The sequence below is a fragment of the Haliotis rubra genome, unplaced genomic scaffold (assembly GCF_003918875.1).
Source record: "Haliotis rubra isolate DU_JTF1 unplaced genomic scaffold, ASM391887v1 Scf80, whole genome shotgun sequence".
In the NCBI taxonomy this organism is placed as follows: Eukaryota; Metazoa; Mollusca; class Gastropoda; order Lepetellida; family Haliotidae; genus Haliotis; species Haliotis rubra.
In genome coordinates, this window is record NW_025767524.1 from 2192089 (window position 1) to 2478499 (window position 286411).

The 286411-nt window shown below is 40.8% G+C and overlaps 11 protein-coding genes, 5 long non-coding RNA genes and 2 pseudogenes across 25 annotated transcripts; 8 read left to right on the forward strand and 10 right to left on the reverse strand.

The window, feature by feature from the left end:
* Positions 1-3543: 3543 nt before the first annotated feature.
* On the reverse strand, positions 3544-102777 carry LOC124261548 (threonine aspartase 1-like). Its single transcript, XM_046695863.1, has 13 exons — positions 102653-102777; positions 98826-98893; positions 94421-94489; positions 87014-87134; positions 85725-85809; positions 85463-85542; positions 42466-42593; positions 24644-24766; positions 16003-16081; positions 6318-6431; positions 5620-5706; positions 4238-4311; positions 3544-3633 (listed from the first exon to the last, which is right to left on the reverse strand). The coding sequence occupies exons 1-13, from the start codon at positions 102687-102689 to the stop codon at positions 3544-3546; spliced, it is 1155 nt and encodes a 384-aa protein (XP_046551819.1). The 5' UTR covers positions 102690-102777.
* LOC124261582 (beta-1,3-galactosyltransferase 5-like) lies at positions 78630-81381 on the forward strand. The gene has a single exon (XM_046695907.1). It carries the CDS (start codon positions 79156-79158, stop codon positions 80146-80148), a length of 993 nt encoding a protein of 330 aa, XP_046551863.1. The 5' UTR covers positions 78630-79155; the 3' UTR covers positions 80149-81381.
* LOC124261583 lies at positions 82081-83325 on the reverse strand. Of its 6 annotated transcripts, XM_046695910.1 has the most exons (5): positions 83183-83291; positions 82858-83141; positions 82766-82805; positions 82461-82700; positions 82081-82300 (listed from the first exon to the last, which is right to left on the reverse strand). In XM_046695910.1, the coding sequence occupies exons 1-5, from the start codon at positions 83254-83256 to the stop codon at positions 82249-82251; spliced, it is 690 nt and encodes a 229-aa protein (XP_046551866.1). In that variant the 5' UTR covers positions 83257-83291; the 3' UTR covers positions 82081-82248. The 6 variants fall into 6 exon arrangements, 3 of the variants coding, with proteins under 3 accessions (XP_046551866.1, XP_046551865.1, XP_046551864.1); XM_046695909.1 differs by lacking the exon at positions 82766-82805; XM_046695908.1 differs by having other exon boundaries at positions 82081-82700.
* Positions 102778-104577: 1800 nt separating the features above from the next.
* On the forward strand, positions 104578-106449 carry LOC124261570 (phosphatidate cytidylyltransferase, mitochondrial-like). The gene is given in 3 exon segments (XM_046695901.1): positions 104578-105146; positions 105148-105477; positions 105480-106449. Coding segments are annotated over 3 exon segments (1059 nt in total). The 5' UTR covers positions 104578-104669; the 3' UTR covers positions 105732-106449.
* Positions 106450-107456: 1007 nt separating this feature from the next.
* On the forward strand, positions 107457-107903 carry LOC124261549 (actin-binding Rho-activating protein-like). Its single transcript, XM_046695864.1, has one exon. The coding sequence runs from the start codon at positions 107457-107459 to the stop codon at positions 107901-107903; it is 447 nt and encodes a 148-aa protein (XP_046551820.1).
* On the forward strand, positions 107902-109139 carry LOC124261573. The gene is made up of 2 exons (XR_006894358.1): positions 107902-108101; positions 108434-109139. It is a non-coding gene; the product is annotated as an uncharacterized LOC124261573 (long non-coding RNA).
* A 620-nt stretch (positions 109140-109759) lies between these two features.
* Positions 109760-112578, reverse strand: LOC124261571. Its single transcript, XR_006894357.1, has 4 exons — positions 112207-112578; positions 111693-111768; positions 110396-110477; positions 109760-109989 (listed from the first exon to the last, which is right to left on the reverse strand). It is a non-coding gene; the product is annotated as an uncharacterized LOC124261571 (long non-coding RNA).
* A 3315-nt stretch (positions 112579-115893) lies between these two features.
* Positions 115894-117304, reverse strand: LOC124261585. The gene is made up of 2 exons (XR_006894369.1): positions 117199-117304; positions 115894-116575 (listed from the first exon to the last, which is right to left on the reverse strand). It is a non-coding gene; the product is annotated as an uncharacterized LOC124261585 (long non-coding RNA).
* An 11-nt stretch (positions 117305-117315) lies between these two features.
* Positions 117316-122752, forward strand: LOC124261584. 4 transcript variants are annotated; one of them, XR_006894367.1, is made up of 3 exons: positions 117316-117451; positions 119295-119481; positions 122441-122752. It is a non-coding gene; the product is annotated as an uncharacterized LOC124261584 (long non-coding RNA). The 4 variants fall into 4 exon arrangements; XR_006894366.1 differs by lacking the exon at positions 117316-117451 and adding an exon at positions 117537-117604; XR_006894365.1 differs by lacking the exon at positions 117316-117451 and adding an exon at positions 117570-117637.
* Positions 122753-125517: 2765 nt separating this feature from the next.
* On the reverse strand, positions 125518-148811 carry LOC124261595 (serine/threonine-protein kinase Nek2-like). 2 transcript variants are annotated; one of them, XM_046695924.1, is made up of 9 exons: positions 148557-148811; positions 147220-147322; positions 146410-146627; positions 140513-140750; positions 140196-140405; positions 134499-134694; positions 133884-133938; positions 132405-132511; positions 125518-127791 (listed from the first exon to the last, which is right to left on the reverse strand). In XM_046695924.1, exons 2-9 carry the CDS (start codon positions 147313-147315, stop codon positions 127496-127498), a joined length of 1416 nt encoding a protein of 471 aa, XP_046551880.1. In that variant the 5' UTR covers positions 147316-147322; positions 148557-148811; the 3' UTR covers positions 125518-127495. The 2 variants fall into 2 exon arrangements, with proteins under 2 accessions (XP_046551880.1, XP_046551879.1); XM_046695923.1 differs by lacking the exon at positions 148557-148811 and adding an exon at positions 148268-148533.
* Positions 148812-148926: 115 nt separating this feature from the next.
* Positions 148927-211605, forward strand: LOC124261550 (zinc finger FYVE domain-containing protein 26-like). Its single transcript, XM_046695865.1, is given in 45 exon segments — positions 148927-149273; positions 150014-150104; positions 150650-150739; positions 151370-152044; positions 152382-152549; positions 152946-153034; positions 158844-159022; positions 159683-161074; positions 161705-161922; positions 162690-163621; positions 164907-165010; positions 165458-165557; positions 165748-165866; positions 165999-166118; positions 166740-166969; positions 168766-168890; positions 170525-170604; positions 172388-172488; positions 175614-175706; positions 176362-176533; positions 176869-177872; positions 178746-178994; positions 179114-179182; positions 179813-179995; positions 181760-181855; positions 183279-183435; positions 183940-184071; positions 184427-184602; positions 185357-185487; positions 186110-186314; positions 186965-187125; positions 188175-188351; positions 189325-189490; positions 189872-189967; positions 192655-192714; positions 193566-193712; positions 195304-195501; positions 196124-196374; positions 198142-198316; positions 198745-198804; positions 201587-201656; positions 205063-205121; positions 205123-205221; positions 207415-207465; positions 207958-211605. Coding segments are annotated over 45 exon segments (9636 nt in total). The 5' UTR covers positions 148927-149049; the 3' UTR covers positions 208120-211605.
* On the forward strand, positions 206084-206498 carry LOC124261528. The gene is made up of 3 exons (XR_006894352.1): positions 206084-206121; positions 206188-206378; positions 206465-206498. It is a non-coding gene; the product is annotated as an uncharacterized LOC124261528 (long non-coding RNA).
* Positions 211606-219572: 7967 nt separating the features above from the next.
* LOC124261526 (insulin-like growth factor-binding protein complex acid labile subunit) lies at positions 219573-222389 on the forward strand. Its single transcript, XM_046695844.1, has 2 exons — positions 219573-219649; positions 220625-222389. The coding sequence occupies exon 2, from the start codon at positions 220630-220632 to the stop codon at positions 221851-221853; it is 1224 nt and encodes a 407-aa protein (XP_046551800.1). The 5' UTR covers positions 219573-219649; positions 220625-220629; the 3' UTR covers positions 221854-222389.
* Positions 222390-228275: 5886 nt separating this feature from the next.
* Positions 228276-230452, reverse strand: LOC124261577 (annotated as a pseudogene).
* Positions 230453-235591: 5139 nt separating this feature from the next.
* Positions 235592-238227, reverse strand: LOC124261579 (annotated as a pseudogene).
* Positions 238228-245991: 7764 nt separating this feature from the next.
* Positions 245992-248416, reverse strand: LOC124261580 (toll-like receptor 2). The gene has a single exon (XM_046695905.1). It carries the CDS (start codon positions 248368-248370, stop codon positions 246271-246273), a length of 2100 nt encoding a protein of 699 aa, XP_046551861.1. The 5' UTR covers positions 248371-248416; the 3' UTR covers positions 245992-246270.
* Positions 248417-251206: 2790 nt separating this feature from the next.
* LOC124261551 lies at positions 251207-258660 on the reverse strand. Its single transcript, XM_046695866.1, has 6 exons — positions 258528-258660; positions 257862-258011; positions 257332-257666; positions 255901-256577; positions 253024-255730; positions 251207-251266 (listed from the first exon to the last, which is right to left on the reverse strand). Exons 1-6 carry the CDS (start codon positions 258658-258660, stop codon positions 251207-251209), a joined length of 4062 nt encoding a protein of 1353 aa, XP_046551822.1.
* Positions 258661-260069: 1409 nt separating this feature from the next.
* LOC124261552 (toll-like receptor 2 type-1) lies at positions 260070-263893 on the reverse strand. The gene is made up of 2 exons (XM_046695867.1): positions 263869-263893; positions 260070-262067 (listed from the first exon to the last, which is right to left on the reverse strand). The coding sequence occupies exons 1-2, from the start codon at positions 263891-263893 to the stop codon at positions 260365-260367; spliced, it is 1728 nt and encodes a 575-aa protein (XP_046551823.1). The 3' UTR covers positions 260070-260364.
* Positions 263894-286411: the final 22518 nt, after the last annotated feature.

Below are 286411 nucleotides of genomic sequence, written 5' to 3' on the forward strand. Positions count from 1 at the left end.
GAGGGTAGAACAAAAGATGATCCAGTCCTAATTCCTCCACCTAAGCATTTGTTTACCTAATGATTTCCCTATCACTAATAGGGGCACCTTATCAGTTCCAGTCTGATTAGCACAGACTGGTTTCCATAAAATCACTAATCTGCCTTTTGAACTCACCTGTCAATGGCGGAAAGGTGTGAGCCGCGCTGGTTTGTTAATTGGATCAGTTTGCTACACCAATCAACTTCTCATTGACTGACTTCGGCTTATGTATACAAGATTGCTGTTGTTTGAATCTCATGGGACCAAATTTCCTTCTCGAGTCATCGTGTGTATTTATGAGACGAATTCGTGTAACCGGTATTCAAATGATGACAACTATAACAGGGAATGGTCGGGACCGACAGGTACTTCGAGTTATGCATAATATTCGAGACACCGGCATTCGACTCATCGGGGATTTGACTGTATATATATGGAGAATGCACATAATTATTTTAGATACAAATTTCTTATATTACATGCAGAAAACACATATTTACCAAGATTGCACAACTATTTAACATTCTTTAAACAAAATAACTGGATTAATTTAAAGACAAATGGATTTTTCCAGTAATATGGCTTAATATATTTTTGTCTGACATTTACATATAGAGGACAAATCAAAACAAAGTGAAACTCGTCTTCAATATCAGAATTACAATTGATACACTTTCTTTCATTTACATTTATTTTTTATATCTACCACACTCAATTGATAAATTATGGGCAGACAAGCGAAATTTTGATAAGTATTTTCTATAATTTAGTGGAATAGATTTTGTTAAATAATATTGCAGAGTACAACAATCTATGATATGCTTATAGATAATACGTTTCCTTGAACTAGATATCTGTCCAACTATACATTGAAAAGCTTATTCGTCAATTCTTTGTTTGATTACAGGTAGAACTGTTTGAACTGTGTGGGATTAGTTAAAGACTGGCAAAAGAGGAAACCACCGTGGGAATATCCACATATCCTGCTGAAAGTCTGATGCCTGTTTCCAGTTTAGCTCCCCATATGATTGATGCCATGAAACTTAGGCATTGTTGGCAGACATAGAAGTGGGCAGTGGGGTAGAATATTGGTCAATGTGTTCACTCATCACGCCAAAGACCCGTTTTCAATTCCCTACATTTGTACAATGTGTGAAGCCCATTGCTGGTGTCCCTCAACATAATATTGCTGGAATATTACGAAAAGGAGATGTAAAACCTCACTCACTCACTACCCGTGAAGGTCCGGGTTAGAATTGATCTTCAGTAACCCATGCTTGTCGTAAGAGGCGACTAACGGGATTGGGTGGTCAGGCTCGCTGGCTTGGTTGACACATGTCATCATATCCCAATTGCGTAGATCGATGCTCATGATGTTGATCACTGGATTGTCTGGTCCAGATATGACTATTTACTGACCGCCGCCATATAGCTGGAATATTGCTGAGCTCAGAACAAGTGGAATAACATGATATATGATCATTGTGTTGCTTCTGCATTTGGGTTCAAGTGATGTAATATCACAGCAAGAGGCTTGTAAGTTTAAATCATTCAGCTGGATTGGTCAAAGTTTAAAATTCTTCCCCTCCATTGCAAAAGACTTTCCAGGTAGTGATGATTCAGGAAGTCGAGATACAAAAGTCTGAAAATATACAGAAACATGTTCAAGAGACTTTGCCCTCTTCTTTATATCAAACCTAAATAAATCCAAAACAGTGACTGTGAACTGATAGTTCCTCCTTGAATCAGGAAGTCATGATATAGAAATGGTATTTGTTAAACCACCACTACAACCAAGCCATGGATGTCACTCAATGCTAATGAATACATGAATACACATTACACCCTTAGGACTAAGTTTCATCCTCTACATTAAATTCTTTTTAAATTACCATGGTAAAAAAGTTAAATAAAAAGCCTTGAGCACGATGAGAATGCCCCACTTGTCCTATGAAATATAAGTGTGTAAACTATCAGATTCTGATCAGCTCAGTTATCAACTGTTGTAGCGTAAAAAACAGGAAGCACCCATTGAGAATAATTGGGGTTTTTGCAGAGTGAGAAATTTCCATTTGTCAAACTTCTCAACAGACACAGCTGGCATGGTGAGGTGGCCCAGAGTTTAAATTCCCAACGGGTATGATTTCTGAAGATTATTCTTTGAATATATTACTTTTATGAATTGAACATTGCTAAAAGTGGCAGATAAACAACTTTCTTCCCGGAGTTATGATATCTTCAACTTGCTCACCGTTGGTTTGGAGTGTGTCTCCAGCATATAGCCTATGCACATGCTGTCAGTGGTATGAGCCCACAGAACTTCAGCTGCAACACCAACAACGTGACTCTATCACACAAAACATTGACAGATGGACTCTCAATAATATATCTCGTGCATTGATATAATCTGTATCCTGATATGGTATCAAAACAAAAAAAAGTAATTTCCAAATCGAAAAATATTTACTCTTTTATTTAGTCACAGACTGTTTAGATATCAATTTACTTTGTTACTTTACATGTAGGGTGTTTTGGTATGGGATGCCCTCTATAACACGTGGAGCTATGTAGGGAGGTGTCACTGGCCATGCCAATATCTTCTGAGATCAATTCCAGATTTTCAGCAAATCCTTATCCAAAGAGTTATATATGACTAATGTGGCTTTTTGGTTTTCATCTCATATTAAACTAACATGTAATGATATAACTCATTGACTGATCAGACTGAGTGACATTTCAGCTCATTCTGAACACTCATTCTACTCCTGTGTATGTGGTGGGCTAGTCAAGCGAAAATCTGGGTTAGAATTGGTCTTCAGCAAATCATGCTTGTCATATGAGGCAACCAATGGGATCAGGTTGTCAGGAGTGCTGACTTGGTTGACACATGACATTGAATGAATGACACATGAATTTCGTCTGCAGGAACCAGTGCTTGGTGTAAGAGGCAACCAATGGGATCAGGTTGTCAGGAGTGCTGACTTGGTTGACACATGACATTGAATGAATGACACATGAATTTCGTCTGCAGGAACCAGTGCTTGGTGTAGGAGGCAACCAATGGGATCAGGTTGTCAGGAGTGCTGACTTGGTTGACACATGACATTGAATGAATGACACATGAATTTCGTCTGCAGGAACCAGTGCTTGGTGTAGGAGGCAACCAATGGGATCAGGTTGTCAGGAGTGCTGACTTGGTTGACACATGACATTGAATGAATGACACAGGAATTGGTCTTCAGGAACCAGTGCTTGTTGTAAGAGGCGACCAATGGGATCAGGTGGTCAGGCTCGCTGACTTGGTTGACACATGTCATCATATCCCAATTGCGTGATCGATGCTCATGATGTTGATCACTGGATTGTCTGGTCCAGATATGACTATTTACTGACCGCCATATAGCTGGAATATTGCTGAGCTCAGAACAAGTGGAATAACATGATATATGATCATTGTGTTGCTTCTGCATTTGGGTTCAAGTGATGTAATATCACAGCAAGAGGCTTGTAAGTTTAAATCATTCAGCTGGATTGGTCAAAGTTTAAAATTCTTCCCTCCATTGCAAAAGACTTTCCAGGTAGTGATGATTCAGGAAGTCGAGATACAAAAGTCTGAAAATATACAGAAACATGTTCAAGAGACTTTGCCCTCTTCTTTATATCAAACCTAAATAAATCCAAAACAGTGACTGTGAACTGATAGTTCCTCCTTGAATCAGGAAGTCATGATATAGAAATGGTATTTGTTAAACCACCACTACAACCAAGCCATGGATGTCACTCAATGCTAATGAATACATGAATACACATTACACCCTTAGGACTAAGTTTCATCCTCTACATTAAATTCTTTTTAAATTACCATGGTAAAAAAGTTAAATAAAAAGCCTTGAGCACGATGAGAATGCCCCACTTGTCCTATGAAATATAAGTGTGTAAACTATCAGTTTCTGATCAGCTCAGTTATCAACTGTTGTAGCGTAAAACAGGAAGCACCCATTGAGAATAATTGGGGTTTTGCAGAGTGAGAAATTTCCATTTGTCAAACTTCTCAACAGACACAGCTGGCATGGTGAGGTGGCCCAGAGTTTAAATTCCCAACGGTATGATTTCTGAAGATTATTCTTTGAATATATTACTTTTATGAATTGAACATTGCTAAAAGTGGCAGATAAACAACTTTCTTCTGGAGTTATGATATCTTCAACTTGCTCACCGTTGGTTTGGAGTGTGTCTCCAGCATATAGCCTATGCACATGCTGTCAGTGGTATGAGCCCACAGAACTTCAGCTGCAACACCAACAACGTGACTCTATCACACAAAACATTGACAGATGGACTCTCAATAATATATCTCGTGCATTGATATAATCTGTATCCTGATATGGTATCAAAACAAAAAAAAGTAATTTCCAAATCGAAAAATATTTACTCTTTTATTTAGTCACAGACTGTTTAGATATCAATTTACTTTGTTACTTTACATGTAGGGTGTTTTGGTATGGGATGCCCTCTATAACACGTGGAGCTATGTAGGGAGGTGTCACTGGCCATGCCAATATCTTCTGAGATCAATTCCAGATTTTCAGCAAATCCTTATCCAAAGAGTTATATATGACTAATGTGGCTTTTGGTTTTCATCTCATATTAAACTAACATGTAATGATATAACTCATTGACTGATCAGACTGAGTGACATTTCAGCTCATTCTGAACACTCATTCTACTCCTGTGTATGTGGTGGGCTAGTCAAGCGAAAATCTGGGTTAGAATTGGTCTTCAGCAAATCATGCTTGTCATATGAGGCAACCAATGGGATCAGGTTGTCAGGAGTGCTGACTTGGTTGACACATGACATTGAATGAATGACACATGAATTTCGTCTGCAGGAACCAGTGCTTGGTGTAAGAGGCAACCAATGGGATCAGGTTGTCAGGAGTGCTGACTTGGTTGACACATGACATTGAATGAATGACACATGAATTTCGTCTGCAGGAACCAGTGCTTGGTGTAGGAGGCAACCAATGGGATCAGGTTGTCAGGAGTGCTGACTTGGTTGACACATGACATTGAATGAATGACACATGAATTTCGTCTGCAGGAACCAGTGCTTGGTGTAGGAGGCAACCAATGGGATCAGGTTGTCAGGAGTGCTGACTTGGTTGACACATGACATTGAATGAATGACACAGGAATTGGTCTTCAGGAACCAGTGCTTGTTGTAAGAGGCGACCAATGGGATCAGGTGGTCAGGCTCGCTGACTTGGTTGACATGACATTGAATGAATGACACATGAATTGGTCTTCAGGAACTAGTGCTTGTAAGAGGCGACTAACTGGATCGGATGATCAGGCTTGCTGACTTGGTTGACACAATTGGTATCCCAATTGTGTAGATTGATGTTCATGCTGTTGATCACTGGAGTGTCTGGTCCAGACTCGCTTATTTACAGACCGCCACCATATAGCTGGAATATTGCTGAGTGTGGCGTTAAACAACAAACCAACCCAAACCAATGGTTGACTAGTGAAGTGAAGACCGTGCCATGTATCTGACACTACCAGAATATAAGTGTGATGTACACTGTGGTCCTGTACCTTCTCTGAAACCGTCATCCTCCATGAGATGCTTCAACACCAGCACACCACCATGTTTGTCCTCCACGCCAGACAGGAACTCCGACTCTGGTAAAGTGAGGATAGTCACATAGGTCAATGCTTATTTCAAACATTACAAGATACTTTTTATAAGCAAAATGTAATTCTTGAGGTTACCTCATGTCACCTCTCCAGGAGGCTCATTACATTTATTTATGATCCTCTACGTCAGCCTGTCTTATTTATTCTCTTCCATCTATTGTCTTCCCAACTTTCTTTAAAAAGTGAGTGAGTTGACAATTATGCTGCTTTAAGCAATATTCCAACAATATCACGATGGGGGACACCTGGTCCCGATTTCTCGAAACAAACTTAAGTCTGAGTTTTGACTTAAGTTCGAGTTTTTACTCAAATAGAGAAAATGCATTTAGCAGCATGAACTGAAATTGATATTAAACTCAAGCATACTAGACAATTTGAGTTTGGTGGATGGATTGCTGAAGTTGTTTGGGCTTTTTTTATTTTAAAAATGCAGTTGAGTTAAAAATTCAGCTGTTTCAAATTGGCAAACTCAGTTTGAAATTTGAGTAAAAACTTAAGTTTGTTCGAGAAATCGGGGCCAGGTGTCCCCCCATCCTCCGAGGATGACATGTTCACCACTAGGCTACCTCGCCACCTCTGTAAGTGATGTGTTGTACCTAGAAAGTTGTCCTTGAATGTGGAACTGACTGCTAGACTGGCATTAGGTTCCTTCTGCACACTGTCAGCACACGTCTTGGCCAGGAAGGTCTTGATGAGATGTTCACCACCGCCTGGAGTAGAGATCAGTGTGTCTAACATATCTCAACAGGGTGGCAGAACATACATGGAAATTGGAAATTTCAACTATAAATTGTATATTTATATACTTATCCTATCTGACGGTATGTACCTCTCTCTCTCACTTCGACAACGGCGTGGAAACGTGCTTTAGGCTGAGTTGAATCAAATCTTCTGGCCTCTCTCCCACCCAATTGCTCCCAACCCCTCCCATTCCGGGACACATCATTCATCCCTGTAAAGTGTGGAAAGTGCCCAGGACGGTCACATGACATCCCACTACTGTCATTCCCGTCTTGGAGCCCCAAGTAATCTGTGATGTGGGGAAGGTCGGGTTGGAATCCATCGCATGAGATAGGATAAGTATATGAATATACAATTTATAGTTAAAATTTCAAAAAATTTAAACTCATCCTATCTCATGGTATGCATTTATTTCACGGTTGGACGGTGGGCTGCAGATTATCCTGTGTCGAATGTATAACGACCGTGAAGTCATATTACACAAGGAGGCTTGGAGAAAGCACAACTCCCGATATGCTATACTCCAATACATGTGATGGGTTTCTTCCCATTGATAAACCCCCTGAGCTTACACAGCAGAAAGACTTCTAGGGAGTGGGCGGTCCCGAATCAATGTGGTTTTTAGCCGCAACTTTTGTTCAAGACACAAGGACACAGTTTGGCAAGTAAGACCCACCTCCCGCGATTTCTCAGAAGACCCCAGTGAATTGAAGTCTAAGACCTTAATCTTGACAGCCCCTGCTTCGAAACTATCCCCCACAGACACACGCTGGAAGGCAGTGAAAGGGAAGACAGCCGTGTTCAACTCGTTTAACGTTCAGTACCAAACGGGTGTAGACCCTCCACATCAGTGACGGAGAGATCTCGGAGATAGTGAGAGGCGAAGACTATGTCTTACTTCCAGAAGCACCCTCCATGACAGTTGCTGTGGAGCACCTTTGTTGAAGCCAATGCTCTTGTCTCATGAGTGAGTTTAGCTGTACGCAACACTCAGCAATATTCCAGCTATATGGTGGCTCTTGTCTCATGAGAGTTGGCAGCAGTAGGCAGTGGAAGGTCAGTGTAGGCATAGGCGTGTAGGATGGTAGACCTCATCCAAAAAGCCAGGGTTGTATGCAAGACTTCTGCTGATGAAGCTGTAGACAGTGGAATGAAAAGTCTCCTGCATAGCCTACGACAGTCTTGAGATGCATCAAGATGAATACGTCCAAACACCTAGTTGCGGGTACAGTTACATGCAGTAAACTTGGGCAAAGTAGTGTGACAATGTGTCCCAGTCCACTCAGCTGTGAATGGGTACCCTATAAGGATGGGAAAGCTGTAATAACTCGGTGAGACTAGTGGCTGCAAGAGTTGTATGATCCCCAGGGAGTTGAGATTGATTATACAATGTGCCTTTGAGATTGACATCCAATAATCGAGGGAAAAAAATACCAGCGCCTTGAGCATGTACAAGTTGTGTGGATATGTGCGCTATATGAATATCCTATAATAATAATGATAAAAAGAAAGTATTCAGCAACTATCTACGGTTATGCTGCAGTAGGGAAAGTAATGCCCTTCACCTTGCAATAAGCTTCAAAGTTCTTCCATTTATCATCGTAGAGTGATCTTGTACGATGTAGCCACTCGCTTCGAATAACCCTTAGCAATTAAGGATTTATGCAGAAGCGCAAAACATGTAGATGAATGTACTAGCGCGAACCATTGGAGCTGATCAGAGTGAGGGTGGATCAGGACGTCGGGACCAAGCGGTACTTGGTTATGATCAGCAAGCTCTTGTAGGGCGACAAGCCAACTTCTTGCTGGCCAGTAAGGCGTGACCAAAATCAGTGTTATCTTCTGAGTCATTCGCAGCTTGAGTAGAACTCATGGGAGTAAAACCAGCGGTGGAAAGGCATATGCTTTGAGGCCCTCTTGACAAACCAGCCTAATTGGCGAAGTAGCTTGATGGCGAACTGCATGTGGAGAAGCAGGATCCGCTGATCTCTCTGTGCCTGAATGCAGCCATCGACGTAGTGGAAATTCCAAATGGGATGACACGCCACTGATAGTGGATGCCCTCGCAGAAACTTGCGATGCTCATGAAATATCAGCACGTGGAGATAAGCATCTTGCTGGTCCAGATTGACCATGAAGTCACCTGCCTTGATGATCGTGCATAGAAGAGCCACCAAGACCATCCAAAAGTGGGGAGGTTGCTGTAGATATGTTGTTTTGAAAAGCTTCATGTTGAAGATTAATTTGAGCTTGTCTGAATCCTTCGGGACAAGAAAATTTGGAGAGTAAAATCCCAGAGTGTCGGGATACGGGCCCGAGTGATTCCACCACAAGCTTCTGGAGTAAGTTTCTATAGTGGTTCTCAGAACAGCTGACTGGGTTGCAGGATATGTTCTTTGAACCGGGTGTAGTGTCAAGGGAGAAGAGCCTACTAGAGGAAGTTGAAATCCTGTGGAAAGTGTCGACTGAACAAACGGGTCATCCAGATTTGTCCAGTTGGGTGCATAAATGGCAAGTGTTCTGCCGACTGGTGAGTCCACAACCTGCACGACTGGAGGCGGAAGTTCCCAGTCATGCGTTGATGTCAGTGAGTCACTGCTTGGAATATCCTGCTGCATGGGACAGGTCGGGCCTAGCTGTGCTACGGGATCTGGTAAAGGAATGCTGTTGTCTTCTGGAACGACTCCTGTAGGAGGGGCAACCTCAAAAAGGAGCAGACAATGAAGAACGTAGGTCTGGACTGTTGGGGACTCAGTGCGCAGGGCGTCGTTGTCGCAGAGAGTCTTCCACCTGTAGTCGTTGGAACTTCAGAAGTTCCACCAACATCTGTAGCTGAGTATCTTGCCTGACCTTGCCAGCATCCTCTCTGATCGCCCCATTGAAAAGCATCTGGGTGGACCAGGTCAGAATTGAGTGGTTCTCCCAGGACGACAGTTTAAGTTTACCCCTACGCCTGACGGCCGTCAAGTATAACAAAAAAGATAGGCCAGTTGATCCAACACCATCTGGAATTGTTCTTGCATCAGGACCATCAAGTCGTATGAGCGACTGACATAGCAACCGCCTCTGAGACTGTGAGGATCATGTTGAATGGAGTCTGAATCTTGAGGACTGCTGAATCCAGATGGGATAACTCCCAATCCTCCACCAAGAAAGGAGTGTAGGTCCGATGTTTGGTCCCCAACAACGTAATATCAACAGGAGGTGAAGTAACCAGCATAGCAAAACCATGGACATGTGCTGCAGCTAGGTTGAACTGTTGTTAAAAACGTCATCCAACGACGATGCCAACTGTGTGATACAAGGCCTAGGAGCGAAAGTAATAGTCCCAAAATCACCTTGTCACATGTCAAAAGAGGAGAACAAGTCCACTGATGACCTGCTCCTTGATAATTTCAAATTATCAGCAATCCATGAAAGAAGTTGTGGTATCTCTACAGCATCTACACTTCCATCTGAAGTAGAAAGGCACTCCGAAGCGGGGATGGAGTGGCAGAAAGGTGAGCTTCATCCAACGAAGGATCAGATGACGGATCTTGCAAAACCTGAGGAGTCGGAGACGCTCGGGGAGGGTCCTGGCGCCGAAATCAAAAGGCTGTGGACCGGTACTATCTCAAGTATGATCCCAAGAGACAGGGATAATAAGCAGGGAAGACGTAGATGGAGCCGTCGCAGTAGCCTGAGATGAAGTCATCAGTGTCGATAGTGTAGTAGCAAGAGACAAATTCTGTTGAAGGGGTGTCAAAACTGGATGGTGAGGGAATGCCACACTAACAAAAACCGACAAACCGGCAGAGTTTGCTGTACTATTAGATGTAGTCAAGACTGTAGAATGAAGAGGGAGTGCTTAACCGACCGAGAGAGGTGCACTAAGTTGAAGCACCCAACTAAACGGGAGCGGTGCACTGGTCTGTAGTGTTGAACCAATCGCTGGTCTGGGAGCGGCGCACTGGTCTGAAGCGCTGAACCAATCAAAAGTGGCGCACTGGTCTGAAGCGCCTAACTGCACACTGGTCTGAAGCGCCTAACTGAATGAGAGTGGCGCACTGGTCTGAAGCGTCAAACTAAATGAGGTGGTATGAACTCCTGACGCATACGGGATTGGTGCATTAGACTGAAGTGTCACGCCGAATGGAAGCGGCACACTAGTCGGAAGCACTGAACCAAACTGAAAGTGTGCATCATGCTGGAGCGCCAAATCAAGTGGTAGAATGGAGCTGGGTTGATGCGTCATAATAAATGGAGTTGTAGAACTAATCGGAATGGCCGAACTGAGGGGAATCGTCAAACTGCAAACCATTGGTGGAGTCTGAGGGATCGCTGATCGCAAGTCCGTACTACAATATGTAACTGTAGAAATGGTGATTGCCGAACCGGAAAACTGGGACAAAATGCCACTTGGTGTTGTAACTGCCACTCCGGGTGATTGAGAAATCATCACGAGAGCCATAGGACGTGATTGAGGTGGTGAAGTATGTAGCACCACCACTCTAGTGGGAAAATAGGCATGTTTCGTCACTGGACTACAATTAGGAGGATGGAATATACCTTATAGATTTTTACTGAGAATTGAGTCCGATGGAGCATCCAAAAATCCCTCAGATGGTATCCTATGGTCCCTGTCTGCCACTCGCCTACTTCCAACTCTCTGATAAGTGGTAAACGCATCATCATCCAAGTTAGCACAGTAAGAGCAATGACTAGACCAATCGCACTGATTCGTTTTGTTATTTTGCACTCTTCTTCCACGTCCGACAGACCAAGTGGTTACAAAGAGTTTTGCAAAATGATGCAGTTTGGATGTACCAAACATCTTCTTGCAAAGCATCATTAAACATAATAAGAGTGTAAAAAGATTGTACGTGAAATGCGAATAGGGCCTTGGTGTGCCTGGTCCAGCTAACTTTAGAGATTTAGAATCATTGTAAATATGAAAACAATAGTTACTATTTTTATTGAATAAACCATATATTCTCAATGTGTGTGTGTACATGTATTATCATTTTTATATATACTGAGAGAAATAAATAAAGGATCACAGGAATATGCAAGCATTCCTTTATTATTTTCCAGTTTTTATCGCCACAGCGCTATTCAAAGCTGGTGATAAAACTGGAAAATATTAAAGGAACGCTTGAATTTTCCTGTAATCCTTTATTTGTTTCTCTCGGTATATATCTGTATTTTTATATATATTTTATTGCTCGGACTAATATAACTTAACATTAGCATGTGTAAGCTTGTTATGTTTTATTTTAATTAGGCGTGATAGGTTCTCGTAATTTCCTTTGTTAGGTGACTTTGTACTATGAACTCTTTTTCTCGGTGTATCATTAACTGTAAAACAAACCCAAAATATGTTGGAATAAATCAAATATTGTAGATCTCATTGTGTCTGATGTTGTTTATCATTTACATCTTCTCAGAGTACACTCCACTCATGGCTTGCTATGACTGACATCATGGTAACGAACTCCACATAAGTGCAAAGACAAAAAGTTGTCTCACTCCGGAACATTGTCTATGCTACACGAGACTTGTTTTCAATGTAACTGCACACTGCTCACATTCTCTTGCACTCCAAACACTTTGCACATTGAGAAATTGAGCAAAACTGGTTCCGGAGAGAAATATTGCGTGACATCAAGAAATTTGAAACACTGATTACTTTGACACAAGTAAGCATTTTTTTTTTTAAATTTTCCAAGTCAAAGTCTTTTTATTGTCTATAGGCCACAGGCCGTATACAACATACAGTAGAACACGGATATAGCGAACACGGATATAGTGTACAAACGGATATAGCGAACAAATTTAAAAGTCCCGACAACAATCCTTTATGATATCATTAGAATTATACGTGAATAACGAACTCGTGAGTAGCGAATTAACGGCTATAGCGAACTGATTTACTACCCCCAAGCCCAATTAACGACGTGATTAGCGAACTCACTCAGTGTCAGCTCAGTGTCAGCTCAGCCACTTAGCGGTATACATCAACCTTGTTGGCGGTGAATCAACATATTGTTGAGATTGTTAAACATGTTCTAGCTAATGTCTGTGAATGATCAATTCAGAATTTTAATGTTATGTCAATATACATGTACAAGAATAAAGATTTGTAGCCTCAGCATATACGTGTCTCTACATCTCTACAATCCAAGATGGCGGTCAAATGTGAATAACGAACACCGGATATAGCGAACTAAATTTCTTGGTCCCTTGGAGTTCGTTATATCCGTGTTCTACTGTATATCCAATTTTCACATACATGTATACAATAACAAAGGTTGAGTTTACAACACATATATATAATGTCATAGTACATGGGGAAATCCTACAAAAATATATATCTTACTGAATTGGGAGGTATTTTGATGCTCTAAGTTCATATGCATGGTATAAATATGTGCATAATTTTCTAGAAGTGTTTCGTTATTAGTAGTTTTTGGTTTTTTGGGGGTTTTCCATCATAAGTTGTATATAATGTCATATCTGATATATCATAAGTATATAGTATTACATCCCATATGTCAAGTTGTAAATAGCATCATATATGAACATATCATATTGTTTATAGCACCACATCTGACATATCAAGCTGCATATTGTGTCACATCCAACATATCATGTTGTATATTGCATACACAGTCAACATATTTTGTTGTATACGGCGCCACATCTGACATACCACGTTGTATATAGCGCCACATCTGACATATCATACTGTGTATAGTGCAACACCCAACATAGCATATTGTACTGTCACGGCCAATCTATCGTGTTGTACATCTATCGTGTTGTACATAGTGTATTATCTGATATACACTGTAAATATGTCTTATCTAACATGTGTTGTATATAGTGCCACAATTATTCTGACATGTCATGCTGTGTCTTGTGTCACATCCAATGTGTTGTGTTATATATTGCGCAACATCTGGCTTATTGTGTTGTATATTGTGTCTTATATCCAACCTATAATATGTGTTCCCCAAAGTTACACCAGTGCCATTAACTAACTAGTCAATATATAACTAAAACAATGATAATTTTTCAAAAGGGGAAACAGATCAAGATTTTACAAAAGAAGCGGTTGCTGCATACACAGGTCAGGTTTGAAATACTGGGAATAATGGATGCCATTTATTAGCAAATTTCTTCATTTTATTCTTCCTTTTGGCAATGAAGCTTTCAACAGAAAAAATATCTTTTAAAGTCTTTATAAAGTTATCGCATTTTGGAATATTGTTTTTCAAAGAAGAGACATAGATCTGTCTTTTTTGCTGAAATGATTATATGATTAAGTAATGGGTTTTTACTTAAGGAGCCAAAATACACCAAATATTTTGTCAAATTGACTTTTTGTATCAAATAAGTGTTAATCCAAATTTGAAGATCCTTCCAAAACTTCTTAGTTTCACTACATTCCCAGTAAACATGGCACAAGTTTTCATCTTCATCTTTACAAAAGCTGCATGAGGCGCTCTGGATAAGGTTCATTTTTAAAAGTTCCTTTTTGGTATAGATAATACCGTGTAAAAAATTTATATTGGAACTCTAAGAGTTTTACATCATTAATGTCTTGTCTGTAAGACTTGAAAATCATTGGCCAATCAAAGTCAGTATCTTCAAACACATTCTCCCATTTATGACACATATGAGGGTTATTATTGTTAAATAACAATATATCATAAAATAATCTTGATCCTTGTAATGATTTCATAAAATTCTTTTGATAGGAGTTAAGATTCATGTCATAGTTATTTATACACCTGTGATTTGTTATTGTATTCTTCCATGATTCAGGTATATTATTTAGAACATATCTATGATCTAGTTCTGTCCCTTTTATTGCATATTTACTTTTTAAAGATTCAAAAGACATCAAACCTTCTTCATCACACATGTCTTTGATGGTTAATAGTCCTTTATTTGCCCAATGACTGATATAATGATTTTGGTATTTAAAATTATGATTAAACCATAATGGCTGTGCTAAAATTTCATCAATGTTGTTTTCCTCTATGGTAATGTTAGTACAATACATGTTCCATGCTTTTAAAACATCTTTCCAATATGGATTATGAATATCAGCAATATTATAGAAGTTAGCACCAAATTTCATGATATCATGTAATGGAAAATTGCATGGATTACATATTGATGATTTTCTTAAATAAAGTCTCAAAGTGGATAGTTTCAAGGCATTGATAAAGGTTTTTATGTCGATCATTCTTAAACCCCCATGTATATAATAATTTTTTTCAAGGTACTTCTCTTAATTTTGTCAGTTTTGTCAGTCCAGATGAATTTGAAAAATATTTTATCAAGGGAGGTAACAAAATCTTGGGGTGGGTTTGGTAAAGTATTGAAAATATGAACTAATTTTGACATAGCTAGTGTCTTGATAACAGTGATTTTGCCGATTAATGTTAAATGTCTTTTTCTCCACACAGCCAATAATCTGTTAATTTCCTCTAGTTTTTTCTTTGTATTGATGATCCATAGATCCTTCAGTTCAGCATTAAGTATAATTCCCAGAACAACAAATTCATTTTTCGCCATTCAATATTCAAATCCTGACATAGTTTATCACCACAACCTGCTTTAGATCCAATCCAGATAGCTTTAGTCTTATCAATATTTATTTTTAGTCCTGACATCCTATGGAAAGTATTAATTGCATCAACAGCGGAATATAGACATTTTTCTGTACCATCTAAAAACAACTCAGTATCATCTGCATATTGTCCTAATTTATACTCTGTATCATCAATAAGCATTGTTGTTCTTGATGGTGAAAGCTAATGGCTAGATGGGTGATGATGATTTTAAACAGGGTCACCCATTTTGTTCTGAGGAGGTAAGGAGTCATCAGTTTTGTACACATGTACTAGGGGTGTGTCAGCAATTTTGTACATGATATGCAGGGGGGCACTTACTTTGTACATAAAGTTTAGGTGGGGGGGTCACATTGTACATGTTTCTTCATAAAACTCATCATCACACCCCCAAGCCACATACCTGTCAACTCTCACGCGTTTTGCGTGAGTCTCACGCTTTATTGACAAATGTCACGCTCTCACACCTCCAAATAATAATCTCACGCATATCTGGTAGCAAAAAAAATTTCAAAATTAATACGCATTTTCATTCGTTTTTGCGTTTCACTGTTCACATCCACTCTGAACCCTTGGTATCTTGTGAGTTGTATATCAATCTATGGATTATAGCACAGCTTATCTTCTAAGAAATACACAGAATGAAGGTATGTGATGTTTTTTCATGTTTTAGCATGCATCTTTTAGTGTCCAAATAATGCCACCAGAAGGCTCCAAATGCTCCTGAAAATCACTAAACCTCATTTTCGGCTGGGGGGCTTTGCCCCCCCACCAGGGCATCGCCCTGTACCTGGACCCTGGCTTATTTTTTTCAGTCTCACTCCAAACCATCCTTAGGGGTTGACAGCTCTGAAGCCATAAATTATTATAAATAACGGTTCCCCTAGCTCTTATAGAAGGACAGAAGTAAAGTTACCTGAGGAGACAACAGCGACACCTGGTTTCCCATCACAGCAGCCATTGTGAGCCCAGGATCCAACACCATAATGAGCTGCCTGCAGGGGAAGACAGTGGCATTGAACACATGTAAGTGAGTGAGTGAGTGAGTGAGCTAGATTGCTTCTAACACTGCCTTGTGGTACACCACAAGCTGAGTTGCATATGTAGGTACGTTGAGTCAACTAACATCAAAACTACCCCCCAAGGTGTTGTAAAAATATTTTCAAAACATTTTTCTTTATTTATATGCATTGGAATCTCTGAAACTACTTATGACAATTCAAAAATATCTCTAAAATTTTTCTGGTCCATCAAACACTTGATTGTCTGGTTTGTTTACAGGCTGTCCTCGCAAGGCAAGAGAACTGCTATGTGGCGGCAGACTAATAATACTTCCAGTTTTAGGCAAATATTGTGAATGTCAGGTGGCAGGAGGTGTTTACCCTTTCCATAAACACCTTTGGCCGCATGCATATGTCGGGCGTCATGCACAACGTCGGTTAAGGGTAGGCGTTACTACGCCTGACTTAACGGATTTACGTCGAGGCGCAGTGTGCTATTTTAGATTTTCGAACGTGTTTCAACCACCAGGAAAAGGCGCGAAACAGATGATCCCGTAGAATTAAACTGTAAGGCTGCAAGTACCTGCATTTCCAGGATAAGGGTAGAATTGCGGTAGGTGCCATAATCAATATCACCTCTGATTGTATCCACTAAAATGTCAATTCTTCTGAATCTAAATCTTATGTACAGATCAAGGTCATTGTATATTTCCAAAGGGTTTGACCTTTCTCTAAATGTATGGTTTCTGTAGAACTGTCGTCTGTGATATCGCTATACGACTGCCGCCATTACAGGGCTACGCCCGGCTTACGCCTGCTGGGTAGGTGGCGTAAATATAGCGTGCTACGCCTGGCATAACTTTAGCTACGCCTAAGATATGCATGTCAGTTTAATGTTACGCCCAGGCGTACAGTTTACTTACGCCCGGACTAGAATTTACGCCCGACATATGCATACGGCCACTGCTGTCATCGCTGATTTTCAGTGGTCCATTCATATAACTTTCACAGGTAATTTTCCCTTCACAATGAACTCTATTTGTTTCTGAGAATAGTGGACATGTTATTCTTTTGCACTGAGGTTCTATACCTAACAATATTCCAGGAATATCATGAGGCTGAATAAGTAAATTGGGATGAATATATGATTTTACTGGATACCTATATGCCATGATTGTTTGATGCCAGAAATGAATAATGAATACCAATAGAAATAGAAGGATCAAAATCAGCAGAAAATGAATGCATGCTTTGGTATGATTCTTTGGTAGACCTTGAATATTGAATATGATTGCAATTAATAAACATAGAAAATTAGACCTCAAAACAGATTAATTACAAAAAATTTGAAGTTGCATGCAGTAACCTGAGTCGTGGTGTTATTGCCATGGACATGATAGATTATTACTTTTATTCATGACAGTTACTTCTAAAATATGTATAATAAGCCATTGTGTGGATTATGCTGTTGATCACTATATTGTCTGGTCCAGACTTGATTATTTACAGAGTGGAAGACTGATGAGTGCGGCATTAAACAATAAACAAACTCTATATCAGAATACATTATTTACAGATTGCTGCCATATAGCTGGAATGTTGCTGACTGTGGCTTTAAACACCAAACAAACACGCAAATACCACCATATGAAAACAACACTCTTTTTTCACCTATGCAGTCTCAATAATAAAAATATTAAAATGATACCAAGTTTTTAATGTTCTATACCAAAAACAATTTCTTAATTTAAAAAGTCTGAACACAATATTTTGGCTGCTGGGGTTAGCTGGTGACAGAAAATTACATCAAGCTTTGGCTTGCTCGGGAAGATGATTCAGAAATCAGGTAATGACAAAAGTTTGCCGACTTGCTAATTAAGAGATCATGCCTGATTAGAAAACGACAAGCAACACCCATTAAAACAGGAAATACTGAAACAATGTGAACCAGGCTGTCAGTGTTTCTCCTGCCATGAGTACGTAAGGTTGAAGCAGGAAGCAGCTCAAGTTGTATTTAGTCAGCAGAGGCAGACCAATCAATACACAGCCTTTTAGCTTGATTGAATGACACAAGGAGCAGATTACATGGCAGCAACTTGAAGCTGTTGGACCTCACACACGGCAGAGACTCGTTACAGAACAGGGACTTGTCACAGGTAGCTTCAGTCTGGATCCATGGCGCCTCAGGTAAGTGGTATCTTGTGATGTGACATCGCATCAAAAGGTGAGGGGGAATTGGAAAAAGGAAAGATGTGTTGGTGGGAAGGTGGGTCGATTACGAGATTGATTAGTGGGTGAAGATGGTTGGAATAAGTTGTGTGTTTTTATAGAAAGTTGTTTTTTTCCTGGTAAAAACTGCAGGAAATAGTGAAAAAGATAAGAAGTTAAGTTGTAAAAGTTGGGTAAATAGTTTTGAAGGGTCAATAGGAAAAGTGCTAGATGTGTAAAATTGGGGTAAATAGTTTGATGGGGTTAATAGGAAAAGTGTTAGATGCATGTAAGTGGGGTAAATAGTTTTGAAGGGTCAATAGGAAAAGTGCTAGATGTGTAAAATTGGGGTAAATAGTTTGATGGGGTTAATAGGAAAAGTGTTAGATGCATGTAAGTGGGGTAAATAGTTTGAAGAAGTTGATAGGAAAAGAGTTAGATGTGTAAAATTGGGGTAAATAGTTTGATGGGGTCAATAGGAAAAGCGTTAGATGCATGAAAGTGGGGTAAATAGTTTGAAGGGGTCAATAGGAAAAGTGTTAGATGTGTAAAATTGGGGTAAATACGTCGAAGGCATCAAGAGGAAAAGTGTTAGATGCATGAAAATGGGGTAAATAGTTTGAAAGGGTCAATAGGAAAAGTGTTAAAGGTGTAAAAGTTGGGTAAATACTTCGAAGGCGTCAAGAGGAAAAGTGTTAGATGCATGAAAGTGGGGTAAATAGTTTGAAAGGATCAACAGGAAAAGTGTTAAATGTGGGGTACATAGTTTGAGTTGTTGAGTTGGGCTTTACATCACATCAGCATTAATCCAGACACATAGTGACGAGATCAGTTCGCTTCATAAACATTTTTAGTCCAAGGTCCAAATGAGTTTTATCATAAAACGGTAAATGGTTTGATGGGGTGAATAGGAAAAGTGCTATGTGTGTAAATTTGGGTAAAAAGTTTGGAAGGGTTGATAGGAGAAGAGTTAGAAGTGTAAATATGGGGTCAATAGGAAAAGTGTTAGATGTGTAAATATGGGGTCAATAGGAAGCGTGTTGATGGGTGTTGATGAGTAAGGCTGATTTGGGTTATCGAACAGCGGAGAAAATGATGGATATTGATGGATGCCAATGATTTGATTAATTAAAAAGTGCAGTAAATAATTTGGGATGGTCACACATAATGTTCTAATGGGTGAAGTGGATATACCGGTAAGTGAGTTGGATTTTACACCTAATTTAGCAGTAGTCCAGCAACATTATGGCAGAGGACACCAGAAATGGGCTGCACACACTGTACCCATGTGAGGAATCAAACCTTGTTTTTAAGTGTGATAAACTGAAATGGTTAAACCACCAGGCTACCCCACCAGACCTGAAGTGGGAATGTATCGTGAATGACAGCAGAAAAGCCAGATTTCGAGAACTGAAAAAAAAAGCAGTCTGTAGAAAGGGGTCAGCTAATCTGAAGGTTATCCTTTCCTCAAAGTTTATTTTTCTAGAGGCAAGAAAACAACATTGTACTGCCTTGTGTGAACCAACATGAGAAAATGACTTTGTCAGTGAAGACGTAAAATTTGCAATTAAACATCAAAAGACATTAAAATATCACGTGCAACAATCAATTAATTAGTTTACAGCTGCATGTTCCACTCTCTCATGCTTCACCATGTTTAATACACTGTGCAACATGATGGAACCTGTGGATGTTTAAAGGAATGGGAGGGCTGCTGCACCATTCTCATTTCAGAAATGGGACATTTATGTTACTTCCTTTTCTTTCCTCATTAGTGGATTCTAACCAACATGGCTTGTCACATTTCACTCATTCATTTACTGCGATCCTTAACAAAACCATAAAAGGAAACACAGAATACGGCCAGGGTAAACACTGCGGGTTATTTCAGCGTCGCTGCCATGCTACAGATGCCAAGATTACAGAGGAATTTCATCTGATATTATGTAACTGCTGAGCTCAGCTCAAGAGCCACACCCTTTAGCCAGTGCGTGGTGATGGATATTTGTGGATCTGACAACAAACACAGCAGTTAGTTTACATGCATCTCAGACATGCAACACAAAAACACTGTTATGTTCAGAGTATGTGAAGTCATGCACGTCCGTGAAGGTTACAACATATCCCTTTTAAGTGATTTGCTCATCACCAGAGTTGTCCTCTACAGATTCACTTGTACAGTCATCCCTCGCAATAAAGCTCTTTGCGATACCGCGGATTTGGTTAAACCGCGGGGTAATCCGTGGCTCCCATAAAAAAGTTGCCCAGTGATCACACATACACGTCATCGAAAATAGCACATCAACAAATCCGCTGTTCAGCTCTGGTTAATCACGTTGTAAACTAGTGAAATTCAGTGCGGATTGCAATTAACAGTGTTTATCGTACATATCCATGGTTTTTTCAGATGCTTACACTTGGGCTTGGGTTTACACTGATTTGGGCAGTGTTTCAGCCACAGTATGGATACCAAGAATGAGCACTCACAATGGTCTTTGTCAAAGATATTCAAATATGGGATTTCAGATAAAATTTCAAACTGAGAATTTACCGTTCTAAGCACTCACGAAGGTCAGTCTTAAATTTCAAAACACAGGAAACAACAAGAATTGTAGGCTTAATAGCTAATCAACTTTCAAAACAAATCCTTCTTATTGGATGAGAGCCTTGTAATTCAATCAAATATAATTGATAGTTTATAAAGAATAATCATTGAGCTATAAGGATTATCAGATCTCAGTAAATGATCTATGGAAGTGATCTCTCAAAAATGTTGGTGGTTAAGACCAGTTGTGAAAACATCCTGTTCCTTTTCGATTTCCACCACTGACCGATATTTTTTTAATTGAAGGAAGTAAAAAATAAATATTGATTTGCAAAAAATTGTAATATTTGGGTCTGGCTGACGTATGAAGGAAGGTGATAAAATAAAAACAGGTTTCTAAGACCAACTGTCATAAACTGGTTTGTTTCAAATCTGTTTTGTTTACACCACATTCTGTTACGATAGTGTTCTATACCCTTCTTGACCGCCTCATCAATTGCTTCCTTTTTTATGCGTAACTGCAGAAGGTGCTATGCTACTGTCAGTTACCTCAGTGGGATTGAGTGAGTGAGTGAGTTTAGGTTTACACCGCACTCAGCAATATTCCAGCTATATGGCGGCGGTCTGTACATAATGAAGTCTGGACCAAACAATACAGTGATCAACAGTATGAGCATCGATCTACGCAATTGGGATACGATGACATGTGTCAACCAAGTCAACCAACCCAATCCCGTTAGTCTCCTCTTACGACAAGCATGGGTTACTGAGGATCAATTCTAACCCAGATCTTCACAGGTCTTAGTGGGATGGAAGTAAGACTACTGTTATTGGACCCCTGTAGTGTTGAGATCTTTCAGTGATGAGGAGTAGAGCGGAATGTTGCGGGTTCGATCCCGACCGCGTCATACCAAAAGACGTTTAAATATGGTATTTGTTGGTCCCTGCCTGGCGTTCGGCATTATTGGGTACAACAAGGACTGGTCGGCTCGGAGTCAGTATACTGTGTCTGAGTGGGGTATTCATGCTTCACTGCGGCATGGTATCTCAGTGAGCTAGCACTATAAAACCAGCTTCAGTCTGGGCTAGTACAAGCAGCCGCACCTACACATACACACGCATGCACGTCGTCATATGAGCGAAATATTCTCAAGCACGACGTTAAACCCAATTTCACCTCACCTCAGTGATGAGGATGTCGAATACTTTCCCCTGTTTTGTGTTGTACCATATGTTCCGGTGTTTTCTCAGGTTAAGTTGCCTTTGTGTGTGCTTGTGATGGATGCTACCAGAGCAGCAGGTTGAGTTCAACTGTTTGTGAACACCTGGTTTATTGCTGTTTGATAGTGGTTCATTAACACATGCTAATGATACTATCAGAATCCTATAATAGACACTGCTTTACCACAGATTTCTTATAATAATAATAGTGCATATTTATGATGCGCACATATCCATGCTAGTAAGCATACTCTTGGCGCTAACACATTATTACCCCAAGCTGCCTGTTAGGTGCTAGAAGGTTATAGTCACATGACTTATCCCACTGGGTACCCATTTTCTGCTGGATGAACAGAGACAACAAACTCACTTGCCTAAAGTGAGATCACATGTATCACATGAGCTCTATGCACAGGACCACACACCACCACATGAATGGAATATTACGAACATGGAAAGAGTTTAACCTTTGGAATTCACTCTCATCTCTTGCTATATTAAAGGTCACATGCAACGTAAAACACAACTTTGCAGATTCTGATACCTTTTGGTAAGGACTTACCAAAGGACCTACCAAAACAAATCATCAAAAATGCAAATTCAACTTATAAAGTTGAAAAATAACGCGATGAAAAAAACCCGCGCAAAATCGGTGTTCAAACGATTCACTAATTTTCCCCCAGCACTTGGGGGAAAAAGTGGTTTCAACAGCTGGGCTGCGCTCATAGCACATGCGCAGTGAAATAGGTTTGCGCAGCTTGGAAGCGGGTTGTCCGGTGAATACTCGGTTAAGGCTTTGGTGTGATCTATTTTTCTAGTGTTTTGTTGATATTTCACAGGCGCAAGCTTTTTATATGTTATGACAGTAGATTACCGATTTAACAGTTTATATAATTTCATTTGTCTATTTCACGACACGTTCTTCTTACCGAGTCACTTTCTCAGTTCGATACTTAAAAGCAATGTCATTATAGATGGGTCTAGGACAAATGCCACCTGGACAAAAACCACCCGGACAAATGCCACCCAAATTAAAATATAAACCACCAACACTAGTAAAACGTGAGAAATGCACAAAACACATTCTTCCTCCTTTTTTGCCTCTATGCACAAGCCACTTAGATATTCCTTTCACAAACTAATACATTAATATCAATAGTTTCTCATACTTCCACATGTTCACTTAGTGAGTGAGGGAGTCTGGCTATCTTTGCTACTTCTTTGAACAATGGTTCCTATATGTAATGGAGTTTGTGAACAATGTCACTGATATACATGTATACCACTTCGGTAAAACCCATGAACAGTTCATCTAAAGAACAAACTGGCTCAGGGTACCACTAAACACCACAAAATGACTCCTGTGTCTAGTACAACAAATCCCCAGAGTGTTGAGGTACAGTCCTTCTGAGTGTAGAACTGTCTTTTGCTCCACTTGTTCCTATGGGGAATAATGCTAATGCATGAGGTTCCCCTCATTTGGGGGCAGTTTCACAAACAAACTCAGTACACCAGAGTGCATGAGTTTAGTTTTATGCTGCGCAATATTCCAGTTATATGGCGGTGGTCTGTTCATGACCAGCTTGATTGAGCATCGATCTAATATTCCAGTAATATCACAGCGGGGGACACCAGAAATGGGCTTCACACATTGTATCCATGTGGGGAATCAGCCCGGGTCTTTGGTGTGACGAGCGATTGCTTTAACCACTAGGCTACCCCACCACCCCATGGAGCACTGAACTTCAGTGATGACATGTGTTTGCAAAAAGAATAAGCATGTCCTGCCCTACCTGCCCTCATGTCATCCACAAAATTTGCATCAAAATCTCTTGTCATGATACATTGACATGTAAACAAACCAGATCAATAGATACAGTGTGACACATTAGTTGTTTACTGATTCTGATGAAACAAATCAGAACGGTATGCTGATTTTGAACTACCTCTGCCTTGTACAATAGCACACATTATGCTATTCATAAGGAAAGAGAAACATCTATTACATTCATTTTGCCACTGGGGGTGGGCAGTTTTAATTTTAGGCCAAAATATTTCTAGTGTAGTTGACTTGGCAAAAATAAATGCTACTAGAAATTTTTATAAGATGTTTACATAATATCACTATTTTAGGAAATCTGCTGCCATTACAGAAATGGCATCTTAAATCTAATGAAGCATTGTGAAAATAACCAGCATTATGCTGAAAACATTACTTGTGGCATTAATAAAACAATATTTCCTTATGCAATATTACTGAAATTGCCTTTTCCTTTTGAACAAAGGGCAAACACACTCATATCACATAATGATCAATCAAGAAATACATCAAACTGATATTTTTATTAAGGCTGTGATAATGTCTATTAGGAAAATTAGTTGTGTAGTTTTAGCTTCAGGGCTTTAGAGGTCCTCAGCTTCCAAGTCCTCAATGAAAAACATTATACATGTAAATGGTCCTCTCGGGCAATGAAGTTAAGCCTTTCATTACAGGGCAGGTTCTTGCACCAGAATTTCCATTGATACATCTTGTTAGGAATGAAAATCACAGACAGATTGATAGTCTCTTGTGTGTTACTAACCGGGCCCATCCTTCCTCTGTGCTTCATCCAGATCCCTCCACTGGAGCAGGCGGCTGCCATGTTGCCATCTCCATCTACACATACACAGCCCACTGTATCCTGGACACCACTGCTCTCGCCACACTGAAAGACATTCATTGAAGGATAAACAGTGTGAACCACAGGTTTTAAACATTAAAATGAATAGGCTCAGCGACAAACCTGAAAACATAATGTTTATCCACTTTGTCAGTGTTTTCTGAAGAGTCAGTTGTATAGTTTGGCATGAAATGCATGTGGACCCGTTTTTTTGTAAATATCTCAAACGTTGACCTTTATGACCCAACACTGCCGCTGTTACAGGTCATTGGCTCCCTCCCTCTGCAAGCCGTCTGCGTTCTGCTGTTTATTTTGTTGACAGTTACATAGACAGATTCTTTAATACAAATGCATAAAATCGGTGATTTACAATGTGATTAGGTTGTCTGACAAAACATCCACTTGCACAGTTTGAGATCGATTGGGTCATTGGATGAAGAGATATTTACAAAAAAACGGGTCCACATGCATTTCATGCCAAACTATAGTTCCTGTCTAACACACAATCAGCTGTAAGGGTTTTGATGTAGATCCTTACACCGTTATCAAGCTAATATTTATGTGATAACAATCTAAGAATAGAAACGTTGCATTACCCAATAAACAAAAGTAGTAGATACAATAGTGGTCCGAGATCAAGTCCAACAAAAGCCTCTGTAAAGCGTTATTTCACAAATAAAGCTTTTGTCAGGCCCTTAGATCTCGCCCCCCATTGTCTACTACTTTTGAACCCCCAGTTAACTTCCCGACCCCACGTGGCACAATAGTATCGCTATGACTGTGAACTAGCACTTTCCTGATCATGTGATTACCCTATGTCGTGTTGACAGGAAACAGTTTAATGCGAGCTGGTTATAGGATACTATTGGGATTACTTGGTAAGTGTTAAATATTTTGCTTGGGGGGTAACATTGTGCCGTACGGTATGACTAATAATTCCTCTCTGATGAAACCTCTCCCTGGCCCATCTCTCAAGTAGTACAAGTTCGGCTCGTCGGCTTTGATGTCCACTTTATCTATGTTGTAAGTTTTGACTGACCATATTGGATCGGTGGCTCGTTTCCTAAGTGTCCCCTTCGTATTCCCCCGGCTGGTAGAGGTACCTCACGGGGCCCTATCGGGTATCTGTTTCTCCTTCCCACGCAATGGTGCAGCCAACTCTGCCACTATTGATTTTAGTTTGATAGCGTCGGCTGGTTTCTTGCCGGTGAGGCGGATGATTTTGTGGTTGATGGCCGACACCACCTGAGGTAACCGCGCTACCCATTCAGTCGATCGTTTCCCCGGGTTGGCCATCTCTCTCGTATACTGATGCCCGAATAAGCGCTCGGCCAAAGTCCTATTGAATCTCTCAACTATGGCTTAGCTGCGATGGGCTCGGCCGTGCCATGCCTGACCTTGGTATCGTGTTTGTCTAGCAGTTGTGACCGGCATCCATGAACTCCGCCCAGGGTCGACTTGCAGCTCTGTGGGCCACATCAGCGGACTGCGTTTGTACATGCGTTCGAATCCGCGGGCTACCTGGGCCAAGTCTTTCGCGGTCAAGGGTTCGGCTTCCTTGTAGCGACTGGCAACGTCCACGACGGTTAGGGCATACTTGTACCTCTTGTCGTGGGGTAGGAATAGGAGGTCGGCCTGGTGAACGCTATTGGGTATGTTAATACCGAACTTCCTTCTAGGCACGTAGCGTGGTGCCGGTAAATAGATCTGCCACAGGGCTTGTTTTTCAAGCCACGCTTTGGCCTCGTTTGGGGGTACTCGTGCCATTTTAGCCAGCTTATGTATGGCGCTAGCTCCTTTCCAGTACCCACGCGGGCTGTAGTAAATAGCCTCAAACTTTCTCTGGTTCCGTGACATGGTATCGTATTTATATATACACCTATGTTCTTGGTTCAATTTTCTCATGCCCGTACGCGTACGTGTTGATCCCATCAATAGCTATCCAACGCTTAGTGTCCATCGGCGACAGGGACGTCTTGTTTATAGTCAGTCCGTATATCCTATGCCCATCACTTCTAAGCGTGTTCATTTTATGCCTGAAGATGCGGGTCTTGAACAGGGCTTCCTTGAATCTGGCGTGTTTGATGTGTTGTTTCACCACATACTTCTTAACACCCTTAAGCCTTCGGATCTCACCATTGTCGGCCTTCAGGATGGAGTACATCTTGGGTCTCAAGCCTATGTACTTCGCGCTATGGGCCAGCACACTCATCCTTCATCTTACCAAGGACCTTTTATTTACCGTGCTGTGTATGGCATGGTCCTTGGGGTAGTCGCTGGTGTCATTACAAATCGAGGCGTTTCTTCATGTCCTCATACATTCTCGGTTCGAATCTCCATCAGAAGGGAATCCGTGTCAGTGTACAGAACTTCACACCTGTCGCCGTACTGTTTCTTCAGTTTGTTGTAGTAAAAGTCTTACATCAGGTGTTTGGATAAATCGAGGATGCTCATCCCCACAAAAACAGGCCGGTTGAATTTGATGTGGCTTTTCTTCATGTGTAGGGCCACCAGGTCGTCGGTGAATATCTTGCTCCGGTTGAATGCCGGGCTGGCTACCAGTCTCCTGAGCTTGTCTTCCTCATTCGACCGAACCAGCTTCACGGTCACGCGTTTCCTCAGGTTCGCCATAGTCTTACCGAACACCGAGTTTGTAGAGGTTTTTCTCAAAGTCACTGGTGGCCAGCTTTTCGCAGGTCTGTGTTCATTCTGATGTAGGGCTCCATCCAGGGCTCTGGTTGAACACGAAAGCACCCTGTGTATTTTGGTCAGCCTCATACCCAACGACAGGTACAGCTGTAGGTTCGCGATAGTGAACGATGTACTTGGTCTTATTCATTAAGTTGGGCACTAGTTTTTCAACGTCTGCCACCCGCCCACCTAGCAAGTTATGTTGGTACTCAGACATCCAGTCTGGGTTAACCCTCATACGTTCGGGGGCCAGGGGGTAGCTGTTGTGTGATGTGTGTAATGCCTTGGGGTATTCCACGTCCACCTCAAGGATATAACCTTTGCTCGAATCATCCGCGATGCTCATAACATCAATCTCGTGCGATGTCCATTCAAATCCCCCTGTGGGTAGATACTGGCTCATGGCCCAGCCGTACAGGTTGTTGGCGTCGAGGTAGAGAATATGATTGGTTGGCTTGCTCGGGTCGTAGCCCTTCACGTATTGATTATTTGCTTTTGCGTATCGTTTGGTAGCCATGGAAATCCCACCTCTCAAACCTTTCTCAATGAATAGGTGCATGTCGTAATCGGTGAGCAATTCCAACTTAACTCCGGTCTTTTTCAACAATGCATCCCACAACAGACCTGGGCTGGTGTAGTACCATGCGGGGTCGAGTTGATACTGCTTAAAACACGTCCTCCTAAACGTCTCAAACACGTCTAGCAGGAGTACATCTGTCCTCAAGTACAGGTCGTGGTAGTCACCCAGATTCATACAGCCCAGTTTATTCCATCGTACATCGGCGAGGCGGTGGTTGTCTTGGGATATTTCTTACAGCCCAGGTTGCTGTAAAATCGGTTGATAGGAGGCAGTTAATCGCGAACTTGGCCCAGCCATCCATGTACTCGTAGGGGGTACGCCCTTCCTCATCAGCAGGGGTCGAGTCTCGGCGTTGGTGTATCGATCAGTGATGGGGAAGGTATCATTGGCCTTGACCAGACTGTCGAGTGACGACAGGAGGAACTGAACCAAGTCGATGAACCTCAGGCCATTCAAGCTGAAGGAGATGTATCTCTCCATGTTGTTGGGGATGCACGTCAGGTTGCCGTCGACTTTCGCGATGGCCTGCATGATCAAGTGAGAGTCGTACCCTCTCAAGTTGTGGAAGACCACGGGGATGTTTATTGTCTTGGGGGTGATTCTAAGCTTGAGGTTACACACGCTTTGAGCGGCGCCTCTAAACTTACCGGTGACGTGGCAGTGATCTCTCACCGAATCACCGTTCAGTGGGCTATCACACACTTGACAGTGAGTGCTGCAGGCGTGAGCTAGCCGGTCGGCTTGAGTCATATGCATGGGAGCGACTGTGTATAGTGTATTCCTAATACTTTTCTCTTCCTCCTGCAAACACTTTAGAAACTTTTCAGCCGCGTCGGGACCCCTGTACACTACGGGAGCTTTCGTTTCCCCATCACATCGGACGACCACATATCCAAACCCACAGGCCTCGTTCTCCTGTGTTTCTTGTGTGGCCCTGTCGGCGGCAGCCTCAACGGGTTTGACCAAGGCTTCGAAGTCGGCGGAGATGACATAAGGCACGGACATCTGGTTCTTGTGGTTGGCGAATGTTAGGATATTGTCGCCTTCCTTGGGCATGTTGACTCATATGGCCGTCTGCCCCACACCTTGGCAATCCCCCCGGTGTGATTCCAGCAGGTCGGGTCGGCTGAACCCGTGCAGACATCGTACACAAAAGTGTTTTTTCCTGTCGTATTTCGACTGGTCGTGCAACAGCCTGCTGAGGTGTTTTATCCACGTGTAGTGATACTTATCACCTCGCCTGATCATGAATATATTTATCACGCGGTGGGGGTTCCCCCCCTTCCCCAACATTGGACTGACCCTGTGCACGATCGTTGTGTTACCTTCGTGCCCAAAGACGTTTATGGCTATATCATTCTGTTTTTCTATTTTAGTGATCTGGGATATGGGGGTGGGTTCGGTTATACCATCCCAGTTGAGCCCATCGTCTTGGGGATAACTAGAAGGCCTGTTCGAATTAGTGTCAGCTGGAAACAAGGCTGACCTGATAGCTAACCTCAGGCAATCGTCTCCTCTATTCTTGATGTTGACCATGGCCTGTTTTGCTTTGTAGTAGGGGGGCAAGTCTAGGTACGACCCGCCTCTGAATGGCACGTAGTTAGCTATGTCTAGATAGACATTATCAATTTTATCCACGACCCACCCGGACCCCATGTGTGTGTAGCGTTCTAGGTTATTCTCGTATCTGCTGAAAACTGATATCGATTGACTCGCCTATAGTCTCGGTATGAGTCACGACTTCTTGTTTACCTCGGTAGTAAGGCTGAACGTACTCAATGACCCCATTGGGGGTTCCCCCCTGCTGTTTATCGAGTGACATTTTCACTGTGATTTGAAACTTTATACTTCCCAAATCGTTTAGTTCCTCATTGACTTTATCAGCGATTAGAGGCTTGATATCGGCGATGTCTATGTTCCTATCAACATGCATACGCCAGCCTCTCAAATAGTTACCTACAGCGCGCTCAGTGCGCATGAACTCTAAGTCAATAGCTCTATTCTGCCGTAATAGTTCTACAAGCTGTGGCTTCCTCATACGGGAATAACCTATTAACCCAAACTGACGGGCCTCCTGTTTGAGTTGTTTCACAGTGTGGGGCTTTGCTACGGGGCCGTTTAATAATGTGACTAACCCGGCTCTCCCCAGGCGGGAATAACCCGTCAACCCTAGCTCTTTTGCTCGGAGTTTTAGTTGTTTTACTGTGGAAGGGGGGTGTATGTTAAGTAATCTCAACAGCTGAAGTTTCCTCATTCGAGAGTAACCAATTACACCTCGCTGTCTCACGATCTGCTTGAGCTCCCGAGTAGTAGACATTGTGTACACACCTAAGTATATCAATCTCTAATTGGGCCACCGGCGAGGGAGGTAACTCTTCCAACCTTGATAAAAAATAGAGGCGCTATAAAATCCTTAGTAAATATCTAGATAGACCTTATAAATTATACCCTTGACCCACCCGGAACATGCGCAGCATAGTAGGGTGTTTTGTATTATTTGCAACGAGTCGTCAACAAGTATATCTATCTCTCCATGCACATCTACTCGTCCACCATCAAAGTAATTCCAAGTGTGCCCAGCCCACGGTACATCAAACCCTACTTTCACCATGATTGTAAATGAGCACCCTTATATAGTTCGCTAACAATCATGGGTTTGAGGACACTGATATCTATACTGTCCCCACATCCATCTGCCAGCTTCTCAGGGCAACGACTTTCCCTGGGCTCAACTTCCACTTAACATTGTTATACCTAGGTGTGCACAGTCTCTAATTGGGGCACTACACTGCTATCCTGAGGAGGTGCCTACGTTCTTTTCTGTAGTCTTTTTTCTTCTCGTAGATAAGATGATGTCTAACTACGTTTGCTCCGTGAGCTTTGCATAGGCAGTAGTGACCTTTCACCCCGACACCACACACAGAACACGTGTAGTTGATACTCTTTATATGAAAACAACTATAACTCTCAGTCCTGCAGCTCCTACCACAGGCCACGGTCTTCCCCATAAGTATGTATTCGCATCGGTACGGGGCTGGTCTCATCTTTGGTATACTTATATGAGTACTTAGTCTAATTGTTTTGCAACCAACGCAGTCGCTGCTAGACCCAGCGCGATAAAGACCAGTTCTCGGTCCTTCTGCTTCAGGGATGGTGTGTAGTACTGAGCGAGTGTGGGCTTATGGAGTGGTTCTAGCTGTTTACCGGTTAGTAGGTAGTATTCTCTCGCTGCGTCGTCGACATCATGGAATGTTTTAACGCATGGTTCTCACGCCTGAGTTGTTCATTAATGTAATCAATTCTCTGTACGTTTCTCGCGCATACTCAGCTTGCGCTGTTTGTAATCGTTCAATAGCCAGGTCAGGTAAACGGCTCAGCTTGTATCTCAGCGGCGTGTGACTCCCGTAGTTTCAGAAGAGGAAATTACTCCCGGAAAATGCCAGGGCAATCAACAGGAGTGGAGCCCCGGCATTTACCAAAATACGATCCCTTGTTACTCCTTAGCCACCACATTTTTACCGGCAGCTGAACTCTAGCTTTAGGGTTCTTCTGCCTGGTGACTGCTAGACTGGGTCACCTCGCGGAGGGTTCACCTCCAGTTGGATGTGGGTTGGTTTCCTCGGGGCTCCGAGGGAGGTTCACCTCAGTGGTTGTCATTTCTTAGGGCAGCATCCATCTTGTATAGACCACTTTTTTTATAATTATTATTTTGCCCCTCCTTACAATTGGCAATGCTTTGCAGCATCCATCTTGATAACCTTAAATTGGCCTCCGTCACGGGGCTAAAACATACTGTATTTGTGGTACAGCATGCAGCTGATAGAGCTCAAAGGCGTGTTCAATAAAAGGGTCTTTCTCGAGGTCCCCCCACAGATAAAGTCAACGTTCCGGGAATGGGAATGGGAAGGTACCAGTGTAGATCTGGGTCACACTATACCAGTGTAGATCTGGGTCATAGCCTCGATCCTATAGCTTTCGATATCTTCTAGTGACATTTTGTAATTTTATCGAGTGTAGTCCCCAAAGTAATGTTTGGCTTTATCGATTTCTAACGCCACCAGTTTCTCTCGCTTGTCGTCACTCACCTGTGGCGACTGTGGCACCAACAGTTGTTCTAGCAATTCATCACACTCCATCTTATAATGTAATAAGCAAGTTTTAGTTTTAATAATATAATACCCGATGCAGGTGAAACACAGCGAAATGAAGGTTAAGTTGCACACGACGAGAACTTCAAAAACAACCATCGTAACAATTAATTGCTAAGAGCTAAGCTTTGCTTAGCATTTGCTTAGCATTTGCTTAGCATTTGCTTAGCATTTCCTTAGCTTTGCTTAGCATTTACTTAGCATTGATAAGCTAATACACCCTATAGGCCATGGGTTGGTCGGTCTTGAGCATGAGCTTAGCATGCTTAGTTTCAGCGAGCTGTTTCTTCACACGTTCCCTATCATGTTTGCTCATCACATCGTTCTCTCTCAAACACTCCTCGAACGAATCCCTGTCCTTGCAGTGGAATAAGGCCACCCATCGTGTCTGCTCCCTGAGGTCTTTCAACACCGAGTTGAACTTCTGCATTAGTACCCAGACGCTGTGCTTTGCGTGCCGGCTGGAGAAGGCCAGGTACGATAGCATGTCTCTCTTTTTTGATATCTCACGATTAGCGCTGCAGTCGTCCAGGATAAACAGCGTCGACTCCCCCTTGAATTTGTTGTGATAAGCTTTCAACCAGTCCTGCAGACATGTTCCCGGGTCGACTCTGTAATGCGTCCGGTCCGTCATCACCCAAGGTCTTTCCGTGTACGTTCTATTCATGTGCAAAGTAGGGCACATGATAACGATGTTGTCGAACATATCCCGGTAGTACCCCTCCAACATATCCAGCACGAAAACGGTCTTCCCACAGCCCGTCTGCCCGCACACTATGGCGCAGTGCGGGTCGCGGGGTAAATCAATAGATGGCCTGCCACCATCAGTAGATGGCTTGCCGCCAGCAGGCAGTGCCCTACTGCCATCAGTAGATGGCTTGCACGAATCTCCCATTGTCTATATCAAGTTGCGCGTCCATAATAACGTACAGATATCAACTTGCCCGCGAGTAGAGCCTTCTTGGTAATCTGGATGGTTATCCCCTTGCTACCGTTGTCGATGCGGCGACCGCTGCCGTGCAATTTATCGTCATCGGTAGATCGGATGTCCAACCACAGCGCGTACTTGGTGGTCAGGTATTCACCGATCTGCACGGAGGATAGGTCCAGGTTTTTGGTTATGTGTGAGTGTTGTTTGATAGCCGGTAGCTTTTTTATCTCATCCCACTGCTGGTATGCCCTCATACCATGACTGAACAGCTGGTTGGGCACGCCCTCGATGGTCACTTCCACCTTTTCAATCTTGGGGTTGAAAAACTTCTCGCTGTCCCTTCGGAACGGCTCGTAATCCTCCACGGGGACGATCAGGATGCCTTTCATCGATCGCGCCGGCACGTTTAAGGTTGATATTCCACACAGTGTCGCTCTTATCCCGCACGACCGATCTATGCCTCAGTATGCGGTTGTACAGGATGGTCACCTTCCCCGAATACTGGTTTCGAACCTGCCTGGCCAGCTCCGGGCTAGTGACCATGTCGAACTCCAGAGAGATGTTGTCGATTGTGTAACTGGCCTCATCACCGTTCGGCGTACGCACTACTTTGCTGTAGTCGTTAAACGTGAACTCGTATTCAAGCCTATCACCTAGCGCGGCCTGGTAAAATGGCGCGTGTCCCGTGAGCAACTCGAAGTCGAGCGGCACGCAGAACCTGTTCCAGTACGCTTGGGCGATGGCCTTTTCACCGTCCTAGGTCTTGTCTAACTGGTCTGCCGTGAAGCCGTACCCCACGCACAACCGAGTCGATTTGCTGATACCTTGGTATCGTCATTGACTCGTTCTCCCTCGCTTTTCCAGAGGTCCCCGTAGCAGTGAAACACGTCGCTGTCGTCGATGCTCAACACCTCGTTATCTTGATGGTGATCTTGATGGTGGTTTTTCTTGATGATGGCTCGACCTATGTTCGCACTAGCTCGCGGTTGATCGTTGTCGGAGGTCAGCGTGAGGTTGAACGATTCAGTCGAACCAAGCCTGGTATGATAAGGTCTGGCTCTCGCCCAGGTTTGGGAATCTAACCAGCAGCATTGTTTTGATTCTGGTCTATCTTGCTGGGGTTGTTGGATGATGGTCACCGACTGGAGGATAACACCACATTCATGAACAACCCCTTAAGTGCTGAACTTGTACAGCTGGCCAACCGTATGCAGTTTGTCAGAGACAACATCAAGCCGCATAAAGACTATGCCAAGTTTACCTGATAAGTGGAGTCAAGCATTGAAGGCTCACCCGGGGTCGATATCATGAAAAAGACGGAAAGGACCGTATGCTTTGTCAACACTCAGAGTCAGCCCTGGGGAGTCAACTGATCCGTGATGAACTAGGCTTCATAGATTACGGGGGCACACGGCCTAAGCTTCCCCCGAAGGTCGTCCAAGATCTGCAGGCAGCCAGGGCCGAACTCAGCGGTGAAGGTGATATGCCCCAACAAGCTAAAGACACATCAGACAGTCTCGAAAAAATATTGGCCACGTACCATGCCAACCCCTTGCTGGGTCTCAAATTTACCCTGAGGGAACTGCGAGGCCTAGACGAAGACTTGAAACATGTACGCGGAGAACTCGTGAACAACATGGGGAAACTTAGCACAAGTCGACGAGCACATCGCTCACCGAAACGGAGGACGATGATATGAAACGTCGTATCGAGGAGAGAATAAAAAACTTGGAAGACGAGAGCAGACGGACTCGGTTGGAATCAGCTTCCTCGAACCGGGAAGCCCTCCGATCCCAGATCAGTCGCGTACGGGAAACCATCGATCGAGTCCTAAATGAAGACACCACGCTAGCTGACAGGATCCGAATCCTCTTCTGAGAGCAAGGGATTACTATCGACAGCATTCTGACTGCATTGGGCTTCATCATATCAACCCTAGTTTTGCATTGACGCCTGCCGGCGGCAGTGGTACACCACCACCAACACCCACTGGTGGCGTCAGAGACTGGATAAAAAAACACCTGAAATCCCTCGGGGAGGCCCTGGCTATACTCGCTGGTAAGGCCGCCGAAGCCCTGCCCGGCATCCTGGGTAGCATCGTCTCGTGGCTGCTGACGCTCTGGCTAAAACTGCCAAGTGGCTCTGTCAAAACCTGTGGGCAGCCATCATCGCCGTGGCGGGTCTGGTGTACGTAGCGACTAAGGAATTTTTAACCAAATGAGTTCCAAACCGACCGCTACCCCACCAACCACCAGGGCTGTTTTACGGTCGATGTGCTGCTGATTGGACGCCTGCTGTTGGGGCTGTGGGGGTGTGGGTTGAACCCTAGGCTCTGGGGGTGGTGCGACTATACCCATCGCACCAGTATGTGTGGGTGGTGGGACGTGGGGGTGTTAACATGGGGTTGACGCAACTTTTGGTCTGCGTGGCTATGACTATTTCGTTGTTGTAGCCTACCACTTTTTACTCTCAGTTGCATATCGCTCCGGAGCCATGTACAGTCCCGCGTCGAACATGTAGTCGACTTCGACCGTCGTATTCCAACCGCGTCTTGGTAGCATTTGATGGCACTTTCGGGAGATCAACTGGAGCATTGATAGCATCCTCAAAGCGTTAACAACGAACTGTTTCTGGCGTTGTAAGCAGTCCCCTTACCGAGGATGTTGGAGCGTTTCGCGTCTGCGCGCAACAACAGCGCCCACACGATGCGTTTGAATCGAAGTCATTCAATCTGATTACACCGGCATGAGTGAACCCTCTCAGTGTGTCCAGCATGAACATTTTCCAACCGTCCAGCGGTTGGCTGCTCCACTTTCTGGACGGTGAAAGCAACACCACCTTTAAAGTTCATACGATCATCTCGCCATTCATTACTTTCGACAAAGCAAAGTCCTGGCATAGTATATCTCGTTTCAGTAAATCATCACTGACTTCTTTCACGGGTGGGCCCTCCATTATATGGAATACCCAACCCGCCCCGCAAGCGCCAATCCATCGCCGGGTTTAGTTTGAATTCGTTGCAAAATACGTTCAGTAGGCCCGTCTATCGTACTGGTTGTTTACTGCGCCCCACGCCTTGTCCTGTGGGGCCGAGCTGATCTCTTTGAGGATACGCCTGACCTGGTAGTACACGTGAAACGTGAACACAGACTGACTCAGCGGTCCACGCCGAGTGTCGGTCAATGTCACACCACACCCCGTTGTAGAGCACCACACGGTGAAGTTGAGTTGATTCTGCCAGAACTGCATCGGGTTGTTGAACCATGCGTGGACTGCCTTGACGTTAGGCACTGAAAGCTTATACCGGTCGAACACATCTATAAACTGAGCGCTGAAATACATCCCAGCAGCGTCGACCACAATCTTCATGTGTGGGAAATCTATGTCAAGTTTAGGGTAAAACACACCCGGGGAGTAAAACACTCCTTTGTTTTTAAAGTATTATATAATGAGTATATATACTCTAACATGTACGTAACACTCCTAAGAATAACAAGCGGCGAGTCCGTTCAGTTGATGCACGCGATCGATAACACGTCGGGTCAACTCGAAGTCGCACTCTGCGATATCACCTACCTACCGTGATGGACTAACATCAACGTCAACAACAACAAGCTGTTAGTCAGTGGCACCCGCAACCAGATAACTGACGGCTACTACAGCGTGTGCTCGCTAAGTGATGAGGTCTTCAAACCCTTGGGAGCCGAACTCAAGATAAACGACTCAAACGGCACAGTGGTGTTAATCAACAACGGAATAAACCCCTTGAGGCTCGGCCGGCCATTGGCGAGAACACTCGGGATACCGCCGGACGAGATAAAACCAACAACTACCGTCACAGGCACGAAGTTACCCAACCTAGTACCGTACCGAGAGCTGTGCATTCATCTCGGCCAGCTGAGCACAACGGACAACATTCAAGGGGGTCACCCTTCCACGATACTGAGAGCCGTACCGGTGAAAACGGATAAATACAACGACGGTAGAACCAAGTCGTTTTCACCGCGGCAGTATAAGAGGTTAACTCGGGGCAACATCCCTGAGTTGATAATATCGGTGTTAGATATAAAGCATAATCCTGTGAATATAGGATACCTCAGCATAACGCTGCACATAAAATGACTAGCGCACAAGGCCCCGGAATGTGGTTGAAAAAATGCATCAATACGTGGATCTCCGACCTCGGGGACACACGCGGATTCAACAACCCGGAGTAGATGGTAAATTGTACGCCTTGCAACTGAAAAACAACATTTACAAACGCGTTGAAGTCCCCTCCGGTGGAACCCTAGGTGACATAGTAGATACCTCAGGAGCGACCGTCAACACTCGGTACACCCTAGTCCGCACCTGTGATGATAAATGGATAGTATACCCATCGTTCGGAGGCAAACTGTTCGACATAGAAGATGTTGAGAGAAGCGACCGCTTGCCTGAAACAAGCCATATACATTTCGTCTTCACCGACGACGACAAGTGGGTGTTGTTGCCCGCTAAAGTCGACTGGTTTCTCAATATTAGGCTCGGCTCCCCCTACGTGTTCACGGAGAACAAAGACAACTACCTAAACAAAGTCGTGAACAACGGAACCCTTCTCGTGGCTTACGTCCCGGCTCAGAGCCATAGCGTAGTCATCAGCCCAGCCGCCAGTATGGCAGCCCACATACTATCAAGTAAACCGGGAGTGCAAAACGTGACATTGCAGTTGGTGTCTGAATTCGAAGGCGTGGTCAACATCCTGGAGAGTCTACCAGCAAACTCCACGCTGGTCATCAAAGTCTACCTAGGGGAACCATCGCCGGATGAAGTCGAAATCGTGAAGGGGGTCAAACTCTGGTGGGTGAAACGGCACCAGTATCAGGTTTGCACTGTTTACGTGCGGGTGGGTGCCGACTCCCACACCAGTCTCCAGGAGGTCATCGTGACCGTGGAAGACACGATATCACTCACCAAGATCTTCCTACCCAACAACATACACTTCATGGGGTTGAAGTGCGCCCCTGAGAAATTATCAGAAAAACAATTGGAAACTATCTCGTAATAGTAATATATCAATGTCCAATCATCGTCCCAACGCCACGCTTAACGATCTAGGTGACACGGAGGGATTCGATCAGCCTGGCGAGGAAGACACCTCGTACGTCCTACACTTGAAAGACAATGTGTATAGGTGGGCAGCAATGGTCGATCATCTACCCAAACCACACTCGGGGGTCTAGGAGGCACAATGGGGTTCGATCAGCCTGGCGAGGAAGACATCTTGTACGTCCTACGCTTAAAAGATAACGTGTATAGGTGGGCGGCAATGGCCAATCATCTACCCAAAATCACACTCTGGGGTCTAGGAGGCATAGAGGGATTCGATCAGCCTGGCGAGGAAGACACCTTGTACGTCCTACGCTTAAAAGATAACGTGTATAGGCGGGCGGCAATGGCCAATCATCTACCCAAAATCACACTCTGGGGTCTAGGAGGCATAGAGGGATTCGATCAGCCTGGCGTGGATGGCACCTCGTACATCCTACACTTAAAAGATAACGTGTATAGGCGGGCGGCAATGGCCGATCATCTACCCAAAATCACACTCTGGGGTCTAGGAGGCATAGAGGGATTCGATCAGCCTGGCGTGGATGGCACCTCGTATGCCCTGCGCTTAAGAGGCGGGTGCCTGTGGCAGACAACCTTATAGAGCCCGAATGGTTGATCAACATGACCCTCACCGGACCTTACGTCTCTTTAAGGATACATGGATCTGTCACTGAAATTAGAAACAATGGTATCTTAATCGGGTCTTTCATTACGGAAGGGGGCCCTATAGAACATCATCTAATGCCAGATCACACGGGTAACATGATAAATAGTGCCAGTAAATTTAACGCAGGGTTAAAGTTTGATGTGCCCGATTCCCAATTGGATGTGAAACCGGACTCCACACTCATCATAGAAGTCCAGCTAAGAGATAATGATCCTTTTGATAGAGGGCAGCAACTTTTACCTGGGGTGACAATACACCATGGCACCATGGGCATTCACGAACGTTTCCGTATCACCATATACCGAGGGGGCCGACAGGGAGTATAATATCCACCTTCACATCCCCGAGAGTCTCGTGTAATCACAGATTTACCCATTAAACTCTCACCTATTTCCCTGCACGATAAGCTAAACCTTATAAGTTTCAAATATATTGAACAGGTAGTAAACCCATAGGAAACACAAGTTAAAAAGTATCTCATATAATATATTATAGGATGGGACTGTACCCAGTCGTAGAGGAAGTAGCGAAGACCCTGGAAACCGTAGACGGGTTCCGCTTGAGACAGTTATGTGATGTAAAACACCAACTAGAACAAGACCGCGACACTCGGAAAGCACTATATAAGAAGTACCATAGAGCTTTCAATATCGTGGACGGGACTGATACTGCCCTTATGGCAACCAGCATGGGACTAGGGGCGGCAGGTGTTGGGTTGTTAGCAACCATCGTGGCCGCACCTATAGTGCTAGGCATTGAAATAACAGCTGGGGTGGTAGGGGTGGCAGGGTTGGTGTTTAAGTTTGTATCCCACAGACTGCATCATAAAGCGTTGAAACACGACGAGATCAGGGTTGTAGCCGAAGCAAAGCTGAACACAGTAAGTGAGCGTATTTCCACGGCACTCACTGACAGTAAGATCTCGGAGGAGGAGTTTCGCTCAATCCTCTCTGAAATCGACAAGTACCGTAAGATGAAACAAATAATCTGGTCCAAGTCTCGTAAGTCTGCTATCAGCAAAGACGAGAAAAAAAAGTACATAGAACAGGGGGTACGAAAAGCCCAGCAAGCCTTTATTACGAACACCAAAGAGATCATAGGCGATTCACATTAAACTGTTTCATCGAGGTCAACGCAACATAGTGTCAAGTGCTAATTCGCGGTCATAGCGACACTATTGTGCCACGTGGGGTCGGGAAGTTAACTGGGGGTTCAAAAGTAGTAGACAATGGGGGGCGAGATCTAAGGGCCTGACAAAAGCTTTATTTGTGAAATAACGCTTTACAGAGGCTTTTGTTGGACTTGATCTCGGACCGCTATTGTATCTACTACTCAAGAAGTTGTCATCCCTAAAGTTGTATGCTTCATCTTGGACTCACCAACTTCTAGAATGCCAATCAAACAATTAGAATATACCACGTTTTGTTATTATTTTGAGTGTTGAACCTAAAATTGGGTGGCAACTGACCATTTTATATGCGTTACCCTTACCGAGCGGCATCCAGTGTCATCATGCAGTTGATGATTCATTCATATCATGTTTTTTTTTATATCCAATGTTACACTGGCCAAGTGACACCAATTCTTCTCTTGCACTGATGTTTTGTACTTACCATAACAAATAAATTTCTTTACCACCACATACCCACCACGACAAATAGCTTTCTTGATAAGTGTTTTTCTTTGAAATTATACAAGCGAACTGCAGTCACAAATTGCTCAAATGCTCAAGGTATTAAAGATACCACTCACTTGAAAACATATAAAAACTCTAATCAGTAGCTTTCAAATGTTTCTTCTGATAAAAGAGATCCCTTTCTTAATAGGGATGTTAATCACATGACCAGTTTGAATAGGAATGGAACACTGGCAGGTCTTTAAATGGCTAAAAAACTGGCCATGTTGATTAAATTACTGGTACCAGGCAAGTCAGGCCGGGCTAATCAAAGTTGGTTGTTATTAGTTCATTAGAAGAACTAATTACATTGTGGGTAATGATGACTATTGCATGTTGTGGTGATTATGAGGAAGGACTTGCTCAGAATGCGAAACCTCAGCTATTTGAGGATGCAGGAATTCTGCATGTTTGATGCAATTATCACCGAGGAGACCAACGGAGCCTTCTTACTGCTTCACAGGTGATAAATGTTGATTATCAACCCTGTCTTTATAGGGTATTAATGAAATTATTAACTTCAACACACAAACATAAAATCAAAGCATGTAAATTATTCACAGAACAGAAATCTGATGTTTTTATGCTCACATGCACACATGTGCCATTGTATCACTTTTGATGTGTGACCTGTACACTCTCTTATTATTCCATCATGTATTGCTTGAGATGCAGCCATTGTAACCACCTACACTCCACTGTGATCTTGTTAACTGTCCTTGATTGATGCTGCTACCAATGATCATGGGTTTGTCTGGTCCAGGCGTGGGTGATCGTAACTCCCATACTTTAACATAGACTTACGACTGTCGTAGTGCTATGATCACTTTATAAAACAGGCCCCTGATGACCATGGGTTTGTCTGGTCCAGGCCTGGGTGAACTAACTCCCATACTTTAACATAAACTTACGACTGTCGTAGCGCTATGATTACTTTATAAAACAGGCCCCTGATGACCATGGGTTTGTCTGGTCCAGGCCTGGGTGATCGTAACTCCCATACTTTAACATAGACTTACGACTGTCGTAGCGCTATGATCACTTTATAAAACAGGCCCCTGATGACCATGGGTTTGTCTGGTCCAGGCCTGGGTGATCGTAACTCCCATACTTTAACATAGACTTACGACTGTCGTAGCGCTATGATCACTTTATAAAACAGGCCCCTGATGACCATGGGTTTGTCTGGTCCAGGCCTGGGTGATCGTAACTCCCATACTTTAACATAGACTTACGACTGTCGTAGTGCTATGATTACTTTATAAAACAGACCCCTGATGACCATGGGTTTGTCTGGTCCAGGCCTGGGTGATCGTAACTCCCATACTTTAACATAGACTTACGACTGTCGTAGCGCTATGATTACTTTATAAAACAGACCCCTGATGACCATGGGTTTGTCTGGTCCAGGCCTGGGTGATAACATAAACTAACTCCCATACTTTAACATAAACTGATCATAACTCCCATACTTTAACATAGACTTACGACTGTCGTAGCGCTATGATCACTTTATAAAACAGGCCCCTGATGACCATGGGTTTGTCTGGTCCAGGCCTGGGTGAACTAACTCCCATACTTTAACATAGACTTACGACTGTCGTAGCGCTATGATCACTTTATAAAACAGACCCCTGATGACCATGGGTTTGTCTGGTCCAGGCCTGGGTGAACTAACTCCCATACTTTAACATAGACTTACGACTGTCGTAGCGCTATGATCACTTTATAAAACAGACCCCTGATGACCATGGGTTTGTCTGGTCCAGGCCTGGGTGAACTAACTCCCATACTTTAACATAGACTTACGACTGTCGTAGCGCTATGATTACTTTATAAAACAGACCCCTGATGACCATGGGTTTGTCTGGTCCAGGCCTGATTTCACTGAAGACTGCATCGTCTGCTGACAAACATAATGAGTCACAGTAACTCCATCGATCAATCTAAGGTACTCCACTTACCTCAAGATCATCCTTTCCTGTCTTCATCTTTTTGTGAACAGTGTCGTCTGCTGTCTGTCTCTTCTCCATCAAAGCAGTCTGGTGGTCCAGCTTTCTCTTGTACTTCAGGTATGTTCTTCGTGAGCTCTCTGGGGACAACAATCATCACATTCAATTATCAATACTCACATTACTTTTGGTCATGGGTTCTTTGGAATCAACCACAGCATATCCTGAAGTGTGAGCGGGGACTACAAGGTGTGTGTGTGTGTGAGTGAGTGAGTGAGGGATGTAGTTTGGTTTGCAATGGAATACTTGTTCTGTTAGACAACATAATCATAACAAATGCACATCAGGTGCTGTGACCCAAGAATTGACAGTTTCTTAGGGGAAGGCCAGTTAAATGTTAGTGAAATAGATAGAAAACAATCACGTAATGCAGCAGGGGTTTGACTAATCAACCAAGAATAACTCTCACCATAAGGCTGGTGGGTTGTACTGACTCTCTGTGGCATTTCCAGATACAGACAAGACAGTGTTATTCTGTTCTCGTATATAAATCTGTAATAGTCTTTTGTGTTTGAATGTTTGTTTAACACAGGACTCAGCAATATTCCAGTTATATGATGGCGGTCTGTAAATAATCGAGTCTGGACCAGACAATCCAGTATCAACAGCATGAGCATCAATCTATGCAATTGTGACATGATGACATGTGTCAACCAAGTCAGCGAGTCTGACTACCCGATCCCGTAAGTCATCTCTTACGACAATTCTTAAGACAAACTTGGGTTGCTGAAGACCAATTCTAACCCAGATCTTCACAAGTCAGTCTCTTGTGGCCCTGGCACTTTGCTTACTAATTTTGCAAAAAGAATCCAATATGCCATTTGGAAGGTTTAATAGAAGAAAACCACATGGTACCATACACATATTTGGGGAGGGCATGAAGACATGGATCATCCAAACATATAACAACCATCAACACACTGGTGTACACAGAAAATACTTAGTCGGTCTCAGTCCCTGAACCACATTATTTCCCTACTGCCTAGCCTTCCTTGCAATGATTACGCCCTAAATGAAGCAACTCACTTGGGCTCCTTTTCAATTTAAATGGGTTTATTTGTAACTATCAAAATTATATATATTCAGGGCCTAACTGTTAGTCTAAGAACCTCCTAGCCACCACACCACCCCAAAATACATCACCAGTCCCAAATTCACTAAATTGCAGACTTGACAAATTCCAGTAAGAGTCACTTAAGAAGTAACAGAAAGTGAGTTTTTACATTAGGAATAGCAGTTTCATAAAGGGAAGTATGAAAAAGATCTGGCCCCAATTTCGCGAAACAAACTTAAGTTCGAGTTTTGACTTAAGTTCGAGTTTTGACTTAAGTTTGAGTTTTTACTCAAATTTGAGAAAACACAGAAAAATGCATTTCCCAGAATAAACTGAAATCAATATTAAACTCAAACATAGTAGACAATTTGAGTTTGGTAATTAGATTACTTCAGTTGTTTGGGCTTTTTAATTTAAAAAATGCAGTTGAGTTAAAAATTCAGCTGTTTCAAATTGTCAAACTCAGTTTGAAATTTGAGTAAAAACTTAAGTTTGTTTCGAGAAATCGTGGCCTGATTTGACTGAGATTGCACTATGATCCCACAGGTCCCAGAGATGGGAGTATTATGTAAACTGGTTGCTGAAAACTGTGGGAGTATCTGATATATGAGGTAATAATCTGGTGAGATTTCTTTCTAATGGACCTACAGGCTATCAAATAATTCCAATGGAGAATGTCCTTGACTGCTTGGGATAGCTAAACCGGACTCCGCGGCAGCTTCAACTCAGCTCGAAAAATAATTGACAATTGATAGTCTGGTGACGAGTGCAGGATTGTCAACACGGCACATCTCCTCTCACCGTGAAGACATCTTAGTATCTTTTGACACTAAGGGTTCCCATCGCAGTTGTAAAGTTAAGTTCTTGGTCATAAGACACTCAACCGCATACCATTACAAATCCTCAAGGGGGGGAAGTCAATATCTGGAATGGTGTGTGTTCGCAGCCTGGACCTGAGGTGTGATAACTGATCACACTGTCCATGGCGAAAAGCCAATCCATCGATGACAAGTTACAAAATCAATAGCTGACCTCAATATTAGTCACATATGTTTTGAAATGACATACAATTTTACAGATAATCAGCCCCCAGGAGATATTTTACCATTTGTCCATATATGTAATTCATGTGGGTTCAAAACACATACAGGTACCAACTGAACAAAATTCACAGCATAAACTACTTCCCTAGCAACATGCTTTTATGTGCACTTGCACTGAATCCTTACAACATGTAGAATTTCTATAGTGTTTTATTACTTTTGTTGCCATGACAATATGCTTCGGCCCAATATATTTACAATTAACTTGAATGAAACTTTATCATCACCTGTTCATAAGAAATGGGCAAAAATACATATGAAACTTATTCATCTAATAAAAAATACAAACCCAGATAAGTTGTCTTTCAGTTTCTGTACAGGAGGGATACAGTTACATGACCTACTCGTTTCTTACTAGCAGTCAGTAACTAATCTGGAATTAAAAAAAGAGATATTTTTCCCAACCACCTATATATAATGATATCATTATTTTCATATAGCAGCTGATAAATAGGCCTTAACATGGGTTCAATGACCCCTATTACACCTAAAGATTCTAGATTTATTGGTGTCCCTTTAAAGATGTCATCTGGTCTGAATTAAGAGGGTATTACTTTTTCTACTCAAGTCAAATGTTTCATTGCGCCAGGCATGCTTTACTGAAGGTCCATATGCAGACATCTTTAATAGTAGATTTAATAGAATTGAACTCTTTAACATTTTACAAATATTGTACTGATTATTAAAACCTCCAAATATTTTACATATGAAAATACATTACAGTAACAATATAATACTCATATTTAATAATTAACACAATAGCTTTGGTAGTGTGTCTGTGTTCCACTGATCCCTGACCTCACTGTAATTATAACATGTGTCCATTGGTGACCGGACAAAATCCACCCCAAAATTGCCACCCAAGACAAAATCCACCTCTTCTTAACAAAAAAATGGACAAATTCCACCCTTCTCAAATTGCTATTGTTAAAAGTTTTAGTGTGTCCTGATCTTTGATCAAGTTGTTTTTCTCAAGCATTGTTTTGATAGCATTTACGTTTTCTTAATTGGCTGTTGTTCCTAGATGTTGTTTCAAACATTAAAGGTTTCTCCATTTTTTCACATTTTGATCACTACTTAATCCTCTTTCATTAATCATTAAGTAGTCTCACACTTTGATCATTACGTAATCCCCTTAAAGAATTAAGATGTTTTTGCAAGCCTGACTGGAGCCCTTTATACTCATGTTTTTGAATGTGTGAAAATATATGCTGTTGTCATATTTATATATGTATTGATGCATAAATGAGTCATAAATGTGAAATGTGCAATTGTCATATTTATATATGCAAAAATGTGCTTACAAAATGTGCTTACATATGTATTTTGGTTGTTTTTGGTATCGATTATGAATGACTGATATGAATAAAATTCATTTCTGTGACTAAACATGTCATCAGGTTTTTTTTTCTTAGGGTGGATTTTGTCCGGGTGGAATTTGTCCTAGGTTGCAATTTTGGGGTGGATTTTGTCCTGGATTCGTGTCCATTACCCTGTATGACTTCATATCAAACAAACAGTGTGACTTCATCATCCAATCAGTTTCAATGTCCTATGTATATTTCTTCTTCCGTATAGCTTCCATTGTACAGGCCATCAGTTATACAACATACCCACAGTATGTACATGAAAATAACATAAAACTAATTCCCAGCAAAATACATGAAACCTTGAAACCTGATCAGTTTTAGCTTTATGACATAATGGTGTTTCAGTCAACTTGTCTCAAAGGAAATGTTTCCGGTGGTTTCAAAACATAAATGTCCGACATATCCAGCTCTGAAAATTATATTTTGTCATATCAAAAGAATACATTTGATCCTTTGAAGTGATTTTACTTTTGGAGACAAACCTCTACATTTCGGAATTACGAAAATGTACCATGTGCGTTTCCAAATTTATAATATCATCAAACATGGCAAATTATTAGGGTGAATGTACATGTAAACATGTAAAAGTGTTTCCAAAATACGAACAGAGAGCCATTCAAGTCTAGACAATACAGTTGGCTTAGAAATATCAAAAACGACAATTAATGTGACAGATATATTGATATTTGACACATGTTGTTGCACCCTATGGAGACGGCTCGGGGAGGAGGGGTCAGAAAAACACCTGCTGCGTAGAAAATCCAAATCAAGTGTCATGCCCGATCTGAATTGGTTGACAGCTGTTTCGCTGTTGTGACCTTGACACCTGAACAGATAACCTGAACAAACACCTTGTCAGACCATGACTATCTGACCACAGTGGGCAGGAGAGTACAGTTGTTATTATGGCATGCATTAATCACACCGATGACCCAGGTTCAATTTTAAGAAATGTGCACAGTATATGTAGCTCATTTCACGGATAGATTGTGGAAATATTGCTTAAAGGGACATAAATCTAGATTCACTCACTCACTCAAATGATAACAATGATAATAATAATAATGATAAATTCTTTCATACATCAAGGATCAGTCAATTTGACCTATATTACAGAAACGTAGGACTGCATGATATTTCAAGTGTACTGCGATATGCTTCTCAAATGATTTGTATTGCAACATATTTTGTGTTCTGGTATATTGGTTAAAACAATTAACAACCTTTCTTATAATTCATAATATCTGAAAACAGTGAAAGGGCTGGATTTATGGCTAACCAGGGTGCTGTTTCACAAAGTCTATGTTAAAATGTAGGAGTTATGACTGTCGTAATGTTATGATTGGTTTGTGAAACTGGACCCAAGATCTGGAGCACTCAGAATGGAAAATACTTCGAATGCATTCGTATCAAGTACATCTTCTATTATTGAATACCTCCTCCTTTCTATAGCTGAATTTGCAGAAATTAATTGGTTTATTTAGGCAATTAAATACTGAGCTGTTTCTACTTCCCTTACTTTGCTTAAAATCTAATATTTATCCAAGCACGAAAGTTGGATGATTCCATATCTATGCTACAAACAGATTAGTTTCTGTTCATTTGAATGACGCACGCTGCCCACTGAATGTAAACCCTTCATGTTTTCCTACTACCACAGTAATCAAAAGTCATCATGCCTCTAAATTGCCTCACCAGACTTCAAAACTCAAAAACTGATCCCCAAATTAGCAATAATATAGGTCTGTTAAAACAAAGTGACTGACTTTCTTTGCTCGCATCACTATGGGTAAAAAATTTGTGTTCTTTTTGGGTTTATCAGTCTTTTATGAAGGTAAAACCAAGATGAATCTGGAGGTCACATTATGATCACATAACTGTCACATTATGATCACACAATGGTCACATAACTGTCACATTATGATCACACAATTGTCACATTATGATCACACAATGGTCACACAATGGTCACATTATGATCACACAATGATCACACAATGGTCACATTATGATCACACAATGATCACATTATGACCACACAATGATCACATTATGATCACAAACACAATGACATTATGATCACATTATGGTCACACAATGGTCACATTATGATCACATTATGGTCACATAATGATCACATAATGGTCACATTATTAACACATTATGGTCACATTAAAAAGAAAGAACAATCTGTATGATGGAAAGTGAACATGAGCCTTCAGCAAAGGAACACAGATACCTCTCAATAAGCCACTGTATCTAAAACCACTAACACTCACACACAGTAAAATAGGATTACAGACAATTAAATACACATTGTGAAACCATTGTCACCTACATTAATCTTCCTGTTCGTCAAATATTTCTCATTTGTTTTAAAGGCAATTAAGCAATGTCTCTGCAGGACAGAGCAACCCAACAGCACTGGTACAGCATCCTGACTATAGTAATACGTCCATCTGTCAATACTGACCAACTGTGAGGCTTGCTCACTGATACAATGTCATAGACAATTACACGCTGAGAGGGGAGACACTATGTCACTTCATTTACATGGACAGTCACAAGCTAATGCTGAGATTTCGTCACGATTGTCAAATGAAACAAAGAAGGCAAGTCGTGGATACGGGCTTCACTGAATTACTTTGAAATGCCACATCAAATGAACAGATTGTGAGTGCATTGGACTGAGAGGAGAAACCCCTCAGTAACAGCTCGTGGTGATGTAGGGAAATACTGATTGCAACATACTGTGTAAGTATTCTTAATTAAACTGGCTGTCGGTGATACCTTATTGTTGATCATATGAAAGGGTAAAGATTTATCTTTGATTTTTTAACAAACAGCCCAAATTAGGACTGTTTATACATATTTTAGGATTGTATTGTGACATTTTGTTTAATCTAACAATTTTGGATCAGTGAAATACAAGTCACCAAAGCTGATACATAAGTTATGTAAGTGCATCCACAACAAATCTATATTAGGATGCAATACCACATTTTCATTACTACTTAAGGATCCACAACAAATCTATATTAGGATGCAATACCACAGTACCATAATAATTCTACACAGTGAGAGACCTGCAGGATATTGCAAAGAGGTTATAAGAGGTCTTATACCACTAGGGTATGTTATGTCCATTGTTCTGGCAGGTTGATTTTCTGTGTATCAACCTTCTATCTGCACGTGCAGAGGTTGATATGTGGATAACAACCTTGGCGGTGCAGGAAACGCACGTGCAACAAGCAATGTACGAGTCCATTCGGCGCCCACGTGGTATAAGTAGGTTAGCACCCCCCCTTTGCGGGTGATATGGATTCAACGCTCTCGCCTGACGGCTCGAGCGTTGAAATCCATATCACCCTTGAGGAGGGTGCTAACGTATACAGAGGTACAGATAAGCTGCGTATCTGCGTAAATTACGCAAATATTTATGTGAAAACTCAATTCCTATTAAGTCTATTGCGTACAAGTACGCTTGAATTTTTTAAAATACTCAATAAATGTGATCTTACACGCGTATACACAAAAATGTCAAATCTTAATATGCGTACCGGTGGATAGATACTATAACTGAGGTATACTGAGAGGTTCTATTTCAGGATATGAACTTGACAACTTGCAGTTTTTCTTATCGCTTTTCATATTACAGATCAAATATAAATAAAAAACACTCAAATTTAAACTTTATTATATTTTTAAATTATTGGAAAATGGCAAAATACCCAATTGAGTTTGAGTGAGATGAGTACAATGTATTTGGTTACTCAAAGGAAAATTAGGATACCCAATTGAGATGAACGCAAGCGAGTACATAACTCAATGACCCAAAAAGTTATCTGTAGCTCTGCGTATACATATCATTGTTTGACCTTGCTGGTATGCCATTGGACACCAAAACCCCTGCAATATGTCAGGGAGTACCATGGCACCAAGTTCTGTCACTCCAGAGACTTTCTCTATAACCCTCCTTATATACTGTTAAACATAATCCCATAGTGATATTTGCTTTGAGAGGCATTTAGAAGTTGGAGGAGTAAGGAGTGAGCGAGTGAGCTAAGTTTCACGCCACACTCACAATATTCCAGCTATATGGCGGCGGTCTGTAAATAATCGAGTCTGGACCAGACAACCCAGTGATCAACACCATGAGCATCAATCTGCGCAGTTGGGAACTGATGACATGTGTCAACCAAGCCAGCAAGCCTGACCACCCGATCCCATTAGTCACCTCTTACAACAAGCATGGGTTACTGAAGAGTCATTCTAACCCAGACCTTCACGGGTCAAATTGTGGGAAGAAAGGTGATGAATTCTTTTTTTTATAACAATTTCCTTATTGGTTGCAAAAATGTTTGAAGGCTACCTAACTTGTCCCAGGTTAAAACTAAGTGTATTGAGTTGATATCTACACATCCTCATATGTTTAAACAAGGTAGGATTGATAAGACAGAACACTGGATCTCTGTTGGTAAATATGACAAGAGATTTTTCATTTTGAACACCTCATCAACAACCCTGACCATGACATTTCCATTTAATAACCTAAACCCTGCCTCCCAGCCTAACAGTTTTGAGCAGTAGAAGTAAAGTGTTATTCCCATTTTCTTTATTTACATTACAGGCTTACCATGTAAAATGTCAGCCCAGCTAAAACACTTCATTTATCATCTCCCTATGCTTTACCTAGTAATATATTCTCATCTATTGTTTTTACATGGCATAAGCATTTGAGTACTTTTCTTTTCACATCTTTACCTTATACATGTATTATGTCTAGTGAAGTGAAGTGAAATTGGGTTTAACGTCGTGCTTGAGAATATTTCGCTCATATGACGACGTGCATGCGTGTGTATGTGTATGTGCGGCTGCTTGTACTAAGACTGAAGCTGGCTTTATAGTGCTAGCCCACTGAGAAACCATGCCGCAGTGAAGCATGAATACCCCACTCAGACACATTATACTGACTCCGAGCTGACCAGTCCTTGTTGTACCCATTAATGCCGAGCGCCAAGCAGGGACCAACAAGTACCATATTTTAACGTCTTTTGGTATGACGCGGCCGGGCATCGAACCCGCGACCTTCCGCTCTCCGCGGGCAGACGCTCTAACCACTACACCACGGAGGCGGTCTTATGTCTAGTGATGTTTGATTGCAAGTTTATCACTCTATTTACAAAGTCAGTTTTTTCGACAATGATATGACTTAATTTCATACAAGAAATAGTAGTTATGCTATGCACAAGGAAAATATAATATTACTTGGGGGTCTTCCACAGACTATTGGGGGGAAGGGGCAAGATGTGACTATTGTTCCCCTTGTTTTATCATAGAAAATCATTGACCAAAGACCCTACAATGGCAAACTAGCTCAGTTTTCACATGATGAAGAGGCAAGTTGTTATCAATAACAGTTTCATGTCTTCACTTTGAAATGTCTCAAAAGAACGACCTAAATCCACAATTGCGACATTTGATAGAACAAGGTTAAAACATGTAATAACTGTAGCAATGAATGAAGTTGTATGGGACATAGAAGGGTGCAACACACAGAATCCAAACAAGTATTCTTCAAGGGCTAACAACACTACACATCTCACAGCTTATACATACACACATCCATCATTAGGATGCATAATCATTGCAAATTAAGCTTGTTCAAATGAAATGTTCAATGCCTGCTGATGAACCATACAGAAGTGCAACTGTCCCTGATAGTTAACAATAGACTTTTATCATGAGTACACTGGAGTATGTACCTTTATGGCCTGAGAGCCAAACATTGCATGAATGTCAGTTCTTTTCTATTGTATTATTTGTTTTAGGGGTAACACATGCCTTTTGCAGTGTCAGAATTTAAAAGATAAACAGAATCAGCATCCCATATTTGTCATATACTTTTTATCATCAAAATTATGATCAATTTCTCACTTCAATGGGATAAACATTTGGATAAAAGAGACTTTCAATAGGCAATGGAAGCTCCGGGGAAAAAACATTAGACATTCCTGAATTTATGTTTGTTCAGTTTTAAAACTTGTTCCAAAATATGTTTCAACATGTATTCGGAAATGTAAGTCTCCAGTCTGATACTTATAAGTTGTATAAAGTTCAATGAAGCTGCTTTCTGATCAAGATTATGTTGACTTCCTGTTGTCATTAGTTGGTGCAAGTTAATCAAACTTATACTGTAATGGAATGCTCTCAGATGTTTTCTGATCTGATTTTAATAAGATTGCATAAGTATAGAATAGTTTTGTAAACAATGCATAAATTTCAAGATATGTCGTTCATATGGCAATGGACGTCAGTTTCACTGTCATGTGACTGTCTTCCTGTCCAGTGCATAATCATTAAAACTATAAAAGTATATTAACTGATCTTAGCATGACAATCACTTTGTGAAACAGGTTCCAGGGTCCTCAACGACCATAATTCTCATGCGTAACATATATTTACAACAATCTAAACACCAATATTGCTTTGTGAAACTGAAAGTTGTGTGGGGGATAAGAAAGTTGTTTGAACTTTCCTTGTTGACTAAGTTAAGAGAGAAAAATGGCATTTATGGAGGCATGTTGAACATGGTTTGTGCCAGATCAGCAATGACATGGTGGTTCTGTGATGGAGAATAATTTATTCACATTTTCATTACTACTTAAGGGACCACAACAAATCTATATTAGGATGCAATACCACATTTTCATTACTACTTAAGGATCCACAACAAATCTATATTAGGATGCAATACCACATTTTCATTACTACTTAAGGATCCACAACAAATCTATATTAGGATGCCATACCACATTTTCATTACTACTTAAGGATCCACAACAAGTATATATTAGGATGCAATACCACAGTACCATAATAATTCTACACAGTGAGAGACCTGCAGGATATTGCAATGAGGTTATATGAGGTCATATCATTGTTGGACCTTGCTGGTATGCCATTGGACACCAAAACCCCTGACTGTGCAATAAGTCAGGGAGTACCATGGCGCCAAGTTCTGTCAGTCCAGATACTTTCTCTATAACCCTTCTTATATACTGTTAAACATAATCCCATAGTGATATTTGCTTTGAGAGGCATTTAGAAGTTGGAGGAGTAAGGAGTGAGTGAGTGAGTTAAGTTTCACGCTGCACTCACAATATTCCAGCTATATGGCGGCAGTCTGTAAATAATCGAGTCTGGACCGGACAATCCAGTGATCAACAGCATGAGCATCAATCTGCGCAGTTGGGAACCGATGACATGATCAACCAAGCCAGCAAGCCTGACCACGCGATCCCAATAGTCACCTCTTACAAGCATGGGTTACTGAAGAGTCATTCTAACCTGGGCCTTCACGGGTCAAATTGTGGGAAGAAAGGTGATGAATTTTTTTTTGATAACAATTTCCTTATTGGTTGCAAAAATGTTTGAAGGCTTCCTAACTTGTCCCAGGTTAAAGCTTAGTGTATTGAGTTGATATCTACACATCCTCATATGTTTAAATAAGGTAGGATTGATAAGACAGAACACTGGATGTCTGTTGGTAAATATGACAAGAGATTTTTCATTTTGAAACACCTCATCAACAACCCTGACCATGACATTGTCATTTAATAACCTAAACCCTGCCTCCCAGCCTAACATTTTTGAGCAGTAGAAGTAAAGTTTGGGAACCGATGACCACCTGATCCCATTAGTCGCCTCTTACGACAAGCATGGGTTACTGAAGACTTATTCTAACCCAGATCTTCATGGGTCTATGTATATTTGAGATATGATGACAAGTGTCAACCAATTCAGTGAGTCTGACCACCCGATCCCGTTAGTCACCTCTCACGACAAGCATGGGTTACTGAAGAACAATTCTAACCCGGATCTTCACGGGTCAAAGAAGTAAGGAAGGATAACAATATATGGATGAACAACTTCTCTATTACAGAGAGAGCGACATTTCAGTCTTGGTTTTGACACTGTTATCAAGCAAGTGAACCTACACTGAAATGTTGCTCTCATTGTAATATAGAAGTCGTTCATCCCTATATTGTGATCCTTCCTTAGGCTGTTTTTTTTTTTATTAATTGGTTTACAATTTTTTTCCAAAAAAACTAGGGTCGGTGGTCGAAATAAAAATAAAATTGAAAGTCTTCAATTTTTTTAAGTGTTCATCTCAACATCTGAGTTGGTAGGATTAAAAAAAAATCCAACTTTTGATATTGTAAGAGAAGAGTAATTATTGTGAATCATATAATAATCACATACTGGGTTTTTTACTCCTTGTATTAGAGTTGATACTGATGGTGGGATAAATGTCACTTCTTACAATGGCAGTTTTTGCAATTGATTTTTTACAGTATGTGAATGTGACAGAAACAGATTTGATATATCATTCTGTTACTCTTCACGTGATTTATCTAGCAGAACAAAGAAACCTCTAAACAATGCAAGCAACTGATTAATGATTATTAAAAATCTTCCACAGCAAAAACACTAAGCTTGATTTATTGCCATAACTAAACGGTGACACATGGCAAAGCTGAGTAGATAGAACTGTAATATAAATACATATTTGCTGTCTGGGTTTAAACACCATTCTATATAATATTTGAGCTGTATGTACACGCTGTGCCTCTCTGAATACATACCATTCATTCACAGTATGAAGGAGTAAGGATATACTCGGAAACTTTGAGTTCCTCATAATCAAGAAGTTGACATCTATAAAAGACCCTCTTCCTTATGTGTATCACTTCTAAATGCCATTCAAAGACCTAATATTTGAGTTATATTACAGGTCAGATTAATGATGGAGTGAGTGAGTGAGTTTAGTTTTACTCTGCTTTCAGCAATATTCCAGTAATATCATGGCGAGGGACATCAGAAATGAGCTTCTCATGTTGTACCCATGTGTGGAATAAAACCCTTGTCTTTGCTGTGACGAGCAAGTGCTTTAACCACTAGGCTTCCCAACTGCCCACTTAATGTCGGGAGGAATCCCTAAATGACTATAGCATTTACCCTTACCTTTTGATGTAGCCTTACTCCAAAGCTGTACTGAATGCTGAGCCCACGGATGTATAGTTATTCAATCCTTCAAAGAGGCAAGTCTAGATAAGCGGACAGTATCCTTACAGTATCCCCAGTCTGCTATTTAATATTTTTTAGAAATTATCATTTAAACTATTTATTTTTACCTTAGAGGCTTGTGCAAGTCTACTTTTGATGCACCCTATACACATACAGACATGGTGCTGAAAGACTACAGACAATTCTCAATGTGTATCTGAAATCTGAACCAGTGACCAGAGGATCATGGCATGGCTAAGGGAGACAACTCTGTAGAGCCACCTGCAGCACCTTAGTCTTCTGGACTGACTGACTGACTGAGTTTGGTTTTACGCTTTTAGCAATATTCCAGCAACATCACGGCGGGGACACCAGAAATGGGCTTCACACATTGTGCCCATGTGGGGATTCGAACCGGGTCTTCGTGACGAGCCAACGCTTTAACCATTAGGCTACCCCATAGCCTCTAGTCTTCTGGAGAGCCTGTTCCAAAGTTACATGTTGTTCAAGGAAATGAAATCAGTATGAGCTACTCTGTAGTGATTTGATGATGTCTGATCAACTATTGAAGTTTCCAGGTAAATCTCTGTGAGGGACATTTTGAGTGGTTCAGTAGCTTAGTGGTTAAAGCATTCACTTGTCTTGCCGAAGACACGGGCTCGATTCCCCAAATGGGTACAATGTGTGAATCCCATTTCTGGTGACTGCAGCCGTGGTATTGCTGCAATATTACTAAAAGCAGCATAAAACGTAACTCACTCACTCAGTCACTTTCAACATTAAAACACCCATGAAAGTCAGGGTTAGAATGAACCTTCAGTAACCCATGCTTGTCGTAAGAGGTGACTAACAGGATTGGGTGGTCAGGCTCGCTGGCTTGGTTGACACATGTCATCGGTTCCCAATTGCGCAGATCGATGCTCATGCTGTTGATCACTGGATTGTCTGGTCCAGACTCGATTATTTACCCGCTGCCACCATATAGCTGGAATATTGCTGAGTACTGACTGAGTGCGGCATAAAACTAAACTCACTCACTCACTCAACATTTAGACACATCACCTATACCCTACTGTTAATCAAGTGCATTATCACCCATCCTGATGGACATGACGCAGCACATCTGCTGGCATCCAGATGTCATTATTGTATTTCCACTACAATATCTGATTATAAAGGGGATTAATTCAAACTGGAGTCCAGTGATAGCAAACACAAATCACAGATGAAGACCAGCAGAAATCACATACATCAATACATTATCCACCATCTATAGAACTTCAAACTAACCTAAAATATGAAGACGTTCTATCAATATAAATGCTTTAACCCATTTGAACTACACATTAAACAGAATATCTTTCTTAACAAAAATAGGAAAGAGGATTTTTCATTTATTCTAATTTTATACAGCCTGATTGATTATGATTGAAAATGTCACTTTCCCCCCCCAAATTTGCAGATGAAAATGAATTTAAAAAAAAAAAGCCATATGTTCCAATCAATTTCTCATACAATTCATCAGAATTGTATTAATAATTCAATCATGCCAGAAAAATTGAAACAAAGACAATTTCTGCAGTGTCAGATTAGGAAGCATTTGGAAGAGAAACAGACAGTCTGAACCCAGATCATGCATTTCCGCTATTTGTCTTTTACTTTGGCCTTTGTTGGTAAGAGTATTATAAACAAGTCAGTCTCTGATAACCACACAACTTCTATTGTGCCATGTTAGGAACAGTTCCTTTCCCCATGTTCTGGCCCAGTCATTGACAGCATTCCACTCAGCAGTGTTCTTAGAACTCTCCTTCATTATGAATGATTAGTGCTTCACTGGAGAAAAAATCCCCAGACAATATTTCTATTTCCTGCTTCTCCAGACAACCTGTGCCATTCCTTGAAATTGATGCATGTAGGACCCCAATAAGTCAATATACTAAGCTTGTATTAAGAAGCACATGTTGCACATTTTGTCTCTTTAGGCAAATCAGAAACAGGCTTCTGCTCACCTACACTGAGTGAGTGAGTGAGTGAGTGAGTGAGTGAGTGAGTGAGTGAGTGGAGGAGTGAGGAGTGGAGTGAGTGGTGAGTGAGTGAGTGAGTGGAGTGAGTGAGTGAGTGAGTGAGTGAGTGAGTATTGTTTTATGCCGCTTTTAGGAATATTCCAGCAATATCATGGCAGGGAACACCAGATGTGGCATGGTGTGGTGTGGCGTGGTATGTTGTGGCAACTCTGCTGTCATATATCTCAGATTACCACTCTTGCACATTTGCATATTTAACAGAACTCTTGTAGCTAGGGACCCATGAAGGTCCGGGTTAGTAACCCATGCTTGTCGTTAGAGGCGACTAACGGGATTGGGTGGCCAGACTCGCTGGCTTGGTTGACACATGTCATCGGTTCCCAATTGCGCAGATTGATGCTCATGCTGTTGATCACTGGATTGTCTGGTCCAGACTCGATTATTTACAGACTGCCGCCATATAGCTGGAATATTGCTACACGGCGTAAAACTAAACTCACTCACCTGTATCTAGGTAGTATCATATTACAATGTTACAGTTGTATCAGTACAATATTTCAACTGTTGTACAATATTTAAAGCCCCTGTACCATTACACCCTCTATAATCAAGGACACAAGCTGTTCAAGCAGCTGGGGGCGTCATCAATCCAAGATGGTGGGAGATCCATCAAGCCATCTCAAGCACCATCATTAGGCTGTCACTCTGTCTTGGTTAAAGCCAGAAAGCGACAAAAACCATCTCTGAAGAAATGGACCAAATGAGCCAATTTATTTGATCATTATGATGCATTTAAGATAAATTTAAATGTGTCAAGGATGGTGTGATTATCTCAGCTTAACTCCAGGCCTACAATCACCCACAGTATCAATCACCTCCTCCACGGAGAAGTAACACTTCAGTTCTGTTAATCAACATAAAGCAAAAACAGCATTTCCAAAACATTTCACATGTTTCTGATATTCTTTTTGCTTTGTCTGCTTTGCATATGACCATTTTAGAATTTTTAAGGTTGTTAGGAATAATGTTTGGTTACTTTTAGAATAAGGTCAGAATATTTTTAGACTGAGTGAGGGCTAACTCTGAAGATGGTTTGGTTTGGCTGTTGTTTGACGCAGCACTCAGCAATATTTCATATATGGCGGCTGTTTGTAAATAATCGAGTCTGGACCATCCAGTCCAGTGATCAACAGCATGAGCACCAATCTACGCAATTGGGAACCGATGACCACCTGATCCCATTAGTCGCCTCTTACGACAAGCATGGGTTACTGAAGACTTATTCTAACCCGGATCTTCACGGGTCTATGTATATTTGAGATATGATGACATGTGGCAACCCAGTCAGCGAGCCTGACCACCCGATCCCGTTAGTCGCCTCTTACGACAAGCATGGGTTACTGAAGACTAATTCTAACCTGGATCTTCATGGGTCTATGTATATTTGAGATACGATGACATGTGGCAACCAAGTCAGTGAGCTTGACCACCTGATCCCATTAGTTGCCTCTTACGACTGGCATGGGTTACTGAAGACCAATTCTTCATGTGTTTCACGCTGCAGTACAAGAGCTGTAACATTCCAGTTCTGTCAGGGTGTGTCCGCTTGATGTGGGAGAAAACCCTAAGTGCAGGTCTGGGTACCTACAAAGTAGTTTCAGTGTCTACTGTTGTATGTCTATGATAAAGTATGGGAAGATCATCTTAGTGTCAACATCTTTTGTGGATGACCCTGGTTTGACTGAGTGGGTGATGGCAGTGGGGTAGCCTAGTGGTTAAAGTGTTCACTTGTCACGATTAAGACCTGGGTTGGATTCCCCACATGGGTACAATGAATGAAGCCCATTTCTGGTGTCCCCGGTATGATATTGATGGAATATTGCTAAAAAATTAGTTAAACTAAACTCACCCACTGAATGGGTGAGCTTGCTTTGGGTAATATTACAGTAAATGGCAGAGCATACCAAACATGTGGCTTCATGCATTGTGTTGGTGTCAGGAATCAACCTGTCGGCATGGTGATGAATGACACCTCGTCACTCAACTTTAAGGTTTAATTCTGTTATGCTTTCATTATCAAGGAAATCAGTTATGGCAGGTGTTAGAACAAATATCAAATCTGTCATGGTAATTTGCTAAGAGTCTACCTGGTATTTCATGTAGGAAAAGTAACTGAGTGAGCTCTCTGATATATCCCTGCTTGAGCAATATTTCACTGTCACTGCTGTCTGTTTAGTATGTCTTTGATGCTGCTGTGTACTTCGTGAAACCAAAAGTAAGGACATGGTGCTGACGAAACATGGTTCATAAACTGGGCGGTTGTCAAGCTCACCAGCGGCTGAAACTCTGAGATTGTCAGAAACCAGTATCCAGTATTTTCAAATTAGAAGATTGTGCAATAAGTCTTAACATTAAGTACTTCTATATGTGCTTCTGTTTCTGAAGAAAATCCATGGTTACAGGTTATGACATGGCTTACAGCACTTCTTAGGTGGGTTGTGACAAGTTACAGATGGTTTGACTGCCTCTGATGATACTGGGAACTTATGGGCCCCCGTCTGGTGCTGGATAAATGCTTGCAGGCATCAGTAGATCCACCCCCTGTGTCTAGCATTTCAGCAAATCTACTCTAATCCCTGGGTCTATTTGTGTTTCACAATCTCAAATTACCAACTCTTGATTTCAACTTGCCGATTTGATTGTCTATGCTACAAGATCTAACATACCAATATGAAGGCAAGTTAAAAATGTTGGAAAGGCAATTTTTACAACATGGTTGCCATTTAGAATGATTATGACTGACTTTGCTGAAAATTCAACTTTGAAAAACTGAATGACACATGAAGGAAAGCCCTCAATAATGTTCATGTCCATATTTAAACCTACTGGTGGCTTTGGTTTCTATAGTCTGTTTGGGCCAAAATGATACCGATGAATCACAATCTAACTCTAAATGGGTTCATGATTAAACATTCATTTCAGCGCAGAATGTAATGAAAACATCAGGCCAACTATGGAAAAAAGTTTCAGAACATTTGTCTCCACAATAAAAAAGTTACATAACAAACTATCATCATTTTGTTTTCATTTTCCGTGTGAAGTTTTACGAGGGTAAAGTAACAGTGGTACTGTTGTAGGAACAGCTGCTGTGTCAAGGTAGTACAGACTATACATTCATGGCAGTAGATGTTGCTTGTGGACTGGCTATATTCTGATGTGAATATTTACCCTGCATATGTAGGCCATATTGTTACACCATTAATTTGACCTTTGAAGATTTGGGATAGAACTGATCTTCAGTAACCCATGCTTGTTGTAAGAGGCGACTAACGAGATCGGGTGGTTGGGCTTGCTGACTTGGTTGACAATGTCATTGTATCCCAATTGCGTAGATCAATGCTCATGCTGTTGATCACAGGATTGTCTGGTCCAGACTCGGTTACTAGTATTTACAGACCGCTGCCATATAGCTGGAATATTGCTGATATGAGTGTGGTATAAAGCTAAACTCACTCACTCACTACACCATTAATTCTTGTCTTTCAAATGTTACTAATGACACATAACCAGTCTTTACCTTTTAAAGATTTTGTTGAAAATAGATTTCCAGATCCAAATGCTTGTCATAAAAATGTGAATATATGTAAAGAATATATGAAGAATATATACCAAATAATGTCATAATAACCTGATGACTAGGACTGATGCTCATGCAATTAGCCACTGGTTAGCCAGGCCCAAACATGACCTCCTACAGGCCACGATGATGTAGCTGGAATATTGTTAAATGCAGCAGGAAAGACTTCTATCCTACTCATAAAAAAAGCAGGATGCTGTCACATTTTGGAGAATGATGCCAACATTGCCTTTCTCAAGTTAACGGAATATTCATGTGTTCCCCAATTCCGACACTTGAGTTCACACACTACATATGCCACAGACTGTTTGACTTAAAACAACATTACTTGAACACGCTCCCTGTTTCCCTTCACGAGTGTTCAACAATCAATAAGTGCACCCCCACTCCCCTGCCAGTCAAACATGTACAATACATAGTTATTAAGTGATTGTAGAAGATTGCTTGATCAATACCTATGTTCAGGAGTTGCACAGACACCCCTCAGCCTCCCCATGAATAACCCTTCATCAGGGGGAATCAAAGAGGAATTAACATATCAAATTATTAAGGATATACACAGCTACACAGCTCCATGTCTCCATGTGGTGCTTGAGGTGGGCAAGTTTTACTGCCTTCAGCAGAGCACCAGTTAATCCTCACCAGCAAATCGACTGGCTGTCTCTGTGGCGGCACTTGTGTTTTTCTGAAACTGATGACTCGGCTGGGTTTAAACAAACCAGGTAAGATGCTACTTTGCAATGTATTCTGAATGATGGGAATTGAAATGGAAAATGATTACTGTGAGGGATTATTTCTCAGCTAGCTAATGACAACTTTGTAATTTGAATTTTTGTGTGACCATAATCACGTTAACTGATATTGATTCTTTTCGAAACAACAACAAAATACCCAGACATGTGTTGATTATACTTCAAAGATTGAACAAAACAGTTTCTGTCACAGACTGGTTGGTACCAGGACTGGTACGGTGGCACATTCAACTGCTGGTTCAATTGCTAGTACATATTAATCTTTGGAACAGACTTACAATTCACAAGAAGCAGATGAAATTTTCAGTCTAAATTTTTGAATGTACAATAAGCTGCCATACCAAATATAATACATACATGAAGTACAAAGGCTTTGGACTGTTGTAGGTTTATATAAGCAGTAGTAAATTAATGATGACATTTTCATCCCTGTGTGTACCCCTCGATGAAAGCACTGTCTTTTCAAACCTTTATGTGGAAGCTATGGTTGCTGAGTGGGTTAGATGGCTGACTTTGTGTGCTAGCGATTAGGTGCCTGACTCAGAATGTTAGGGTTTGAATCCCGGATGGGATCAACCAACAAAAGTACTAGAATCGGTACTTTACTGAGAAAGTGTAATCCCCAATATAACATATGTTAACCCTGTATGAGCTCAGATGTTTAAGTCAGTGCCATAACCTTCCTCATGGGTTTCATAAATGAGTGAGTGAGTTTGGTTTTATGTCGCTTTTAGCAATATTCCAGCAAAATCATGGCAGGGGACACCAGAAATGGGCTTCACACATTGTACCCATGTTTTTATATCGCTTTTAGCAATATTCCAGGTCTGGCAGTGTGATGAGCTTCAACATTTTACCCACTGGTCGAACCCATGTCTTTGGTGTGATGTTTAACATTTTAAGGAAGGCTGATATTTAATCCCAACACTGCTGCAAATGTCAGAAAAAATGTCAGGGAAAATTAATTTTCCATGCGAACAAATGTTATGGATGGCATTGAAGAGGTGACTGGTGCTTCATTAATAACTGAACCAATAACGCAGAAGTGGTTTCATGCTTAGTGTCTACAATATGGCATTCAGTGCAATGTTAAAAGAACTATTTTTAATCCTTATTTTGAAGGAAATGATTATTCTTTTTCCAGTTTACATAGATCTAAATCCTTGACAAATCTCTGCTTAAATTGATATGGTGTGTTACTACTGAAATGCGTTAAGTGGGACACCTTAATTTAGGATATAAACATTTATTATATGTCTTATCTTCTGCTCTCATCTTCAACATACAACCAGGATGACACTTTCATTATAGAGGTAAGAAAATGTCTCCAATCTCACTTGTAGAGCAAATTTTAAGGCAGTAATTAATGTAATTAATGCCCAACCACAGTGTTTACAAGTTCAATACAATACATACAGTACACTACTTGTAAGGAAGCTAACATTATGATGGAACTATTAAACAAGTGTTTTAGACAAGATCAATGAATGTATCTTAACCACTTGCTTGAATAACCAGAGGGCTTATTGTGTTGATCATGGTAAATGATCACCAAGTAATGGTGCTACACTATGTTGACACTGGAGGTGGTGTAGTTGTGTCGTCAATTGATTTATGTTGTCTGAAACGCGAAGAAACAACAACAGGGTTTAATCAAACAAGGCTATCGCTGTTTAGTCTGTGTTGTGTTTAGATTACAGTCAATTTCCCGTGAAATTTGTTGGTGTAAAGTTTTAGAGAATCAAAGTGACATCAGGAGACTTGTTTCTGTAGCATTGCATTTAGCATTGCATGTAGCATTGCACTTAGCATTGCATGTAGCATTGCACTTAGCATTGCATGTAGCATTGCACTTAGCATTGCATGTAGCATTGCATTTAGCATTGCATGTAGCATTGCACTTAGCATTGCATGTAGCATTGCACTTAGCATTGCATGCATTGCATGTAGCATTGCACTTAGCATTGCATGTAGCATTGCACTTAGCATTGCATGTAGCATTGCACTTAGCATTGCATGTAGCATTGCACTTAGCATTGCATGTAACATTGCATGCATGTAGCATTGCATTGCATGTAGCATTGCACTTAGCTTTGCATGTAGCATTGCACTTAGCATTGCATGTAACATTGCACTTAGCATTGCACTTAGCATTGCATGTAGCTGTGCACTTAGCAGTGCACTTAGCATTGAGTTCAGACCTGCACTGAAGTTCAGCTTTCAGTTAGATTCCCATCTCAAACATTTTTGTATTTTACATTTCATTGTTACATTTGTTTCTTCTAAGTTTAGATCTACATAAAATAAGGTATTGATAAAATATAACACAGTTAATTTGCATCAATGTCACTGCCATAAACACCAGTTATTAGATTTACAATGACATCCTTGCTGTTCAATGGTGTTATTGCTATCCCTCATGGTATTCTGACCCAGTCTTAATGCATCAAAAGATTAGTACAACATTACAGAGATAAACCTCACAAAGTAACGAGACAAATTGGGAATAACATCTCTGAACCAGGTGCGTTGTTTCTTCTGGTACAATAAAGTGAGTTTAGCTGTACATTGCTGTTTGTGCTGGAATACAGATCCCTTCAACATCAGAGTATTATGGATGTTGACATAAAGCTAATTCAATACAAATCAAGAAATCTCAGACACAAAATGTTGTTATTGGCCCACTAAGATTTTTATCACAAGATATATAGTGTTCTACATGCAATAAAACAATTTGATAAACATGGAAATGAGGTCACCCAAAGGAACTACTTTTAAAATATTCTATACATCAATGCAATAACTATTAAGCTGATGTTGGTTGGTTTGTTGTTTAACGCCGCAATCAGCAATATTCCAGGTCTATGGCGGCAGTCTGTAAACAATAAAGTCTGGTCCAGGCAATCCAGTGATCAACAGCATGAGCATCAATCTACACATTGGGACACCAGTTCTAACGCAGATGGGGCGGTGGGGTAGCCTAGTGGTTAAAGCGTTGGCTCGTCACGCCGAAGACCCGGGTTCGAATCCCCACATGGGTACAATGTGTGAAGCCCATTTCTGGTGTCCCCCGCCGTGATGTTGCTGGAATATTGCTAAAAGCGGCGTAAAACCAAACTCAGTCAATAAAAATTTCAGTAAAGGAACAAAATGCCTGCTTTTAAAGAAAAACTTTATATGAAAAAAAGATTATATCATGAAATGCCATAGCATAAGTTTAATATAAAGAATTAAATACACGTAATACACTCACCAAAGGCTGTCATAGTACAATTAATATTCCAAAAATATGATATTTACTGAACTAAATCTCATCACAGTCTTGCCTAATGTGCTTATTTGTATTTTTTAAAGTTATTCATTGCCTGGCAGGCAATATTTTAACTATATTACCACCTGAACTAGAAAAGAAAAAAACCCAACCAAAATGTACAGTTAACTCCCTTGAAATAAGGATGTTTTAAGTTCTGTACTGCCATTGTATGACAAGAAATTATCATCCTTTTTTGGAGGAAGCCTAAACATTCATAAAACTATTATAACAAAGTATAGTTGACATATGAGTGGGATGTGAGATTTCATCAATAAAAACATTAATCTTTTTAGGCTTAAGGATAGCGTGGACAAATTTGTTGAATACGGTAGTCAGATTTTCATCTATGCAAATTATCATCTGCTTGTGTGATGAGCCTGTATAAATGTATTTGACAGGGCAGTGAATCCATATGAAAGCTCAAAGAACATAATGACGGCAAGGAGATGAGGCATATCAACCTAGGGAATAGGACCAGATAGAATGAATTAAGGAACCAATACAATCAACATGCTATGATTGACATTATTGATTACCATCATAAGATGTTTACATCACGTTAACAAGAATCCTGAAAACCTCTGATCTAAAGAACCAGTCAGGATATGATATTTATACTGGCCAAAAGCACTGTGTGACCCAAACATATTAGATTGACTTTCTGTACAGCTCATATTGTCACAGTGAGGAAATAGGGTGGTATGATATGTGAAGCAGCCAACAGTGTCACCATTCTAATAAGGCTCTGATCACAACAAAATGAGAATTACGTCTCAAAACCAACATAAAATCAAGACACCCAATTTCAATTCTAATATGTGAATTGTAATATCTTGGAACATAATCAGTTCAACTTTTGGATATTGCTGAGTGCAGCGTAAAATTTAATTCACTCACTTAACTCAAATTTTGGATTCAAACACACAATCCTAGGTTCTTGCATCCAAAGGGAAGCAACTCTGCACAAGAATTTGTGGGGTCTTGGATGATTCATTACAATGCTATACTGAGTCTAACAAAACCTTCTAGAAGGTCGCGTCAGCTAACCTTTGAGCGACCTATGACCGTCCAATCAAACGCGAGATGACCGAAAGGATTTAACCAATTAGACAACAACTACTTGTTAGGGTTCGGTGGGACTAACAAAACGGTTTTGGGATTTTCTCTTCCCTGGTCACTGACACTGATCTACGAAAATCTGCATAAAACACAGATATTTGACCTGCAGTATATACGCTTAGGGGTTCTAATGACATGGTTACTATTTGCTTATATTTTCGCAAGATGACATCCTTGAATATTGACAAAAACGCAATTTTCAGCTACTGTTTACTCATTGCGTGTATCACTCAGAAGCGATCGTGTGGAAAATAGCATTCGGAATCATTCGAGTTTTTGAGGGAAAGGTTCTAACAGTATGTGCGAATGTTAAATTTTGCGAGCTGTGTTCAGATTGGTCAGTCCAAAAGGTTAGCTGACGCGGCCTTCTGCTAGGTTTTGTTAGACTCAGTATAGCAGTGTAATGAATAATACTGAGCCTAAGTTTACTTAGACTGTAGATGACAGGGCCACCTGTGGCTACCTCTTCTTTCCCACTAGCTTTCATTTTGTATTTGAACTGGACATGTGGCATGGCGATTTATACACAACTACCAATGTGCACACCCAATCCCTGTTGCAGGGCTCTTTACACAAGCCAATTCTACCAGGAATCACCATTAGGGTTTCAATGATGAACCAAGAGCAGTTTTCAGCACTCTTTACATGATTAAAAGGTCTCACATTGAGTTTAACAAAGAAACAGAAAGCCACCATTTTATTCATAAGATTTATCTTATGACAAAAATATATCTTGGAAAAACTCATATTGGATTACGGCTTAAAAAATCACTGTGGATACCGTTGAAGCAAATGACAAGAAAATGAATGCACAGACAAAGAGGGAATAAATTGGACTGGACCCATTCTGTCCCAGCCAACTATCATCTAAAGTCTGTCTGGCAGACAGTAAAAATTATTACTAACCAACTGACAAGACTCAAATAACATAATTATATAGGAAGCATTACTGCACTAATTGTTTCATCAAAGAACTTGGTGTAAATGCCATGTAAGGTAAATGTCACAATCAAAGTCTGTATGGTAACCGAGGAAAAACAGAACAGTACTATTAATCTCTGAGTGAGTGGGTCAGCAATATTCCAGCTATATGGCGGCGGTCTGTAAATAATTAAATCTGACAGACAATCCAGTGATCAACATCATGAGCATCAATCTATGCAATTGGGATACGATGACACGTGTCAACCAAGTCAGCAATCCTGACCACCCGATCCCGTTAGTTGCCTCTTACGACAAGCCTGGGTAACTGAAGATCAATTTTAACCCGGATCTTCATGCGTTATTAACCTCTGACTTGACTTCGAAATTTGAAGTTAGGTCCATCCATCTTTTCTATAAGATTGTCACTGAAATATGATGATCCTAGTTATACATCTGAAGGTTCAAGAACCGCCTCAGTGGTGTAGTGGTTAGAGCGTCCGCCCGGAGAGCGGAAGGTCGCGGGTTTCATTCCCCGACCGCGTCAAACCAAAAGACGTTAAAATATGGTACTTGTTGGTCCCTGCCTGGCGCTCGGCATTAATGGGTACAACAAGGACTGGTCGGCTCGGAGTCAGTATAATGTGTCTGAGTGGGGTATTCATGCTTCACTGCGGCATGGTATCTCAGTGGGCTAGCACTATAAAACCAGCTTCAGTCTGGGCTAGTACAAGCAGCCGCACATACACATACACACGCATGCACGTCGTCATATGAGCAAAACCCAATTTCACCTCACCTCACCTGAAGGTTCAAGACAATTTGTCAAATATGAAAGCATATGCCATCTGCTGTTTCAGCAGAAAACCAAAATCAAACTGGGGAGTTTGGAAAAGAAGTTGAACTTCATTCTTCATGGTCTGAGATTATTCAATAATGGTGAAGCCAATTCCTTTTCACTCATTTACCCACCTAAACTAGAAATACAAGAAATAAATGGCTCATCTGTTTCATAAAGATTCAGAGTCACAAAAAAATCTCCACAAGTTGACACGAGAAAGGAGGATGCTTTTACTCCACTTTGAGCAATATTCCAGCAAAATCACGGTGGGGGACACCATAAATGGGCTTCAAACACTGTATCCATGAGGGGAATCGAACCCGGGACTTCGGAATGACGAGCGAATGCTTTAACCACTAGGCTACCCCACCGACCCTGACACAAGGAATGACTTATGATAGTCAAGCAAATTCCACTTGCTTTCGGCTTTGGTGTTTTCTTTTCAAATAATCAAGAATGCTCACTCAAGAAAGATTTCAAAGAGACTAATACATCTGTGAAGTAGTTTGGTGAGAGTCATAACAATTAAGCTCTCAAAATGTTTTATGGTACACATGAGGAGGACATTTCACAATTTGACGCCTCAGTGACAAAATCATATTTGATGCAATCCTCTGTTTTAGCTTGTACCTTATATTTCTGTTTTTCTTTTTCAGATGGATACTTGACCTGCCCCTGCATGTGTTTGTGATGATGTCACTGGTTGAGATGAATATGATCAGCTTTTCATGAACAGTGAGTATCATCACTAACAGTGGAGTGTTCATGACACACAATTAAACCAACCAACCATAGGGATTCCAGGTAAAAAATATCACCCTACAGCAACCTATGTGGCTACATGGATTGGGTGGTCAGCCTTGGAGACTTGGTTGTGTCATTGCATCCCATTTGTGTGGACTGATGTTCATGTTGTCAATCACTGAATTGCTTAGTCCAGACTTAATGAAGATCCATGTTAGAATTGATCTTCAGTAACCCATGCTTGTCGTAAGAGGCAACTAGCGGGATCGAGTGGTCAGGCTCTTTGACTTGGTTGACACATGTCACCGCATCCCAACTGCGTAGATCGATGCTCATGCTGTTAATCACTGGATTGTCTCGTCCAGACTTGATCATTTACAGACCGCTGCCATATAGCTGGAATATTGCTGAGTGTGGTGTAAAACTAAACTGACACACTCACTGGTCGGCCATTACATAGGTAGGTGCAGCTGGATTAATGCTAAGTGCAGCATTAAACAACAGCAACAACAACTATGACCCAAACTAAACAAATCAGACAACTAGACAAATACATGGGTCAGGATGAATTTAGCAAAACCTTACAAAGAACAAAATGCTATAGTTCAATCATGTAAAATACCTTTTAAAAAAAATCATTACTCCTAGCCTGTTAATCGTAAAACACAGTGCATCTCTGCAACCTTCCCACAATCTTGGCAATATTTCAAAATACATCAATCTTTAAATTCACTCAAACAGCTTTTATGTTTTCTCTGTCTGTGTGTTTTACATTATTCATGGCCGAGTGTTGAATGGTAAATGATCTTCACCAAGGTGGTAATCCTTTCAATCGGACAATCCGATTCCAACAGTGAACATTCCTGTCCTGCCTGTCACGGCTCTGTTTCACACAACACACCAACACTACAAATTTCACACAATCTTTTGCTCTCTGAATATTGAGAAGGTCTTGCTCTCTGGTAACTTGGGATAGCTTCATGGAGTCAGGCTATTGATATTTGAAAAGAAATGGGGCTTTAATTTCAAACAATAATTGATAATATTTGGTGATAAATGCATTTTTTTCAACATATCAGTGTTGTGTCATGAGATTTTCAGGTCTTGTTTTATATTATCTGAGTTTAATAGAATATTGGAAAAATAATCACCAAAGAAATATATTGAATTTCAGAGTTAAAAAATATCAGATATCCATCAAAAGGGGAATGAAAACATAGCTTTTTGCAAATATTTAGCCTTTTCACATTAAAAAGGTGATGGGAATGCATAGCTAGTAAGGAAACAATCCTTCTGAAAAATACTTTATAAGAAAGCATATCTTCTTAGGGAAATATATATATATGCTCTACTAGAGCTTTAGAGTCCAATTGCACTTCTTTGGCATTAGCTTGCATTAAATGAATTTTGGTGAAACTTAATGCTAAATGGTCTGTTCATGGTGGCCTTGAAAGCAAAGCAAAAGGAATATGTAGGCAAAATACTTCTTCATTAGTTTATATGTTTTCAGGCAATTAGTATTATTATTTGGTGGATCACTATCCATATTTGAAGAATGTTTCTTCTCTTATTAATTTGGATGTAATTCCAAGAAATATGGACAGATTCGTTGATTGTAAATATACTATTTCCATCAAGGCAAAATTCACAAGTTTGTGAAAATGCACTTTTTGTAAATGTTAAGGACAAGTTAACATCACTTTGTGTAGATTAAAAAGTGATGGTGAGGTCACAACTATATAATTGTGTTAGAGGATATGCAAAGCCTCATGGGATAGGGCTATCCCAGTGCGTGACGTAAAGCCCACCAATTAGATAGCCCGCGACTCTGCCTGGTGAATACAGATGTCTGTGGTTGGGCCAAGTTTGATTAATCAGTGGCAAAGTATAGAATTTTTGCCTTCATTTGAGACTCATTTGATTAATATTAAAAGCTACAGAAAGTGAGAGTCATGCAACACTGTGATGTAGATCTGCGTCTCTGGACACACAGAGGGATTGTGGGTAATGGAGGTTTTAAAGGCACTGGCCCCCAATACATCATGCTGTAACAGGTGCTTGGTTCATTGCTACGCATACGTCTTTATCGATTGAAGGAGCATCCTCATCCAACAGATGGGACTTCCACAGTCAACATGGGATTTAACCTGTTTATCTGCATAACTAACACTCAGTCCACTGGGCCAGCCATTGCAAAAGCATTGGATGAAGGTGCAATGGATCAATGGTGTTTGCGTGATATATAAAACAGTACAAATATCTGTAAAGACGTCACATAGAAAGAATGGAGGTTGAAAAGCGTTAGTCAATCCTGTTTCCAGTGATAATGGAATGAGTGAGTGAGTTGGGTTTTGTGCTGCTTTTAGTAATATTCAAGCAACAACAACTCTGCAGGGACACCAAAAATGGGTTTCACGTTAGTATAACACCATCAGGCTGTCCCACTGCCCCTTGTATACGAGAGTCTGAGAAATGACACTAATGTGGAGAGGTGTTGCAAAGGAAAGAGAGTGTATGTGGTCACCCACGTTAAACATGTGCTTGTATGAAGCACAACTAAATCATTTGGTTATATGCTTTCATCTTAGATAACATAATGACCAAATACAAATTGTGTCGTAAATTGTTAGTATTCATCTAGCATGCTGTACGTGAACTGCATGCCCCTTTCCAAAACCTATTTCCGCACATGCATACTGACACAGTGACAAAGACTGCTCTAACCTAGAGAGAAACTAATTCTTGACATCCCATTAGCAAATGATCAATTAAGAATACAATTACTAAACATACAATGAAATCACAAACGAAGCCGTATGATGACGCAAGGTTGAGTAAGTGAATACTGCTCAATTCATACATTACAGCATCTCCCTCTACATCAGAACATCTGCCCCGTGGTGGAGGTTTCCCACTGTGCCTGAGCATTAATTTCTCCATTACAAATACTCCCACGCCACTAAAATAATAATAAATAGTCATCTTCTATAGTGCACAGTCTCCAAACACCAAGCGATTGCTCGCGGCGTTTAATCAGAATCTGATTCTTATTACCCCGGATAACCTAAGCAGCCTGTTAGGCATTAGGTTATATTCACATGACTTTATCCAACCGGGGTACCCATTTTCTGCTGGGTGAACAGTGGCAATTTGGAACAAACTCACTTGCCTAAGGTGAGACCACATGTATCACATGTGCTTCGTTGTGGGGCAGGACTGAAGTCCTAGAAACTCTCAGGAGTCAAGCTGCCAAACACAGTCACCCATCCAAGGACAGTCCGAGATCGATGTTGCTTAACTTCAACTGATTCGTGACCTGAGCTCTGTGCACAGGACCACACGCCACTACTGTAACCACACATGTTGATACATACTACCTGAAGATCCCGAGATCCCAATTACAGTGAAACTCATTCCTGAATGAACAGTTCCCAGCAAGATTATCTCAATCACTTGCAGATCCAAATCTAGGTCCAGGGTGCACAGCAAATCTCACAGTCCCTGAACCACATCATTTTCCCTGCCTTGCCCTTTCTGCAATGCTAAAGCCCTAAATGAAGCAAGTCTATATTTCCTTAGGTTCAGGAATCTCCCATCTCATTGGGGTTCCTTTTCAATTTAAATGGATTTAAAGGTTACTATCAAAATTATACATAATTAATTGTATATATTCAGATACTAAGCGTTGCCTACAGATCTTCCTGAAGTATACTGATCATGTAAATATGTAAAACACATATAGCTAAATCATCTCTTGAAATGACTAAATTAACCAATTAATTGACTAAATTTTAGCTAGCAAATGTAAATTCTTTAGAAGTTATATGTCAGTTTTGCATTTTAAATTTAACCCCCTCCCCACTTCCCCCAAAATTCATATCCAAATTAACCAATTTCGGCAAAATGTCTTCTGGGTACGGGGTAATGTCCTTCCATCTATGTACAACAGTTGTTCATAAGGCAGCCTTTCAAACCAAACGACCGCCTCCGTGGTGTAGTGGTTAGAGCGTCTGCCCAGAGAGCGGCAGGTCGCAGGTTCGATCCCCGACCGCGTCATACCAAAAGACGTTCAAATATGGTACTTGTTGGTCCCTGCCTGGCGCTCCGCATTAATGGGTACAACAAGGACTGGTCGGCTCGGAGTCAGTATAATGTGCCTGATTGGGGTATTCATGCTTCACTGCGGCATGGTATCTCAGTGGGCTAGCACTATAAAACCAGCTTAAGTCTGGGCTAGTACAAGCAGCCACACATACACACGCATGCACATCATCATATGAGCAAAATATTCTCAAGGAACGACGTTAAACCCAATTTCACCTCACCTCACATCACCTTCAAACCAAACAGAACTCTAAAGTGAGAGTCATCTGGTGGAGATTCAGGGTAAGAATAGGTGTCCAGCAAGATAGGCTAGTCAGGAGATGCCCTTTAGACTTGGTCAGTAGGTCAGGTGAACTGAGACTTGTTTGATGGATGACTGCTCGCACTATCCATCACTGGGTTGTCTGGTCCAGACTTTAGTTTTTACAGGCCTCTCCCATGTGGCTGAAATATTGCTGAGAGCAGTAATAACAATGGCATGTAGAAGGAGTGTTAGGCTGGGCAAGTTACTCCTACAAATTGGAGTCTCACACTGTTCTATTATTAGCAATGGCTAATTAGCTCATGTTTTCAAACAGTCTGTTTCATGAGTTTCTTCAACTGTTAAAAATAGCAGATCAGACAAAACAATCCAACAATCAACTCAGCTCTTCATTTTGTATGTTTCAAATGATAATTTCAAATGAACTGTTAGACATGCACAAGTCTCTAAGGTAATAACTTATAGTTTAGATGATAATTTCTAAAAATATAAATATACTTCTAACAGACTGGCGTACTGTCTGCTTATCTAGACTTGCCTCTTTAAAGGATAGAAGTACTAACCATCTATGGACTTGGCCTTCAGTACAGCCTTGGAGCAAGGCTATTGAACTGTGAGCTTGATAGCTGTTGTAGGTGATGTATGGGGGCCTCTATGATTAATCCTATGGGTGTTCTTCATACTGCCATTATTTCTGCCCCATATCCCATAGAAGCTGGGGTAGTTTGCACAAAACAATTATAATATACTTCTCAAAAGAGGGGAATGATAATGATTTTTATGGAGAAGCATGTACAATGTGAATGACCTCTCCTAAAATTTATGTACAAAGTGACCCCCCTGCATGTCATGCACAAAATTACTGACACTCCCCCTAGTACATGTGTACAAAATTGATGGACCCCCTGCCTACCCAGAACAAAATGGGTGACCCTCCTTAAAATCATCATCATCCCCCAGCCTTAAGTTATGAACGGTTCATAAGGACCAACTATTCTTTCCTATTGTAGTAGTTAATCTGTCATGCCTTGACCAATTACCAATAGTAATATGAAAGAAGAAGGCAGATAGAACAAGTATATATGGATGACAACTTCTTTGATTCTAGAGCACGACATTTCAAACAGGTTCTTGTATCGTTTTCAAGTGAGAATGGTACAGGGAGAGAACAGGTGATATATACACAACAATTAACAAGGCAAGGCGGAATAACAATGTGATGATAACAAATAAACGGATAACAGAGGATTACAGGGATTAACATAGAGGCCAGCGGAAGCCAATGATACACAGAGCATAGAATGTATACACGATTAACAATGTGATGATAGTGAATAAAGGGTAGCAGAGGACAATGGGGATACACATTGTATATATATCACCTGTTCTCTCCCTGCACCATTCTCACTTGAAAACGATACAAGAACCTGTACAAGAACCTGTATCAGAGACCATATACCGGTATATGGTCTCTCTAAAATAAAAGAAGTTGTCATCCATATATACTTGTTCTGTCTGACTTCCAACTTCTAAAATGCCACACAAAGAAGAAGAATAAGGCAGTCTTCAATTTATTTTGAGTAGTATATCTTTGTGATTGTGTAATGTCTGAGTACCTTTAACTTCTCACAACGCAATGTGGTTGGGTAGTGAGCATTAAAGCTACCAGTGAAGATACGGGTTAGAACTGGTCTTGAGCATGTTATGCTTGTCATAAGAGGCAACTAATGGTGGCCAGGCTTGTTGATTCATGTCATATGCTAATTGCAAAGATTGGTGCTCATGATGTCAATCACTCGATTATTTACGGAATGAGTACAAAGGTTTGATTCTTCACATGGGTACAATGTGTAATGCCACTTTTGGTGTCTTCTACCATATTGCTGATATATTGCTAGAAACATGATTCACTCACTCATTCACTCCAACACTGCTGCTCTCAATTAATTTGGCCATGGGGTAGCCTAGTGGTTAAAGCGTTCGCTCATCATGCTGAAGACCCAGGTTCCATTTCCCACATGGGCAAAATGTGTGAAGCCCATTTCTGGTGTCCCCCGCCGTGATATTGCTGGAATATTGCTAACAGCGACATAAAACAAAACTCACTCACTTTCAATTAACTTGGTTCTGTAATTGGCAAGGGGAGGTTTAAGTTAACTCTGTTCTGAAACTTTTACGCATGACTACCCCATCACCTCACAAGGTCACTGGAGGCAGCACACGTCTATCACATAATCGGTAGGTTTCCTGTTGGAAAAAGCCAATAACAAATTGGTGTCCATTGGGTGGGAGAGTTTAGCTTTTAGCAATATTCCAGCAATGTCACGCCAGGGAACCCCAGAAATGGGCTTCACGCATTGTATTGTGTGGTGAATCGAACCCAGGTCTTGGGGGGGACCAGGGAACTATTTAACCACTAGGCTTCACACATTGTATTGTGTGGTGAATCGAACCCAGGTCTTGGGGGGGTTGGGGGGACCAGGGAACTATTTAACCACTAGGCTACCACACCGCCCCCTGTATCCATTTTAAGCCATGTGAATATGTTCATGACTACAAAACTATTTCATAGATTAAGAAACCAATGAAGGTGAGCTTATGTACCTGTTGTATTCTACATGTATGTGAGTGAGTGAGTGAGTGAGTGAGTGAGTGAGTGAGTGAGTGAGTGAGTGAGTGAGTGAGTGAGTGAGTATGGTTTTATGCCGCTCATAGCAATATTCCAGCAATATCACAGCGGGGGACACCAAAAATGGGGTTCACACATTGTACCGATGTGTGGAATTGAACCCGAAGTCTTCAGGATGGCAAGCAAACACTTTAACCACTAGGCTATCCCACCAAGTCTGATTTAAGTAAGGTGGTAATGTCATATATCCACCTGTTCACAGTGTTCTTTAATTGTATAGTGAACACACCAACTTCCAAATCAATAGAGTCTTTAAGCCATGAATCACACAAAACTTATTGAAAGATTCTAGTATGGTTCCATTCATCAACTGAACAAGAGGATTTATCACACATTGAAATACTCAAGAAAGATTGAAGTGAGGATCTTTTGCAGTGAGTCCTACTCGAAGTATGTTTTAAAGTACTGATGGTAATGTTCTGACCAGGATATTGTGCTGAGTATGTTGTCAGGGAAGCTCTGTTATCTAGGATGATGTCTGGTTTATTTTCGTTATTACATAATTTGTTCCCCATGGGGATTCCAGTGCAGCAGACGTGTCTGCTATCTCATGCTTGTGTAGTAGCTCACTAAAATATGTATCTGGTGAATTTTACTTGGAGTCTGTGGGTCTTTGATCATCGTAAAACCCATGTTTTTTTCTTCTTATCCAGGGATAGATGCATTGTTACGTCATGTCATGAAAACCTCTAAAAATTTATGAGTTAGTGAGTTATTATTTTATACTGCTTTTAGCAACATTCCAGCAATATCACGGCGGGGGACACCAGCAATGGGCTTCACTCATTGTACCCATGTGGGTAATTGAACCTGGATCTTCACTGTGACGAGTGAACACTTTAACCACCAGGTTCCACCCTCTGAAGACACATCTCTATGTCTATGCATCACATATTTACAAGTGAAGCAGTCTTAAAACAGACATATTTTAATGCCTCAGCAAAAGCCCCATCAGGTCAGAGCAATTTTATTTCTTGTTTTACGGATCCGCCGGCTTTTTTTTTCAAGAATAAGAGAAAAAAATAATAATCAATTTTCCCCGCTCAAAAAATAAAATCCTCATGTTTTTATTGGCCAAAAATGTAAACCTCCCCAAAAAAATTTGGGGGGATTGTTTTTATTGCCCCAAATAAACTTCATAAACTGCCAAAAATAAAATACTTTTAGTAGTAAAGGAAAATTATTTTGACTAGTGATTTTTATTTTTTCCCTCCTGCCTTTAGGTTTTCTGGAAACAAAAATCCGTAAAACAAGAAATAAAATTGGTCTGGCCTCATTGATGTTTCTCCTTCTGTTGTGTCCTTCATGTCACGCTTAAGACAAGTGAAAAGCTAAAATAGTATTGGCCTGATGTGCAAAAACCAGAAACAGTATCATCACCTCATTTTTCTGAATGTCCACAAACTCCCTTCACTTCACTGTTTTTGTATACATTAAATACCCTTCCCCCCAGATGGAAAGTCACTTCCAGCATTTTGAATGCAATACTGCTGGAATACTGCGGTGTAAGATCATACTCACTCACTCACTCATAACACTGTTGGCTTGTTGTGGGGAAGCTGGTACACACTAGGCTACTCCACTGCCCACAGTGTTATGATGTCACTGTACATCTATTGCAGACTTGTCATCACTGACTGAAGTACTCACATCTGGCAATAACAATTTTCCTCCTAAAGCTATTTCTGCTTCTTAGGGGCGGTGGGGTAGCCTAATGGTTAAAGCGTTGGCTCGTCACGCTGAAGACCCGGGTTCGAATCCCCACATGGGCACAATGTGTGAAGCCCATTTCTGGTGTCCCCCGCCGTGATGTTGCTGGAATATTGCTAAAAGCGGCGTAAAACCAAACTCAGTCAGTCAGTCAGTTCTGCTTCTTAATATCAAATTTATGCCATATATTCACAGACATATTATCCACAAAATCACCTGTTGTTTTTAATATCTTTACACACAGAAATTAATATTAAAATATTTTAGAAATAAATGAGATATTTTGGGGCAGTTCTTTTTATTCATTTAATGCATCTTGTCTGCAAATGTCTAAGACATTTTTTACATGAGTAAATTACACGAGCATGCAGACTATCACGTCTTTTAATAGATGCCATCCTGATGTTAGAGTAATCATACAGACATGTTTCCATCGTAATACTGAGTGACATATCACACTTGTTAACTTGTTATTCCGACTACAGCAAAAACAGACAGGAAATTATAGTGAGTGAGAGAGTTTAATGTTTTAAGCTTTGGGCAATATTCCAGCAATATCATGGCAGGGACCACTAGAAACGGTTTCACACATTGCATCCATGAAAGGAATCGAACCCAGGACTTCTGGGTGATGAGCAAACACTTTAACCAGTTTTTCATTTTGTCCCAAAAGAGGAACACTTGTAGAATATATTTCGGTTCTACACTTTCTCTGTGAAGTACAAGTTCTATTAGAGCAGTGTCAGATATTACTGACAGCTTTTTCCGAGTGTGTAGATTGATTTTGATCTTCACTGTCTGTAAAATAGCTGCATCAAGACATTAATAAGGGCTTAATTTGCTTCTGTTTTTCAGATGCATGGCTCAAGATGATATAAGCTTACCTCTGCCAAAACAACAAAGATGAACATGTTGAAGAATGAAACAACAACAACAACAACAACAACAGACCAACGAAGGATCAAAGTGTGCAGTACATCTGCCAGGAGTCAACTAGAGGTCACAGAAACATGTCAGGCCTAATTTAACAACAACAACAACAACAACAACAACAACAACGGACCAACGAAGGATCAAATGAGTTACATTGAATGCCACAATGTTGGAAGTACAATATCCATTCTTGGGCATTGATCATACCAAAACTCATTATGCAAGGAACCACTAAAGTGCCAATATACCTGATTTGCCCAGTTATCTCCCTTATGCTATTGCTGTAAGCCTATTATTTTACTTCCTATAATCACATTGCCAAACATTTTCTGAAAAAAAAAACCTCAACCCCAACAACAACCCATTTAAACCTAACTAGTTTATCAACAACAACAAGTGGAAGGTAAAGAAGTTACCAAATACATCTTGAAGAACATTTAAACCTAACTAGTTTATCTGTTTGTGTTAACCTATTGCAAGAGTTCAACAAAAGTTAACCTATTGCAAGTGTTCAATGTAAGTTAACCTATTGCAAGAGTTCAACAAAAGTTAACCTATTGCAAGTGTTCAACAAAAGTTAACCTATTGCAAGAGTTCAACAAAAGTTAACCTATTGCAAGTGTTCAATGTAAGTTAACCTATTGCAAGTGTTCAATGAAAGTTTTCCTATTGCAAGTGTTCAACAAAAGTTTACCCATTGGTAGTGTTCAGCTAAAGTTAATCCTTTAGTAATGTTCAGCTTAAGTCCACCCATGGCAAGTATTCAACAAAGTTCACCCATTGCAAGTTTTCAGCTAAAGTTCATCCATTGGTTGAGTTCAGCTACAGTTGATCCCTTGGTAGTGTTCAGCTAAAGTTCATCCATGGGTAGTGTTCAACTTACATTCCCTATTAGTAGTGTGAAACAAATGTTCTTCCATCGATAGCTACTATCTCCTCTGTTAATGTCCACACAATGAATCCTTACTAATAGTGTGATAGTTGCTCCCTCATCAGCATGTTCAATTGTGCTTTCCTCAAGATGATGAACAAACCTAGGCTCCGGACCAAAGCAATGACACTATTAGCCATGTTTTGGTGTCTTGTGTTTATATGGGTAAACACAAGCTACAGCGATGAAGAAGTTCTTAAATGGATAACAGTGTCAGACAACAAACTCAAAGATCCACTGCTCAACCGCCACCAGTTCTCCTACTCACTCAACGCTGATATCTGCCAGTCAAGAAAAGCAGACATCGTTGTCATTGTTCACACGGCCGTAGATAATTCACTTCGCAGGATGAAATCACGTGATACATGGGCAGGCATTGTCCAGATAGGCCAGCATTCCATAGTAACTATCTTCATGGTTGGGCAAACCATGAACTCTTCTATGCAACGACTGTTAGAACAGGAGTCTCAATCCAACAACGATATTGTACAGGGTAATTTTCTAGATTCGTACAAAAACTTGACATATAAGCACATCATGGCATTAGGCTGGGTTAATACCCATTGCCCAGATGTTAAACTAATTGTGAAAACAGACGACGATGTGTTGGTGAACTTATTCAATTTAGCCTTGTATATTTACAAATACGGATTCCAGAACGACTTTCTGTACTGTCTGTCATACACCTTTGCCTTTCCCAAGAGAATCTCTGGAGACAAGTGGTACGTGGGATACAAGGACTATCCGTTCATGATGTACCCCGTGTTCTGCTCAGGTGCAGCATACCTTGTCTCGCCCAATGCAGCTATAAAGTTATTCCATGCCTCAAGTGATATCCGGTTCTTTTGGATAGATGATTTATATGTGACTGGATTCCTGCCTTTGAAAGTGGGCCTACGACACACACAGATGATTCCTGGACATGATTTTGTGAACGCATCAACGCCAACCAAAGACTCCATGTTTCTGGACGCTCAGCATGTCTGGTACTCTCAGTGGGACTACATCATCAAGTCGGTTCCAAGCACACTCTTTTACAAAGCGGAGTATCTATCTTGACACAATGTTGGAATCAGTCTTTAGAAGTGATACACATGGAGGGTTAAAATGTATGGATGTCAACTTCTGTAATACAAGGAACACAACGTATATTCTTGAATATTCCTGATAATACAGAAGTTCACAGCCATAAATTTTCACCGTTTGTTGGAATCAGTGTCTTAGAATTTCTCTTGTTCAGCTTATTTGCACTGTTATATTGTATATAATACATGAAACTTGGGATATTACTTATAACTAACTGATTATACATAGAAATGTTCAGAGATCTTAAAGATCAAGACCTACTAGTACCAGGACGAACTGTTTTATGATTCCTTAATTATTGAGATATATATATAGAGATTTATTTAGATGTACTTTAAAAACGGATTTGTATACTTACTAGCTGAAAGTTTTGACATAATACATCACCTTCCAAAGATTTCTTGTAACCCTCATGACAAAGCATTACAATGCATATTTTCACATTGATACAATTTCAGTGTTTACTCTCCCAAAAGCTTTATGTCTTTCAAAATGTTTACAACAGTATTACAAATATCTTTCTTCTGGTAAGAATGAGTTTTAAGAGTGGTTGTGTAGATAAAACATAAATAGAAGATGACGTAGCAGACTTCACAGACAACATATCATTAGTTTTCACGTTATCCATTTAAACCAATCATATTATTATGATATTATCCAACATACTTGCCAGTAATGAATGTTAATATACATATGTATTTCTTGCATGATGGTTCCCAGTTCATATGTAGAATTTGAGTGAGTGAGTGAGTATGGTTTTACGCCGTTTTTAGCAATAGCATGGGCTTCACACAATGTGCCCATGTGGGGATTCAAACCCCGGGTCTTCGGCGTGACGAGCCAACGCTTTAACCACTAGGCTACCCCACCGCCCCATGTAGAATTGAAAAAGCCTGTGTATGTGATGTTTAGATGATTAGAATCACCTTCCGATATGTTACATGTAAAAAAAATCCTATCCTTGCAAGGGTAAAAAAGAAATGTAAGATTTTATATATTGCATGAGGTGAGGTGAGGTGAGGTATGGTGAGGTTAAATGGGATCTATGCCTGGGGGCTGCATTTTAATTGCCTGTTTCATTGTACCCCTTACCGGTACTTTATTTCCTTAATACCCTCACTGACTTGGTTGACACATGTCATCGTATCCCAATTGCATAAATCGATGCTCATGTTATTGATCACTGGATTGTCTGGTCTGGACTCAATTATTTACAGACCACTGCCATATGCAGAGATGCCAACCCTAATTTAGCCCAATTAGTATTTTGGCCAAAACTGATGTAAAAATTAGCATTTCTGGGGAAAAATTAGTATCAACCTCTCCAAAGAATTTTCATATTTAACACAGAAGATATAGATATTCTAAGAACTTGTTATTAACATTGTACTCACCTAAATCAGTAGTAAGTATCCATATATTGCTTGATACTGAATAAAATTTATTGTGCATGGTACATATGCTATTAATAATTTAATTTAATGTATTTTTTTAAGAATTTGTATATTTTTACTGCTATCGTAGTCGCGTATTTTGTGTTGTTTTTTTCGAAACAAATACGATAAATTCGTATGAGTTGGCATCTCTGCATATAGCTGGAATATTGCGGAGTGTAGAATTAAACAACCAACCAGCCTTAATGCCAAACACAAGGCAGGGTAATAACAAGTACCATCTTTGAATTTCTTATGACACAGCCAAGACCAAACAAAACCCCATTATCACTCACAACATGTCAAAGTGTTATACAATCACCAATCTTCCATAGACATTCATATGTCTTTCCTGAAGACAGTTAATACTCCACATTTTAGCTTTAACAAATGAAGTGTGTGACTATAATGAATGACTGAATGAATGGCTTTGATGATTCTCATTATTTTTAAAGCATGCTACTTTTGACAATTTTGTCAAGCTAAACTATTTATTGAAAAAATGTTATCTTTGTTTTTGCAAAACATGACAAAATGTTTTTTTCAGTTCTTGACAGGCTCCATATTTCTTGCCTGAATGTTCTTATTGTATGTACATTGTGCCATGTGTAATAAGTAATTGATTTCTGAAGGGAACAAATCACAACAACGAGATATAAACACAAGGTAGCTTAGGCTCTGTCCATGTACACCTGTAGAGAGAGACATGTCTTGGGAGATGTCCATGTACACCTGTAATGAGAGATATGTCTTGGGAGATGTCCATGAACACCTGTAGAGAGAGACATGTCTTGGGAGATGTCCATGTACACCTGTAGAGAGAGACATGTCATGGGAGATGTCCATGTACACCTGTAGAGAGAGACATGTCTTGGGAGATGTCCATGTACACCTGTAATGAGAGATATGTCTTGGGAGATGTCCATGAACACCTGTAGAGAGAGACATGTCTTGGGAGATGTCCATGTACACCTGTAGAGAGAGACATGTCTTGGGAGATGTCCATGTACACCTGTAGAGAGAGACATGTCTTGGGAGATGTCCATGTACACCTGTAGAGAGAGACATGTCTTGGGAGATGTCCATGTACACCTGTAGAGAGAGACATGTAGGAGAGAGACATGTCTTGGGAGATGTCCATGTATGTCCATGTACACCTGTAGAGAGAGACATGTCTTGGGAGATGTCCATGTACACCTGTAGACATGTCTTGAGAGAGAGACATGTCTTGGGAGATGTCCATGTACACCTGTAGTGAGAGACATGTCTTGGGAGATGTCCATGTACACCTGTAGTGAGAGACATGTCTTGGGAGACATCCATGTACACCTGTAGAGAGAGACATGTCTTGGGAGATGTCCATGTACACCAGTAGAGAGAGACATGTCTTGGGAGATGTCCATGTACACCAGTAGAGAGAGAGACATGTCTTGGGAGATGTCCATGTACACCTGTAGAGAGAGACATGTCTTGGGAGAGATGTCCATGTACACCTGTAGAGAGAGACATGTCTTGGGAGATGTCCATGTACACCTGTAGTGAGAGACATGTCTTTGGGAGACATCCATGTACACCTGTAGAGAGAGACATGTCTTGGGAGATGTCCATGTACACCTGTAGTGAGAGACATGTCTTGGGAGATGTCCATGTACACCAGTAGAGAGAGACATGTCCTGTGAGATGTCCATGTACACCTGTAGTGAGAGACATGTCTTGGGAGATGTCCATGTACACCCGTAGAGAGAGACATGTCTTGGGAGATGTCCATGTACACCAGTAGAGAGAGACATGTCCTGGGAGAAGGCCATGTACACCTGTACAGAGAGAGACATGTTCTGGGAGATGGCCATGTACACCTGTACAGAGAGAGACATGTCTTGGGAGGTGTCCATGTACACCTGTACTAAGAGACATGAATGACCTGGTTTATACCAGTGTACATTATATTTCACTCACACGGACACAAACTGATTATCCCACCATATCACTTCAATTACCACTATGGACTATCACTTCAATTACACTACTTGTATCACGAAAAGTCTCATGGAAATATTTCTTTTAATTTTTTATTGCCACCTGCAAATCAATTATTCTAACTCTAATTGATGAAATAATATAAAAAAAATTCATTACTCATTAATTTTTCAATTTCTATCATTAGATTCTGGAAACAAAGAATATGAATATACGAGATAAGGACCAACTTTATGGATGAACGACTTCTTTATTCAATAAATTATTTATTATGAATAAAGAAGTTGTTCATGCATAAAGTTCGGCCATATCTGACTCTCCAACTTCTAAATATGCCACTCAAAGAAGAAATGAATGTACTAATCTGTAAACCAGGCAAAAATGCCAAGCAAATCTGTATGAGATTTTTTGTTACAACTTATACAATTGCTGATTAGAAGGCAGTCAGTACTGTTTTGAACTGCTGTAGGTCATCAGGCTTTAATATACAATTCCTATGTACAACTGCTAAATTACAACATGTTACTTCTCAATGTATGTTCATATTATATCATTCCTGCAAACACATCATTATTTATTTCCATGTTTCTCTTGCCATGATTGTTTTGTTTTGAATAAATAAACAAACAAAACACCACTTACTGTGATATTATGATGAGCAACAATTCAGTTATGCTTCAATAAAAATATGGCTCTGATCAGCTGAAGGGCGATCGTTTTGTCACTCATTATGTGTGAGAGACCCAGGGTGTTACCTTGACTTACAAAAGTGGAGGTCTAGGGGACTTCCATCAATAACTGTTACAGGTAATATGAGGGTTCTGTAAAGTATTGAAATGGTATTTTTGGGTTTCTGCGCCCATTCTTTACATGTGTGCGTACTGGACGCATATTTATGCATCACGTAACCTTTGGAGATCATGTCTTGTTTCCCACTCTGTGCAAGTAGTAACAAACCTGTGGGCTTGTATGGTCATACATGGCTTGATTTAAGAGATGTTAACCTACTTGCACCAGGTGCAACCTGAGATAAAAACCTAGTTGCACCAGCCAAATTCTAGCTGCACTGCTTAATGCAATATGTAATGAAAGAAATATGTTATCTAATTATTCAAAGTTTAGAAGAAAAATGACCTGACATAATTATGCTTATATGGTTAGATTTATTGTTGATTTAATTCTCAAAAATTGACTTGCACCTGGTGCACGTTAGACAAATAACTAAGTTGCACTTTGTAATATTGGGTTGCACCAGTGCAAGTAGCAAAGCACTAAATCGAGCCCTGTCATAGTATATTCAGAATGGCTACCGTTTTCACCAAGCCATTAAACTGAAATACATGCATTGTGCCTAATCAGAGATAATATGCCATGCACACACCAAAATATTTCGGGAAGATAAACTGAAAGAAAACACGCATTGTATGGATATTGATCCATGTGGACTGATGAGGATGACGTTATCTGTACCAGATTTCAATCATCCCGACCCCATTTCACAAAGCTATCGTAGCTCTACGACTGTCGTAAGTCTATGTTACAGTATAGGGGGTACGACAGTCGTAGCGCTATGATAGCTTGGTGAAATGGGGCCCTGGTCATCAGCCGGGACACAATAACATTGTTCGGACAACAGTGAAACACTCAGCTCAAATGTGTTGCATAGAAGTTGATGATTTGACTGCAGAATTTTTTGGCTGATGTTAGTTTTGGACGGTAATTCTTTGACTTTGGTCATCAGCGCTACCAAATGAATCTAAAAAATAATTGCAGTATTTCCTTTTCATCTTCAGCAAACATTATAACGATGAAAACCAAACCTGCACTTTAAACCACATAAATACCGATCCAAAACATAAATGGGAAGCCTCACTGACCTGTCACAAGTCCGCCCTCGGCTGTCAGAGTGATGCCCTGTTCTTCGGCCCACTGCCGGGCTCCAGGACCTACAAGGATGCTGCAACAGATCAAATGATGGATGGATGTACAAACAGACAGACAGACAGTGATAGACTTTGTGAGTGAGTAACCTGTGAAGTTATCTACATATACACACGTAAACAAGTATCGCCACTGTCAGCATTATCAGAATCACAAGAATCATTCATTCATGTCAAGTGGCTATTAGTCGATACTTACCTTGGGGGTATGCGGCCAAGAGAGAGACCTCCCTGTACCTGCTTCTGGACAAGTTGCTTGGCAACCAGCACTGGATTCTGCACATCTGATGTAGACACAACTCAGTGAGAGATGTCACACAAAACATACATCAAAAACACTGGTGATGAATCTTGTTTTGAAAGTACTATGAAAAGGTTACCAAGGGTGAGTGAGTGAGTGAGTGAGAGAGAGTGAGTGAGTGAGAGAGTGAGTGATATCTTGAAGAATCTTGCTTGAGTGAGTGAGTGAGTGAGTGAGTGAGTGAGTGAGTGAGTGAGTGAGTGAGTGAGTGAGAGAGTGAGTGAGAGAGTGAGAGAGAGAGAGAGAGAGTGAGAGAGAGAGAGAGAGAGAGAGAGGAGAGAGAGAGAGAGAGAGAGAGAGAGAGAGAGAGAGAGAGAGAGAGAGAGAGAGAGAGAGTGAGAGAGAGTGAGTGTGAGTGAGTGAGAGAGTGCTGTGGAAGCACTGAAGTAGCATCCCTAAGAGTGAGTAAATGAATTAATAGTGTCTCAGGCATGGACACAAATTAGCACAATCCTTTGAACGTAAATAAAATGTGTTATGCATTCACCATGATTATTGTTATTGCAATAAACAATTTCACAATGACCAATTTCTCAATGTGGATGAGCAGTTTTTGGCTGGCCATCATAAAATTACTTGAGATGGTTACCAAGACCAAATAGGTGATAGATGGTGTCAGATGATCAGCAACTCTCATAACTGAAAACACATGACGTTGTTACCTCGCAAACCTATCCTAAACCTAAATTACCCTTGAGGACATTATGCCCAGTGGACCATCATCGACCAGACTATCAAGGCAAAGTTATCCTCTTGAGCATGTTGAGTAAATGACTTTAGGAACCTAAAGCAGTGGTACAATGTCATGTCCACCATTGTCCATGAAATCACAAGTTGAAGAATTTTACTGCAGGAAGATTACCAACAGGACTTGACTCCTTTTCTTTAATGCAACTGATTAAAGTAAATTAACCTAGTTCTGATTCCGGATTATCTTTCATTCTTGAATAAACATGACATCAGTCCTTTCCATGAACAATCACCAAAGATGGATAATCTGTAATTCCTCATAACTCACTGTTTATTTTCTATTTCTAATCATAGACACAACCTGTAACAATGAACATCTGCCAATGTGAGAAAGTGTGTCTGTCTGTGATGCTGATATTATACCCAACACTCTTGTCCTTTCTCTAATCGTTAGTAACTCCTCTGAACTCATTGGTTATTCTGTAATTCCGACTCACCTGTGATACATCCAACAGCACCTGATGTGAGAGTGAGTCCATCCATGACACTGGCATCACATTCAACGATCCCATCTTGGGTCAGGTTTGACCCAAGGCCTGCATTGGTCAGTGGAGAGTCCTGAGGATAAAGGTTGGATAACCATAGACACACAACTGAATAAAGTCTTCATGTTTGGTGGGTAGTCTTGAGGATAAAGGTTGCATAACTACATACACTGACTGACTAGCTTGGTTTTACGTTGCCTTTAGAAATATTCCAGCAACATCATGGTGGGGAACACCAGAAATGGGCTTCACACATTGTACCCATGTGGGATTCGAACCCGGGTCTTTGGTATGACGAGCCAACGCTTTAACCACTAGGCTACCCCACCGCCCCTAACTACATACACATTGTGTAATAAGGTGAGTGAGTGAGTGAATGAGTAAGTAGTTTTACATGGCTTTTAGCAATGTTCCAGCAATATCATGGTGGGGGACACCAGAAATGGGTTTCAAACACTGTACCCATGTGGGGAACTGAACCCGGGTCTTCGGCGTGATGAGTGAACACTTTAACCACTAGACTACCCACCGCCCCGTTTAATAAGACTATCATGCACAGTGTGAGACAGCGGAGAGTCTTGGGAATAAATGTTGATAACCACATACACATAGTTTAATAAGACTATCATGGACAGTGTGAGACAGCGGAGAGTCTTGGGAATAAATGTTGATAACCACATACACATAGTTTACTAAGGCCATCATGGACAGTGTGAGACAGCGGAGAGTCTTGGGAATAAAGGTTGATAACCACATACACATAGTTTAATAAGGCCATCATGGACAGTGTGAGACAGCGGAGAGTCTTGGGAATAAAGGTTGATAACCACATACACATAGTTTAATAAGACCATCATGGACAGTGTGAGACAGCGGAGAGTCTTGGGAATAAAGGTTGATAACCACATACACATAGTTTAATAAGACCATCATGGACAGTGTGAGACAGCTGGAGAGTCTTGGGAATAAATGTTGATAACCACATACACATAGTTTAATAAGACCATCATGGACAGTGTGAGACAAGCGGAGAGTCTTGGGAATAATGTTGATAACCACATACACATAGTTTAATAAGGCCATCATGGACAGTGTGAGACAGCGGAGAGTCTTGGGAATAAATGTTGATAACCACATACACATAGTTTAATAAGGCCATCATGGACAGTGTGAGACACAGTCTTGGGAATAAATGTTGGATAGTTTAATAAGGCCATCATGGACAGTGTGAGACAGCGGAATCTTGGGAATAAATGTTGATAACCACATACACATAGTTTAATAAGGCCATCATGGACAGTGTGAGACAGCGGAGAGTCTTGGGAATAAAGGTTGATAACCACATACACATAGTTTAATAAGGCCATCATGGACAGTGTGAGACAGCGGAGAGTCTTGGGAATAAAGGTTGATAACCACATACACATAGTTTAATAAGACCATCATGGACAGTGTGAGACAGCGGAGAGTCTTGGGAATAAAGGTTGATAACCACATACACATAGTTTACTAAGGCCATCATGGACAGTGTGAGACAGCGGAGAGTCTTGGGAATAAAGGTTGATAACCACATACACATAGTTTAATAAGACTATCATGGACAGTGTGAGACAGCGGAGAGTCTTGGGAATAAAGGTTGATAACCACATACACATAGTTTAATAAGACTATCATGGACAGTGTGAGACAGCGGAGAGTCTTGGGAATAAAGGTTGATAACCACATACACATATACTCCTCACAAAAAGTTAAGCAACAAGTATTTTTTTCCACATATTTTCTTCATGGGTATATGAAGTTATTACTTGGCATATAAGCCATGCAGGAGAACCCTTTACGATTGATGAACTTAAAGCATTTCCCATATTGTTTTTCTGATAACATTGTTAGCACCGCCTGAACGCAACCACCCTCAAAACACACATGCAAAATGCATGGAAAACATGTGCTATACACGTCGCACATGCGTTCTGATTGCGTTAAAACTGCCAGCAACGACAAATTGTTGACAGTAACATTTGAGAAATGGCTAGGCGTCACTTGACACCAATTGAAGTTGCTCAAATTGTTGGAATGGTGCAGGGGTCAGACCCAGAGTGCTGTTGCCAACCATTTCAATGTTCATCGAGCGTCATCTCCAGGCGATCACTTCGTCACCAACAGACCGGATTGATGACTGAGAGACCACGCTCAGGTCGTCCAAGGGTGACAACTTCCAGAGAGGACCGATGCTTGGCCACCCTAGCCCGGCGGAACAGGTTCACCACAGCCAGATCTCTCCAGAATGACCTCCAGAGAGTTGCTGGGAACAGAATCTCCACACAGACAGTGAGGAACAGACTCCATGCTGAAGGTCTCAGGTCCGAAGACCAGTGCAAGCGTATCCACTGCCTGCACACCATCGTCAACAGAGACTGAATTGGGCTAACCAGCGGCGTAACTGGAGAGTCAATGCGCTGGCGTAATGTTCTCTTCACAGATGAGTCAAGATTCTGTCTGGACTTCAATGATGGTAGGGGCTGGTGTGTGGAGAAAACCGTAGCGAGCGATCGCCAACTGTACGATTGCTGAACATGATCAGTATGGAGGTGGGAGTTTGATGATCTGGGCAGGAATCCAAGTTGGACGACGAACTGATCTTGTGGTCATCAGGCGAGGTACCATGACAGGTGTGAGGTGCCGAGGCGAAAGTGTCACACCTGTGATCATTCCGTGGGCTCAGCAAGCAGGTCCTAACTTCATCTTCATGGATGACAATGCCCGTCCACATCGAGCAAGAGTTGTCACTGATGTTCTTCAGACCAACAACATCACCCATATGGACTGGCCTGCAAGGTCTCCTGACCTGAATCCTATTGAACATGCTTGGGACATCCTCGAAGGCGTGTATGCGGCCTCCACGTTAGATCCTCAGACTCTGGATAAGCTTGAACAGGCATTGCGGAGAGAATGGCAGAACATTCCACAACAGACTCTAGACAGACTCATCTGGTCAATGCCTAGGCGTCTTGAGGCGTGTATTCAGGTCAATGGTGGCCATACTGCGTTATTAAACTTTGGATCAGTGCTCAAAACTGACAGTAAAAGTGTTTTCAGACATTTTCATACCCTGATGCAACACATTTTGCACGGCTTTTTCAGTGACACTGTTTTTGATGATTTGCAAGTCAGTTATTGTTCAATGAATTTTGATTTCTTTGTTGGAAAAGTGTGTGGATATGCTTTATCTTTGTTATGTTTGATTCAGTTGTAATGATCATGAGTAAAGGCATATGTACTGACCAAAAATACACTTGTTGCTTAATTTTTTGTGAGGAGTATAGTTTAATAAGGCCATCATGGACAGTGTGAGACAGCGGAGAGTCTTGGGAATAAAGGTTGATAACCACATACACATAGTTTAATAAGGCCATCATGGACAGTGTGAGACAGCGGAGAGTCTTGGGAATAAATGTTGATAACCACCTACACATAGTTTAATAAGACTATCATGGACAGTGTGAGACAGCGGAGAGTCTTGGGAATAAATGTTGATAACCACATACACATAGTTTAATAAGACTATCATGGACAGTGTGAGACAGCGGAGAGTCTTGGGAATAAATGTTGATAACCACATACACATAGTTTAATAAGACTATCATGGACAGTGTGAGACAGCGGAGAGTCTTGGGAATAAATGTTGATAACCACATACACATAGTTTAATAAGGCCATCATGGACAGTGTGAGACAGCGGAGAGTCTTGGGAATAAAGGTTGATAACCACATACACATAGTTTAATAAGACTATCATGGACAGGGTGAGACAGCGGAGAGTCTTGGGAATAAATGTTGATAACCACATACACATAGTTTACTAAGGCCATCATGGACAGTGTGAGACAGCGGAGAGTCTTGGGAATAAATGTTGATAACCACATACACATAGTTTAATAAGGCCATCATGGACAGTGTGAGACAGCGGAGAGTCTTGGGAATAAATGTTGATAACCACATACACATAGTTTAATAAGACTATCATGGACAGTGTGAGACAGCGGAGAGTCTTGGGAATAAAGGTTGATAACCACATACACATAGTTTAATAAGGCCATCATGGACAGTGCCATGTTAAATGTATGAAATAACCTTTTACCTTATTTTGAAGATAGCTACTGACTATATGACATGTATACAAAATGGCGTCTGCCTCTCAACTGGATTTTCAAAATCAGTGAAACATATTCTGATAAGCTTAAAACTGCTATAAAAATAGTTAATTATGTTTAAGTTGAGTGTGCAAACTATTCAACGTATACAATCATTTAAATAGTGAATAATAGAGCATGTATTGATATTAATCTCATCTTAAATGGCAATGCAGGTCTCTCGCTTAGTGAAAATCAGAATGTTTTTAAAAGTGTACATATCTACATCCATAACACTAAACGATTTAAATAACTCTGTCTGTACATATCTATACCCTTTGTCTGCCTCTTGTTGAACTTTTTGTAATATACACTTGTAACTATGTGGAGAGGGCTTATTTAAGTTGGATAACTTGTGCCCAATCCGTTTCTTACTTGAATAAAATATGTTTCAATCAATCAATCGTTTAAGTAAAGCAGTGAAAGCCGGGTATGATAAATGTGTACATAGTGAACTCAAAAACAGCTAATTGAACAGTTTTGAACTGAATTCCTACCTGGAAACATAGCTGTTTGTTGTGAATATGGTAATTAACAGAGAATGTTGAATCATGAACCAGCAAATCCTTGAGTACAAAGATTGCTGCATCTATTCCATGTGTGTACCGTGTGTGAATAACAAGATCATAATTATGTCATCATCAAAATTGCCAATCTCAATCCTATCCAGTTGGTTGCCTTCCCCAAGTTGATTGAGTCTCAAGGGAGACAATTCAGACAAACATTCCATAAAACTTAATATAATTCTGGGACTGCGACCATGTTAATACAATATGTTGTTAGTGTGGAGGAATAATTGGTAACTCTGATAATTTGTTACACAGTAATGTAATCTCTGAGCAACATGTGCTCCATTCCCAGTAGTGATATGACGCAATGAATACAGTGTAGGAGGCCATCGTGGCAGTACATCAATAGACCTCTGGGTTTTACTTGATGCATTATAATCCTGCTGGACCAAAACTCAAAATGAATGAGCAACAGAAAGCATGACTTGTATGGAATGGAAAATATATATTTACTTTGAATTGTGTTGATAATGATGTTACAGATACTACTCAAAGTTTGCTAAGGAACAATATTGAAATATGGCAGGGTAACCTCTATATGAACTCATGTCATATAGACTACAGAGGCATGCAGCGGGCATGATGTGTATCTGCTGATTGGAAATCAGTGTTTGGACATTACAGCAAGGTAAGACGATGCATTATCAATAGTAAACTAAAACTACTGCACTACACCAGCTCATATTGCAACTTTTATCAATAGTAAACTAAAACTACTGCACTACACCAGCTCATATTGCAACTTTTATCAATAGTAAACTAAAACTACTGCACTACACCAGCTCATATTGCAACTTTTATCAATAGTAAACTAAAACTACTGCCCCAGGTCAGCTCATATTGCAACTTTTATCAATAGTAAACTAAAACTACTGCACTACACCAGCTCATATTGCAACTTTTATCAATAGTAAACTAAAACTACTGCACTACACCAGCTCATATTGCAACTTTTATCAATAGTAAACTAAAACTACTGCACTACACCAGCTCATATTGCAACTTTTATCAATAGTAAACTAAAACTACTGCACTACACCAGCTCATATTGCAACTTTTATCAATAGTAAACTAAAACTACTGCACTACACCAGCTCATATTGCAACTTTTATCAATAGTAAACTAAAACTACTGCCTCATATTGCAAGGTCAGCTAAAAGCAGCTCAGCTCATATTGCAACTTTTATCAATAGTAAACTAAAACTACTGCACTACACCAGCTCATATTGCAACTTTTATCAATAGTAAACTAAAACTACTGCACTACACCAGCTCATATTGCAACTTTTATCAATAGTAAACTAAAACTACTGCCCCAGGTCAGCTCATATTGCAACTTTTATCAATAGTAAACTAAAACTACTGCACTACACCAGCTCATATTGCAACTTTTATCAATAGTAAACTAAAACTACTGCCCCAGGTCAGCTCAGCTCATATTGCAACTTTTATCAATAGTAAACTAAAACTACTGCACTACACTCAGCTCATATTGCAACTTTTATCAATAGTAAACTAAAACTACTGCATTATACTAGCTCATATTGCAACTTTTAGCAATAGTAAACTAAACTACTGCATTATGCTAGCTCATATTGCAACTTTTATCAAAAAGATACAGTGGAATCTGTCTATTACGGACTGGCCTGTGACCAACTCATTTGTCTGGATTGTAAAGCAGTCTGGATTAGACAACTTTTGTCCGTTACCGTAGACACTGCCACGAAGAGTTACCATAAATTACCGTAGATAAGCCGAATTTTAAGGACCCCCAAAAAACCCAGTCTGTAGAAGGTGGTTGGCTTATCTATGGATTACACTTTCATCAAACTTTTTTTTCAGGGTAAGAAAATGACATCACATCGCTTCGCATAAACAAACAACAAAAGAAGACTTTGTCAGTAAAGATGTCAAACTTTTAATTAAACATCACTAGACAGGATTATTTACCTTTTCAGTTCTAATTTGTCTTTGCTAGGCATTGTCTTATATGCCTTATATTTTAGTCTGTAATACGTAATTGAGAGAGTCCAGATTAAAAAGCAAGCTTTAATGATAAATTAAGAACAATTTTGCCAGAACTCAGAGAGTAGTCCGGATTATGGAGAAAACCGGATATCACAGAGTCCAGATTTGACAGATTCCACTGTATGTTGATGCTGCAGAGGTAATTAAGAACATAACACTAGAAGAATACAGAGAAAGAATGTACTAACAATACTATCTTGCCATCATCATTTATTATCTATCATGCAATGTATTTAGTTTAAACCTGTGTTCATCGTTAAGTCCCTAATCGGTCCCCAGCATTACCTACCATCCCCAGTTCCCAAGCTGGTCTATGGATCACATTTACTCAGATAATGAATACTTAATCAACACATACTAGCATCAAAATTAATTAAAACAATTTGGGAACAATACACACAAGCAGGTCTGTTGAATGTGACCCACATGGGCACAATGTGTTAAGCCCATTTCTGGTGTCCCCCGCCGTGATATTGCTGGAATATTGCTAAAAGCGGCGTAAAACTAAACTCAGTCAGTCAGTCAGTTGAATGTGACATGAGCTGTGAACGTCCATCAACTGGAGACTTACCTCTAACACCGACACAGCCTTGGTTACTGCTGCCAGTGAGGTCCCTTCATTGCGAAGTATCTCCATTGCCTGAAACAACCAGCAGGCTAATACATCTTACTAAGATGCTTGAACATAACAGATATGCCGATTAATACACTAACTGAAAAAAAATTGTAATCTCCTTATACATAGGACTGTATTCAATATACTGTGTTCAGAGTGAGTGAGTATGGTTTTACGTCGCTTTTTAGCAATATTCCAACAATATCATGGCGGGGGACACCAGAACAGGGCTTCACACACTGTACCCATGTGGGGAATCGAACCCGGGTCTTCGGTGTGACGAGCGAACGCTTTAACCACTAGGCTACCCCACCGCCCCTTACTGTGTTCAGAATATGAAGTCACGCCAAATATGTTTAAAAAAACAAGGCATAGCTTTATGATTGTTTGTTGTTTAACGCTGCACTCAGCAATATGATGGAGGTCTGAAAATACAGTGGTCAACAGCATTGTTTTAGTATTTTGGTACCTGCACAATTGGGACATGATGACATGTGTCAACCAAGTTAGTGAGCATGACCATCCAATCCCTCTTATGACAAGCATGCATGGGTTGCTGTAGACCAATTCTAACCCAGATCTTCACAGGTTGGGTCAGACAGACCAGTGATTGATATTATGAACAATAGGTCACATTATCAGCGTTATGATAGGCAATGAATCCGATCATTTCATTGGCTCTTACAACAAGGATTGGTTTCTAATGATCCATTCTTATCCAGATTTCATACAGGTAAAGTTCAAATGTCCATTACAGAAGCCACAGTTGCTTCTTATCATTATTGTAACAAGAAGACAAAGTCATCAATATCCCCCGCAATGGCAAAATACTCTTCATGATTATGTCTACGAGTTATGATTATGTCAAATATTTAGGTGTGTATATAGAAAAGTGGAAGGAGAGTATTGAAAAGTTTTTAAAGTTCTGCTCCAGAAAGGAGCACTATCACCAATTTCAGTCTATGTCAAACTAAGAAACATTGAAAGGGTTTAGAGTTCAGCTCCGGAAAAGTGCACTACCACTAATTTCTGTTTTAGTCAAACTTGTTGCCATGGAAATGCCAAAAATATTTTATTCAGAATTCCAAAACTACCAAAAAGGCACCAGTACACCACCAGACCAATCTATGTGCCAAGTTTGGTGAAGAAATAGTGAACGGTTTTAGAGTTCAGTTCCAGAAAAGAGCACAACCACCAATTTCAGGCTAAGTCAAACTTGTTGCCATGGAAATGCCAAAAATATTTTATTCAGAATTCCAAAACTACCAAAAGGCACCAGTACACCACCAGATCTATCTATGTGCCAAGTTTGGTGAAGAAATCGCACGGACGGACGGAGTCCATTTTAATACCCCCCGCAAAACGCGTTGCGGGGGATAACAACTAGGGTTGATTATTGCCAAAAATTTTGTATTGCGATATATTGTAAGTGTAACACATGGGTTAAGGTAATTAAATTACTGTTTCCTTTCTTTTGAAACAATGCCACTGGCCACTGTCAGGACTCTGATGTGATTATACAAGAGATCAGTTGACTTCGCTCTAAAGTTTGGAACTCGAGAAAAAGCATCTGCAGCGGCGTCCGCCATTTTGGTTTGTTTATCCTTACAACGAGTGTCGGTAGCAATCTATTTCTTTTTTATTTATATGATTTAAAAGTCATGCAAATACAATTATATGACCAATAAACATTCTCAAAACTATTAATGTATAATAATATAAAGGAATACAAATGTTATTAGTAGTTTTGACTACATCACGAAAATTACCGATCATATCGGGTGAAACGGTTCACGAAAAGTCTACTGCAATATATAGTATCGTGAAGTTCGAATTGCAATATACCGGTTAACCCTATTATCGCCCACCCCCAGTAATAACACATTCATAACCTAAAGCAATATGAAATCTTTAATAACCATCAACTTTGGGAAACTGTTTACATAAAATAGAAGGTGGAATACCTTTCTTGTACACAGGGTTACTTATATAACAAATGTATGATGTCACTTTGAATCCAATGAACTTGATGGGGAAGTTTAAAATAATGTGCAGGACTGCAAAAGCACTGGTATATATGAAGCAATAGAATCTGTTATAATTACTACTACTACTACTACTACTACTACTACTACTACTACTACTACTACTACTACTACTACTACTACTACTACTACTACTACTACTACTACTACATTTGTAAAGAGCCTAATATCCACCTTACAGATGCACAGTAGCCTAATACAGTGATAAAACTGAACATACATACATAAAACAGAGAATGATTATCTACTGGTACACAGACAGAAATAGGTGTCTTTAGTGGTTGTGTTTCTGAGGTTTTGGGGAAGCGAATTCCAGAGTTGTGGGCTGACGAAAGAGAAGGCGCATTCGAAAAGTCCATTTAGTGATTTTGGCTGAGTCAAGAGAGGGTCACTGGAGGATCTGAGATTCTGCTGAGGTGAATAAGGGGAGATAAGTTCTTTGAGATAGGATGGAAAGTTTTATTGTAGAGACAGTCGTGAGTGAGGGCGAGGAGTTTGAAGGTGATTCTTGCAGATATGGGAAGCCAGTGAAGTGACTGAAGCACAGGAGAGATATGGTCATAGCGGGAAGAACGGGAGATACATCGGGCCGCTGAGTTCTGAATTCTGATGTTTCTGAATTGATTTGGATGACATGTTGGCGTACAGTGAGTTGCAACAGTCAAGTTTTGAAGTTACTACAGTCCGTTTGAGACAAAATGATACCAATGAATTGCAATCTAACACAAAAACAAATAGACATAAAAGAATCAAATCAAAGCGGACAGCAATAAAAACAACAGACCAACTCTAGAAAAAAATCATTTATTTGTGCGTTTCCCCAGTTTGTTACAAAGGCGGAGTGGGAACTAAAGGAACAGAGCGAAAAGCGAGATGCACGTGCATTAACGGGTTCTCAACAAATTTTTGAGCTGGCGAGATGACACGTACCCCAACTGCACAGGAAGTGCGCTGTATGTACTTAGTAATTGCATACTTGGGTCACCCCTGTCATTTTCATCCTTGAAGAAATCACAGACTTTGTAAATTATAGACTTCACGTCGGGAGAAAATTTCTTTTTCTCTCACTTTGTCAGTCAGCAGTAATCCCATGTCTCTGACATCACTAATCGACGTGCATCTCACTTTTCGTGCTGTTCCTTTAGTTGCCACTGCGCCCTTGTAACAAACTGGGAAAATGCACAAATAAATGATGACAGTTTCTTAAACAACTTTTTTATTTTTGTGACAAAAATTATGCCTTTTTTTTCTAGAGGTGGTCTGTTGTTTTTATTGCAGTCCGCGTTGGTTTGATTCTTTTATGTCTATTAGTTTTTGTGTTAGATTGCAATTCATCGGTATCATTTTGTCTCAAACGGATTGTAGGCAGTGCATCAACGTTTTGCAGGTTTGAATGTCAAGATAGTGGTGTACTCTGCTGATGTTGAAAATGCTGTGGTAGCAAGCTTTGCTGACAGAAACAATATGGGCGTCCATGGACATGGTGGAATCAAGAATTACTCCCAGATTTCGCGCACTGTGTGAGGACAAAACCTCAGCATCACCAATGTGAAGACATGTGTAGTCAGATTCTAGCTTTCTGAGCTGGTGTTTGGATTCAATGAGAAGAAATTCTGTTTTGTCTTCTTTTAACATGAGAAAGTTAGATACCATCCACATTCTGATTTCCTGAATGCACTGTTCCAGTTTTGAGATGTTGCATGAAAGTTCAGATGATTTGAAGCTGACATAGAGTTGAGTATCATCTGCATACAGATGGAAATCTAGAAAATGTTTTCGAATTATGCCTCCAACAGGAAGGGTGTAAATTGTGAAAAGAAGCGGTCCCAAAACCAATCCTTGCGGCACACCAAACAACAGAGCTGATTTTTGAGAGTAGGCATCATGGATTTTAACCAATTGGGTGTGGTCAGAAAGATAGGACTATCCAGTCAGCTCCTTAATCCTAGCTGTATACATGGTTTCATAACCTGTGTTTTATTTGTTTTTCTTACTGTACACCTGGATTCATCTGATTATTTGTGTGGAACTTGTTATCTATACATATATGTTGTGTTAAGCAGTTTATTGATATTAAGAACAACAGCTTGCAGATAACAAGTTGCACACAGATAAATGGATGAATCCAGATGTAGTTATTATAGTCCAGTGTAATGGTGTAAACACGATAAATCAGGAGCTGTTTTGTATTAAGTTGTGTGTTTTCTTATTGTACAAAGATTATCCATGTTGACTTCAAAGTGAAAAAAATCATGTTTCTAGTTTTATATGTACAGAATTCCCTTTTGGGCTGATGAAGAACACATTTCCCCTACCTGTTTGCATGCATCCTTACACACAGATCTGTACTCAGTTTCTTTGCTCGTTGAATGATATCCAGCACCTGAAATGAAAACAATTTGAGAAAACACTGATTATTTATTGATCTCAAAATATCCAGCACTAATAACACATGAAACAGCCATCCCAAGGCTGAGAACTAAACAAAGAGGTATCATCTATCCTAAGCTACAGTTATTTTGAAGGTAATTCCAGAATTGTGTGAGGACCATTCATTAGGAACACTTTTCTAATAGCCACATCACAATTTTCTTATTGCAGCAGGAAACTGACCACAGTAAGTGTCACAACATGCACAATTTCAAGACTTGTGAGGTTGATGCTGACTTCATTCATTGTAAGAAATAGTATTAATCAAAGCAAAAGTTCTTAAAATGTTCAATTTGTAACAAAATGTTTAAGATAATGAAATGAATGATAATGAATGATTGAAACTGAGTGTTGTGGTGATGTTATGTCACAATATCATGTACTTACTACATCATACCTAGATCTGATATGATGTTATCAGCTATAGCTGAGAGCTACAGATACTGCCATTAACATCTACTTACTAAATTATCTGTAGATCTTGGAAAAGGAGTATACTAGGGAAAATGTGATTGGTACTATAGGTGACTATGGGTTCAGCAGGAGTTTTGTCAAGTTTGTGCTTGCACCAAGACAGAGTGAAACTAAAGCATATTGATGGTGCTTTTGAAAGGTTGATGGGTCTCTCAGCATCTTGGATTGATGGAGGTTAGTGGCTGCATGGTGATGGTGGTTGTATCATCTTATCCCTGCTTCAATACTTAAGATTAATGATGGGTAAACAGGCCTGGCTATTATCCGTAATACAGTTTAGTCTTTTTTTTTTAAATTTAGTTAAAACTAACTGCTTGTTTCCAGATGTCACTGGCTTATCCTCTTCTTCACTGAAGGACATTCAGGTGACAGTTGAAGGTTTAAAGTTACGTGTTCAAGTTATTGTTGGATCACACATGAAGATTTTCGAACATCATATATTTTCAGAAGGTAGTGCTCACTTAGACTATGACGGTGGAGGGTAAAAAAATGCAGATTACCGGGCACAGCCATAGCCAGCTCTCCTTGGAGCACTTATTGCACTAAAGCGTGCCTGCTGTCTTACTAACCTTACACCCCACTGCTTTCCAGCAGCACTTCTTTAGAGGCAAACAACTCCTTCCGATCCTTTGGGTTAGGGTAAACCCTCAAAGTTTTAGGGTTAGGGTCTGGTACCCTTTCCAATCATTAGGGAGCTGACACGTCTTTAGAGGCTTGTGTTATAAAGTTATAAAGTTATCAAGTTAGTCAGGTTGGGGAAATGTTACGATCGGCCTATAATAGGCCAAACAGGATATTATAGGCTGTTCTGCCTATTTTGCTATAGGCACATCAGCCTATAATTATGATATTTATCAAATATATTTGAAGTGATCATCTATCCTAAGCTACAGTTATTTTGAAGGTAATTCCAGAATTGTGTGAGGACCATTCATTAGGAACACTTTTCTAATAGCCACATCACAATGTTCTTATTGCAGCAGGAAACTGACCACAGTAAGTGTCACAACATGCACAATTTCAAGACTTGTGAGGTTGATGCTGACTTCATTAATTGTAAGAAATAGTATTAATCAAAGCAAAAGTTCTTAAAATGTTCAATTTGTAACAAAATGTTTAAGATAATGAAATGAATGATAATGAATGATTGAAACTGAGTGTTGTGGTGATGTTATGTCACAATATCATGTACTTACTACATCATACCTACATCTGATATGATGTTATCAGCTATAGCTGAGAGCTACAGATACTGCCATTAACATCTAAAACATTTCTGTACAATCTTGGAAAAGGAGTATACTAGGGAAAATGTGATTGGTACTATAGGTGACTATGGGTTCAGCAGGAGTTTCGTCAAGTTTGTGCTTGCACCAAGACAGAGTGAAACTAAAGCATATTGATGGTGCTTTTGAAAGGTTGATGGGTCTCTCAGCATCTGGTGATGGTGGTTGTATCATCTTATCCCTGCTTCAATACTTAAGATTAATGATGGGTAAACAGGCCTGGCCATTATCCGTAATACAGTTTAGTCTTTTTTTTTAAAATTTAGTTAAAACTAACTGCTTGTTTCCAGATGTCACTGGCTTATCCTCTTCTTCACTGAAGGACATTCAGGTGACAGTTGAAGGTTTAAAGTTACGTGTTCAAGTTATTGTTGGATCACACATGAAGATTTTCGAACATCATATATTTTCAGAAGGTAGTGCTCACTTAGACTATGACGGTGGAGGGTAAAAAAATGCTGATTACTGGGCACAGCCATAGCCAGCTCTCCTTGGAGCACTTATTGCACTAAAGCGTGCCTGCTGTCTTACTAACCTTACGCCCCACTGCTTTCCAGCAGCACTTCTTTAGAGGCAAACAACTCCTTCCGATCCTTTGGGTTAGGGTAAACCCTCAAAGTTTTAGGGTTAGGGTCTGGTACCCTTTCCAATCATTAGGGAGCTGACACGTCTTTAGAGGCTTGTGTTATAAAGTTATCAAGTTAGTCAGGTTGGGGAAATGTTACGATCGGCCTATAATAGGCCAAACAGGATATTATAGGCTGTTCTGCCTATTTTGCTATAGGCCCATCGGCCTATAATTATGATATTTATCAAATATATTTGAAGTGGTGCATTTCCGCATGAGGATATTAAAATCATTCAAGTTTTGATGTCCTTAGGTTTTCATTCAAACCCTTTTGAGAATTTTCATCACAAAATAAAGGAGTTTGGAAATTGCTAATCAAATATCCCAACACGAGCTGAATTCGACGTTCTGGTGATTTTGATGATTGCATTGCACAGCGCTATATCGGGGGAGTACGTGTGCGATCGGAGTGCACAAACAGTTTCACTGGTTGCTGCCCAGTTGCTGTCGTGAGAAGTTTTATTGACAATGGAAATCGGGAAGTAAAGTTATATAAAAAGCAAACAAACATCAATATTATTTACCCGAGATCGTTAATACCACATCAGATGCAAAATCAGTTGCCTTTATAACAAAAAATAGAAAGCGAAAATTCAGTTAGATCAGTCGTCTGCTGGTGACAGGCAATATATAAATAGGAAGCCACGTGATCACAACACTCCCTCGCAGTGCGGAGCAAAAAGTATGGCTCATCGTCGAAAACCCATACAAAATACCCGCATGATACGAGCGGCAACAGTTTCGCCGATACGATGCCATCAACACTATTTTTTAGGGAACACTTGATATTTTTTGGTGAAATAGATGAATATATCCTTTATCACTCAAGGTTAGTAAAGTACAAACTTTTAATGATATTACAGATAAAAAATACGTTTTTGTCTTACATCGTCGAAAACCCCTGACACCGGGATATAAGTGTATAATATTTCTTTTACAATTTTCACTGAAAATTAATGACATAGATATTCAGATTTAGTTTTGCAAGGAAAATATATGCAAAATTGTGTTCTTAATGAAAGATCTTTTCCTGAACGTGATATAAATTTCCATTTTGTCCAAAAACTTCTTTTTTTTCAAGCTGAGGAGGTCATCACTATGATCATATAAAACCATTTCGTGCGGCAATTGATAGTTTGTGAATAATTAGAAAAATGTTCCAATATAGCCCAGTCGGCTTATAGCAATATCCCCAACCTGTTACTAACTAACCTACAGTTACAGTAACAGTGTTAGTGTCATGTTTTACAATTGCTAATGCGATAATCAAGACAGAAACGGATGTTCTTAAGAGTCCGAAAACCTATAACACGATGATACTTACCTGCATGGACTGCAACGAACGATTTCCGTTTGTCCATTACAAATTTCCTATTTGAATCAGTCGTAAAACACGAGACTGTGATAATGTACACATAATCCTTTCATATTTTCCGCCATGGACCCGGAAGTCTGAACATCAACTTCGCTTAAGTCTAATACAAAGATGTAAAGAGTCTGTTCATATGCACCAATATCTGGCACAAAATTTTATTATTTATTTATAGGAGTAATATTACACGACAGAGTTGGTCAAAAGTACTTCATATGTGCATGCAATCTGTTCCATTTTTTTCTTTTGCTGTAAGCGAGGTGAAAGGTGAACTCGACCCGAGGACACATGTTTGGTACTGGTTGGAGAGATATCCGACCGTTGAACTGGTATGGAAGCAGTAGTAGTACATTCACTCAATGTGACTCTGTTACATATACTTTTCGTGTCCTTGTGACAACCTCCCCCCGTTTGTAAAAGCTCTTACTACTGTTCAAAGGCATGAATGATGAAATTACACTGATGACTGATGTACAAGGTCCAGGGTAGGCTGTTGATGGTTGTGACCTACTGGGCAAGGTATACATGTCAAACTAGCAGAAAAAAAAAAACGAAGGGAAAAATATCCGCCCGTAACCTCCCCTCGAACGCATACTAAAAATTATTCCTGCCTGTTAAACTGCTGAAATATTCAACATGGCAGTACGTGTTCGTCAGGAAGAACTATATACCTTCCTTTCGCTGTCAGTTATAAAATATCAGACAACTGATTTTTCTTGAGCGTTATGTCCCCTGTAGTCCGTTTTACAGAAAATTGAAAGCTGTCTACAATGGGGGTGAACCACATTATTTTCCCTACAGCCTAGCCTTCCCTGTAGTGCTAAAGCCCTAAACGAAGCAAGTCTAGATTTCCCCAGGTTCAGTTCTGAATCTCTGGTCTCCCTAGGGCTCCTTTTCAATTTAAATGGGCTTGTTTGTTACTAATAAAATTCTATATATTCAGAGACTAAGCCTTAGTCTAACTTCGTACATATCAAGCGCTGTTCTCTCAGGAGCGAAACTTTGTAAGTTTTGGGTGTCCAGAAAGGGCCGTTTCCAAATCGTTCCCACCAACAGCTGTCGTAAATGAACATGGGAAATCGTCATCATCTTCTCAACTCAACTCAACTCTCATACTGTCGTATGAGCTCCATATTCGATTGCGTTAGAATACAAAGTGAATACTCGGCGATGCAGTGAAAGCGCTCGAAATCAGGCGATCTGGAACAACACCACAAACCGGTTTCGGTTTCGGCTTGCGAAAAGTGGACTCGTACTGGGTACGTTTCTGCACATTTACTTTGGCTAGGGTACATTTCTGTATACAGAAAGGTACCTGGGGTACATTTCTGTAGTACCTGTGCCGACAACGACCCCTTCAGCAAAAATATAGGCCTATGGTTTTTATAAAAAGCCTAAACCCTCGAAATAATCCTAATATTAATAAGTAGAATACATTTCAAGTGGGGGTTATGGGCGGAACTCTTACCGAACAAAGAGCTTTAAAGTTCATATGTACAGGGTTAAATGTGATTCTTCTCAATGACTTTAATGTAATGTATGTTTAACTTATTGATCATGTTTCAGAGTTTGGAACCAATGACACTTATCGGCAGACCTGTTCAGTGAGCTTGCAATGCCTCGCCACAGCAAGCTGCAGCTTCAAATACTTAGTCTTTACCGTCAGTTTCTCAGGGAGGCAAAAGATAAACCAGGGCTCCGATCATATGTTCAGGAACAGTTCAAGAAAAGTGCTCAAATGCAAAAGACTGACATCATTCAAATAGAATATGCAATCAGGAAAGCCCAAAAGCAGCTTGACATGTTAAAGTCCACGTCAGTCTCTGGTGTGGGTGTGTTTGAAAAGGAAGAAGAAAAGCCTTGAAAGAAGAAGAAGTTTAAATATCTAAATTATTTTGAAGACAGAATTATTTTAGTTACAGATAACATTGCTTTTGAGACTTGTTTTGCCAGTCTAATCTGCAGCACAATGTTTTTAAAACTCAAAATGGGACTTATGTCCCAATTCGTAGTGAAACGGATGTGCTCATCTTTGGTAGAGAAGAGTCTTGTGTCATCACTTTATCAGAGAGTTCTCTCCACTTTTCCTGATGGTATCCAGATGGCGCTAGCTTATGGCTCAGGTGTTTATCAACAAGAAGGACATGTAGATATGTCTAAGAACATGTTAGATTTCATCTTCGTTGTGGATAATCCCTTGCCATGGCATAGGCAGAATATAAGAATGAATCCAAAGCATTATTCCTTTCTCAAATTCTTTGGACCAAAACATGTCACAAGAGTACAGGATAAATTTAGTGCTGGTATTTATTTCAATACTCTTGTTCCATTTGAAGAAAGAGTGATCAAATATGGTGTAATCAGCACTGATCGTCTGGTAACTGATCTCCTTGACTGGGATACACTCTATGTCAGTGGACGTCTCCACAAACCTGTCAAGCTTCTCATTCTACCCAAAAAATGCAAGTCTTCTTTCAGCGATGCAAATTAATCTTCAGAGTGCCGTTCATGCAGCACTTCTCATGCTCCCAGAATTCTTCTCAGAGGAAGACCTTTATGTTGCCATAACTGGACTGTCCTATAACGGAGATTTTCGTATGACCGTTGGAGAGGACAAGAAGAAAATAACGAACATAGTGAAACCAAACATTGAGTATTTTCGTAGGTTGTACGAGACTATACTTGACAATGAAGAACATATCTACTGGCATAAATCTAAAGGCAATTTTGAACAATACCCAAATTACATCTCCCAGTACCACCATCTTAGCTTGCTCCCCCGAAGAATGTTCAGACTCACCTTGTAGAAATGAGGTCACATGGAGGTAGCTCACCAGACCTAGAGGAGGTGTTGAGGGTCTTTGCCCATGACAGAAACTGTGATGAGCATGTAGCTAAGATCATTGCCAATATTGTGTGGTGGTCAAGTGTGTTTCAGAGTGTCAAGAGTGTGTTTACAGCTGGAGTCATGAAATCGTTCCGTTATAGTGGCAAGAAATTGAGGAAAATGTTCAAGAGTCAGTCAAAATAACACTGTTTGAAGATGACTGTATACATGTACATGTAGTTACCAATGTTAATGAACAAATGCTATCATTATTTACTGAATGTTTCTCTGCAAACATAAAAATGAGGTACTCTAGGTAATGTAGTATTTGGTGCATGCCGATACTTCTGTGCCGTGATACAGAGAACTCTTCATTAAGTGAAATAAAATATGTACCACACTTAAAAAAATATGTATGCATTGGATCATCTAATTACGCTTGACTTATTGGAACCCCAAACAACTGTTGGCATGGTTTGTTATGTCATTTATTCAAATTCAGCTTTTGATTATTTAATATGGCACATCTGTTAATGCTGTAAAGACACATTTGAAATGACAAAACTATTTCAACATATTCAGAGTGGTTGTGGAGATAATAAACTGGGCTTGTCTACATTGTTCCATGATGTTTAACTATCCTTTCTTCTCCATGCAAAAAGCTGAAAATATTATTGTATTATCATCATGATCAGTGTGGCACACTTGGATGCGTCATGTCCATTTACCATTTTGAGGATGCTAGAAAATCCTTAGTGTATGGTAGTCTTAATTTTGCTCAAAAACTGTTCCTGATGAATGATTCCTACAGTTCAGCATGAGTGTGAGAAAGATTAAGAGACATGGACTACCTCCATCTTGATGCATTTGTATTGTTAAAGTTAGCTGTGGATTTGATATGAATAAAGTATAAAAACAATTATTTATTGTTGTTTTTTTAATATTATTTTGATCATTGATCTTTGTTGACTTGTCCAGGAAAAGAAGGAGGCAAAAACGGGATGCTCGAAATAATACTGGAATATGCCTTACAGATTATTGTTAGGATTGTCAACCTCGCGTGTTGCATGACCAAACATCCCAATTCACATCAGTATCTACAGATGAAGAGAATTTACTTCATGAAATACACCATCAACTTTATATATAGTCCTTTTCAACATTCATGCCTCGGTTTGAAACACATCCACACAAAACACCTTCAGAAAATGAAGAAAATCTAATAATTTGTGTTGCCTTTGGCATGGCAAGACACCACAAAATGAATATGAATAATATGACAGTCTAAATCAGTTGTTGGGATATATTTCTGTGATAGGTGAAATATGATATTTGGATATATCATGTAGTTCTGATTAACAATTAACATAAAATTAATATACAACCCAAATATGTCTATTTTGCATGCCTTTAAATTTCCAAAGCAGTGGAAATGAACTGCAAGGAAAGGGAAGTAATCCATGCTATATTATCTCCCCTGAAAAAGGGACACAACTCCAGTTGACTCATGAAAATCTCCTTCACAATGCTGCCCAAGACATCACTCAGGTGTTGCAAATACTGATGAATGAACCAGTAGCGTCTGAACTTTGACAAAACAGGTAAACATGGAACTGTTGTCAGACTTCACACTGTGAAATTAACTGAGGTCCATTATGAGTTGGAAAGGTTTTTCTTGTGTTTGATATTGTCAGTAAAAACAAGAGTTTGTGAAAGTTCTTCTTTAAAAACACCTATCACACACCAGCTGAGATCGAATAAAGATCAGTCTTATGCAATGAGTGATAGTTGTTTTTATGAAACTGGATTATAGATATCAATTAATATGCTCTTAATAAACTGTCAAAGATCCCCCACTTGTGTGGTCTTGCCATGTGGTTATTTTATACTTTTATAGGTAAATAGTTGGAGACACACTCATCTTTAACCATGGCATCAAGAAGAATGTCTGGAAAAATCGCCATGTGGCAAAAACGCACGGATGAACACCAGGAGAAACAGATGATCAACCCTTTTTCAGAATGGGAAGGTGCATCTCACCGAGCAACCCTCAGTAAAGATGATGAGAACTACGGTATACCCGTCGCAGGGTCATCGACAGAGAGGAGAGGTCGAAAGGCTGGAATGTTGATCAGCGGAGAGGTAGTGGAACTGTGTCATGTGATTGCCGACATTGGCTGCAGACAAGATGATGGAACATATGTAATTACTTTTGGACATTTATTTGAAGCTTACACGAGAATCTCCAATAAGCTTGTGGGCATGTTATTGCGTGCTCGTAAACAACATCTGGTTCAGTTTGAAGGTGAGATGCTGTTTCAAAGGCGGGATGATGATGTGCTGATTACTTTGTTGAGGATTCCAGATGAAAACTGAGACATTTGGTGTGTTTTGCACGTGGCCCTGATTGCTTAGAATAACTTGACATTTGGTGACGATAACTTGAAGTGTTAACACCCCAAATGTTTCTTTGTTTTTCAGCCCCAAGCCGGTTTAATGTCACAAAAGTGATAAATATCTGACCTGCAAAGCTCCAGTCTTTCCTCCTAAATTAACCTGACAAGCTGTGTTAAGGTGAGGTGAGGTGAAATTGGGTTTTACGTCGTGCTTGAGAATATTTCGCTCATATGACGACGTGCATGCGTGTTTATGTGTATGTGCGGCTGCTTGTACTAGCCCAGACTTAAGCTGGTTTTATAGTGCTAGCCCACCGAGATACCATGCCGCAGTGAAGCATGAATACCCCACTCAGACACATTATACTGACTCCGAGCCGACCAGTCCTTGTTATACCCATTAATGCCGAGCACCAGGCAGGGACCAACTAGTACCATATTTTAACGTCTTTTGGTATGACGCGGTCGGGGATCGAACCCGCGACCTGCCGCTCTCCGAGCTGTGTTAAGACTGGAGTACTGTTTAAAGTGGCCTTAAACCCAACTCACACGCTACAGAGGTATATTGAGTACTTGTTTCCTAACTTGGATATCATCTACAAACTTGTGTAGTTAAAGTAATATTTAAGTGCTTGAATGATACTCATCAAAGTTAAGATTCGACTGAATGAGATTGATTCAGACTTAGAAAGACTGCCAGTTAACTTCAGCCTGAAGTACTGCTTGTGTTGCAGTTTGAGACCACTTAGATATTTGATACTTTTAAAATGTACATAAAGAGGTATCAAATCCTAGTTCCAAAAGGGGCAGTGGGATAGCTTAGTGGTTAAAGCATTCCCTTGTTATGCCGAAGACCCGAGTTCCATTCCCTACAACACTACTATGTGTGAAGCCCATTTCTTGTGTTGCCTGAAATTGCTGGAATATTGCTTAAATCACATAATACTGAACTCACTATCTCCCTCCAAGTTCCAAAAGGTAATTATATTTTCTACATACAAAATACTGTGTGAATCCTATATATTTTCAAGAATGCATGATATTCATATAAGATGGCTATGTTTGCTGGTTTGTTTTTGTAAGTTTTACAACCCCAAAGAATTGTGTGTAAATTTGGGTATTTGTGGTTTTCCCATCACCCTTTTGTGATAAAAAGTGCAATATATATTTTTCAAGTGAAGTTAATTATTGAAAATAAAACAAAGAATGAAAAAGGTTCACCCATTTTGTTGTCTGTACAGTCAGAGACTATATGCAGACGGTTCATGGTCTCTGATATAATAGGACCCGTATATAGGTCATGACACTTCCCGAGACTGGGGACAAACAACATTCACTTGATCCGGTCTAGTAAAGTCTGATTTGGCGGTCGTGCAATTTGGAACCAGAAGTGGTTCTTGAATATTTGCTTGTCACCGGAAATCTGGTACCAGAAGTAAGCTGGGCCTGGTCTTGCATATCACACGTTGGTGTGCGCAAAGGGGGCCAGGAACCAGCTTAGTACCGAAAGTAACGCCTCATGAGACTTACAGTTCCTATAATCTCTTCGACATTCACAAAATATATTTTTGGTTTGTAAGCACTGATCCATCAGTAAATCCTCTTGCATGAAAGCATTTACTGAATTATCCAAAATAGCAAAATTAAGACTTCTGAAAAATAAGAAGTCAACGGTGTGTATTTGAATCTGTCTGTCAGAATTCAACTGAAACACACTGCCTAATGATCATCACTTGCTTCCAAATATTGTTCTTTTTAACCCAACACATCCATTTCTTCAGGAAGTGTCAGAAGTTCCATCTGGTGAAAAGGACATCAGTGTATAAAGTATATAAACACACGAAGGATTCCTTTATTGATTCTTGGTAATTACATGGTCTATAACAAACATATATAACTTCCATATCACACACCATTCATTTCAATTCACTTCACAAAGTCAGTTATCTCTCCATGAATTAGTCAATTCTATTCTGTCTCTGAAGATCTTGAACTGTCTTTGAATCTTCCCATGGACGTGGACCACGGATATTCTGCCAGTTGTCTACTTCCTCCTTCTGTAGTTTCTGGTAACAAAAATAAAGAGATAGCTGCTGAGACACGTCTGCTCATCAAAGTATGCTGAATGTTATACATGTGATACACTCCTCAAAAGAACTTAAAGAAAACACATTTTTTCACATAAATATAGTTACAAACAGCCTTCCAAATGGGGGTCATCTTCCTGAGTAAGAAAGGTTATATCTATCCGATTTCAAGCCTACATTTCTTGCCTCAGGTGTATAGCTACTCATCATAGAACACTAGTAGTGTCAGATGGATGTTCTTATTTTAAATGGCTTCACAAAAATGAGTACTATAAGAGACAACCTGGTTGATTAGATAATGAAAACATTTCCGATTTTGTCCCTGACAGACTGACAAAATGACAGATTACCACAGGGTCTCAAGCAAACACAGCTATATATTTACCTCATACGCTTTTTTCAATGGCTTCTGTGCCTTTTGTTTCCTTCAAATTTAGACCATATTTTGCAGCTTCTTCTTCTGTAAGCTGGAAGATTGACAATTTAAAATGTGTAAGCCTTGGGATGATACTTACTGCCTTGAACAGTTTGTGATACATAGAACACATTTTGTTACAATGAAAGGGTAAAAATACACATATTTTTTCAGTTTTAAATATAATTATGGTATACAGTAAACACACTACAGCCAGTTGAAATTACTCCAAGCAGCCTTATAAATCTATCAGATTTTCAGTATCAGTTGAATATTTGCATCTCCAGACTCTGCCTTATCATGATAATATTTATCACAGTTTGAAATAATTGAATAAATTGATATCTTCAAATAGATATAATTCAGTCCAATACATGTACATTCAAGGAAAAAGAGAAGGACCAGGGTTTCATTCAATGGATCAATCTGAGTACAATACATCAACAACAAACAGTGCTCCTTAGAGGCAAGCTGTAGACTCTGTAATAGGTAATATATATCTCTGTATCCATAAAAGTATCATCATTCTTCATCTCTGTGTAATCAGGATACTCGGTAATACTGATAGGCACACATTCTAAAATTTGAGTTAACAAGGAGGCTGACTAAGACATCCGTCAGTGATAGGACCAGTGCAAATTATGACTATTATGAATGTAATGTTGGAACAATACAAAGACACAAAGTCATTTGATGTTAGTTATCTGTACAGCATGAAGAGCAAGCAATATTTCAGAAATGCACTTCACACATTGTACCCATGTAGATAAATTAACCCAGTCATTTAATGTGATGAATGAAACCTTTAAAGCCCTGTACTGCCATGTTGGAGCACAAATAACCTTATCAGTGGCCTGACCATAGGAGTTATTTTATATACCCTGGTTTCAGTATGGCATCATGCATACTAATAGTGTACCTTCATTGTGTCATAGCGATATAACAAGCATTTTGATGCAGTTGTATAAGTCAGTCCATCAGTCAGTCAGTTTAGTTTTATGCCACACGTAGCAATATTCCAGCTATATGGCAGCGGTCTGTAAATAATCAAGTCTGGACCGGACAATCCAGTAATCAACAGCATCAGCATCGATTTATGCAACTAGGATATGATGACATGTGTCAACCAAGTCAGTGAGTCTGACCACCTGATCCCGTTAGTCGCCTCTTACAACAAGCATGGGTTACTGAAGATCAATTCTAACTCGGATATTCACGGGTAGTTGTATAAGTAATAACTACGAAAAAGAAATTACGTATACAATACCTTTTTTTCCTTTTCGGAACTGATATCTAATCACTGTAAATTTTTCCAACCCAAATGATCCTCCAACGATAAGGAGCTAAAAAGAAGTAAAACTTTACTGAGGCAAACATTTTATCATTCATCCGCTTTTATTGAAAAGCCATAGGTTCATTGTTTTCACAATTCAGTCGTTGAGATATATTAAATTCTGTTTTGTTAAATATTGTAAGATGGGCATAGATAGGCAAGTTGTGAAGATAACAGTTACTGGTCATTAATGTTACGGTTTACAAATGCTGAGGACAGCAAAGAAGTACACTTATATTTACAACAGAAAGTATCACATTGAAAGTGAACTTCATACATAATGCATGTCTATTTTGATCTGTCTTGCAGCTACATATTTTTAAAATGCAGACTAAAACAGAAATTTACCACATAACAGTTTGATTATTGTCAATCATCATTCCACATACAAAGTTTACTCATTTTTCCTTTGCTTCTTACTTTGTTTAATACATCTAAAATGTCATACCAGAAATGGAGCACCAAGTCTGATGAAACGACGTCTCGAAACATTTCTAAGCCACTGGAAAACACCAGTTGCCGACATAGTTCAGGGTATCAGTACTATCACAGACAGACTGATCTTGTAGGAAACATTTAAAACAGTCCTCTCTGATAAAAAAAAGAAAGAAAGGTCACGTTTTAAAGGTCACGTTTCACAAACAACGGTTATATTTCCGATTAAAGCTGTTGTTCTACTGACAATCGCAACTGACAGTGAGTTACAGGCGGATGATACAGAGCAGATCCCACATAACCGTAAACATTGACATTGGAGTAGTCTAACATTGGAGAAACAGGTGCTCGCGTGCATGTCGGTTTGGAGTTACCCGCCCTTGACTTGAACAAAGGGGTTCAATATGGGTTCATCAAATTCTGTTTCACTGTTGATCAAATGGGGTTTGCGGTCAGAAATGTAACATAAGCATACACTCCTACATTCTTACATCACTGACATGTCACATTTGCCAGATTTCGTTACCCGTGTTTACATACAGTCACGCGACTCCTGACCATCATGAGTAACTGAAAGCTGGAAGGACCATCATGCTTCGACATCTGTAAAACATCACGTGCATCATACACAGTCAGCGTCTGTTGTCTAATAATTCAAAGAGTCAAATAAACAAACATAAGTCTGTTATCTGTATTCTTCCGAAAAGAGTTTCTTTTCTGGTCGGTAATCTCACATTTGACAAACACACCACAAATAGTGTCAATTCAGTTATGATATCTCATAATGGTTTAAGAATGGCTTTGTAAATTTTTTTAAATACAATGCCTTCTGTCGGGTAGCAATGTCAAATCAGAGTTGCTGTCTTCGAACAGGGGCATAACATTTCGGGGTTCTTGGGCGACTCGCCACCCTATAAAAAGGTGTCTGGGTGACAATCCTGAGGGTGCCTTACAGCCAAACGTGCACAGCAGCATACTTTGGGGGAGGTACAGTTGATATTATTTCTTGTAAGTAACGTCCCGCTTTCACCTGATTAAGGTGATAGGTTTGTCAGCACCATACGCGTGACCGCGGGCAAATGTATGCGATCTGTACCACTTCGAGCATTCCACGTCAACCTGACACGCCCTGATAGTATCTGAAGTACTGTTGAAAGCGGCGTTACCCCACCTCACTCACCTAAAGTAAAGCTTTAGGAAGTTCAGCCATATATTAATAGGTTTCCGGGGCAGTGGGGGTAGCCTATTCGTTATAGCGTTCGCTCGACACGCGGAAGACCCGGGTTCCACTCACCACATGGGTACAATATGTAAAGGCCATTTCTGGTGTCCCCCGCCGTGATATTGCTGGAATATTGCTAAAAGCGGCGTAAAAAATAAACTCACTCACTAACAGGTTTCCATTGCTTGATTGAATAGACATCAGAGTCGAGACGCGTTCATAGGATCTACTGACCTAGGGTTCGAATCCCAGATTTATTATTCTACGTCTACCAGCAAGTTAGTCTTTCCTCTAATATTAAACTGAACGCCAACTGATGCAACTGAAATACAGTTCAAAGCAGTGTTCAACCAAACTCACTCACTCCTCCCGATCCTGGAACCGCGAAGATGTTAAAGCTGGCTCGGTTTGACGACCATGCCTTCTACAGAGTCGGAATCTGGAACCAGCATGACAACCTAGGACCTTGCACGAACAACCATCTCGAGGGGTGGCATTCCCATCTGAACAAGGTTGTCATGAGAGCTCATCCAAACACCTTTGCGTTGGTGAAGGTTCTTCAGAAGCTGGAGAAGACCGAACTGAACAAGCTTGTTCAGTTCATCCATGGAGCTAAACCACTGCCACGACGTCGTGTGTACAAGGAGATTGACCGCAGGCTTGATAGACTAAAGGATCAGCTACGAGCTGGTGTGAAGGCTCCCTTGGACTTTCTCAGTGCTGTTGGTCGACTAGTGAAGATGGAGTAAAACAAATTCTCAGACTTTTTGCCAGTCAAAATATGCATAAGATGATGTAAAGATATTTGACCCTGTCAGATGTAAAGATATGAATTCAATTATTGTTCCGGATTTCACAAATATATGAAAACCCCCAGCATTTTTTCATTGTGTAGGCATTTGTCCACCTTGTCTGTTGGAATGTTCCATTTATGTAATGGGGAGAAGATACTGCTGCTTGAAATCACTGGTGCATTACTTTGTTTATTCTACACTGTAGGCATTTGGAGACTACGCCGTCGCATCCAGTCTGCCACCTAACGAAAACATCTTCACAGATACTTCGCAAAACACAGATAACACATTTCTACTCGACAAGGTGATATACTGTCCAAATGTGCGTTGGGATGTAATATCTTAATAATAATCATATTTCAAACATTTCCTGAGCTTGCATGACCTGGTGCTTAGATAACTTTTTTGGAATTCGCTCAAATATGACAACGGTCTAGTCAAATATGACAACGGTCTAGTACATGTGAACACTGACATAGCGGTAGCACTAATTAGTGTGTAAATCATTCTGCTACAGGAAATAAACACGGCTGTATCTGCAAGGTGTGTATAAATTCTATACTAGTGAAGTGGACGCGATGGTAGCAGAAATACAAGTGTGTGTCATGTACTATTGTGAAATGGACACGATCGCAGAAAAGCAGGTGTACACTATTCTACAAGTAGAAATCGACGCACGGGTTGCACAAATGCACATGTAAATCATCTATAAAGGAAATAGTCATGGTGGTGGCATGCGTATGAGAATCCTACACACAATGTGAATGACCCCCCTAAAATTAATGTACAAAGTAAGTGACCCCCCCTGCATGTCATGTACAAAATCGATGACCCCCCTTCCCCTTCCAATATTTTGTAAGCATAATTTTTAAATATTTTAATGTACAAAATTGCTGACCCCCAGAAACATGTGTACAAAATTGATGACACCCCCTACCTCCCAGAACAAAATGGGTGACAACACCACCCCCTCTCTCTCTTAAAATCACCCCCTAGCCATAAATTATGAACGGTCCCTAAGGGGACTTGTCGGTTATGGTCAGTACAATGTGTCCGACTTTGTTATCTATTGCACACAGTCAGGTGGTCAGGTTCGCTGACTTGGCGGATCCATGTCATCGTATCCCGATTACGTAGCTCGATGCTCATCATGTTGATCACTGGATTGTCTGGTCCAGATTCGATTAGTTACATACCGCCGCCATATAGTTGGAATAATGTTGGGTGCAACGTTTAACACCAACCAAACAAAATATTGCACATATCTGTGTTGGTGAGAAATGTGTGCTAAATCATAAGTGCTAAATCTAACAATCAGCTACAACCACGTAGCGTCTCTAATATGTCAAATATACTTGAACGAGATGGTTAACACCCACTTCACCTCATAGTTGTGTCTGTGTCAAAGGTCGTATGGCTTGCTGAGATGTGTCATGTCAGTGAAGGGCCAAGAATAGGTCAGAAACGTAGGAGTGTATAGAGGTTGATGTCTAAAAAAGGAAATACATCTAAATGCCGACCAAAGACTTTTCCCAGTTATGGTCCTTATCATCAACATCACGCATGAGATCGGGGTGTCACTAAGATAGAGAACTTACTTAACATACGGACTGGTTCGGAAACAAATACTTCTACAGTTTATGCGTCCAATAATAATTAATTTCCTGGGTGGCAACCGTGGAACTGAAACGATCTTATTTAATTCAAAGAAAATAATCGCTTTCATTTCACAAATTATATAAACTTTACATTTTCCATGTTTGAGTTCACTACATGGTGTGAAGAAAAACTGAAACAAACAAAACACGTGCTCTTGTCCATGTATGCCAACAAAAATGTAACATCATTGACTCTTGTCACATGTTATTGATTTCACTTGTCAACTTCAGTGTCTGTATCAGGTTTGCGGTAATTGATGTTCATTTCACCAACACACACAACGCAATTCTTCCCAGTCAGTGACTTTGAAAAGAACTTCTCTATACATTTATCAGCTTTGGCGTCTACTAGGAGTTGATCTGTATGGAACTCAATATGATTTGATGTTAGAGAACAGTTGTCTCCCCCTGACTTCATGACGTCAGATATGATGTATTGGTTGTCAAAGTCCCCATGATCTGTGACAGTCAATTCCATAAGAGATGCATGTTCGTCAAAACAACACTCGTGGGTGTCCACATGATTGTGCGAGATGTGACAGCGTCCTCTAACTGAATATTGCTCTCGTGATTCGGTCACAAGGAGTCCACAAAATGTTGATCCATTTTCTGTGAAACATAAGTGTGCTATGCCTTTCACCTTGAGGGCTGACATCTTTGCTGGGTTCAGTCACACTCCTCCCAGTATATAAGTGGCATGTGCACCTTCTGAAACAATCAATAACAGAACAAATGACAATCAAGAGCCTTTCTTAATAGCAGAATTAAACAGTGTTATATATTCAATGAACGTATATGGGATTATCTTGGAGAATAATAGTTTTGTTAACAAAGGCTAATGACTACATATTCTATATATGCTCGTGACGCTGAGTATGAAAGCACAACAATAAATAAAAGTAGTAATGGGCATAACACATATGCTAAATGCACATGCATTTCCATAGTATTGCATGCAAAAATGATTATATTAATTGACAACAAGTACAATCAGTGGCTGTTCTAGTTCTTCGATATAAACGTAACCTCATTAAAATTATTTCTTGTTCAGAGGTTGGTGAATTTGCCATAATTCACGCATTCAGATTATACAATTTATGAAACCTATAGCTATAATCACGTTGACTTGATTCTTATCATGTGTCAAAACCTTATGAAATAACACAAAATGAAGTTAAATTATATCTTTAAACAATACTAAAATAATACCCTCAAATACTCTAATTGGAGACCATTTCCAGAAAGGAGTTTAGAGAAGAGTTTAATGTCAACCTTAAAAGGGCCTCCCGGTGGCGGTCATGGTCAAATGCATTGGCAGTTACGAAACCTACGCTTTGCTCAGCTACGCAGTCGCCATCCATTTGTGGCCATAGTGATTATGAGGATTTGGGTCTGCTTGATCTCTAACTACTGTGTTTAAGAAACGGCAAATACATCAGCAAATTGATCTCGTTCTTGGAAGTTGGTCCGGATCCACACACAAAGTTTACTTTGGATCAGAGCTTACCAGCCGAGCATCACTGACGCCAACTGAATATTTCTGTCGAACTGCTCCTTGACTAGAAAAGGATTACACAAGCAGACGTAAGTAAACGAAATACAAAGTCCATGCAATGTCCAATTTTCAGAAATTCGGCAACAAATGACGCACGTGTTATTCAACCGGAAGTTTTGAAAACGACATTTGCCGGAAACATACGATTCGTATGACCTTCACCTGCCTGGAGATGCATTGAGGTTGTTCATGCCGTTTACAATTTCTAGCTAAATGTTAGACTTTCTGATCTTTACTTACTTGTTTCATTTAGATGTATGATGTGTGATATATTATATATCTTGTGTATTTAAAATTAAGTCTTTTTCCAAACAAAATTTACATGGCATTGCAAATTTCACAGTTCTCAGAGGACATCAAGCACAGAAGTCTTCCATTCTCAAGTCAAGATCATTTCAGTTTCACATACGTAATCAAAGACATCCAATGTTTTCTGACTGGTTAAATTTCATCTTGCATACATGCAGGAGATCTTGACATAATTCATCGTTCGGGTCATTTTAAATCTGATATTATGAGATAAACATAAACCATATATCGGTATATGGTCCCTGCATAAACAAATGTACCTAAGATAACAGTGACTCTGAAAGGGTCGTTGTCGGCACGGGTACTACAGATGTGTACCCCAGGTACTTTTCTGTGTACAGAAATGTACCCTGGCCATAATCAGAATACAGAAATGTACCCTAGGACGATTCCATTCTGCATTGTGGAGTTTTCTTGATCAGAACGGTCATACTGTTGTATTAGATGCATTTGATATCGTTATATAAGAGCATACACAGTAACAAACATGTCACGGTGCACAACGTACACCACTCGCAATCAGCTGAACGGGAACAACTACATACGGTTTCGGTATTGGGTTGCGGAATATGTACTCGTCCGTCGTTTAGGGTACCGGGTACGTTTCTGTAGTTTGTCTTTGTTTAGGGTACATGTCTGAATGCAGAAACGTACCTGGGGTACATACCTGTAGTACCTGTGCAAACAACGACCCCTTCAGCAACAGTGACATGGAAGAATTCAAACAACATGCCCCATTTCTGAACACGATAAACACTTTTCGTGCAAAGTTCATGCATAACTGAATGCATATCTAAGCTTGGCAAGAACAGTTTTAGTTTGGTGTGCCATAGTTTGTAACTCAGTATTATAGTGAACTCGAATGGCCACTAATTTTAGTTCATCATAGCTGTATTTTTAATATGCATTTTGACTAAAGTAGACTTTATACAATAAGGGGTAAGGGCCATAAAACATTTTGTTATATCCATCATACTTAACTTACTGAAGATTATGTTATTCAGTGGCATTTACTAGTTGTACATTGAACCAAGATATTTTTATGGATTGAATAGCGTGAGACCATTCCAGGTCCTTCATCTCAGGTCCCTAGAATGGACCTTCAGTAACTGAGAGAATGCTTTAATCCATAAAAATATCTTGGACATAACTGAAGATTATTATTCATCTAATAGTGAAATCGGGTTGAATGAACCTTCAGTAACCCATGCTTTTCGTGGTTGACTAATGGGATCGGGTGGTCAGGCTCGGTGACTTGGTTGACACATATCATTGGTTTCCAATTGCGCAGATCGATGCTCATGCAGTTGATCACTGGCTTGTCTGGTCCAGACTCGATTATTTACAGACTGCTGCCATATAGCTGGAATATTGCTGAGTGCGGCATAAAACTAAAGTCACTCTCTCACTACTAGTGAAGGGACTACAGTTTTCATCAGGTTGAAAAGCTAACATGTTTAATTTAGCTGAAATATGTTAAGAGCAACAGGGACTAATTTCAGTTGACACCTGTTTCGGTTAAGACAACAGTAAGTCTAATCATGGTACTTCTTTCTGTTCCAGTTGATGGATGGACTATCAGGAAATCTGACACTGTGGCAGAAGTCCAGCAAGTTCCTCAGGAGAAATTTTTGGTCACTCTTCTTTCCTTTGGCTGCATCGACAGCTATCCTGTTAGATTTGTCAAAGACAAGGCGTTTCAAAGCTAATCAAGCCCTTCTAGCTAAACAAGCAGAGATCAAAGCTCAAAGTAAGTAACTCCTACAACTCCAATCAACGTGATTCTTATCCTTTTAAAAATATCATCTTTAAATGTAAAATACCTAAACAGATGCCAACCTTTCAGGTTTTACAACAGGAGCTTAAAAAAATATTATGAACTGACAAAATATTCTGCTGTAAGTTCAAGAATCGATCCTTTTTTATATTTGTGGTCTATCTGCGACCTTCTGCTTTCTGAATGATGTTCTTAACTTCTGTATGATTTATTCTATGTGATGTTTTTCTAATCGAAATCTACAATATGTATTTAAACATGACTGGAGTCCATGTACCAATGGAAAAATTAAAAAAATTAAAAACAAAAGAAGTAACTCCTACAAATGGTCTTGAGACATTGGTGCTACTGGTACATCTCACTTATAGACTGTCACTGTTGACAAAGTTCAGGGACTTGTCTAGAATTCGAAAATATAAAATAAAATAATTTCCCTTTGTGGGAACGATGGATTTTGTAGGAGTTTTTATTTTCTCAAAGTACTTTTGTAAAATTAAGCACTGATGCCTTTTGGTGATCGTTATTGGTCCTTTGTCAAAATACAAAGCACTGATGCCTATATTTTGGTGATGAGCCCAGAATTTATTGGTGGGAAAAATCCCTGTTGTATCCCCAAACAATCTGCTCCAGCATTGCCACCTATCTAATGGTAAAGTGGTAGTCCAAATAGAAATGTGACAAGCCCCTACTATCATATGTTTGTCTCAGACTGGTACTTTATATATATACTAGGCACATAAAGAAACTGCATACAAAAATTTAAAATCTAAATTTATCAAACCTGTGTAGACACATAAGGATTTAAACTCAGAGATTAGTGACATGTATCCAACATGCATGCACGTGCCACGTTCTGTGACGTCAGTGGGTTCGTCCTTGAGACGTGCAATACGTTGTTGCACGTCCATTCTGGGAAAGAGAATCAGAGCAAATGAATGCCACACAATACTGTCACTTTGGAAAGCTCAACCCCTGCCCTTGCGATCGTTCAAAAATTAAACGGCTATTGAAACGCATAGCATGCCAAGGCTCACGTGTGCACAACGTCATGAGGCCATTGGGATGGTCCCTGGGGGAATGTCTCAACGACAAGTGGCTGCACATTTCCACTGCCACCGGAACACCATTTCTGCACTGGTGAGACGCTACCAGAACACCAGCTACCGGCCACGTTCTGGACGTCCACGTGTAACAACGCCAAGACAGGACAGATGGATAAGGGTGACCCATCTTCGCCACAGGTTTCAGACTGCAGTGATGACTGCCCGAACCATCCCAGGACTTCGCCGTATCCACCCCAACACAGTTCGACAACGTTTACATCATCACGGGATCAGACCACGACGTTCCGCCATACGGCCTATCCTGACACAACGTCATCGACAAGCTCGCTGAATGTGGTGCCGGAATCATGTCCGCGGACCCTTGTTTTGGTGGAGAAATGTTGTTTTGACAGATGAGTCCAGGTTTAACATTATGGGAGAACGTTATGCACAGGCCTGTGTCTTGGAGAGGAATCGCTTTGGTGGTGGTTCCGTGATGATTTGGGTTGAATCACAGCACGCCAAAGAACTCCTTTGGTGATTGTTCAGGGCAACTTAACTGGTGTGGGCTACAGGGATCAGATTCTTCGACCTGTGGCAATTCCTTTTCTGCAACGTCATGGCCCTGGGTTAACATACCAACAGGACAATGCCCGCCCACATACGGCAAGGGTTGCTATGGATTTCTTGCAACACCACAACGTTGACTTACTGCCTTGGCCTGCAAATTCACCGGATCTCTCCCCGATAGAGCATGTTTGGGACGAGATGGATCGACGTCTACGCCATCTTCCTCATCCGGCAGATAACGTCCTTGACCTTGCAACAGAACTTGAGAGAATCTGGCGTGACATCCCACAAGCCTTCCTTGCACGTTTGATAGGCTCTATACGTCGTCGATGCACTGCTGTTCTCAATGCCTATGGTCGACATATCCCTTATTGAGCTTGTGACATGGTCGTTTGACCCCTGTCCCGCTTGTGGACTCGTGACGTCATTGTGATTGACTTTTAAATTGAAATTCTCCCAACTTGTTATGGTCTCATGATCCCTCCATTAAAGTTTATATGTGCCTTTGACATTGTTATCGTACTAATATTTTGACAATGCACAGTTTCTTTATGTGGCTAGTATATATTGGTAGACCTGTATTACAAATTAATGGAGATGAAAGGTGATTGTGCAGTACCTGAATGAATTTTGATGGAATTATGCTCATGTTTACATAGTTTGTATGGTGTACACTTGAGTGGGTAATGTTTACTGCACAGTTCGATACAGCTGCATTGTTTCTGAGTGGCTTTGCACAATATTCAGTTATTCATCTCCCAATTTCTCCCCAAACACTTCTTTGAAATACCACACGCATGAATTGATACAAATGTGGAATGCTGTGCAAAAGCACAATCAATGCTTTGTCTGGCCATTACAAGCCTCCATGAAATACTGGTTGCTGAATAAAGCATGCACACCAGAACTGTGCCCATATTAATGTTCTTGGTTTGTAGTAACCATAGCTGTATGTTTCACCGTAAACTGTGAAAGTCTTAACACCTGCCTCACTGTTGGCTTTCCTCCTACATCAAGCTGACATGTCCTGATAAGATTGAAACTGTTCAGTGTCCAATAATGTTTTCCAGTTTTAATTTTGTTAGCTACAAAATCACCTGAATCTCTACCATTGACATCCTCGATCATCTCCAGGGAATATACGTTACGATAAATCTCCACTAGCACCCTGGATGCATCTATGGCTCGGCCCGATAATTTTATTACCCTGGAGATTATCGAGGATGTACCATTGACTGATTTACAGTTTTGTCCTAATGGAAGTCATGACTGGATTATTTGTTAATGAAATAATTCTACATGTACTCTATTGCTTTCAGGCTGAAAATGAAGTTCTCCATGCTAAGAGCGAGGTTTGTGCCCTACTACATGGCATTGCTGATACCACCGGCAGCCTACTTTGTTGGCAGTTACTTTCAAGGGCAGCTTGATGAGACACAGACGCTGTATCGAAACAAAAGTCGATTGTTTGGTGGCCGCAAATTAGCTGAGGGAGAGAAGGCATGGTGATGGATGCAAGACTAATGAATGTGTGCGGTGTAGAACGGGGACTTAGACTTTATCACATTTTGAATTGGACTGTAAATTATTGATCCTCTCTGTAAAATAGAAATAAAGGATTTAGTAATTTATGTGTTTGACAGTTATTTTTTATGTTCCCTACAGCATAGGCTCAAGGGAGTTGTTGTCCATAGCTTGTCTTTGACTTGTGACAGTTCATTATGGAAATGTGGTTTATGTTGGACAAGCAGATGTTATGATCAATTCTGACATGAATGTGAAAGAAACAGTGATTTCTTTTTATCAGAACAGTCTACAGATTTACCTTTTCCAAAGAGCATGGATATTTAGAGTTAATGTGACTAATAGGGAACCTCCATGTGTGACACTCATCTGTTAGTGAGTGGATACAATGTGTGAAGTCCATTTCAGGTGTACCCGCCATGATGTTGCTGGAATATTGCTAAAGGGGTGTAAAAACGTACTCACTCACTCACTCATTGAGATGTTTGTCAGCAACAGTACATTGGTCATTGTCGGAGTCAGTGAAAGTTGTTTTACACTATCGTCCTCAGCATTACACCAGTTTGTAAAATAACCAGAAAGTCAATACATCAGTCTGCAAGAAGTCTTATTGTAATGGTCAACACAAGAGTTGCAATACATGAGGTACTCTTTCTGGCAAGCATGTAGTACCCAGTTTGCCCTGCAATCCACACAGGCTGATGAGCAGTGACATATGGTACAGGACATTTCTGCTGAGGGGGGCTCATATGACAAGTTTATGAATAGCAGCTGTGTATGCAACATATGACCCATTCATTCAACACATGATCTACTTTCCAGTGGATAAATGTTCAGCATTCAACACTTGACCCACTCAGCTGACAAATGTTTAGCATTCAACACTTGACCCACTCAGCTGACAAATGTTTAGCATTCAACACTTGACCCACTCAGCTGACAAATGTTTAGCATTCAACACTTGACCCACTCAGCTGACAAATGTTTAGCATTCAACACTTGACCAAATGTTTAGCATTCAACACTTGAGCCACTCAGCTGACAAATGTTTAGCATTCAACACTGGGGTACTTTCTCTGTTCAGTCTTTCACACTTTCAGTTCAGCTGACAAATGTTTAGCATTCAACACTGTCGGAAGACAACATGCCATTCAGATGTGCCAACTTCATCCAAGTGGACGGGATGCAGTCAACAGTGACATATTACAGTTGGTTCAGGAAGCTTGATAGGAACAATGTAACAACTTGGTAATAACATCAATGCCACATTTGACTTCATATGAATATCATGATATAACAATGACAAGGCAGTGTGAACTAGCAAAGCAGGCAAGTGGACAAATGTCAATTTGTAACCCTGTTCAGATTGTACTAGATATGAAGATGTATCTGCATGGTGGGAAGGTCCAGTGAACATTACTCTACATCATGCTATCACAATACTCACTGTCCACTGTGCATGATCAGTCCTATATTCTTACCACTCCCAGAATGGTTGACTTGCTAAATGTGATGTCTACTGTTGCATGGTGGTCAAAATTGTGGGTGTGAATTGGACTCTTTTTCTATAATTCTAATTATCATAATTAAAGTCAAGTTAGTAATCTGCTTGTAGAAGAGTCCCAACTTTTTTCTCTCTTAGACTTCAGGTTTTCTGGTGAAGAAACTCTGTTAACCGGTATTCTAAGGAAATAAATAATTAAAGAATCTAAACATGTGTACAAACAGTTACATGAATATGTATGCACTATGTGCATTGTTCACCATGCCATTCCTGTAATGTAACATTATATTTGCAATTGTTTCCTTGTTAAAATTAAGTTTGCATTAAAAAAAATTGTAAACCAATTTTTAAACAAATTGTTTAGCCTGAAAACAATGCTTCTGTAAATATGGACATTTAATGAACTTGGTAAATGCACATGCTGATGTAAATAAATAACATTCATACACAAAATAAATTACAACTTTTTAACTGAAATCACAACCACCAATGAACATAACAAACTAAACAAATCAAAGCCTATGTGAGATCACAGTTTACAAAATACAGGAAAACTGTACCTTTTGGTACCAACAAATCTAATAAATTACACTCCTTTTGTTGTTCACCAAACTTGAATTCAAGTTTCGTTTGTACAAAAGCCAACGCAATGAATGCATGTTATAGCTCTTGACCTAAACACTTGAGTGCTAACAGGTTTCAGAGAATTCACAATCCATTAATTCTGTTATTTCATTTGTTACAACTCTCAACTCAAGCAAATGGTTGAAGGAAGAAGATTGTTTGGAGATATAAAAGGTGTTCAAAGTATTAAAAAGCATAGAATCTGACATCAACAAAACAAATTTGAACTTTTTACTTCTACTAGCATTTAAACACACAAAATTGAAATCCATGAAAACCTGAGACCAGAACTTAAAAATGTCTTGAGTGCATTAAGCTAACTAGAAAAACTCCATATTCTATTGATATGTCATCGTCACTTGTCAGTGTACCAGACTGAAATGATAATAAACATTATTAAAGCGAACTGTACCCAAAGGCATGTAACACTACTCATTTGATACTGACAGGTTTGACATTGTAAACAAATGCTAGAAAAACAAAAGCAACACATGGTAAACAAACAGTTTCCCAAAGGGAACTTTGATGTGAATAAGGGACCATTCATAATTTATGGCTAGGGGGTGATGATTTTTAAGGGGGGGTGGGGGCTCAACAATTTTTTGTAGGCTCAACAAGTACACACATAGGGGGTGGGTGGGTGTGTTCATCAATTTTGTACAGAAAATATGTTTAAAATTATGCTTAGAAATTATGGGTAGGGGAGGGGGTTCACTGATTTTGTACATGACAGGCAGGGGGTCACTTATTTTGCACATACATTTTAGGGGGGTCATTCACATTGTACAAGCTACTCCATAAACACCCCCCTAGCCATAAATTATGAACGGTCCCTAAATGAAATACTGACTGATGAACGATTTCATCTAAATACTTCTTTGTAAACACACTCAACACAACTTGTAGCAAGGGCTTTCAGCAATTACAAGCAAATCATAACACTACATTACTACTGAACACAATGCAAGTAGAATAGCACTCAAAATTCAATTTTACATCTCAAAATCTTTGACTCAGAATTTACTTTTTTCAAAAAAAGAAAAGATCAATATTTAAATTTTTTTTTAAAAAGTTTTGATCTGTACCATCATGATATCTTTTTTAAATCTGTGAAAATATTTGCATTTTTAGCTTAAAAAATGTATTGTTCCAGTCTCATTAAAATCAGATATTAGTGCTCACTACTGGTACACAAAGATCAAAGAATATCCCATGGAGTTCACGCAAGAATGATGTTCATCTGACCAATCAGAGCTTGATTTACAAGATTGCACAAGTCAAAGTGTGAATATATTTTGTAACCATGCACCCTCTTAAAGGTTAACATTGGGGATTCCAAATGAAATCATTGTCTCGATAACAATGCAATTTAAGAGTGCTAATTGGTTCAGTCTGTCCATGGTGGCTCCTGCTTCACAGATCTTGTGTGCCTCTGATCTCTTGGGTTAGTTGTGTTTTGGTTTGAGAAGGTTACTCCCATGTTATTCCTCAGTCCTTTGATCCCCTTTCCAATCAAGACCCCTTTTTGATCAAACACCTCTTCACAATCCTCAAGACTGGGCACCACTTGCCAACTCCCCGTTATTATCCTTTAGGTTAGTTGTGATTTGAAGAAAAGGTTACAAACTACAATTATTTTTCTCAAGGGGCTACTGTGTATGCACAGAAACGTGCTGATGATGAGACCTCAGTATTTGTGATAGTGCCCATGATCCTATAGTAGGCCTTAGATTAACTCATTAATCTAGCTTAACTCCATGCTGGCAGTGAGTTTGATCAACCATGTCATGCTAACTGAAATCTGACAAAAATATATCCAGTGAAGTGCAATACACCCTCAAAGTAATTTCAATCTCAGTCTGAAATGGAATTGCCATTTTGAAACCAGTGCCACAAAACTCTAGGAAGCTGCTTTCTGATTGGCTAGTTGGCATCCTCTTGCAGTAATTACATTAGGAGGTCAAAGGTCCTGAAATGAGCTGTAGTTGGTTGTCCTCTGATTTTAGGGTAGTGGTAGTGAGCACAAAGATCTGATTTTAAAGAATTTGTGTTCTGTTCCTCAATCTCATGAACAGGACAGTTATACACTGAACATGAAGCACTTTGTAAGTCTAACAAATGAAAGTAGGACTTGTTTAATGGATGTATTGAGTCAGTTCCTTTCCTGACTTCTGGAACAAACCAAAAATCTCCACTGGAAACATGAGTAAATCCAACATGGACTCTCAGGGTGTTCTTGTACCATGACCTTCAAAATGACACAGCACTTTGTATTGTGAATCACAAATAACATTCTCTCCCATTTCAAATTATACCCTTGTTCCGCTGTTCACAATATTAATAGCCATACCTAAAAGCAATCATTTTCAGATTCTTGATAAAACTAAACATGTATTTGTACTCAGTGCGGGACCTTTATATTGACAAAAGGTGATCGACCAGCATGATACTATCATTACATTTCAGAAACAAAATGCAACATTGAACTAAAACAAGAGAGTGAAAACTCTCATAACAATGTGGCAGCCATTATTACTCAACAAGCAAATTCTAATACAGATTCTGCTTGCAAAGAACTGTTTAAGCATTAGTTTTTCAAATTATAAAAGTTCCTGAGATGACTTCTTCCATAGCTCTCTCTCTTTATGTATAAAAAGCCTAAGGCTGCAATATAAGACACATGATTCAGACTTTCAACCCGATAAATTTCACATAAAAGATATCAACGGAAGTATAACAAATTCCGGGCCTTATATTTTGTGTCTATGTCAACTCCTCCATAGTCAAAGGCCCTAACTTTTGCTTTGATCAATCGGTCTTTCAGTTCTTGGCGTTTCGCCAATTCTTTTGTGTATATGTCATCATAATCTTTCACTTCTGTCACGTAGTCCGGGACACGTTGACGATGACGAAGATTTTCCTTGCCATACATGTCAAACGATACACGTTTCTTTGGGGTATCTGCCTCCTTCTTTCCTTTGGAAAGACAAGAGTGAGGAGACTCTAGATCGGCTAATTCTGAAAATATACAACGACAATGTTAGAAGTTATCTGTGGTTTGAGACAAGCATGGTGCGGAAATTATACCACAGCATTGTTAAGTTAGAGGTACTTGAGTTAAAGAGTGAATGAGTTTAGTTTAATACGGTTTTTAATAGTTTTCCAGTTATTTTATGGCCTGTCACTTCTGTGTGGGAGGAAAATCTGTCTTATACATTGAGCACTTTGGTGAAACCATTGGTATTGAGCTAACAAATCTAGAAATAGTGTTGGAGTGAACCCGATGAACCCACTATCCCAGGTTTCCTGCATGCTCAAGGAATGCAATTCTGCAAATAGCGGTGAAGTTAATGACGCAACCATCCATGCTGCTTGGCATTTAGAGGTTTTGGCCAGCAAAATGCCTTCATAAATACCACCAATCAGGGTCCAGATAGAATGTATCCTAGCCTTCATTGCATTGGATATTCATAAGTCTTGCTAAAAATAAGTTTCGTCATATATTTAACAGACAAACTCAATGTTTTCCAAAGGTATACCTCGAAATGTATCTGAAAAGCAAATGCAGAATATCCCCTCAAGTACAAACATTACAATGCACTCACTATTACCACTAACTATCAAGTTATGTGGTATCACAATACTTTCTGATACATACCTGTTCTGTCATGAAGCTTTGTAGGCTATTTGTGCAAATGGTGCTTGTACAAACAACACAACAATTATATTTTCTGAAACTTTAATGTTTTCAAATTTGGCAGAAACACATTTTATTTTGGCACATTACCGAACCTGCGGTATAAAAATATTCTTGCTGTCGTACCTGAAGATTATCTTAACAACTAGACAGTAAATGACAAACCTTTAGCTGAGACATTTATGTGAGACAGACATGATATGTTCTGATGACCATGTACAAGTACTATACATGCACTATCTACATACAAACAAGCAAATGTTAAAGGTACCAATATATACATATGAAGGGTGACTAAGACATAGGTGTCATAACACATACTGAATGTACTACAATCCTGGGCAGCCTGGGCCCCGTTCACAAAACTCTCGTAAGCCTAAGATCTGGTAAATTGCTATGGACAATTCTAGTTACATTATGCAAGAATTTTTGCTACTACTTGTAAGCTGAACAATTTGGTGACACCATTAATGTCCAATTGAGGGTCATAAGTTTCACAAATGATTTCATTTTCAAAACACTATGGCGTATGTAGAAGTCATGCCATTCTAATGAAATTAGACTCAGTTTGTTACAGATATTTGTCCATTTGGCAAAGTTTTACCAATCTCAAGCAATTTTGTAACATGTACAGGGCTGTAGTACAATCCATATGAACTATGTAAGCTGTATGATACAGGGTGCCGTTCCACTAACTGATCTTAGCTCTACGCCAATCGAAAACCCTAAAATCCCAATCTTAGCGTGATGTTACGATCGGCATACCGTTCCACTAACCGATCTTAGCCAAGCCAATCGTAAAGTTAAGATCCAAAGTCTATGTTGCTCATGACCAACTTAAGATCGCTAAAATCAATTGTAGAGAAACCAAAATGGCGGCTTTCATTATTCTATGTGAAGAAGAAGAGCGAGCATTACACTGTGAGCGTGTTTTTCGAGACTGCTCACCGATTCTAGATACCTTATCAGATGATGTGATTGTAGCGAGTACAGAATGCCTTGTCACGCCTTGTTTATGCTGATTGACAAGGTTCATCCACATGGTTATGCTAAATACCCAGAGTTAATGGGCACATGCCTGAAATCAAGGTGCTCACTACCCTAAAACTGCTCTTTTTCGCTCGAGGTTTCTTCTCCACTTAACACTTGGTTCCAAACCTACCTCCATCGTCAACTTGACTATGCAAAGGGAGATAACTCGTGAATCACATTTTTTCTCTCACGCGAAAGTCTCGATCTTTTCTAGGATCGGTTGTAAGATCGGGATCGGCTACGATCGGCCTAAGATCGGATAGTGGAACAGGCGTAACTTTTGGCAAATACGATTGTAAAATTGGCGTAACTTGCTAAGATTGATCTCAGATAAGATCGTTTAGTGGAATGGCACCCTGGGTGTGAAATCTGCTAGAGCCTATAATCATGCACCACTAGGACAGGATGAATCATACACCGATGATGAAGGGAAGGCACTATGTAAGTATAAGATCACCAATAACAACACACATGATCAGTAAAGGAAAATCAGTGATATTTTTGTTATTTTGGACATACAGTAAAAAAAAGTAGGATGCAGACTGCAGTAGAAGTCAGTGAGAAATATCTATATCACATGAAGCTAAAGAGCATGAAAGGTAACAACTACAAGCTTCTACAGAAAAAGACGACAGCTTGAGTTTATAGCTAACTGCTATCAGTCATGAAGGACATTACTGACTTACTGACACAAACATCTGATGTTTTAGAAGCTGCAGTTAGCTGAAGTCAGAGTTGACTAGTGGATTTTAACTTCTTTATTCTTTCAATGCAATATTTTGTTACAACACCTTGATAAAGGTAATAGCTTATTTGCAGAAATGTGGCATTGTAAGAAAACGGAAGTTGACATCAATAAGTCATAGGGCTGACTTAAAGATCAACAATCAGAAATATTGTCACAGGGAAAATTAGCAATGATTATCAATATAAACTCTGTGTCATCGATAATATCTTACATAAACCATGGAGATAAAACAATGTTTTGCTCCGGTTGGAAATCCTATACATAAACAATTTAACTCTTCCATAGCTATTAAATACACAAAGTTACATCTCTGTTTAAGGGCGATTTCTACTTTATGTTCAGAATGCTGTTTTGGTTGGTAATCCATTCATATACAGTAAAATCCTGATGAGTCGAATGCCGGTGTCTCGAATATTATGCATAACTCGAAGTACCTGTCGGTCCCAACCATTCCCTGTTATAGTTGTCATCATTTGATTTCCGGTTACACGAATTCGTCTCATAAATACACACGATGACTCGAGAAGGAAATTTGGTCCCATGAGATTAAAACAACAGCAATCTTGTATACATAAGCCGAAGTCAGTCAATGAGAAGTTGACCGGTGTAGCAAACTGATCCAATTAACAAACCAGTGCGGCTCACAACTTTCCGCCATTGACGGGTGAGTTCAAAGGCAGATTAGTGATTTTACGGAAATCACTGTCTGTGCTAGTCAGACTGGACTGACTGATGACTGACTGGTTTGGTTTCACCCCTATTATATTCCAGCAAAATCATTAGATAAACAAATGCTTCAGGGCGGATTGGAATTAGGATTGAAATCATCTTTTTTTCTACCCTCACTAGACATACCTATTATGTAGGGAAATCATTAGAATACAAATGCGATTAAGTCTGGAATTTATTTTTACCCTCATAGACATACCCTCAGCGACATCGATAAGTCGAATTTATTACTTGGTCCCCAGCGATTGGACTCATCTGGATTTGACTGTATATAAAGACTCACTAGTGAAATGAAATATGTTGATCACATTCCAACTTTGATTTGGGATTTGTGCTTCCCTGATATCATGGATGATCAACAATATCTAGTTAATGATTATTGATCTCTATCAACAGTCAGCCCTAATCAGTCAACTCAGTCACAGATATGCTATGTCAGGTGTCAGGTGTCAGGTGTCAGTGATATATTGCACATACAGCAGCATCTGATACAGGATGAAATGATACATGACGTCTGGATCTATACAACACATCAGTCCATGATACGATACAACATACAATTTCATCTGGCTTTTCAATAGGGGAAGGCAGACTATGAGTGTTAGTTGTTTTCTTAGCATTAACTGGCTCTTGTTAAAAGTTTTCTGGCATAACTAACTTCAAAGGCACATAATACATTTGTGGTTAATAACTTCATCAATAGTATCAGTTTACAAAGCTGTCAAACTGCTCCAATGTCAGGGAGAAAACATGACTTTGGACCCTACCAACTCAACTCAGTCAAACGCTCAGTGGCTTTTATGCACTGACTGACTGACTGAGTTTGGTTTTACGCGGCTTTTAGCAATATTCCAGCAACATCACGGCGGGGGACACCAGAAATGAGCTTCACACATTGTACCCAGGCTATCATGGAATATTCCCACCTTTTGGAATAGTTGTTGAATTCCTTTGACATGGCTAAGGACATTTGACATTAGTTCAGACGGGAAGAATCCTCAGTTCCTCAATGTTCTGTTTGTTTAATATTTTACATGTCAGCCATAATATTTAATTACTTTGTTCGATTCTGTCCAAACATACTGAAGCAGTCCTACTTTATGTTAAAGTTTGATAATCTCTTATAGAGTATCATAATTAAATGTAAAGAAAACTACACTGTAGAAAACATCATCAAGTCTGCTTTTGAATACAAAGACGTATTGTGATGAAGATCATATCATGGAACAAATGTCATGCATATCATGCTGTGATCAGTAACAAATCATCATATCAGTCAGTTGATTCTCTGAAGCGGAGAGCGAGATGGTTTAGAGCGGACATGACAAAGCTTGTTAGTAGGCAGTCTTGGTGGTGGCACTACAAAGCCAGCAGGAAGGCACACAGGTGAGATGTTCTCTCCATTCTGTAGGCTGTATTTCCTACCTGGGATGTGGGTGGGGGATCCTTCGGCCACCCTGGGACTGCAGTAGAGATTCTCATCTATCACAGAGCCCCCTTGACCTTTACACTGGGACAGGAGCTCCATAGCTCTGAAATTACACACATCTTTGGTGCTTTGATCTGGTATAAAATGTTTTCAGTCTAAGTAAACTTAGGCTCAGTATTATTCATTACACTGCTATACTGAGTCTAACAAAACCTAGTAGAAGGTCGCGTCAGCTAACCTTTTGGACTGACCAATCATAACACAGCTTACCAAATCGCGAAAGATAACATTCGCACATACCGTTTGAACCGTTACCTAAAAAACTCGAACAATTCCGAATGCTATTTTCCGCACGATCGCTTCCGAGTGATACACGCAATGAGTAAACAGTCGCTGAAAACAGCGTTTTTGTCAATATTCAAGGATGTTATCTTGCGAAAATATAAGCAAATAGTAACCATGTCACTAGAAACCCCCTAGCATATATACTGCAGGTCAAATATCTGTGTTTTATGCGGATTTTCGTTTGTTGATAGATCAGTGTCGGCGACCAGGGAAGAGAAAATCCCAAAACCGTTTTGTAAGTCCCGCCGAACCCTAACAAGTAATCGTTGTCTGATTGGTTAAATCAGTTCGGCCGTCTCGCGTTTGATTGGACGGTCATAGGTCGCTCAAAGGTTAGCTGACGCGACCTTCTACTACGTTTTGTTAGACTCAGTATAGCAGTGTAATGAATAATACTGAGCCTAAGTTTACTTAGACTAAAACAATAGTGAAAAAAATATCAATGATATATGAATAAAGTCACATCAATATTTAGCAAATTGGCATTTTGTTGGCATGAAGTTTTACCATGTAGCTGCAATATATATTCACATTGCAGGAAAGGTTACAATTTGTCAAGGTGTGCACGGTGGCACTCTGTGTGTGAGGGTATGCAGTGTCTTGATCTCCTTTACTTTAGTTCCCCCCTTTGCCACAAAATATTTGCCCATGGGTCAGGTGACCTACTTACTGTGAAGTGAGTGAGTGAGTGAGTGAGAGTTTAGTGTAGTTTCATGCAGCTTTTAGCAATATTCCAGCAATATCATGGCGGTGGATACCACAAATGGGCTTCACACATTGTGCCCATATGGGTTATCGAACCTGGGTGTTTGGCATGACTAGCAAATGCCTAATCCACTAGGCTACTCTACCGCCCCTTTTCTGTGAAGACAATGGCCTCAAGCTGAGGACTAGATCACTTATGATTCAAAGCCCCATGAGAAACTGAAGGACACCTACATTTCCCTGTCTGAGGGTAACACCATGACAATGGGGATATCCCAATCCAAACAAACATTTATATCATCAATGTTATGTTGTATGCCCAATTCCCACACGTGACAAGGGCATGGAAAACCTCTTTAACATCTGAAAACATTTAGTTACCCATAAACTAGTAAGGACTAGAATATCAAGCTTAAGCCATCTACCTTTTCAGTTTATCATCTGCAAGTTTCTCCTTTAATGCAAGACTTCTTTCTCTACCTGAAAGAATCATCACATTTAAATACTGGATTGTGACCAAAGGTTTGACAACAATGGATACATGATCTGAAAACCTTTGACCATGGATTCCATTTACACCTTTCCACTTCTTGCACAATATTATACATATGTAAGTAATGTTTCAGTTTTAAAAAAGCAATACATCAATCATGAGTGATTGAGTGAATTTAGTTTTACTCCGCTTTCAGCTATATTCCAGATATATGGCAGCTGTCTGTAAATAATCGAGTCTGGACTAGACATTCCAGTGATCAACAGCATGAGCATCGATCTATGCAATTGGGATACGATGACACGTGTCAACCAAATCAGCAAACCTGACCACCTGATCCCGATAGTCACCTTTTACAATAAGCATGAGTTACTGAAGATCAATTTTAACACGGATCTGCATGGTTGTCATCAATCAAGAAAAACAATAATGATGGGGTAACATACAAGATCGGTAAATTTGATAAGGTCCACATGATCAGCACGGAAACATATAGATTTTATGCCTTATCTTTAATTAAAGGGGACAAGGAAAACATCTGACTTACTGTCAAGCTCTTTCTCACGAAGATCCAGCTGTCTAAGCTTAGCACGCAGTTCCTCTTCAAGGCGTAAGATTCTATCAGGTGGTGGCGGTGCTGAAGAATCACTCTCACTGCGTGAACTGCGATGGGATAATCTTTCTCTCATACCAACCACAAGACTGTCATTCAGAATATCCTCAATGCCTGGCCTCCGAACAACCTAAAAAAGATACAAAGTAAAATTCGTACAAACCTATAGAGGTTATTGATTCTTTGAAGAAAGTCCTCCTTGGGGTACATAAGCACTGAAATGTCGCTTTTAAGGCCTACGACAGTTGTAACTATATTTTTTAATTGTTCTCTTGTGAGGCCACCCTACAGGGCCCCTCCTACAGCCAAGAGCAGGTAACTCTACCTCGCACCTCACTTTTCGTGCTGAACGTATCAGACAGAATGAGGGGAGGCGGGAGAGTACCCCAAGGAGGACTTTCTTCAAAGAATCAACCTCTACAGGTTTGTACGATTCTTTTTTCAGAAAAAGTCCTCCTTGGGGTACATATAAGCATTAGACAGACTCCCAAAGATATTTGAGTCAGGAGCGGCATTCTGTCTGACATAACGATCCATTGGAAGTAATATTCTACAACCTAGCGGAGATAGAAAATTACACTTACCCAGGCACCTGACCGCCGATGTCAATCAAGGCGTGGGGCGTAGCTAGGGCAAGGACCCAGAATGTCTAGCTTATATGTGATTGGATAACGGTGTCAAGTCACTTACATAACCCCAACCCCCAACCCAAGGTGTGGAGGAGTAACTATGGGGTACTCGCCAAAACAAACCACTATCAGAAAACGCTCTTTAGCCAGCAAAGGCATGGTGAAGAGGAAAGTATGAGTAAAGTACAAGACACAGAAATACCAAAGTAGAGCGGGGATAAGAACCATCACCAAATACCACCACTGATAAAAGGAGAACGATAAAAACCTGACACCAAGTAGATTACAGAGTAAATGATCCCGAAAGCTAGAGCGGTATTACTCTGTCCACTGTGGAGAACTGTCTGGCCAAACCGAGCACGCTCACGCGAGTGTTTGTCCAGCTGATAATTGGCGGATGAACATACTCGGGTCGGCTCCAAATAGCCTCAGTGGGCAGAGCACATCAGCATGAATGTGGAGGTGGCAACTGCTCTATCCGAATGAGCTTTAAAGGCCCTCTGGAGGGGACAAGCATGACTGTGTGTACTTCAACTAAAGTCAAAGAAAGGTTGAGAATGTAACCCATACATCTCAAGATAGTTTGTTTATTAGCTGGTTGCCCAGCCTTGCTGAAAGGTGATTCGGGTGTGGCGCCGTTCTGGATAGTACTCCTCTCGACCTCTGGGAGATAGTACAGGAGCCTGAACTAGCAACCTGAAACGGCAGCCTGCTTATCTTTAACAGATAGCCCACAGTCCTCGAGCAGGCATCCGGCTTAATATATGCCTTAGAGTGAAATGACCTGAACAAGTGGAAGATAACATCTAGGGCTAGTACTACATTGTGAGCGCTGAGGCCCTGGGGACTGCACCAAAGGTAACTGCCATGCCTTGTAAAACAATCCTCTAGGACTTTGGATATTCGACCTGTTCCCAAGAAGAGAGACAGAGAAACTATGCCCTGCTGTATCTCGAATCTCTCCAGGACCACCCCAAGAAAACCAGATCCTGTCAGAATCCTCTCGAGAACCAGCTCTTGAGGTTGATAATCCAAGCCCTAACTTGGTGAGGAGTATCCATCACTGAGACGGGAAACTATGCCTGTGTGGAATCTAGCCCCGAAAACTCAAGAGGGTGGCGAAGTATCCATCACCGCTGAATCCGTAGACCAGCTCGCCAGTCGCCCAAGCATGGGTAACAAAATTGCCCTGTACCCTGGCGATCTGAGCTGGAATGAGCATAAGTTTGGTAAACAGCCTTGGCGCCGTGGAGATGCTGAAGGGGAGTACACGAAACTGATAGCACTTCCCGTCGAAGGAAAACCTGAGGTATTTCCTGAAGTCGGGGTGCATTGGAACATGGAGGTTTGCATCTTTGAGGTCGATTGACGTGAGCCAATTCCCTGCCTCTACAGACGGGATCACTGAACGCAGTGTCTCCATCTTGAAAGACGGCACCTCTATCATGTCGTTCAGCCCTTTAGAATGGGTCTGAACCCATTTCCTTCTTGGTAACCAGGAAATATGTGGAGTAAAACCCCAGGTTCCCATGGCCCAACGGAACCATCTCTATGGCTGCCTTGTCCAGCAACGACTGGACCTCAGCACAGAGCGTATCTGCCTTCTTCTGAGCGTTCGGCACCAGAGTACATGGAATCCTGGAGAAGGGAGGTGAGCCTCGCTTCCACTATGGCAAATGGCCATCCCTGAGCGTGGACATGACCCAGGAATTTGAGGCGACTTTCTCCCACTCCTGAAGGAATAGAGAAAGTCGGCCGCCGACAGGGATATCAGGTAACAGGCAATGGATCCTGGTGGTCGGCACTCATCATCTGGCTTGCACACAACCATATGGCGTCGCATGCCAGATGCAAGTGCACCTCCGTCAGCTGCCTTGCAAACATGGATGATGACGAATCGTCGTCCACTGCCCCCTGGTTCACAAGCTGTCTTTGCAGGCTGAAAGGTAAGCAGAGTAAACTATAACTTTCAGTTGCTGAACTGCATTGCAATATTGTTCTTCGAAGGAACAATATGCTGACTTCAGACCTTGGTTATTGGAGGTAGATGGCGGTAGGCGCTGGCCTTGCCTAGGCGAACCTTGCGAGTGACCGGTAGACCCCCCGAGGGCAACCGTTCGGCATCAGGAGGGTCATTAAGCCCCTCCTCTCCCATCAGATAAGCTGATTGAGCTCCGGGATATCGAATCGAGGGCGGCTATCTGACAGGAGAAGGGTTAATAACCTCCCAATAAGCGATGGGAGGAATCCATAGTGGGTCTCTCGACCCAAGACAGAACAAAAGCGCCGGGAAGTCTGAAGACCGTGGGGTCGGGGCCATCCAAAGGGACGACTACCTGAGGCAAAACCCCCGTCCTCATCCATGGCTTCCTCATCATGCTCCTCGAGGATAGAGCTCTCTGTCTCGAGAGATAACTCTGGTGACTCTGGCAGATGAATTTCGTCACTAGCCCCCGGACGGACGGAGACCGGACATCGCATCCAAAATCAGTGACTTTAGGTTTTAAAATGGACATTTTAGTGCTTATATGTACCCCAAGGAGGACTTCCTCTGAAAAAGAATAATCAGGCACTTTGTATTCTTTCAATAACTTGGTTTACAGATCCCCTCAAATGTAGAGTTGTTGGCTGAAAGAACAATAACAATGTAGAACATTCTAAAACACATAAATGTGATTTTTATTGTCAAAATTCGGTCGTCAGGTGAAATGATTATTTCACAGTGCAACTTATTAACACTTAGCGATAAGCAAACCCTGCAGAGAATGATGCCGTAATTCCACCCACCTCTGCTAACTCGAATCATCTTCCTTATCACTTGATCTAGCTGGTCTGAGTACGAGATGGAAGGCGAAGCAAAGTCACCAATGCGGATTTTGCGATTAAGTTCTGTCTGACTTGTGGCAGTGAATGGAGGGTAGAGAGCACACAACTCATACAGCATGCACCCCATTGCCCAAATGTCAGACTTCTCATTGTAAGACTTATATTGTTGACTAGTTCCTGCAAATGAAGAATTGAAAAAAAAGTTAATGACATTGAATTTTGACATTCAGCTGTATTGAACATTGTCTATTGAACACACAATGAACATTGTTAAAATAATTCTACGGGAGACATGTAATATGGAGTTCCAACATAGGTCTTAGCGAAACTTGTTTCATGATGCAGTACCGGGCTAGTCAAAGTCTCAAGTTTTACATTCTTGTCTGCATCCAGGAACACATTTGCAGGCTTGAGATCTCGATGAAGAACAGCTTTGCCATTTTTGATCTATGGCATTCTTGTATGGTTGAATAGAGAAAGTCGGCCGCCGACAGGGATATCAGGTAACAGGCAATGGATCCTGGTGGTCGGCACTTATCATCTGGCCTGCACACAACCATATGGCGTCGCGTGCCAGATGCAAGTGCACCTCCGTCAGCTGCCTCGCCAACATGGACGACGACGAATCATCATCCATGCCCCCCTGGTTAACAAGCTGTCTTTGCAGGCCGAAAGGTAGGCAGAGTGAACTATAACTTTCAGTTGCTGAACTGCATTGCAATATTGTTCTTCGAAGGGCCTTCGATATGCTGACTTCAGACCTTGGTTATTGGAGGTAGATGGCGGTAGGCGCCGGCCTTGCCTAGCTGAAGCTTGCGTGTGACCGGTAGACCCCCCGAGGGCAACCGAGGCATAGATGCACTCATTAAGCCCCTCCTCCCCCATCAGATAGGGCTGATTGAGCTCCGGGAGATCGAATCGAGAGCGGCTATCTGACAGGAGAGGGTTAATAACCTCCCCAATAAGCGATGGGAGAATCCATAGTTGGGTCTCTACGACCCAAGACAGAGCAAAAGCTTCGCCGGGAAGTCTGAAGACCATGGGGTCAGGGCCGTCCGTAGGGACGACTACCTGAGGCAAAACCCCCGTCCTCATCCATGGCTTCCTCATCACGCTCCTCGAGGATAGAGCTCTCCATCTCGAAAGATAACTCTGGTGACTCTGGCAGATGAATTTCGCCACTAGCCCGGACGGAGACCAGACATCGCATCCAAGATCAGTGACTTAATGGAGGTCATCTGCTGCTGCAAAATTGAAGACAGATCAGACATGGTTAATGGTGGAAGAGCTGATTGTTCAGAGTGAGTGAGTGAGTGAGTTGGTTTTATGCCGCTTTTAGCAATATTCCAGCAATATCATGGCGGGCAACACCATAAATGGGCTTCACACATTGTGCCCATGTGGGGATTCAAACCTGGGTCGTAAGCGTGACGAGCCGACGCTTTAATCAGTAGGATACCCCACCGCCCCTGATTGTGCAGAAGTTGAGGGGAATCATTATTAAAAACCACACACTGGACCATAGGAAATTGAACAATGACCAGCGATATGTGACGTCACGAACATGTACTGTGCGCGTCAGTTGAGTTATGGTCTGGAAACAAAATGATTACGGACGGACGGAGGGACGAAGCATTACATGCCGGGGGGATAAAAATCAACCTATAAATTCCATCTAGCACCCGTGTGTAGAAAAAGGAACCATACATACAGTAGTTGATTCTTTGTCACTCATTTTCTTGTAGATAGAAGGTCAACTTCCAATGAACAACATGGAACGACAGCATGAAAAGTGAGGTGCGAGGTTGACGGCTACAGTTACCTGCTCTTGGCTGTAGGGGGCCCTGAGGGACCATTTTATTAAAAAATATAGTTACAACTGTCGTAGGTTTTAAAATGGACATTTTAGTGCTTATATGTACCCCAAGGAGGATCTTCCTCTGAAAAAGAATAATTAGGCACTTTGTATTCTTTCAATAACTTGGTTTACAGATCCCCTCAAATGTAGAGTTGTTGGCTGAAAGAACAATAACAATGTAGAACATTCTAAAAAACATAAATGTGATTTATATTGTCAAAATTCGGTCGTCAGGTGAAAAGATTATTTCACAGTGCAACTTATTAACACTTAGCGATAAGCAAACCCTGCAGAGAATGATGCCGTAATTCCACCCACCTCAACTCGAATCATCTTCCTTATCACTTGATCTAGCTGGTCTGAGTACCGAGATGGAAGACGAGCAAAGTCACCAATGCGGATTTTGCGATTAAGTTCTGTCTGACTTGTGGCAGTGAATGGAGGGTAGAGAGCACACAACTCATACAGCATGCACCCCATTGCCCAGATGTCAGACTTCTCATTGTAGGACATATTGTTGACTAGTTCCTGGAAATGAAGAATTGAAAAAAAAGTTAATGACATTGAATTTTGACATTCAGCTGTATTGAACATTGTCCTATTGAACACACAATGAACATTGTTAAAATACCTACGGGAGACATGTAATATGGAGTTCCAACATAGGTCTTGGCGAAACTTGTTTCATGATGCAGTACCCGGGCTAGTCCAAAGTCTCCAAGTTTTACATTCTTGTCTGCATCCAGGAACACATTTGCAGGCTTGAGATCTCGATGAAGAACAGCTTTGCCATTTTTTCGTCTATGGCATTCTTGTAGCGCCAGAGTCATTTGTACAAGTATTTTCCATGCAAAGTTTTCGTCAACATGCAAACTGCAAACAGAAATAGCCCTCAGAGATAATTTTACTATCAAAACTTACAACACTAAAGAAAAACTAGATACCGTAAACTATGTTTCTAACGAACACAGTAATAATGAATTGACGGATATAACAACTAGTTTCTGTGTTTTTGTTTTTTTTGGTTCCGCCATTTGCATTATGTGTTAGTTGAAATGTGTACAGAGAACTATGGTTATATCAAACCAACATTAATGGCCCCATTGAGTTTGCTATAACCATAACTGACCGTAGGATATACATGACAAATGCTTGTTCACGTCAACCATACCCCACCCAACACACAATATTAACCATAGGGTAGTCAAAACAAGAGTAATAACATGTCAATGCATTTGTACATGGAAAACTTCTCCTTGCTTATTGGTTGAAGCTATATGATGTCAAGTTCTTCCATTGTTGTATTATCAAAATGATGTGAACAGCTGTCCAAACCATTCATGATGTCATAATTTGCTGACAATATGTTGCAAGAAAACTTGGTTAACTTCAGTGAAGTTTCTCTGTATGGCATAACATCTTTATCAAGGTCCTTTCCTAAAATGACATTGGGTATTATACATGATAAATTACTCAAAATTCTTGCTCTCTTCCTCTAGGCATACACCATTCATTTACTAGGGTTAGATAATGAATAATTATTGCACATCAAAACATCAGTAGCGATTCTTTCAAGGTCTGAGGCACAGTTAAATGGCAGTCGTTGATTGGTTGGTTGGTTGTTGTTTAACGCTGCAATATTCCAAAATGGCAGTCAGCAGAGGAAAGGGTGTGTCTTGTCATGATTACACAATGCCATTTGGAAAGTGGTCAGATGTAACACGTCATATTTGAGATTTTACTTTCCCAGTACATTTTTATGGTTGTGTCCCATCAAGGATTTGCCACCACTGCTCACAAAAACTTAGCTAAACCTGTAGAGGTTTCCAATTCTTTGAAGAGAAATGTCCTTGGGGTACATATATGCATTTTCTGCGGCTGAAAATGTCATGTGACAGTTGTATCAATGTTTTAATAAAAATATTGTCCGGCCCCCACCACGTGGAGTTACCTCCCTGCTACGCATGCACAGCCAACCAGGTAAGCACCTAGGCCCGTATCTTCATTCCTTCTGCTGAACAAATCAGTGAACAGAATTGCAGGGAGGTGGGTGGCCCTACCCCAAGGACGATTCTCTTCAAAGAATTGGAAACCTCTACAGGTTTAGCTAATTCTTTTTCATAGAGATCGTCCTTGGGGTACATATATGCATTAACTCAGACTCCCAAAGACTGGAGGCTAAGGAGGAGGGAATTCTGTCAAAGTACAAATAAATAGTGAGTGAGTTAATATTTAACGTCACATCGGCAATATTGCAGCCATATCGTGACGAACAAATAAATAGCGATCGTTAAGAAGAAAGTAACTGACGCCATAACACTCACCTGTCACGTGTCCTGAAACTTCAGCGAGAGGCATAATGGGAGGGTAACCGACAGGGAGGAACTTACTGAGACCCGACCTCACAAGTTAAGCAAAACAGTTTGCACACTGTGCAAAATTAAAACCCCACCCACATCATGAAATCTATAAAAGAGCACCGTTAGGGGGAAAACCAACTTACAACCAACTAGTATCTCATGAGAGAAATCAAAAGTAGTTAGATATGACAACAGCGGATATATCAATTATACACAATTGAAAACAGCTTCATCTGTCTAGATAACCAAGACTCACTCGGTCAGGGTGGCAGGACACTGTCCACTGGAGAGAACAGAATGGCCAAAACGCGCTCGATCACGGGAATGTGTATCAAGCTGATAGTGCCTTATAAAAGTGCTAGGCCTGCTCCAAATAACAGCAGAGCATATCTCTTCAATGGGCAGTGCCGATGCAAAAGCCTTTGAAGTGGCCACTGCCCTGACCGAGTGAGCCTTTAACCCCTCAGGGGGAGAATTGCCCTAAGCCTGATAAGCACTACAAATGACCGATACAAGCCATCGAGATAGGGTTTGCTACGGCATGCCAGCCTTCCAACGTAACGGGCAGAGTGATGGGTACCCATACGGATCCCTTGTGCTCGTTTGATATAGACCTTGAGGGTCTTACGGACATCCAACGGGTGAGTGTTCGTTGCAGAGGTCCCCGAAATGGAAGGCTGGGTAAGAGTAGGAAGTTCGATAGGAGCGTGGAAAGCGTGATCGATCTTCGGACAGTAAGTATCCGGGAGGCGAATACTGACACGATCTGGATGGAACACAGTCAGCGCCGGGTCTGCCAACATAGCATGTAAATCGCCAACCCTTCGCCCAGATGTTACCGCCACCAGAAATACGGCCTTCCATGTTAACAACTGAATGGAAATAGCCGATAGACGTGAGAAAGTAGGACCGGACACCCAATCTAGCACGATTGACAAATCCCAAGGTGGGCTGGTACGCCTGACAGCAGGTTGAACCCAATCCATGCCAGCCAAGAAGCTGCATAAGAGGGTGCTGCCCCAGAAGAGCACCATCGACAGGGGTGTGGAAAGTGGAAATAGCGGTGGAGTAGCCAAACTGCCAAACCTTCTTCCAAAGCGAGCTTGCAGAAACTCCAATACTTGGACTAAATCTGCAGAACAGGGTTCTGCAGTTCCCCTATCTGAACACCAGCGCGCATAGTGGGACCACCTATCCTCATATTGAACATTTGTTGAATGCCGCCTCTAAGCGAGAATTGTGTCTGCAGCTGCTGCAGGAATTCCGGGTGCTTCAAGGCTAGACCTGACAGAGGCCAAGACACCCACTGAATCCTTGGATTGGGGTGTGGCGCACCGTTCTGAGTGAGAATGTCAGGTCGCAAAGGTAATAGAACTCGCGCGGGGCCAGGATCCGGCGAGAGAGAGCGTCTGCTCGCACGTTCTCCAGCCCCGGGAGATAAACAGGAATCACCTGACAGTCACACTGGTCGCACCAGAGGAGAAATTCCCATGTCTCCCGAAGGAGCGCTAGGGACACCGCACCGCATTGCCGTATGGTTGTCCAACTGAAGACGAACCACCTGGCCCTGAACATGCTCCCGGAAGTGCTCGAAAACCAACCGCACAGCTTTCAGTTCTAAGACATTGATGTGAAGGCGGGCCTCGGCTTCGGACCAGAGTCCGGACACCGACAGACTGCTCAGAACACACCCCCAGCCCGTGAGGGACACATCGGTTTGAAATGTAAGAGATGGCGTTGGGATTTCGAAAGGGACCCACTTGGAGAGATTCCCAACATTGGTCCACCACTGAAGGTGAGGAGACAACCACTCGGGGACTGTGAGACACTTCTCCAGATCCTCCGAGTGAGCCAAAGCTTGCTGTATAGGGCACATCCTCAACCGTGCCCGCCACATGACAGAGATAGTTGCCGCCATATGACCCAGTAGACGGAGCCAAGTCCGCGCTGGTGCCTGGGCCTGGGAGAGGAATGAGGACACCATCTTCCGTACTCTGGTGACCTGGTCGGGAGACAAAGAGACAAGACCCTGTTGAGTTGTGAACCGCACCCGGGAAAACCAAGTCCTGGGTGGGTACCAGGTCGAATTTCTTGAGGTTGATGATCCACCCCAGGTGATCCATCTAGGCTCGCTGGCTGAGTTAGAGCGCTGAGCAACCAGTCGTCTAGGTAAGGGTAACAACGCCTACCTTGCGACCTTGCGAGGGTAGCTGGCACTAACATGAGCTTGGTGAACACCCTGGGGGCAGTGGATATGCCGAAGGGGAGCACCCTGAATTGGTAACACATCCCGTCGTAAGAGAACCGGAGGTACTGCTTGAACGAGGGATGAATTGGCACATGTAGATACGCATCCTCTAGGTCGATCGACGTAAGCCAATCGCCGGGCTGAACAGAGGAGATCACCGAGCGAAGTGTCTCCATCTTGAAGGATGGAACCTCTAACATGCGATTCAACCCCTTGAGGTTGAGAATGGGACGGAACCCGCCGTCTTTCTTCGGAACGAGGAAGTACGTGAAATAAAACCCCGCCTTCTCCTCGCCGGTAGTATGCGCTCTATTGCGGACTTGTCCAGCAAAGCCTGAACTTCGTCGCGCAGAATACCCGCCTTGACTGGACATGACGGCACCGGAGTGCGCCTTATGCCGTGAACTCTGGCAGGCCTCGCTTTCACAGTGGTAGATGGCCGACACTGACGGTGGATAGCACCCAAGTGTTGCGTGTAGCCTTCTCCCACTCCGGTAGGAATAGAGAGAGGCGGCCTCCCACTGGGACGTGTGGTAAGAGTGAGTGAGTAGTCCCCTGCAGATGAACTGGCGCCAGCTCCGAGAGAGGGACTGGGAGTGAACTCTCCCTCTCCAGGGGAGCCGAGGTGTCCGGACCCGAAGCCAAAGGCAAAGGATCGACAGCCGCCTCCAGGCCAAGGATCGAGCCGAGCTTGGCGATCCCACCCCCGGACCCCCCGGTGTTATAACGGACATATCAAAACCACTTGAAGATTGAGGTTGCGACTTATGCGAAGTAGACTTAGATTTAGTTTGCTTAGCCTTTTTGGCCTTGGACGGGGGAACCTCCTGGGTCAAGTCCCCTCCCGCCTCACACAATTCCTTGTAAAAAAGGAAGTCAGCCGCCCGTCTCTTCTGGGCCCGGGGAAAAGCCCATACACAATTCACAGATGTCAGGGTTATGCCCTGCTTTTTCCAGACAGCATAAGCATTTGTCATGCTTATCTTGGCGAGGGATATTTTGCCCGCAGGCAGCACACCCCGTAAATGCCTGAAAGCAAACACGAAAGCAAACACAACAGCATAAAGATACACGTACAAAACATTGAAAATTACGTGAATGCGACAACGCGACATGAAATACTTGGTTAATAACGCAATATTTCAACCACGTGGCAAGCTAAACTTCCCGCCATGGAATAGCAACACGTGCATAATCCACGGGAAAGCTAGCGTAAAAGTTAAATACAAAGTCGCGTAATTGAGAAATAACTGACTGCAAAGTCAATCAAACGTTTCTCAAGAACGAAAAAAGACCATACATACTGTAGTTGAAGTCTCAGACATTCTTCCGATAAGAAGTTAATCAGCTTGGTAACTCCATAAACATGTGTGAACGCTAGAGTGACAGCAGAAGGAATGATGAGAGGGCCTGGCAGCTTACCTAGTTGGCTATTAAAACATTGATACAAGGGAAGTAACTCCACTTGGAAAATGCATATAATAAATAAAAGAGATTTTTATTTATTGTACAATATTTTGATTAAAACATTGATACAACTGTCACATGACATTTTCAGCTGCAGAAAATGCATATATGTACCACGGCGGGGACACCAAAATGGGCAAGGACGATCTCTATGAAAAAGAATTGGAAGTCTGACAAGTGAATGGCATGCTGAAGTAAACAAATGCTGTATTTTATTTACTTTGTGTCTGCAACTGCAGGACATATATTAACATAAAAAGTCTACAAAACTGGTTCCCTATCACTGTGCAGCAGGTATTAGCAAACTGAAAGGATTACTGCAAAAAACAAAACAGGCAAACCTGAAAAAGAACATTCATAATTTTTATTCTGACATCCCAATTCACTGTGCTGAAGTTAGTTATAACTATATATACTTCTACCACCATTACAATTTTCAAATCAAACCGTAACTCACCCTTCCTTTCTGGATTTAGCAATGAGTGTGGCAAGATCCCCACCCTCACAGAACTCCATGATGATGTAGATGGTGGTGTTATTGCGGTCAATGATGCGGTCATAATAGCGGACAATGTGTTCATGTCGAAGTTCACGTAACAAGTTAACCTCTGATACAAGCATCTGTTTTTCTGATTCGGTCATGGAACCATAGTCCATCTCTTTCCACACAAGTACCTGAAATAGATTGGTGTCATAATAAACAACACTTCAGGCAAAAAGATACACAAAGTTTCTCCAATGAACCATTCAATGTTAGTATTTTATTCCGGCACAGAATTAAACCCAAACATCTATCAGCATGGATAGTTATAACATGTAGTAATACCTGCCAAATGTTTGCAATTCTACCTGCCCTTAGGACTCCTTTAACAGTGATCACAAACAGTTTTGTCTTCTGAATTCAAATTGTCGTTCATCATGGTTGGACATTAACATTGAATGAAATAGTGATAACATATGGCAATAATCCAAAAGATGGTTAAAATTCTACTTGCATTTGGGGTATCTATAATAAACACCAACAAAGCCTGTTCAAGCTTTCCAGGCTAATACTAATTTCAATCCCTGAAGACTGTGTAATATTCTCCTTGGTTATGTATCATGGTGTGAACAAAACATTGGCTCTTGAAAATTGTGAACAATGGGCAGGTTGTGTAAAACAATGTTTAACATCTCAAAAAGAACATGGAGGTTTGCAAAGGCAAAACAATTGTATCAACTGATAGGTTAAAGGTGATAAGTTTTAAGTGACAAAAAGACATGATACCTTTCCATCTTTTTTCCTCCTAATCTTCTTGCAAGTTCCATAGGAACCTATTCCTATTGTTGTGAGCACTTCAAAGTCATCAAGAGTTGAGGGCATCCTAGGACTGAAGGATAAAGAATGTTGGACTATCAGACAAAACTGACATTGGAAATTATAAACGTATGTTAAATGCAATGAGAACTGGTAAAATGTATGTGTGTTTGATACATCGCTCTCACAAAAAAACTTGTAACCTGATGATAAGCAACCACGACAAAACGATTATCACCTGTCATAGAAATGTCTATTAACAAGATTTATGAACAAAGGAGAAACTTAACATCCCTGTGAAAAAATGAAAATGATTGTAAATCTGCTGTCCATGTCATATACAGGATACACATGATAAAGATTATAACTCATCTGAAATTAATATTTCTTTACTATGTTTAACATAACATTAACATGATACAGTAGTTGGAATTTTTGAGTGACTGATTTATTTCAATATGTATAGAATATATTTAGGATGAAATGATAGCCATAGATAGACTGTTTCAGTTTTTAAATATGACTGCTGCATCATGAGCATCTCATACTGTTATCCCAAACATGCAAGCAAAAGGTTTACTTTCCTGAATTATCTGACTATGTACAAACAAAATAATGGTTAAATACAAACTGTTAACATTGTAGGGTTCTTGTCAGAAACTGATTCTATTTAATTGTCAATAATAACAATAAACATGGCATTCTGTATTATTCAACATAACTGTATCTGCTTACATAGCAATAAGAAGTTTTAACTGAATCCTAAAAGACCATAAAGAGTTACCAATTGTCAACAGTTGTATGCAAGATAGCTAAACCATCTGAATTTGAGTATCATCTAACTCTGAAGCAAGAATCAAGTGTGATGTGACAAATGACACAATATTGATCTGTTATAAATCACTCATACATTGTTAGTAATCTTTATTATGAATCAGATCACAATTAGCTACATGATTGAACACCAAAACTGATGGAGGTAGCTCACAGCTGCTGGGTTGATATTTAAGCCACTTACGTTTTTAACAAATTCATTGATTGTGCTGGTATATTTTTACTATGGGTCACATCAGCTACCAGCTGGTGACCAGATTTCTCTGCAGATTTACTAGCATGTTTACTTTCTTCTTTACCAGATACATAATGGCTGGAAGATGTGGCTTGTTCTTGCTTTACGGAATTGCCAGTATCCATTCTGAACTATTACGAAAGGACGTAAACAAATCTAGTCAAACCGAATACAACACAGGCACACCATGTTGTCATAAATTTGGGACAGCTATCGATACAAGGACACCCTCATATACCTGTCTCAACTTGCCGTGACTTTCGACCAATGGAGCTCCACAGTCATGCAGGTTATGATGTTGTGTCTCAACACGTTTCAGCAGAAGCGGGGCTACTTCATAATTTGACTATTTAGTATGAAGAAATCACATGTTATGATAAATCGATAAGTGTTCTATTGATTGCTACATCAAGGGAAAACTTGGTATACAGTGCATGGGCGTTGACAGCTTTGTTTTGATGGAGCTGCATCATATTTCATTTCATGGCTTCGAAACTGCCGCACTCATCTAACACGTTTCCTGATTGGCCGCTTGATTAAACGTATCGAAGTATTTTATTGGTTGAGAGACTAGAGGTCAAAGTTTATTTAAGGTCATGTGACTTAGTCAAAATGGCAGCGCACACATGATAACAACCCAAACAGAAATGTTTTATTTTGAAATTTACAAGAAAATCTGTAACCGTCTACTGTAGTAGACATGTGCGATCGAGTGCCATTCATTAGGAACTATGGCCTCCATATCACAATCCAGTCGATCACACCGTTCCTCCATAACCAGAGAGGGGGAGGAAACTATTGCTCTGATGTACAAGAGTTTCAGCAACAATTTACTTCTCGGACAGTGGGAGTTGGCAAGAGCATGTCTTTCACAACTTCGCAACGACTGTCATGAAATTGGCGTTGACATCAAGGATGTGTTACGCAAAGTAGCAGCATATCCATTTAATTCAAGGTACTTCTCGTCATTTCATGACACATTAATACTTAAAACGCATACTGACAGAGAAGAATATCATATTTCAAAGAAATATCGTTCCAAGCTGTCATTTTTAAAGGTATCAAATGAAATTTTGCACACGCTTTTAGTGCCCAGGTTGATAAGAGATAACTGTACATGTAAAGCGTGAACTTGTAATAAACTGTTCAATAACTTCATCTGTATTTCCCAAGACCTTCAGCACTGTATAGTCAAAGGTTCAGGGTCTCTTATACACAGGTCATGTAAATGGGTCTGTAGGACTTCCACTGTACCACATGTGTTTACTTGAAAAACTTATTTAAGAAAATATCATGCAGATTTGTGTATAAGTTGACTTCTTTAAAAGTTTGGGTTATTTTATAATTCTTCTGTCGTATTTAAACTATAAGGACTATAATTGCGGATTGATCATATGATTTCAATGAGTAGATAGTGACTGAGTGGTTAATTTCGGTCAAACATGTGACGTCTGCCAACTGACTAGAACCTAATTTTATTGAACATGTTTTCAGATTCATGTCGTTTGATAGAAAAATTGTGCCTGGAATGGACAGAGTGGCAATAAAGGATTCTCAGACACCAGTAAAACTATTGGCAAGATAGTATGGATAATCAAGTTCATTATTCAATTGATATGATGTTTGCACCATTAGAAAATACACTGAAATGCTTATTGGTTTGTATTAATATAGCAAGGTATATTTTATCTGCAGTTATGGCTCAGCATCCCTCAGCAGTCCTCATGAATTATCATGGCTGTGTCTTCTTGAATGCAGACAACTGGAAGACTGGAGCGAAAATAAGGTACATGAGCAGGTTCAGTTCCATGCTGTTTGGATTTTGTCAGTGATGTTTATCTAGATGATAGATTTTCATCTTGCCATTAAGTGATTGATTGTTTGCATAATTGTAATTTGTAGTGCAGTAATGCAATCCCAGTTTAGCATGTGTTAGACATACATGTGTCACATAGATCAATCAATGCTGGCCAATTCCACTAGATTACACACCATAACAATGCATTACTTTCCTAATTAAAATTGCTTAATGATGTTTATTAACATAAGTGTTTCAGTTGAATAAAATTCAAAAGTATGATTATTTAGCATGGTAAGTAGCATGTGATATGTCATTGTATATTGAGTAGAACTTTTAACTGCCATGAATGTGGATAATGATATCAATAAACATGCAGATAGAGTCTTCAGGGGTTGTCATTCTTAATTGAATTGATTGGATGATTCATACTGGATTGTTTTGTTTTATGTGAATCCTGATGAGTAACATTTCCATCACTAGTTGATTACTGTGGTTACAACTGATGCTGGATTGTGTTATTCTCTTTTCAGAATGAATCCTCCAGTTACTTGACCAAAGAGATAGAATTCAGATTGTTACTGACACAAACATGTCAAGATGTAGATTCAGAAGTCATTAAAGTAAGTCAGCTTTTAGCTCATTTGAGTAAGTTTCAATGAATAATAGTGCTAATTTAATTAGACACTTATTATAGGATGATTTCAAGATTTATTTATCCTGTTTTTGTAAGGAAATATTTGAGTGAAACTTGTGACAAATTCATATATCATTTGTATATAGTCTATCTCAAGTTATTTCTCTTTTTATCAATGTAAGGTAATCCTTGAGTTCAGTAAGTACATCTCTTTTCACATCACAAAATATATTTGGAACTCTGGTTCTTTCAAGGCTTATCTTTCATTTTCTCTATGATGTAATGAGTGAGTAAGTTGAGTTTTACTTCCTGACTATCATTCATAATGTGTTCACACTATTTTTATATTTTAATCCACTTTTTGTCAGATGTTTATGAAAATAAAAAGACTGAATGATTTGCTTACTGTCTCATTCATAACACATTTAATTTTTCTTATATGTATGCTACTCAAAATAATTTAATAAAGAACACTTGAAAAATCAGATGTCCTTAACTTGTTTTGAGTAATATATTTTAGTCTTGGAATGCCCTAGGTTTCTGAGCAAAGCTATTCAATTTCATGTGACAATTCTGTGATTACTGTTAATGTCAAATGTGAAATGTTATGTTGCAGGACTTGTATCTGTGGTTCAGGCACATCCACTCAACTCCACCCACCTCGTCACAGAGAGCATCTCCTCTGTCCAAGGTCACCCTGACCCACATTCAACATGTTCTCCTGACCTCACCATCACAGGGGTTTGCCCTCATCTCCTCCCTCACATGTCCACAAACCCATGAGAGGTCAGAACAAAAACGCCAAAAACAACGGAGTAATGAAGAGCGCAACAGCGAAAACCTCCAAGGTGTTTACATCACCTGTATCAACAAACTGCTTGACGACCTGTCTAAGTGTCCTAGCAAAGAAAGAACAAAATGTGAACAGATTTGTGACCAGGTGTATATACTGTTGTCATTTTACGACCCGGTACCATTTTGGAACTACTCTCAGCTGCAGCAGTTGTTCACACGGTTGCTGCAGCTGTGTCAACAGCATGACCGCAGCATCAAGAAGGACAAGATACTCTCTGTGTTGCTGGGCAGGGACTGTCCATATCTGGTGGAGACATTTTGCAAGTTGGACCATGAGCTGAGTTTAGCATCAAAACTAAAGCACAGTGGAACTGACCTGACAGAAAGTGAAAGGGATGTGATTCACTTGTTTCGAGGTCTTGATAGTGAAGATTGTTGGAGGAACCTCTTTTTGCTCTCCACTCAGAGACAGAGGCATTTCCTGCAGATGGTGTTGGTCAGTATCTTATTATGTCAAACTTTCATTGTCATTCATAATCTCCACCTTTAGCATACATACTGTATTTGTTTACAAAATCACAACTAGTTATGCCTGTCAAAACCGTCAACTGTATGTTGATGAAGTATGTAAATGTTTTTTTTGATAGTATTTTCTGTTTTATTGACTTTACGAGTTGGAATGTGGGAGTGAATGTAATGTAACTGGAGTACTGGTGTTCAACACAACTCTCTTATACTCGCTGACTGACTCACTCTGTAGAGACTATTCAAACTATTAACAATACAAACCCACAGAACTGCAGTGCGATACATATCCCTTGCTTCTGTTTCAGGAAACTTCACTCAGTTTGATACGATGTGAACAATTTGAAGAACTGAAGGACTTACTGAGACCGACAGAGTTGCAGCCCCTTAAACCAGTAGTCTTGTTGCTTGGTTGGTCCCTGTGTACTACTTCAACTGTTGCCAGGAAGCTGTTGGATGTTCTTTGGGATGAAAAGGTATTTACTCTAAAACAATGTTTGCTATATTGGTGTGTTTACCTGGTTATAACACCAATAAAAGTTTAGTACCATCGTGGCTATTGACAAATTGAACTGCATCAATTTTGTACACATGTATTAGGGGGATCAGCAATTTTGTACATAAAGATATTAAGAAGTATGATTAAAATTTAGGGGAAGGAGGGGTGGGGGTAATGGAATTTGTACATGACAGGCGGGTGTGGGGTCTGGGTGTGGGTCATTCACATTGTACATGCTTCTCCATAAAAATCATCATTTTTTCATTTTTGTTTCGCAAAATTCATTTGCTTAAGATTGTTTGAATTTTTGTGGAATTCTGATTGTTGTTATGATATGTTGTAAAACTGTATCAACTTAATGTCTGTATTCCAGACGCCATGTCGGCATCCTGCTCTGGCTGCTGGTTGCCGCAAGTTGGCATATCAGATTGACCTTATTCAGTGGTGCCTTGATAGAACCAAGTAGGTGCCACTGTTAACCATTCTATGCACACTGTTGTGTGTGTTTCAGTGAGTGAGTATGGTTATATGCCGCTTTTAGCAATATTCCAGCAATATTACAGCAGAGGACGCCAGAAATGGGCTTCACACATTGTACCCACGTGGGGAATCGAACCCGGGTCTTCGAACATGATAAACGAACCCCTTACCCCTTGGCTACCCAACCAACCCGCGTTTGTTTCAAGTTGATCATGTTCAGGGATTAACATGCATTTTTCCTAATCTTGACTCATGCTACATTGCTTATCTCCCTTCTCCTTTCGACGGTTATGTGGAAACTTGAATCCCTAGTTCCCTGAAGAGAACGTAAAATCACTTACCCACGGGTTGCCTCCCTTTTCCCGCCAAATCAGTCCCATGTTATTTGAGCCATGCTCCTATCACTCTCTCCTTCATTGCCCAAGCGGACGGTCGGGAGGTTTCCTGGGTCCTGTTTGCGGCATATATCCTTTATTTCTTTTTCAGAAGAAGTCCTCCTTGGGGTACATATAATCATTAAAATGTCCATTATAAAACCTACGACAGTTGTAACAATATTTTAATAAAAATATTTACAAAACAAAAAACTACGTTTTTGTCTTGTGAGACCACCCCTACAGGGCCCCTGAGGGCCCCCTACAGGCAAGAGCATGTAACTCTAGCCGTCTACCTCGCACCTCACTTTTCATGCTGTCGTTCACCAGTGAAAGACGTGTGTGTGTTCATTCGAAGTTACAAACTTCGACCTACAATTATGTCAGAGAAAGAGTCAGCAACTGTATGGTATGGTTCTTTTTCTTCCGCACGGGTGGTAGATGGAATGTTTAGGTTGATTTTTTCATTCATAATTTGTTGTAACTTTGCCGGTCGGGTTCCCATTTCGGGCCATGTGGCAGGCAAGATGGCGGACCGCACAGCATGCATTCGTCCTTTGTTTGTGTGGCTAGCATTGCTTTCCTCAAGCTAGGATGTCTGTATATAATATGTTTATCATATCATAGGCTTGCCTTATCTTTTTCGCTGTCAGTGTTTTAATGGTAAGTCTAGGTTGGTAATTTAGCATGTACGTTGTATCTGCTGTATATTACACCGCTATATGTAAACACAGATTAGCTTGCGGTTTTTCCACTTGTTCATGTAGACATGTTGAGCTGGTTAAAATTGCTTTGGCTTTTTGGCAAATTTTATCGCCTGTGCATTTTCTTTTGCTGATTGCTTGTGTATATATTTGTATATTTGTTGCTGGACAACAGTTACCATTAGCCTGGTTCTGTTTGTTACTTTGAACTATTAAGAGTCGCCACGCTGATTTCTTGTTCTACACCAATTTCCTGCAGGTGAGGGGGGACATTTCTGCTAAGGACCCTCCCTCCAATAAACCAAAGAAGAAGAGTTCTTCTTCAGTGAGTGGTAGAGGCTAGGGGTAAGCGGGCCAAGGCGGCGGAAAACCCCCTTCTTCCCCTACCCCCTCTACTTCTGTACAATCATCTAAAAAATCTGCACCTATTACGTTGTCTGATTTGTCCTCTATCTTACAGCAACAGATGATGTCAGTTCGGTCACTTATCTCGGACGCGATGTCCGGTCTCTGGCAGGAGATCGGTGTCCTTCTGGGGATTAGTGGCAGTCCGGGGTCATCTGTCGGAGGCACCGCTTCCTCCCAGCAGCCTTTTCAGAGGAAAGGGAAGTTGGCCCCGGCTTCCCAGTAAGCTTTCCTCTAAAGCCCTTAGTGGTCCCAGCACAAGCAGTTGTTACACTGCTGACCGCCGGGATTCACTGCCTATTACCCGATATCCCTGTTGGTGGCCGACTTACTCTGTTCCTTTGGAAGTGGGTGAAAGTCGCTTCAAATCCCTGGGTCCTGTCCACACTCAGGGATGGCCAGTTGCCACAGTGAAAGTGAGGCCCTCCTCCTTTCTCCGGGATTCGTTGCACACCGGTGCCGAACTCTCAGGAGAAGGCAGATATACTCCATGCTGGGGCCAGTCGTTGCTGGACAAGGCAGCCATCGAGGTGGTTCCAATGGGCCAGGGAAATCAGGGGTTTTACTCCACATATTTCCTGGTTACCAAAAAGGACGGAGGGTTCAGACCCATTCTCAATCTCAGGGGTCTGAACGACATGATAAAGGTGCCGTCTTTCACCTCTATCAGTCGGGATTCCACACGAACAGTGATGGATACTCTCACCAAGTTGGGTTGGATTATCAACCTCAAGAAGTCAGAAGTGGTTCCGACACAGGATCTGGTTTTCTTGGGGGCGAGATTCAAGATGCAGCAAGGCATAGTCTCTCTGTCTCGAGACCACATATCCAAAGTCCAGAGGGTTGTTTTACAATTCCTCCAGTCCCCCAGGGCCTCAGCTCGGACATGGCTCCAGTTGCTAGGCAACATGGCGGTGACAGTGGACATAGTTTGGCGTGAGCGTATGAGGATGCGACCTGTTCAGCAAGTGCTGACGCAGCTGTGGTCTCACTCGGAGAGCTACGACAAGGTTCTAGTAACTCCGGAGTGGCTCATTCCTCACTTGAGGTGGTGGACCGACACCAGGAAACTATCCAGGGTTATCCCACTGGAGACCCCGGTGCCTGCCTCACAGGTTGGGGGAGGGGTGTGTGTTCTGGGAGACCTCACAGTTTCCAGGCCTTTGGTCCGAGAACGAGGCAACCCTGCACATCAATTGAGAGCAGTCCGTATTCAAACGCTTCCGGGAGAAGGTTCAGAGCCGTGTGGTTCGTCTAGAAATGGACAATCAATATAACCAATGACCTACATCCTGAAGCAAGGCGGTACGGTGTCCCCGTCGCTCCTTCAGGAGGCGTGGCAGTTTCTACTTTGGTGCGATCAGTTCAACATTCGGGTCATGCCTGTTTATCTCCTGGGGGTAGACAACGTTCGTTCTCACGTCGTATTCTAGCCCCCCATGAGTGGTTACTCGACCGGGAGATTTCGGGATTATCTCCCAGTTGTTCAGGTCATTCCAGGTGAGTCTGTTTGCCTCTGGGGTGACGAACCAGTTTTGCTCTCAGATCCCGGAGCGATCGCCTCCAATGCCTTCCCGCTCGATTGGATAGACAGGGTTCTGTGGGCCTTCCCACGATACCCCTGTTCTCCAGGGTCATCTCGCAGCTAGCCACCCAGCCAGCGTGAGTACTTGTGCTTCTTGCACCTCTGTGGTCGTCTCAGCGCTGGTTTCTGGTAATACTCGGGTCACTAGTTCAGCCTCCTGTACTATTACCCATGTGGCCGGACCTACTATCCCAGAACGGCGAGTGTACTTGTGTACTTTTCTATTTCTGTGTGGTTGTAATTGTTACTTTGAATGGATGGTTGTGTCACACAGAATACCACACCCGCCTCAAATATCTTTGGGAGTCTGTCTTATGCTTATATGTACCCCAAGGAGGACTTCTTCTGTAAAAGAATTATACAACCTGTAGAGGTTATGAATTCTTTGAAGAAAGTCCTCCTTGGGGTACGGCCACCTGCCTCCCCTCGCTCTGTCTAATTCATTCAGCCCTGAAGATTGTAAGGGTGGTCTCACAAGACAAAAACATAGGTTTTTGTATATATATTATATATTATCATAATGATGTAATTATTCATGGAATTTACGGCTAATTTTTGAGATTTTTCACATTGTTTGCTACTTGGTAGTATGTAAACAATGCAGGCTACGCATTTCAGTGGCAGATCCACACCCTGTGACGGGGAAGTTCAAGAGTCGCTTCATTCCGCTATCACCCGCCATGACTATTGAAGCCTCCCGAACTACGATATCATTTTGGATCAGAGCTGTCATCCTACGAGCCTACAAAGCAGCAGGGCTGGATCCGCCAAGATCCTCCCACCCTCACGAAGTTAGAGCCTTAGCCTCGACACTCGCTCTACATGGGAATTGCTCATTATCATCCATCATGGAAGGCTGTTTTTGGAAGTCGGACACAGTATTCGCCAACCATTATCTTCGCGACATCGCGACAGAAGAAGTATCCAGTATCCACCAGTTGTGGCCTCTTGTAGTAGCACAACAACTCACGCTACCAGCCAGATGATAAGAAACTCACCTTTATCACATTGACTTGTTGATGCCAGGCCAGCAGAGAGTCCATGTTCCACTGTCTTATTACATAAGTCCGCGCATGAGTGATCTAAGACTCAGTTTTGGTAATAGTCCTTACCAACACATAATGGTCGTTCCAGATAACTATACATCGAGGCGTACTAGTTTATCTAAATCCACGAAATCTATAGATTTACTTCTTTTATTAACTTAAGAGAAGGTGGTCCCCAGAATTTTGGACGCAGGAAGAAGCCGCAAGAAGGGGGTATATGATCAGAGAATGCTATATTGATTGATCAGTCACAGTGAATCCTGTTAGGTGGCTGACCCACCACCTATTCTGTCAGATTCTGTAAGCAATATAGCATGAGTCAGGATAAGGAAAAATATGTAATTTTCTGATAAAATTGATATTTTATACTTAACCTGACTCATGATTTGAAGGGCCGTCCCTTCTAATCACTGCAGGCTTCACTGTAGGCCTTAGTGTTTGGCTAATTCAGGAGAAAGTGATAAGAGCATGGCTCAGGTCATGTGGGACCGATTTGGTGGGAAAGGGGAGGCAACCTATTGGTGAGTGATTTTACGTTCTCTTCAGGGAACTAGGGATTCAAGTTTCCACATAACCGTCGAAAGGAGAAGGGAGATAAGCAAAATAGCATGAGTCAGGATAAGTATAAAATATCAATTTTATCAGAAAAATTACAAGTCTATAGAGAGCTGAACAATATTTGACATTAGCTGGTGACTTCAGTGCAAATGTACTCAATTACAGATAGTTGTCACATACTGTAAACGTTTTATATATTTCGCGAGGTTTTATTTTTGCGCTTTTCGCGCAAAACGTTTTAGTAGCAAGAAAAACGTTTTATATTATATACCATCTTTAATAAACCTGTCATTCATTCAGTCTAGCCATTTCGCCCTGAGTTGTTACCATAACACATCAAGTTTGAAGACAGAAATCTACGGGAATCTTAAAATGACGACTGATAGTAGCATAAAGAATCATACTTAACTGTCGCTGTAATGTATTTCCCAAAACATAATTAAATAATGAGCTAAATCCCATCGCCGAATTAGCGAAAACAGCAATGTGTATTGTGGCCGCCATGGAAATTGGTCACATGACAGATGGTTTGATACAAAACAGATTACCATGAAACGACTCGGAAAGAAATAATACAACAGTATTTTATTTATTCATTAAGATTTTATTTACCAGTACATCATGAAGCTTAATAGTCACTTAACACTCAATCATCTCATTCACAACAACCCGGCTTGTTTGAAATCACAAAGAGCTTCATATACAGTAGAAGTTAATTCGTCAGATCGTCAGAATTCGGAACATAAGACTGATGTGTTTTTAATCTCTTCCGTGAGTAAACGGATTACTGTGTACTAGTATATCGCACAGATAGGGATTTCCTGTGAGTATGCAATAAACGCCGCCTGACAGGTTAAGCCACTCTGTTTGTTTTCACTGCTATTAGTGGCGGCCAAAGAGACAGCTGGCAGTTCCGGCAATTACTGATTGCGCGAATAATTGACCGCGCGATGTAGTCTAAACTGTCAATTCCGCGAAAATTGCACCACGCGAAAATAAGTACGTTTACAGTAGCTAGAACATTTCTGAATGTGGCATTAAACAACAAACAACCCCCAATCCCTACCCAAACCATGAAATTACACTTTCGACCTATGTATAAGCTACATGTGTTGACAGACCTCTTCTGGAGTCAAGTGGCGTCGGTGTGACTAACCAAGAGCGAGCGACCCATCTTCTACAGGGCCTGGAGGCTCACTCAGTGTTGTTTGTCCTGCACCAGTCCACAACGCTTGCCTCCCTTGACCAGCAGGAGGTGCTCCAGCTATTGCAGAACACAGCAAAAAGGCAGGACCCAGGTCAGTCAGGGCTGGAGATACCCTATAACCTGGCAACTTGCATCTGGGGGGAAATCAACTTCTTTTGATTTCTCTGAGATTTTATGTATTTATGTATAAGATGGGATCAAAATGAAACCTTTTCTCCTGATTCATCTTATCGGGCTCTAGAGTGGGCAAAGACAATGATAAAAGTTGAATCTATGGAGACACCATGATGATGAATTGTGTTGAAAAAATTTGATGTACCATCCGTATTGACTGAAAGTTCTCCCTTGTCTATTGTAGATTTTAAATAACTCTTAAATGTGATACCTGTAAAGATTTAGGTTAGAATTGGCCTTCAGTAGCCCATGCTGGTCTTTAGAGGTGACTAACGGGATCGGGTAGTCAGACCTATTGACTTGGATGACACTTTTCATTGTATCATCATGATGTTGATCACTGGATTGTCTGATCAAGACTCAATTATTTACAGACCGCCGCCATATAGCTGGAATATTGCTGAGTGGCATTAAAACAACAAACAAAACATGCAGTAAATGTGATTACGTTGCCATGGTTGCATCGAAAGACTTTTGAGGTGTGCTTCCTCACACTCTTGATGATCTCAATCATACACTTTGTACCACCTATCTTGAATCTGTGACAATGACTACAGTAACCTTCTATGTTCTTCAGAGTCCAGTAAGAAGCAGAAAAGTGTACGTTTCAACATTGCTGGACATGACCAGAGTGGAGAGAGTGAAGCAGACGATGGAGCAGACATCAGTATTGAGCAGCAGCAAGATCTCTCTATTTATCGCAGTTTTTGTGCTATCAGAAACATAATGGATGCCATTGCCTTCTGTTCTGAAAATGCAGATCTTGAATTAATGAATCCTATCTGTGTGAGGAAAGCTCCTCGACCCCGGAGTCTGTCGAAATCCTTCACATGTGAAGTAAGTGTCAGCAGCAGTGAGGGCGAAGACAGCAGCAGCCAGTACACCCAAAACATCAGCCGATCTGTCTCGGGAAACTTCATCAGGTGTACATCTGGGAATTACAGCCAATCCACAGTAGGGAACAGCGGTCAGGTTATTGACAAGGACAGCTTTCAGGATCTGTATGATCAGTCAGTGACTCAGAAACTGATGGACACGCAGAACCATCTAAAGAAGCTACATCCACTAACATACAGGGTTGAAGTGCTGGAGGATATATTTTCTTTACTGTTTGCCACACATCGGGATGTCCAAGAATCTTCCAACACAACCGACTTTGATAGTGATGAAGGACATGAGGATGGGAGCAAGAGGAACAGCCAGGAGAATATGTCCCTCAACACTTCACTCATTTCAGAGGAGGATACATCACCTCTGGCCCAGAAGACTGATTTCTACTCGAGCCAGCCACCTTCACTCAGTAGTCAAAGTGTCCCTGCGAGGGGATCAGGTTATGATGAACCATTCCGGGAAGATCCCCCTGCACAGGTATCTCAATCTGTCCACAAGAAAGTACGAGTTCCTCAGGATCAGTTGGCTGAGGAGGTCAGGAAGTCGGCGTCTGCTCTACTGAACTCAGACAACACCAAGAAGATGAATAACTCGGCTGGAAATAGAGCTCATGTGGCTGGACAGGGAATAGATAAATGTGCTGTGTTTAAGCTGGGATTTCTAGCAAATGAGTACCTTGTACGCGATCTTCTTGCAATGCTGAAGGAGTCCCTTCTTGATATCAATGCAGTTAGGTATAAACTGACTGGACAGAAGTCAGATTTGGGTAAAAAGTCAGAACTGAAGGCAAGCACAGACACACTGCATGTTACTCATGCTATGGAGGAGGCTCTGACACAGGTTGTCAAGTCAAGTGTTGTTCCAGAAACATTACAGAAGAGGCTGACCAGACTCACTCAGTATATACATGAGGCTCAGTGGCGCTTCCAGCTGGTGTCACATGACCAGTTGCCAAAGCAACCAGGTCAGGTTCTTCAGAGACCAGTGTTTGTTCCTGGAGATGATAACTTTGATGTATATAGGTCAGATGGATGGCTGAAGGGAAGATCCAGAAGTCCAAACAAGGACAGGAGATCAGGTACTGGCACTGAGACAGATGTTCTCATGATGAGGGTTTGCACAGGTCAGAGAAAGTGAGGATATTCAAGATCAAATACTTATTCAGCACTTTGAAAACAGTCGGAAAATGGATTATTTGCGAAAGTCAGGGAGTTTAGGGCTTTACATATATGAATGTTTGTATTAACTCCAGTATATGCGTTACTTTGTGTCTTCTGATTTGCAAATATTGACATCTGTGGATCAAGAAAATGGATACTGATCAGGGGTGGAAATAACTTTAAAATTGCTAGTGTACTCCGGTACAGTGGCACATGTAAAATCACTTGCCCTGATAATTTTTCCGCTATAACGGCCCATTTTCTTGGTGATTTTTTAAATAAACAACATAACTAACATTGGAATTTCAACTGGACACCGGTACAGCGTGATATATAGAGAATCTCACCTGCTGATTGAAAGTGTCTCTTTGGCAATATTTAGAGGCTCACAATATTTGGCAATCTTTGGATGGCATATCAAACAACTTTTAGTCTGTTCTCTGCAACTAATACATTATCAGCATTCAGCAGAATCTGAATTAAGTGATCTGATCAATTTTGTACTTTCAAAAAGGTATCATAAGTGACAAAATGCATTTCTTTTGAAGCATCCCCATCCCCATCGCTGAATGGAGAGAATGACCCATGTGATATTGAAGTCCGTCGTAGGCGAACCTCCGGTGTGTCTAGGACTAGTTTTAGCACTCAGAGTGGGCTGGTGCAAGCAAGTCTGGAGATAATTCCACTGATGCTGTCAACTCCAGACACCCTCCTGACGATGAGTTTATCAAAGGGAAACTTTGCACAGGCAGCCCAAGTCATCAAGGTGAATTTTTTAAATGTTTGTCTACGATGGAAACAATGAATCTTATCTGTTGTTTGAAGAACAGACAAATAGACTAAAGTATGTAATAGATATGTCTACCAGACAACTGGGAGAAGGTGTCACTAGGGATTGTAACCAGTCCGAATTTGACCGGATGAAGTGGATGCCATGCACAAAGGTTGTGCAAAAGATAGCTTGGTTTATTTAATGTTAAAATGTGCAGCTAGAGTAAATGTATATTTGGGTTATATTGGCTCAGGATTTTGTTCAGGTAACAGAGCAGGATAATGTTCTAATCTTCCTATATATACTGAAGGAACCAATTAAGGGAACACCACTTCATGGCAGTGTTCCTTTATTTATTCTCAGATTTCCTCCCACAGCACTATTCAAAGCTGGTGATGAATACTGGAAAATATTAAAGGAACGCTTGAATTTTCCTGTGTATCTTCTTTAGTTTCTCTCAGTACATTATGAACACTAATGATGTAAACATGACATAGAACCAAGTTTTGTTTCGCCTCATGTTACACATATTTTCTCTTTCATGAAACTTGCCACCAATGCATAATATAGTTTAAAAAAGTCATGGCTATGAATAATGTAATGTCTACTGATTCGATTTACGAAAAAAGTGCTTTCTTATGCAAACATTCTTTCACTTTGTTGCATTCAGTTAAAACAGAGGAAGGTTAGAGTGATATGGAACTTCTGATCTTTTAGTATCTCCTGAGGTCATAGCAGAATTGATGCCTCTCTAATTCCAGTTGTTCAAGCTTGAGAAGTCAGAAGCAGCAGAAGAGGTGTCATTTTCAGAGGCATATCACAAAGCTGCTAACAAAGTGGCAACCCTAGAGAGTTCAACAAGGGAGAGATCTGGTGCTTCATCTAACCTAGGTAGACCAAGCATGAAGGCCTTGGCTAAAGTGGCAGCTGCTGGAGTTGCATCAGCCTCGCTTTCAAATGTGACAGATGAGCTGTTGTCCAGCCTAATCATCCCAAGTTTGCCAAAGCCAAAGGCAACCTCAAACATGCCAAATGACATTATGAGATTATTCACTGAACTCGATGTCAGTACAGCAATACTTCTAGACCTTGTGTGTACCTCATGTAGGACATGGGACTTGTGCAATAAACTCTTTGATATTATCAAGACTAAAGTAACCATTGAAAATGAGGTGAGTGAAGACATTGGATGGCGGAACAGTACTGGTGTAAGTACCTCCAGTAGAAAGTCAAAGAGTGATGTAGGACTGAAAGGGGCATTAACATTCCTTAAACAGATGGAGAGATTGGTGCATGGTTTTGCAGATGATGCTAGTATTGGTAAAATATTCACGTCTGCTGGGCCAATGACATCAAAGCCAAGCATCGAGAGGCAGATGAGAACTGGAACATGTCCCCTTGTGGCAGAAAAAGTGAACACTTTTGTTAGTGCAGTTGAGGAAGTTAGACGATGGGTTGACAAAATTAACAGGGCCTTCGAAAATGTTGGCAGTGTGAATAGACGTGATAGTTTGCAGCTGCCTGAAACCTCACCCCCGGTGTCTCCAGTAGACTCATCACCCAAATTCAGGGACTCATCACCAAAGGTCAAGGATGCACCAAAGTCATCTCCAATCCACAGTGCCTACAAGCATTTTTGTGGAGCACTGGAAAGATGTGCCCCAAAAGGAGGTCTGGTGTACCTCCTCAAACGGTAAGATCTATTTCTATTGATATGTCAAAGATACAAGATCTCATTGTGTGGGTGGAGAACATCTTAAACTGCATCACTTTAGGTTTTCTTGCTATAATAAGCTGAAACGCTGATATACAGTGGAAGCTGTCTAAACCGGCACTCATCGTGACTGAAGTAATAACCCGGTTTAGACAGCGTGCTGGATTGTAGAGCTGACACGGTTACCTATGACAAGAACTGCGCTCATATTCTCTTTTATTCACTTAATAGCATAAACATGATAAATCAGCACATTTGAAAAAAAACAGACATTGTGGATTGTTTCTTCTCAATTGACGATTCGAGGGTGATTTGCTCAGCGACACTTTCTAAGTTCTCAATGTGGGACAGCAGGTGCTAGACAAAGCGAAGTGCTTCATTTCTTGTGCATATTTTGAGGAAGTCTCTCATTGTCCTGGAGTACAAGTATGCCCATACTGAACTAAAATTAAATAAATGTTTCCGGAAACCATGTAGTTACCTAACGTGTGATGGCTGCCACATGCTCATAATCCCTTGTTATTTCAACGCAGGATTAGTTGGTGACAATACACAACCGACTTACTCCCTCGCCACACGTCGGAATAGACGGCGGTGATTACTGTTTAAACACATATTCAGGCGGCTCATTTCATGCCCAGATCTGGAAATGACAGCTGCCAGATTGCAGAGCTTTTAAATGTTCATAAATGTACCTGCCACGGACGGGACAGAGATTTTATGCGGTGTTAACAAATTGCCAGATTGGACAGCTGCCTGTTTTGACAGCTTCCACTGTAACTGAATACTGTTCAAAGCAATCTTGAAACACAAATAGCTCAGGTGAACTGTGAGCAGCAATTTGGACCAAGAGATGGAAACTATCAGTTTGACTCGCATTTGAATCGGCTTGCTTTTTCCATGTTAAAATATGAGTGTTTTGATTGTCAAAGAATGAAAATCACCTTTTGAAATGGGGTCTGGTATTGAATGGATGACTGCATTCCTGGCATCTGACAAACAAACTTCCACAAAGCGACTGTTGCACATTGACTATTAAAACAGTTTTCCTCAAAGCAATAGAAGTGCTACGTCTGTTGTAAGTCTTATGTATGGGAATTGTGATCATCTTCGCTCCATGATTGCTATATGGAACAGGCCCTGGTACTTCAATGGAATACTTCGCAGACCTCTGATCTGTCTTTATTGTGGCTATGGAAGGGAACCTCATCCATTTTGGCTCCCTGTTTAATACAGTGTAGTTATTGGCTGTTTCCCCTTCCAGATATGGTGTGGAGTCGTCTCATGACAAAAGCTACCTTCATAGTCTGTACGAACATGTTCGGGAACTTGCAATACTTGTTGCAGAATGTGACGGCAGAACCAAAGGTGAGCATTGACAGTCAGTTTACTTCACTGATAAATGTTTTGAATCAATTTTGAATGTTAATATATAAAATGATGTGTATATATTATTCATTGTACAGGTGAGGTCACATGTGACCCAGTTATTTAATTTGTTGTGCAGAGTTGTGTCCCCTTGGTATGATGACTTTTAATCCCTGATTAGTCCTGATTATGATTGTGTGGTTGGCAACATGATCCATCTGCCAGTAGGATTCACTGTTCAACAACACATAAAATCTTCGGTCTTTCTTTCGACATCCATCCCGTAAACATTACAGGTTAGATCTGGTGTCCAGCCCATGCTTGTCATAAAAGGACGTCAAATGGGATTGGGTAGTCAGGCTCACTGATTTGTTTTGATGCATGTGTCATCAATCCCACTTGTGTTACTTCTGGTTGTAGAGCAGAAACATATCTTCCATTTTACAGAGACTGTGATCATACCCCAGAACTACTTCGAGATGTTGCAGGAAGGACCGGTCACCATCTTGGGAAGACTTATGTTTGCCAAACGAATGATTCCATCCAGGTAACATTTACCTTACAGTAGATTTTGTGTTTGAATTCTGTGTATGTGTGTGTAATTACTGATATTGCACTCTTGATTTACTTGTATTGTTAAAGGTTTGTGAGTACATTTTGCTGTGATATTGAGATGAAATACATTTTGTTTTCAATGACATATTCTGGTATATGGCACAAGTGCTTTTCTTTTCCAGATTGGAAAGTGTGGCACAAAAGTTGAGTCTCAACCTAACACACATCATAGTCCACAGCTGCTGCCCCCGAATCCCCAGCAAACACCTGCCACCATTGCTTGCCTTGCAACTGAATCAAGGTGAAGGTCATACCATCTTAGTTACCCACAATTCCATGTTGTTGTTTTTAGTCATAATGCAATTGATACTTTTAATTGGGTTTTCTTGTTGTACAGTAAGATGTATGATAGGTATGCACTACATATTTTCAGATTATGAAGTATTTGGACCAAGAATCATTTACAACTCTGGTCAGCCTCCACCATCATCTCCACCACATCCTGAAGAGATTGTACGCCATCTCTTGGATAAACTCGTGACTTTAATGAAAGGTGAAACACTTAGTGTAAATTTCAAGATGAAATTTATGTCTTTACAAAGAAAGGAAACTGATTCCAGTCTTTTTTTTTCATTGTATGACACAGCAGTGTGGATTGCAGTGTCAATTACAATGGTTAAAAATGCCCATCTGACCTGAGAATTGTGTTTGTAAACTTGTATGTTATATATTTATGTTGACATTTACTCCTGTACTATCTAACATTATGTTATTTGCATGACGTGTCTGTGGATTGAAATTGAATAAACATAACACCATTCTTTGGATAGGCCCTGTGGGAGCACATTACATTAATTCTAATTGTGGTTCCCAAACCATGGTGCACACAGCCATGGTAAACATGTTCACATTTACCTGGGTTCGTGAATCCTTCATTAGTAGCTTCAGGTGTTGTTGAAACCATCTGTAGGACTTCCCCTAAGGATTTTGGGGCAATGGAGTAGCCTTGTGGTTAAAGCATTCACTCCTCATGAGGAGTCCCAAGTTTGATTCCTTGCATTGGTACAATTTGTAAAGACCATTTCTAATGTCCCCCATTGTGATATTGCTGCCGTATTGCCATATTGGCATAAAACTCATTCACTCACTAAAAACGTTTCCTTCCTCTTTGAAGATACTGCTGCCAAGTCGAATGCACAGGGTATATTTGACACATCATGTGCCAAGCTTGCCATAAAATCAGAAGAGTACAGAGACTTGTTGACCTCTACCAGTGAGCTACAGGAGGTCGACCTCTCGCTGCTTCACACCAGACAGATGTCATTATGCTTCTATGCCAATCTCCAGAACCTCATGACCATACACCTGTTCCTGCACCAGATCTGGCAGAGGACTCTCAATCAGGTATGTTAGCTTCTGGTCACAAATAGCCTGTGTCTCTGCATCATAGGAGTGGAGCACGGTGGTGTAGTGGTTGGCATGCTGGCCTCTCACGCCAAAGGCCCAGGTTCAAATCCCGGTGGAGACCATGACCTGGGTCTCATACTGTGTTGTGTCCCTGGGCAAGGCACTTTGTCCACATTGCACTCAGTCCACCCAGCTGTTCAAAATGGGTACCTGAGAAGCAGATGTACTGACCTATACGTCGCAAAGCGTTTAGTAGCAGCCTTGAAAGTACAATTCCGTCAGGGTAATAATGTAACGCCAGAGAGCAGCATCGTGTTGGATTCTAGGTGCAAAAATTAGCATCATTATTATAGGAGTGATTCCATGACGGAAATGTTCCATAGTGATCCTTGCTTGTAAGAACTGGATACAAGGATCAGGCCCAAATTTTTCGAAAGAACTGTGTTTTCTAACGGAACTGTTCCAACTAATGTGACCAAACTCAGACTTATGTTTGTTTAATATCAATTTCAGAAATTGGGGCCAGGTGTCAAAATGATTTGGGTCTCAGTTGGGTAGCTATTGTTTCGAGAAAAGTGTTTGCTCACCATGCCAAAGACATGGCTTGATTCCACACATGCCAAAGGGCTTGATTGTGTGAACATAGGAACAATGTCACATTTCTACTGTCCCTTGGTGATATATTGTTGTAAGATTGCTAAAAGTGGCATAAAAGCATGCTCGGTAACTTGTAATGAAGAACCTGTTACAACTGTGGGACATTGTGCTCCAACATGAATCATTGTGCGTGTATATTTGTTGACACTATGCAAAATAATATTCACTCATTCGTTCACTCACTCCACCATACTTACCCTTTGTCAGGTGTGATATCTCCTGTCTGAGGAAACGTCAGCCATGGTATGCCTGCTGTATAGCTTATGTCAGTCATAATAATTTACACTTGGGTGCTGTTACCTTGGTTACACACATGAATTTAGCACTGGGATGAAACTGAAATATTTTGGCGATACTTATAATTGTTGTAGCATTGCTTTTTGGATTGAGGGAAGGTAATCTCGTTCCAGTGTCTACAGTCAACGGGAAATATATTTCACTGTCCAATCATTGTTTTATTGTTTATTATTGTATTAGAAATGATACTTTGCCAAGTGAATATGCACATGGTGTATGACATATCTTTAACCTGTCAGCCAATCAATACCCTTTCAAACTGATATCTCAGCTCCCTGGGGAGTATATAGCATAGGCAGGTTGTTTGGTACTCATATACTTTCAATTACATTCTACCTGGTACCCATTCACTTCTGGATTAGCAGAATCACATTTCCTACACTCTATTATTTAAATAAATACCACATTTTGTACATAATATAAACAGACTAAGCATCATTTTTATAAATTGAGAACTAATTTTAGTTGTGTTTAACATTAGTTAGTTACAGGGAAAGAAACCTTTCAAAATTTCCCACTAGACCACATGACCACTGAGTGGACAATAATTAGTGGTCCTGTCTGTACCTCACTGATCCAAAATAGATTTAGTTAACTATCACTACAAAATTTACTGGCCACCAGGACAACTGCAAACTTATAATTTAGTGGTCCTGATGAATATTTACTAGCCAGGGACCACAGGACCAGTGTAAATGTCGCACACTGATATATTTCAACTAAGATATACAGCCAGGTGTCAGGTCACGTTACGTCCGTCAGTTCATTATAACATAGTTTACTTTATGTTACCCTGTAAACCTATTGCAGCAACATGACATGAGAGGCTCTGTTTTCAGTCTGCCAGTGATGTAAGTGACGATACCACCCCCACCATTAATGACTTTGTCCTGGCGTCTACCATTGACAGCATTGTACATCTGGAACAGTTCACTTACAGGGTAGGACAGCTTGGAGTTGTCAGGTGAGCTCACTTGCATGTTCATGATGTTGCTTCCATTGCTAATCAAACTCAAGAATAGTTACCCTTGAATGAATGTGCTTGTCATTCTGCTTGTTTGTACATTGTCCATCAAGTCAGCGGGCCTGACCACCTAATCCTGTTATTCGCCTGTTGCGACAAGAGTGGGTTGTACAAGACCAATTCTAACTTGGATCTTCATGGGTTCTTAACACTCAGTGTTTAGCGTGCTAAATGTAGATATTTATTCAGATATCAGGAGTGATAATCTTTAATGAATCTTTAGTGTATATTTTATTCCGATATATTTTAGACTGTTTACAGTTTCATCAACACTACTTGCTTGCATTCAGCTTTACATTTGTGAACACTGCTTCACTTTGCAATTACTTGTTTTGAAGATTTTATTTGTCATCAGAGATAGTAATCATTTTAGGTAAAACACTGCAAAAGTGAAATCTTTTCAATTTTGATTAGAGTTAATTTTGATAAAATTCTGTCTTTTTGGCAAAAATATGACAACATATATTCAGCTCAGATAAAACCACAAAGGTCTTTTTAAATGTTTGCTACATTGTGTGAATAATTACCTGGCACTCATTGATAACAGTGCAAGGTATATAAAAAGTGAAAATGTGAAAATTTTATACTTCTGGCATCATAGTATAGATGCTTAGATGATGGTATTGTATAGAGATCCAGAAATATGACATGATTTAAACAGTGGGATTTAGCCAAACGTACAAAACTTTGAGCTAAGTCATTTTAAGAAATTGTTTTGATCGTTTCAATATTTGTAAACTGAATTGCACTCCCAAATCCGAGTGTCTCAAGAATAACACACAATATTATAAAGTGAATGGTTCTTGTAAGTGTTACATGTCAGTTTCTCCAGCCCTCAAAGAAAAGGCCCAGTTGTCTGTACAAATCTTGGCATACAAGCAGCCTGTGCAATGCTGCTGTATAGAAGGATTGTATTTGCAGGAGCACATTTTCAAGATATAATTGTACTACACATGACCCAAGGGGTAATCATCGCTTCATCCAGCACCTTTAGGGACCGTTCATAATTCAGGACTGGGGGTGGTGGGTGTGTGTTTTTTGTGTGTGTGTTGTGGTGGTGGTGTGTGTGTGTGGGGATGATGGAGAAGCATATACAATGTGAATGACCCCCCCTAAAATTTATGTACAAAACAAGTGACCCCCCTGCATGTCATGTACAATATCAATGACCCCCCTCACCTACCCATAATTTCTAAGCATAATTTTAACCATATTTTTATGTACAAAATTGATGATGACACCCACCCACCCCCACCCACCCCTAGTTAGTGTGTACAAACTTGATGACCCCCTAGCTCGCCAGAACAAAATGGGTGGGACCCTGCTTAAATCATCATCATCCCCCTAGCCAACATTGGTGACCCCCTTAAAATCATTCTTCTTTCCTCTCTCTCTTCTTCTCTCCCCCCCTCCCCCAAAAATATATTATGAAAGGTCCCTAAGCCATGCACCAGTGAGAGTTTTTGAGGTTTTCAAGGTTGTTGACTGTCAAAGTTGCATGTGGTCAACTTAACTATTTGTTGTTAATATGTTAATTGATACTGTTATCTATGATATATTTTTCTGTCTGTCAGTTTGTTTGAGCTGAAGCATGTGATATGCCGCATCGGACTACCAGCCCCAGTTAACTGGAGGAAACTCATTTCCCACAAAAGTAAGTGACATTATACATTACAGGTAAGACAATATAGCTGACTGTGACATAGGACAATATAGCTGACTCATATCAGACAATGTAGCTGACTGTGACATAGGACAATATAGCTGACTGTGACATAGGACAATATAGCTGACTGTGACATCAGACAATGTAGCTGACTGTGACATCAGACAATGTAGCTGACTGTGACATAGGACAATATAGCTGACTGTGACATAGGACAATGTAGCTGACTGTGACATCAGACAATGTAGCTGACTGTGACATCAGACAATGTAGCTGACTGTGACATCAGACAATGTAGCTGACTGTGACATAGGACAATATAGCTGACTGTGACATAGGACAATATAGCTGACTGTGACATAGGACAATATAGCTGACTGTGACATCAGACAATGTAGCTGAGATATCAGACAATGTAGCTGACTGTGACATCGGACAATATAGCTGACTGTGACATCAGACAATATAGCTGACTGTGACATCAGACAATAGTATGACTGTGACATCAGGACAATGTAGCTTAAAACTGTATATCAGACAATGTAGCTGACATGTATATAATACAATGGACAATGTAGCTGACTGTGATATCAGACAATGTAGCTGACTGACATCGACAATATATGACTGTGACATAGGACAATATAGCTGACTGTGATATCAGACAATGTATCTGATTGACTGTGATATCAGATTCAATGTAGCTGACTGTGATATCAGACAATGTAGCTGACTGTGACATAGGACAATGTAGCTGATATAGACAATGTAGCTGACTGATATGACATAGGACAATATAACAATCATGACTGTGACATAGGACAATATAGCTGACTGTGACATAGGACAATATAGCTGACTGTGATAACAGACAATGTAGCTGACTGTGACATAGGACAATATAGCTGACTGGGACATAGTACAATATAGCTGACTGTGACATAGGACAATATAGCTGACTGTGACATCAGACAATGTAGCTGACTGTGACATAGGACAATATAGCTGACTGTGACATAGGACAATATAGCTGACTGTGAAATCAGACAATATAGCTGACTCATATCAGACATTATTATGTAAGCCTATTTTTTTCGGCTACCTGATTGGTCTAGACTTCGTCCTTGGTCAATATTGCTTTTCGCAGGTCAATAGAAACAGGTATTGACTTCATCACCAGTCTATAATTGTATAATATAGCTGACTGTGATATCATACAATGTAGCTGACTGTGATATCAGACAATAAAGCTGACTGTGACATCAGACAATGCAGCTGACAGTGACAGGACAATGTAGCTGACTGTGACATCAGACAATATAGCTAACTGGGACATCAGACAATGTAGCTGACTGTGACATCAGACAATATAGCTAACTGGGACATCAGACAATGTAGCTGACTGTGACATCAGACAATATAGCTGACTGTTACATAAACAATTTGCTCACCCAAACAAGAGGGCCTTTCACATATGGAACCACTAAATGACAATTAGATATATGTAAGTTTTACTACGGTTTTGGAGAAGTTTCATCATGCAAGCAAGAAAATCAGTCTGCCCAGCCTACATAAACTGTTTATTATTAATCAATCAATCAATCAATCAGAACTGAAGGCCACAGGCCCATAGTACAGGTATAACTGTTTATTATACATAACATCCCATTTGTTTTTGCAGAGGGACATCTAGCTGTTTTAATTTTAGTAGCAGCTAGAGCAGACATTGTCTACATTTCAGTATATATACATGGTGGCCCTATGTTGCCAGGTTTGGATGTTCATGATAGATGGATGAAGTTTGCCCCTCCTCTTGAGTCTCGCCTGCTGTATGTGCTGAGTGAAGGCTGTCTCTCCTCCCCACCAATACAGGTGAGTTTCTCCTTCCGCACTAATACAGGTGAGTCTCTCCTCCCCAACAATACATGTGAGTCTCTCCTCCCCACCAATACAGGTGAGTCTCTCCTCTCCACCAATACAGATGAGTCTCCTCCCCACCAATACAGGTGAGCCTCTCCTCCCCACCAATACAGGTGAGTTTCTCCTCCCCACCAATACAGGTGAGTTTCTCCTCCCCACTAATACAGGTAAATCTCTCCTTCCCACCAAATACAGGTGAGTCTCTCCTACCGACCAATACAGATGAGTCTCTCATCTCCACTAATACAGGTGAGTCTCTCCTCTCCACTAATACAGGTGAGTCTCTCCTCCCCACCAATACAGGTGAGTCTATCCTCCCCACCAATACAGGTGAGTATCTGTTGCAGTCTTTGCAGTGGGTAGACTGACATCTACAGTCTTTGATATACCTGGCTGGATCACAATAGCCTACAAAGTGTAATAGTGAAAAACAGCTACAAGTAGCCAGTAATAGCTGGTAGTTACCATAAATCTGATGATGCCAAGAGGCAAGTTTGAGATAGTAGACTCAAACATTGTAGACACAGGAGGCTCAAATGATCATGTGCCTTTATGGGTACTACCAGTTATCAGACATAAGCCAAGTGAAAGTCCGGTCCAAATTCAGTTATTTACTGACCACCAACATTTAGCTGGAATATCGCTGAGTGCAGCTTCAAACAACATCAGCCAAGTGGTAAGTGATAGTCTATACATAACATTTACAGTGAAACATTGTGTGTGTTTTGTGTATCTGTTAAGGTATTCTGTGAAAATGTTTGTTTGTTGTTTAACACCACACTCCTCAAAACTCCGGCTTCATGCTGGCGGTCTGTAAATAATCAGGTCTGGACCAGACAATCCAGTGATCAAAATCATGATCATAAATCTATGCAATTTGAATATTTTTATTTTTTTATTTTTTATTTTTTTTTAAGGGTTTATTTTGTATAAAGGCCATACGACCCATCGTACAAGGTGGTACAATAGTAATTTTGGTTACCATTTTCATACAACAACGCTAACAGGAGCAGAATAAACATGTTCTAAGAACTTGACAAAATTATTTATGATGTTATTGTCGGATGATGTACATATGCTGCGGAGTGAATAATAATATCCATGGACCGTTTTCGGAATGTAACGCCGACGCATATCCTCATAAGCGTTTACAGATATAGACAATATGGATTTCATCCTCAATACTTTTACAGTGTTTACATAATACAATATCATCATTGCAGGAGGCAGTACCTCTTCTAATATATTTGATACCTAGTGCATTACACCCTGATCTAAATAATGTGAACAGACGCTTGCACTTATTACTTATGTTCAATGATAAATATTTTTCACAGGTCAACAGAGATTTATGGGACTTATAGAAAGACAGCGAAGGAACATCTAGGGACAAATGCCACTCTTGCATAGAGCAGTTGTTAATTCTTTCAGTAAACATATATAGAAACATTTTTGTATCACCGACATCTTGTGAAATCCAAGCTGTACCAAAGCCAAGATAAAATAACAAATCACTGACATGCCGAGCCCATGTGGGACGTTTCCTGAATTCAACAGATAATAAAAAATTATAACATTGATATGGATATCTACTTTGATGCATTCTTAATAATCTTAGCCACTATTTAATACATTTGACATAATAAACATTGCTTAAGGGTGCCCTCCCACATTCCCCATATGCAACAGCATTAGATGATCTGTAACTAATCTGAAGTAAAAATTTGCAAAATTTTCGATGGACAATTTCAATACTTTCTCTCTTTTTAAAACCCCATATCTCAGCACCATATGTTAGAATTGGTACAATCTTTTTATCAAAAATATAAAATCCTTCTGAGAGTGACATATCATATCGTCTTATAAATGACTTGATCGGCCATAGTGCCTTATTAGCTTGATCAGATAATGTTTTACATGCCCTAGTCCAAATCAATTTGGGAGTTATCATAAGTCCTAGATATTTATAAATATTAACAGTTTCCATTCGAATGCCATTATAGAACCATTTTTCGTGTTTGGACAAGGGTCCACCCATTTTAAAAACAATTATTTTACTTTTATCCGTATTAATATCCATGCCCCATTTATGGGAATACATATGTAGGGCGTCAAGGCGGTGCTGTAATCTAACAACAGTATCAGCTATCAATAAAATAATACCGGACTAAGGACACAGCCTTGCCGAACCCCACAGGTGCTATCAAAATATTCAGTTAATTTCTTGCCATACTCATAGGTTACAGTGGCCTTGACATTAGTATACATATTTTTAATCAACTTGAAAAAATTTCCATGGATCCCATTTTGCAAAAGAACATACAGTACTTTAAACCTATTCACCATGTCAAAGGCCTTGCGAAAATCTATGAATGCAATATATATCTTCCCATTTTTACGTGTTAAATACTTCTGAATGATTGTCTGGAGAATAAAGATACTGTCCACAGTCGAATGGTCTGTCTTAAATCCACCCTGATATTCTCCAATTATCTCACGAAGTTGCAAAAAGTACTCCAATCTTTTGTTTAGAACCGAAACAAAAATTTTACTCATTACATTCAGAAGAGAGATCCCCCTATAATTATTCGGGTCAGATCTACTACCTTTCTTATGTAGTGGGATAATAATGCCAGTTGACCAGGAATTTGGCCACAAGCCAGATGAGAGTATCTTGTTGAACAGTAATACTAAATAGGGAACTATTATATGTTCAGAAACTTTGAAAAACTCTGCGGGAATACCATCATCGCCTGGGGATTTGTTACATTTTAGATGTCTGATAGCATTTATTACATTCTGATCTGTAAAGTCACATGATAGAATATCATCGTCATTGATACAATCAACACATGTATTAAAGTCATGTTTATCAACATATGATTTGGCATCTTCTGAAAAGTTGAATATGATGACATGTGTCAAACAAGTCAGCGAGCTTGACCACCTGATCCTACTTGTCGCCTCATACAACAATCATGGATTTCTGTAGACCAATTCTAACATGCATTGTCACGGGTCGCAAATGTATGTATTAAATGTCCTTACTGACTTCTCTCCCATTTGTATACTCACAGGTGTTGAGTCCTGAGACTATCGACACCCAGCTGGAGTCTGCCATGAAAGACTACTTGAATCACACAGTGGAAGTGGATGTCAACTCCAGAAAGGTCAACATATTGAAGATACATCTAACATACCCTTTATACCCATTATAGTATGGCGGGCAGTAGGTTAGCCTAGTGGTTACAGTGTTCACTCATCATGCTGAAGACCCGGGTTCGATTCCCCACTTGGGTACAATATGTGAAGCCCATTTCTGGTGTTCCCCGCCATGATATTGTTGGAATATTGCTAAAAGCGGTTTAAAACTAAAAGCGACGTTAAAATAAATTTACACGTCAACATATTGACTTCTTCCAATGCAATTTAAACAACGGTCTCAACAGCCTCCCTCCACATGGAAGGTCACATGGCATATTAAGTTTGTGAACTGCTATCATGCAAATCTTTCTAGTCTTGGTGATATCATTGGCTTTTCCTTTCATGATGCATTTTATGCATGAGATCAAAACAGTCGCTGATATGGTGATACATTATTTTCATCACGTAGAGTATGTTGCCAAGTTGAGCGCTTAGTGTTTTTGTCCCCTGATACAGAGCAGAGTGTCCCAGTCATTTGCCAGTACCATACCCATAGTCTTCAACATAGTACATGTCTGAGGCCTGCATCACCCTGGGCTTTCCTCTCACCTCAACAGGCATGCCCTGATATAACTGGAATACTGTTTAAAGCAGTGATAACTCCCATATCCTCCATTACAGGTGACAATACCCTCCCTGTTGTCATGGTACAAGCAGGACTTCAGCCAGGCGTCAGATGCAGATAGTGTTGGTATAGAAGGCCTTATCAACTTCATTGTATCAACTGTAGAGGAAACAAAGGGAGAGTACATTCAACAGCTGTTGGATGATGAAAGCACAGCGAAAGGTACAGGTGAGGAGACCTTGGGGAAGATGTTTACTCTGTAGTGAAAGGGTTTGACATAAATGTGTAAGGTCTCGTTTTTCTGACTGTTATTCTTCTCATAGTGAACAAAACTGAAACAATGAAGTTAAGAAAAGGAAATTAATGATTGTAGTTGTACATGTGTAGATCTATAACCAAGTTTATCACAGAAATCATCTGATATTGGCTGGTTGTTGGTTGCTGCAGTCAGCAATATTACAGCTATATGGCGGTCTGATATTTGTAAAAATATATTACTGTAATTTGTAATTGCAAAATAAGTATGATACTATAAGTTAAAATATTTGGTAACTGCTTTCCAGGGGTACAATCAATTAATAAATATTGTCTTAATTTTCAGAAGACATGGGACCAGGGGATCAACCATTTATCCTTACAGTCAGTGATTATGTCTTTGAGTTTTCCTTTTTATTTGAAATGTCCATTATGCCCAAGGACTCTGTGCATTCTACGCCCCACGGTTCTCTGTCCCCCTCCACGGGGACTCGATTCCTCTTTGGACAGCTTCCTGGAGCAGAGTGATCGCAGCTTCGTGGTGGAGACGCCATCATACCAGCTGACCCCGATTACTCTGGACTATGTGAAGATGGATTCAGTGTTGGTGGCAACCATGGTCAGTCTGGTCTGTGCTGATGAACTTGACGACATTGAGCATCAGATGCAGGATGATCATTTTGAGTCCAGCAGTGTAAAGAGTCGCACGACCAGCATGTCGGACATTAGTCTGGTCGACATCCGTAGTTACCGTTACCAGCGGCTGATGGACGATTACCCCATCCTTCAGCGCCACCTGCTCAACTATATCATTCCTCTAGCAGCGGCAGATAACCCCGATATTCTGTCCAGTAGTGACCAGGTGTTGAAGTTTGTGACCAATGAGATTGATGACAGTGTGAAGACGTGTATGTTTAGCCTTCATGACAGTATCCAGTTCCAGCAAGTTGTTATGGACATCATTAACAGGCTTCTCGTTGGACGCAAGTGGTCAGCCATCTTGCTGATCCTGAAAAGTATTCCAGAGATTACCATGAAGCAGCGCCGTGACTGGCAGATTCTCCATGACTTCGTCCTAGGCTGCTGGGCAGAAGAAGAGTCAGAACACAATTCAAACAGTCCCGAGATCGTCAATAGGCTGAGACGGTTCTACTGCCCGGACTCGCATGCTCGCTCGGTGATGTCAGTGTGCAGTCGGCTCCCGGTGGATTATGGTATAGACCTAGTGGAGAGTTGCATGGTTGAGACAGTGAGTGGAGAGCTGAAGACAGCTTTAACAAACAAACTGAAGGAACTTAAAGTCTATCTCAGAGTGAGTATTCTGATGTTTGACATGTTGTTTGTGTTGTACATTTTTTGCCACCAGAAGTTTGTTGTTTCATTCAGTTTGTTGGTGGCCAGGTAATCATAAATATAGAACTCCTTTTCACACGCCTTCTAGAACATGATAAAATGAATCTGGCAAATCTCGTACAAAATGGCTGTGTCTGAAACATCAAACCGCAGCATGTTTTGTTGAAAACAATATCTAAATTGGTTGCTATGAACTTATAGCATGTTTCCTTCTCTGTGGAAGGATAGAGACTGACTATGTATCCATATGCTTGACCTAGTTGCTGTGAATTGGAATAAGTCATTCATAAGCATCCATAATGTCCCGTGCCTGAATTGTATGCTGAGTAGGGTGGTTTCAGTTTTGACAAAGGCCTTCAGAATTGTTGTGACAGTTTAAGTTGTAATTGAAATTTGATAGTGTTGGATTGTTTAGGATTTAGTTAAATGTGTTAAATTAAACATTGACTAACTTGTTAAAGTTAGCATGGATATAGAACAAACTAAATGTTATTCAGTTGTAAAACTACGTTACAGAAAGATTTTCTGATCATGCTTGTGGCCTTCCAGTATTTATATTTACTTAATGTTTCCTTATACATGTTCATGGATCTTGAATTCTGTTCTGATGATTAAAACTTTGATTTGAAGAAAGGGCTGATTGCAAATGTGAAAAAGAATTTTCTCAAATTTCAATAAAGGATGCTTTCTCAAAAGAACATCCTGAAATAAGAAAATTATAAACCAAGTGACATCAGACAAAATATTTTTTATGAAACATTGCAAATTAGGAGTATGCTCACCTGTCACCAGAAATACTGTCCCCTACAAATGTAATGCTATTTTCACACAGATGACAGACAGTGTGAAGAACCTTCAGTTCAAGCTGTCCAAAAGGTCAGCAGAGTTAATCAGAGCAGAAGACATTGAGTCAGCAAGGGAGTACCATTCAGCTCTAGAGAAGTTCACTGATTGGAGGAGAGTGGTCACATGTTCTGGAACCTCCCCAAAAGAAGTGCTGACCATCCTGCTACGGACTGGCGATTTTGAAATGATCCGAGATTGGAGTCAACTCCATCCTCTTCCCCAGAGCCTTAAATTGGTAGGTTTCCAGTGTCTTGAAAGCCATGTAAAACCTAAACCAATAGATTACCCTGAGTAGCAGCTCCATATGAAGTGGCTGCATTAATGTATGTGTGACTTTGTGTGTTGTATTTACAGGAGATAGAGGAGAAACACTTGATGTCGCTACTCGGTACTGACAAACCAAACACAGCCAAGGCATTCCAGGTAATGTCACCAACACACCTACTTCAAGAATGTTTCTTTATGTTAGTCTTCCCAATACTTTCCATTCTGAAGTATATATCATTCTAAAGTAGATATCATTCTAAAGTATATATCCTTCTAAAGTATATATCCTCCTAAAGTATAAATCCTTCTAAAGTATACATCATTCTAAAGTAGATATCATTCTAAAGTATATATCCTTCTAAAGTATCTATCCTTCTAAAGTATATACTAGTATCCTTCTAAAGTATATATCCTTCTAAAGTATATATCCTTCTAAAGTATATATCCTTCTAAAGTACATATCCTTCTAAAGTATATGTCCTTCTAAAGTACATATACTTCTAAAGTATATATCCTTCTAAAGTATATATCCTTCTAAAGTATATATCCTTACTCCTTCATCAGGTGAGTAAGGATCTACTCCAAAACATTGTGTTCCTCATAATAAAGAAGAAGCTGACATCCATAAAACTCTCTCCCTTATGTGTCTCACTTCTAGATGCCATTCAAAGACCTATAATAACCTCTCAAGACAGGTTTTATCATATGTGTGAGTTTGAGACTGGTATGTGTGTGTTTTATATGTTTGTTTCTATTGTCTGCAGCAGTTGGAACTTGTACTTTCAGATCTTGGAGGAAATGAGGAAAAAACAGTCATCAATCTGTCTGTCCATCTGCAACAGTCTGCTGAAGAAGCTGTCCAGTCATCTTGACATCCAGTTCCTCACCAGCTACATGCTGAACCAGCTGGAGACGGAGCTCACAGACAGCCAGACAGAAGACCTTAGACTCAGACATATAGGGGCCAAGGTATGGATAAACTGCTTAACTGTTGTCATAGGACTCAGATACACAGGGGCAATGATATGGATAAACTGCCTAACTGTTGTCATGGGCTGCTAAGACTCAGACATACAATGGGGGCCAAGGTATGGGTAAAATGCCCAACTGTTGATGGAGGACACTCAAACTTTGACACATGGGGGCCAAGGTATGGGTAAAATGCCCAACTGTTGATGGAGGACACTCAAACTTTGACACATGGGGGCCAAGGTATGGGTAAAATGCCCGAACTGTTGATGGAGGACACTCAAACTTTGACACATGTTGGGGACACTCAAACAATATGGGTAAAATGCCCAACTGTTGATGGAGGACACTCAAACTTTGACTCCAAACTTTGACCATGGGGGCCAAGGTATGGGTAAAATGCCCAACTGTTGATGGAGGACACTCAAACTTTGACACATGGGGCCAAGTCATGGGTAAAATGCCCAACTGTTGATGGAGGACACAAACTTTGAAACTTTAAAAGACCAACTGTTGATGGGGCCAAGATGGGTAAAATGCCCAACTGTTGATGGGGGCTCAAAGCACATGGGTAAAATGCCCAACTGTTGATGGAGGACACTCAAACTTTGACACATGGGGGCCAAGTTATGGGTAAAATGCCCAACTGTTGATGGAGGACACTCAAACTTTGACACATGGGGGCCAAGGTATGGGTAAAATGCCCAACTGTTGATGGAGGACACTCAAACTTTGACACATGGGGGCCAAGGTATGGGTAAAATGCCCAACTGTTGATGGAGGACACTCAAACTTTGACACATGGGGGCAACATGAGGGTAAAATGCCCAACTGTTGATGGAGGACACTCAAACTTTGACACATGGGGACAAAGTGAGGGCAAAGTGCCTAACTGTTCATGTGAGACACTGTTAATGACAAACAGGGGCCACCATATGGGTAACTTGCCTAACTGTTTAAGCACTGTATATGGCCATGTACAATATTTTGTGTATCAATTACACTCACTTAAGCCATGTTGATGGAGCTGAATTTTTTGTGTGAAGATTAGAAAGCTCTGTTGCATCTACGTTTTGAAGATAGGACTGACTTGAGGATTTCATCTTCTTTATTAAGTCAGTGGAGTATTTCAGTACATTGGCTGGTGCCTTTATGAAGCTAGTGGCAAAGGTACCAGCACATGAACTTACGGTGGGCAGACAATAAGCCCACTAGGACAAAAAGCCCTCGGACAAAAAAACGCTAGGCTAAATGCCCCCATGACAAAAAGCCCTTGCCAAATTCCACCCATAGGATAAAACACCCTTTGAGTTGATTTTCAGTTGACAGGTGATAACATGATGTTTTCTAAGTAATTCCTTCCACTGCTGACAGTTGTTACAGGAAAGTAGCATATGTGACCCAGGCAGTGTCAGTGAGCTTAGTATTTATTAAGATGGTCTTTTAAATGTTAAAACTTATATTATTTTATATTTTAAATAATATATTCATGTGAGAATAAATTCATGAGCTGCAAAAAGATTTGTTGGTATTCTATTACATTTTTTCATTGAGGACCTTTTTTCCTACCCACTGAGGGTTTTTGTCATGGGGGCATTTAGCCTAGGGGTGTTTTGTCTGGGGGCTTTATGTCCTTGTGGCCACCGAACTTACAGGTGGTCCTGAAAGAATAGAGAAATTGAAATCCATGTCAGCCCTGTCTTCACTGGTACTACATGTTTAACTGTGACTTTAAAACATTGTACTGATATCTTGCTTCTCCAGGCATTGTTGTGTTTACCAACTTCAATCAGGCGTGAATACTCCCATCTCATCTCAACACCGCACCTGATCCTGGAGCAGCTACTTATGAACATGAAGGTATATATATATGTTAGAGGTGAATGAGCTTCAAGATGGCCGCACTTTCATAACGTTGTGCATGTATGTCATGTGTGGCTGCTTGCATTATTCCAGGCACATGTCTGTGTTTTAGTGCCACCCTAGTGACCCTACTGACATACTGTACCACAGTTAAAACTAGATACTTGGGCTGTGTGTGGGCAAATACATTGCATTGCAAAACAGGTATCTGTACACAGGGTCTAGGACAAAAGCCACCAGGACAAATGCCACCTAGGACAAATGCCAAACTGGATGGCTTTTGTCCGGGTGGCATTTGTCCCAGGTGGTATTTGTCCTTGGTGGCATTTGTCCCAGGTGGCATTTGTTCAGGTGGTTTTTATCCGGGTGGCTTTTGTCCTGCTCCCCTGTACATGCAGATACTGGTGCAACAATGTCAAAGTCAGCATTGTCACCTTTTTGTAGTCATGGATACAGGGGAGATAATAATGTGAGAGAAACATTCTCTTTGTATATACTCCGTCTTTTGTACATATTTCAATTGTGACAGTATATAAGGCTAATCACATTAATTGTTTTGGGAAAGGACTACCTGAGTACTAAAACTTGTTCTTTTCCCTGTGAATAAAACCTGCTTTTAAACAAACCATTGCAACATTATGTCTGTGTTCCCGTATACTGGGTAATGAAAATATAACAAGTTTAGTTAATATTGGTATTAGCTAATCTAACACCTATTCAGAAATAATTTAACACATGACACTCACCCTTTGTAAGTTCAACTGACAAAATAGCACAAGAGTGAAGTCAAAATTATAAGTTTTTCCTTATCCTGACTCCGACATTTTTCCTTTCTCTCCCTTTCTTCCGAGGTACAGTGGAAACCTCTGTCCTGTTGTTCCCTAATGAACAGTCAAAAATAGCTCACCCGAAATGGGCCTCTCCCCTTCCCGCACCAGCATCCTACGTGACCATAGACTGCCTGTCACTCTCTCGATGCCAATAGTGTCTCTCATGCTGGTGGACCACTTCAGAATTCTTAAATTCTTCTGTAATTGACGAGAAAGCAGTTTATCGGCCAATGCCGATTTCCTGTTGAGTAACAACTGTCTCGCTATAACTCTGCCCGAGATTTATAAAAATTTAAATCATTTAGTCTGATTGTTATAATAGTAAGAGTTGTTTCCTAAAGCTATACCAGATTGACATGTTTATTCCCAGAATGGCCCAAATTATGCACATTGGTTTGTCAACTCAATAATTGTGTTCTTGTGTTCAGAGTGAATCTTTTCATGAAGGGGATATAAATGAATACAGTCCCAAGTGGTATAACAAGGTGAAAAAAGAAAAAGAGTAACGGTGGATTTGTTTGAAAATTTTGATATTCTTGAATCATTGATTTGGGTAGGATATTATATGATGTTTGTCATACATGTTTCAGTCTGACCTGGCTGGGAAAGTCTTCCAGAAGATAAAACATGATTACTTCCTTGTGAAGACGGCCTCTCTCCGCTATAGTGTGGACCAGTTCAACGACTTGCTGGAGACATATGCCACAAAGGCTGTTGAGGTCATGGTCGTCCAGTGTGTCGAGTCTGGTATGTGTTGACCTTTTCAGCATGGCAATACTGAGCTTTTATTGTTGCAAATTAATTTTTAAGACAGTACATTCTCTGGGTACCTCAGTGTTAAAAGGACAAATGGCAAAGTTTGATATAACCTGATTGCAGGCATTTTGATAGTAATACAGGTATGGAAATATCCTGGCACTCTTATTGTAGTAACCATACAGGCTATAGATTTTGAGTGAGTGAGTTTAGTTTTACGCCACACTCAGCAATATTCCAGCTGTATGGCAGTGGTCTGTAAATAATCGAGTCTGGACCAGACAATCCAGTGATCAACAGCATGAGCATCGATCTATGCAATTGGGATACGATGACATGTGTCAACCAAGCCATCGAGCCTGACCACCTGATCCCGTTAGTCACCTCTTACGACAAGCATGGGTTACTGAAGGTTCATTCTAACCCGAATCTTTACATGTAGTAGATATTTAACAGATACTTGTAGTTATGGGTGTTTGTGATGTGTTCTTACAGAGAAGGAGAGAAGTCAAAGTGCAGGGTCTAGCAGTTCTGGCAGGACTGAAGACAATGATGTCTCCATGACACAAGGCCAGAGATTCCTGGGAGAGTCTATCCGTGTCCGGAGAAGGGGTATGGAGGGGGCAGGTAAGGAAATCTTTTTGTGTGTGAGTGGGATGCATTGTGTCTTCATGACACCAGACCAAAGATTCCTGGGAGAGTCCATCTGTGTCAGAAGAAGGGGAATTGAAGTGGCAAATATGATCATCTGTTTAATATATAAGTGGGTGTGTTATGTCTTTGTGATGCCTGGACAGAGATCCCTGGGAGAGTCCATCTGTGTCAGTTTGGAGGGATGAGGGTGCAGAAGAATAAGAAAGTTTGGAGGTTCACATCATAATAATTTTGACAGTGCGAATACATCACTGAAACTTCAGCATACTCTTGCTGAAAAAAATGTTTCACCTCACATGTCTGCATGACTAATTTGTTCTTTTTTAAGTCTCACCAAAGCCACGAGGACCTTCCCCAGTAACAGCAAGCCCCAGCAAACAGTCGTCGTCGCCACATCCAGCTGTGCCCAAGTTTGTGATGCCTGCTCATCCTCCAGCCAAAGAGGACTGGGTCCCTGACTCAGCAGCCTCTAACTGCATGGTGTGCAACGAGAGATTCAGTATGGTACGTATGTCACATCCTGTGTGCTCTCAGTCCTCGTGGGGCTCCAAGTCCTGATCCTCAGAGCATTCGTAGTGTTACTGCCTTAAATATGGAGTTAATGTAGGTCATAATGTTATGAACACTTTGTGGATGAGGGCCCTGCTCTCAAATCAATAGATGGCATAGTTATTTGTGATTGCAAGTGCTATTGAATTGTGGAGAAGCCATAACCAATTTACTGACCTTTGAGTGAGTTTTACGCCACACTCAGCAATATTCCAGCTATATGGTGGCGGTCTGTAAATAATCGAGTTTGGACCAGACAATCCCCCAGTGATCAATAGCATTAGCATAGATCTGCCCAATTGGGAACCGATGACATGTGTCAACCAAGCCAGCGACCCTGACCACCCGATCCCGTCAGTTGCCTCTTATGACAAGCATGGGTTACTGAAGGTTCATTCTAACCTGGACCTTCACGGGTACTGACCTTTGAAGTGGCACCAAGTACAGTAACCTACAGTTATAATAAACTCAAAGGGACCACTAATTTTTGTTTGTTATAACCGTAGTTTCATCTTTGCATGTCAACAAAAGATACAGCAAGTGGCCGGGGCTCAAAAGAACAGTTTCAGCTGTTCATAGTTCATAAGCTTTGACAATATACATATGACAGTCATGGCCCTAAATTCCTTTGTTTTATGGAGCCAAGGGAGATGGGATAGTGATTCTACAGATTTCAATAATTACACTTGCCTCCACTCCTCTCCTTCAGTTTAACCGACGTCACCACTGTCGTCGATGTGGCCGTGTGGTCTGCGCTACTTGCTCCACCAAGCGGACAATCATTGATGGCGAATCTTCCAGGACCTGTGATGACTGTTACAAACAGAGATTTGGTTACAGGTGAAAATTTATTCATGTCATGATTTCTTATTATCAACAATAGCAACAATGAAACAGGAGGTATTCTGCTGAATTCATTTCTGTATGAGGCTGAGTAAATTAATTTCATTTTTCAAAGATTACTGGTTGATGCTGTAATAATTTGTATCCTCATCGGAAAAGTACAAATTAGTTTTGTTACAATTACTGACTGTTTCATCCATACAACCCTAAAACCATTACAAACCTACATTTGCATACCACAAACATCATCATTATTATCTGTTTGGTGAGTGTTTTCAGTATTCAAATCTTCTGTTCGCTTGCCAATCAAACATGGTGTGTTTGATGGACCAGGGTATAAATACTGCTATTCTGAAGGTGTGACATTAGATTTTCAAGTTTGTGTATTTTAGGTCCCCTGCTGTGATATTGCTAAAAAGTGGCGTAAAAGTTAATTCACTCACTCAATTGTGTAATTTAGTAGATGAATTGTTACATTGTCATGTCATGGGACCAGCAAATTTGTCAAGCATGCTGAAAATTTTAAAATGTCGTTTGTAACCGCATCAATGTTTAATACTCACTTGGAATTCACTGGACATTAGTGTCGAATGCAGTGATATTTTTCTGCTTGGCCCAGTGATTCCAAGAGCCAGGGAGAGATCTACAGTCAGCGCAGAGAGAGTGTGATGAGTCCGGGCAGCTCTCTGTATGGCTCGGTCAGTAGTGGAGTGACTTTCCCTGGCGGGGGGCGGCCCTCAGAGATGGTAGTAGCTGACAGCTGGATGCTGCGTAATGAAGAAACATACGACCATGAACTCAGAGAGGAGTTCTACTATGAACAGGTACGTCATACATTGCTCTGTGTTGTGTATCTGCTGTTTCATCAAAGATATACTATTAACTTGATTGTTAATAAGTTTCATTTGCTGAAAATTATCCTCCTGAAAATTATCAATGTAAATTGACCTGGCCTTATTTAAAGTGAAACCTAACCATTGAACATTTGTAAGGAATATCTTAAATCTGTCTGCCCCAGTTCCTCATTCCAAATATTTTCAGCAACTAAAAGCCTTAAGGGACCGTTCATAATTTATGGCTAGGGGGTGGTGATGATGATTTTAAGGGGGGGTCACCCATTTTGTTCTGGAGAGGTAGGGGGTCACCAATGTACTTGGGGTTTGTACAAATAATAAGAAAAAATATGATTATAAATTACGGGGAAGGGGTGTCATTGATTTTGTACATGACATGCAAGGGGGTCACATATTTTGTACATAAATTTAAGGGGGGGGGGGGTCATTCACATTGTACATGCCTTTCCATGAAAATCATCATCAGCCCCCCAGCCATAAATTATGAACGGTCCCTAAGGAATTATCAGTCATACAACTTCTTTAATACTATTTTCTTGGTGAATAGTTATGATCACTATCAGCCATCATCTGTAGTGTCTGAATAATGTTCACCTACAGTTTCCATTTCCATTTTTAAGGAGCCTAGTGTCTCGCTCTGCATCTCCATCCTTGGTAACCATAGCCACCAGAAGGAGTGTGGCCAGCAGATGCTGAATATGTGTGACTATCTGTCAGAGTTCCTGCAGCCAATATCTCCTGGCGTCCCCAATCCTGAAGTAGACTACAGCCTCATTATCAGGTTAAGTGGTTAAATTACTTAATTTTATACCAGTGTAATGCCACATCTATGTCACAATTTGGACTTTCATTAACTGGGTTATGTTTTTGTAAACATATTTCTTGCAACATGTGCTTGTTGTATGAAGTGACTTGATTTGATTGGCTAGTCAGGCTTGCTGACTTGGCTGATGCATTTCATCATATGTCAGTTCTGTAGGTCGTTGTTCATGATGTCAGTCACTGGATTGTCTGGTCCAGTTATTTACAGACCACTGTCATATAGCTGAAATATTTCTAAGTGCTGGGTTAGGCATCAAACAAACCCAATTGTCTGAGGTAATCAAGTATTGGTAGGTGAACCAGTGGATAGGGGGTTAATGGCCTTGGAAGATTCCCAACTGACAAATTCAACTTATTTTATTTATCAGTGTATGAAGGGTGTTGTTATAAAATACACAATGCCATTTAGAAAGTGGTCAAATGTAACATATGTTATATTTGGGATTACACTTTCGAACCCTCAGAGTGGGACTCAATCACCAACAAAAGTACTAGAATTTGTACTTTACTAAGAAAGTGTAATCCCAAATATAACATATGTTACAAATGGAAGTCGGACAAATGGCATTGTCTAGATCATAGGACTTTGCCATTGGAGCCCTCTGATAACACTTATCATTGGCTACACAAAGTCCGCGAGTCTAGACTACCAGAAATACACAATGCCATTGTGGAAGCAAAGTGGCTGAGCGGTTAACATATCTTATATTTGCTGATTACACTGACTCTGATGGTGTGGGTTCGAATCCCGGATGGGACTCAACTCAACAAAAGTACTAGAATTTGTACTATACTAAGAAAGTGTAATCCCAAATATAACATATGTTACGGGTGTTGTTATAATTTCGTAATTTCCAATGCATAATTGTACGCAAAAGTAATAATTAATCAGATGATTTTTGTGTGCATATTTTGCACAAATACATAGCTTATCTGGAGCTTTGCATGTACACAATTGTATCAAGAAGTGAGAAAATCTGTGCCAACCCTGATGGTTTCTCTCCCCAGTATGATGCGTCAGCTGTTGTTCCAAGCCAAGCTGAAATTCCTGCACTGTGGGGAGAACCAGGGTGTGGGCTTGTGTGACATGTACCAGACTCGGGTGGACCTGCTCAAGATACTAGTAGGGGACAACTACAAAGACCTACCATCTATCAAGGAACTCACCAAGGTCGACACTGTCAGGTCAGTACACATATATTTGGGAAAACTGAAGAAAAACTTTATGCTCATGACAATCTGATTCTGAAGAGATTAATTTGATGTGTCTAGAAGTATTTACCAAATCAACCTTGTTTTGAAATTAAGTGAGTTGTGGTTTGAACCACTTTGCCCCCTATATATTTTTTTTTAATGGAATTTTAGGAAGAATAAATCTGTTTTGGTCCCAGGCATAACAATGATATAATGGAGTAAATGTGTTAGTGAGTTTAGTTTTACGCCGCACTCAGCAATTTTCCAGCTATATGGCGGCGGTCTGTAAATAATCAAGTCTGGACCAGACAGTCCAGTGATCAACAGCATGAGCATCGATCTGTGCAATTGGGAACTGATGGCATGTGTCAACCAAGTCAGCGAGCCTGATCACCGATCCAGTTAGTCGCCTCTTACGACAAGCATGGGTTACTGAAGGTTCATTCTAACCCGGACCTTCATGGGTATGATATAATGGAATACATTATAGTAGTATAGGGGAAGCTTGAGACAAATGTGCACAAGATGTTTGCAATGGTTTTAATTAAGCAAATTGTCAGTTATATGTGTGAGAAAGACACATAGGCAGGTTACTGACAACCAGGATTCCTAATCTATACCAATCAAGGATTTGAAACAAATAATCACATTATGGTGCACCTAAGGGAAATAATTTGAAACGAGTCACCATAGATGAAAAGGATCCCCACCTCCTGAAAAATTAAGTGAATTGGAAAGCTAAAAGCATTGATTTGAAAGACTATGTATCGTGAAGATGTTAACAGTTAGGTATTGTTTGGTAAGCCTGGAAAATGAGGTAAGGTTCAGATGTGTATAGATTAATACTTTATTAAACTGAAATCACCTGAAACAATGAACTATACTTTTGGAATAATATTTAAATGCCACTTCAGAGTAGATCTCCTTGTTAATCTGTTATGACGTCCGTGTTTGAAATTTACAGACGTCTACGCGACAAACTGATAGAAGATGAGCGTCTGCGCCTGGCAATGGAGGTGTCCACCAAGTGCGGCCTGGACACAGGTGGGGTGTGGGCAGCGTGGGGCATGGCCTGTCTACATACAGGGGACTACACTGGGGCCAAGGAGAAGTTCTCCCACACACTCAAGGTAATACTACTTTGTAAAGGAGTGTAGTACAGGTAGCAATCATGACTTTGAAGAGTGGTGTACTACAATGTATCGATCAAATGTCATTGGCTCCACATTTGAAGCTTTGTACAATTTGTGACACTTTGAGACACAATGGCAGGATGACATACAGTGAGCACAATGCCAATGCATTGGTTAAAAAATGGTCATGAAAGGAATATTTTTGCAAAGGAGTGAAATGACAATTTATCATTTATAGCTGAAGAGAGGTAAGGTTTTAAAATATGTCTGGCTTAAGTCATGCAAAATCATTTCATCTTTAAATGATTTTGGGATTACATATCATCCATACTGACAATGGTGCTCAATCAGGGAAAGTTGTCTGATTATTCCCAACAGAGTCCAAATGACAAGAATCAGCTGACCCCTTCATCGCGTCTATTGATGGAGATAGTGGACTACCTGGAGTCAATGCCCATCACTGGTACCACTGAGGTAGGTGATAGTACCTGGAAACAACTTACATAACAGCTTCATCTGCAGAAAATGTATACTTGGAGATGGTTTAATAGATTCTAATGCCGCCTTGCTCTTTGCTTGGATGATCTGTTTATGATAACTATATTTCTAAATGCATGGCATGTACTTGCATTACATATGGTAATTTCTTATTTGCATGTCACTAATAATAATTTGTATGAAACCCTTCACAATTTATTGATTAATCTTTTATTTAATACATTTGGTGGAAAAGAGGTTCTTTTGGTTGCACTGAACTTGATTCTTGTACCAATGGCTGCATGATTCTTTTTGTGAAGTATTTCAGTATATGGCTAGATTTGCAAGAGCGTGTTTGAATGGTGTACCTTGAATGAGAGAGCTAGTCAGTTGATGCTTTTTGACATCACATTCAACAATATTCCGGCTATATCATGGCAGCTAAAACACATTACAGTGCTTCAAGTTAGTGCACATCTATCCTCATTTTGGTAAACCTGGGACAACTCTTAACAGGCGTAAGGTTTCAGAATTGTTTGAATGGTTTAGATCCTTAATTGTCAAAGTCATATTGTCATCATTATGAGTTTTATTACAACAGATGATATTTTTATATGTAATTATATTCAATCAGTATGCATGTTGGAATTGGCATGTAAGCTACTAATATTTCAGTTTATTCTGATTGTGACATGCTAAAGAAGACATTGTGGTGAGGTTGTGTCAATAGTAGTATCAGCAGTTTCTACATCAGACCTGTTCCTCTTTACTGATAGCAGTTTCTACTTCAGGACTGTTCTTCTCTACCTTCCTTCTTTGTTCGGGATTGTTTCTGTCAGGAGTTTCTACTTTAGACATCATCTTCTCAACCTTCTTTGTTCTGGGCATTGTTTCTGTCAGGAGTTTCTACTTTAGGCATCATCTTCTCAACCTTCTTTGTTCCAGGATTGTTTCTGTCAGGAGTTTCTACTTTAGGCATCATCTTCTCAACCTTCTTTGTTCGGGATTGTTTCTGTCAGGAGTTTCTACTTTAGACATCATCTTCTCAACCTTCTTTGTTCTGGGCATTGTTTCTGTCAGGAGTTTCTACTTTAGGCATCATTTTCTCAACCTTCTTTGTTCCAGGATTGTTTCTGTCAGGAGTTTCTACTTTAGGCATCATCTTCTCAACCTTCTTTGTTCCAGGATTGTTTCTGTCAGGAGTTTCTACTTTAGGCATCATCTTCTCAACCTTCTTTGTTCTGTCAGGGATTGTTTCTGTCAGGAGTTTCTACTTTAGGCATCATCTTCTCAACCTTCTTTGTTCTGGGATTGTTTCTGTCAGGAGTTTCTACTTTAGGCATCATCTTCTCAACCTTCTTTGTTCCGGGATTGTTTCTGTCAGGAGTTTCTACTTTAGGCATCATCTTCTCAACCTTCTTTGTTCCGGGATTGTTTCTGTCAGGAGTTTCTACTTTAGGCATCATCTTCTCAAATTGTTTCCTTCTTTGTTTCTCAACCTTCTTTGTTCGGGATTGTTTCTGTCAGGAGTTTCTACTTTAGGCATCATCTTCTCAACCTTCTTTGTTCCGGGATTGTTTCTGTCAGGAGTTTCTACTTTAGGCATCATCTTCTCAACCTTCTTTGTTCTGGGATTGTTTCTGTCAGGAGTTTCTACTTTAGGCATCATCTTCTCAACCTTCTTTGTTCTCGGGATTGTTTCTGTCAGGAGTTTCTACTTTAGGCATCATCTTCTCAACCTTCTTTGTTCTGGGATTGTTTCTGTCAGGAGTTTCTACTTTAGGCATCATCTTCTCAACCTTCTTTGTTCTGGGATTGTTTCTGTCAGGAGTTTCTACTTTAGGCATCATCTTCTCAACCTTCTTTGTTCGGGATTGTTTCTGTCAGGAGTTTCTACTTTAGGCATCATCTTCTCAACCTTCTTTTTTCGGGATTGTTTCTGTCAGGAGTTTCTACTTTAGGCATCATCTTCTCAACCTTCTTTGTTCCGGGATTGTTTCTGTCAGGAGTTTCTACTTTAGGCATCATCTTCTCAACCTTCTTTGTTCCGGGATTGTTTCTGTCAGGAGTTTCTACTTTAGGCATCATCTTCTCAACCTTCTTTGTTCCGGGATTGTTTCTGTCAGGAGTTTCTACTTTAGGCATCATCTTCCCAACCTTCTTTGTTCCGGACCTTTTTCTGTAAATGGTGTTTTCTTCAGGACACTTCTTCTCTACATTCCTTCTTTGTTCTGTTCTTTTTCTGTCAGGAGTTTATTACTTCAGGATTCTTGTTTTGTGAGTGAACAAGTGAGCGAGCTAGCGAGCGAGCAAGTGAGTGAGTGAGTGAGTAAGTGATTAGGGCTTTACACCACTTTTAGCAATATTCCAATATCTCCTGGGACTCCTTATATTGACTTCACACAATGTATCCATATGTGGAATCAAACCTGGTGATTGGTGTAATGAGTAATGCTTTAACTGCTAGACTCACTCCTCTCTATGCAATATGAGAAAGGGATGTAGACCAAACATGGGCACTTACTACACTGGATCATTCCAACCAAAACATGGATGATAATAAACTGTGCTACAAAAGCAACGTTTAGTGTTCAAAATCATGACCCCGTTCACTGCAAACATCTCAGAGAGAAGTGTCACCAAGATTTGTGTGTAGTTTCTGAGTAGTGTGAGTCTTTCATCAGATCCAGATGCTATTGTCCAGCCCAGCTTCCATGAAGAGTCTCATCAACCTGCCATCAGCTGTGAGTCTTAAGTTCATGCCAAGTGCATGCTTAGTGTGGATCCTTCCCTCAGTGTCTGTCATTCTTTAATGTCCTTGCTTTACTAATCACAGGTCAATGAAGTGCTGTAGTTAATGTTTAACTTTCATTGTTGAACATTTATCATATGCCTGATTTGTTTTTATGAATGGCACCAGTTTTGAAAGAAGGTATTTCTCAACATAAACATGATAAAGAATTTAACCATTTTTGTGTTTTTGAAAAGAATGTATATTTCAAGATGTTGTTGAAGTAAGAATAATGGAGATACAACATAGACATGATAAAAAATTGAACCATTTTTGTGTATTTGTCAAGAATGTATGTTTCAAGATATTGTTGTTAATGTACGAATAATTGAGAGACAAAATACCCTGAACACGCTTGATACATTAACTCAATCATTGTGTGTGTATATTCATTGCAAATCATTCTTGTCTCATATATGGCAGCCAGTTCATAGCTATTGTTCTTATCTCTCACAATAAAAGAGTTCATTTACCACTGTTACTTCTTTCTTCTCTGGTAAACTGATTTCAAATCAGAGTCATGGGTGGATGAGAGAGTTGTTTCACAGAGGCCATGTGTTTTCTGACACAAATGTATACACAAATGTAATTCAAGAGGATGTGTGTTGCTAAATATATATGTTTCCAAATATAATTGGAGGATGACATATGTTCCCCACTGTATTCAAAGGTTATTCATCTCCTAATGCACATGCAATGTGGTATGTGTTCCCCAACACAAATACAAACTATTTAAATTACACCCTCATATGAATGTAAGATTAATTACCCATTAAATTAATGACATCAAATGTCTGCTCACAGAGTCACAGCGAGGAAGGAAGCATTGAGACAACCCAGTTCCAGGAGTGTCTCTTCTACCTTCGCACTTACGGCACATTCCTGGAACATCTGACCTTCCTCCGTCGCAATGGCTACTGGATGAAAGCAGCTCAGTTTGTTCTAAAAAATGTGAGTAGAGTTAGTGCAGAGATCATATACCATATGGAGAGACCATATACCATATGGAAAGATCATATACCATATGGAGAGACCATATACCATATAGAGAGGCCATATACCATATGGAGAGACCATATACCATATGGAAAGATCATATACCATATAGAAGGACCATACACCAAATGATGAGGCCATATACCATATGGAGAGACCATATACCATATATGGAGAGGCCATATACCATATGGAGAGATCATATACCATATAGAGGGACCATATACCAATGGGTCTGGTTAGTGACTGTTGGTATTCTGGTGCACTACTGAAACATCCGACCTTCAACTGCCATATACCATATGGAGAGGCCATATACCATATGGAGAGACCATATACCATATGGAGAGATACCATATACCATATAGAGGGACCATATACTATATGGAAAGGCCATATACCATATGGAGGGACCATATACCATATAGAGGGACCATATACTATATGGAGAGGCCATATACCATATAGAGGGACCATATACTCTATGGAGAGGCCATATACCATATAGAGGGACCATATACTATATGGTATTCTGGTGCACTACGAAACATCTGACCTTCAACTGCCATATACCATATGGAGAGACCATATACCATATGGAGGGACCATATACCATATAGAGGGACCATATACTATATGGAGAGGCCATATACCATATGGAGAGCCATATGCCATATACCATATGGAGAGACCATATACCATATGGAGAGAAACATCTGACCTTCATATACCATATGGAGAGACCATATACCATATGGAGAGACCATATAGAGGGACCATTACCATATAGAGGGACCATATAGAGGGACCATATACATATATATATATGGCCATATACCATATGGAGGACCATATACCATATAGAGGGACCATATACTATATAGGCCATATACCATATGGAGAGACCATATACCATATGGAGGACCATATACCATATAGAGGATATGGAGAGGAGAGAGGACCATATACCATATACCCCATATATTGAGAGACCATATACTATATGGAGAGATCATATACCATATGGAGAGACCATATACCATATAGAGGGACCATATATTGTATATGGAGAGGCCATATACCATATAGAGGGACCATATACCATATGGAGAGACCATATACCATATGGGTCTGGTTAGTGACTATTGGTATTCTGGTGCACTACTGAAACATCCGACCTTCAACTCCCACAATGACAACTGGATGAACAAAGCTCTGTTTGGAAAACTGTTACTTTACTTGGTTCAGTTTTTAGTAAGAAATTTTGTTTATTGTCAACAGTGTTTGTAACTTTGTCTATTTAAAGGCATATGCTTCAAAAGCATCAGTAATAGTAAATCTGGAGTATTAATTGTTTTGTATTATAATTTTTCTGAATTCTATCCTGCCCTTTGAAATACTGATGAATTGTATTTTCGATACATATAGCTTCAGATAACATCTATTGTTTGATAAGTCCATTAAAATGTATATATTTTACCTTTAAGAAAACAATATATACAATGGGTCTTTTCCTCAGTGCTGTATTGGCTGTATATTTGTGCAGAGATGCTCCAGTGAGGTGTTTGTTGAGGTGTTGCTGACGTCGGCGCTGATGTCCGGGGAGCTGGGGAAGTTGCTGGACCAGATGTTGATGCTGGATGCCAGCCTGGAGAAGTGGAACCCTTACCTGACTGCCACCTGCAAATATCTCCTGAAACACAAGCTCCTCAATGCCCTCCATCAGGTCCAGCTCTTTATGAAGGTGAGACAGATACATTTGTAATCTTATCACATTGTGTCTTTTTTATGATGCTTTGGGTAACAGTTGAGGAGGCTCATTGTTGGCGTCCTTCATGAATATGTAACACAATCTTTCAAGTGTCTTCAAAATTAAATAAAAAGACAAAACTAAGCAACTGCCTATCCTTGTCTAGTTTAACTCAAATTCTTCTTGTGTATGTTTAGAGTTCAGTTTTTGTTGGTACATATATTATAACATCCAACTTAATGTCCTCCATGTTCATGTTTTCTTCCTATATTTCATCCTCCTCCATTATCAAATGTATTTTACCTCCATCCTAACATAAGAAATAACATTGACCCTTTCAACTTCAAAGTTTCCTCTTGACAGTGATGTCAGTATCTCTGTGACACTAGATTAACACATAAGGTCTGATTATGATCTCATGTCTTCATTGAGTCATGCCATTTAAATCGGCCTTAAAATGAACTATGGTAGTGAATTGGTGCAGGTTACTTAACAACCTGGAGATTGTACAACCTACAAGATGTATTCAAGGTTGATATGTCATAGACAGTATATGTTGTTGGTCTTCAATCTCTGCACAATGCAATAAAATTTCATGTTATTTGTTTATCGCCAGGACTACATACGAGCAGCCATGACCTGCATCACCCACTTCTACCAACGTGGGGCCCAGAGTTACCTTGACCTTGCTGGCCATCTACAGTTCCTGTTCATGGCCCAGCAGCACATGCAGGCGTTCCTCGACCCTTCCAAGTGGGACAGTGTCCGCCACCCAAACAGCAGCCCCTCCATCAGGAAGGGACCAGATTGGAGCGGACACACTGAATCGGCTGTCAGACTTGTCCTCACCCCAGATGAAGTCACCAAGTGAGTTGTATGATGTGATCTTCATAGATTGTCCTCATGGCATACATCATAATAATGTTATTATATGTATTATATGCTGGGAGGATTCAATGGTCAGAATGGATCTCCAGTGTTTCATTGACCAATGAAGCACAGTTAGTCAGATTGTGGAGTCTGACTCATTGTGTGTCTGGATTCTGCATCCTGGAATGGATAGACACTCATGTTATCAACAGGGATAAGAATTTTCCATGGATCTGCGGAATTTTGCAGATTTGATCGCGCTGGGATCATTCTTGTGAATCGTCCCAACCTGCGACCCTCAAGACACCCAGCTCATTTTCCTCTTTTTTCACTCATACCCATTCTCATCCCTGTATCAAGACTTGAATATTTGCAAGCTGCTTACAGTCCATTTGAGACAAAATGACACCGATGAATTGCAATCTAACACAAACAAATCGACATAAAAGAATCAAACCAACGCGGACTGCAATTAAAACAATAGACCAACTCTAGAAAACAATTGCATAATTTTTGTCACAAAAATAAAAAAGTTGTTTAAGAAACTCATCATTTATTTGTGCGTTTTCCAAGTTTGTTACAAGGGCGCATTGGCAACTAAAGGAACAACAAAAAAAGCACATGCATTAGTGAGAGGTGAGGTGAGGTGAAATTGGGTTAGCCATGCTTGAGACGCCAGAGACATGTCATTATGTGCGGCCTGCTTGTACTAGCCCAGACTGCTGGTCTTTATTGACAAAGCGAGAGAAGCATGAATACCCCCCACTCAGTCTATAATTTACAAAGTCTATGATCTTTGCCGAGCTGTGACAGGGACCAACAAATATTTTAACGCTCTTTTTGGTATGACGCGGGTGGATCAACCCAAGAATGCAATTGGGTGGAAAACCACTACACGCGACGCGGCATTAGTGCCTGTGATTGACAAAGTGAGAGAATATGAAAGTCTATAATTTTACAAAGTCTGTGTGATTTTCTCAAGGATGAAAATGCCAGGGCTGACCCAGGTAAGTGATTGTTGAGACAGTGCACTGCCTGTGTAGCTTACGCGTCATCTCGCCAGCTCAAAAGTTTGTTGGAGAATAACGCAGTGTATCTCGCTTTTAGCTTGTTCCTTTAGTTGCCAATGTTCCTTAACATCTGGGATTTGAACCCGCACCCTCAGAGTGCACCTAATCGAATCCCAGATGGGACTCAACCCATCTGGGATCTGTACTTTACTAAGACTGTAATCCCAAATATAACCACATTTGACCACTTTCTGGCATTGTGAGTCAGTGGGGCGTGCTTTCAATTAACACTCTTATCAGAGTGGTACACAAAACTGCCTGATTGGAGTGGCTGAGCAAGTCCAGGCTCAAGGTGCCTGACTCAGAAAGTACCTAGAATCTGTATCTGTTTACTAAGAAAGTGTAATCCCAAATATAACATATGTTACATTTGACCACTTTCTAAAATGGCATTGTGCATTTCATAGCTTTCGGCCATGGGAGCCGTGCCAATTAACACTTATCAGAGGGGTACACAAAGTCCGCAGTCTAGACAACCAGTTATCCGACTTCCATTTTTGTGGAAGCCGCAGTGGCTGAGCGGTCTAGGCGTCTGACTTTGTGTGCTGGTGATTAGTTGCCTGACTCTGAGGGTGTGGGTTCGAATCCCGGATGGGACTCAACCCAGAAAGTACTAGAATCTTTGTGCTTTACTAAGAAAGTGTAATCCCAAATATAACATATGTTACATCAGCTATTTGTTTTTGTATTTTAGACACATCCGGACAATCGCACTTCAAATTGAGGTCACAAAGTTCCTGGAACAGTGCCTGACCAATCAGGAAGCAGAATCCACTGCTCTTGCTGCCAGCTATGTGGTGGAATCCCAGGCTTGCAACCTACCTACCATGTTTGGTAACAGTAAGGCCAGGGCTGACCTAGTCAGTATGGTGAGTTGTGAGCAAATACCATTAAATAGGTTGGTGGAGTAGTGTGTGGCTTCTGTCATTGATCATCACACCAAACAAACAGGTTCAATACCAACATTTTTTGAAGCCCATCTCTGGTACTCTATGCCTTGTTGTGGCTGGATCTTAAAAAAATGGCATAACTTCCTGGCACAGATAGACCTGATTGTCACAGATAGACCTGATTGTCACAATATTGCTTAAAATTCATTAAGCAGTATTCACTAACTCTAGACCCAGTTGCTTTTGGCCAATCAATTGCATGTTTATATGGCCTTTCTTCCAAATATGGCTTGAATGAAAATGACTTCTAAAACATTCTTCTAAAAGTGTGGCTCATATTTGAAACTCTGAAAATTTTAGTGCTTTTATTTAAGATTTGTGAGGGAAATGTGACATGTTTGTTACAGATTCTGTTGAGTGGAAATGACATCTCAATCAGCTTCGATCTGGCAATCAGAATAATTCAGGTAAGATACAGTAATGAACTCCCTGAAGCTTGTACAAGCTGTGTGCATCATAGCTGTGGTGGACATGGTTTCTCGATTGTTTGTGCCTTAATGATTTATGGTCCTTTCAACATTTTCATTTTATAATATTGACATAGTACATCATTTTAAAATATTGACATAGTACATCATTTTAAAATATTGACATAGTACATTTGTAACTATCCGAGGGAAAAGATTTATATAGAGTGTGAAAGCAAAGTTTTGGTTTCGTATCTTTAAGGGTGAAAAGACATTGCCATATTCTTGGGCATTTTGTCTCACTGATTACTTTATTTGGTGTACTAGTATTGGGTTCACAGGGGGACATGGGTATTGAGCAAGGGAGATAATTCTATATTTTTCCTTATCCTGACTCATGCTCTTTTGCTTGTCTTCTTCTTCTTGCGAACATAGTGGAACACTTGTATCTCCCTAATTGAAGCTCCCTTCAATGTAAAATCACTAATTAGTACTCACCAAGAGTTGCCTCCCTTTCCAAATGCGCGGGAAAGGAGGCGCCACCTCTTCCCTCATGCTTCACTCTCTCCTTCTTTGCCCAGTGAGCAGGATGTGAGAGCGCCTGTGTCTCCCTACACACTATATCCTTTGATTATTCTTAGTTAGTTACCTCTTATAGTCTTCTATAGAGGTGTAGCTAGTATCCTTCAACAATTATGTATTGATATTTATTCGTAATTCTGCTGTTTATTCACGGGACGCCGTGATTGTTCAGCAAGTTTACGTTGATGAAAATCTGTACTGTTTATAGATAACGTTTTTCTGCTGCTGATCCGCATTTAATATGCCCTAGCTGTACTGCACCATGTGCGTTTTCTTCACGTTGCAGTTACTGTAATAATTTGTCTAATTCTGCTTTTAACAAATATTATCTTTGCGTCTTGAGACGCGCAGCAGATAGGTCACGCAAACAGGGTTTAGCCATGGCCGATACTTCGGAACCCCTCGCCGGTCAACTGCTGTCGGATCTGACCCCTCCCGTCTGGTGTTCCGCTAGAGTTACCCTCGGAGGAGGGGCGTGGGACGCAGTCCGCCGTCTCCAAGAAGCATCCTGCATCCCCAGACGTCCCGTCGTCGCAGCCAAAGACTAAGAGGGCTTCTACATCATCTCAACGCAGACTCCTAGCCCCAGGGCAGCGTCTACCTCCAAGGGGAAATCGACGAAGTCTACTAGCAGTGTAGGAAAGATGTAGAAAATCTAGCCTGTCCACAGGACTGGCAGGTCAAATTTTTTACCAGTCCTGCCAAAATCTAGCCTGTCCTCCAAATATAAATAAAACACCTTCGGCAGTAAATATTCAAAAAGGTTATAATCATTATATATATGTCATTGGTTTGCTAAAATTGACCCGACATGAGGACGGACTAGATATTTTTTTAACCCGTCCTCCACAAAATTCACCCGTCTCGGACGTTGGGACGGGCTATCTTTCCTACACTGCTACTAGAACCTTCTCAGCCGAGATTGTTCCCGCCGCAGAACTGGGCCTGTATGATGATCAGCTGATTCGGTGTGAATCATCAGATTACCATTCTGTAGATCATCATACCTGATCTACGCCACAAGAAGCGACCGGTGTCGGCAACAGTGACATCAGCGCAGATCTACACGCAGCCTGATGTACCAACGCTGATGTCTGACGATCTTCCTGAGGGTCCCATCGCTACCAATGCAGAGAGGGCACCGACTACATCTTCGCAGACCGTCCCAGACGACCTGGTGATTAAGATCATGAAGATGATGGAAGACCGATACGGACTGGAGAGACAACCAGCCCAGAGCCTGAGCCTTCGCGAAGGCTCCAATGTAGACGTCACCCCAGAGGGACCCCCTGTCAACGCAGCGGCCGCTACAAAGTCATCACTGGGGAAGCCACCTCCGCGAAGGACGTCACAGCCCATCTCCGCGAAGGACCCAGATGTACAGAGCCCGCGAAGGCCTTCGCGAAGGACATCTAGATCGTCATCTACTTCGGACTCCGATGATCAACGCCACGAAGAGGTTTTCGCTGTGAAGGAATCCTCGGATCCTCTCATCCCCGTGACTCAAGTCGTCACTCCCCAGGACCGGACTCAGATGAAGCTTCGCGAAAGGGCACCAGTTACAGGCTCCAAGTCATCTTCATCTAGAAGGTCATCGAGGGATTCCCAAAGAGCTTCGCAAAGCTATCAACGTTCACCACACAGATCTCCGCGAAGGTCACCATATAGACGCAGCTCGTCAGGCCGTTCTCCACGCCGTTCGCCACGCCGATCACCTTGTCGTTCACCTCGCCGATCTCCTCTTAGGTCACCACGTCGATCTCCTTGCAGGTCTCCACACCGTTCGCCTCACAAGTCTTCACGGAAGTCACCAGACAGGTCTCCGTTGACGTCACCTTGCACAGCTGTAAAAGTATACAGGTCTCCACCTCAGTCACCATCGGAAGAGCATCAACCTCTTATCAGCGATCCCGTTACAGAAGATGATGGAGGCATCATCTTCTCCGACGCAGAAATACGCTATTGGATGGTTAACAACCTGGACCTATCTTCACCTTCCAAGAACGGTAATCCGGCCAACACCTATCTCATGAGGGAGGACGATGCAGATACCATCACCCTACCTCCGATGGACCCGATAGCAGCGGTCCCCCAGAATCTGGACACAGCCTTTCATAAAGCCACTAAAGCCCAGGCGCCGGACTTACCACAGTTCAACGCCAAAAAGTTCTCAACCCATAATATGGATCCATTTTTCAAGGCACAAGATATCGACGATAACTTCAAAGTAATCAACGATGCAAAGAATAAGACCTACAAGATTGACGACCGCAAGCTGGTTCAGATCGAAACCATGACAAGGAGGATGTTCTTTGGCCTTAACAGATCAAGAACGATTAATGAGACTCTCCTCACGTCAGCCCAAGACATGACAGTCAGAGGCAGACTACAGTTACATCCGTTACAGGTCCTCATCAACGCTCATCTTGACGACCTACAGCCATTCAGTCTACCGAAACACATCAGACCTCATCTACTGTGGTGGACCAGGAGGTCGAATGTCTGCGAAGGCATCTATTTAACAGAGCCGGAATTCAAAACCCATCTCTATGTAGATGCGTCGCTCCAAGGTTGGGGAGCTCATCTCGCCAACCGGACGGCATCAGGGTTATGGAACCAGCAAGAGAGCAAGCTGCACATAAACATGCTAGAAATGAAAGCAGTAATCAACGCCTTACTACATTGGAGCACCATTCTACAGAATGGTAATCTGATGATTCACACCGACAACTCAACAGTGGCGTTTTATGTAAACAAACAAGGCTCAACGAGATCATTGAACCTATTGACTCTATGCTTTCAACTGTTCGATCTAATCGACGATCTCAACATACATGTCAGAGCATGCCACATTCCGGGAGCCAAGAATGTACTAGCAGACGCACTCTCTCGGCCACATCTACCGTCACCGACAGAATGGATGCTCCATACAGAAATCTTTGCACAGATTATCAAGGGAAATAGGAGCTCCGCTTAGTAGACCTATTCGCCACTCGCTTCAACAATCAGCTAACAACATTCGTATCACCAGTCCCGGATCCACAAAGCGTGGGCAACGGGGCGCTCTAAGCATATCCTGGGAAGGCCTCAGCGATGCGGCCGCCGCGCCAGCTAATCCCACAAGTGTTACAGAAAATCAGACAAAGCGCCAGAGCCTCCAACTGATTTTGGTCATTACAGCTCTACTGGCCAGCCGAGCGTGGTTTCCCATTGTAATTTAAAAAATCGGACAACCAACCCTAGAGCTACCAAAGCTCGAATCTACTAATACATCCTCACACCAAACAAGCGACGGAAACCCAGAAGCATTCCAACTTCACGTATGGACTGTATTAAAGTGTGTCTAAACAAGAGAGGTTATTCAGCCAGAGCGGGGAAAGCAGTCACGCTTTGTTTTTACGAAGTTCTACGCTAACTTGTATGACGACAAGTGGCACAGTTTTGAAACATACGCTGCTAAGAAGGGATTTACAGCGAGAAATGCTACACATCCACAAGTGGCTGACTATCTGTGTTACCTACGACAAAATAAACATTTAAAAGGCTCGACATTGTCAACATATCTCGCGGCTCTAAGTTCTGTGATAACTATGAGAACGGGTGTCAAGCTAACCAAGACGCCAGAGTTACTGGCCTTACTACACGTTCATTCCATTGGAGGATCAGAAACAGAGATTTCAAGGCTCCAGCATGGGATCTAAATATAGTGCTCCAACACCTCACAAGTGAGGCCTATGAACCTCTGGAATCAACAACTTTGAATTTCTGTCACAGAAAACATTGTTCCTGTTATCCCTAGCAACGGCAGCCAGGATGTCAGAAATTCACGCACTAGATTATGAGAGAATACGCTTTGACGACAATCAAAACATAGTGCATATGGGACTCGCGATGGGATTTTATCGCCAAGAATCAATTGCCAGGTCAACCAGACAGATTATTCCATGTTCCTGCACTCTCCTCAATTCTCGGACCTCAAGATACGCTTGACCTATCTCTATGTCCAGTCAGAGCACTCAAAAATCTATCTACAGCGATCCAAAACAAGGTGACGACAACTCAAGCTGATTATTCATCCCTCTATCGACAGCGACTCAGACCGAAGTCTCGTGCCACCATATCGATATTGATCAGAACTGTCATGCCGTGCCTACAAGGCTGCAGGACTCGACCCTCCAAGAGCATCTAATCCCCATGAGATCAGAGCACTGGCTTCCACACTCGCTCTACACGGAAATTGCTCATTGAATACCATTATGGAGGGCTGCTTTTGGAAATCCGACATGGTGTTTGCTAACCACTATCTGAGAGATATCACCACCGAGGACGCCTCAGGTATTTACCATTTCGGTCCCATGGTCCCCTCGACAGCAGTTGACAGTCCTCGTAGAGATCGATGAGACATAGTCTCACGAGATTATTATGTATATATCATACCAGTATCATCTAGCTTATAACTCTACGGAGTTTTGGTGCTAATTATATACATATCTTAAGTCTACATTAGTCTTAAGCCCAGTACTGATGTTTGGGTCGCTTCTCCACTTTGGAGTCGCTTTTTATACCATTATTACTATTATCATAGTATCTATTATTGTAGTACCCCCATCTATGGCAGCTGGTAGAACTTATGTTTATAGTAGCAAGAATTATCCTAATTCAGTGCCATTATGAAGTTCCCGTAGGGGGTTATTACATATATATATAAATCACTAATTATTTAAATCCAAAGTATTCTGTTTTCCCACCTCCGTTTCCGTGGGATTCTACAAAGCAAAGAGCATGAGTCAGGATAAGGAAAATATGTAATTTTCTGAATAAAATTGATATTTTATACTTATCCTGACTCATGAGGTAAGCCCTCCCATCCTCCCCACATAACACTTTGGATTTCCCTGTAAATTCAAGTGTTGGGCTCGCTAAAACAGGAGAGAGTGAAGCATGAGGGAAGAGGTGGCGCCTCCTTTCCCGCGCATTTGGAAGAGGGAGGCAACTCTTGGTGAGTACTAATTAGTGATTTTACATTGAAGGGAGCTTCAATTAGGGAGATACAAGTGTTCCACTATGTTCGCAAGAAGAAGAAGACAAGCAAAAGAGCATGAGTCAGGATAAGTATAAAATATCAATTTTATTCAGAAAATTACATTTATATACGACTTCTTTATTGCAATGAATGTAATGTTTAGGTGTAGATACTATCACTGTTATCAAGCAAATGAGTATTTCAGTGTTAGTATTTACATGGAAATTTAATGCTCATTGTAATATAGGAGTTGTATATCCATATAATTATCTCCCTTGATCCTCGTACCAACACCTGTATGTGCCATTTAAGGCAGAACAGGACTTGACATTCTGTATGCCCATTACAAGTATAAACAAGTTAAATATGTTTTTAGAGATAGAGCACTCATTTACAAACATCTACTTTAATTTGTTTACTTTTGTAATAATTATGAGGCAGTATACCCCATTTTTCATTGTGAGAGAAATCTGTAGTAGGGACAAGAAGGTAAGGACTGTAATGTACGTTTTTCATCTTTGTAGGGCATGATTATAAAGATTACTTACAGATTGCTCAAGAAGTAAGTCAGGGTGCTTATTGGAGCAGGATGATAAACACAACCATACAACATATCATTTTGTGTTTAGGAAAAGTCGACTGACATCTACCAGTATATTCACACACACTGCACGAGATGGCCAAACACAAGCACTATGCTCTTATCAGGACGCATGCTGGACTGTGTGGAGCAGTCACGGATCGGCAATGATGACACGCTTGATGAGATCATCAGAGCTTCCTTGCTTGTCCTGGCTGACAAGGAGAGTGAGGTAGGTGAACACTGTACTTGCTGACAAGGAGAGTGAGGTAGGTGAACACTGTACTTGCTGACAAGGAGGGTGAGGTAGGTGAACACTGTACTTGCTGACAAGGAGAGTGAGGTAGGTGAACACTGTCCTTGCTGACAAGGAGAGTGGAGGTGTAGCTGTGAACACTGTAAGGTTTGCTGACACTGTGAGAGCTGACAAGTAGGTGAACACCTGTACACTACTTGCTGACAAGGAGAGTGAGGTAGGTGAACACTACTTGCTGACAAGGAGAGTGAGGTAGGTGAACACTGTACTTGCTGACAAGGAGAGTGAGGTAGGTGAACACTGTACTTGCTGACAAGGAGAGTGAGGTAGGTGAACACTGTACTTGCTGACAAGGAGAGTGAGGTAGGTGAACACTGTACTTGCTGACAAGGAGAGTGAGGTAGGTGAACACTGTACTTGCTGACAAGGAGAGTGAGGTAGGTGAACACTGTACTTGCTGACAAGGAGAGTGAGGTAGGTGAACACTGTACTTGCTGACAAGGAGAGTGAGGTAGGTGAACACTGTACTTGCTGACAAGGAGAGTGAGTGAGGTAGGTGAACACTGTACTTAATGACAAGGAGTGAGGTAGGTGAACACTGTACTTGCTGACAAGGAGAGTGAGGTAGGTGAGGTACTTGGTGACAAGGAGGAGAGTGAGGTAGGTAGGTGAACACTGTACTTGCTGACAAGGAGAGTGAGGTAGGTGAACACTGTACTTGCTGACAAGGAGAGTGAGGTAGGTGAACACTGTACTTGCTGACAAGGAGAGTGAGGTAGGTGAACACTGTACTTGCTGACAAGGAGAGTGAGGTAGGTGAACACTGTACTTGCTGACAGAGTGAGGTAGGTGAACACTGTACTTGCTGACAAGGAGGTGAACACTGAACACTGTACTTGCTGACAAGGAGAGTGAGGTAGGTGAACACTTGCTGACAAGGAGAGTGAGGTAGGTGAACACTGTACTTGCTGACAAGGAGAGTGAGGTAGGTGAACACTGTACTTGCTGACAAGGAGGGTGAGGTAGGTGAACACTGTACTTGCTGACAAGGAGAGTGAGGTAGGTGAACACTGTACTTGCTGACAAGGAGAGTGAGGTAGGTGAACACTGTACTTGCTGACAAGGAGGGTGAGGTAGGTAGGTGAACTTTAGGACAAGGAGGTGAGGACAACTGTGGGTGAGGTAGGTGAACACTGTACTTTATGACAAGGAGAGTGAGGTAGGTGAACACTGTACTTGCTGACAAGGAGAGGTGTGAGGGAGAGTGAGGTGGTGGTGAACACTGTGTCTGCTGACAAGGAGAGTGAGGTAGGTGAACACTGTACTTGCTGACAAGGAGAGTGAGGTAGGTGAACACTGTACTTTATGACAAGGAGAGTGAGGTAGGTGAACACTGTACTTGCTGACAAGGAGAGTGAGGTAGGTGAACACTGTACTTGCTGACAAGGAGAGTGAGGTAGGTGAACACTGTACTTGCTGACAAGGAGAGTGAGGTAGGTGAACACTGTACTTGCTGACAAGGAGAGTGAGGTAGGCTGAACACTGAGACTTGAGGTGAACACTGTGACACTGACAAGGAGAGTGAGGTAGGTGAACACTGTACTTGCTGACAAGGGAGAGTGAGGTAGGTGAACACTGTACTTGCTGACAAGGAGAGTGAGGTAGGTGAACAGGGTTCCTAGTGAGAGGACTTAGCGGACTTCCACGAGTGAGTTAAAATTTATAGTACACACACATTGGCAGTATTTCAGCCATATCTTGAAGAGAACTTATGCATTATATGTCGGAAATAATTTACTTTTGTAAATATTGCCCTTGTTGAGAGGCTTTCAAATTTGTTTACAGAAAACCTATAAAGTTTTAATTCAGGGCCCCAATCCACAAAGCATTTGTAACGTTACAACCTGTGGCAATTCTACAGTTTAACATAGGCCTATGAATGTTGTAGTGCTATGAACTCTTTAGGATTTGGACCTTGATTAACCAATGTATTTTCTTGTGTATTCTCAGTCAACCCATTGTTCTAACAAAGTAAATATGAAATCCATGTTTAGTCATCAACAAAATGACATCAAGATTCAAACTGCTGCTTCACAAATAATCAAGCAGATTCTGACGATGTAGATTGTCAAAAACACCATCTGTTGACATGGTTAACTTTTTTTCCAGGTGAAAGAAGTTGACAATCTGATCAAACTCCTCCGCAAAGATTCTAACAAGGTTTGTGTCTCCTTCTTCTACTGAAAATCTACTTAAATATAGAAAGTATTGTTTCATTTAAGATTATTTTTCACACTTTAATGTTTAATGTGTGTACCCGGTCCAATTTCCTGTGAATTAAAAGTAAATCTGTTCAACATTTACGTAATCTTTTCATGATTATTTTGCCCCACAGTATTGGCATAAGTAGAAAGATTCATCCTCGTCAAATAACATCAGGTGATTGTCACTTGTGTTTGATGATACATGGCATTATTTACAATGAATGTGAGTAGAACAGAAGAAAATATTCCAAATTTTTCTACAGCAAGGATTACACAGGCCTTTTTTCAAAAAGGCAGAATTTGAGATCTTGAAAAGGGTTAAAAACTATCAAAACCAATAAATGACCTGAAAATCTTTTGAGCTTTAAAGCCACATTGTTGAATCTGTAATATGTTTGAGGAAAATATTTTTTGTTCATTACTAGTACATGTTATTCGACTTATCCAGATTAATGCATTTATCCTGTGTGGGAAGTTGAGTTCGGCGTACCTGCTGGCAGTGAAGGGGGAGCGAGTGGAGGATGTGCAGCGGATTGCAGGGGCAGCACAGCGCTTGAACCAGGGTGCAGTCAGGAACATCTGCAACAAATGGCTGCAGCAGAGGAAGTAGCTACCAGGCATCTCTTGTTGATATTGTATGATGATTTATACAGTGTACAGAAAAGCAATTGCTCTGGAGGTCAGGGTTTGGGGCACAAGTTAAACAATAGGTTGCTTTATTTCTAATATTTCTAATTTGTTTTTACAGACAAACTTGAGACATGAAGATGTATGTAAATATCTAATTTTATTGTATAGGAAATTACCTATTTTTTGAAAATTATGAAAGGAAACTAATGTTTCCTCATGTTTAAACTGTAAAAAAATCCAAACAATTTTGCCTTTTATTGAACAGAAAATCTATGTAAAAATATACAGTTGTTTGAGAAATAATATTTTCTTAATATCCTTATTGTTCCTGTGCTTAGAAAAGTTTGTTTGTATTGTGAATAGATTTAGTTTAAATCTGCAAATTTCTATTATTTATTACTTTCAGTATATTATAGATACATGACTTGTAAATAATAATGATTGACTGTACAAAGAAAAAAATGTAATATGTGATATGAATCAAGAATATGATGTAGTGGAACTGTTTTGATTTTTCAGATTGAAGTGTTATGACTCCATGTTCTTTCAATTTGATGATACAGTGGCAATCATTATAAAGGGTCTTTAGTTCGTGTGTGCTGATATTTTTTGAAGGTATAATACATTTTTGCTGTTTCAGTGTCCTGCTTTCAGTTTACTGAATATATGTTTTATTTAGGTTCGAGACTAGATCCTGAATATAGTTTCCTTTCTGTGTAGTTTAGTTTTAGTATCTTTTATGTTCATATGTTTTAACTATTTTATGAAAGAAAAGGCATGTATACATTGTATTTTTCGTTTAGAAAAACTCGTTTCAAACTTGTGAAGTATATATTTTATGTTCTACATGCCAACTGAATGTGACACATATTGTCGACATAATTCAAGGGGTACTTTAAACAAAAGCTTATTTAAACGTGCAGAGTAAAGTGCTGCTTGTTTAAAAAATTATTGTGATACAAACATAGTGGCAATATGTATTTATATATGTACACAAATGTAACAAATCAGTAACATTTCAAATGGCTATACTTCCTTGAGGTTCTGTTTGTGCAGTGACAACACTATTAAGTACGAATGGCTTGTGTCATTGACCGTGGCTGACAAACCTACCGATAAGCCTCACAGACAAAAGCTACCGGTACCTAATGTGGGCTTATGTTAAATGTAGAGGAAGGTGAAGGTAACTTTGAGTGTTTGATATATGTTGAGAGTTGAAAGCATATTGATTTCTCCATTTTCATGCAAACAGGTATGAGATGGATTTCCATCATATAGAGCTGCATGTCTGTTTCAGCTTGTTTAAGATACCATATGATCATTTCTTTATCATCCCCAAGGGAAATTTGTTTTGCATCATGCAGTGTTTGAACTTATACTAAGAAAAACCCTTGAAGGACCAGCCCAATATTCACTATTTAAGTATTTATGGATCATAATAAGAACTATTAAATACTTTAATATTGAAAATTGGGGTGGTCCTTAACTTTTTAGTTGAGTATATGATCAGACCCCAAATCTTTTATTGCCTGCTTCGTTTTGCATTTGTCAGAGAGTCATAGATGGGGAGTGAGTGAGTTTAGTTTAAGTCTTTAAATAGCATTTAGAAGTGATGCACATAAAGATGAAATTTATGAATGTCAATTTCTGTTATATGATGAACTCAACGTTTTGGAGTGTAGTCTTACTGCTGCGTCAAGTGATCATTCACCTGAAGGCGTAACAATATACCGGTACACTAAAACGTCCCCAATTTGTTGTAGGTTACTGAAATACATAATTCTTATTCAAAAGCTTTAAACATATTGCATTTCACACAGAGGTGTAAATGCCAAGCTTATGTTTTCTGTATCTAATGGGTAAAATTGACCATTGACATCAAATGATTTCCATTTACATTACATGTACAGTAATTTGTTTATAACTAACGGGGTCATGACGAACTGATGGATATAGCAATTTTTACATGCTGTATATGTAAGTGGAAATGTCTATGATGAGTTACTGTAGTAGTTCCTTATAGCAGTAGTTTACAGTACTTCTGTTTCTGAATTTTATTTGACTTGGTATGTCTTTTATTGTTTCAACATGTGTCAGTATAACCAGTCAAAACATTACATTTAATGAAGTTTCAAACGTTTGTAGAAACACATCCAGATATTTAATGAATATTTTTTGTTGATGAATCATAGGATAATGATAGTGCCATTATTGCTAAGTCTGTTCATCACAAAACAGAAAGACTCTTTCCTGGAAGTACATAGAATTGTTGGAGAATTACAGTGGAGCAGTTAAGCTGAACTCCTGGCCAGCCTGTACTTAGTTAATATCATGTGATAGCTTAGTGTTGTGTTGAAGCCCCAAGTCATCTGGTGCTTGGATTTCACCATGATGTCCAACCCACAAAGACAATGCTGAGGTCACCAAACTTCACAGCTTGTGATCCATGAATGATGCTTATACACAGAGCTTGATTAATGATTGTGATGATGTGCAAGACACTGCAGGGATTATTTTTGTATGAATATTGATGTGAATTATTAGAACAACATTACTGTACTTTTCACATGTCAGTCAGACGTGTGAAGCACACATTATTTGTGTTAATGTTGTATTGACATAACAAACTTTTGATAGTGCTATCTAGAAAGGAGAGTGTGGGTGATGGGTGCTCTTTTAAAACCTAAATGTTATGTTCTGAGGGGAATAACTGAATAAGATTTATTTGGAGTTCATGGAAAAAAGACGATGATTACCACTGAGTTAGAAAGACTAAGTTCTCCTTGTTGTGACACAGCTTAAGTTCATTTTGGTTTGAGGAGTACATATATTTTAGTAGCCATATTTCATCCAATCCTTATGCAGTTATCCCACAACTGAATGCAACCAAATGAAATCAAGAGAGGCTTATTTCATAAACATTTGTATATCTACCTTTCAGAGGTGTTTCGATAAATGATTCAAATGATATCAGGTTCTAAGGAAGTACAGATAACCATATTTACTAGTGAGATGATTTATGATTCTGATTGTCAAAGGTAATTTTCTCTGATATCAGCTTTGTGACATCACAATGATAAAGCATCAGAATCTAGGAAATCATTGTGAAGCGGCCAATCTGAATCAAGACCTTCTGAAGCCAATCCAATGAAAGGAAAAGCCAGTTCATCCTGTAGAATGTTTCCAGCTAGTCTTAACCAGTTGCAAGTTGTTTAAAAAACTGCATCATGTAGTAACATTTGTGGAATTTGACTTTTCAGTGCAGTGTTTATTGAGGTGATTTTTGTAAATTCCATTATATAATGAATAATGGAAGGTGTGAGTGATTGACTGATAAAATGTCATAATGCGAAAACGTGTTGTGAATGTATGGCTAGTAACTGCATCTATTGTGTGTCCTGTTCCAATATAACATATGTATTTGACGTGTGTCTTGTTCCGAATATTATTAAACTGTTTTATCTGATTCTTCATGATTGTTTTTTGTCTCATTTCCTTACAGTGATGAAGTTTGAATTGGATCCAACACCCACTGAACACTTGTTTTCGGCTCTTGACAAAGTACTCAAGTAATTCAGAAGTTCAGTGTAGGATAAAACCATGCCCAAGAGAACACTTGATGGTGAAATTGTTCTCAACGAGATTCATACATCAAGTGAATTTCACTTCAGGACTAGGGGGAGTATGGTAGCCTTGTGGTTAAAGTGTCCGCTCGTCATGCCATTTCTTGTGTTCCCTATCGTGATATAGCTGGAATATTGCTACTTGAGAACTGGTATTTATCATTTGACTGCTTTTCATAGGTCTTTATAGGTGAGGTGAGGTGAGGTGAAATTGGGTTTAACATCGTGCTTGAGATTATTTCGCTCATATGACAACGTGCATGCGCCTGTATGTGTAAGTGCGGCTGCTTGTACTAGCCCAGACTTCAGCTGGTTTTATAGTGCTAGCCCACTGAGATACCATGCCGTAGTGAAGCATGAATACCCCCCACTCAGACACATTATACTGACTCCAAGCCGACCAGTCCTTGTTGTACCCATTAATGCCGAGCACCAGGTAGGGACCAGCAAGTACCATATTTCAATGTCTTTTGGTATGACGTGGCCGGGGATGAACCCGCAACCTTTTGCTCTCCGGGTGGACGCTCTAACCACTACACCACGGAGGCGGTAGGTCTTTATACCTATGATATTGATTCTGTTCATTTGTCAAGGAGCGGTGGGGTATCCCAGTGGTTAAAGTGTTCGCTCATCACACCTAAGGCCTGGGTTTGATACCCAACTTCGGTACAATGTGTGAAGCTCATTTCTTTTTTTTCCTTTTTTTTATTCATCTTTTTTTTTGTACAAAAACATGACATCAAATCAAAGCCAAATATAAACCATGCGTTTTTATACAGAGTTTGGCGGTATCTCACATTGACAAGCATATCATAACAAATGACATTGTAGGAAAAAGGATCAGTTGTACATTAGTATCAATCAAACAGTAACAAGAAGAGATGGCATGTGTTCTCTCGATATTGTAAATTTTACTAATTTCCTTTCTGATCATATCAAAACTTGGTGTACAAGTATATGTTTGTATTTTAAAAAGGATAAATTTGACAACTATTATCAGGAGATTAAGGACATCGTTCCTTTTATCAGAGAATCCAAATATGATTTTCTTCTGATCGATATTCAATGTGATATCTGTTTTTGTATTTATCCAATTGGAAAATTTATTCCATATATTTCTAGATTTTTGACAATCGTGAAAGAGATGAATTCCGCTTTCTGGTGCATTTTTACAATATGAGCATAACTTACTTTCTACATATCCCATCTTTAACAAAAGTAGGTTTCTTGGTAAGATTCTATGCACTAAAGAATATTGGAACCATGTAAAGTCTGAATTTATGTGAGCTCAAAATATCATCCTTTGATAGGATTTCCATTCTTTTTCACTTATATCTGTTTCAAGTCAATCTTCCCATTTCTTTTTATATTTATATATAGCAGAGTCTAAAATTGGAATAAGTCTATCGTAATATATCTTACAACTTTTCTTATTTCTAAAGATGTCTTGAATGTGATAAGGAATGAATGGTAATTCAAGTTTTTCTCCAAATGGTATGTTGTTTGTTTCAAAATATTGTTTAACTGCTCTTACTAGGCTTGCATATTCTAAGAAGTTCGTTTTTAAATGATTTCTAGTTTGCTCATGAAACTTTTGATATGTATACATTGTTCCATCAGTGTGTATCAAGTCATTTACAAATGCTATGCCTAATTTAGCGTAGTGTGGGTATTCGAATGGTTTTTTATCCAGGAGAATTTGTTCATTGTGCCATTAACATTGCGATAGCATATCGTTGCCATGAACAACTTTTTTATTTTTCAATGACGTATAGGAACCCCATGCTAAAAGAGCGTCTTTCCAAAAGCAGGTGTTTTTTTTATTTGTAGCTCTTTGTTATATAAATGCTTCTCCCTTTAGCAGGATATCTTGTATGTTTTGTGACACATAGGAAAAGATGGCAGTCAATTTGGAGTTATTTAAAAACATTCTCTTAAACCACGCAATTTTTTTAGCATTAATAGTCTGTGTTATGTCGGGCATTCTTAAACCGCCCTCCTCATATATTTGTTTTAGGATATCACGTTTAATCTTATCAGGTTTGTTATACCATACAAAGGAGAAACATAGTTTTTCTAGGTCATTAATAATGTCATTTGGTGGGTAAGGTAGGGCGGAAAATACGCGGTTTATTGTTGGCAAGATTAAGGATTTGGGGATTGTAATCCCACCGAGGGGTGTAAGATTACGAGCTGTCCATATTTGCATTTGTTTTTTTTAAAGTTTGTCTTTATAGTTCCTTTCAACCATCTCAAGCCCATTTCTTGTGTCCCCCCGCCGTGATGTATAGAGAAAACACGCCCCCGAGGTTTTGGTAGAGAATGTAAAACCGAGGGAGGAGGGAGTTCCCTCCTCCTAAGGTTTTAGAAGCGGTGTAAAACCCAAGTTGCTTACAGTCATCTTACGATCTGGTAGAATCCTGCAGCAACCCATGACTTGATTGTTGCATGTCATCATATCCCAAGTGATGAATATTCATAATGTCATTCACTATATTGTCTGGTCTCTGGACAGTAATGATTTATAAGGCACGTGAATTACGTTGATACATTTGGGGAGGATGACATGAGATATTTGGTCCAAGAATGGAGTGGACATTTGGATTGTCAGGGATACTGGTCCAACAATGGAGTGGAGATCGGGATTGTCAGGGGTACTTGTCAAAGGATGGAGTGGAGGTTGGGATTGTCAGGGGTACTGGTCCAACAATGGAGTGGAGATCAGGGATTGTCAGGGGTACTTGTCCAAGAATGGAGTGGAGGTTGGGATTGTCAGGGGTACTTGTCCAACAATGGAGCGGAGGTTGGGATTGTCAGGGGTACTTGTCCAAGAATGAAGTGGAGATCGGGATTGTCAGGGGTACTTGTCCAAGGATGGAGTGGAGGTTGCATTGTCAGGGGTACTGGTCCAAGAATGGAGTGAGATGGGATTGTCAGGGGTACTGGTCCAAGAACGGAGTGGAGAACAAGATTGTCTGGGTACTAGTCCAGGAATGGAGAGGGGATTGGGATTCTCAGGGTACTGGTCCAATAATGGAGTGGAGTTTGGGATTGTCTGGAGCACTGTGTCGAGAATGAAGCGGACATTTGGATTGTCAGGGGTACTGGTACAAGAATGAAGTGGACATTTGGATTGTCAGGGGTACTGGTCCAAAAATGGAGTGGAGGTAGGGATTGTGAGGGGTACTGGTCCAAGAATGGAGTGGAGATTGGGATTGTCAGGGGTACTGGTCCAAGAATGGAGTGGAGGTAGGGATTGTGAGGGGTACTGGTCCAACAATGGAGTGGAGATTGGGATTGTGAGGGGTACTGGTCCAAGGATGGAGTGGAGGTAGGGATTGTTAGGGGTACTGGTCCAACAATGGAGTGGAGATCGGGATTGTCAGTGGTACTGGTCCAAGGATGGAGTGGCGATCTGGATTGTCAGGGGTACTGGTCCAAGAATGGAGTGGAGGTAGGGATTGTGAGGGGTACTTGTCCAACAATGGAGTGGAGATCTGGATTGTCAGGGGTACTGGTCCAAGAATGGAGTGGAAATTGGATTGTGAGGGGTACTGGTCCAAGAATGGAGTGGAAATTGGATTGTGAGGGGTACTGGTCCAAGAATGGAGTGGAGATCAGGATTGTGAGGGGTACTTGTCCAAGGATGGAGTGGAGATCGGGATTGTGAGGGGTACTTGTCCAAGAATGGAGCGGAGATGGGATTGTCAGGGGTACTTGTCCAAGGATGGAGTGGAGGTAGGGATTGTGAGGGGTACTTGTCCAAGAATAGAGTGGAAATGGGATTGTGAGGGGTACTTGTCCAAGGATGGAGTGGAAATCGGCATTGTGAGGGGAACTGGTCCAAGAATGGAGTGGAGATGGGATTGTGAGAGGTACTGGTCTAAGAATGGAGTTGAGATCGGGATTGTGAGGGGTACTTGTCCAAGGATGGAGCGGTGATCAGGATTGTAAGGGGTACTTGTCCAAGGATGGAGTGGAAGTAGGGATTGTGAGGGGTACTTGTCCAAAATTGGAGTGGAGATGGGATTGTGAGGGGTACTTGTCCAACAATGGAGTGGAGAACAGGATTGTCTGGGTACTAGTCCAGGAATGGAGAGGGGATTGGGATTATCAGGGTACTGGTCCAACAATGGAGTGGAGATCGGGATTCTCTGGGTATTGGTCCAAGAATGGAGTTGAAGTGGGGATTGTGAGGGGTACTGGTCCAACAATGGAGTGGAGAACAGTACTGTCTTGGTACTGGTCCAACAATGGAGTGGAGAACAGGGATTGTCCAACAATGGGGTACTGGTCCTGGGGATGGAGTGGTTGAAGTAGGGATTGTGAGGGGTACTGGTCCAACAATGGAGTGGAGAATCAGGGATTGTGAAGGGTACTTGGTCCAACAATGGATGGAGAGGGGATTGTGAGGGTACTTGTCCAAGGATGGGTAGGTAGGGATTGTGAGGGTACTGGTCCAACAATGGAGTGGAGAATGGGATTGTGAGGGGTACTGGTCCAAGAATGGAGTGGGAGGTAGGGATTGTGAGGGGTACTTGTCCAAGGATGAGAGTGGAGGTAGGATGGATTGTGAGGGGTACTGGTCCAAGGTAGGGATGGAGGGTACTGGGAGAGTGGGATTTGGGATTGAGGGGTACTGGTCCAAGGAATGAGAGTGGAGGTTGGGATTGTGGAGGGTACTTGTCCAAGGATGGAGTGGAGATCAGGATTGTGAGGGGGTACTGGTCCCAATGGAGTGGAGTAGGGATTGTCTGGGTACTGGTCCAACAATGGAGTGGGAGTTGGGATTGTCAGGGTACTGGTCCAACAATGGAGTGGAGGTTGGGATTGTGAGGGTACTGGTCCAACAATGGAGTGGAGTAGGGATTGGGTGAGGGTACTGGTCCAACAATGGAGTGGAGATCGGATTGTCTAGGTATTGGTCCAAGAATGGGATTGAAGTTGGGATTATGAGGGTACTGGTCCAATGGAATGGAGAGGATTGTCTGGGAGAACAGGGATTGTGAGGGGTACTGGTCCAACAATGGAGTGGAGATCGGGATTGTGAGGGGTACTTGTCCAGGAATCGAGTGGAGATCGGGATTGTGGGGGGTACTTGTCCAAGGATGGAGTGGCGATCAGGATTGTCAGGGGTACTTGTCCATGGATGGAGTGGAGATCGGGATTGTCAGGGTACTTGTCCAAGGATGGAGTGGAGAGGTTGGGATTGTGAGTTGGGAATCAGGATTGTCAGGGGTACTTGTCCAAGGATGGAGTGGAGAGTCGGGATTGTGAGGGGTACTTGTCCAAGGATGGAGTGGAGGTAGGGATTGTGAGGGTACTTGTCCAAGGATGGAGTGGAGGTAGGGATTGTGAGGGGTACTGGTCCAACAATGGAGGGGACGTTGGGATTGTGAGGGGTACTGGTCCAAGAATGGAGTGGAGGTAGGGATTGTGAGGGGTACTTGTCCAAGGATGTAGTGGAGGTACGGATTGTAAGGGGTACTGGTCCAACAATGGAGTGGAGGTTGGGATTCTGAGGGGTACTTGTCCAAGGATGGAGCGAAGGTTGGGATTGTAAGGGGTACTGGTCCAACATTGGAGTGGAGATCTGGATTGTCAGGGTTACTGGTCCAAGGATGGAGTGGAGGTAGGGATTGTCAGGGGTACTGGTCCAACAATGGAGTGGAGATCCGGATTGTGAGTTGTACTGGTCCAACAATGGAGTGAAGGTTGGGATTGTCAGGGGTACTGGTCCAAGAATAGAGTTGAGGTTGGGATTGTGAGGGGTACTGGTCCAACAATGGAGTGGAGATCGGGATTGTCAGGGGTACTGGTCGAAGAATGGAGAGGAGGTAGGGATTGTGAGGGGTACTGGTCCAAGGATGGAGTGGAGGTAGGGATTGTGAGGGGTACTTGTCCAGGAATGGAGTGGAGATGGGATTGTGAGGGGTACTGGTCCAAGAATGGAGTGGAGATCGGGATTGTCAGGGTACTTGTCCAAGGATGGAGTGGAGGTAGGGATTGTGAGGGGTACTGGTCCAAGAATGGAGTGGAGATGAGATTGTGAGGGGTTCTGGTCCAAGAATGGAGCAGAGAGGATTGTGAAGGACCAAGGATGGAGGGTACTTGTCCAAGGATGGAGTGAAGGTAGGGATTGTGAGGGGTACTGGTCCAACAATGGAGTGGAGGTTGGGATTTTGAGGAATACTTGTCCAAGAATGGAGTGGAGATGGGATTGTGAGGGGTACTTGTCCAACAATGGAGTGGAGATCGGATTGTGAGGGGTACTGGTCCAAGAATGGATTGGAGATGGGCATTGTGAGGGGTACTTGTCCAACAATGGAGTGGAGGTTGGGATTGTGAGGGGTACTTGTCCAAGGATGGAGTGGAGATCTGGATTTTGAGGAATACTTGTCCAAGAATGGAGCGGAGATGGGATTGTGACGGGTACTTGTCCAAGAATGGAGTGGAGATGGGATTGTGAGGGGTACTTGTCCAAGGATGGAGTGGATATCTGGATTTTGAGGGGTACTTGTCCAAGGATGGAGTTGAGATCGCGATTGTGAGGGGTACTTGTCCAAGAATGGAGCGGAGATGGGATTGTGAGGGGTACTTGTCCAAGAGTGGAGTGGAGATCGGGATTGTGAGGGGTACTTGTCCAAGGATGAAGCGGAGATCGGGATTGCCAGGGGTACTTGTCCAAGGATGGAGTGGAGGTAGGGATTGTGAGGGGAACTTGTCCAAGAATAGAGTGGAGATGGGATTGTGAAGGGTACTTGTGCAAGAATGGAGTGGAGATGGGATTGTGAGGGGTACTTGCCCAAGGATGGAGTGGAGATTAGGATTCTCTGGGGTACTGGTCTAAGAATGGAGTGAGGATTGGGATTGTCAGGGACACTGTCCAAGAATGGCGTGGATTGTCTGGGTTACTGGTCAAGAATTGAGTGGAGATTTAGATTGTCAGGGGCACTGGCCCAAGAATGGTGTGGGTATTAATATATTGATTTCGAAACTTTCATTTCGAAACATGTTATGAGTTTCATCCTGTTCACCAGGAACATTTAGGATTCTCTCGGATGTGTCATCCCAAATAGGTAATACCCTACCGAACACGCCTCTCCTTTGAACATATGTCTGAACGTATTCCATGAAATCTGTAATCATAGAACGAGTTTGAGATAACGCTATATCAGGATGTGTCACCTTGATCTGGGAATAAAGGCTGAAGTGATACTTGATAGCAGTGAAGATGCGGGTTAGAATTGGTCTTCAGCAACTCATACTTGTCGAAAGAGGCGACTATCGGGATCGGATGGTCAGGCGCACTGACTTGGTTGACACATGTCATCGGATCCAAGCTGCGTACTTCGATTGTCTTGCTGTTGATCACTGGATTGCCTGGTCCAGACTCGATTATTTACTGGAATATTGCTGGGTGCAGCGTTAAATAACAAACGAACAAGTTTAGATGTTGTTCACTTTGGTAAAACGCTCGAGCACCATTGTGAAATGACCGAGCAGGCGAATGAATAATGCTGGTTAAATGTTCGACTCGAATTTAATTCATATTTATATGAAATGTTTCAAGTTTGTCTATCCTCCGTATTTTGAAGTATTATCCTTTTATTATTCAGATCGGAATATGGTACGGTAATATCTGTCGTGCACAATAGTAGCTTAGTAATCAGTATGAAACTTAATCATTTTGTGACTATTTCACCCACCACATATGGCGATGCTTAATATTCAACGATGTAATAACTTCCGTTTTGAATGTGAAATATGTCCGGGATGCACCGAAACGCCCCATAAGGAAGGTCTGAACAGAAAATTACACTGCTGGGGGTTAGTACACATGCGGTGCTGGACGAACACTGTTTTCCTGCATAACTGATAGCAGAGGTAATATATTCAATATGTTTAAAAATATATGTAAATGCTTTTTCAGACCGATTTCATGATCAGTATTCAGTTTAATCATATCACTGAATGATAAGTGATTTGTTCGATGCAAGTAACGTCTAACATTAGACTTAGTTTGTAATTATAGAAATGCTCAATTGTACTTTGTAAAAACCTACCACAGGATATACTGATTCATTACATAATGTGCTTTAGGGCGGACATCACTTCATGCACACCAATACCATGTTGACGTCATTTGACTCTTATTGTGACGTAAGGTCGGAATGACGTTACACTTGAAAAAGACATCAGTGGTGGAGATTGTTGAGGTTTTTTTCTAGAAAGTGATTGAGAAACAATAGGTAATAGTAACTATTACAGCCGCACAGTATCCGCAATGACTATGTATGTAGTAAGGACATAGCAAGCGGGGAGCAGGAAACCTTAGCGATCACTGCTTGGTGTCAACACAATTTGACAGTGATTCATAAACAGTCAGAATAGTGCTATCGACTCTGCTTTAAACACAGCTTTCATGTGGCTATGGATAGGGTTTTGGTCTTTCTTTTTCAACTTAAAACCGCTCTTTCCAGATAACATTTCAACTGGTCACTTGATTTTTATATGTGATCCATGTCAATGAAAGTTTTCATGCATATACCACGTCAGCGTGGCTTTGAATTCTTCGTGTAAATATATTCACACACAATATGAATGCACAATGCCGTTTAGAACGTGTTCTAATGTAACACATGTTATATTTGGGATTACACTTTCTCAATTAAGTACAGGTACGGGAAGTATAATTTGTACTTTATTGAGAAAGTGTAATCGCCAATACATCATGTGTTACATTCACACACATTCATTAGTATTTCACGTACATATCCGGTAATATGATCTACCCTCAACTTAGTTACTCCTTTTAGTTACGACTTAGGTTTTGCTGATTAAATATTCTTTATTTTACAGGCAAAATGGATACCCTGATTATTGTGGTCTGCCTACCATTTCTAGTGCTTCAGTCTGCCAGTCTCAGTGAGCACACCGAGATCAGTGATCAGTCTTTGAAGCATCCAGAACTATGTCCTCCGTGTTATTGTGAGAACGGTACTGCGATATGTAACAGCCTAGGTCTTACATATATACCCAAATTTCCGAATGGTACACAAAACGTTACCTTTACCCGGAATAGTTTAAAATCCATTACCGAAAGAACGTTTTCAAATTTAAGTCATCTGAACTTGCTAGTCTTGGATCTTTCTGACAACGACATTCGATCCATATCCCCTGAAGCGTTTTCAACTCTACGCTGTCTCCAAAATCTGTGCCTGAGAAACAACATAGTTCCCATAACAATTTTGTCAGAAAGTTTCCTTGGCCTCAGAAATCTCACCAGCCTCAACCTGAGGCATATGCTGTTGAGGAATATATCAAGTGGATTCTTTAAACATCTGCCCAGCTTGTCCCTAGAACACTTGGATATAAGCCACAATGGCCTTAAACAATTCAATTTTGACAGTCTTACGAAGTTTCCTGATCTCAAAATCCTTCGAGTTGGACATAATCCCATAAAGATTTTACAATGGAAATATTATAACGCCCTGGAAGAGGTGTCACTGGATGATTGTGACAGGCAAGAAATTCCCACATTTTGCTCTGGAAATGGATCTTTTTTTCCAAAATTGAAAAAGTGTTTTTTCAGTCATAACCTTCTCTCCATGCTGAATTCGACGTTCTTTACTTGTCTAGATACACTGGAGGTGGCGTTTCTGAACAATAATCCAATCCGTGTTATTGATACAGGAACTTTTGCTTATTTACCAAACTTACAAGAAGTATGCATGCATCACTTGCAACAGTTGCACGTTTTGCACGACTATGCATTTAATAACACCAACCTCGGTATATTAAATCTCCGAGGCAGTCACCTTGGAGTGAACGAGATTGACCCAAACGCATTTGCAGGATGCTATTGTCTACACACTCTCGACTTAGGTTACAATCAGTTCGAATTCATGGACGATTACAAATTTAACCAGCTTTTTAGAGACTTAAATTCATTGAGGAATTTAACCCTTACATCTACTGAACTTGTTGCAGTACCCAGTGTGATTTCAAGAGTCATGTTCCGACTCGAGCGTCTTTACATGAACAAAAACAAACTTCAGAGCCTACCAAAACTATGTTTCATAACCTGACCAAGCTCACACTTCTTGATGTTTCCTTGAACTTCATCAGCATGATTCAAGAGGATACATTTCCTGAACAAAGCCGAAATACCCTGAAGCATATTGGACTTGAAAATAATTCTTTTACCTGTTCTTGTGACATGAAATGGTTTATTCTGTGGATTCAGAGAGATCACCACAAATTTACCGGATACCCGTCTACTTATGCCTGTGCATACCCATCTGAGTTCAGAAGTGTCCTATTATCTGATGTGTCGTTCTCGGAACAGTATTGTCTGTTCCAGAAGACTGTTTATGTACTGCTGCTTGGGTTCATTACTCTGGGCGTGGTGCTTGTGGCTGTAGTGTCCATTATTTACAAATGTCGCTGGAGGTTGCGCTACTTTCTGTACCTTATCAGGCACCTTGAACTCTATAAGCCAAGAGATGACCAAGATTGTACTTATGATGGATTCGTGGTGTATTCCCCAGTGACACAGCTTGGATCACACAACACTTGATTCCTTGCGTGGAGGAAAGAAATGGACTGAAACTATGTATACATGAGAGAGACTTCGATGTTGGAGGTGCGATCGTTGACAACATTGTGGAAAGCGTGGAGGCCAGTAGGAAGATCCTTATTCTACTGTCCGTCAACTCACTCCAAAGTGAATGGTGTCTGTTTGAGATTAACTTTGCTCAAAGACGTGCCGTTGGTGGAGCTCATACTTTCGTTATGGTCCTTTTGGGCAACATCCCTGGGAGGCTCATCTCTTCCTCCATGCGGGCCATGCTTGAGGAACATCCATGTTTAATATGGCCATCACAGCATGAAGATGAAAGTGCTCGAGATATGTTCTGGGAGCAACTAATGGGATACTTTCGTCATTAGATTTACACATACGTTTAATTTGCCTGGTAATGAAGTGCAACCTCTATTTTGCATGATTGCTCAAAAACAAGTTTTGCATGTTGTCCAGAAATGTGCATGGACACTGTTGGCAACTCATTCTAGTCAGATTTTCAATATATTCTTTTTGCTTTCTGTAAGAAAGAGGTTGTCTGTGCCACTATTATGATGGGCAGTTATGTGTGCAGCCGTGGAAATCTTTATGATTTTTCATACAGAAGAAAAGAAAATGCTCTGAAATCTTTTACTTATTTCACTATGTGTATATATGTAATATAGACTGACTTATGACTATCCATACATTAACTATGCAGGTGGATGGGACAAAACAAATCTGTCTGAAATGAAACACGTTGTCATGAGGACCCTACGAGTCTTTTTTAACGTGGGGAAGGAACGGCGAGCAGTTTCAGTCTGTAGATGTTTGACACGTGTGTGGCTGTTTAATGAGGGTGCATGTGTACGTTTGTTCGAATTTGTGTAAAATAACTGTCTTGTTTCAACGTGTGACCTTGAAGTCGCAAGTTCAGTTGTTTAACCAGTAAGCTACCCCAACGCCACTTTCCTGTAAGACGTATGGCTCCGCCCACTCATGAATATTCATGATTTCTGTGCACTTAAGACCATTGTTTGTTTTAGGGCACAACATATGTGGTCAACAGACGTATGTGTAACGTGTATAATCGTGCCAGTTACATTCCTTCGCACTGTATTAACCATGACAGTGAACACTATGCATATTCATTCGATTGAGCATTATTTTAAAGGGAATAAGTTGTTAAAACACGTTTTATGTCCCGTTTAGTTAGAAAATATCTATCCGTAAAGATCTGGGTTATAACTGGTCTTCAGCAACCTATGCTTGTTGTACGAGCTGACTAAGGGGATGGGGTGGTCAGACTCGCTGACTTGGTTGACTCATGTCATTGTATCCCAGTTTCGTAGATCGATGCTCATGCTGCTGATCACTGGGTTGTTTGGTTCAACACACATGCGATTATTTACAGGTCGATGCCATATAGGTGGAATATGGCTGAGTGCGGCGTTAAACAATAAAGAAAGAAAGAAAATATCTCATTCATTCTGTAATCTTTGGTTGAGTACGTGATCGTACCCTGACTGAATATGAACCACTAATGTACTGACTCGATTAATAGAAGCGACAAAACCTTTTCCACATCCATAAGACATCTCTGCTAAAAGCGGAGACGATTGTACAATTGTGACTATATTCAACAGTATTACAGCTGTACGATGTTGTTTGTAAACAAGTCGAGTCTGGACCAGACAATCCAGTGATTGTCACCATGCGAGACGACAGAGCCTGTGTTTATGAATCACTATGAAATAAGTACATGCCGTCGTTGTTTAGTTGGAATGTATAACAACTACTTTTGGTTGTTGTTTAGTGTTGCCTGTTTTATCCGTTTTTCAGGATACCTCTTAATGTGTACTTATGATTAATGAGCCAATGGAAGTTCCTGTAATAGTGTATCGGCATATATGTACATAATATTTCCATGAGTATAAAACTGAACCCGTTTCATTATGTAGTTAAAACATCCTCACGCACGTATGTGCTGCCCTTAAACCTACTTGAATATTCATGACTATTCTGCACTTAAGACCATTGTAGGTTTAAGGGCATAACACACGTACTCACGCTCGCTTTCTAATTCACTCCCATACGCTCTCACTTACTCAGTTTAGTTTAGTTTGTGATGTTCACTCATCGAGCGTTACAAGAGTGACGGATTGACACACAGACGCCCAGTTGATATCAATATTGCAGCTGTAAACAAACTTGACTGATAAACAAGCTTGACGCAGTGGGAATATGAAACTAAGGGACACGTGGATATTTCCACATGCGGGCTATGTCTGGTATTTAGCGCTTGTTTCACCTCATGCACATCCTCATCTTGAGATTCCTGATATGAACAGGATTGTTAATATAATTGTGAGTTCATATATGGATCACATTTACAGATTCGAACCCAGACTCTTTGAGTGATGCACTTAACCGTTAGATATATTTGCAGTCACACGTAGCCCGTTACAGCTTTTCATATACTGTGTTTATTTATAATTGTTTTAGATATTTTGACTTTTTACAATAGTTTCACCTAATGGACCCATGAATCTGAAATCGTGCATGCATTTTTATGGACAGTCATAAACTTCCAGTCACCAAATTTCGATTTCTTGTCGATGCCTTTATATCAACCGATTTCACATACAAAATACCCCGGGGCGGTGGGCTGGACAAGAGGTTAAAGCGTTCGCTCGTCACGCCGAACGCCCGGGTTCGATTCCCCACATGTACAATGTATGAAGCCCATTTCTAGTGTGATATTGCTGGAGCATTGAAAAAGCGGCGTAAAACCATAATCGCTCACAAAGCATTCGTTGATATTACTATTTCAGTCTCTTGAAATTGCATCGGCAGCATGGTGGCCTGTATGAATATCTTTTTCAAGCACATGTACACCAGCAATATTTACGTCCGTATCCAATGGTAAACGGAATATGTGAGTGAAACATAATATTGTTTGTGCATGTTTTTCCTTCTGTTTATTGTGAAATAAAATACTTCTTCTCTTGTTTTTATGTGCTTCATAGCCCATCGTTACTTGTTTTAAAAATCTCACTCTGTTATCCATGCTTAACATGCATTGTATTACAGAGCCGAGACCCGTGAAGATCCCAGTTAGAATTGGACTCCAGTAACCCATGCTTGTCGTAAGAGGCGACTAACGGGATCGGGAGGTCAGGCTTACTGACTTGGTTGACACATGTCATCGTATCCCAAACAATAAAGTATTTCATCATCTGAGAAGGAAGCTACACACTTCCGGACAGGTGAAAAAGACATGCTAATAAAATCAACAAAACCCTTTGTACATTCACAAGAAAGCTTTGCCAAGAGTCAAATACTTTTTCAAAATCAATCAGAATCAGCAAACCAGGAATATTTTGTTACTTTGTTTCAAACATTATGTCATATAGCAGTCCTGTATTTTCGCTTATAGTCCTAGCTGGTATAAAACCAGTTTAATTATAGTGAATAAATTCATCTAAAGTAGCATTTAATCTATGTGCAATACAGGAGCTGATAATTTTATAAATAGCAATGAGTAAAGTGATAGGCCTCCAGTTTTTAAGTAACGTTCTGTCTTTATTGGATTTTGGAATAAAGGTGATGATACCCCTTTTCATATTAGAAGACATTTCTTCCTAGATGATACATTTTTAACGAATGTTTAAATCCATACTTTTAATTCTTTCCAAATTTGTTTTTAAAGAAATCAATAGGAAATCCACCAGTCCCTGGCTTTTATTGTTCTTCATCTTGTAAACAGCATTGCTAATTTCCTCCATACAGATTGTCTCTTAGTGTTTTGTTAAGAGTTGGGCGTTTAATATCATTCAAGCAGTCTTCCTCCTTGTACTGTTCCTGGAGAAGAAGTTGACATCCATAATATCTTGTCTTATAAATTTATAATGTTGTGTAAATAAAAGCGGCGTAGAACCCAACTCAGTCACTCACTCTAATATATAGAGGACCAGTGACCATAACGGTAAACTTCCAAGAACAGGGGAAAGACGAATATAGTACCGTCACGACTCGAGATCACATATTACACACGTTGTTGTTTGTTATATTGCAGTGGTGTATAAATTGGACCAGACAATCTACTGATCAACACTATGAGCATCGATCAACTGGGATACGATGACAGGTATCAACCAAGTCAGCGAGCCTGACCACCTGATCCCGTTAGTCGCCTCTTACGACAAACATGGGTTACTGAAGACCAATTCTAATCCGGATCTTCACAGGTCCATGTTTGTGTTGCTATTTCTACGATTAATGTGGGCTTTTCTGCGTTTTTCTGCACAGTGGGAAAGTTTTCTTTGTAGGCCTTAATTCCAACCCGGATCTTCACGGGTCAAGTACACACTGATGTGAACAGCTCATGGGAAGTATTATTTCCAGGGTACGCCGACAGCCGCATGGCCCCGACATCGTGCTTTGTTGTATAACGTGTTTAAACAGACAGTGACCCACTTGATCAGAGTTGACTATTCTCACTGCTGTTCCTGTGACTCAGTTGTTATTTTTAAAGAGATCCTTTTGTTATATAAGGAAGCAGGACACAGTTGAGTTTCATGGAAACAGAAAATATCACGGGAAATATCACTAGTGCAAACATACTTCAGTCATGAGTTGACATTCATTATGGGGATATTTCGTCACAACCTGTCTGCTTTCATATACACAAGGTTGAAATGTATTCAGAAGCGGATAGTGGTTTATTTGATAAAATATCAATACAGACAGGAAATATATTAAAATAGTTATGTCTACACGTTAAATGATTAAAGGTTAGAAGATGTGGTTGTTATTAACGCCGCTCTCAGCAATATTCCAGCTACATGGCAGCGATATGTAAATAATCGTGTCTGGACAAGACAATCCAGTGATCAACAGCATGAACATTGATGTCCATATCTGGGATACGAGTACATGCGTCGACCAAGCCATCTGAAAACCAATTCTAACTTCACACAGTGTAACCATGTGGGGATTCGAACCCGGGTGTTCGGCGTGACGAGCCAACGCTTTAACCACTAGGCTACCCCACCTCCCTAGAGGTGATAAAGGTAGTATGTTGTCCATTTATCAACTCGCCATTAATGTACCTAATTTTTTATTTCAATCGATTTTAACACTCCCATACATTTTAAAAGGCAGTTTACAGGAGAGAATTCGGTACCAACAACAACAACTCAAGATTTTCTCAGAATCTGAAATGGGCTTTACATTTAAGAAATCAATACAGTTGGTGTGAAAGTATGAATTAACGTTTTTAATAAACAAATAAACGTTGAATGTGTGTGTTAATGTAACTTAAGGATCGTTTCTTTATTAAATAAATATTAATATAAATGAGTCTTAATAAGTACGTTCCCGTCATGCATATTACAGCGTTCACCGTGGCACAACAGTGATATGAAGTCGATTGTTGATTTTAATGATTATAAGTTTTTGTGCTTGAAAAAGACAGAGGTAAACCTTTTATTGGACAACACCTGGCTGTCCCTTTCTCTGCATTCTCCATCGTAACACATAAATCAATATGTTAATGATAGTTTGTTAAACATTTTTTTAATTTTTAGGGCAAACCAAATTTCACAGAGTTGGTCTGGTGTTTTGATTATGATCATCGTTTCACTGACACTGGTTATTAGTTTTCGAGTTAGACTGCAATTCTCGGTCTACTTTTGGCCAAACGGACTGAAGACATATTCAACATTATGAAGACAAAATCTACTGAGGTGACCCTTCACCCGAGCGTGTGCTCTGGTGTCAATTTCACCTGTCGATACCGTGCATGCTGATGACATAATACAGGCAGTTAATGTTTGTTTCAAATAACGTTCCACTACCCCTTATTTTTTCTAAGTTTTGATATTTTCATCTGTAAAAACACATTTCAAGACATGTCTCAAAATTTATTTCCTCGGTCTTGACAAGACAATCCAGTGATCAACATCATCAACATTGATGTACATAATGAAAGTGCAGATCAGGTTCAGCGTTGTAAACAATGCCGGAGACGCATCCAGAATAACTCCCTGTCTTCCTCCTCAACAGGCCACGTGATGTAGGTTGTCGTCTGCAGCAGGGCATACAGTGATGACGTCATGTTCTGGGCGTGTATTTCCTCCAGCAGCACCACCACGACGTATCCGTCATCCTGCTCCAGAGAACGTTTCAGAACCAGAGTTAGCTCAAACAGACACCATGGACTCTGACTGAAATTGTCGGACAGCACTAGGACTATGTTCCTGCTGTTTTCTAGACTCTTCACAATGTTGTCCACTATGTAACCCAGGGGTAAAATCTCTCTCATGTATACATAACTTTAAATTGCCATCAGTTTCAATTTTTGGCAGCAAGTTATTTCGTATCCACCAAGAATCATCTTCACAATACAGAACAAATGCGTCATAGATGAATGCTTCCTCTCTTTCAACGTTTCGCTGCCTCTGTCTAAATCTCAGCATGTAAACGCAATATCGGATGTGCCAACGCCATCTGTATGTAAGGGAGATAATCACTAACAACACAATTGCTGCAATGGACAGGCCAAAAATAATAGGAAACATGTAAGGTGAGATTTGGCAGGTCTGTTCAGAGATGTTGGCATCAATGAGACGTTTTGATTGGAGTTCAGTAGGATATCCGCACACATAATTATCGGGGAAGTAATCAAATTTATTTTTATCTGATTTTATCCAGGTTATGAACCAAAGATTTGCGCAAGTACAGACATAGTTGTTATATGCTAAGTTGATATTTTAAGTTGGTTTCTCAGATTTACCGGGAAAATTGCTTCATGTATAACTTCGATAGCATTCTCTGATAAACTAATGTGCTGGAGTTTCTTCAAGTTGTTGAATAATCCCTGTTTTAACCGCATTATTCTGTTTCCGTGCAGATCGATTGTTCGTAGTTCTACTAACGTTGATAGGACCTCGGGGAAGAATGATAATTGGCATCGTGACATTTTTATCACTTGTAAGGTGTGTAAATCACCAAGAAGTACATTTAAATAGGTGTCGTTAAAATATATCATGGCATTGTATGACAAAGAGAGGGTTGTAAGTCCTGTACACCCTTTAAATGCATTGGGATTAACGATGACTTTAAAATACCCAAACCGAGCGATACTTGCAAGATAAAGTACTTTGACAGCACTATTATTAAACGCATATGGCTCTATTCCTACTGTCTTTGCATATCCCTTATCTTTAAAAACGCCACTAAGACTTAAGATTTCAATTTGAGGAAGTAACGAAAATGTTCCCGAGTTTATCGTGATTAATCTATTTGCAACTAAACTGAAATACTTCAAGTTAATGAGACACACTAAACTTTGTCTCGACAGATGTCCTATATTATTTCCCCTCAGATTTATTTCTACCAAGTTAGAATGGCTACTTCCAGAACAAAATCGGGGAAGTACCGACAAACGGTTCCACTGGAGTAAAAGGTGAGTAATTCGTTTGGGTACAGCATCTCGTATTTTATAGATATCATTTTCTTTGGCTGATAATCTCTGGAGAACCTTTAGCTCACGAAATACAGTAAAATCCATTGTTTTGATGTTATTTCCTTCGATGAAGAGATCTGTGACTTTCAATCCAGTGAGTCCTTTGATAAACTCTCCTGTGATATTAACGCCCATCTTATTATGTGATAGGCTGAGGTATCTGAAATTATGCTGCAGGCTGTAGAAGGTTTGTTGTAGAATTACTTCAGACACATTATTATAGTCAAGAAGAAGAACTTCAAGCACTGTAAGATCCTGAAATGCATCACTGGAGATGTGTTTAATACTGTTGTTGGTAAGTGCTAGAACTCTTATGTGCGTCATATGGTAAAAAGTCATTCTTGATATGCTTTCTAAATAGTTGGATGAAAAGTTTAGCTGTTCAGTTGAGGGGCTCAGGTCAGGAATCGTTGTAAGATTTCGTCCATTACCTACACAACTGACACATTTCGAGGTGCAGTTACACATGTTTTTGAAACATGGTGTCCACTGTTCTCCACACTGTACCTTGGTCGAGGTTCTTAGTCACTGTTTCCTGTGGTATCCCACACAGGGTAAGTACTAACATCAGAGGGAGTATTTCCATCATTTACATGAAATCCAAATATTTCCAGAATCTTAATCTGAAGAATAAACGAAAGAAGATCATATTTACATATTTTATAAAGTGTACCAAAACTATCGTTACAAATTACTGCACAAAGTAGTTGGTGTGTTAATGTTGACGTCTTAGTCTAATCTCAGGCGGGTTAAAATGAAACGTACATTTAACATTGAGATATCATTATCAGCTCCTACGTGCGGGAACATGAAAACGAGGAAAGCGATCTGGCTAAATAAACACACGTCACCATAACATGTGATAGAATATAATATTATTTTTATGAATATATGACTGTCATAAAATGTGCCTGAAGAATTATCACGGACCGAAAATAATAGGTTTTATATGAACGCAACATGGATACGCCGCACTCAGCATTTTTCCAGGTATATCTGTGTTCTCTTTGCAGTCCTCCCTCGTAACAAATAGCGAACTGTGTCAAAATTTTAATGATAGTTTGTTAAACAACTTTTTAATTTTTAGGACAAATATTCTGCAAAAAAACTCACAGAGTTGGTTTGATGTTTTGATTATGATCAGCTTTTCATTGAGTATTATATGTTTATTAGTTTTCGAGTTAGATTGCAATTCATCGGTCCGCTTTTGAGCCAAACGGACTATAGTAGGTAACTGCTGTAGGGTTTACAAACGCCCAATCACCAATTACGACAGTACAATGGTGGACAATGAAACTCATTTTATTCCTTGTGATAATTACATCATAGGGAAATCGTTAGGGATTGCATTTTCTCCAGGATACATTTCTAAAACATTTCTGGACAAGTGGCAGCAATAAACGAAACAATATCGATCACACAATACAGATATGGATTCTGTCGATTGTGAAACGCAACATATATTTGTTTCTTAAGTGCATCTGATTTGTATCATTCACTGATATCGCAGTCTGCATTAATAACCTTTAGTATAAATTCCCTAGACGGGTTTTGGGCAGCATTTGCACCAAGCATCCATGAGGGCATGTCCCTCGGCAATATATTACTTCCCAATTCCATAAAAAGAATTAAGTCACTTCTCTGGATTATGTCATTTCCATCACAGGCCCTCGTGTCTTTGCGGGGATTAAAGATTTAAAAAATATTGTTTTTGAGATGACCCCCGACTCGAAATGCTTCACAGTACAATACATCAGGGCAAGGCCGGACACTTCGTGTACCCCACCCGACTGCTTTGTCGATCGCTACGCTACCATTGCATGCAGTCGATTAAAGCTTACTGGAAACATAATCATGGATGATTGGCCTATCGAGCACCTCTCATGACATCTACCAATTCTTTATTGTTATTTCTGCAAGTCGATTGAAACCCAATTTTGACTCTCAACTAAACGATCTTGACACAAAACGGGTGTGTGGTCGAAACAAGTCTGTTTACTCACTCCAAAGTGAATGGTGTCTGTTTGACTGTTGAATGTCACTGTTATGACCCCCAACGCTGTAACACATTCTGATGGGCAGTTATGTGTGCAGCCGTGGAAATCTTTATGATTTTTCATACAGAAGAAAAGAAAATACTCTGAAATCTTTTACTTATTTCACTATGTGTATATATGTAATATAGACTGACTTATGACTATTTATAAATTAACTATGCAGGTGGATGGGACAAAACAAATCCGTCTGATATGAAACACGTTGTCATGAGGACCCTTCGAACGTGGGAAGGAACAGAGAGCGTTTTCAGCGTGTGTTTCATTAGTGCACCTGAATTCTGTAAAATACTGTCTTGTTTCAACGTGTATGAATGAGTGTTTCATTAGCGAGCGGCGGATGACACCGGATGACACCAAATGGGCTTCACACACGTTGTGCGCATGTGGGGATCGAAACCGGGTCGTCGGGTTTCGAACGCTTTAACCAGTAGGCTAAAGTAGGCTGATCGGGTGGTCAGACTCGCTGACTTGGTTAAATACATGTCATCGTATCCCGATTGCGTAGATCGATGTTCATGCTGTTGATCACTGGATTGTCTGGTCCAGACTCAGTTATTTTACAGACCGCCGCCATATAGCTGGAATAATGCTGAGCGTGGCATTAACCAATAAAGAAACTTATGACGTTCAGACAAAGTATTTCATCATCTGAGAAGGCAGCTATACACTTCCGGACAGGTGAAAAAGACATGCTAATAAAATCAACAAAACCCTTTGTACATTCACAAGAAAGCTTTGCCAAGAGGAGAATCAATTGTACAATATTGAACTAAACCATGAGGATCTGTTTATCAATCGCTATCAAATAGTGTTGATACCAGGGGCCCCCGAAAAGGTGAGCGTATCCGTTCCAAACGGGGGCACCCCTCATAAACACATGCAAGGGTTAGTCAATTGTTCACGTGAAAAACATTGTGAAGGTATATTCCAATTTTTTGTACATATGTTTGAGACTGATACGTCAATGTGTTATGTTTACAATAAACTCTTTGAAAGCTTTGCTGTTGTCTTGAATGTTGTTACCTTAATGGAATCACTCTCTTATGACGCAATTTGAAACCTTAGTTCAAAGAATACGCTCGATTATGCCTCAAAGTTGTGAAACTTAATCCGCAAAGACTGAAGCTGTTGGAATACAGGGAAAGTTGACTATTGAAAAGATCCATGTCATACCACAGCTGATGTACTTAGAGTGAGTGAGGTTAGTTTTACGCCACGTTTACGGAATATTCCAGTAAGATTAGTTTCTGTGGCTTATATCACATATTTGTGACGGATGTCGGCTGTGGAATCGGATTTCTGGCGCCATGTAATGTGCGTACAACTGACAAGCATGGAGGGTAGACCGGAAGTATTTTATTCGCTCTTAAGCGACACGACAAGCTGCACATGCCTGTTACATCAACACTCATATTAGAGGTGTCATATTTTATCAGCGCTTCAATACAATACACGACAGAAGGTGCACAAGATACTGAATAACCGAGTGCTTCATGTGTGACATGTCATTTTCATTTTGAGGGGTGGGGTGGTGGGGTGGGGTGGGGTTGGGTGGGGTGGGGTGGGGGGGTTTTAGGTCTATACAACTGATGTTTGCTAGTGCTGTTTGAACTTTTTGACTGTATGTCACGATGTGTCACGTTTGTAAACACATTAAACATTACGATGACACTCTAAGTTCTATTATTTCTGAGAAATTTTTCTTTACATGTGCTATACCTCATTTGACCGTTTATGAATGACGCCTACTATATTAAAGCGCGACTGTGATCATGACAATAGAAATAGATATATGACAATCCGATGTTATAGGCGATGTAAGAGTGCGTAAAAACAGATTACTGCACTCGTGCCTGTCAGATACCATTGATCTTACAACTCGTTGGATACGTTTTGAAACAACTCGTAAGATAATGACACTCGTGTTGTAATGTGTCTCGTGCATAAGTACATTGCATGTGCATTCGCTGATTACATCATTTGCAACTTATGAGTTAAGATTATATGCAGTCCCTTATCAAGCAAAGTTATTCGAACACAAACACATGCAAATGCATGGTAAATGAGTTGACCTGAACAAACAAGAAATAGGAAATTTCAACATAATAACCCCCCATGGTATCACTGCGGAAGACACCAGAAATGGGCTTCACACATTGTGCCCATGTAGGGGATCGAAACCGGTCCTTCGTCGAGCGGACTACCCCACCACCCCTAGAGGGATTCGATCAGCCCGGCGAGGAAGCCCCATTACTTCTACTACTCCCCTGATGTACTTAGACACTTGGACTGCATTTAGCTGAAAACGTCCACATCCTAAACGACAGTGAACATGAACAGATAACATACGGAAATGCATACAGTTATTACGAATAGTGTTTTACAAAAGTTGCCTTGTATATTCAATCCATATCAGATATTTTGTATTACACATAAGTAAATAAGGTATACAAATCACAGGAAAAATAGAATCACCGAAATGCATACAATACTATTGAACAGTCATTTCAGAAATGTTTGAATCTTTCAACAAAGAACGTTCTTTGTCATTTTCATCTTGGATCTCGCAATTGGCTTACAGTATTTGAAGCAGGCGGCTGGTAATTTAAAAATGATCAGTAGGATATAGGTGTATTTACTATAAAATAACTGAAAACTCACTTTTAATTCACTTTCATTATTTAAGCATGGTTACATGTAAATGGCCAATTCTAGGGAAAACCAAGTTCTTTAGTCAACTTCTTCATTGCAATGAATACGACGTTTCGGTGTAGATACTAACATCATTATCAAACAAGTGACTTGACCGAAACGTCGCAATCATTGCAATAAAGGAGTTGACTAATAGAACTTGTTTTTTTTCTTCATTAAAACTTCTAAAATGCCTCTCAAAGGAGGTCAATGTCTATACTAAGCATCATGACATGGGCAGAAACGAAAAAGGTAATAATGTCATTTATGATAGCCTCAAACGAGACATGAAACTTTACTAAAAGTATCTATCTTAACAACGCTTACATAATTGAAATCATCTTTTTCCTTGCTCACAAAGTTTTTATAAAAATACATTAACTATATACATCGTGTACATTTATTCGCTCACTCATTTTTTCCATCACATTATAATGCGTATAATACGAATATGTACCTATGAAAACATGTTTTAAACGCCGCACTCAGCAATATTCCAGCTATATGGCGGCAGTTTGTAAATAATGGAATCTGGACCAGACAATCTACTTATCAACACCATGCGCATGCGATCAACTGGGATACGATGACAGGTATCAAACAAGTCAGTCTGACCACCCGATTCCGTTAGTCGCCTCTTACGACAAGCATGGGTTACTGAAGAGCAGTTTTAACCCGGATCTTCACGGGTCAAGTACACACTGATGTGAACAGCTCATGGGAAGTATTCTTTCCACAGTACGCCGACAAGAGCATTGCCACGACATCGTGCTTTGTTGTATAACGTGTTAAACAGACAGTCACCCACTTGGCCAGAGTTGACCGTTCTCACTGCTGTTCCTGTGACTCAGATGTTATTATTAAAGAGATCCTTTTGACATATAAAGAAGCAGGTTCACTTATGTCACTTGTGAGTTGACATTCATTATAGGGATATTTCGTCACAACCTGTCTGCTTTCATATACACAAGGCTGAAATGTATTCAGAAGCGGATAGTGGTTTATTTGATAAAATATCAATACAGGCAGAAATATATTAAAATAGTTATGCCGTTAAATGATTTTAATACGTATTTACTCTGGCAAGTTATGTAAATAATCGTGTCTGGACAAGACAATCCAGTGATCAACATCATGAACCACCGGCAAACTGTAGCGCAAATAGGGCTGTGCAACAGTGAGAAAATAACCAGTCTTTTTTATGCGAGGGAAGCGAGCAAAAGTGTGCAACGTACTTCCCTCGCTTCAGTTCGAAAAATATTTTTAGTATCAAAATAAAATATCGCCACCATCAGAGGAAGACACCCATTTCCTCCCAGGCTTGTGCTCTCAGATTCCCAACCTCTAATTTAATAATTACTCACGTAATATATATCTAATTCAACATTTTAAGCGCCACTCGTGGCATATCAAATCGTTCTTCGTTGGCATTACCCCTGCTGGCTTCCGGTTCAATTGACAAGACAATCCAGTGATCAACATCATCAAAATTGATGTACATAATGAAAGTGCAGATCAGGTTCAGCGTTGTAAACAATTCCGGAGACGCATCCAGAATAACTCCCTGTCTTCCTCCTCAACAGGCCACGTGATGTAGGTTGTCGTCTGCAGCAGGGCATACAGTGATGACGTCATGTTCTTGGCGTGTATTTCCTCAAGCAGCACCACGACGTATCCGTCATCCAGAACCAGAGTTAGCTCAAACAGACACCATGGACTCTGAGTGAAATTGTCGGACAGCACTAGGACTATGATCCTGCTGTTTTCCAGACTCTTCACAATGTTGTCCACTATGTAAAACCCAGGGGTAAAATCTCTCTCATGTATACATAACTTGAAATTGCCATCAGTTTCAATTTCTGGCAGCAAGTTATTTCGTATCCACCAAGAATCATCTTCACAATACAGAACAAATGCGTCATAGATGAATGCTTCCTCTCTTTCAACGTTTCGCTGCCTCTGTCTAAATCTCAGCATGTAAACGCAATATCGGATGTGCCAACGCCATCTGTATGTAAGGGAGATAATCACCCACAACACAATTGCTACAATGGACAGGCCAAAAATAATAGGAAACATGTAAGGTGAGATTTGGCAGGTCTGTTCAGAAATGTTGGCATCAATAAGACGTTTTGATTGGAGTTCAGTAGGATATCCGCACACATAATTATCGGGGAAGTGATCAAATTTATTTTTATCTGATTTTATCCAGGTTATGAACCAAAGATTTGCGCAAGTACAGACATAGTTGTTATATCCTAAGTTGATATTTTTAAGTTGGTTTCTCAGATTTACCGGGAAAATTGCTTCATGTATAACTTCGATAGCATTCTCTGATAAACTAATGTGCTGGAGTTTCTTCAAGTTGTTGAATAATCCCTGTTTTAACCGCATTATTCTGTTTCAGTGCAGATTAATTGTTCGTAGTTCTACTAACGTTGATAGGACCTCGGGGAAGAATGATAATTGGCATCGTGACATTTTTATCACTTGTAAGGTGTGTAAATCACCAAGAAGTACATTTAAATAGGTGTCATTAAAATATATCATGGCATTGTATGACAAAGAGAGGGTTGTAAGTCCTGTACACCCTTTAAATGCATTGGGATTAACGATGACTTTAAAATACCCAAACCGAGCGATACTTGCAAGATAAAGTACTTTGACAACACTATTATTAAACGCATATGGCTCTATTCCTACTGTCTCTGCATATCCCTTATCTTTAAAAACGCCACTAAGACTTAAGATTTCAATTTGAGGTAGTAACGAAAATGTACCCGAGTTTTTATCGTGATTAATCTATTTGCAACTAAACCGAAATACTTCAAGTTAATGAGACACACTAAACTTTGTCTCGACAGATGTCCTATATTATTTCCCCTCAGATCTATTTTTACCAAGTTAGAATGACTACTTCCAGAACAAAATCGGGGAAGTACCGACAAACGGTTCCACTGGAGAAAAAGATGAGTAATTCGTTTGGGTACAGCATCTCGTATTTTATAGATATCATTGTCTTGGGCTGATAATCTCTGGAGAACCTTTAGCTCACAAAAACATTAAAATCTAATGTTTTGATGTTATTTCCTTCGATGAAGAGATCTGTGATTTTCAATCCAGTGAGTCCTTTGATAAACTCTCCTGTGATATTAACGCCCATCTTATTATGAGATAGGCTAAGGTATCTGAAATTATGTTGCAGGCTGTAGAAGGTTTGTTGTAGAATTACATCAGACACATTATTATAGTCAAGAAGAAGAACTGCAAGCACAGTAAGATCCTGAAATGCATCACTGGAGATGTTTTTAATACTGTTGTTGGTAAGTGCTAGAACTCTTATGTGCGTCATATGGTAAAAAGTCATTCTTGATATGCTTTCTAAATAGTTGGATGAAAAGTTTAGCTGTTCAGTTGAGGGGCTCAGGTCAGGAATCGTTGTAAGATTTCGTCCATTACCTACACAACTGACACATTTCGAGGTGCAGTTACACATGTTTTTGAAACATGGTGTCCACTCTTCTCCACACTGTACTTGGCAGAGGCTCTTAGTCACTGTTTCCTGTGGTATCCCACACAGGGTAAGTACTAACATCAGAGGGAGTATTTCCATCATTTACATGAAATCCAAATATTTCCAGAATCTTAATCTGAAGAATAAACGAAAGAAGATCATATTTTCATATTTTATAAAGTGTACCAAAACTATCGTTAGTGATGACCCAGGCTATGTTTCATTAAAGAGGTTGCATACTTCGGTTTGTGCGCGGGGATGTAGCAGTAGGAGCGCGTATTTATGTTACGCAGTTGTTTCCCTTTATCTTCCTTCTAATCATACTTCATGATATTTTGGCCACACAAGCATTTATTCTGAGTTAAACCTGGGCAAGAGTTAGCTCCCCTTATCAAATTGAGTTTGGGTATGCTGTTTTAATTAGAGATAATGTTGATACCCTCTGGTAACATATTTTTTTTATTTTTGAATATTAATCTAGTGTGAATTTACTATATAAAAATTCATTTACTAAAAAAATCTTGTTATTATATAAATCCTTTTTTTCATTGATGAATCAATAATTTTTTTAAATTCCTGTTTTTGTAGAAGTGAATGAATGTGTCAAATCCTACATACTGCCTTGAAAATTGATTTTCCTGCTTTGTTTCATTCAATACTGAAATATCTTTATAAAAAAACCCACATATTGATAATAAAAGTAAACAATTTACTTTTAAGAGAACTTTTATTGACATATTACTTTTTACAGACGGTGACCCAAGGGGGCGCAACTTGTCAAACAAATGCCGTGGTGACTTGCTATTTTTTTTTTACATAATTAGATTCGGCACACATTTTTCAACAAAATTATTCTAAATTTAGCAATTTCTTGACATTTTGATGTTTAGTATGCAACCTCCTGAAGTGATAACATGTTATATTACATAACGAATGCTTTTTGTGAATATACATAAAACGTCAACGCCAGTTCTCGACGATCTACTGATTCCACTAGGCTTAAAAAACATCAATCCAACCATCCATCCCCACGAGCATTGGCCTTGGTATGACCTTGAAAAACCGGTATCTTCCCATTATGACTACTCCCAGTTTGACTACTCATGAACATAAACGGTCCATTCCCATTATGACTACTCCCAGTTTGACTACTCGTGGACATATACGGTTCATTCCCATTATGACTACTCCCAGTTTGACTACTCGTCTAATACACAACCTGTTCCAGTCGAGTGGTTTTAATTACTAGCTCTCTCCCCTCCATCAGGTAGACTGTTCCACCAACACTTATAAACAATTATACCCGTACCAGGTTCATACAATATTGATTCAGCTAATTACATAGGGCATTGTTGTGGAAGAGTTCAAGTATACACATATATAGACTAATGCTTAGTCTCTGAATATATATATAATTTTGATAGTAACAAACAAGCCCATTTAAATTGAAAAGGAGCCCTAGGGAGTTTCAATATGCTCGTTATGGTTTTGATTATGCCTAACAGCAAAATTACAACTCATTACACCAATTCATTTCTAAAATGATTCCAGTGATTATCACCACAAGTTTTATATAACTTCTGCGGCAGATCATTTCGTTGCTAGGCATAACCAACACCATAACGACCATAGTTATTATTCAATCATGTATCTGTTATTTTGTCCCAGTATCATTCTTTTGTTGTCAGATTATTCCAATTATGTATCTAGCTACTGGAACAATGTCCTGGAGAGACGTTATTAATTGCCACTAGGCTTGTTCGCCTGTTCAGGCGTCTGCTTTGACGAAATAAAAATATGTTTAAACCATATTAAAGTACCAGAGTTCATTAAATTGTCAATGACGGACCCATCACAGTGTTTACAAAGTCCGCGTGGCTTGTGCTGCCCATAGTTAAAAATATTATACAGCACACTAACTTCTTAATTCACTTACTATGTAGTGTATATGATATATCGTGCAACTCAGTATAAGTGTATGTACTCTTCCACAACAATGGCCTATGTAATTAGCTGAATCAATATTGTATGAAGTGTTGGTGGAACAGTCTACCTGATGGAGGGGAGAGAGCTAGTAATTAAAAACCACTCAATGAACAGGTTGGGTATCGGACGGGTAGTCAAACTGGGAGTAGTCATAATGGGAATGAACTTAGAATCATAATTGGGGATAACCAGGATTCGAATCATAGGTTCCTGGCATGACCAAGGGACAGAACTCTGTACAACGAGACCAAATATATCAATAGAATGAAATATCAAAAGCACAATGTGGTTGTTTCTATGCATATGGGAAAAATGTAAGAATAAACACACTGACCTTTCAGTCCTCGTAATGTCTGAATAATTCCCAGTCAGGATGAGATTTCTGAATTACAAATTATTGCACAAAGTAGTTGGTGTGGTAATGCTGGCGTCTTAGATTAAACTGAGGCGGGTTAAAAATGAAACGTACATTTAGCATTGAGATATCATTATCAGCTACTATGTGCGGGAACATGAAAACGAGGCAAGCGACCTGGCTAAATAAACACACGTCAACATAACATGTGATAGAATATAATATTATTTTTATAAATATATGACTGTCATAAAATGTGCCTGAGGAATTATCATGAACCAAAAATATTAGGTTTTATATGAAGGCAACATGGATGGCATGTATAGTGTGAAAATACATAACTACTATTAAGATTAACTAAGAGTAATCAGTTTTGAGATGAGTAAGAGAGTGAGTTTAGTTTTACGCCGCACTCAGCATTATTCCAGCTATATGGCGGCGGTCTGTAAAATATCCTGTAAATGGACCAGACAATCCAGTGATCAACAGCATGAACATCGATCTACGCAAATGGGATACGATGACATCTGTCAACCAAATCAGCGAGTCTGACCACCCGATCACGTTAGTCACCTCTTACGACAAGCATGGGTTGCTGAACACCAATTCTAACCCGGATCGTCACGGGATCTTTTCAATATTAGAAACAACAACATATAATGCAGTACTGTAATAACGTAAAAATGCATCCCTAAAGCATTAAGAGAATTACAACAGATTCCGTATTTAGATTTGTAGTCTGACTCAGGACTGATAACCTTTGGCTCATGACTGGGAACGGTTAAACACGGAATAGAGACAGGAAGTCGGGAATACGAAAAAGGTAAACAGGGAGACGTGAGCTTGGCCATAGCTTTCGCGAGGCAATGATACGACAAGGTCGTCAGAGGAAAATTACGAAATCTATGAGTTAAAGGGCAGAGACGGAAGAAACAAATCATTGAAAAGGGGAATCACCCAACGGTGCTGCCCGAACTCACTCCATTTACGACACACATGAGTGCAAGGTCAGATACAGTTGTTAACTAATCAAAACGATATGTTGAAATATTTGATCAAGGGGGCCAGGCTCGAACCATTTAAAAAGACATATTTGGACGGTAGTGCGAAGACAACTAGCTGACTCATCGGTCCACGGTCCAGTGGGCTATAAATGACTCAACGCGGAGCTAGGATATCGTTCATTACCTGAACGATTTTATCCTGGCAGCGGTAGATTTAGGCACCCGGTCACACATGATCAAAACTTCCCTGCAACTTCTCAACCAGCTGTCTGGACCAGCGGCACATCAGAAAACGTGTCTTACATGTCTTGGTCTTACCATAAACTCAGCTAACCATGACATCAGATTACCACAAGACAAGATAATGCTATTAGTAGCAACAACCAAGGAAGCAACACTGCACACACTATACAATCCATAGTAGGGAAACTCAATTCCGTATGTAGGGCAATCGCCGTGGAACAACGTTATTCTTGGAGCAAGAGTGAGCTAACATCCCTCATCTGAATCTATATACAGATGCAACGGGAAACCAAGGTTGTGGAGCATACTTCCAAGGTCCCTGGGCTATTGGCAGCTGGCCGAATCTATGGTACTGATGTAGTCGCCAGTGGTGGTTTATATAATCAAACCAATCATTATTTGAGATCTGTTTGACGGTCAGATTGGTGGTGTAGTCATGGTGACCGTACTTTTCGACATTGTTGATACTGACGATTTTGAATATTCAAGTTCAGTATTGTGTTGTATTGTATTGTATTGTTGTAAACAGAGTAAAATATGATACCGTTATCATTTTAAGACATTTGATTTTGTTTTCAAACTACATACAAAAATATGCAATATTTCCATAATTACTATAAAAAGTGGGTGGTTAATGTGGATATGTATGAGTAAACTTGCAGGGGTTTCGATTGATGCTTGCCAGAAGACGAAACATAAAGCGAAATGTCTGGACTGTCGTTTTTCAAACAACAAATACCATTGCGAAACGTTTAGTAAGATATTGAGCCGGTTATCCAAACTAAACAAATAGTTCAAATCCATCTGACCTTCGATTGGACGAATGTCTGATTTTAAGTTATCTGACACTGTCGTATATTTGAAATTAAATAAATAGCAAATAAACACATGACGAATGTGGTATACAAATGAATTTACTTAGTTCAAACGAAAGTAAACATTCTCAGTAAACACTCTTTGTTTAAACTCATAAATTACATCAAGTTGTACACATGAGAGTTTGTTTTTCTACGCCGCACTAAGCAATACTTTAGCTACATTCATGTGGCTGGTACCTGTACATAACGTAGTCAGGACCAGACCAGACAATCCAGTGAGACCAGACAATCCAGTGATTGGCATCATTAGCTTCAGTCCACATCCACTCAACTGACCACTTCAGCCAATTTGTCACATCTTACTACAAGCATATGCTGCTACTCTAAACCGCTGTGTATACAAAGAATGGTGTTTAATAATATATTTATTGAATGACCGAATGCAGTATGTGTACAACTTGACTAGATTGTAATAAAAATATGTGCATCAGAACTAATGTAAAAGAACTCTACAAAGCCCGAAATCAATATATATATACAATTACAAGCAAATCATATAAACAACTTTACACATTGCATGACATATTTTGATTAAGGATTGGCACAGATGCAGACAATTATATCTTCAAGCAAACTTCAGTAATTCACAAACAGCAAACAACAGAAATATGATACAAGACAAATCTTATGGATATCAACTTCTGTATTTGTTTACCTGACGTTCTTTCCCTTTCTTCATCCACCCGAGGAAAGGGCAAGAACTAACCCAGGAACGTCGTGGTAAACAAATAAAGAAGTTGTTATCCATAAGATTTGTCTTGTATTACTACACCAACTTCTAAGTGCCTTGGAAGAATTTCAACAGGAATATGTACATGACAGTCATTGACATGTTTCCGGATGCAGGCGATCGATATCTCCTATGTAACGTTGGGCTAGTTATGTGCATGTCCTTCTTTGTTCTTGTGATCATGTGCATGCTTTGGAACAGGATTGTTAATATAATTGTTATCAATATGATATGCTGATACCATTTACCGAATGAACTGAAACGTAACTCTTTACAATTATTCATATATTTGGGTTTTAATGATTTGAGTATTGTGACTATTTACAACATTTCTTCTAATGGAACCATGAATCTGAAACCATGCTTAGCTTGCCTCTTTCCACACCTTTGAGAAAAGTGGGCTTGACAAATATTTTTTTCAGCATTAGTGACATTCTTGTCATAGGCAATCACAAAGCCAACAACTCTATTGTTAAGTTCCAACAAATGGTTCGTACTCCTAAACCTTGTGCATATTACTTAGTGAGTGAGTTTTAGTTTTACGCCGCCTTTAGCAATATTCCAGCAATATCACGGTGGAGGACACCAGAAATGGGCTTCACACATTGTACCCATATGGAACAAGTTTTTATGGATAACAACTTCTTTATTTCGTGAGTGCGACGTTTCGATACAGATTCTTGTACCGTTGCTTGACAACGTCTCAACTTCTGAAATGCCACTCAAACAAGTCATTGTGCCCATGTGGGGAATCGAACCCGGGTTTCATTATGATTACTTGCGGTATTGGAGTACGACAAATATTAAATACCCCTTTCCCTATTTTAAAGCCTTTTATATTGGGCTTACATGTATCACATTGCCATAATTTAAAAGAAAATGTTATTTTAAATAACATAAATTATAAATAACATTTCAGAAAATACAATCTTCAACCTCGATAGACATTCCTCATTATAATTTAAACAGGGTTGCTAACGACATAATGTATATAGATTCAGTTCAATTCCATATAGATTTGCTGGTTATTTTAGTTAACTTTAACACAAACGATATATATGTTACAGTCAATGTCTACAATCAGGCAATGTGTACAAATTTACACTCACGTTTCAATTGATCTTGTTAACGGTGTTTGATCGATGTTAAATCAGGATTACAATATTAAACCAGTAGAATTCCTGCTTTTAAAATGTACATGCCCATCATATACTGAACAGCAAAAGAAACGCCATACCGATAGAGGTTTCTTAATGCACAAACTTTCAGTCGGTCTAATTCTCAATCAAAACGGAGGATTGAGTTCAAACTTGACAACACATTTTCGGGAATCACATTTAGAGTTCACACAAACAAAATCACCAATAAATGGTACCATTAGTATACCTCAAAGTCAGTTTCGTGTGTGGTATCCATGGGCATCATCTGAACATGGAATGAATTAGCTGGTTAATGAAGGCCATAGAAACTTCTGTCCATACTCTAAGAAATGCCTGATCGAATCCAGCCGCAGTTGTTGGCCTTGGCTGGAGGTCATTGAGTCTTCTTTGAATCTCGCCCCAAAGGTGTTCTATTGGACTGAGTGCAGGCCAGTGTAGGGTTTAGATGCCATGCTGTCTTAGTAAGTCCAGTTGTGCTCTGGCAGTGTGGGCACGAGTGTTGTCTTGCTGGAAGATTTGATTTCTGTGACGTCCACAATGTGGTACAACGTGGGGTCTTATAACTTGGTCAATATAGCGAGCAACTGTCACGTCATTTCCTCGTCCTGGACTGAGACTCTGGAACATCACGGGGCCAACTTACTGGTTCAGACCGATTGCACCCCACACCATGATACTTGGACCACTCAACGAGTTTCTTTCAACAATACACCAATTGGAAAACCGTTTCTCGCGCCTTCGTCATACTCTCACCCTGACATGGGCTGTCGATACACATATCGGCTTTCATCAGTTAACATTGTCGATAACGCCAATTTCGATACTAAATTGCCAGTTGGAGTCGGTGATGAGTGTCTGTGACAGCAGAGGTTTCTTCCGCGCAAACGTCGACGCACTGTATTGGCACTAATGGGTCTGTTGTGAGTCCTAATGGTCTGGCGTACTGTTTCCGTCGCTCTGGTGAAGTGATCCTTCAGACGGTTGCGCACAATCTGTCGATCTTGACGTTCATGAAGTTACTGGGGTGAGTGAGTTATTATTTATCGTCACATCAGCAATATTTCAGCTATATCGTTACGAGAACAATCAAATTTTTATAAATATTAAAATTAATACAGTTAGAACGTAAAAACCTGTCATCGAATAATACTAAAGTAACACAGTTATATACGCTACCGTAAAATTAAATCACTATAGACAGAACAAAATAAATACGGGCTATAGATCACCACCAACTGATTATGATGTTACTGAAGGTCGTCCACTGTGTTGACTGTTGACTGTTGGCAGTCGGTAGATTGTCCTAACATGAACATATAAAAACGATTGGCTATCCTACGTGCAGGCTTCGGTTCCTCTGATCTAGCGTAAGTCGAGGCATGGCGATTGTTTCAAAACAAGAATTATTTCAGGCGAGTTTGGGACTCGCTTTCAATGGTAGGGTTGTCACGATATGCAAGTGCATTTTCATTTTCACGAATGTCATACGGAACCCCTTACCACGTCTGCCTCTTTAGGTGCAATTGGTCGATATGCTTTTTCATAAGAAAACACAGTGATGTTGGTAATACCTGTCAATCTGGATTGAAAAATATGTTAACAAAACGGTACAATCATAAGAAAAACACCACCTTGTTAGAACAAAATAGTGCATTTGGTGGCGTTTGAGTATGAGTTTGTTCCAGTGTTGAGGTTAAAGCAAGAAACCTCAAATTCAGACAGCACACAATAAGTCCATGTCCTGATTGTTTAATTTCTCTGAAGGGAATATTTTGAGGTCTGTTATATGTAACTCTTATCCTTGCAAACTTTGTTTTAGTCGCATCCAGAATACATGTCTATCTTCTTCTTCCTCTGGCCACGTAATATAGGTAGTCGTCTGGAAGAGGGCATACAGTGATGACGTCATGTTTCGGGACTCAATGTTCTCAAGCAACACCACCAACAGGTAACCCTCGTCCTTCTCCAGAGCCCGTTTCTGGATCAGAGCCAGCTCGAACTGACACCATGAACTGAGAATGAAAGAATTAGACAGCACCATGATGACTTTTCTGCTGCTTTCCAAACTGGTTACAATGTTATCAACTATATATTCCCCAGGAATAAAGTCTCTTTCGTGGATACACAGTTTAAAGTTGGCTTCATCTTCAATCCTTGGTATGATATTATTTCTTACCCAAGGGGAATCACCTTCACAGTACAGCACAAAGGCGTCATATATGTATATCGTTTCATCAATTGGCTTCCTCCTTTTGTATCTCAACATGTGCAAACAATAGCGAATGCTCCAACGTAATCTGTAGGCAATGGAGAGAACTACTACCAACACGATTGAAACTAAGGACAGACCAAAGACTATGGGAAACACATAAGGTGAGATTCGACAAGTCTGTTCAGAGATGTTGGCATCAATGAGAAGCGTTGATTTGAGGTTCAGTGGGTATCCGCATTGATAGGACTCAGGAAAGTCCGTGAATATATGTTTGTCTGCCTTTGCCCATGTAATGTACCAAAGATTAGCGCAAGTGCAGAGATAATCATTTGTTGCCAAATTCAAGTATGTGAGCTGGTTTCTGATTGGTATTGGAAATACGTCTTCACTGACGATCTGAATGGAATTTTGTGAAAGTCGTATACGTCTTAGTTTCGTCAAGCTTGTGAACACTCCTGAAGGTAAAAACATAATTCGGTTTCCATGAAGATCGATTTCCTTCAGTTCCCGGAGGTTCGATATTACCTTTGGAAAAAATGATAACTGGCACCTTGGCATTCGTAGCACCTCTAATTTTTGAATTCGATAAAAGACTGTTTCTAAAAAGCTATCATTAAAGTATAGCATAGTATTGTAGGATAGGTCCAGCCATGTTAGTCCCGTGCATCCTCGGAGTGCTTTTGGGCTAACAATAGAATCGAAATAACCAAATTTTGCAATTCCACTGAGGTAAAGTTTTTTAACAGCACTGTTATTAAAAGCATATTCCTCGAGTCTTTTTTGGGGAAAGTAACTCCTGAATGCATTGCTTATTGCAATAAACTGAAGTTTTGGTAATGAAGAAAATGTATTTGAATGAATCTTCAATATTAAATTTTCTATGGCATTAAAATAATCCAGTTTCTTTAGACATTTCAAACTAGCATTTGAGATGTATCTTATTGCATTTTCGCGTATATCTAGTGATTGAAGTTGTGAACTATTTGTATGAACACACAATCCAGGAAGCTGGGTCAGTGAATTTGATCGGAGCGAGATATGAGTTAAATGAGAGGGAACATCAGCTGTTGTCCAAAATATGTCATTGTGAACAAAGCTTAAAGTTCTTAGTGACTTCAGACGAGATATCACGGAAAAGTTGACATATTTGATTCGACAAAACTCCATTTTGAAAACGTGTATGTTCAGTCGTGTAAGCCCATCTATAAAATCATCTGTAATATTCCGCAAAAACCTGTTTGCTGAAAGGTCAAGAGATCTGAGGTTGTTTTGCAAACTATAAAATGATTTCTGTAGCACACTTTCAGACACTCTACTGTATCTAAGATCAAGAATCTCTAGCATCAACATGTCTTGAAATGCGTCTCTGGAGATGTTTGTGATACTGTTGTTGCGGAGTATCAGAATTTTCAACTGTGATATATTTCGAAACATGTCTCTAGTTAGCTCTCCAAGATGGTTTGATGAAAAGTTCAGAAACTCCGTTGTCGGTTGCAAGTCTGGAATCTGTGTGAGATTCGCCCCGTTGTTTATACATCTGACACATTTAGCTGAACAGCTACACAGACATTCAAAACAAGGTCTAGACACATTTCCACAAACAACAGTCTCCCCTTCCGCGTTAGACGTCAATGCTATAGCGCAAGCCATAGCACAAATTGTTATCTCCAGAAGACGCGCCATACCTTTTCCAATAGCTGTGTTAAATCCTCGGACGCTAAGATGTAAGACTGCTCCTTATTTGAAATCTGAAATTGGAAACAAGCCCTATGATAATTTCAGACACTTCTTGGACCGCAACCATGGATACTGCTGATACGGTTTGAAGTGATTTTATTCTGTATAAATGCAAAACAGTACCGCAACATCTATGGTTATTAACTCACGTATTACTATTACCCACGTATTTATATTCATATCAAAATTATGTTTGTACAGTTCCGAGTTCATCATGAGCATGTGTTTATGATTCCCTATCAAATAGTGATGATATAATGTTCGCGAAAAGGGTGAGCCTATCATGCAGCCAAAGGTGAAAATGTTGCGGAACTGTTTAAGTGGCAAATGTTCATACATGTAGCTGTTGTTTAGCTGACATTGTAACTTAACACATATTTACTGCCTCGTGACTCGCATCATGTGTCTACCGATACACAATTGTTGTCAATAAAACATTTAGTTGATAATGAAAAGTTAGTGGACGTTTTAGAAGTATATACAATCGTTCCTGTCATAAATGCACCAACGAAGTGAACGTTACGCATTTTTAACGGGAGCGTACTGGCTATTAATTAAAAAACAAATTTAAAATTTATTACAGACTATTCAGAAAACTCAACAAAGGACATTCAGGTTACAGTTCAACAAGCATATGACTTACAAATTATGTGAACAGTTCATGACTTGAAGACCAAAACGTATAAAAGGCGCTGATATTACACTCCATTAAAGAAGAGCACTTTGTTATCAGAGAATAATGTCTAATTTCATTTTGGAAAAGATGAAAAGGTGGTACACTGTTTTTTAATTTGCTTCCAAAACTTAGGTTTTAAAGATAATAAAAATGATAATGAGAGGGTCATTTTTTTTATCTGGGAAACCAAGTAATATTTGCTTTTTTGTTGTTATTTTGATATTGATAAGAGCTTTACGAATTAGCCAGATTTCAAGTTTTTGCTAGATATGGTTAACTTTACTGCAAGACCAGAAAATGTCATCAAGTATCTCATTTTCGTCTTGGCAGAAACTGCATTTTGAATTCTCTATATACCCGATCTTAAATGCATTTGCTCCCATTTTTGGCAAAGTAATTTTTTTGTAGTAACTTTTGAAAATAATGTTCTGTAAAACCGTTGTGTCCCCGTTGTGCATTCTTGAGGAGCTGTTTTATATTTACTGGTAAAGTTGGGTATGGTATTTTTGACAGAGTCCTAAAATCTATGTTAATTGTTTTCAAATATGACCTTGCTGATCTAATGAGACCAGTAAATGTTAGAAAAATCAGTTTTTAGAGTAAAATATTTTTTCAAAACTGCCAAAGCAGTATATATTATCATTTAAGTCATCGAACTCCTTTATCAAACCACTGTTTGTAAAAAACTCTTTTACATCCTACACAAATATTTGTATCATTTACGTCTTGGTCAGCTTCATTCCGAGATATAAATTGCCACCAAGCAGTTGAAACACCCCTATAATATTTATTATGGATCAGTGGGAGACATTCCTCCGCCAGATATCGAATACACAACCAGCGCCAAACTTTGGGAAATTAGAAATAAATAGATAGCACCAACTGGACTTACGTCTGAAAACCTTTTGACCATTGATAGTTTCTGAGCCTGCATTAATGTCTTTATATTTGGCATATTAAATCCTCCATCTTGTTTGTCACAGATAATTTGGCTTCCCTTAATTTTATCAGGTTTATTGTTCCAGATATATTTAAAACATTTCTGTTGGAATTTATTTGTAGTTTCATTATCTGGGTCAGGAAGCGTACTAAATAAAAGTTTTAGCTTTGGGATGATCAAAGATTTTAAAACAGTGTTTCTTCCAAATTTAGTCAGATTACGCGCAGACCATATGGACATTAACGTTTCACAGCGTCTTATTTTTTCTTTGTAATTTATCTCTACCATATCATCTATGTCTTGAGTAAAAGTGATTCCAAGAAGACTAAAGTCATCCTGGTCGCAGTTAAGATTTAGTTCTGAACATAGTTTCATTTTTTAATCTTTTCTTTGATCCTATCCAAATGAGGCGTGTGTTGTCGATGTTAACCTTCCAACCTGAAAATCTGGCGAAGAAATCTAGCACATTGAATAATGCATAGATACAACGTTCTGGACCACCCAAGGCATATGTTGTGTCGTCAGCGAATTGATTCAGTAAATATTCAATGTTTCCAATCGAAATATCCTTGATATTTTTGTTGTTTCGTATCCAAATTGCTAATATTTCCGCACATAAGATAAAGATATAGGGGGAGAGTGGATTTCCATGGCGACAACCTCTTTGAATATCAAACATATCCGTTCCATAACCATTAATAAGAACATCTGATTCAAAACCTTGATGTAGAATTCTGAACCATCTTCGAATTGATTCGCAAAAGTTGAAAAAGGATAATGTTTTATCAATAAATGACCATCTACCGTATCGAAAGCTTTTTCCAAATCAATAGGTAACAGAAGACCTGGTATTTGATGGAATTCTGTATATTCCATTAGGTTGTAAATTAGTCTTGTAATTTCCCTGATATATCTGTCTGACATGAAACCTTTTTGATCATCATCTATCAGTTGAACAAGAACTGAATTACAAATTATTGCACAAGGTAGTTGTTGTGTTAATATAATGTTGGCGTCTTGGTTTAAACTCAGGCGGGAAAAGGGACGGAACTCTGTACAAATCACCCGTAAGCGCTATATCAATAGAATGAAATATCGTTACTCAAAAGGAAAATGTGGTCGTCTGTATGCATATTGGATATATGTAAGAGTAAAACACTGACCTTTCAGTCCTCGTAATATCCGAATAATTCCCAGGAATCAGGATCAGGATCAGGATCAGATTTCTGAATTACAAATTATTACACAAAGTAGTTGGTCTGTTAATACTGGCGTCTTAGTCTAAACTCAGGCGGGTTCAAATGAAACGCACATTTAACATTGAGATATCTCATTATCAGCGCCTATGTGGGAGAACTCTAAAACGAGGAAAACGTCCCGGCTAGATAAACACACGTCAACACAACATGTAATAGGATATATGACTGTCATAAAATGTGCCTGAAGAAGTATCATGAACTGAAAATAACAAGTTTTATATAAACGCAACATGGATGGTAGGTATAGTATGAATATACATACCTACTATTAAGATTAACTAACAGTAATGAGTTTTGAGTCGAGTGAGGTTAGTTTTATGCCGCACTCAGCATCACTCCAGGTATATGGCGGCGGTCTGTAAATAATCGGTCTGGACCAGACAATCCAGTGATCAACAGCATGAGCATCGATCTACGCAGTTGGGATACGATGGCAACCAAATCAGCGACCACCCGATCTCGTTAGTTGCCTCTTTCGGTAAGCATGGGTTATTGAAGATCAATTCCAATCCGGATCTTCACGGGACCGTTTCGAGATGAGAAACAATAACATATACTCCTCACAAAAAATTAAGCAACAAGTATTTTCAGTGTAATATCTTTATCAATCTCGATAGCGATTTTTGCTGACATGTTACTGAAAGGTAAATATTCAAAGAATACATAACCTTTAGTGACTGTCAAATTGATTTATCTGATGACATTGACAACATCACCCGAACAACCACCCTCAGAATCAACATGCAAAATGTGTGGCATGAATGTGCTCCACTCTTCACACATGCACCTTGGTCGGTGTAAACCTACCTGTAATCATTCCTTTAGTACAACAAACGGGTCCTAACTTCCTTTTTATGGATGATAATGCCCGTCCATGGATGATAATGCCTGAGAAAGAGTTGTTATAGATATTGTTTAGATCAACAACATCACACATATGGACTGGCCTGCAAGGTCACTTCATCTTGATCCCATTGAACATGCTTCGGGCATTATTGGACGTCGTGTTTATGGTCTCCATGTTCACCCCAAGACTCTGGATGACCTTGAGCAGGCATTACAGAGAGAATGGCAGAACATTCCACAACAGCAACTTTAAAGGCTCACTTGGTCAATGCAAATATGTGTAGAAGACTGCATTTGTGCTCATGGTGTTCATACGCGTTACTGAACACTGCTTCACTGTCCAAAACTGACTTGACCCGTAATGTTAACATTTTTATCCATCAGTGGAGCACATTTTGCACGACTGTTCCTAACCTTTGGCTGGGAACGACCGGGAAACGGTTAAACACGGAATGGAGACAGATAATGCGGAATACCTAACTGGTCTTGACAACACTTAATACCTGAGATAATCAACTTATTCTGCAGCAGGTACGAGCAATACTAGTTTGTGAATTGGCCTTCGGAGATCTGAACCTCTTGTCTTGAGGGTCACACTTCTGACAAAGCCACGACTGTCGGGTTCAGTGTCCACAACGCGAGCCATGAGCCAAGCATTCCTGGGGAGGTTATCGTCCTTGACCAGAACAATATCGTTTACCTTGAAGTTCCTTTTTGAGCTTGCCATTTTGACGTTTCTGAAGTGTTAAAAGGTACTCCTTTCTCCATCTACTCCAGAAAAGCTCTGCCAAGTACTGTACACGTCTCCATCGGCGGCGTGCGTAGACATCAGATGCCTGAAATACTCCAGGTGGTGGAATGTACGCACTGGATCTTACCATCAGCAAATGGTTGGGTGTCAATGGTTCTACATCTGACGGATCACTGGACATTGTTGTCAGAGGCCTAGAATTCAAAATCGACTCAACTTCACACAGGAGTGTTCTATACAGCTCATCATCAAGGCGTTGACTGTATTCTTGGAGAAGCGGGCTGAGAACACCACGGACAGACCGTATCAGCCTTTCCCATACACCTCCCATATGACTGGCTGAAGGTGGGTTGAATTTCCAGATGATGTTCAGTTTCAACAAGTAATTGTGAACTTCAGACTGGTCGATTTCATCAAGTGCATGACAAAGTTCCTTGGCTCCACTAGTGAAGTTTGTGCCGTTGTCACAAGAGATCTCTTTCACAGCTCCTCTGCGGGCGATAAAACGTTTAAGAGCATTAATAAAGGAGTCTGTATTGAAGGAGTTGGCAGTCTCTATGTGAACAGCTCTGCTAACCATGCAAGTAAACAGGACACCATACCGTTTTACTTCCTTGCGTCCTTCTCTGACAGTGTGAGGGCCAAAACAATCTAGTCCAGTGCAGGTGAATGGTGGAGATGGCTGTACCCTGTTGGTCGGGAGATCGGACATAATCTGCTGACCGGTGGACATCTTTAATCTCCTACAAAGTACACATTTGTTCAAAATACTTCTGACAGCAGAATTAGCGTTTGTAATCCAAAATTCCTCTCTTAGTGCAGACAGGACATGGTTTCTACCAGCATGACCTAGTCTCTCGTGTACATCACGAACAATCAGATCGGATAGAGGAGACTTACGTGGCAATAGGACAGGATGCTTCATGGTGTCGCTGATGTTGGCATTGCTCAAACGACCTCCAACTCTGAGTAAACCATCCACAAAGCATGGGCAGAGATTGCGGACAGGACTACTTCTTGGTAGTACAGTGGGTCGATAACCCATTTCTGTGTTCTTAGAGAGGATTGCGATTTCTGAGCCATACTCCATGTGCTGAACAAAGGAAAGAATACTCTTCTCGGAGTCTATGAGTTCTTGAAGTGACAAAAGAGCGTTAGCTGAGGGCTTTCCTTTTTGAGACTTGCTTTTCAGAAAGTTGAAGAACCTGCGATAGATTGCGACTGCTCTTTTCAGTCTGTACCAGGATGAGTAATAATTGAGGAGTTTACTAACAACATCTCCAGGGGAATCCGCTGTCTCATTCAACGTTGACATCACAGCAGCTTCAATTGTTTTCTGAGGTTCCGAAATTGATTTTGAATCAGGCATTCTCAAGAACTTTGGACCATTGAACCATTCAATGGATTTCAGGAACTGTGAGCAGCTAGATCCTCGAGATGCAATGTCAGCTGGGTTTGTTTTGGAATCGACATACTTCCACTGTTCTGGTGTACTGAAGTCCCTGATAAGCTTCACTCGGTTGGCGACGAACACTGGAAATCTGTTCTTTTCACTGCGAATATACTGCAGAACAGTTGTTGAATCTGTGTAGTAGGTGACACGGTCAATGTTTACATCCAGTTCCCGCAGGAGAAATTGTCCTATTTTCACAGACACAGTAGCAGCTGTCAGTTCTAATCTGGGAATAGTCAGGGTCTTCAAAGGAGCCAGTCGAGCTTTGCCCAGGAGAAGTGTTGTGTGGATGTTTCCATTTATGTCAAAAAGCCTAATGTATGCAGAGCAACCATATCCTGTGGAGCTAGCATCAGAGAAGATATGTAACAGTTGAGACAATACATCACCAAAATCAGGAGGCTTCACACATCTTCTAACAGTTAGACCTTTGAGCATTTCGACTTCCTGGAGCCAATTTGTCCATCTGCCTGCGAACTCCATACCGATGTTGTCATCCCAGCCTAGATCCTTGTCCTTACACAAGTCTTGAAGGATTCTTTTAGCAGGCAGCAGCACCGGTGCGACGAGACCTAGAGGGTCATACAAGGAGGACACCATGGACAGAATTCCTCGTCTAGTAAACGGCTTCTCTGGCAAGTCAACCGTGTACTTGAAGCAATCCAGCTTGGTATCCCACTGCAGCCCCAGTGCTCTCTCCATGGGAATATCATCTCGACTGAGGTCAACGGCTTGAATCTCCTTGGAGCGATGTTCTTGAGGAATGGAGGACAGGACCATCTTGCTGCTGCTTGTAAACTTTGTCAAGTTGAATCCACCATCCGCACATGCAAGCTTTACATTCTTTATCAAGTCACTAGCACACTCATCAGACTCCACAGATTTCAAGCAGTCATCGACATAGAAATTGCGTTCTATCGTTTGTGCAACCTGGTCATCATAGTTAGATCTGGACTTGGCTCCTGTGCTTTTCAGGGCATAATTGGCAACAGTGGGAGAGGATACAGTTCCGAAAGTGTGCACAGTCATGCGGTACTCCTTCAGCTCACTATGAACATTACCATCAGGCCACCACAGAAACCGTAGATAGTCCTGGTGCTCCCGTGGAACCTTGACTTGATGAAACATGGCCTCTACATCTCCCATGAAGGCAACTTGGTCTGTTCTGAAACGAGCTAAAACACCAATGAGAGAATTGGCAAGATCGGGGCCTTGTAGAAGAACATCATTGATTGATAAACCTCCATACTTGGCGCTACAGTCAAAGACCACTCTGATCTTGTTCAGCTTTTTTCGGATGATACACTCCATGGTGTGGCAGATACCAGACGCGTCCAGGTTGGCAAGTAATCTCGTTTGCAGGAACTTCAATGGCATAACCCTTTGCCAGCAGTGTATCCATGAATGCAACATAATCTTTATGATACTGTGCATTGCTCATCATCTTTTTTCTTTTGCCAAAGTACCCTTTTTACAGCTTGCTCCCTGTTTGATGGCATATTTAAATCGTTACGAAAAGGAAGAGGAATTTCATAATGCCCATCTACGAACCTCAATTTTTCCTCGGTCTCCTTTATAAATCTTTGATCTTCAATGGAATAGCCTCGTTCACCAGGGACTTTCCCAACATCAGCCTCGTTAAAGTCTAGTTCAAACAACTTCAGCACAGTGTCAGGGGTGATGCATTCTGATACTTTCTCATGTTCCTTTAGATCCACCATGTTGCAGACAACTGATTTGTCTTCCAAATTACACTTGACCTGAAGAGGGCCATTTACTGTCCAACCAAGTTTGTACTTCACAGCAAAAGGTCCATTGCCAGATGATGGGGTGACTTCAAGAGGTCGAAGACCATCTGAACAGTTACTGCCGATAAGAAGGCCAATATTCAGGTCTGGTCGATACAGCGGCATCATTTCAGCAACATTCTTGAGACCTGGTAGTTGCATCAAAGCATCCGATTTAGGAATATTGTCGTGACCGACAGGCATTACATCTTTACAAAATGTGCGTGGCAAACTAACAAACTGTCTATCAGAGAGGTCGGAGATCACAATATCTGATACCACTGTTGTGTTGATGAGGCCTGTTCCGTTCATCGTTTGCAACCTCAGCAACGTTGGTGTTGACTTTGCTTGAAGTTCATCCTTGAGTCCTTCTGTGATAAAGCATCCTGTGCTGCCGTTGTCCAACATGGCGTACGTTTGCACAACCCTATCGCCTCCATTCTGTCGGACGTTAACAGGAAGTATAGGTTGAAGCACAGTCTCTTTAACCTTGAATCGTTGATTGTCACAGAACGTAGCTCCAGTGATGACATTAGACTCGCCAGTGGATGACTTCTCTTTTGAAACATAGTCCGGTTGCCCCTGTCTTGATTGAAAATTGTAATCATGTAAAGCAGTAGGATGACGTTTGCCACAGTGTTTACAAGTTCTTTTTTTCATGCAACCTTTTGAAATGTGGTTAAGTCCATAACAACTGTAACACCGGTTACTCTCCTTCAAATACTCTCGTCTTTCAGAAAGTGTCTTTTGTAGAAATAACTTGCAGTCGTCAAGATCGTGAGACTGTTTACAGTGAAAGCAAGAGATGCCTTTGCTTTTACTTTGTGATTCACTTCCGATATGAGTAGCGAAACTTGTGGATTGAGACTTGTTTGATTGTTTATACTTATCAGAGAACCTATCCTTACGACTTGTATCATCATGTTTGGAGAGCAGTGCCTGTTTACTGTAGATAGGTTCATTTGCAGATCTTGCAGCGAAGTCGATGAAGTCAACGAGATGCTTGAACTCCTTCCTCCTTCCCATTCAGTTTCATAGTCGTAACGCGATCCCTCCACCTGCTTTGGAGATACGCCGGGAGCTTCAAAACAACACACTGCATGTTTGGTGCATGATTAAGGACAATCATATGAGAAATACCTCTCATTACATGATAACACTTTGTCAGAAGAATAGAGAATTGCTTGAGTCCTACGTTGTCCTCATTCTTAAGATTAGGCCAAGTACGAATCTTGTTCATATAAGCTGTCGAGATTCTATAAGGATCACCATACTCTTTGCAAAGCAGGTTTCTTGCAGCAGCATACCCTGCTAAAGGATCCATATGAAGACAACCAGATATAAGATCTTTGGGCTCACCTTGAAGTTGTTGATCGAGGTAGTAAAGTCTATCTGCCTCACTTGACGTATGTGGAGCAATCCTGGCATCGAACGCCATGAAGAAGGCTGAAAACTCTGTCGGGTCTCCTGTGAACTTGGGCACTTCCGGTTTGGGAAGAAACATAGCATGGGACATCTGTCTTTGTGTCTCTAGAACAGCATGGTTAAACAATGAGGACTGATTATCAACAGGAATACTAGCACCCGGATTATGAGAGGTATGATTCAATGAGCTCTGATTTACTGGCAAAAAGTCTGCTGCAGAAGGGTTAATTTTCTGTTGACTGATCTGATTGTACTGTGACGACGGAGTCGTGACAGATCTTAATGTGACAGTGGGATCACCTAGACCTTGACCTTGACCTGCAGCATCTGCCTCAGAGTACACCTTCTCTTTCGCGGCTGTCTTAGCAATCTTGGTATCAAGCTCCACTTCTTTCAGCTTCATCTCAGCCTGGGCACGAGCTTGGAACATGGACTTCTCTGCAAGAAGCTCTGCAAGTTTCGCTTTTTCATGAGTATGTGAAGATTTAACTGAACTTGATTTACCAGAACGGTGTGAATATTTAGACTTAGAAGATCTATTAGTACTCACTGAACCTTTCTGTGACGCAGATTCATGTAACTCATTAGCCATTTCTCTCTCTGCACATAGGACCCAGCTTACTAACGGGTCTCTGAAGCATAGGAATGATGATTCCTTCTCATTCGAACTCTCTCTCACCAAAGCTCTATCTTCTTCCTCAAGTTGACTGCAATACAAATCTACACATGATTTATAATATATCAACAAATCATTAAAGTTGTCAAGACCAGATTTCACTAAATGCAAGTTGTCAATGTTTTCTTTCAAACGATCAAGTTCATTTTTACTCTTAGTACATGCTGATAAAGAAGAAACAGTCTTATTTCTCAAAACTCTCAAATGTTCAATTCTGCCTTTTTCTGTAACAGTTCTGTTTTGACGTAACTGCATCCCAATATTTGTCGACACTCTCTCGGTGTTCTCACTATCACCGACACCCCCACTGTCAGTGTTCACACCACCAACCATGGACGTTGTTTGCCCCTTAGAAGAATGACGACGTGACCATTCCTCGCTGTAGAGGTGACTATCATCATCAACGTTGCCCTGTGACGCCATGCCTCACCCTTGAACCTTGAGCACTCCAGACGTTTTACACACGTTACACGGTGGTGTAAAACTTGCAAGGATATCAGAAGCCACTGCTAAACGTTGGATGCTACTGACCACCCATGTAACACTTGACTGTCTGCAAATTTTCTTAAACAAATGTAGATGCAAGAACACAACTCGAAAACTCGCATCGACAGGGATTTATCAATGTTACGATTTTCGGTAGTCGGTGACAAGTCATTGGCTTATTATCGTTGACATGACTCGGTCCATCGATGAGGTTTAAGAAAATTTGTGTTGCCATACGGAGAGATTTGCAGACAGCCAAGTGACCATGTGGATAGCACAGTGAATCAGCCTTTGCATGAAGATTTTGTGCAAGGGTTAGGTCATGTGACCATCAATAATGAAAATGAGGCTATATATTTACTAATTAAATTTACAAAAGTTTTGCCATTACGCTGGATTTGAACCCTAGCTCTTTGGATCACAAGTCTAATGTGTTAACCACTAGGCCACCGGACAATACACTCATTCATGCCTGGTTTAACAATGCTGAACATTACTGAATATAACATAACTTGTATTTAGCATTAACAGTCATACTCTCACTCTGACATGGGCTGTCGATACACATATCGGCTTTCATCAGTTCTCCATTGTGGATAACGCCAATTTCGATACTGAATTGCCCATTGGAGTCGGTGAGGAGTGTCTGTGACAGCAGAGGTGTCTTCCGCGCAAACGTCGACGCACTGTATTGGCATTAATGGGTCTGTTGTGAGTCCTAATGGTCTGGCGTACTGTTTCCGTCGCTCTGGTGAAGTGATCCTTCAGATGGTTGCGCACAATCTGTCGATCTTGACGTTCATGAAGTTACTGGGGTGAGTGAGTTATTATTTATCGTCACATCAGCAATATTTCAGCTATATCGTTACGAGAACAATCTAATTTATATCAATATTAAAATTAATACAGTTAGAACGTAAAACCCTGTCATCGAATAATACTAGAGTATCACAGTTATATAAATTTAAACCCAGTACGCTACCGTAAAATTAAATCACTACAGACAGTACAAAATAAATACGGGCTATAGATCACCACCAACTGATTATGGTGTTACTGAAGGTCGTCCACTGTGTGGACTGTCTTGGATGCTGTTAATGATACCGCACCTGCAGTCGGTAGATTGTCCTAACATGAACATATAAAACCGGTTGGCTACCCTACGTGCAGGCTTGGGTTCCTCTGATCTAGCGTAAGTCGATTGTTTCAAAACAAGAATGATTTCAGGCGAGTTTGGGACTCGCTTTCAATGGTAGGGTTGTCACGATATGCAAGTGCATTTTCATTTTCACGAATGTCATACGGAACCCTTTACCACGTCTGCCTTTTTAGGTGCGATTGGTCGATATGCTTTTTCATAAGAAAACACAGTGATGTTGGTAATAACTGTCAATCTGGATTGAAAAATATGTTAACAAAACGGTACAATCATAAGAAAAACACCACCTTGTTAGAACAAAATAGTGCATTTGGTGGCGTTTCTTTTGCAGTTCAGTATACTTGTATGTTGTAGTGTATATGAGTTTGTTCCAGTGCTGATGTTAAAGCAAGAAACCTCAAATTCAGACAGCACACAATAAGTCCATGCCCTGATTGTTTAATTTCTGTGTAGGGAATATTTTGAGGTCTATCGTTTAACTCTTATCCTTGCAGACATTGTTTTAGTCGCATCCAGAATACTCGTCTATCCTCCTCCTCCTCTGGCCACGTAATATAGGTAGTCGTCTGGAAGAGGGCATACAGTGATGACGTCATGTTTCGGGACTCAATGTTCTCAAGCAACACCACCAACAGGTAACCCTCGTCCTTCTCCAGAGCCCGTTTCTGGATCAGAGCCAGCTCGAACTGACACCATGAACTGAGAATGAAAGAATTAGACAGCACCATGATGACTTTTCTGCTCCTTTCCAAACTGGTTACAATATTATCAACTATATATTCTCCAGGAATAAAGTCTCTTTCGTGGATACACAGTTCAATCCTTGGTATGATATTATTTCTTACCCAAGGGGAATCACCTTCAGAGTACAGCACAAAGGCGTCATATATGTATATCGTTTCATCAATTGGCTTCCTCCTTTTGTATGTCAACATGTGCACACAATAGCGAATGCTCCAACGTAATCTGTAGGCAATGGAGAGAACTACTACCAACACGGTTGAAACTAAGGACAGACCAAAGATTATGGGAAACACATAAGGTGAGATTCGACAAATCTCTTCAGAGATGTTGGCATCAATGAGAAGCGTTGATTTGAGGTTCAGTGGGTATCCGCATTGATAGGACTCAGGGAATTTAATGAATTTACTTGTTTCTTCCTTCGTCCACGTAATGAACCAAAGATTAGCACAAGTACAGACAAAATTATTGAAAGCCATGTTCACTGTTGACAACTGCTTTCTTATTGGTATAGGAAATGGAGCTTCACTAACGACCTCAATGGAATTTTGTGAGAGATTCAAACTTTTGAGTCTTCTCAAGTTAGTGAAGACTTCTGGAGGTACAGACATAATTCTGTTTCCGTGAAGATCAATTTGTGTAAGTTGTTGGAGATTAGATATTACACTGGGAAAAAAGGATAACTGACACCTTGCCATTCGTAGCACCTCTAATTTGTCAAGTCCAGAAAGGAGATTTTGAAGATAGCTGTTGTTTAAATAGATCATAGCGTTGTAGCACAGGTCCAAATAGGCAAGTTCCGTACATCCTCTCAGTGCCTTTGGGTTAACAAGGTCATCAAAATATCCAAATTTAGCAATGTCTGAAAGAATAAGCTTTTTCACTGCACTATTATTGAACGTATATTCCTCCAGCACCTCATCGATTGAGTAACTTCTGAAAGCATTGTTAATAGAAATATGTTGAATATTTGACAATGATGAAAAGGTATTTGAATAAAACCTCCAAAAAAGGTTGTCTCCGAAAGTTACATATTCTAAATCTGTAAGACATTTCAAACTAATATTTGACATATGTTCAATGGCATTTTGACCTATATCTAAATTTCGAAGTTGTGAATAATTGATATCACTACAAAATTTAGGAAGCTCTGTCAGGGAATTTGAAAGGAAAGAAATATTGACCAAATACCAGGGAACATCAGCTGATGTCCAAGAAATGTCGTTGTGAGCCACACTTAGATCACGGAGTGACTTCAGACGAGATATGACAGAAAAATTCAAATGCGTGATATAATTGTGTTCAATTATAAGAGTATTTAATTTGAGTTGTGAAAGCCCATGCACAAAGTCTTCCGTAAGATTTCGAAAATATTTGTTATTTGACACATCAATAGAGCGAACTGTGTTTTGAAACTGACTGACTGACTGACTGAGTTTGGTTTTACGCCGCTTTTAGCAATATTCCAGCAACATCACGGTGGGGGACACCAGAAATGGGCTTAACACATTGTACCCATGTGGGGATTCGAACCCGGGTCTTCGGCGTGACGAGCCAACGCTTTGACCACGAGGCTACCCCACCGCCCCGGTGTTTTGAAAACTGTTGAATGATTTCTGAAGAACCTTAACGTGTACATTGTTGTACCTAAGATCCAGGACTTCCATCCGGGACATATCTTGAAATGCATCACCAGAAATGTAGGTGATGCTGTTGTTTGGAAGAATTAGGATTTTTAACTGTGTAATATTTCGAAAGGTTTTTCCTGTTACCTCTCCTAGGTAGTTCGATGAAAAGTTCAGTTTTGTTACTGAAGTTTGTATATCCGGAATTCGTGTAAGTTGTCTCCCCCTATTTATGCAAGTAACACAGTTTGGAGAACATTTGCACAATTGTTTGAAACACTCTTTAAACACGTGTCCACATGATACATTTTCCTCCTCGTCAAAGCTGGTCAGCGATACAGTAAACCCGACTGTACAAACTGTTATCCAAAGAACAATCCTACAGCCATGATGCTTTAAATGTGCAGTATAGGAACTTGAATACCACACCTGGAATATGAAAAAACAACCATGTTTATAATCACTAATAATACGCTTTTTGGTCTTGTCAGCGTAATAGTGAAAGTATGTATGTTTGATTTGGAGAATAAAAGTGGCTTTGTAAATTCTTGATGCATTGATGCTTCTCGGTGTATTACTACAGTTGTGTATCAAGTGCATACGTAAGATCGAACTTATTATTATATTGTTTATTCATTCAAATCAGTAGATACAAATATGCAAAATACATAATGCAACAGAACAGAAGTTCATATGGGTAGCCATTACACATACTGGAATTTTCATTAATATTACGCTGGGAATATATGCAATAGTGATGACCATTTTCTCTCAAATTGTAATATTTGTTTTCTTTATTAGATCGAACTTGATATTTTCTTGAAATGGGCGTCACGCATCACACCTATAACTACTGTGAAGGGATTCATTAACAGAACACAGGATCCGGGTTAGAATTGGTCTTCAGCAACCGGATTCAATTACTTTTGGTTTAATGATACATAGAAATATAACCCTTTCTCCAACCATAAGAGATACCTGCTGACAGCACAGAGGAATGTACAGTTCCGACTTAATCATGAGCATGAATCACTATCAATGTGTTCGCGAAAATGGTGAGCGTATCATGCACCATCTGCAGCCAGAGATGAAATTGTTGCGGAACTGTTTAAGTGACAAATGTTCATACAGGTAGCTGTTGTTTTTCTGACAGCGTCAGTCAACACATTCACTGCCTCGTAACTCGCTTCATGCGTCAAACGAAATACAGTTGTTGTCAATAAAACAGTTAGTTGCTAATAAAATGGTAATGGACGTTCTGCAGTACAATATGAAAGTATACAATCATTCCAGTCATAAATGTACCAGCGAAATCAACGTTACGCAGTTTTAACTGGAACGTACATGTATTGGCTATTAGCTCTTAGATTGGCAGCTACTTACAAACATTTTGAAGGCTGTCCCCGCCTTTAGTCATATGGGTTTTACAGTAAAAAGAACACTTTGACATACCTGCAAATGTGTCTGTAAATGACGTATGACGGCGATGTAAATTATATTTGAAGCCTTTTGTTCTAAGGATTTCTCGTGAACATATCAAGTCAAGTGTTCACAGGTACACGGCGTTCTGGACACTATCTGTAGTGTGGGGTGATATGCTGATTAAAATGTTATTTATACCCTTTTTCCTCGTCATGTGATCCATTTGAGAGTGTGGCATGAGTAATTGAGTGAACGAATATTTATCGAGGTATCATAAATTTGCACATGTGTATATTTTCGCCGTATAAACAGGCCTTATAGACTAATAATCATAATCCCATCTAAATTGAAAAAGAGCCCCAAGTGAGATGGGTGATTCAGAACCTGAACCTGAGGGAATCTAGACTTGCTTCATGGCAAGGAGGGCTCGGCAGTTGGGATGGTTCAGAGACTGTGAGACAGACTAGAAATATCAGTGAACCTGCATCTGTTCTAAGCCTGGCACAACAACAAACGTGAATCTACAGGGTTAAAGGTCGAAGATGATGCCGGTGGGTGATAGGCACTGGGCGACGGGGGATTGGTAGGTAGTTGTTGGTGAGGCTTGGTGGTTGCGTGGGGGATGGGTGGTTAGTGCTGTGCGGTGGATGGGTGGTAGGTGATGTGTGGTGGATGAGTGGTAGGTGATGGGTGGTGGATGAGTTGTAGGTGACGGGTGGTCGATGGCTGGCGGATGAGTAGTAGGTGGTGGGTGGTGGATGGATGGTTGGTGGATGAGTGGTAGGTGATGGGTGGTGGATGCGTGGTGTGGATGAGTGATAGGTGATGGTTGGTGGATGGTTGGTGGATGTGTGGTAGTTGATGGGTGGTGGATGCGAGGTGGATGAGTGTTAAGCGATGGATGGTGGATGGTTCGCGGATGAATGGTAGGTGATGGGAAGTCGATGAGTGGTAGGTGATGGTTGGTGGATGGTTGGTGGATGTATGGTAGGTGATGGCTGGTGGAAGGTTGGTGGATGAGTGGTAGTTGATGGGTGGTGGATGAGTGGTAGTTGATGGGATGGTGGATGAGTGGTAGTTGATGGGTGGTGGATGAGTGGTAGTTGATGGGTGGTGGATGAGTGGTGGTTGATGGGTGGTGGATGAGTGGTAGTTGATGGGTGGTGGATGAGTGGTAGGTGATGGCTGGTGGATGAGAGGTAGGTGATGGGTGGTGGATGTGTGGTGGATGAATGTTAAGCGATGGATGGTGGATGGTTCGCTGATGAATGGTAGGTGATGGGTGGTGGATGAGTGGTAGGTGATAGGTGGTGGATGGGTGGTGGATGAGTGTTAAGAATGGGTGGTGGATGAGTGGTAGGTGATAGGTGGTGAATGGTTGGTGGATGAGGGGTAGGTGATGGCTGGTGGATGGGATTTGGATGAGTGATAGGTGATGGTTGGTGGATGAGTGTTAAGTGATGGGTGTTGGATGATTGGTAGGTGATGGGTGGTGGGTGGGTGTTGGATGAGTGGTAGATGATGGGTGGTGGATGGGTGGTGGATGAATGTCAAGCGATGGATGGTGGATGGTTGGTGGATAATTGGTAGGTGATGGGTGGTGGATGAATGGTAATAGATAGTGATGGGTGGTGGATGGGTGGTGGATGAGTGTTAAGCAATGGGTGGTGGATGAGTGGTAGGTGATAGGTGGTGGATGGTTGGTGGATGAGTGGTAGGTGATGGTTGGTGGAGGGGTTTATGATGAGTAATAGGTGATGGCTGGTGGATGAGTGGTAGGTGATGGCTGGTGGATGAGTGGTAGGTGATGGGTGGTGGATGTGTAATAGGTGATGGGTTGTGGATGGTTGGTGGATGTAGATGAGTGGTAGGTGATGGGTGGTGGGTGGGTGGTAGGTGATTGCTGGTGGATGAGTGGTGGATGAGTGTTAAGCGATGGATTGTGGATGGTTGGTGGATGAGTGGTAGGTGATGGGTGGTGGATGAGTCTTAAGCGATTGGTGGTGGAAGATCGTTAGGTGATGGGTGTTGAATGAGTGGTAGGTGATGGGTGGTGGATGGTCGGTGGATGAGTGGTTGGTGATTGGTGGTGGATGGGTGGTGGATGAGTGATTGGTGATGGGTGGTGGATGAGTGGAAGGTGATGGATGGTGGATGAGTGGTGGATTAGTGGTAGGTGATGGATGGTGGATGTGTCGTTGATGAGTGGTAGGTGATGGGTGGTGGATGAGTGGTAGGTGATAGGTGGTGGATGGGTGGTGGATGAGAGGTAGGTGATAGGTGGTGGATGGTTGGTGTATGAGTGGTAGGTGATGGCTGGTGGATGGGTGTTGAATGAGTGATAGGAGATGGATGGTGGATGAGTGGAAGGTAATGGATGGTGGATGAGTAGTGGATGAGTGGATGGTTCGTGGATGAGAGTTAAGCGATTGATGGTGGATGGTTCTTGCATGAGTGGTAGGTGATCGGTGGTGGATGGGTGGTGGATGAGTGGTAGGTGATTGGTGGTGGATGGGTGGTGGATGACTGATAGGTGATAGTTGGTGGAAGGTGGAAGTGATGAGGTGATGAATGGTGGATGGTGGTGGATATGTGGTTGATGAAGTGGTAGAAGTGATAGGTGGTGGATGAAGTGATAGAGTGATAGGTGATAGTTAGTGATGTGTGGTGGATGAGTGGTAGGGGATGGGTGGTGGATGAGGTGATTAGGTGATAGGTGGTGGATGGGTGGTGGATGAGTATTAGAAGATGGATGCATGGTGGATGAGTAGTAGATTGATAGGTAGTGGATAAGTTGGTGGATATGAGTGGTAGGTGATAATGAGTGGTGGATGGGCGTTGGATAGTGATAGTTGATGTGTTGTGGATGAGTGGTAGAGTGATAGATGGTGGATAGTTGGTGGATGAATAGTAAGGTGATGATTAGTGGATAGAGTGTTGGATGAGTAGTAAGTGATATCTGGTGGATGGGTGGTGGATGAGTGTTAAGCGATAAGATGGTGAATGATAGTTGGTGGATTAAGCAGTAGGTTATAGGTGGAGTGGATAGGTAGTGAATGAAGCTGGTATAAAGTAGTAGAAATTGAATATTGTTGAATAGTAGTAGAGTGATAAGGTAGTAAATGAGTTATGGAATGAATATTTAAGCGATCGTTGGTGAATAAAATTAGTAGTGAGAGTGATAGGTAGTCGATAAATTGGTAAGATATAAGTGTTAAGTGATAGGTGTTAAGATAATTGGTATATGATAGGTAGTAAAATGCAGGTTGATAGAGTGTTTAACAATAGGTAGTAAGTAGGTGGTAAAATTGAAGTGATAGGTGGTAAGCATAGGTGAGTGGATAGAAGTATTAAGCTTAATAGGTGTTCAGTAGAGTAGTAGAAGTTATAGGTGATAGATAGGTAATTGAATGAAGTAGTAAAGTGATAGCTGGTAGATGGATGTAGTAGTGGATGAAGTGTTAAAAATGATAGTTGGTAGATGAGTTGAAAGTGGATAAGTATTAAAAGTGATCAGTATTATGATGATTAGTAAGTTAAATGAAATGGTAGTGCCAAAATGGGTAGAAAATGAAGTGTTAAGCGATAGGTGGTGTGTGTGTAATGAGTAGTAGAAGTGATAGGTGGTGGATAGGTTAGTGGTAAAGAATGAGTGTTAACTTGATAGGTGGTTGGGTAGAGAAAGTAGAGTAAGTGATAGCTGATAAGGAATGGGTTATAGATGAAGTGTTAAGCGATAGGTGAGTGGAATAAAATTGGTGGATGAGAGGTGTTAAAATGATAGGTATTGAGAATGATTGGTAGTAGAGTGATATTAGTGGATGGTAGATAGGTGATGGGTAGAAGTGACTATTAAAGCGATAGGTGGTGGATAGAGTGGTATGGTAGATGGAGGATGGTGGTGGATGGAGTGGTGGATGAGTGTTAAGCAAATAGAGTAGTGGAGTGGAGTGGTAAGAGTGATGGATTTTGGAATGGGTGTTGGATAGTGGTAGAATTAGTGATATGCTGGTGGAGTAGGTTGTGAATGAGAGTGTTAAGCGATTGTTAGTGGATGAAGTGGTGGATAGAGAGAAGTGTTAGAAGTGATAGGTGTTGGATGATTGGTAGAGTGATAGGTGGTGGATGAGTGGTAGATGGGTTGATAAGTGGATGAGTTATGGTGATAGGTAGGTGGTGGAGGTGAAGTGGTTAGTGATAAGTGTAGTGGATAGAGTAAAGTGGAAGGTGAGGTGTTAAGCGATGGATGAAGTGAGTAGGTTAGGTGGTAGGTGATAGGTGGTGGATGGGTGGTGGATAAAGGTAGTGGAATGAAATGAAGTGTCCATGTCAAGTGATAGGTAATGAGTAGGTGATGGAGGTGGATGTAGTGAGTGATGGAGTGGTGGATGGGTGAGGTGGATATGAGTGGTAGGTGATAGCTGTAGTGTGATGGGTTGTGGATGAGTGTTAAGCGATAGGTAGTGAATAGTTGGTGGATGAGTGTTAGAAATGATAGGTGTTGGATGATTAGTAAGTAGGTGATAGGTGGTAGATGGTGGATAAGTAGATGAGTGTTAAGTGGTAGGTAGATGTGGGTGGTTGGTTAGCTAGTGGAGTGGTAAGATAGGTGAGTGGAAGATGGAAGTGTGCAAGTAGATAAGGTGGTTAGGTAGTGGATAGGTGATCAGTAAGATGGTGGATGGGTAGTGGATAAGTAGTAAGTGATATGGCTGGTTCGATAGAGTTGTATGGATAGTGGAAGTATTATGCAGTAGGTAGTAGAATAGAGTGGTAGATGAAGTGTTAGAAAGATGATAGGTGTTGAAAATTATGATTGGTAGAGTGATAGGTAGGTAAAATGGTAGAATGAAGTGTTAAGCGATAGGTGGTGTTGAGTGGAAGTAGTAGGTATTAGAGTGGTAGATGGGTGGTGATATGAAGTGTTAAGCGATAGGTGGTGGTAGTGGTAGGTAGTAGAGTGATAGAGTAGTGGATAGGTGGTGAATGACTGAGTGGATAGAGTATTAAGCGATTAGGTGTTGGAGTAGTGCGTAGAGTAAAAAGTACGTATGGGTGGTGGATAGGTAGTAGATAGGTGGTAGAGTGATGGATAAGTGATAATGGAATGAGGATTTGTGAATGTTATGGAGCATGAATAAGGTAGTAGATGATTGAGTAGTGAATAGTAGTAGCTAATTGGTATTGCGATAGATGGTTGGAATAGAAAACATAGAAGTAGTGATGAATGATAAAATTATTGGAATACAGTGTTAGTAGAGTGATAGTGGTAGAGTAGGTTGTGGATGAATTGTAGATGAGTGTTTGTTAAGATGGGTAGTGAATAGATGAGTAGTAGTAAGTGATAAAAGTGGTATTTGATAATGTGGTAAGATGATAGTATTAAAATGTGATTGGTGAGTGGATGATTGGTAGAGTGATAATGATGAGTAAGATAGGTTATTAAGAAGAGTAGTATATATTGCATTGATAGGTAATTGGAATGATGGAGGTAATAGGAAGTAGAGTGATAGATGATAAGATAGGTGAAATGAATGAAGTTGTTAAGCTTGATAGGTATATTTAGATGTGGAGTAAGATAAAAGTGATAAGTGATAGGTAGTATTGAATGAGTAGTTAATATAGAGTAGTAAGTGATGGAGTGAGTGGATAGGTTGTGGATAAAATGTAAGAAGCATTAAAGATAGGTGAAGATTAAGTGATAGGCAGTAGTGAGTATGAGTATTAAAGTAATAGGTATTGAATGATTAGTAGAAGTGATGAAGTAGTAGAGTGATAAGTTTATGTAGAGTGTCGAGGTAGTAAGAATGGTGTAACTTGGATAGTAGTAGAGTGTCGTAGATAAGTATTGGAATAAAGTGTAGTAAATGATAGGTATTGGATAAAATAGAAGAAGTGAATGAATATTAAAATTAGTTGTGTCGGTAGGATAAAGTAGTAGAAGTGATAAAGGTAGAATAGTCAATAGTAGTGGATAGAATGTGATAATAAGCTAATAGATGAAGTGATAGATGGTAAGATGCTTGTAAGATAATAGAAAAGTAGTGGAAGTGATAGATGAGTAGATGGAAATAGCAGTGAAGTGGAAAGCGATGATAGGTAGTGGTGGGTGATGGAGTGGTAGGTGATGAAGTGGTGGTGATATGGTTCTGGTGGATGAGTGGAATAAGTAGATGGGTGGTGGATGGGTGGTAGGTGATGGGTTTGTGGGTGGGTGTTGGATGAGTGGTAGTATGTGATGGCTGGTGGGAAGTGGGTTGTGAATGAGTGGTAAGCGATGGTTGGTGGATGAATGATGTGATGTGGTGGATGAGTGTGGATGGTGATGGGTGTTGGATGAAGTGGTAGGTGATGATGGATGGTATGGTGGTGGAGATGGGTTGATGAGGTGTTAAGCGATGGGTGGTGGAGTGGGTGGTTGGTGATGGGTGGTGGATGGGTGAGTGGATGAGGTGTTAAGCGATGGGTGGTGGATGTGGGTGGTGGTGAGGTGATGGGTGGTGGATGGGTGGTGGATGGGTGGTGGATGAGTGTCAAGCGATGGGTGGTGGATGGTGGATAGTCGTAGGTGATGGTGTGGTGGTGGATGGGTGGTGGATGAGTGGTAGGTGATGGCTGGTGGATGGGTTGTGAGATGATGAGTATTGGATTAGTGATGGGTGGTGGATGGTTGGTGGATGAGTGTTAAGTGATGGGTGTTGGATGATTGGTAGGTGATGGGTGGTAGATGGGTAGATGAGTGTTAAGCGATGGGTGGTGGGTGGGTGGTTGGTTATGAGTGGTGGATGGGTGGTGGATGAGTGTTAAGCGATGGGTGGTGGGTGGGTGGTAGGTGATCGGTGGTGGATGGGTGGTGGATGAGTGGTAGGTGATGGCTGGTGGATGGGTTGTGGATGAGTGTTATGCGGTGGGTGGTGGATGGTTGGTGGATGAGTGTTAAGTGATGGGTGTTGGATGATTGGTAGGTGATGGGTGGTAGATGGGTAGATGAGTGTTAAGCGATGGGTGGTGGGTGGGTGGTTGGTGATGGGTGGTGGATGGGTGGTGGATGAGTGTTAAGCGATGGGTGGTGGGTGGGTGGTAGGTGATGGGTGGTGGATGGGTGGTGGATGGCCTGGTGGGATGGTTAGTGGATGAGTGTTAAGCGATGGGTGTTCGGTGGGTGGTAGGTGTTGGGTGGTGGATGGGTGGTGGATGCGTGGTAGGTGATGGATGGTGGATGGGTTGTGGATGAATGTTAAGCGATGGGTGGTGGATGGTTGGTGGATGAGTGGTAGCTGATTGGTGGTGGATGGGAGGTGGATGAACAGTACATACAGAAGTGGTAGAGTGATAAGGTGTTGAATGAGTGGTAAGAGTGATGAGTGGTAAGATGGGTTGTGGATAGAATGTTAAGCGATAGGTAGTATGAATAGAGGTGGTAGGTGATGATAGTGGTAGATGGAGTGGTGGATGAGGTGTTAAGTGATTGGTGTTGGATGATTAGTAGAGTGATAGTTGGTAGATGGGTTGATAGAGTGTTATACAGTGGAGTGGTAGTAGGTGGAGTGGTAGAGTGATAGATGATAGATAGGTGGTGGATGAGTGTTAAGCGATAGGTGGTAAGGTGGGTGGTAGAGTGATAGGTAGTGGATAGGTGGTTAATAGAGTGGTAGGTGATGGCTGGTGGATGGAGTTGTGGATGAGTGTTAAGCGATAGGTGGTGGATAGTTGGTGGATGAGTGTTAAGTGATGGGTGTTGGATGATTGGTAGATAGAGTGATGAGTGGTAGAAAGTGATAGGTTGTGGATGGGTGATAGATCTGAAAGCTTACAAAGTGGTAGAGTGATAGGTGTTGAATAAGAGTAGTAGAGTGATAGGTAGTAGATGAGAACTGTATGGATGAGAATGTTAAGCAATCGTTGGTGAATAGTGGTAGTAGAGTGATAAGGTAGTCGATAGGTGGTGGATGAGTGTTAAAGTGATAGGTGTTGAATGATTTTATATGATATAAGTAGTAAAATAAGTTGATGTGAAGTATTTAGCAATAGGTGGTGGGTAGTGGTAGTAATAGTGATAAGGTGGTGGATAGGTAGTGGATAAGTGTTAAGCGATAGGTGTTCAGTGGTGGGTGGTAGAGTGATAGGTAGTGGATGGGTGGTGGATGAGTAGTAGGTAATTGCTGGTGGAATGGGTTGTGGAATGAGTGTTAAGCTTGATAGTTTTGAATAGTTGGTGAATGAGTGTTAAGTGATGGAGTGTTGGTATGGATTGGTAGAAGTGACATTAGTAGTAGATAGGTTAGAAGTGAAAGTGTTAAGCGATAGGTGGTGTGTGTGGTGGTAGGTGATAGGTGGTGGATAGGTAGTGGAATGAAGTGTTAAGTTGATAGGTGGTAGTGGAGAGTATGATAGCTGGTGGATAGGTTATAGATGAGGTGTTAAGCGATTGGTAGTGGATAGGTAGTGGAATGAAGTGTTAAAATGGATAATAGTGTTGAATGATTAGTAGAGTGATAGGTAGTAAAATAGGTAGGTGACTGTTAAGCGATAGAGTGGTGTGTAGTGATAGAGTGATAGGTAGTGGATAGGTAGTAAGATAGAGTATTAAGCGATAGGTGGTAGAGTAGAGTAGTAGGTGATAGGTTTAAGGATAGAGTGTTGGATAGAGTAGTAGAGTGATTAGCTGGTAGGTAGGTTATGTGGAATAAAGTGTTAAGCGATAGGTGAGTGGATGAGTAATTGAAAGATTGATAACTGATAGGTATTGAATGATTGAATGAAATAAGTGCATTGAGTGAAATGGTAGAGTAATGAGTGTTAAACGATAAGGCATTGGAGTAGGTAGTAGAGTGATAGGTAGGTGGATAGCTGTTTGGAATGAAGTAACAGAGTGATAGATGAATTGGATAGTTCATTGCCAAGAAAGTAGTAGAATTACATTGGAATGGTGATAGGTATCGATCCCGAATAGTAGTAAAGTGATAGATAGTGGATAGGTTCGTGGATAGAATCTTAAACAATCGTGAATGGATAGTTCTTGCATGAGTAGTAGAAGTGATAGGTAATTGGATAAGAGTGCTTAGTGGAATGAAGTGTTAAAAATGTATATGTTGGATGGTTGCTCGTGGATAAGTAGTAGAAGTGATAATACATTAGTGGAATGGAAATAGGTGGAGTATAGATATTATACACTTGATGGTAGGGGCTAAAATTAGGATAGAATAGTAGAGTGATAGGTAGATAAGTGTGTAGTGTGATAAGAGTAGTAGAATAGTTTAGTACCCATGGATAGAGTAGTAGAGTGATTGCTGGTAGAATAGGTATTGGATAGTGATAGATTATGATAGTAGTGTTGGAATGAAGTGAGTAGAGTGATAGGTAGATATAATTAAAATTCGATAGTAGTAGAAGTGATAGGTGAAGTAGGTATAGTATTTGATAGTAGTAGAAGATAGGTGAAATTGGTGGATAGGTAGTGGATAGGAGTTTAAACTTGGATAGTAGTATGGAATAATTGGATAGTTAGATGAAGATAGGTATTGGATATGGTATAGAAGATAGATAGGTAGTGAATAGGTAGTTGGAATGAAGTATTAAGCAATAGGTGAAGTATAGTAGTAGAAGTGATAAGTAGTAGATAGTTAATTTAGAAATATGAAGTAGTAAGAGTGATGAGCTGGTGGAGGTTTTGATATAGTAATAGAGTGATAGCTGGTGGATGGTAGTATTATAAGTGATAGAGTATTAGATTAGTAGTAGAGTAATAAGGTGAGTAACTTGATGTAGTAAGTAATTCCTGCTGATAGGTAGTGGATAGTTAGTGGATAGATGAAGTGGTAGGTGATTGGTATGTAGTAGACGAAGTGGTAGAATGATAGGTAGGTGGATGGGTGGTAGATGGATTAGTATTAAAATTGGGTAGTGGATGAGAAGGTGGATTGATAGGTGAATTGGAATTGTTGGTGCTATAAGTAGTAGAAGTGATGGCTGGATGGATGGTGTGGTGGATAGAGTAGTATGGTTGATAGATGGTTGGTATAGATGAAGTAGATAGGTGATAGATAGGTGGATAAGTGGTAGATAAGTAAGATAGATTTCGTGAATATGAGTATTTAGCAGCATTGATAGTGGATGGACCCCAATTACATGTAGTAGTAAGTTGATAGGTTAGTAGATTGAGCAGGTGAATAGATAGTAGTAGAAGTGATTGAAGTAGATTGGTAGATAGGTGGTGAATAGATGAGTGATAGGTGATGGCTGGTGGATGATGAGTGTAAGGTGATGGATGGATGGTGGATGAGTGGTGGATGAGTGGTAGTAGGTGATGGGTGATGGATGTGTGGTGGATGAGTGGTAGGTGATGGGTGGTGGATGAGTGGTAGGTGAGTGGTGGTGATAGTGGTAGGTGATAGGTGGTGGATGGGTGGTGGATAAGAGTATTAAAGAGATGGGTGGTGGATGAGGTGGTAGGATGATAGTGATAGGTGATGGGTGGTGGATGAGTGGTAGGTGATGGTTGGTGGATGAGGTGGATGATGGCTGATGGGTCGATGGGTGGTGGATGAGTGGTAGGTGATGGATGGTGGATGGTCGGTGGATGAGTGTTAAGCGATGGATGGTGGATGGTTGGTGGATGAGCGGTAGGTGATGTGTTGGTGGATGAGTGGTAGGTGATAGGTGGTGGATAGTTGGTGGATGAATGGTAGGTGATGGCTGGTGGATGGGTGTTGGATGAGTGATAGGTGATGGCTGGTGGATGAGTGGTAGGTGATGGGTGTTGGATGAGCGGTTGGTGATAGGTTGTGGATAGGTGGTGGACGAGTGTTAAGCGATGGGTGGTGGATGGTGGGTGGATGGTTGGTAGGTGATGGGCGGTGGATGAGTCGTGGATTGGTGTTGGATGGGTGTTAAGCGATGGGTTTGGATGGATGAAAGTATTGGTGATGGGTGTTGAATGAGTGGTAGTTGATGGGTGATGGATGGGTGGTGGTGGATATTGGTAGAGTGATGGTTGATGGATGCGTAGTTGACGATTGATTTAAGTGATGGCTGGTGGATGGTTGGTGGATGGTTGGTAGGTGATGGGTGGTGGATGAGTGGTGGATGGGTGGTGGATGGGTGTTAAACGATGAGTGTTGGATGAGTGGTAGGTGATGGGTGCTGAATGAGTGGTACGTGATGGGTGATGGATGGGTGGTGGATTAGTATTAAGCGATGGGTGGTGGATTGTTGGTGGATGAGTGGTAGGTGATGGGTGGTGGATGAGTGGAAGGTGATGGATGGTGGATGAGTGGTGGAATGAGGTAGATGATGGATGGTGGATGTGGATGGATGGAGTGGATTGATAGTGGATGGTTGGTGTATGAGTGGTAGGTGATGGATGGAGTGGATGAGTGATGGATGAGTGTTAAGTGATGGTGGATGAGTGGATGAGTGGTGGATGAGTGGTAGGGTTAGGTGGATGAAGTGGTAGGTGAGGTGATGGATGGATTGGTAGATGAGTGGTGGTAGGTGATAATGGTGGATGAGTAGTGGTATCAGAGTGGTAGGTGATGGATGGTGGATGGGTGGTGGATGAGAGTAGGTGATAGGTGATTGGGTATGGATGAGTGGTAGGTGATAGGTGGGGATGGGTTGATGAGTGTATGAGTGGTAAGGTGAAGTGGAAGCTGAGTGGGCGTAGGTGATGGATGGTGGATGGGTGGTGGATGAGTGGTAGAGTGATGGGTGGTGGATGGGTGGTAGGTGATGGGTGGTGGATGGGTGGTGGATGGTGAGGGTGATGATGGTGATGGCTGGTGGATGAGTGGTAGGTGAATAGGTGAGTGGATGAGTGGTAGAGATGAAGTGGTAGGTTGATGGGATGGTGGATGTGTGGTGGATGGGTGGTAGATAATGGATGGTGGATGAGTGGTAGAGTGATGGGTGATGGATTCGTGGTGGATAGGTGGTAGGTGATAGGTGGTGGATGACTAGTGGTAGGTGATAGGTGATGGATGGGTGGATGGATGAGTATTAAGGTGATGGGTGGTGGATGAGTGGTAGGTGATAGTTGTGGTGGATGGTTGTGGTGTATGGTGATAGTTGATGGAATGGTAGATGGGCATGGATGAGGTGATAGAGTGATAAGTGGTGGATAATTGAGTGGTAGGTGATGGTTGGTGAGTGGATAGTGTGATACATTGGATAGGGAGCTCGATAGGTGAAAATGGATAGTGGTAGGTGATGGATGAGTGGATGGTTCGTGGATGAGTGTTAAGCGATTGATGGTGGATGGTTCTTACATATGAGTGGTAGAGTGATAGGTGAGTAGATGGGTGGTGGATAAAGTGTTAAATCGATTTATGTTTAAGATGGTTCATTGAATTAAGTAGTAGAGTGATAGGTGGTGGATAGGTAGTGGATAAGAGTGTTAAACGATGGATGAGTAGATGGTTTAGCGGATGAATGGTAGGTGATTGGTGGTGGATGAGTTGTAGAGTGATAGATGGTGGATGAGTAGTAAGAATATGTAATGGATGAAGTGGTAGAGTGATTGGTGGTGGATGAGTGATAGGTGATAGCCGGTGGATGATAGTGGAAAGAGTGAAGGTGAATGGTGGATAGTGGTGGATGAGTGGTAAGAGTGATAAGGTGGTGGATGTGGTGGTGGATGAATATTAGGTGATTGGTGGTGGATAGAGAAGAGTAGAGTGATGGATCGTGGATGGTTCTTGATAAGAGTGTTTAGCGATTGATGGTGGATAGTTCTTACATGAAGAGGTAGAGTGATAGGTGGTGGATGGGTAGGGATAGAGTGTTAAGCGATGTATGTTGGATAGGTTCGTGGATAAGTGGTAGGTGATAGGTGGTTGAGATGGGTGGTGGATGAGTGTTAAAAGATGGATGAAATGGATGGTTCACTTATTGTGGATGAATGGTAGGTGATAGGTGAGTGTATAGATGGAGTGGTGGAAGTGATAAGTGGTGGATAGGTGGTTGATGAGGTAGTTAGAATAGGTGGTGGATGAGCAGTAGGTGATAAAGTGGTGGATGGTTGGTAAGTGGATGAGAGAGAGTAGAGTGATAGCTCGTGGATAGGTGTTTGATATGAGGTGAGTAGAGTGATAGGTGTTGGATGAGTGATTGTAGAAGTGATAGGTGGTGGTAAGATGGTTGTTGGTGGATAGTGGTAGAGTGATGGTTGGTGGATGGGTAGTTGTGATAGTGATAGAGTGATAGGCTGGTAAGATGAAGTGGTAGAGTGATAGGTGGTGGATGGGTGTTGGTATGAAGTCATAGGTTATAGCTGATGGATAGGTGTTAAGATAAGTGATAGAGTGATAGCTGGTAGATGAGTGGTAAGAGTGATAGCTGGTGGATGAATTTGTAGAGTGATGGGTGGTGGATGTGTAATAGTTAGTGATTGGTAGTGGATAGTTGGTGGATAGAGTGGTAGAGTGATTGGTCAGGTGGATAGTTGTAGGTGGATGAAGTAGTAGAGTGATATTATGGCAGATGGCACATTGGATGAAGTAATAAATTGATAGATAGTAAATAGTTCGTAAGATGTATTAGTAGGTGGTGGATGGAGTGTTGCGATAGCGTGAGTAGATGAAGTAGTAGAGTGATGGACAGCAGATAGTTCGTGGATGAGTGTTAAGCGATTGATAGTGGATGGATTCTTAGTAGTGGTAGAGTGATAGGTGGTGGATGGGTAGTGAATGAAGTGTTAAGCGATGTATATATTGAGATAGTTCGTGGATAGAGTAGTAGAGTGATTAGTGAGTATTGGATGAGAGTAGTTGAGTGATAGAGTGGTATGGATGGGTAGTGGAAAGTGTTAAGCGATAGGTGGTGGATTAGTTTGGTTGATGGTTGGTCAGTGATAGGCGGTGGAATGAGAGTCGTAGATTGGTGGTAGTAGATGGAGTGTTTAGCGATAGGAGTTTTAGATGTATGTGGTAGAGTGATAGGTGTTGGAATGGAGTAGTAGTTGATTAGTGATGGATGGGTAGATATATGATGAGCTGGTATTGAGTGATTAGTGATGGATAGGTAGTGGATAGTATTAAGCAATAAAATTGGTAGATAATTAGATAGTGGATAAGTAATAAGTGATAAAATCGATCGATAGTAGTTGGTAAGTATTATTAGCGATAGGTAGTGAATTGTTGGTAAGATGAGAGATTGTAGAGTGATAGGTGAGTGAATGGGTGTTGAATGAGTGTAGTAGGGTGATGGGTGGTGGATACGTGGTGGACGATTGTTAAGCGTTTGCTGGTGGATGGTTGGTAGGTGATGGCTGGTGGATGAGTGGTAGGTGATGGATGGTGGATGGTTAGTGGATGAGTGTTAAGCGATTGATGGTGTTTGGTTCTTACATGAGTGGTAGGTGATGGGTGGTGGATGGGTGATGGATGAGTGTTAAGCGATGTATATTGGATGGTTCGTGGATGAGTGGTAGGTGATGGGTGGTGGATGGGTGATGGATGAATTTTAAGCGATGGATGGTGGATGGTTCGCTGATTTATGGTAGGTGATTGGTGGTGGATGAGTGGTAGTAGTGATAGTGTGGTGGATAAGTTGTGGATTAGTGTTAAGAATGGGTGGTGGATGAGTGGTAGGTGATAGGTGGTGAATGGTTGGTGGATGAGTTTTAGGTGGTGGCTGGTGGATGGGTGTTGGATGAGTGATAGGTGATGGGTGTTGGATGAGTGGTAGGTGATGGGTGTTGGATGGGTTGTAGGTGATGGGTGGTGTGTGGGTGTTGGATGAGTGGTAGGTGATGGGTGGTGGATGGGTGTTGGATGAATGTTAAGCGAGGGATGGATGGTGGATGGTTGGTGGATAATTGGTAGGCGATGGGTGGTGGATGAGTGGTAAGTTATGGGTGGTGGATGGGTGGTGGATGAGTGTTAAGCAATGGGTTGTGGATGAGTGGTAGGTGATAGGTGGTGGATGGTTGGTGGATGAGTGCTAGGTGATGGCTGGTGGAGGGGTTGTGGATGAGTGATAGGTGATGGCTGGTGGATGAGTGGTAGGTGATGGCTGGTGGATGAGTGGTAGGTGATGGGTGGTGGATGTGTAATAGGTGATGGGTTGTGGATGGTAGGTGGATGAGTGGTAGTTGATGGGTTGTGGATGGTTGGTGGATGAGTGGTAGGTGATGGGTGGTAGGTAGGTGGTAGGTGATTGCTGGTGGATGGGTGGTGGATGAGTGTTAAGCGATGGATTGTGGATGGTTGGTGGATGAGTGGTAGGTGATGGGGGGTGGATAAGTCTTAAGCGATGGGTGAGTGGAAAGATCAGTAGAGTGATAGGTGGTAGAATAGAGTGGTAGAGTGATGGGTTGTGGATGGTCAGTGGATGAGTGGTAGGTGATTGGTGGTGGATGGGTGGTGGGATGAGTGATAGGTGATAGGTGGTGGATGAGTGGAAAGGTGATAGATGGTGAATAGAGTGGTATATGGATGAAGTGGTAGAGTGATAAGATGGTGGATGTGTGAGGTGGATGGTAGTAGAGTGATAGGTGGTGATGAAGTGGTATAGGTGGTAGGTGATAGATGTGGATTTGAGTGTATAGTGGTAGAGTGATAGCTGGTGGATAGATTGTTGGATAGAGTGATAGAGTGATATGATGATATAGATGAGTGGAAGAGTGATAGGATATGAGTGTTAAAGCGATTAATGGTGGATAAGTTCTTACATAGTAGTAGAGTGATAGGTGGTGGATGGGTGTTGGATGAGTGGTAGAGTGATTGAGTGGTAAGATGGGTAGTGGATGAATTGGAATAATAGAAGTGATAGCTGGTAGATGAGAGTTACCGAAAGGTGATACATGAGTGGATGTGTGGTTGATGAATCAGGAGGTGATGGGTGGTGGATGGAAGTCATGATGGCTAATTATTGAAGTGATAGGTGTGTGGTGGATAGAGAGTAAGTAGAGTGATAGTTGGTGGATAGTTGGTGTATGAGTGGTAGAGTGATAGCTGGTGGATGGGCGTTGGATGAGGATAGGTGATGGAGATGGTGAATGAGTGTAAAGGTGATAGATGAAAGTGGATAGTGGTGCATAGAGTGGATAGTTCGTGGATAGAGTATTAAGCAATTGATGGTGAATAGTTCTTGCATGAGTGGAAGGTGATGGATAGTGGATGAGTGGTGGATAGAGTAGTAGGTGATGGGTGGTGGATGTGGTGGTGGATGAATGGTAGTGTGATGGGTAATTGGATGAGTGGTAGAGTGATGGAGTGATGGATAGGTGGTGGATGAGTGGTAGGTGATTGGTGGTGGATGGAGTGGTAGGTGATAGGTTAAACTGGATAGGTGGTGGATAAGTATTAAGAGGTGATGGGTGGTAGAATAGTGATAGTGGTAGAGTGATAGGTGGAGATGATTGGTGTATAGGTGGTAGAGTGATAGCTGGTGGATGGGTGTTGGATAGAGTGATAGGTGATAGGTAATGGTGGATGAGTGGTAGAAGTGATAGATGAATTGGATGGTCAGTGGATGAGTGTTAAGCGATGGATGGTGGATGGTTGGTGGATATGAGCAGTAGAGTGATATGTGGTGGATAGAAGTAGTAGTAGGTGATAGGTGGTGGATAGTTGGTGTATGAATAGTAGAAGTGATAGCTGGTGGATAAGAGTGTTGGATGAGTGATAGAGTGATAGATAGCTGGGATGGATGAAGTGATAGGTGATAGAGTAGCGATTGGATGAGTAGTTGGTGATAGAGTAAAATTGGATTGGTAGTGGATGAGTGGTAAACGAAGTGTTAAGCGATAGAAGAGTGATGTGGTGGATGGTAGTTATGGATAGATGTAGTAGAGTGATAGATGATGGATGCATGGTTGACATTGTTAACCATTATAGCTTATGAATGGTTGGTGGATGGTTAGTAAGTGATAGGTAGTAGATATAAATAGTTGGATGAGTGGTGGATGGATAGGTGTTAAACGATAGAGTGTTGGATGAAGTTATAAAGTGATAGGTATTGAATAAGTTGTAGAGTGATAGGTGACAGATGGGTGAGTGGATTAGTATTAAAGCGATAGGTGGTGGATTGTTAGTGGATGAGTGGTAGGTGATAGGTGGTGGATGGTGGGTGGAAAAGTGATGGATGGTGGATAGAGTGAGTTAGATGAAGTGGATGGTTCGTGGATGGAGTGTTAAGCGATTGATGGTAAGGATGGTTCTTGTATGAGTGGAAAGAGTGATGGATGGTGGATAGAGTGATGGATGAGTAGTAGGTGATAGGTAGGTAGATGGTGATGTGTGGTGGATGAATAGTAGAGTGATAGGTAGTGGATGGAAATGTAGGTGATAGGTGTGATGGATGTGTGGTGGATGAGTGGTAGGTGATTGGTAGTGGAATGGAGTATTAGTAAGGTGATAGGTGGTGGATGGGTAGTGGATGAAGTATTAAGAGAGGGTGGTGGATGGATAGTAGTAGTAAGTGATAGGTGGAGGATGAGTTAGTGTATGAGTGGTAGGTGATGAGAGCAGTGGATGGGCGTCAGGATGAATGATAGAAGTGATAGGTAGTGGATAAAGTAGTAGAGTGATGATGGCTGGTGGATGATGAAGTGGATAGGCAATAAGTGGTCGATTGGTCATTGGTGGATGGAAGTGGTAGGTGATGGTTGATGGATGCGTGGTTGGACAATTGTTAAGCGATAGCTTGTAGAATAGTTGGTGGATGGTTGGTAGTGTGATGGGTGGTTGATGAGTGGTGGATGGGTGGTGGATGGGTTTTAAACGATGAGTGTTGGATGAGTTATAGGTGATGGGTGTTGAATGAGTGGTAGGTGATGGATGACGGATGGGTGGTGGATTAGTATTAAGCGATGGGTGGTGGATTGTTGGTGGATGATGTGGTAGGTGATGGGTGGTGGATTAGTGGAAGGTGATGGATGGTGGATGAGTGGTGGATGAGTGGATGGTTCGTGGATGAGTGTTAAGCGATTGATGGTGGATGGTTCTTGTATGAGTGGAAGGTGATGGATGTGGATGGGTGGATGGGTGGTGGATGAGAATAGTAGAGTGGGTGGAATTGATGGATGTGTGGTGGATGAGTGGTAGGTGATTGGTGGTGGATGAGTGGTAGGTGATAGGTGGTAGATGGGTGGTGGATGAGTATTAAGAGATGGGTGGTGGATGAGTGGTAGGTGATAGGTGGGGGGTGGTTGGTGTATGAGTGGTAGGTGATGGCTTGTGGATGGGCGTTGGATGAATGATAGGTGATGGGTGGTGGATGAGTGGTAGGTGATGGCTGGTGGATGAGTGGTAGACAATGGGTGGTCGATGGGTGGTAGATGAGTGGTAGGTGATGGATGGTGGATGGTCGTTGGATGAGTGTAAAGCGATGGATGGTGGATGGTTGGTGGATGAGCGGTAGGTGATGTGTGGTGGATGAGTGGTAGGTGATAGGTGGTGGATAGTTGGTGTATGAATGGTAGGTGATGGCTGGTGGATGAGTGGTAGGTGATGGGTGTTGGATGAGTGGTTGGTGATAGGTGGTGGATGGGTGGTGGACGAGTGTTAATGATGAATGATAGGTGATGGGTGGTTGATGAGTGGTAGGTGATGGCTGGTGGATGAGTGGTAGGCAATGGGTGGTCGATGGGTGGTGGATGAGTGATAGGTGATGGATGGTGGATGGTCGGTGGATGAGTGTTAAGCGATGGATGGTGGATGGTTGGTGGGTGAGCGGTAGAAGTGATGTGTGGTTGATGAGTGGTAGGTGATAGGTGGTGGATACTTGGTGTATGAGTGATACGTGATGGCTGGTGGATGAGTGGTAGGTGATGGGTGTTGGATGGTTGGTAGATGGTTGGTAGGTGATGGGTGGTGGATGAGTGGTGGATGGGTGGTGGATGGGTGTTTAACGATGAGTGTTGGATGAGTTATAGGTGATGGGTGTTGAATGAGTGGTAGGTGATGGGTGATGGATGGGTGGTGGATTAGTATTAAGCGATGGGTGGTGGATTGTTGGTGGATGAGTGGTAGAGTGATAGGTGGTGGATGAGTGTTGAATAGACAGTAGTAGTGATAGGTAGTGGATAGGTGATATGGTGGATGAGTGTTAAGCGATGGGTGTTGGAGTTGGTGGTAAGGTGATAGGTAGTGGATGGGTGATGGATGAGTCTTAAGCGATAGGTGGTGGAGTGGTGTTGTATTAGTAGAGTGATAGGTGGTGGATGGGTGTATATGAGTAGTAGAGTGATAGCTGAAATGGAAGGGTTGTGGATGAAGGTAGTAGGTGATGGATGATAGTGGATGGTTAGTGGATGAGTGGTAGAGTTATAGGTAGTGGATAGGTGGATGGATGAGAGTGGTAGTGGATTAGTAGTAGAAGTGATGGGTGTTGAATAAAGTTAGTAGAGTGATAGGTAGTAGATGGGTTGTGGATAGAATATTAAGCGATAGGTAGTGAATAGTGTAGTAGAGTGATAGGTAGTAGAATGGATTGTTTGATAGAGTATTAAGCGAATGGTGGTAGGTAGGTAGTAGAGTGATAGCTGGTGGATGGAAGTTGTGAATAAGAGTGTTAATCGATATGTAGTGGATAAGGTAGTGGATGAGTGTTAAAATGATAGAGTGTTTGATGATTGGTAGAGTGATAGGTGGTAGAATAGGTAGATGAGAGTGTTAAGCGATAGGTGGTAGGTAGGTAGTAGTAGAAGTGATAGGTGGTGGATGGATAGTGGATGAGAGTATTAAACTTGATAGGTGGTAGGTAGGTGGTTAGTGATAGGTAATTGGATGGAGTTGTGGATGAGTAGTAAGTGATAGCTGGTAGATGGAAGGTTGTGAATAAAGTGTTAAGCGATAGGTAGTGGATAGTTGGTGGATGAATGTTAAGATTATTAAGTGATAGAATGATAGTTATGGAAGTGATAGGTAGTAAGATAGGTAGAATAACTATTTACTTGATAGGTAGTAGGTAGGTAGTAAGAGTGATAGGTGTATTGGATAGGTTAGTAAGATAGTATTAAAACTTAATAGGTTTATGTGGAGAGTAGTATTAAGTGATAGGTAGTGAATAGGTAGTGAATGAAGTATTAAGCATAGGTATTTCAGTTTTGTGAAAAGTGATAGCTAGTGGATAGGTTGTGGAATGAAGTGTTAAGCGATAGGTAGTAATAGATAGTTGAGTAGATACATGGTAGAGTGATAGGTAGTAGAATGGGAGTTGTGGATGAAGCTTACAAATAGTAGAGTGATAGGTGTTAAAATAGTAGTAGTAAGTGATAGGTAGGAGTAGAATGGAAGTTGTGGAATAATATTACTTGATAGGTAGTATAAATAAGTAGTAGAGTATTTAGTAGTAAATAAAGTGTTGGAATGAAGTATTAAGCAATAGGTAGTGAATAAAGTAGTAGAGTGATAAGGTTAGTAGATGGGTGTTGGATAGAGTTTAAGCGATAGGTAGTGGATAAAATTAGTAAGTGATAGCTGGTGGATAGGTTGTGAATAGAGTGTTAAGATGATATGTGGTAGATAGGTAGTGGATGAAGTATTAAAATGATAGGTATTTGATGATTAGTAGAGTGATAAAATAGTAGATGGGTGTTAGATAGAGTATTAAGCGATGGGTGGTGGAGTGAGGTAGTAGGTGATGGGTGGTGGATGGATGGTAGGATAGAGTGTTAAGCGATAGGTGAGTAGAGTGGAGTGGTTGGTGATGGGTTGAATGTATGGAGTGGTGGATGAGTGGTAGGTGATGGCTGGTGGATGGCTGGTGGATGAGTGTTAAGCGATGGGTGGTGGATGTGTGGTGGATGAGTGGTAAGTGATGGGTGTTGGATGATTGGGAGGTGATGGGTGGTGGATGAGTGTTAAGCGATGGGTGTTCGGTGGGTGGAAGGTGATGGCTGGTGGATGGGTTGTGGATGAGTGTTAAGCGATGGGTGGTGGATGGTTGGTGGATACGTGGTAGGTGATGTGTGGTGGATGGGTTGTGGATGAGCTTACAGAGTGGTAGGTGATGGGTGTTGAATGAGTGGTAGGTGATGGGTGGTAGATGGGTTGTGGATGAATGTTAAGCGATGGGTTGTGAATAAGGTAGTAGAGTGTTTGGTAGTAGATGGGTATTGGATGAAGTGTTAAGCGATAGGTAGGTAGGTGGGTGGTAGGTGATGGGTTTGGAATTGGGGTGGGTGGTGGATGAGTGGTGGATTAGTGTTAAGTGATGGGTGGTGGATGAATGTTAAGCGATGGGTGGTGGATGGGTGTTGGATGAGTTGTAGGTGATGGGCGTTGGATGAGTGATAGATGAGTGGTAGGTGATGGGTGGTGGATGAGTGGTTGATGAGTGGTAGGTAATGGGTGTTGGAGGGGTGTTGGATGGGTATTAAGCGATGGGTGGTGGATGGGTGTTGAATTACTCCTGTTGTAATGTGTCTCATGCATAAGTACATTGCATGTGCATTCGCTGATTACATCATTTGCAACGTATGAGTTAAGATTATATGCAGTCCCTTATCAAGCAAAGTTATTCCAACACAAACACATGCAAATGCATGGTAAATGGGTTGACCTGAACAAACAAGAAATAGGAAATTTCAACATAATAATCCCCCATGATATCACTGCGGAAGACACCAGAAATGGGCTTCACACATTGTGCCCATGTAGGGGATCGAAACCGGTCCTGCGACGAGCGGACTACCCAAGCGCCCCTGATGTACTTAGACACCTGGACTGCATTTAGCTGAAAACGTCCACATCCTAGACGACAGTGAACATGAACAGATACCATACGGAAATGCATACAGTTATTACGAATAGTGTTTTACAAAAGTTGCCTTGTATATTCAATCCATATCAGATATTTTGTATTACACATAAGTAAATAAGGTATACAAATCACAGGAAAAATAGAATCACTGAAATGCATACAATACTATTGAATAGTCATTTCAGAAATGTTTGAATCGTTCAACAACGAACGTTCTTTGTCATTTTCATCTTGGATCTCGCAATTGGCTTACAGTATTTGAAGCAGGCGGCTGGTAACTTAAAAATGATCAGTAGGATATAGGTGTATTTACTATAAAAAAACTGAAAACTTACTTTTAATTAACTTTCTTTTGGAGCACGGTACATGTAAATGGCCAATTTCTAAGGAAAACCAAGTTCTTTGGATAGTCAACTTCTTCCATGCAATGAATACGATGTTTCGGTGTAGATGCTAAATCGTTATCAAACAAGTGACTTAACCGAAACGTCGCAATCATTGCAATAAAGGAGCTGACTATCTTTAGAACTTGTTTTTTTTTCTTCATTAAAACTTCTAAAATGCCTCTCAAAGGAGGTCAATGTCTATACTAAGCATCATGACATGGGCAGAAACTAAATAGGTAATAATGTCATTTATGATGGCCTCAAACAGACATGAAACTTTACTAAAAGTATCTATGTAAACAACGCTTACATAATTCAAATCATTTATTTCCTTGCTCACAAAGTTTAAATTAATACATTAACTATATACATCGGTACATTTATTCGCTCATTCATTTTTTCCATCACATTATAATGCGTATAATACGAATATGTACCTATGAAAACATGTTTTTAACGCCGCACTCAGCAATATTCCAGCTATATGGCGGCAGTCTGTAAATAATGGAATCTGGACAAGACAATCTACTGATCAACACCATGCGCATGCGATCAACTGGGATACGATGACAGGTATCAAACAAGTCAGTCTGACCACCCGATTCCGTTAGTCGCCTCTTACGACAAGCATGGGTTACTGAAGAGCA

Coding starts and splice junctions, on each gene's coding strand:
- LOC124261549 (XM_046695864.1), top strand. CDS start 107,457: ATGGCATCAAGAAGAATGTCTGGAAAAATCGCCATGTGGCAAAAACGC.
- LOC124261526 (XM_046695844.1), top strand. CDS start 220,630: ATGGATACCCTGATTATTGTGGTCTGCCTACCATTTCTAGTGCTTCAG.
- LOC124261583 (XM_046695908.1), bottom strand. CDS start 83,256: ATGGACATCTCCCAAGACATGTCTCTCACTACAGGTGTACATGGACAT. Junction 83,142..83,182: donor AGACATGTCTCTCTCTACAG/GTGTACATGGAT, acceptor CTCTCACTACAG/GTGTACATGGACATCTCCCA. Junction 82,701..82,765: donor AGACATGTCTCTCTCTACAG/GTGTACATGGAC, acceptor CTCTCTCTACAG/GTGTACATGGACATCTCCCA.
- LOC124261595 (XM_046695923.1), bottom strand. CDS start 148,443: ATGGATACTGGCAATTCCGTAAAGCAAGAACAAGCCACATCTTCCAGC. Junction 133,939..134,498: donor TCGTGAGAAAGAGCTTGACA/GTAAGTCAGATG, acceptor TGATTCTTTCAG/GTAGAGAAAGAAGTCTTGCA. Junction 127,792..132,404: donor ATCCCCCACCCACATCCCAG/GTAGGAAATACA, acceptor GTATATTTTCAG/AATTAGCCGATCTAGAGTCT.
- LOC124261582 (XM_046695907.1), top strand. CDS start 79,156: ATGTTCAATTGTGCTTTCCTCAAGATGATGAACAAACCTAGGCTCCGG.
- LOC124261551 (XM_046695866.1), bottom strand. CDS start 258,660: ATGGCGTCACAGGGCAACGTTGATGATGATAGTCACCTCTACAGCGAG. Junction 257,667..257,861: donor AGGTCAAGGTCAAGGTCTAG/GTGATCCCACTG, acceptor ATGCTGTTCTAG/AGACACAAAGACAGATGTCC. Junction 255,731..255,900: donor GAGACCGAGGAAAAATTGAG/GTTCGTAGATGG, acceptor CTGCTGGCAAAG/GGTTATGCCATTGAAGTTCC.
- LOC124261548 (XM_046695863.1), bottom strand. CDS start 102,689: ATGGACAAACGGAAATCGTTCGTTGCAGTCCATGCAG. Junction 42,594..85,462: donor CGAGGGCGGACTTGTGACAG/GTCAGTGAGGCT, acceptor TGTTGTCCCCAG/AGAGCTCACGAAGAACATAC. Junction 16,082..24,643: donor ACAGAGGAAGGATGGGCCCG/GTTAGTAACACA, acceptor CTTCCCCTGCAG/GCAGCTCATTATGGTGTTGG.
- LOC124261552 (XM_046695867.1), bottom strand. CDS start 263,893: ATGGATCACATGACGAGGAAAAAGG. Junction 262,068..263,868: donor TCACATGACGAGGAAAAAGG/GTATAAATAACA, acceptor AAAAGCGGCGTA/AAACCAAACTCAGTCAGTCA.
- LOC124261580 (XM_046695905.1), bottom strand. CDS start 248,370: ATGGCGCGTCTTCTGGAGATAACAATTTGTGCTATGGCTTGCGCTATA.